Source organism: Cheilinus undulatus, linkage group 2 (assembly GCF_018320785.1).
Source record: "Cheilinus undulatus linkage group 2, ASM1832078v1, whole genome shotgun sequence".
Lineage (NCBI taxonomy): Eukaryota > Metazoa > Chordata > Actinopteri > Labriformes > Labridae > Cheilinus > Cheilinus undulatus.
This window is the reverse complement of record NC_054866.1, coordinates 2,841,846-3,130,203: the sequence shown is the minus strand read 5'-3', so window position 1 is coordinate 3,130,203 and position 288,358 is coordinate 2,841,846. Positions and strand designations below refer to the sequence as shown.

Sequence of the window (288,358 nt, the reverse complement as noted above, 5' to 3'; positions counted from 1 at the left end):
GTCATATTTGTCTCAGAGACCATCCAGCATCATGAAGTGCTTTAATGCGGACAGGCTTGTGACGCAATATGTAGGAACAGCCAAATTCGAGGATTAAAGGGAAGGGTATCAATAAGGCAACACATCACTAAAAATAACATAGTATTTGGAAAACAATAAAAAAGTGGTATTTTTATTCATTGGAGATCTTTTGGAAGAAGGTTGCAGCATTATTCCTAATCTAAATGTAATTTATTCAGCTTATTAATTTTATATCTAGTGCTTAACAAATGTATTAGACCACCTGTCATATTTGTCTCAGAGACCATCCAGCATCATGAAGTGCTTTAATGCGGACTCTTTCATTTTCAGTCAGCTCCACATTTTACCATTTTGAACAGGAATGAGGAATTTCAAACTGAATTCACCCAAATTTGAGCCAGCTCACTGGGCTTCTCTGAGAAGTCAGAAATTAATCAAGCATAAGTAAATAACTATAATTCGACATATTAATGAAGAAATATCAATGTGCTTTACTATTTTTCAGTTTTTTTGTAAATCAGTAGATGTGAAAATTCATAAATAAGAATAATAATTCTATTTTAGCATTCAGAATATCATTATGGTTAAAGAGCTTCTACATATTGGTGTATTAACCATTGCAGAAACATAAAAAATGATTTTGGTAATTACCAGTGCTGTTAATTTAGGGCAGCTGTGGCATAAACCTTACTTTGGTTAGGGTTAGGGTGGTATAAAAAAATTTTCAAGCACCATACATTAATTTTGAATCAAGGCAAGAATAACATAAATCATTTCTCACATTACCTCTGGGAGGAATTGAGGGAGGAAAAGAGCACCTGTGCGTTGTACAGGGAGAGGAAAATAAAACTTAATTTGAACCTCTGTCCTAATTTAGCTCATTTTTCTTGTGTCGTGCAAAAACAATGCTTCAACTGTAAATCACTTCCATCCTGCATGTCACCTCATAAACTTCATTTTTTCCCTCTTCTTTAGCATTTTGTTGAAGGTATAAAGCAGGGGCTGCAGGGCAGCGCAGGGGTCAGCGCTGTTACCTCACAGCAAGAAGGTCCCTGGTTCGCTTCCTGGTCAGGGCCTTTCTGTGCGGAGTTTGCGTGTTCTCCCCGTGGAGTACTCCGGGTACTCCGGCTTCCTCCCACCACCAAAAATATGTTCATTAGGTTAACTGGTGACTCTGAATTGGCCGTACGTGTGAATGTGAGTGTGCCTGGTTGTCTGTCTCTATATGTCAGCCCTGTGGTTGAATGACGACCAGTCCAGGATGTACCCCGCCTCTCACCCAATGATAGCTGGGATAGGCTCCAGCCCCCCGAGACCCAGAACAGAATAAGTGGTATAGAAAATGGATGGATAGATATAAAGCAGGGGTGTCAAACTCACGGGCCAATGCTATACCCGGCCAACCAGATTATATGATATTTTTATTATAACTGGCCCACCAGTATGAGGTCTGCAGATTTCCTCCAGTATAAAAATGTAAACTTAACCTTGATGACTTATAACATCCTTGCTTGTCATAAAAATTAGAAAAAGTAAACAGCAAAAATAATTTGATAAAAAGTCAGGAACACGGGAAAGAACCACTGATTGGCTGTTTGCTGTGTCGAACTGTGCATGCTTAAATATACAGACCATGATGGAGACAACCTCAGTAGAACATAATGGAGAGAGAGAGCCTGTGATGTGGCCCGCCGTGTATTGTTATTTTAATACAAAACTCACAAAATTATCATAAAAAAAACCCTCCATTTTACAGAGACGCTGTACACTACCATTCTATTTGTTGAGCCATGTTCTGAGTTCACTGAAGGGCTAAAATAATGTGGCAGTTTTTCACGGCACAGTCAGTCCAGAAAGTTTACACCAGTATCAGATTGTTTTTTGGTATAAGTCAATAACCAAGGCTCAGGTATTGGAATCTGAGGAAAAACTACTATTCCAATGCCTCTAAATACAACTGTCACAATGGTCACTACTCACATGCATACACTCTTCCTTTGTATTGGAGTGACTTCAAACATTCACTCCAGTGCATATTAAGCTTGACTTCCTCATCACTGAGTTTCAGTTCAATCTATAGTTTCTAACAAACTCACACAATCTTTCTTCAAAAAAAAATCTGTTTTTTTAAATATTCCACTTTATTGTGTTTTGTTAGTCTGTCTTAAACTTTGAGCTAACCCGTGTTGCCCCCATAATTACTGTTGGTGCTGGTCTGCATTCATAGGCTCTAAGAGAATGTGCAGAAATAAAGATGAAATAAACACAGCCTCCATCCTTATTGAACACAGAGCATTAATTAGCCTTTACTCTAATAAAAAAAACATCATTTATTAAGCTAGGTAAGTGTGTGAGCCTGAAGTACTGGCAGATGAAGTCCTGGCAAAAGTCCCAACACAACATCCTGATGAAATCCATATTCTTTTTGTCTCTATTACTGGTATGGGCTGTCACTCTTTCCCTCATTCTTTCCCTCATGAAACAGGATTAGCAGAGGGGAAAGGGAGAGATGTCAGCATCAGCTACATGAGTATAATCCCCCGTCCTCATGTGTTGCCAAAACACAGTTTCCATGAGTGACTGTATAAACATATGCATGTTTGTGTGATTGAAACTGTGCATGAGCTTTCACCCATGCATCACTGAGACTGCAGCTAGCAGAGAAACAGAGAGCTGTCCTGTGTGCTCTCACTGAGCTGTTTCCATGTGTGTCCTCTTGTCTCTGTCTGTGTGCTTCGCTCTGTTCTGTTTTACCCGGTAACATAACAGTGGAATGACCCAACCAGCAGCCAGGACAGAGCTGTGGGCATTAGCTGAACAACGGTACAGAACAGTTGGTGCCATTGTGCACTCTCTGACATTGAGATTCAAAATACCTTAGTGACCAGCAACACAAACACATGATTATGCACACAGCCACATAAGAGACACACTCTGATGCTCAATCACAGGATGTATATGCACTCAGCTGCAGAATGTCCAGAGCACATCACAGCACAGCAGAACTCTTTGTTGGTACTTCTGGATGGAAATATTGCTACCCAAGAAAATAATCATGATGGCAAAAGCTTCAAGTGCATCCACTGTATATATAATGCATCTAAAATTATGGCAGAGGATGCACATAAGCCAAGAGTACATTGATAAATACAAAACAACATCTGTAACAGTACTGGTCAACATACCTTAACAAACTTCAGCCAAGAAAACTAAAAGATATGAGAGACAAAAAAGTCTGATCTGGTTTTGAAGTTGCAGCAAATTTCATCCTGATTGTGCTTTTTTTGTTTTGAAACACTCATACAGTGTCAGCAGAGCCACAAGCAAATTGTTGAACTTCAGGTGAGTCCACCTGTTCAAACAAGCTTCTCTGTTTGACAGTCTTATCTCTACTATCATGACAGACACAAGCCAGATGGTCCTGCACCTCTTTAGTCTACAGGACATGGTATCATCACACGTTATCATGTGTTATTTATCTTACCACAGAACCATTTTCCATTTTGCCTCAGTGCATTTTAAATGAGCTTTGGCCTAGAGAGGATGCCAGCATTTCTGGATCATGTTCACGTATTGCTTTTTCTTTGCATCTTTCTTTATATCTTTGACTTGCATTTGTGGATGGCACAGTGAACTGTGGAAGTGGAAGTGCTTCTGAGCCCATACAATAATTTCTAGAACAGAATCACATCTGTTTTTAATTCTACCTGAGGGACCTAAGATTACTAGCATCCAGTATTGACCTTCAGCCTTTAAAAAAAAAAAAAAACTCAGAGGGTGACTGGATGAACGCTCTGTCTGTCACATCTTTACGGGCCAGTCAGAGCAACAAAACACATGACGTCGAGGCCCCTACTGAGGTGCGCCGCTACCGATGAGTAAACTCCATAGAGAACTGCACAATGCGAACCATGGTGACTGTAGACATGTCAGTACACGACTTTTGTCGTTTTTGAAAAGAAAACAACTCACTGCTGTTCTTTGTTCTTCTTTAAACGAAGAAATGTGGTCAAGTTCTGATAAAACTGGCGCTTTAGCAGCATCTACGCTAATCTACGGCCTCTTGTCGCTGCTTGTTCACGTCACGACTCAACCGCACCAGAAAGTACTGCCCCCTGATGCTGATTGGTCCTGTTCTTTCTAACCGGGCCCGAATGGTTCAGATGGGAGCTTTGCAAGATGGATTCACCAGTGAGAAACATGGAAACAGGCGAATCCATCTGCTTTGCAAGGTTAATCTTGCCCAGGACACTCTAGAAAAAGAGATTTTTAATCTCAATGAGGTTTTCTCCTGGTTAAATAAAGGTTAAATAAAAATGTATAAAAATCAAAATGAGAGGATTTTTGTCTCGGTTTCAACATCTGATGTGTTTTTTATGTTCTGTTGTGAATGCAATATGGGTTTGTAAGATTTGATCATTGCATTTTGTTTGTATTTACATTTAACTCAGCGCCCCAACTTTTTTGGAATTGGGGTCATATTTGACTTGTTTGACTCTATGGCACAAAATGTCATTTTAAGTAATATCTTCCCTTTTTCATTTCAGTGGCAGTGTTTAAAAGGAACCCTGCATGGTCAGACAAGTTCATCCTGTTGGATAGATATTTGTATGTCTCAAATGTATATTAATCTAAAAAAATTCACTAAAAATTCACTAAATATCCCATATATCTGCATTTTGAGTTCATTTCAGCTCATGAGCTCAGCAGGAGACCGCCATGTTGTCTCCCTGCTGTCAAAGCTCTGTCATTCTTCTAAGTGTTACATTAATGAAGCTCACTACAAATGACTGAATTCAGTATATAGTGGAATTGTGCCGGGAGCTTTTCAGAATAGAAGTATTATGTACGTACGAACGGAGCTTCTCCAAAGAAATGCTAAAGTGGACTTTTACTTTGAAAGGCGCAATCCAGAAGTCCTTTTGTTCTGTATTTATCTTTACCTGAACCGTGTGGAAACAGAAACCTTCATAAAGAGTAGAAGTTCGGGAAACAACTTTATTAAACAGACACATTTTAGCTCATGGCCTTCGAACATTTTCTACCCATGTGGACGTAAATATTTGCAACAACAAGGTAAATATGGCTCTGTATTTATCATTTTCCTATCTAGATGGACAGATAACCACTCATGGTGCAAATATAAAATAGAAGAGACCTCAAATTTTAGAATCCTCCATGTGTGAGACGTGCTGCGTTTCTGAGATGCAGCCCTGACTCTGGCTGCCAGTCTGAAACAGGTTACTGCATAGGAGCGGTGAGGATCACATCACAGAACTGTGACATCAAGGCGCCAGCGCGGAATAAAACATGGCGGTCATCTGGTTAATTTATAAACTCAAATGACTCAAAATGCAGAAATCTTGTGAGTTTTTTAGTTCAATAAATACATGAGACATACAAATATCTATCCAACAAGATGAACTTGTCTGATCATGCAGGGTTCCTTTTAATTCTGAAAAAGGTGAAGTTTGATCTTCTTTCAATTGCACCATTTTTTTCCTGAATTCCTGAAGTACATTTCTTGAAAAATGTTTTGTTCAGCTACTTGCATGTGTACATGGAAATAAAGAAAGGTACCGTCTTAGCCTCATTCCTAACCAGGAAACAGCCTGAGGAGATAAAAGGGGATAATTAAAACCCTGTTTCGATTTCTCTCTTCATCCTAATTAACTTAATCTGCTGGTGTGCAAACAAGAATCTTTAGGTTTGTCATTCGTTGCTCTTCAAAGGTAAAGAGATGCCATTATTCAAATCAACGATATTATCTCACAGATATAAGGCAGAATATTTTTTGGATCCAACACAAGAGTGTTGGCTTAATTAAACTCTCAATTATTGACCTGCTGTCTTATCTCTCTGTTTCATCTTTGACTGAAGGCTGCTGTTGGGCTGACTGCTGCCTGAGGCTTGTTCTCTGCTCCGTCTTAATCTAACGGTGTGATTTTGTCTTAGTGTGCAGACATGTGTGTAACAGAGAGCAGGAAGGTTAGAGGGAGAGTGTGTGAAAATAAGTGGCCAAAAAAAGCTTCTGTAATTAAGGCATTTGCTAATGAGGCACATCCATTTTGTTATCGGGTGGCAAGACAAAGCAGACCTCTAATTTCCAATCACAGACACAAGCACACACATGCAGGGCGGCATTCTTAGTGAGTTTTGTGAGCACGAGTGTCTCCACATACAAGCTGATTTGGGGTGCGAAGGCTGTAAAAAGGGAAAATGACAAGGTGTTGAGATAGGTAGATTTTGTCGTCATGGCTGCGAGGGCTCTAAATGAAAGAATGAGTGTGGCAGAAGGAGAAGGAGGATCAGTGCAGCTATTATTGAAAGTATCTGTGAAAGAGAAAGAGAGACAGAAAGAAAAAGAAAGAGAGACACTCTGAGAGGAGAAAACAGACTTGATGCACGTGGGACAATGCTTACCTGAACGGGGATGATCCTGTGGAGCTTCAGTGCCCCCTTCTGGTGGAATCTGGTAAAGCAGCCAATGCAGTAGTGCTCCGTGCATTCAGCACACATCTAAAACACAGAGATGCACGATAAAATCAGCAAGTGTGTGGATATATGAGAAAGATGAATGTAGAAGGAAGCCAGAGGCTGAGCTTGTGTGTGCAGCTGTACGTGAAAGTGTAACTATCTGCACTGGCAGGCAAATGTTAAGGTAATATTTGGTAAAGATTTAAACTGAAGGTCAGATATCCTTCCCACTCCTCTAACCTCAACCTTGCCAAACAAACTTTGACAGGAAGGACGAATATTAAAATGGATTCTCTGGCAAGACTCTGTGTAGGAGAAGGAGAGACTGGAGATAAAGAGGAAGGTGGTGGGGAAAACCTGTGTGTGCCACTATGCATTGCTGTGTGTGTGTGTATGTGTGTGTTGAGCATGTTGGTGTGTGAGAGTAGATGCATCTTAAGGGAGGTCATTATCATATCTATCTGTGAGTATCCGGTCTTATTAGTGAGGAAAAGTCCTTGCATCAGCAGGTTGGGGAGATAGGCCTCGGCCGGATGGAGCACTCAGGCGAGGACAAGAAAAGTAAGGAGAGCCAATAAGGAGGGATGATGTTTGTAAGGGAGGGAGGGGGATCCAAGGCTTCTTAGAATTCAGGATATGAGAATCAGTAAACAAACAGCCAAGGCTCATTTGGTCCCTTTAATTTGACATGCAGGTAAATCTTGCATTATGGTCAATGTCATCAGAAGATCCATGCAAAATGAAGGAAGTAAAGTTAGAGCACTTCCTGAGAAAAGCACAAACTCAGCTGATCAGCTGTTGCTAGGGCTGCTCTTTCATGGCAAAAATCACAATTATGATTATTTTGATTGTTAATGACATCAGGATTATAAAAAAACAATTACCTGTTGATTTTACAACATTGGAAAAACATGCAAACCTAATATATCTATTACAACAATGATATAATGGACAAACCCATATGGCAAAGCAGGGGTGGGTGATATATTAAGTATACTTGATGTATCACAGCTTTTACCACATGAGATGTATAAAATGACTACCTGGAGCAGCACAAATATTAAGTGGACTTTTTAGCCGTCAGCCTGCATTTCTCTCTGGAGTTCTGATTCTTCCACTGTCTCCTAACACCCTCTCACATAGCAGACAGCACGCTGCTCTGTCCATTCAGAAAACACTCCTCCATACACACACATTTTTGTATCAGAGGAGCAGTGAGGAAAGCACGAGAGAGTGGAAAGTGTAAACACAGAGGCAAGGTGAGTTAGCAATGTTAAGAGATGGAAGTGTGAAATACAGACGGACAAACTGGTTCTGTCATCTGGCAACGTCTTGGGTTTTAAATAAAGACGTCAAACAAAACATGGTAACCTGTGATGTACGCTGCAGGATTTTGCAAAAATGACAGCAGCAGTAACACAACACATTACCAAGAGCGTTTTTGAAAAGCAGGACTTAAAATCACATAAAGACACTAAACCCAAAGTATGATTTTCCTGGGCAAAATATTTTTGCTGTAAACTTCCTGCCAGAGTTGAACATGTAAGTAAGCGGACATGGCATGCCGATGTATAAATCTAATAAATAACATAAAGCTATTTGGTTTGTTTAAAAAGGGACAAGGTAGATACCTGTTCATAGGAGAGGTATGCCTAGATGACTTCTGTTGTAATCTGGCCCTATATAGAAAATAAAATCACATAAAACAACTTGACCCTTATGGGGGAGCAGGGTAATATAATATGAAACAATGCTACAGTGCTCAACAAATGTATTAGACCACCTGTCATATTTGTCTCAGAGACCATCCAGCATCATGAAGTGCTTTAATGCGGACTCTTTCATTTTCAGTCAGCTCTCCACATTTTACCATTATGAACAGGAATGAGGGATTTCAAACTGAATTCACCTTTTTATATCCAAATTTGAGCCGGCTCACTGGGGTGCTCTGAGAAGTCAGAAATGAATCAAGCATAACATTCAACCACTAAAACTCATTTTTCTGATCAGGAATGCAAGTAAATAACTATAATTTGACATATTAATCAAGAAATATTAATGTGCTTTACTATTTTTTAGTTTTTTTGTAAATCAGTAAATTAAAAAACTCATGGATAACAACAATAATTCTATTTTAGCATTAAAAATATCATTTGGGTTAAAGAGCTTCCACATATTAGTGTATTAACCATTGCAGAAACATAAAAATGATTTTGGTAATTACCAATGCTGTTAATTTAGGGCAGCTGTGGCATAAACCTTACTTTGGGTGGTGGTCTAATAAATTTGTTAAGCACTGTATATATGTTTCTCCTGCAATTATATAATATAATTGCAGGGGAAACACTGCATATACAATAAAAGACTAGGCGTATTTCATGACTTCCATATTTAACAGCAGAAGAAAAAAAATCACCAACAGAATGATCTACAGCTTAATTCAACATTTATATAGCAATTTAGATGAGATTTCAAAATATCCTGATACACAGTAATCTTTTAATTATATTATCTTGATTTCATGATGTCGGGGAACCAAACTAGTGATTGAAATAGAAACTGTCCAGCACTAGCAGCTGCAATTCTATCTAGTTCTCATTAAGGCAGAAACCAATGAGTACTGTGATGGAAAAATATTTACAGGATATTGACTTGATCAGGCATCAAAGCAGATCATTTTTCCAAATAATTACTTTAAGGGATATTTCAGTATTGTCAAAGTTATGTTGTATAAGGTACAGTTGCAAGAAAAAGTATGTGAACCCTTTGGGATTTCTTGGATTTCTGCATAAATTGGTCATAAAATTTCTTCTGATCTTCATCTGAGTCACAGCAATACACTCTGAAACAACTAAGGAGGGTCAACCAATCATTAGCCCAGCGGTTCACATACTTTTCCCACCCTGCACTGTGAATGTTTACATGATTTGTTCAATAAAAACATGAAAACATATCATTTTTTGTGCAGTATTAGTTTAAGCAGACTGTGTTTGTCTATTGTTGTGACTCAGATGAAGATCAGAACACATTTTATGACCAATTTATGCAGAAATCCAAGACATCCCAAAGGGTTCACATACTTTTTCTAGCAACTGTATTTGACAATAGTGGCATGAGCCTCCAGAGATTTTAATGTGCATCTAATCTAGGCTATACAGCTCTATAGACAGGTACAGCTGCTCTGCTTAATTTAGCAGGTTTAAAGTAAAAAAAAAGGGCAGAAAACCACGCTGGCTCAAATGTACACTATTTAGATGTTTTTCGTAAGCATTTTATTTTTCATCTACGTTTAGCACTATGTTGTAGTGCTAGCTTCAGCTATGTGAAGCTTAAAACTAAAATAAAATGAGTGATTTTGACTTAAGTGACAATGCCATGCCATTGCTGATATGACAGGATACTTAGATGACCCTGAGTAGACAGAGCAACATCCTCTTCAAACTGGAGAAACCAACCTTGAACACAGGAGCTGAAAGGAAATTTGTCATCCAGGTAAGTTTACGGCTGTTGTTTATTCTTCTGATGGCTGACAATTAGGCAATCCACAGTTGGCATGATCTGTTTATTTTATGAAAACATTGTATCAGTCAAAGTGAAAAACTGAGCTGAAATAACTAGCTAGAGCTTAGTATGTTGTTATCTATGCCAAAGCCCACATGTCAGAACAGCTGATCAGGAGATATCAGAAGAACACTTAGCGGCAGGTGGCATTGTAAAATAGTGCCAAACACAGAGAAATACAACATTTCAGAAAATGTAGTATATTGGCAGTTGAGCCAACATTTGGCCCATTTCTAAATAAAACAATGGCTTATAGCTTTCCCCCAGCCCTAGCTGTTAAAAGGAGTAATGCACACTTAAATCTGTGGAGGCTGTGGAGGGGTTTAGAGGGGAGAGCTTTGGGGGCCCATGGAGGTCAGTAAAACCACGGTCCATTGTAAAGCTAAGCTGGGATATCCATATTTTATATTTACCCTGAAAAATTAACCACTCTTATCAAGAAACAAATATCTTTTTTAATCATCTGTGTAATAAATAGCATTCTTAAAAATGCAAATTCCTTCTTAAAAAAAATAAAATAAAAAATTAAAATGTATTAATAATGGCAAAAAAAAGTGAATAAAGGTGGTGAAATTGGATGTTAAAAGAAGCAGAAATGTGTTAAAAGTTGCAAAAACTAGATAAATAGTGGGTAAAAGGGAGTTAAAACATGGCTGAGCGGGATTTAAACTGGCAAAAATTGGTGGAAATTTGGAGAAATGGGATGAAAAATTGATATAAACTGGCAAAAAAAAAGTTAACTGCAAAAGAAAAATAGGCAAATATTGGCAGAAATTGGTTAAACTAGCAAAAATGGCGTATCAGATTGGCTGTCAAAAGTGGTTAAAAGTGATTAATAGTGGCAACAAGGGGTCAGCAGAGGCAACAGCAGGTTGAAGTGACAAGAATTAGTTTATAAGTGGCAAAAATTGACAAAAATAGGTGTTAAATGGCAAAAATGTGTTCAGATTGGGGGGGAAATGATGAAAATTGGGCAAAATTGGTGTAAATTGGCAACAGAGTAATTTAAAAAATATTCTTAGTTTTTTAGGGAATCTGGAGACCCCCTCCCAGTGTCTCGCGCCCCCAAAGGGGGTCCTGACCCCAAGGTTGAGAACCACTGCTATAAATTAAGAGACTGGACTGTAAATCTACCAACATCATCTTTAAAAAGAGAGACATCGAACATTTGTTCTCCTCAAATGTTCCCATTGAGACTGTGTGAGCTACATAGTTGTCATGACCAGAGCACGGAGGACAGGCAATCTGAAACAGCAGGACTAATGTTCAGTGCAACAGTAAGTGCCCCAACTTTGAGAGACCTGAGCAGTTTCCCATGTGCGGTTTGCTGCTGTCGTGTTAAAGTGACAGGGTTAGCATATCATGAAAAACTCACTATTTAGCATTTTTGCACATGTGCGTTTGGGTATCCAGACGTACCAAACCCACATGCACATGTGCATAAGCCAGCCAAGTCCTTTGTTTGTGTCGCTCCTGTGTCTGAAAAACATGCAAACTCATGGTCTGCGTGGAATCTGTGCACATTTTGACATCACACTGAGTCATTATAATAATACCTGTCCCCCTCCTGGTATCTCCACCCACAGATCTCCACTATCAGCTGTACTTGTGTGACCCCTCCAACAGAACAGAGAGGCACAGGGTATGGAGCCCCTCTGCATTCACAGAGACACAACCACAACAGCTCATGCTGAGAAAGGCTGTTAAGAGCTGGTGCATAACTTCCTCTGGTGTTTGATCCATTTTTATGTTTTGACCAAAGCACAGGCATTTTCTTTAGACCACAGGGGCCTGTATAAAAAGGGGGATAAAAGGTATGCTATGTCACCTTTCACACTTTGATTTGCAGTGCTGAGGGGGATATGCTACCCGAGTTTAGAGGTTTCAGGATGCCACCATCATTATGTTTTGTTTATCTGATGAGTCATGGCTGCTGATATGCAAACATGACTCTCAACAAACATAGAAAGCAATCTCTGCACCTGAAAACAATGTGATATCTATGCACAGCTTGAAAAGCATGGAAAGAAGTAACCAACAAATCACTGACAGTTAAAGGAACAGTGTGTAAAACTGGGAATATTAGCGACATCTAAAGCCCAGCTCAGACCAGAGATTTGTGACAAGGCAGGTCGAAATTTGCAGACACTTTTGACGGGCCACTCATTTAGAGTGATTCATTTTTTTAATAAGTGCAAAATAAATCTGTCACTAGAGCAGGGACAGAACTGAACATTAACTGTTTTGTTTTCATGTGTTTCTGTCATCATGATAATACAAAACATTTATATAATTTACAAGTGTATGAGAGTGGTTCATCACTAAATCCTCTTTGTCATCACCTCCGTAGGGTGGCACCACAATTTTATCATGACACACAAAAATTCTTTTGTGCTAGCTCAGCCTTGTTTGAATGAAGATATCCTCTGAGAGGAATTAATTTTCCATGGACAACTTAAGCTCTTATGACATTGAATTTCTCATGTGGTACGTCATATAATGAAAGAAAGACAGATGCAATCATTTTAGAAATTTACAGCATGACTATGAATGAGATTTCCATTTCCTATTTCACATTTATCTGCTTACAACATCTTGCAACCAGGATGAACTGAACAGGAGGCAACATAATCAGGTGGCCTGATGTAAGATGCAACCGCTTGGTTCAGTCAGCTGTAAACATTGCCAGCTATGTTTTAAAATCTTAAAAAAGTCTTGTTATGTTGCAAATCAGTCAAGTTAGACATATGTTGACATGTTGGTTTGTCGATTGGCAGCCAAGGTCAAGCATCTATTTAGTCCAGTCCTTATCACCTCTGGCAAAACGCCTGGAAACGACTAGCGTTTTCATCCCCTGAGACATCCACAGCACAACCATGAATTTGTGTCAACCCTACACCTGCCTTTAATCAGGAACCCTAAGTCCTTGGTTCCCAGCCGGGGGGGGGGGGGGGGCATCTAAGATCTGGGTGGGGGCATGAGGCTTTGTCTGCTCAGAGGTTATTATAATTAGATTTGTGCGTATGACCTAAAGTCCTGATAAAACAATCATTTGTCTATTTAAAGGCATTTTGGTAGGAATAACATCCATCCATCCATCATCTACACCGCTCATGTCGTTCAGGGTTGTGGGGTGCTGGAGCCAATCCCAGCTGCCACTGTGTGAACGGCTGGGCCACGAAAGGCCCTGTCTGATCAGGATTCAAACCAGGAATAAGCGAATGTGTTTCACACATCCATGTGGTAAACCACTCATAGACAGCGTTTGGGAAAGGGCAGAGCCTCTGAAGATGCAGACTCCATAGAGAACCGCATAACGCGAACCATGGCAACTGTAGACATGTCAGAACACAACTTTTGTCGTCTTTGAAAACAACTCACTGCTGTTATTTGTTCTTTTGTAACGAAGAAATGTCATCAAGTTCTGATAAAACTGGCGCTTTAGCAGCATCCATGCTAATGTCTTCCGCCATACTTGCACCGGTCTCTTGTTGCTGCTTGCTTACGTCACAACTCCGCCATGCCCAAAAGTACGACCCCTCATCCCTGATTGGTCACTTTCTAACCAGGCCCAAAGGGTTAAGACAGGAGCTTTGCAAGATAGAGTGAGAAACAAGGAAACGGGTGTATCCATCTGCTTTGCAAGGTTAGGAATCAGCAGCGCTCAGGACTTCATTTCTAGAGCGCTCCTCGCCAGCGCTTACTGTTGCTATGTTATAAAAAATAAATCCCACTTTCCTCTGTAGAATCTGTAACGTTGTTCTAAAAGAGCAGACATGCAGGCAAGGTAAAAGAATCCTGCGCAGACACAGGCAGCAGTCGCAGACCCGAAAACTACCTTAAAAAAAAAAGACGAAGAAAGATGAGTCAGATCGGTTTCTCTCCTGCTATTGTCAGAAGTCCCGCCTCTTCATTTTGATTTGCAAGTAAGGGAGAAGTGGCGTTGACGAGCACAGAGCTGTTCTAAAAGTTGAACTGTTTTCAATTGAGAGTGAGCGAGAGATTAAAAAAAGCTGAGGCTGCTTTTTTCCATACAGAGCAGGAAGAATGCTGAACTACACTGATGTTGAATTACAAATAAGCCCTGCCAGTGCTAAAAAAGCTGGCTATGGACACAGGCCCTTATGTGGACACAAATTTCTTTTGGATATTGTTAATGAAACAGTTGAAATATGTGATGCTTTTTCATCTTTCATTTGGTTCATGGGGGGTTCAGCATTTACTAGGTACCGATAGAGGGGACTCCAACGGAAACAGGTTGGGAACCTGGACCCTAAGCCGTGCTTACTCGCTACATACACACCTTACTCTGCCTTAAAGATGTGGACTTCATGTTTTTTTTTTTGGACAGATTATTTGACCATGCCAGTGGTAATATGCAAGGACATCCAGATCACAGTCTGGGTTGTGTTATTCCTCCTTCCCTCAGGAAGCTTCCTTGCCACATCTATATCTCACTTCAGCCTTAGTTTTTGGCCCAAACATGCCTAAAAGTTCTGCACAGTACTGCATGTTTATCTGGTGCAACCCATAGCAGGGATTTAGCACAAATTTAGATAGGCTTTGTTGCCCCACATCATGTAATAATGCTGCATTTTGTAATAATGTAATACATTTTCAATTCATTATGTAATAATGCCGCATTCTGTAAGCCACTAAGCGGTTAGGGTTAGGGCAAGGTAGCAGGGTATACCCTGGAGCCCACCTTAAGTCCTAGGGTTAAGGTTAGGTGTTTAGTCTAGAGCCCTGAAGGGGGGTTAGGTTTAGGCATAAGCCACTAAGTGGTTAGAGTTAGGGCAAGGTAGTCGGGTAGGGCATACCTTGGAGCCCACACTAAGTCTTATGGTTAGGGTTATTACATAATGCAGCATTATTACATAATGTGGCGCTACAGGTCTACTTATAAATGTTAGCTATGTTTTATTTTTACCGACTTCTTTGCACTCAGTACTACTAGTCTACATGTTACACAATGTACCATTAAATTTGTTGGCCACTATTTTTGTGAATCTTTCTCCCTTTGTTGCAATGACTTCATCATTTGCATTACTGATACTTGTCTGCTTGTTTGTGTCTTACTCCTCTTTAATGTCTTTCAAAGCCAATTCTACCAGCATATTCACAAGTTTATCCAACCACCTTCTTTTTAGTCTCACATCTTTATGCAAAATTTGATTCTCTTTAGTCCTTTCCATCTTTCTCAAACAAATTGCATGTTTGTGTGTGGGTTTGTGTGTGTACACATGCAAGACTACAGCTGCAACACTGCCCTTTAATGGTCCCATAAAGCAAGGCCCCATTTCCCCTCTCATGCCTCTGGATAAATTACAGTCCCTCCCCAGGGACTAGGCATCCCTATCAGACTGCAAGTGGCATATCACTGAGCTCTCCTGTGCTACGCAGGAGGAAATGGCCCCGTTTTTTTTTTTTTTTGCCTGGATGACTCTGGAATACAGCACAGGGCTTGGCATGCAGTGTGTCTGTATGTGCACGTAGATTTTGGTAATCTGTGCCACTATATGTGAGTTAGGGTTTAAAATAAGTCCAGATGTGTATGTTAGTGCATGTGTGCTGTAATGGTGTGCTTAGGTGCAGTTCCACACTGAATAGCACAGACAGTCATAACGCTTTCCATTATTGCCATCATTATAGGGCACAAGGGCTATCCAGAACGTGTATGAGACTGGATTGTGTGCTATGGTGTGTATGTTAGCTTATGTGTTTGCACAGACAACTACTATAAGCATTGTCATCAAACCCATCACTATGGGGCACTGAGGGGACTGGGCACTTCATTGGACAATTCAGCACCATCATCATCAAATGCTCTATCAAGCAAATTACCACCTACCATTTATACTCTATGAGTGTGCTGCACTTAAAACAACTTATTTCACAACAAAAGGGGCAGATAGATGGTGGCTGTCGGCTCAATCAGTTCAACCTCTCCCTCATTCCTCAATCAATCTAGCTCTGTCCCTCATTCCCTCAGCTCTCTCTCTATCACTCTCATTTATTTAATACTAAACTCTGCTGGCTTCTTGTCAGGCTCAGGATAGGAATTACACATGAACAGTTCAGGATCTAGAAGGCGGGGATGTGGGAGCGGCTGGTCATCAAGCTTGCATTACTCAGCTCAGCTTGCACAGTGCATTATTAATACACACAACCACAAGCATGCATGCACACTAGCAGTTCATACGGCGCTCACGCATACAGTTGGAGCCAACGCCACAGCCCCTCCTCGTGAGAAGCAGTGGATAAAGAGCGAGACAGAATAAACAACGGTGCCCTCGGAGGTCTGGAGTATCGATGAATGGATCCGGCTAAACTGTTATCAGCGCAAACACAAACACAAAGACAGACCAACAGATAAAACAGCAGAGACTCAGCCGGAGAGGCAGAGAGGGAGAGCAAAGAGTATGATGGACAGAGTGGGCAAAGACTGACAGAAACAAGAGCAAAAAAGGAAAATAGCTGAGAGAGAAATAGTAGAAATTTGCTAAAAAGCATGTAGATATATAGATAAGGTGACAGATCTTTATCTAATTAAAATTAGCATGATCGGATGGATGGATGGATGGATGGATGGATGGATGGATGGAAGGTAGGTAGATGTTTTAGGAACACTCATCATACTTTACAATCATAATTTACACCATTAATTCCATAAGGGATGTACAGCTTACTTGAAAGTCGAGTTTCTGCTCAAAGACACACCCAGGGTTAAGTGGGCCAATAATAGTGCTGACTGTGGGCTGAATCCTCCTTTCCGACAAAATCCTGCAAAGGCCGACTATCAGATGGTTCTTGAGATTATTGCCAGATTATCCTGTGGTGTCTGGTGAGTGAAGTATTCTCTCTCTGACCTGATCACAAGCGTTCCAACCCGCACTCATAAATATTAAACATGTTCAATTTTTACAACCAGATCTTGGTTTTAAAACCAGACCAATCTTGTTGCATGTGGTGAGCATCAGCGAGAGCCGAGCAGATGTGCGCAGGCTTGTGACGCAATATGTAGGAACAGCCAAATTCGAGGATTAAAGGGAAGGGTATCAATAAGGCAACACATCACTAAACATAACATAGTATTTGGAAAACAATAAAAAAGTGGTATTTTTATTCATTGGAGATCATTTGGAAGAAGGTTGCAGCATTATTCCTAATCTAAATGTAATTTATTCAGCTTATTAATTTTATATCTAGTGCTTAACAAATTTATTAGACCACCTGTCATATTTGTCTCAGAGACCATCCAGCATCATGAAGTGCTTTAATGCAGACTCTTTCATTTTCAGTCAGCTCTCCACATTTTACCATTTTGAACAGGAATGAGGAATTTCAAATTGAATTTACCTTTTTATATCCAAATTTGAGCCGGCTCACTGGGGTGCTCTGAGAAGTCAGAAATTAATCAAGCATAACATTCAACCACTAAAACTCATTTTTCTGATCAGGAATGCAAGTAAATAACTATAATTTGACATATTAATCAAGAAATATTAATGTGCTTTACTATTTTTCAGTTTTTTTGTAAATCAGTAAATTTGAAAATTCATGGATAACAATAATAATTCTATTTTAGCATTAAAAATATCATTTGGGTTAAAGAGCTTCTACATATTGGTGTATTAACCATTGCAGAAACATAAAAAATGATTTTGGTAATTACCAATGCTGTTAATTTAGGGCAGCTGTGGCATAAACCTTACTTTGGGTGGTGGTCTAATAAATTTGTTAAGCACTGTATATACTGTATATTTAAATGTAAAGGAAAACACAATCAAAATTATAAAAAAGAAATTCTGGGTTGTTCTTTACTTTCTGTACCAGAAACGTACCAAACTGCAACTTCAAAACCGAGGTACATACTGAACCAATATTTTTCTTTAGTTACACCCCTTATTTATTAAAATGCATCTCAAATACCTGAAATTTTCTTAGTTGAGTTAAGGGAAATGTGAGGGGGCAACAAGAGCTTCAGCCCAGAAAGGAGGAGGCTGGGATGGTGGAAGAGAAGCTTTCCAGCAGCAGTTTGGTGTGATCGGCACTGATGAAGCAGGGATGAGTGAGAAGGAAAAATGCTTCCACACGTCAGATTTAAAAGCCGCTGGAACTTGCGCAGTTTAAAAACTTTGTTACTCAGCTCTCCTTGGATCTGCTCGTCATTTCGCCACTATTTTTGCACTGTTAGATCAACCAGCAAGCAGAGCACAAAGAATGTTGTGTATACTAGGGCCATTGGTAACTGCAGTTCACACTTCGCTTTTCTCTGTTCCATGAAAAGACTAGGCGTGCCCTGAAGACCTACTGTTTAAAACCATCACATGTCAGTGACTACATTGAGGCCCTTCTAAGTTGGAGCCATGTATAAAGTCTGTTGATATTTCAACGAAAATGAGGAGGTCAAAAAATGGAAGAGGAGGGATAAAGAACATCTATGAAAATAAAACGATAAAGAGCAGTTCTGGTGTTATAAAGAACTCATATTTGTACTTAGTATCAGTGAAACTCTGTGATACATTGTGATTAAGCATTCAAGCCCATATTTATATCCACATTTATTAAGTGGCTTCAAAGCCAAAGTGCACACCAAAAAGCCTCATTTTGAACTGTGCTGGTGCCATAAATGACAAAGAAAGAATGGCAAAAAGAGCTAAAATGTCACCAGCTGTGTCACATAATCAATGCAGACTGCACCAGAACCATTAGAGCGAGGTACCAATTAACACGGCTAAGGTCATCCTACTGAGAGACGGCAAAATAAGTTAATGACTTAATAGAAGACATTTAATCCCTCCAAAAAGACAAATTTGTTTTGTCTCCTGTGCTTTTCTCAGAAGAATTAAATGTTCTACTGCTCAACACTGCAGTTACAAAACAAAAAAGTCAAGTCTATTTGTGTAGAACATTTTAAAAAACACGAGCTGACCAAAGCATTTCACGGGCTGTGAGAAATAAAACATGATGACTGCCTAACAGAAATACTTCGTCTTTGTTCGTATGTGTACATACCAGACCGGCGGTCTTGACCTCACACTGTCCGCAGCATTTTCCCTTCAGCCTGTTTTTTCTTGTTGTTTGAAGACCGATGGTAGAGGGCGGTGGTGGAGGCGGTGGCTGAGGGGGCACTGAACAGAAAACATGCCCTGTTGTTAACACTTGGTAAAAGGATTGCACTCTTTGTTATTGACATTTATTATGTGTTAATGTAGCTGACTGCCTCTGGAGAGCTGCAATAACATAGAGACAAAACACAGAGAATTTATCCACTATCTAAATTAGAACAATAAGTTTACAGTAACAGACTACTCAAGTCTAAAGAATAAATGCACCAATGGCGTTAACCCGGTTTCAGCAGATTTGGACTCATTCAAACTCAAGGTGTGATTACGTGCCTCAGGTATGTATGAGCCATGAATAATTCTGGTTGGCTGCTGGTATCACCCATCAATGTTTAACCAGAGGACTCCACAGTCTGGCCCCTGTGATGGCGAGTATCAATCTTACTTAAGTAAACATGAACTAGACACTGAACCTGAACCAGGTCCCATGGTGCCTCTCTAAAGCTGCAGCTAGAATACCAACCTCCATGTTGAGAGTAAAAAGAATTCCAGAACAGGGGAGAGCATCAGAGGATCAAATGTTTCCAAGTTTAAATCTATGTCAGGTCTACATGGTGCAGGTAACCAACAAACTGCTCACCTGTGAGTGGTTCCTTCTTCAGCACACGGACCTTCAGCTTGCCCTCTGACAGCTGTGGAGACACGCAGTAACAGTCCTTTCAGTTTATATGTGCACATGAATACAGGTGAATCTCAGGAAGGAATTTCATTTTTTCCTGTAATTTAAATCATAAAGTGGAAGTTATATGTATTTTATATTTATCAAACATAAAGAAAAACACCTAAAAGGTTTTTTTCTTTTTTTTTTTGTTTTTATCTTGATAATTACGGCTCACAGCTAGGGCTGGGAAATAAATCCGTTAAATCAATAAATCAGGTTTTTGGAAAATAGAGATTTTGAACATTGAAAATCAAGATTTTCTGTTAAACTTTACTGCAATAACATCAAAAATAAAATCTGCTGTCAGAAGATTTAATCTTGTCTTGGTTTTGGCAACTTTATAAACAAAAAGATGCATTTCTTTCATATTGCTCATGTGTAACTAGTGTTCTCAAACTCAAGGAAAACATCCCTCCAAATAAAGAAAAATACCCCGCTTAGATTTAATAATAATATTCACTCTTAATCATTTTAATAGAAATTGAAATTGAATGTAGTTTTGGTCTGCTTGACAACATTTTTATTTGACAAGTATTCTGTAGTAGATATGACAAGTGATCAAATGCAAATAATGTATTTGTAACCTTCTGATGGTCTTGTTTATGTTCATAGGTCATGGAGAGACATTAGCATTACTTCCTGCAGTTTTTAAACAGATAACTTTCAGAAGGTTCATGTAAACAACCCTCCATAGTGTAATTTTAAAGACCAGTTTACATCTTACACTATAACCTGTAAAGAAAAATTAAGTTCAATTTTGTTACATATCATTGACATGAAAAAAAAACATGTTAAAGATTTTTTTTCAACCAAAAAGAAAAAGAAAAAAATGCTTAACATCATAAATGGCAATCAGTGAGAAAAAATCTGAGATTCCATTTTTAAACCATCCACCCAGCCCTACTTACAGTTCACAAAAATCAAAGGAGCAGAATCTCAACATATCAGAATATTACCCCAAACAAAAATGCACACAAAAAATATTTTTAACCCAATAACGCCCAAATTCTGAAAAATTCTGTTCATTTCAGCTCTCCTTACTTGGTCGAGGCACCTTTTGCACAAATTACTCTATCAATGCAAGTTAGCATGGAGGCAATCAGTCTATAGCTCTGCTGGGTGTTAAGAATCATGAAGATTAAAACTAAAAAGTCTTAAAATATTATTATATTTGTGTTTGATTAATCCAGATTGTACAGTGAAGTTTCACTTTTGAACTGAATTATTTGGGGGAGGGGGTGAACTTTCTCATGCTATTATGATTTTTGATACGTGTGTGTTTATTTAAATTATCTACACTTTAGTTAAAATACCTTTTGACTTAAAACTTGCTGAAATGTGTTTAATATAAATACATAAATGTAACTAAAAACTTCCTCCAATATAATACCTTTTTTCTTTCATATGATTTTCTAATTTGTTTTACATTATGGGCCCTGTGTTTGACAGTGTAAAGCCTCTGTCCAAAGTGCAAAGGGATTAGTAGCAGGTCCATCTACATTTTGCTGGGCACCACATTATCCCTTTGTATTTGTTTAAACCCAAGCACATGCAGAAGTTGGGTTATAGCTCTGTCCCTTGATTGTGCACAGGGTTTTAACACTTTTTAAAAATACATTTAAGACTTTCCAAGACCTGAACTGAAAAATTTTCTCAGTTCTGAAAGTTAAACTGTGTGGTTTCTCAGTAAATGGGACCTCCTCTCTTCTCACGATTGTGTGCCCTCTGTTTTTGCACACTGCCCTGCAGTCTCATGCCCTTATATGGGCATAAAAAAAGCATTTCTTTGTACAATACAATACAATACAAGAACTTTATTTATCCCCAAAGGGAAATTCAATCGTCTGGGAGTCTCATCTGTTTACTTTAGAATTATACAGTCTAATAGCTGATGGTATGAAAGATTTTCTAAATCTTTCTGTCCTGCAGCACAGGGATAGGAGCCGTCCACCACCGTTGTTTCTTTGCTCATTGGCTCATTTGCTAATTAGGAGTAATCTGCACATGCTTCCAGCTTACAAGCACCTGGCTTTCATCAATTTAAAAACACAGGAGAGAATAATTCAGCAGAACATGTAATGAAAGCCCCCCTAGGTTTGTCTTAGGGCGCTTTCACATTAAGCCCAGTTGTTTCCGTGCGCTGCGGCACGATTCCTCCCTTTCCCCTTCCACCGCTGGCTTGCTTTCACACTAGCAATACTGAACCATGCCCGGGCCCACTTGTGTATTTACTCGGTCTGAAACAGCAGGTGGTGGTATGCACGTAGCTGGTTTACAACCCTGCCAAGGAGGAGAAAGAAGAAGCAGCTATCATGGCAACCACTAGGGTCATGACCTGAGCGAAGACTGTTTTTGTTTTGACCCCGCAAAAAGTCCATCCTGCAGCCATGGATGATTAAAATCACTTTTTAAGATGCCAGAAACTTCGCTGTTCGTATCTGCACATCTACTACAGCTCAGAGGATTAAATGGGCTCGTGCTGCAGATACAGCTGTTTTTGCGGTTTGGTTTTTGTACATCTTTAAGGTGAGTCACAACATACATTTATTGACTGGATTCTGATGATTTCAATCCTTTATTGAGGATTGCATTCACATCTCATCCGAAACGTGCTAGAGTCCACTTGAACCTCACCCGAGACCACCTCCCCAAGTTGGCCTGGGCACGGTGCCCAGGCATGGTTCGTTTGCATTCACACTACCCAAACTAAGTGCACTTGGACCCTAATGTGAAAGCACCCTTAAAAATATTATTAAGAACAAATTTAAGAAAAATCTCTGAGAAAACATTGGTGAATGAAGCTCAGTGTGTCAGAACATAAAACACACACAGGACATTGAATAATTCTGCATGAAGACTCAGAGTGTAACTTCATCAGTGTTCCCTTTAGCATTCATATGCAAAACTTTGGACGTTATAAAATAAATTAGCTTTGACAACGGAACACAAAAATCAAAATAAGATTGACTCTTGTTGCAAAAATGTGATCCTTCATCAACACCTTACCGCATCCCCACCTCTGATGGACACACCTGATGGAAAAACACTAAATTCATGGTAAAAATCTCCAGACACACTGACAGGACTAAACAGGATCTATGTTGATCTATCTTCTATGAGCTCAACACAGGTTGGCTGTAAACATTTATTCACTTATTACCATTCTACATCCTGTAACATGAAATTACTTTGTTCTGGATGTTAAATATAAATCCTTCCTGAATGTACCACTCTGGTTTTTGTATCTCTGTTATCTCTGCTTTATCTTTTATATGTTCTACCAGGTTTTATGAGAGGGCGCTTAACAGCTAGGGTCAGTCTAATTCTTGAACATTGGTTATTTGAGCTCTCAGGTGGTTCTAACCTCTCAAAGTTTCATTTTTTCACCCTACACTCTCAGAAAGCAAAGTTTCTCCCCCATCGACAGTTATCTCCCTTCATCATAGGACAGGCTGATAGATATCCCTCTCTGTGCGTGGAGCGAAAGAGTGGAACACTTAAAGTATTGATGTGACTGAAGGCGCAAGCAAACACGGAAACAGTAACTTTCATTACACCTCATTTAACCCACAGAAAGCCACAAAACAACTTTTTCAGAGTTAGATAAAAAGGACCTGAGAAAAAAGATGAATTTTTAATTCAGAACTTGCACAGGTGTGAAAGATGATCATTTGTACCTTTTGGAGTGTTTTGTCCATAATCTTAGCGGTGTTGTTTGTAAGGACGTTGCTGTTTAAAGAGCCACACTGTCCAGACTTCCATTTAGCCCTGCCAGAGTTCCTACACAGCCACAGAGAGACATGGACAGATCAGTCACTTTGTTACTGGAATTCATGCAAACACTTTCTGAGTGCACTGTAGTATAAAAGTTAAGTGGACAGGAAAGATTCCTCATGGATCCACATTAAAGGAAGTAAAGCAAAGCAAACATCCCGCGATTATTTGATCAATTTTACTCGAGTTAAAGTAGAGTCGGGGTATCCGTTACAAAACTTAGAACTAATACATTTAATCCACTGAAGGACCAAAGAAGAAATAAGCAGTCTAAATAACAGTAAGAGGATTTAAATAAGAACGAGAAATTAATATCAGCATGGAAATAGTTGAAACCACTGTGTAGCCAAATCCTTAATCCCTCCTCTGAGTAAAAAGAAATTAAAATAATAAACAATGTATTTGAAAACCAACTTTTTTATTTCAGATGATTGTTTAATTTATCACAACACAGTCTTTTAGTGTTAGAGCTAAAGCAAAGAAAAACACTTGCTTTCAAATACACACAAGAATTTAGGTTTATCTATTATGAATAAAATGTGCCTAATTTTTGTCATTGCATAATCTAATTAAAACCAAGAGGATGTTTTCCATCTCAGTGTAGACAACAAGCATTAATGAAACGTGACACATAAAAGCAGAATCGAGTCAGAGTCAGACCTCCTCAATAATAAACACCCACAGGCAGACAGATAAAGGCCATTAAAATAGTTTGAAAGTTTGCCTGCATTTTTTTAATTGGACACTGTCAAATCAAAATTTACTTTTCTTTCATCGAACAAGTAGTGAACATGTTTTTAACTATTTTTTCAGCTGCACACTTAGATATTTGACTGAACTAAGATAAAACACATCCATGCTGGTGTTATTTCTTAACCCTGCAAAGCAGATGGATATGCCCATTTCCGTGTTTCTCTCTGGTGAATCCATCTTGCAAAGCTCCCGTCTGAACCATTTGGCCCCGTTTAGAAAGTGACAGGACCAATCAGCGGCGAGGGGCAGTACTTTCGGGTGCGGCAGAGTCGTGACGTAAGCAAGCAGCAACAAGAGGCCAGTGCAATTATGGTGGAAGACATTAGGATGGATGCTGCTAAAACACCAGTTTTATCAGAACTTGACCACATTTCTTCGTTACAAGAAGAACAAAGAACAGCAGTGAGTTGTTTTCTTTTGATAAACGACAAAAGTCGTGTACTGACAGTCACCATGGTTCGCGTTATGCAGTTCTTTATGGAGTTTATTCCTCAATAGCGGCTACGTCACGTGTTTTGTTGTTGCTCTGATTGGCCCGTAAGGATGTGACAGACAGAATGTTTATCCAATCACCCTCCAAGTGTTTTTTTTTTTTTTTTTTAAAGGCTCTGCTCTTTCCTAAACGCTGTATATCGAAGGATAGTTATTTCTGACATTCGCACCAAACCACTTTGGACTTGCTTTGGAAGACATCTGCTTTGAAAAATCTTTTAGGTGACGTAGAAACCTACCACTGGTGGAATGTTACCACCTCTAACCAACTTTACCATTCAGAGACCACTCCCATTCTCTTGCAGGGGTTGTCAACCTTTCCAGGCCGCGACCCCCTAAATAAAGGTGGCAGAGACCGGGGACCCCCACAGTACCTGAAGGTGGTTGAACAGCCATGAACACTCTGGAATGGTCATGTGGAGACAGTGCTGCTCATAAGGGGGGGGGGGGGGGGGGGGTTCTAAACTGGGGGCCCATGGAGGTCAGGAAAATCAGGGTCCATTGTAAAGTCAGCTAGATATCCATATCCATATTTTATATTTAAGCTGAAAATTAACCACTCTTAACATAGCAACAGATACCTTGTTTTAAGTCATTTGTGCCATAGTATACAGTCATCTTGAATATGTAAATCCCTTTATCTTAAAAACAGAATTAAATCAGTAAAAAAAAAAAAAAAAATGCAAAAAATGTGGTGGAAAAGGTGGTTAAATGGGATTTTAGAAGTAGCAGAGATGGGTTAGAAGTGGAATAAATTTGATAACAGTGGTAAAAAGAGCAAAAAATGGCAAAAATGGGTTGAAGTGGCAAACAGGCACATACGTGGTAAAACGGGATTGAAAAGTGGCAGAAATAGGTTTAAATTGGCAAAAATTGGTGACATGGGATTTAAAAGTGGGAAAATAAGCTTTAAACTGGCAGAAATGGGTTAACTGGGGCAGATAAAGGGGCAGAAATTGGATGAACTGGTTAAAATGGGTGTATCAAACACTGTAATGTGGTTGAAATGGGTGTAAAATGTGATAAAAAGGGGTCGATAGAGGCAACAATATATGGAAAGTGGCAAGATTTGGTTTAGAAGTGGCAAAACAGGCAGTAGAAAGTGGTGTAAAGGGTTTAAAATTGCTAAAAATGGGTTTAGAGTGGCAAAAATTTCTGGTAAAATGCGATGAAAATTTGATCAATTAAAGCAAAAATTGAGTATAGCGCCAAAAATGGGTCCAAATTGTGCAAAATTGATGAAAAGTTGCAAATAATAGTAATGAAATTGGGTGAAAAAAAATCATTTTGAAAGTATTCTTCATTTTTTAAGGCATCTGGCGCCCCCCTCTTAGTGTTTCGTGACCCCAAATGGGGTCCCGACCCCCAGGTTGAGAACTTCCGCTCTCCTGCATCTGCACTGCCTCGGCTCTTAGAGCTCCGGCTTTAGTAACGCTGGTGCTGGAGCCAACAGCCCAAACAGGCAGTGCTCAGGACCACCACGGTCCACCACCACTCAGCCTGCTCCAGGGCACTCTGGAGGGGGAAAATCCTCCACCTCTAAAGATCGCTCTGGGGCAGCAGTGTGCTCTCTCTGCAGGCGACTGTGGCTCAGTGGGTAAAGTTGGCGGAGTCAGCCACCCTTTAATCAGAAGGTAGAGGGTTGAGCCACAGCTTGATCCTGATCCCTAATTTGATCCCACTGCTTCATTGGTAGTGTGTGAATAGGTATGGATGGTTATGATAGCCAACTTCTGCCATCAATGTGAAGTGAGTGGGTGTAACCTGTAGTACACTGTTCATCAACTGGAGGCCTAGGGGCACATCAGGCACACAGCCTCCCATCCGCCCCCAGAGGCTTAATTAAATTCAGGAAATAGGCTGAGAAAAATATAATTGATATGTTTGTGGTATCTTTTCTTTTTCTTTATTTTTATGATCCCTACAGACATTTAAGTCACTCCAAAAATTCTTTTCTTCTTTTATTGTTTTAAAGATTGGCTCAATTAGCATGCAACAGATTCACATCAAACACCATGGCAGCCCAGACTAATAAACAGGCTTAAATATTTCAAGTGCCCCCTTTATGCTTGCTAAATTAAAGGGATTTAACTGTGTGAATATATATAAAATGTGTAATTTATTTAGTTCATTTCACGTGCCAGCCCACACATTGTCTGCAAATATTAAAATGCCTTTATTTTCATAGCATGGTCAGATATTGACCTTAGAAATGAACCACTACGCGTTTCGGTATTAAGCCTTCATCAGGAAGTCAAACTTAAACATGTGACTATGCCATGAAAATACCTTCTACCTTCTTTCATTAATCATCATCAACTTAAAATAAATCAGTGTTAAAGGAACTGTCTCATCCTATATCTAAACTGAAAGTGTATGTTTTAAAATAATAATAAAGTATTCAGATTCTAATATAAATAAATCTTATAAACTTGATTCATATCTCCCAGCCTGAGAAAATACACATTCATTCTGGCAAATTTGCACTTGTGTGCAAGTCAACCGATAACGGGGGATACAGAGGAAAGCACTGGGGACCAGCAGCATGGCTGACAAGTTACTGACATCTATCAGTCTGGAAAGGGTTACAAAGGCATTTCCAAGGCTTTGGGACTCCAGCCAAACACTGTGAGAGCCATTATCCACAAATGGAGAAAACCTGGAGCAATGGTGAACCTACCAAAATAACTCCAAGAGCAACTCAACAACTTATCCAAGAAGTCACAAAAGAGCCCAGGCCTCACTTGACTCAGTTAAGGTCGGCATTCATGATTCAACAATAAGAAAAAGACTGGGCAAAAATGGCATCATGGGAGAGTTCCCAGGCAAAAACACATTTCATAAAAATACCATGCCAAAATGTGGCGGTAGTAGTGTGATGGTCTGGGGCAGGGGTATCAAACTCATACTGAGTCTGGGGCCAGATTTGCTCTGATGAGAAGTCCTGAGGGCCAGACTATTTAGGCCAGGATCGTGAAAGTCTATCACGGATTCTGAATTTAGGCCTAACCTAAGAGCCTAACAAGGTCAACATTTACACATAAACTGTCAACCTCACTTTCACCATTAGTAAAACATGAAAAAATATAAATAATACTGATAATTAATCATTCTGAGATGAAAAAAGTAAAAATGATAGGTTTAGAGCCTCAAAGTCTGGATAAAAAGTCAAACTTATTAGTTCAAAAGGTCAAAACATGGAAATCACAGGCAAAATAATGTTTTTAAAATGCAAATAATTGAGCTAGAAGGTCAAAATCACAATTTTAAAAGGTAAAAATATGAATTTTAAATTGTGAATCTCGAAGGTTAAAATATGAAAAAAGTCAAAATTGTGTGATGCCAAATTGAAAATATGAAATGACAACATTCATTTCTTTTCTCACCTTTCTGAGTTTTATCTAACTTCTTTTACTCTTTACTTTTTCAGATTTTTATAATTAAACAAAGATACTTATAGAATCCAGTTTTAACAGAAAGATCGTATGATCTGGTGGGCCCGATAAAACTGTACCACCGGCCAGATTTGGCCCCAAGGCCTTGAGTTTGACACCTGTGGTCTGGGGCTTCTTTGCTACTTCAGGACTAATGCTGCGTCCCTTTCATAAGGGAAAGGGAAGTCGTAACTCATATTTCGACTTGTTATTCCAACTTCCGTCCAGAAGTGATAAATGGGACGTCTCCCAAAGTTGTATCTACAACTCGTGAACCCGTTCTTGCATGGAGCACCCCGACCTTGACGACATAACATGGTGGCACTAAGCATGAAATGTAGTAAAAGCTGTGACTCTGACCTGTTTTCAGAACCTTTTGCTGTTTCTCAGTGCATTTTTAGACATTTTAGACGCGGCACTACCCTGCAGCTGTATGCAGTGCAGCAACAGTTTTGTAATGTGGGACGTATTAGCAATGCGTTGTTTAAAGACTCATTGGCTAGGAACTGGTCAGTGTTACTAAAAACCATGACTGGCTAACGCAAGGGCATCCATCGTTTTTCCAACTTGTCATGGTTGTGACAAAAGGACAGCAAACAACTGGGGAATCCGGTTTTTCAGACAAACGTGTCATCATTCCCTGTCCCGACTTCCAAGGTAAATGGAACGCAGCACTAGATCTCTTGCTGTAATTGATGGAACCTTGAACTCTGCCCCTTTCAGAAAATCCTGAAGGAGAAAGTCAAGAAATTGTTTGTGACCTCAAATTTTTGAGCACTTGGGTTACGCACCAGGACAATGAGCCGAAACACACCAGCAAGTCCACCTCTGAATGGCTCAAAAACAAAAAAGGTATGCTGTGGCATGACCTTAAACGGGCCGTCCGCGCTGGAAAACCATCCAGTGTGGCGCAATTAAAACAATTCTGCCAACAATTCTCTATAGCAATGTGACAGACTGCATTGCCAGTTATCACAAACCTTGATTACAGTAGTGACTTTTCCACATAGGTCCAGGTTTGGATGGCTTTTTACCCTTAATAAATAAAAACATTATTTAAAAACTAAACTTTAAAAACTAATATCAAAATGTGTTTGATGATTCTAAAACATGTAAGTGAGACAAATCTGCAGAAAAATAAGAAATCAGGACAGGGGAAATACTTTTTCACAGCTTTGTATCTTTGCACATGCACATGAATGCATCTTTGCTCCTGTCAGTTACATAAAGTAAAGAAATGGAGAGGTATCCTCATTTAGTCACAACTTATTCATGCTCATGTTGCTGAATTATTTATGCTATTTATGCTATTGTGATGTCGGCTGTCTTTGAGAGAGGTTTATTTTGGATTGAGCTGGCAGCCTGTCAACACACAGGAAGTCAGACTCCGTGTGAGTGTGCCTCTCTGCATCTGTTTATGCCTCAGTGTGTGAGCGTGGTGTGAGTTGCCAACACCCTTGATGCTGTGGCTGGGACTGTGCTGACACTGAGGGTGGGCGTCAGGTAATCACCCTGGCGACATCACCTTGGCAACTGGACTGTCGCTAGGGGAGACAGTTGAGGCCCACCACTGTCAGTGCAGGATGACAGGATGTCCCCTAAGGATAGTCAACCTGGAGGTAAAAAGTGTCTGTTTGTGTATCTCTCTGCTCGTGGCTTTACCAGAGATCTCATTATCTAATCAGCACAGATCACACTCCATTACACCCACTCAGTAAACATGGACTTAGAAATAACAATGGCTTAAAGTTGTTTTAGGAAAAATACAGAGAGGGCATATCAATGTTTCTTTGTCTTACAAACACACACACACACACACCAGCTCTTCCATCTACATCTTCTGCCTGTGCTGAGAGAATTGATAAAGCAAAGTTTAATCAGCAAACACAAAGTTTCTTTGACACTTTAACTGTCTTTAGCTGAGTTTATGTTGGGGAGTTTGTGGTTGTGTGGGTGACAGAGACAAGAACAGACAATGAGAATGCTGATGTTAGTCTAGCTCATCCACAGGGCTGGACTAATTTAATCATAAATGGCAATAAAGACTGAGCTGTCCACAATCAAACCTGGGGGCGGGGCTAACTCCCCACATGACATCATGAGGAAAAAAATCTGACAACGCTTGTTCCAGTACATATTTTCTGAAGTGGGGGGGGGATTCTCGGAGTGTGATTGGATGAGCGTTCTGTCTGTCACATCTTTACGGGCCAATCAGAGCAACCATGGTGACTGTAGACATGTCAGTACACGACTTTCGGCGTTTTTGAAAAGAAAACAACTCACTGCTTTTCTTTGTTCTTCTGTTAACAAAGAAATGTTGTCAAGTTCTGATAAAATTGGCGCTTTAGCAGCATCCACGCTAATCTCTTCCACCATATCTGCACAGGCCTCTTGTTGCTGCTTGTTTACGTCACAACTCTACCGCACCTGAAAGTACTGCCGCTTGTCGCTGATTGGTCCTGTCACTTTCTAACTGGGCCCAAACAGTTCAGATGGGAGCTTTGTAAGATGGATTCGCCAGAGAGAAACAGAAACGGGCGTATCCATCAGGTTGGGGGGGGGGTACTTTCTGAGCTAATGTATTTGTAGCTAACTGGCAATAAAGGACACATCTGGATTGTTTTTCTGTAAAGGAATAACCAACAGTGTCCCAATACCAGAATCACACACTTTGGTATAATTCTAGTAAAAATCCAATGATAATACCTGTATGAATCCACAGCAACAAAAACAGGACTTCTAGACATTTGGTAAATTTTAGTTTTTAGTCATCTAAATTTACTTGGACCCTCCGTTTAATATGTTTAAAATAATAAAGCCTGAAAAAGTGTATTTTACATAATATGAGACCTTTAAAATAACACGACAAGCAGATTACCAAATGTGAGTTCTAAATCTGCACGTGTATTAAAGCTACAATTATCATTTACAATTGATAATTATTATTAATAGTGCCCACAGTAACATGATAATACTGGATGAGTACAAAACAATAGGACTGGGTTAATGGAATGACGTTATAGTTGAAATCACATGTTGTTAAAATATTGTCATTTGCAGACATATTCATAATTTATAATACATTAATATGTTACCAAACATGTCTTACAAGGAAGCCAAATTTGGCTTGGTATTTATAAAATCTTACAGTTAAAGTCAATGTAATATATATAAAAAACATTTAAAAATAATAAGAAAGTTTTAATACATAGGTGCAATGTTTTTACACAGATTACTATAGGTCAGTGGTGGGCAACTGACACTAGAGGGGCAACATTTGGTTCTCGCTCAATCAATGAGGTCAAAAACTCCACTCCACTTCAACTTTATACACAAAGACCAATTACATTTGAACATAAAAAATAGATTTTAGAATAATTCTTCAATAACATTATGTGTTTTGTTGTGTTTTATTTTACTTCTGATCCACTAGGTATTGAGTATCGAACTAGTATTGTTTTAGTATCGAGTAATATGACACTAAACCTTAACCTTGCACAGCAGATGGATACGCCCGTTTCCGTGTTTCTCACTGGCAAATCCATCTTGCAAAGCTCCAGTCTGAACAGTTTGGACCCGGTTAGAAAGTGACAGGACCAATCAGTGTCAAGGGGCAGTACTTTCAGGCTCAGCAGAGTCGTGACGTAAGCGAGCAGCACCAAGTGGCCGGTGCAGATATGGTGGAAGACATTAGCGTGGATGCCGCTTAAGCGCCAGTTTTATCAGAACTTGACAACATTTCTTCATTAAAAGAAGAACAAAGAAAAGCAGTGAGTTGTTTTCTTTTCAAAAACGACTAAAGTCATGTACTGACATGTCTACCGTGGCCATGGTTCGCGTTATTCCTCGGTAGTGAGCACTTGCACCTCGGTCACGGCTACTTCACGTGTTTTGTTGTTCTGACTGGCCCATAAAGATGTGACAGACAGAACATTCATCCAATCACACTCTGAGTTTTTCTCAAATCCTCTGCCCTTTCCCAAACGCTGAGTTTTAGGGTTTTCCATTTGGATGTGTGAAACAAATCCATCTGGCGTGTCAGGTTACCTAAACCTGGTATCGGTATCGAAGTTAAAATTTTGGATCTGGACAACACTAATAGACAACAAGTTCATCAGTAAGTTTAAGTAGAAACCTGCCACTCCATGGAAAGAAAAAGGACGTTCCTTTATCTCCCTCCACTTTCCTCCTTCTGTGTGTCAGAGCTGCTGTCAGAGAGCTGTGAGTGATGAAAGTAAGAGGGGATTTAGACTGTAACCAGAAAATGACTTATAGACCCAAATAGGCAATAATTATTACATTGAAAATGTAATTAATGTACACTTAAAGGCAATGCATTCATCTAGTATGGTCTTCATTTCAGTATATTTCAGTAATTGAAATATACTGAAAAATTATCCCATTATTACTCAGTCTTAGTGAGGAGCAATAGAAACCATTGCTCCTTGCCAGTTTCACCCACTATGTGCAGTTTTAACTGCAATGTTAATTTACATTAAATTACCTGATACTGGGTTTCTAGAATGTCTATTTTTTGCCAAAGCATCAAACCATAACCATATTACTGTTAATAGTTTTAACTTTAAAAAAATAATTTTAATGCACAGGGCTGGGATCTATATCATTTCTTTCAAAATCAGCATAAACTTAAACTATGTGGGTATAAATAACATTATATTACCCTATAGTTCCTTATATTGCACAGCTCGACCTATCAAATATTGCATCTGAAATGACACGCTGTAACATCCCTGACTATACTCATGCCTACTCCCCCTTTAAAAAAAAGTTGACGTCATCAGAGTCAGAACAGGAGAAGCACTTTTAGAGGCTGGTTAATTATGAGCTTAGACTTAGCTCATATGTCCAAATAACAAATACAAAAAAGAGAAGGAACACAAAGTTCTCAGTGTAAAACCAGAGTCACTATGTCCACCTGTCAGACCTTAACACAGTCATGTCTAACACAGGAGAGAACACGCTGCCATCACCTCTAACTGACCCAGCTCATCCAAAGGGAGAAGTGAAAACATCTGTGTCCCTCACAGTCATGCAAATGCAAATACACTGTGGAGTCTAATGCCAGAATAATCCTGTCCTCTCTCACATCCCTCGTTCCCTCTGCAAGCAAAAGGACAGAGAGGGTCGACGCTGCAGAGAAACATATCAGAGGCTGAAATACTCTGCAGCACGGTTCTATGAACACGACCAGCTCTGGGCGCACTGTCGATAAGTTTTATTCAAAAACATTAATTTAAAATATGATCATTGAAATCTTTAACTTATGTTGAATTTAGTGCTCATGAATGTAGTTTTCAAAGCAAGAGCAAACAGCCTCCTGTTAGAAAGCATACTAAACAAGCAGTGAATCAGGGTGCTTTTATTGTGAAATTATGTTTCACATACAAGAAGTTACACACTTCTGGAGCTTCGCTAGAGTGAATAAAAGAGTCAGGGATGCCCAATTACCATCATGATATTGGTATCCATAGAGAATTGAAACTGATATTTCTGCTGTGAATATCGACATTGGCAAAACATTGAGTCCTGCCGATGGCCAGCCTCCAAAAAATCGGCCAATCGGAGGAAAGCAGGTCCATGGAGAAGGGGGTGTTACAGAAACAGCAGCGAAAACGAAGCGTTTCAGACAGAGGTTAAAATAAGGGTTTTTCAGGACGCCAGTGTGAGAAACATGAGGAGTTTTTTGAGCTGTAAACCATGTGAAGCTACTACGTGGGTATCAGAGAGATGGTGTAAAGCCTTGAAAAAAAGACACAATACCCCCACTTTAAGGTCTGGATGGCACACGCAAATATGGGTATTAAAATCAGTATTGGCTTGTACTAATTTTCAAATATCGGTATATCTGATATCAGAAAAATCTAACACTGTAAATTCCAAAAAAGTTTCTATTATCAATAGTTACAGTATGTGGCACTTCAGGGGTCCAGGATGGTTGTGATGTATTTGGACAAGTGCTGTCAAGATAAATATCATTAATCACAACTAAGATCCACCACTAGTGCATTCATTTTTTAATCACATGCATTATTGCCCCTTTCAGCACACTTTGGTTAAGCCACTGCAGTGTCTCCCTGCAGCCATAGTGATGTAAAGTTAGTCCACCATTGCTCCTTAATGTCCCATCTTACTCAAAGAACTCACAGACAGCTCAGTGGACTCCTTTATAGCTTAAAGCTTGTTGCACCCTCATATTCAGAGTCATGCTACCATAGATTCATTGCTTTTGAACTAATTGTACTGTAATAATACACACTGTCAAAACAGGGTTTTCTAGCGATGCCACCCCTGTAAAGTCCAAGCATGCTGCTTGACTAACCATGGGAGCATCTTTTAAGCAGAGCCTTCTCTGCCAAGTGAAATCAAATGGTAAAATGTATGATTAGAGTGTTCCTCAATGAATGTAACGTAGAATGATTTATTGCTTGTTTTTGTTGAAAATTATTTAAGGAACCTAATAATAAGCACATTTTTAATTGCAGTTACTGGGGAAAAAAATAGAAATTAGATTATTTTTTGCAAATCATTCAGCCCTAATTAAAGGGGACATATTTGACCCCTTTAAGACATGTTTATATTGGTCTCAGAAGTCCCCAAAATGTGCCTGTGAATTCTATTGCTGAAAAACACTCCAGTTTAGGATTTTTGTATGTCTAAAAACTAGGGGTGGAGGAAAAAATCAATACAGCATACTAACACAATATTTCGTCTGGTGATATATCATATCATCTCGTCCACCAAGTGTTGATTTTTTTCAAATTAATTGCTGATATGAACTGAAGTCTATGATGATGGAAAAATAAAATCAGTTGTTTGGACAATTGTTTGTCCAGTGAGGTCATCAGAGGTGACGGTCACAGAGCAGGAGAAAGTTAGTACATCAAACATGACAGCACCAGGGGGAAGAAATTTAGGAATGTAAGCAGGGCATGAATGAGATGGACATGACACATGAGGTCTGCAAGAAGTGCTGCATGAAAATAAAATACTGCAGAAAAAAAACAAACATGAGGGCAAGACTAATGCTGAATCAGCTAAACAGCTAAAAAAAATGGTATAAATCGCAATATACGCAATTATATGGTATCGCAATACTCACTGTATAGTAGGGATGGGGATCGAAACCCGAGTCCATAAGGACCCGGTTCTGTGTTTTTGAAATACCCAAAATCAATAACATTTTAGCTTATCGATACTGCTATCGAGTCTCCCAGGCTCTGTGACGTAACGGCATTTTAAGATAAGACTGGTGTAAAACATACTCACATGCTCACATTAGAGCAAAATGTACCTTCAACTGTCAGCTTGAGGAAAAAAGACGCTGCCTGTGAGACGCATGCACTCATCTCTGCCTGCGCTGGGAGTAACAGGCTCACATCACTCTGTTCAGCTGCTTCAGGACAGTTTTCTTCTTCAGCTGCTCAGATAAATGCTGAAAAGTGCTCCAACACTTTGAGACAGACCTGTTTGTTAACAATATTAATCCAGTGTAGAAATCTGTGGTGGAATCAGCAGAATTAAAGTTAATTAGCAAACTTTAGAACTAAAGACGGAAAATCTGATGCGTTCAGGTAACCTCAGTAAATGAGACGACTGTAGTCGAAATGTTATGATGTGTTCAAATGTACTTTTTTTTCTGGTACTTGAGGGGATTGTGGATTGTGGCCAGTCACACATATTCCTGAAAAGGTGATTTTTTGCATAATATGTCCTTTTAAAAAGTTCCTTTTACTTGGTTTGGTCCATCCCATAATCTTCAGTTAAGCTATAAAAGCAGGTCTGTATCCAAATAGAAAGTCAATTACACTAAGTTTAAAGGTCCATACACACCAAAAGCTTTTTGTGTGATTAATTTGCTTTGCATTTTTATTTGAGCATGTAGCAGGTCAAAGCAAGCTTTCATACCAGATAGTGCCACTTTAACCCTCTCATCCCTAGGCCGTTTTCAGTGTTCAAGCTTGAAAATGACATACTCAAATACAACTAAAAATTTCTCTGCCTCTATTAAGTCTACATAAATAAGGTTGGCATTAATGTAAAGATCATCACAGATTTCAGCAGACGTGTAAAAACACTGATACAGGCTACAAAGACTGAGTAAATAAAGATGGAAAATAGCATAACTGATTTTTTCTCCCCCAAAAGATTTACACTTGTAGAGTAAATATCTCCTGTGTTACTGGCATGAAATATTGTAGAAGTATTGAGGATGCCTTGTGTGCAGTAAAGTACTGTGTTTAAAGGAACTGTAGTTTCTGACATCTTTTCACTCCACTGGCTGTGGTCTGAGTTGTGTTTTATTTAGGAGGAAAATGTGCTTGTTAGTTAGCCGTGATCTGTGGGCTTCATACAGCGTGTGACGGGACTCTGTCTATGGACTTTGAGACTGCCTTTTAAAGGTTTTCCTCAGAGGAGGGCTAGCCCCAGATATAGGGGCTCCAGGAATGAAAGGGCTAACACTGAAGTCACTTCTGAAGTCTCCTCCTCTTGACACACAGCTAATCACTGCTCCCAGTCAACCAGCTCCCTGAAATTACACCTCTGATCGGTCCATAACACCAACAGGTGAGCCAACCCCACCCCCCTCAGAGAATCTCAAGTGTGCCCTTAATATTATGATTAATATTTAAATAATAGAAAGAATGGAAAGTTGGTTCCTCCTCTCAGCCAACTGAGGTGATAAGAGGGAGCAGAGCAGTGAATTTAACAGTGAGAAAACAGCGCTGACCTCCTACCTTCTCACCTGTGCTTAAAGGTACACATGGACCGTATGTAACTCAGTTTACAGCTGAAAGAACAAAACACACTGCAGACTTTTGCATCCTGAATGTTGTTTTCAATGTGCATAATTTATATGAGAAAAATCGTTCACTCCTGATGTTCATTGAAAGGTGTGTCAAAATTTGCCCCTGAATTATTTGCATTTTCATACTGTTTATTCACATCATTGTTGATGTGCAAAGGCATTAAGACAGAAGAAAAATCCAAAATAACACCAAAACAGTTTTAAATGGAAAACAGTGGAATTTCAAAATGCAATAAAAGGATGTGGTTAATCCTGAGATCAGTCAGGATGAAAGTTTTGACCATTTGACAGCCCTAGATTGGATCAAATGTTATGGATTGGAGAGTAAGTAGACTTTCTGGTGCAGCAGGACTGTTTCACAGGAGCTTCTAGTGCAGTGTTACTCAACCCTGCTCAACCAAAGAGCCAAAGTGTTGAAAAATAGCCACAATCTAAGCGGTAGCGCAAAAACAGCTTAGAGTACAAAAACAATAAGCTAAAGGTGGGAAAAATGGTCAAAAAGCACAAAAAATGGGTGAAAAGCGGTAAGAAAGAGGAGGAAGTGGGAAAGGGGTCAGAAAGTTGAAAATAAAAGAGTGAGAAGTGACCAAAAAAAAGGAATTATAGGTTACATAAAATGGCCCAAATGTGGCCAAAAAATGAGTGAAAAGTGACTACAATGGGCAAAAAGCAGTTAAGAGGGGCAAAAAAGGGCAAAAAATAGGAATCAAGTGGAATTTAATAGCAAAAGGTAGTTAAAATGGGTAAAAAGTGGTTGAAAAAAGGGCAAAAATGTGATAAAAGTGGCAAAAAATGGTAAAAAGTTTCAAAAAAATTGTCAGAATTGAAAAAAAAACTAGGAAAAAGTGGTATTTAATAACAAAAGGTAGCTTAAATGGGTGAAAATTTGGAGAAAAAAATGGTGAAAAGGGCAAAAATGGGATAAAAGTGGGAAAAATTGGTAAAAAGTTGCAAAGAAAATTGTCAAAATTGGTAAAAAAGTAGGAAAAGGGGTATTTAATGGAAAAAAGTAGCTTAAATGGGTGAAAAGTGGCAAACAATTTTTGTGAAAAAAGGGCAAAAAAGTTTCCCTTTCTTTAAGGTTTTTCTGGGGAATAATATTTAAAATGAAGACATAAAAGAGCCACAAATAATCACACAAGAGCCACATTTCAGACTCTACAGTTCATTGTTTGTTTGTCAGTGGTCTGATGGAGGGTGAGATTTTTGCTGCTGTGTTGTTTGGATCTTGAAGTGCTCAGAATCACATGAATTATAAATTTCTAGCGATGCATGGCCTGATACTTTTGCACAGCATTTTTATTTAAAAAAAAAGATTAAAAAAAACACAATAATGGAAGGAAAGACATGGTCAGCCCAGGGGAGGACCAGACTCAGACTTTCATAAGGGTGTAAATTTATTTTTAAATTGTATTTATTTTGAAAGGGATTCAGAGACTAACTGCTATCAAACTCATCATTTTCATCAATGGTTAAACAATAACCAGAGTTAAATTTGGAATGAAATGTGCCAACCTTTGAACACAAGCTTTAACTGAAAGTTAAATGGACCAAAACATTAGAAGGAGCAGGTCAAAAGAAAAAATCAAATGTTTTAAATGCTGACCAACAAAAAAATAAAGGAGAGCTGTACAGGGAGCAGAAGCAGGAAGAGAGGAAATCTCTACTGTATGTTGGGATAAGGTGAGAACAAGTGTCGGAAAGCCTTGTCGGCCTTAAGACAAAGCTACATTAAATCTGCGCTTCAGGCGGGTCAAAACAGAGAATGATGAAGTACATTTGCCCCAAGCCGCCAGTCTGGCTCTATTATCGCTTCTGTACTCTTCCCAAACTGATTATACGGCGCCTCCTCCCAGCAAACTGAATTTGTTTGCCTTTTCTTTGGGTGCATATGTGTGTGGGTGTGTGTGGTGCCAAACTATAAGACAAAGATGAACAGTTCATCGACTGTGGGAGCTCGACGATCGCAGAGAAAAGCTGTGAGAGAAAAACAAGAGTGGTGCATAACAGACACACTGTACACTGCAGAGTCTGAGCATAAATCAAAGCTTTAAGATCTACTGACTTGTTTGGCACTGGCATATTCTGAGCGAGAAAGACAGGTAAGCAAGGGAGCTGTGAAAAAGTCCAGGAAGCCTTCACATCACTCTTCCAAACACCTGATTAACTGCCAAACTCTTAGCTTTGCCCGCTCCTCCCCCCCAAAGTCAGCCAGAAAGGACTAATGAGAAACTGTTTCCTCTTTTTTCATTAGAGGTGTACCAATTAATTGATCCAAACTGTTGAGCTGGGTTTCACATCTAACACACTGCTGCATCGCTGCACACAGAGGAAACTGCAGCCACATTAACACAGGGTTCAATTGTAAAAGCTGTAATGCATTTTTTGGTTCATCACATCTCCTACTCACTTTCGCTTCACCCTCCATCCCTCTCTACTCAACTCTTTAACCAAGATGTTAACCAACAGAGAGGAAAAACAAGACAAACTGGCCTGTAAAAGCTTATAGAAGTAGCAGTTATAATCTTTCAACACGAATGCCACAAAGGACGTCTGCGCCTGCTTTCCATCTCCATCTGGACGCAGGAGCAACACAACAAATGATGAGGGAGTGAAAATGTTCTGCTGCTCCTTACAACAGCCCTGCACAGACAAGACTAATGAGAGACAACATTACACATGAACACAAATCAGCGAAGGGTTATTAATCAATGATGGCATGTCTGTAAATTAAAGATTGACTAATTCTCTACGGTGAAACCAAGCAGCAACCTTCAGTGGTGAAAAATGAAGCCAATGTGGCACAGCAAGAAAAACTGCTGTTCCACAAATGTCCACTACAAAAGCATCAGAAGTTCCAGAAGTGTTGAAATATCAAATTACAGTATGTGATATGAGAACAGCCAGGTAAGAAAAACTGTTTTGGTCCAAACAGTTCATGTCTTTATGGACACACACTGAAAAGGGAGTGACTGCTGTAAAGAACTTGTCCATTTTGGTTTTATGACAGATCTAGCATAGTAAGCATAATAAGGGTAGGTATTAGGGCAGTTAGTTATTAAGGTCGGTTGTATCAGAATCGTATAACGTTCAGGTTGCATTTACAGAGTCTGGGTCTGACAAAAGTGATAATACCATTTGGGCTGTGATGTTATGTGATGGAGTGGGTAAGACAAAGCAGGCCTTCGTATTAGTATTGCAGGCAGACAGCTATCATGGCTATCGGGATAGAGCTGGGAAATTAATCGCAAATGAGATTAAATCACAATATGGCATGATGCAATTTACAAATTGCAGATGTTGCAATATTGCTTTAACCCTTAGAGCTCACGCCGTGACGCAGGTACTGAACAAATGTATTAGACCACCCTAACCCTAACCAAAGTAAGGTTTATGCCACAGCTGCCCTAAATTAACAGCATTGGTAATTACCAAAATCATTTTTTATGTTTCTGCAATGGTTAATACACCAATATGTAGAAGCTCTTTAACCCAAATGATATTTTTAATGCTAAAATAGAATTGTTAGAATTGTATCCATGAATTTTTAAATTTACTGATTTACAAAAAAAACTGCAAAAATAGTAAAGCACATTAATATTTCTTGATTAATGTGTCAAATTATAGTTATTTACTTGCATTCCTGTAGAGAAAAATGAGTTTTAGTGGTTGAATGTTATGCTTGATTCATTTCTGATTTCTCAGAGAAGCCCAGTGAGCCAACTCAAATTTGGGTGAATTTAGTTTGAAATTCCTCATTCCTGTTCAAAATGGTAAAACATGGAGAGCTGACTGAAAATGAAAGAGTCTGCATTAAAGTACTTCATGATGCTGGATGGTTCTCTGAGACAAATATGACAGGTGGTCTGATACATTTGTTAAGCACTGTACATCGCTTTATAAATCACTTGGCAACCTTTGAACCGTAAGTCATAGGCACCCACTTGTTTTTTCCTATGGAAGCTCTCCGTTGTGCCTTTCTAAAGGATGTATAGAGCTTGACTGTGCACCACAGGTTTGATGATTTATAAGCTTTTTAAGACAAAAAGTCTAGATGACACATGATGGTGAAAAAAAATAGCTGTGAGCTCTAAGGGTTAACTCAAAATATGTCAAATACCTTGGGGAGAAGGTGGCCTAGTGGTTATAGGCAGTCCCCATGTACACAGGCAGCTCAGGTTCGAATCCGGCCCGAGGCCCCTTACCGCATGTCTCTCCCCCACTCTTGACCCTGTTTCCGACTCTATCCACTGTCCTCCTCTATCTAATAAAGGCACAAAAATGCCCAAAAATAAATCTTAAAAAAAATATGTATATATCAAATTCCAGCTGAATACATTGATTTTTGCAGCGGCAGAGATTTTATGCACATTTTGCAAACATACATGTGTTTTTTGTACATGGTTCACATAAAGTTTGTATGTTGTAATATGTGACCAAAGCTGGTAAAAACTCCTGCAAGTCGTCCGAGGTCATTTTTGAGTTTTTTTACACATTATGAAAGTGTAGATTCCAAGCTTTCAAATGGTGTATCATACACCTTAATCTGAGCATATTTTATAAAGCTATGCTCATTTGAATGTTAACTTCTAGTTTCTGTTTGTTCTGAGAAAAACAGGCTGAAAGTTTCAGGACTTTCATACCTTCAGGCAGGCTGGGTAATGGGTGTGAACAATAGGGCCACATTTACATAAAGTCCACCCAAACCAAGCTTCTGAATCGGATTGGTGACGCTCATCAAAATATTCCCATAGGAAATCCGCTTTTATCAAACTTTCACTGATGAGTGATCTTGAAGTTGTCCGAAGTCTGCTGATAATTCTTGCTACTTCTTCATCGTCTCTTCTACTTTTCTTCGCTGCAGGATGCATCTTGAGGCTTGTTGATAAAGGTGATAACTAGAAACAGCTGTAGTTACGTGCCGACGGGGGTTGGAGTTTGAGCCATGCGGTGTTTGTTATTGTCGATCCCAATGGGTGAAACTGGGAACAATGGCAGGCTGAGCGGCCAATTATCACCCCGCAGTTTTGCTTTCCCCTCCCCTCAATCTCCCCGCTGAAACTACCAAAAGAGGGCATTTTTAAACACAAAATTAACGCTCTTAAATATTACATTTGTGTTACTTTTTTCATTGAATGAGTAGTTTAAATGTCGGACTTGCATAAAATGAGAAAAAAATGAAAAATTATCATTTTGAAGAAAACGACTTTGTATCCATGTTTCTCAACCACCGGAATGCCGACTTGCAGGAACTTTATCTGGCTTCGGTCACATATAGAATTATTTATTGCTTGAATTTGTTCAAAATACACAAGATGAGCAACCTGGTAGAAATCACATGTCAAATCGCAATTACAATACTAGGGCAGAAATCGCAATTAGATTATATTACAAATCGTTTATCCCTACTCTCAGATGCCAGGGGTCAATGTCTGACCTCACTAAGGTGTCGTGGGACTTATTGGATGAAATGCCTGCAAAAAGGTTCCTACTTGATAACCTGTGAGACTCCTGGTTCTTGTTGCCCATTGATCCACATAGTTGGGTTGGTGTTAGGGCTGAGAAGGAAGGAATATTTCTATAACCTGAAATGTGTATCAAATACCTGTTTAGAGAGATTTTTTGTAGCAGTAGCAGAGATTCTCTAGAACAGGGGTTCAACTGGTGGGTTGGGACCCAAAAGTTGGTGGCGAAGCCCTTTTCAGTTGGGCCCAAATGAGTGTCTGGGAAAAAAATGCACCAAACTGTCTATGAGACTCTTATAAAACCTGCATGTTTTGTCCTTTTTCATTGTTTTGTGGCATCTGTTGTAATGTCTTAAATATTTATTAAATACATCTGACTTATCAAAAAAATCTCCAAACTTTGGGTTGCAATTCTCCTTGAGGAGTTGAATGTGGGCCCAGTGACTCAACCAGTTGAGAACCCCTTCTCTAGAGCTGGGGTTCTCAACCTTTTCAGCCTGGGACCGCCAAAATAAAGGTGCCAGAGACCAGGGACCCCCAGTGTTGCTAAAGGTGGTTGAACACAGCCATGAACATTTCAGGAACAGCCATGTGTAGACAAGGCTGTCCAAAAGGAAGGATAAAGGGGAGAGCTTTCTGGGCCCTAGCCATTTTTAACTTGAATAGTTGCCATCTTGAAAATGGAAAATCCCTTTTCTTTAAAAAGACTTCAAATGCATTAAAAATGGTAAAATTGGTAGGAAAGGTGTTAAATTTGATTAGAGCTAAGAGTAGCATAAATGGATTAAAATTGGCAAAAATAAAGTCACATTATGGGTTAAAGTGGCAAAAAAGTGACATATAAGTATTAAAATGTGTTAACAGTGGCAATATTGGCTTAAAAGTGACAGAAATTGGTGGAAAAGGTGGAGAAATTGGATTGTGAAAGTAGCATAAATTGATACAAAGTGAAAAAAATTTAGAGATCAGTGGCAAAAAATGGCACGAAAAGTGTTTGAAAGGGTTAACAATGGCATTATTGGCTTAAAAGTGGCAGGAATTAGTGGAAAAGGGGGCGAAATAGGATTAAAAAGTGGTAGAAATGGGTTTCAAGTGGCAAATTAGGTCAAAAAGGGGGTGAAATGAGATCTAAAGGTGGGGAAAATGTATATAAACTTGCAAAATTGGGTTAATTGAGGCAGAAAATGGGCAGAAAGTGGCAGAAAGTGGTAATATGTGGAAAGTGACAAGAATAAGTACAGAAGCGGCAAAAATGGTCCCTGATAAAAGTAAGCTCTCTTTAAAGCACCTTTCTACTCTTATCAAACAAGATAACACAGGATGAGCGACACATTGGTGTTAGAAATCACAGTTTATTTGCTGTTATTTGTGGCTTGTAGTTGGAGGTGCTACATGATTGAATATGTGAATGTCTCTGTGCAGCCAAATGGTGTGATGCTTTGTTAAAGCTCCACAATAAAGTGCACTAAAACTTTGTAAATAAGTCAAAAGGCACAGCTTTAATGCTCCTCTTATCATGCTGTAGGAGACGCCTGGAGACGCTGAGCCATTATGCAGTTATTTGGGGAAAAAGCAGCCCTTTCCGTATAAACTTGCCTTATTGCAGTAAGCATCTAATGATGAGGACGGTATTAGCACAGCACAAATAGAGTAAATATTAGCCTAGTGTATGCAACAGGTGATGGAAGTGTGCTGCAGTTTTTATGACGCTCAAACTTTCCAGAGATCAGGAAACGATTCCATCTCTGTATTAACCTGACACGCCAGATGGATTTGTCTCACTCATCCATCTGGAAAACCTCCCATAGATGGTGTTTGGGAAAGGGCAGAGCCTTTGAAAAAAACTTGGAGGGTGAATCTATTACATCTGCTCTACCACAGGCACACCACGCATTAGGGACACAAGCTTGATGGTGCAACATTGTTTTATATGAAGTGTGTCATACAGATCTCGTCTGACCCACAATGTATTTTGGTGGAGAGAGCATTTGAAAAATAATGATATGAGATTTTCATTAGTTAAAAAATTAAGCAGGTGGAGAGTGAGTCTTTGCCCCAAGTGAAGGGGTTAAAGTATCTCGGGTCTTGTTCATGAGTGAGGGTAGAATGGATTGTGAGATTGACAGGTGGATGGGTGCAGGGTCAGCAGTTTTGAAGGCGATGTACCGGACTGTGGCGGTGAAGAGGGAGCTGAGCCGAAAAGCAAAGCCTTCAACTTACAGTCTATATCTCTACCCTCTAACCTGACATGCCTGATGGATTTGTTTCACACATCCATCTGGTAAACCTTCCATAGACTGCTTTTTCCTAGAGTTTTCCTTTATTCGGGGACGAAACTTTATGAAAGTGGTGCTTAAGTGAACACAATATTACCATTCCTTTAAAGGTCACATATTTCACCCCTTTAAGACAAGTTTATTTTGGTCTCAGAGGTCCCCAAAAACATGCCTGTGATGTCTGATGCTGAGAAAACACTCCAGAATTGGATTTTTACATGTCTAAAAACCCCTATGTTTCAGCCCTGCTCAGAACCAGTCTGTGGCTTTAAATGTTAATGAGCTGTCTGACTCCGCCCCTGACCACGCCCCTCTCAGGAAATGGACGTGGCTTAATGGATGTGGCTCTTCTGATCCTCCTTTGAAGAGAGGAGGGCGAAACTTTCTTCCAAATGGAGAGGGCCAGCTAAACCTGGGGGCGGTGCTAACTCCCCACATGACATCATCATGAGGGGAAAATCTGAGAACGGCTTTTTTCAGCACACATTTTCTGAAAGCTGAAGAAGGGGGGGGTCTGATTCTCGGGGGGATTGTGGACAGGCCAGGGGCACATGTTTTTGTTAGAAAGCCTGAAAAAGTCCATTTTGCATGATATATGACCTTTAAGTTAACGCACTGTCTGTTACTCTTAATACTTGGACAGACCTGTTGCGGTTGGGGGCGGGAGCAGACAATAATGGTCAGAAATCCAGCATGAGCATCCAAGCAGGATTAAGATAAGGGCTCTAGTCCAGGAAATTTACAGTAGGGACATACAAGTGGATGTTTCTCTCTCTTGTGTGTGCAGATGGTGATTGTATTCAAAATCTTGGCTGGCAACTATACTTAAGTAGCAGGGCAAGTGGTGGCATGCCCAAGGATTGTCTGTAGCAGTGTTATTCAATCCTGCTCAACCGAAAGCCAAATTGTTGAAAAATACCTTTGCATGAGCCACAATCTAGGTGGTGAACAGTGGCATAAAAGGGTTGAAGTGGCAATGAAAATAAGTTGAAGGTGGCAAAAAAGGGTGAAAAGGGACAAAGTGGGCTTAAAATGGCAAAACTAGATGAAAATCAGCAGAACGCGGAAAGAAAGAGGCAAAATGGCAGAAATTGGCAAAAATGGATGAGGTGACAAAAAAATGAGTTCCAGGTGGCAAAAACGGTCAAAAAGCAGCAAAAAGGGCGCGCAGATGGTTGAGTGGTTTAAGGTGCTACCCATGTATGTGGGCGGCCCGGGTTCGAATCTGGCCTGTGGCCCTTTACGGCACGTCTCCCCCCACTCTCTTCCCTATTTCTGAGTCTATCCACTGCATGAAAAGGCACAAAAATAAATCTTATAAAAAAAAGAAGCAAAAAAATTAGTGAAAAGTGAAGAAATTGGGTAAAAAGCAGAAAAGAGAGGCCAAGATGGGAAATAAAGTGGCATTTAATGATTAAAGTCAGCTTAAATGGAAAAAGGGGCAAAAAGGGGGAAAAACTGCAAATCGCAAAAGTCAGGATAAACCTGGCAAAAATGAGATTTCAGCTGAAAAAATGGTCTTAAAGCATTAAAAATTGATTAAAAGTAGAAAAATGGAAAAAGGGGCAAAAATTGGAAGGGCAATGGAAATATACAGACAAAAATAAACTTCAGGCATAAGTGTGGGAAACAAACTGATTAATGTGACTTGGAATGAATAAATTTACTGGTTTTCTGGGTGAATCCAAATCATCACAAAAGAGCCACATGTGGCTGAAGAGCCACGCGTTGAGTAACACTGGTCTATGGGAAACACTGGGTGGGGAAGGTAGCATTAGCGTTGTCACTACCTGGAACTAGTATCTGCTAAGACTTGGTCTGTTGAAGCTGCAGATGTAGTGACTACTATAAGTAGTTCTAATATAAGTGCAGCTCAGTGTTAACCCTTTTCAATAGGGCAAAAATATCATTGTTTTGTGTTCATCTTGTGCTGCATGTATAGAGCCTGTTGTCGAACTGATAAGAGCGACTCTGCAGCCACCACAGATGGGCTTCAAAAGCCCCCCTTCCGTAGCCAAATGGCTGACGTCACATTCATCCAACACTTTCTACAGGCTCTGCTCTGAACATAAAATAAACATTTGAGAAGAGAATTATTCTTGATTTAATGTGTTCCGTTTTTAGTTGGAGTCAAATTATGGCATCTATTTACATTTTGTGGATGAGCCAGCTCAGGCTTTCTCATTCCTTCACACATTACCTCATACACAAACACAGGCTGTCACTCCATGTTTCAGCCTGACTCGCTCACAAATGTAAAATCTTTCTCTGGCTAATAACATTTCAGAGACATTAGGCTTAAACAGGATTCCTGTCCTGTGGCTTTGCAGAGTGTGTCTTTACTGATTAAGAGGCTCTACACACACTGAGCCAAAAAAGTTTAACGCTCCATAACAAACAAACACACCAACACTAGTGCCATTATTTATGGAGGACAAGCTTCAAATGATACACTCAGGCAGTCATGCACACTCCTCGTGGTATCTCGGGGCTGGTGTAGCGGTAAATGTTGCAGTATTTCAGGGTGACAGGGAACACTGTGTTTATGTGCTTATCGTTTGTGCAGCCAGGACAAGATGGCCTGCTCCCATACTGATGTATGACTTCTTAATTAGAGCCAGGCTTTTACTGATGTACACAGCTGGATTCAAATACAAAGACACAAACACAAGTAATCACCTAAACAATACATAAATTAACTCACAGTACAAATTTACAGTTTGCTTCTCCTTGTTTGTTTGTGTTGTAAGAATATCAGCCAATAGAAATACATAATGTGGAACAAATGCCTCTGATCATATCCTAACTCTTAATCATTGATGTTCTAATTAGCTGAGCTGCTACTGTGTGTTCGCCTGCTGCTGTGTAAATGGGTGAGTGTTGCTGTTTCTATTTAAAGGAGTAACACTCTGCCTCTCCCTGAAGCTGTCCCTGGGTTATGAGCTCATTTATTGTGATATACATCCCTTTAAGGCTGCTCTCCTTAACTCAGCATTGCATAACAAATTTAGCAGAATTATTTGATCACAGGAAGAAAACTGGCAGCACAGAATTTCAATTTAGAAAGTAAAATAAAAGTCAGTGTTCGTTTGATTCTGAAAAAGTGTTTAAGTTATATAGTTCACAAGCTCATTAATCCATTTGTTGTATCTATCTATATGCGGTGCCGTGAAAAAAGTATTTGCCCCATCTCCTATTCCTGAGATTTTTGCATATTCATCACACTTAAATGTTTCGGATCATCAAACCAATTTTTATATTTCACAAAGACAACCCAAGTAAATAGAAAATGCAGTGTCTGAGTAATTATTTAATTTTTTAAGGGGGGAATAAAATCCAAACCTATCTGGCCCTGTTTGAAAAAGTAATTGCCCCCTGAACCTAATAACTGGTTGTGACTCCTTTGACAGCAATCACTGAAATCAAGCGTTTGTGATAACTGGTGATGAGTTTTTCTTATCACTGTGGAGGAATTTTGTTCCACTCTTCTTCATAGAATTGCTTTAACTCAGCCATATCGGAGGGTTTCCAACATGAACTGCCCATTTAAAGTCACACCACGGCATCTCTGTAGGATTTAAGTCCAGACTTTGACTTAGGCACTCCAAAACCTTCATTTTAAGTTTTCTGAGCCATTCAGAGGTGGACTTGCTGGTATGTTTCAGGTCGTTGTCCTGCTGCATAACCCAAGATTGCTTGAGCTTGAGGTCATGAACTGATGGCCGGACGTTGGCCTTCAGGATTTTCTGGTAGACAGCAGAATTTATGGTTCCATCAATCACAGCAAGTGGTCCAGGTCCTGAAGCAGCCCCAGACCATCACACTGACACCACCATGTTTGACTGTTGGCATGATGTTCTTTTTATCAAATGCTGAGTTATTTTTTTAAACGGGCCACACACCTTCCAGAAAGTTCAACTTTTGTCTGGTCAGTCCACAGAATATTTCTCCAGAAGTCTTGGGGATCATCAAGATGTTTCTTGACAAATGTGAGACCAGTCTTTGTGTTCTTTTTTGTCAGCAGTGGTTTTGGCCTTGGAACTCTCCCATGATGCCATTGTTGCCCAGTGTCTTTCTTATGGTTGAGTCATGAACTCTGACCCTAACTGACGCCAGTGAGGCCTGCAGTTCTTTGGATGTGGTTCTGGGTTCTTTTTGACTTCCTGGATGAGTCATCATTGCACTCTTGGAGTCATTTTGGTTGGCCGACCACTTCTGGGAAGGTTCACCACTGTTTCCAGTTTTCTTCGTTTGTGGATAATGGCTCTGACCGTGGTTCGCTGGGGTCCCAAAGCCTAGAAAATGTCTTTGTAACCTTTTCCAGACTGATAGATTTCAATCACTTTGTTTCTCATTTGTTCTTGAATTTCTTTGGATTGTGGCATGATGCCTTTCTTTCTGAGATCTTGTAGCCTACTTCATTTTGTCTGACAGCTTCTATTTAAGTCTTGATTCAACAAATCTGGCAGTAATCAGGCGGCGGTGTGGCCAGTGATATTTAACTCAGCTTTCCAAGAACTGTGGTTAATCACAGCTTACTCATGATTTAACAATGGGGTGCAATTACTTTTTCACACAGGGCCAGATAGGTTTGGATGTTTTTACCCCCTTAAAAATTAAATAATCATTTTGAAACAGCATTTTATATTTACTTGGGTTGTCTTTGTGAAATATAAAAATTGATTTGATGATCTTAAACATTTAAGTGTGATAAATATGCAAAACCATCAGGAATCAGAAAGGAAATACTTTTTAAAATTGTGTATGTGCTTTTGTCTTTCCTTCCTGTGAACTTCCACCCTCCTGTTACTGAAACAGCCAGTAGTTTTTAAAAACCAACTTTATCTGAGTTGTTTGTGCATCCGGATGTGAAGTGTTTTTATTGACAGCCATCCATGCTCGGTGCCCATACATCAGTTCACAGAGAGATTTGGCCTTGTGACAGCCAATACCCTGATGTATGTCTACAGTGACTTGACATGTTTATCAGTAATAACGTTCCTTCTTTTATAACCTGCCCTCTGTCAGTCATCAGAGCAGAATACCAGAAAACATCATCTGCTTTTATATGACAACTTGAAAAGTGAATGAAATGTTGTAGACAAGCTGAAAAGTCCGTTTCCATCAAAGGTCTGAACAGTGACTCAGAGAGTGTTATGAACTGAAGGCCTGGCCTTCATGGAAACATAATGAATCTAACTCTTAGTAACAATGATCACAGTGCGTTTGTTGAGTGCAGATGAAGATACTGCCAGGTAAAGGACTGTCTTTCTACCTGAAAAGTACAAAATAAATCTTCAAAAAATCCTCAAGGACTTTCCCAAATTCAGTCACTTTTCATAGTCCATATGGAGGTGAACAAGTTAAAAAGGCTGGCTATCACTGCATAAAACTGCCCTCCAACTGAAGTGACTTGATGGTCAGTGTTTGACATCAAGGAGACAAAAACCTGTCACAAAAACACTTTTGGCAGTTATTACTGGGCTTCATTGTGAAAAAGTGTTTCATTAGTTTGAAGCATTACATTCCCAATAAACTGAACTAAAGTGAAACTTTTAGAGGTGCTGAAAGTTGCTTTATTAACAACTTGTGTACTTCTCAACTTCATTAAAGCCCTAAAAATGAAGTAAGTACACAAAAGAAACATTTAGAAATGGATACAAGCACTGCCCATAATGAAACAGAAAATCTTTTCAGCCCTTGTAGGTCTAAACTTAAAGGTTGTGACAGTTAATGTATGGCATGCTGCAGAAACATTAAAGCCTAATCAAAAATATGGAGGCAATTACAGGGACCAAACAAAAGTAGAATACACAGACAGATCATCAGGTCAAACAGTTTGAGATGTGGTAAAAGTATTGGAAGAAAAGTCAAGTTTTTTAAAGTCAATATTTCCATTAGAATGCATCTGTTTCAATTTGACGCTGGGTATGCTGATCCTGTATTTGCTAATGTAACTTTGCCCAGAGAGTCGATTACTCATCCTCCTTTACGCCTCTGTGAAACAGCACTGTGAGTCGGCCTTAAGTTCAAAGGTGTTTTCACATCATGGACATTATGGCCAAAATATCACTGTATTTTTTTCCCTTTACTGTAACAATATCACAGTATTACAGAATTTAAAAGAGATAACGTGTTTAAATGTTAATTCAAGTGTTACAAACCACTTACTCCCCCTAAAAACAAACCTGTGGTGGTACACTGAACTCATGTCTGTGCATTAGGTCACAGAAATTTTTTTTAACTCTCTCTGTGTTCACTTTTTTCTCACTGCATTCACACCAGAGCTGTTTGGTCCACTTTAAACAAACTCTGGCCTGTTTTCCCAGATAGTCCTGTTCATTTAGAGTGGTGTCAAAGCTCATACAAACTCTGGTGCAGACCAAAGTTGGAATCTGGTCCGCTTTAAAACAGGGGTCTCGGTTTGCTTCCAAACGAACCGTGGTGCAAACTGAGGTGTCATACTCTTTCACTCACATGATTAGGGATGGGACCGATCCAATCCAATAACGGTATCGGGTCCGATATGGACGTAATTAATAGATCGGATATCTGGCTGACGATATCAATCCTACAGTTTATGTTAGACCATGAACGCACCGCAGTCTAACACGAGACAGTCTGTGTGTAACTGAGCTAGTATTAGTCATGGATGTTCTTAGCGGTATAATTAGTAGATTAAACGTAAATCTATATTTAGAATAGTCAAAACTAGTCTAAAGAACACAAAAAGAGTGGGTGTGACTTTAGCCTGATATACTCTCTACAGCGTGGCTAACATTGAAAGCTAGCGCCGCCCGCCTTCCTTCCTCTTTGCAGATTAATATCCTGCTTTGATATTTGGCCTCTTTCCACTTCAGGTGAGTAGTCATACGTGAGCTTAACCTTCGACAGCCCAAATACCACTTTATTTCCATTTACTACTTTGGAAAATTGACGTACTGCAGTCTTCCTAAGTACGCTAACAGCTTTTCATTGTTTACATCCGGTGAAGGGTGATAGAGGAAGGCTACAGCCATAAACTGAAGCTACAGCAGTCTCTAGAGGCGGGAGGTTCATTAAAGAGCATTTAGGGTAAGTATTGTTCTTTATAACTTATACTCAGTTGTTGTTGCTTTGAGGATAATGCTGATATCTATTTTTTAGTAGTAGTTCAAATAAATTTGTTTGTAATACATTTAAATTCAATTCATTTTTGTTTTTTTGTTTTTTTTTTGCTTATTAATAAGAGGAGCTGGGGGGTTTACTACAGCCTCATGTAACCTCACACATTATACCAACAACAATAATAATTGTTTAAATATATATATATATCAGAATCAGTTTCTGTATTGGCACAGATTTATTGGAATCGGATCGGAACTGAAAAAAGTGGATCGGTGCATCCCTACACTTGATGCGATATTTTGATGTTTCAATGTTCCTGATGTTTTTTTCAGTGTTGATTTAGCTTTCTCATGTAAAAAACAGCATGCTTGACAGCTTGCTGCCTCACTGGCTGTCCCTAATGCCCCAATGCAAAAGCAGAAACCCCAAGACAGCATAAATTCTGTATTTTTTAATTGCTTATGTGGAAAAAAGTACCGGCACAAGGAGATAGATTTCCGGTTTCGTCTTCTTCTATGTCTCCTTTTCTTCTTCACCACTCTTACTTTAGGATGACAACGCCACAAATGTATAACTGCTTATGTTGTCCAGACGCGTTGGTTCGTTTGACCAGGTGCAATGTGAATGCGAACCAAACCAAAGGAAATGCAGTAATGTTGCAATTTTAGTCCCAAACCAAGTCCCCTAGACTATCAGAAACATGACACCACAAAAGTGTCCTCTCTACCCTGCTGAGGTGAGTTAAGCTGCTACTGGACCTTAGACGAATCATGGACTTGGAACAAGAGTCATGAGTCAAATCGCACCACTAAACAGCCATTGTAGATAATTTGCTTTAATGCTGGGCTCAAGACAAGCAAAGACAAATGCAGCACACAGCTCATGTTAAAGCCCAGAATGGGCCAGCAGAGACAGTCAGCAAAGTAAGGACACTTGCTACATGTTGCTGTTATTACAGCCATCAGACTTGGAGAAAAGACCACACGCTTTACCTGTCTACTGTCTTAAATCACAACAGCATGAGTGGGTGATGTAGGGTTAGTTGCCTAGCTTTACATAACACTACAACAAACATGCTGCTGACTGGATTCAGACTGAACTGTTCTGTGTCACATATTAAGTACTCTTTAGACCACTGCCTACAGTGGCAGCAAACTCGGGTAAGTACACAGTCCAATACAGCTGGTGGTGGTATGCATGCAGTTGGTTAGAATAAAGAAGAGTCAACCATGGCAACCCTTCAGGTCATCCCTACTTCCACATCTACTGTGCAACTCAGACCATAAAATGGGCCTTTTCCTGCATAAATGTAACATTTTTAGAAAACAGCAGACATTTAGAACTACAGCTCTACTAGATGACAAGTATTCTGTACTCAAACACAGATGTTCACTAACCTGAAACACCAGATGGATTTGTTTCACACATCCTTCTGGAAAACCTCTGATAGGCAGCGTTTTGGAAAGGTCAGAGTCTTTTAAAAAAAACACGGAGGGGGATTGGATGAACGTTCTGTCTGTCACATAAGAGCAACAAAACACGTGACGTCGTAGCCGTTACAGAGGTGCGCGTGCGCTGCTATCAAGGAATGAACTCCATGCGGCTCTAGACATGTCAGTACCTGACTTTTGTATTTTTGAAAAGAAAAAAGTCACTGCTGTTCTTTGTTCTTCTTTTAACGAAGAAACGTCATCAAGTTCCGATAAAACTGGCGCTATAGCAGCATCCACGCTAATGTCTTCCGCCATAACTGCACCGGCTTCTTGTTGCTGCTTGCCTACGTCACGACTCTACTGCGCCCGAAGGGACTGCCCCTCATCGCTGATTGGTCCTGTGTCTTTCTAACTGGGCCCAAACGGTTCAGATGGGTGCTTTGCAAGATGGATTCACCAGTGAGAAACACGGAAATGGGTGAATGCATCTGCTTTGCAAGGTTAGACATTCACACAGACCATGGAGGATGCTCAGGTACACCTCAGCCTTGTTAGTCAACACTTCTTCAAGCAGACTGAGGCATAGTACCTGGTCTGGTATGCTTGTGTTCACACAGTTTAAATCAACAGGACTTTGGGGCTAAGTCTGCTCAGATCCAGGTCTAGGTTCCTAATGTGAAACACCCTATCACGACATGTTTTTAATTGCTCTTTCACTGTACTTTCCATATTCATCTTTGTCATGTAAGGAAAACTGACATTGACTCAAATGAGGGCAAAATGTGACACTGTTACATTTAAGTGGTTAGGTCTGGAGGCTCCACTGACCTTTACAATGTCTAATATATAGGCATGAACCTACTCCATCCATGGCTGGCTTTTTTCAATTCTGACTTCCCTTTTCCTCTCCATGGCAACCTTTTCTTGACCTTTACAAGAAGAGAAGTCATCTACCTCCTCCCCTCTCTCATTTAGAACCCTCCTCCATCTATCTCTATTACTCATTGTTTCTGCTCTGCTTGTTTTCTCTGTTGCTTGCTCTTTAACAGCTGTTGCAGTGTTGTCCCACATTCCCTGCTCCCCTGGTGGCTTCTTTCTTCATTATTCACCCGCTCTGTTCCCTCAATTTTAGCTGCTATAATCCTAACTGAAAGTTTTTCAGCATCTGTGCATTAGGCTTTTTATCTTATAAATTGTTGTATTCATCTATGACTGCTTTATGCTTAAACACACTTTCTCTCAGCGGTCTTATTTGACTTTCTCCTCTATCCACAGTGTCTTCCCTGACCTCTCTCCTTACCTGCTGTCATTTCTGGCCTCATTCTGTCTTTAATCTCCCCCCGTCTGTCTCTCTACCTCTGTGTCATTTCATCATATATCATGTTTGACTGCTTGTTCTCACTAAAACTGTCACAACCTCAACATGTCCTGATTCATTAGAGTCCTCCGGCTGTTGTGTAGCCTCTGGTTGCCTCTAATAACTTGTAAGATAATATACTATATAATAACAATATCATCTGTTTTCCTTTGTGTGGCTCTAACGGTTGGTCATAACTCCTTAGGCAGCTTAATGTGGCAACTATTACAAACACTGGCTGTTTTTTTATGTATAGCAATTTCTCCTGCTGAATTTCAGTAACACAATGTCACAAGCTTTGTGAGGATATTGGATAGATACACTATATTGCCAAAAGTATTCACTCAGCCATCCAAATAATTGAAATCAGGTGTTCTAATCACTTCCATGTCTACAGGTGTATAAAATCAAGCACCTAGGCATGCAGACTGTTTCTACAAACATTTGTGAATTCCAGCGTGGTACTGTGATAGGATGCCACCTGTCCAACAAGTCCAGTGGTGAAATTTCCTGGCTCCTAAATATTCCACAGTCAACTGTCAGTGGTATTATAACAAAGTGGAAGCGATTGGGAACAACAGCAACTCAGCCACCAGGTGGTAGGACATGTAAAATGACGGAGCGGGATCAGAGGAAGCTGAGGTGCATAGTGCACAGAGGTCGCCAACTTTCTGAAGAGTCAATCGCTACAGACCTCCAGACTTCATGTGGCCTTCAGATTAGCTCAACAACAGTGCTTAGAGAGCTACATGGGATGGGTTTCCATGGCTGAGCAGCTGCATCCAAGCCAGACATCACCAAGTGCAATGCAAAGTGCCAGATGCAGTGGTGTAAAGCACGCCACCACTGGACTCTAGAGCAGTGGAGATGCATTCTCTGGAGTGACCAATCACGCTTCTCCATCTGGCAATCTGATTGACAAGTCTGAGTTTGGAGGTTGCCAGGAGAATGGTACTTGTCTGACTGCATTGTGCCAAGTGTAAAGTTTGGTGGAGGGGAGATTATTGTGTGGGCTTGTTTTTCAGGAGCTGGGCTTGGCCCCTGAGTTCCAGTGAAAGGAACTCTGAATGCTCCAGTATACCAAGAGATTTTGGACAATTCCAGTTTGGGGATGGCCCCTTCCTGTTCCAACATGACTGTGCACCAGTGCACAAAGCAAGGTCCATAAAGACATGGATGAGAGAGTTTGGTGTGGATCAACTTGACTGGCCTGCACAGAGTCCTGACCTCAACCCCATAGAACACCTTTGGGATGAATTAGAGTGGAGACTGAGAGCCAGGCCTTCTCATCCAACATCAGTGTGTGACCTTACAAATGCGCTTCAGGAAGAATGGTCAAAAAATTCCCAGAAACACACTCCTAAACCTTGTGGAAAGCCTTCCCAGAAGAGTTGAAGCTGTTATAGCTGCAAAGGATGGACCAACGTCATATTAAACCCTATGGATTAAGAATGGGATGTCACTTAAGTTCATATGTGAGTCAAGTCAGGTGAGTGAATACTTTTGGCAATATAGTGTATATTCAAATATTACTCTGGCATTTACTACTAAGAAAAGAAAAGTGTTATGCCAAGTTCAGACCAAAGACTTGCAACACATAAAGACCCTTGCAGGTGCAGGTGACAGTTGCAGCTGTGTTGTGCAGTTGCAGCTTGAATCAGGCAGGCTGATGGTGGTGCCCGCAAATCATTTTGTCAAGTCTACAACAGCTGAACACACACCATGTGTTTCAATCAGTAGCTGCCCTCATGTCACTTAAAAAAAGCCTGCGAAACGGGATACATCATATGTAGCCTCCAGTGCAGTGCATTCAGACAGAATTCAGACCCCCCTCACTTTTTGTTTTTTTCTTATGTTGCTGCCTGACAAACAATAAAAAAAACATTTTTATTCTATTAGTCTACACTCAGTTCCCCATCACAACGAAGTGAAAACAGAATTTTCAAAATTTTTGCAAATGTATTAAAACTAGGAAAATGAAATACAGCACTGACATTCGTTTTCAGACCCGTTGCACAACATTGTAAATTCAGCTCAGGTTCCTCCCATTTCTCTGGATCTTTGCTGAACTGTTTCTACAACTTGATTGGATCCACCTGTGGTAAACTAAACTGATTGGAGATGATCTGAAAAGGCATGCACCTCTATATAGAAGGCCTCACAGCTGAAAATCTACATCAGAGCAAAAACCAAGCCATGAGGTCAAAGAAACTCCTGGGGAAGATCCTGGGAAGGTTTAATAAAAATGTTCAGCTGCACTGAAGGTTCAAAGAGCACAGTGACCTCCATAGTTCTCAAATGGAAGAGGCTTGGCACAACCAGGACTCTTCAAAGAGCTGGTTGCCAGGCCAAACTGAGCAAACTTCTGTCAAGCAGCTCCACCATAAAGCCCAGACCAAAGTTATAATAATTTGGGGTTTTTCATTAGGGGTTTTTTTTTTTTTAACCTTTTACCTTTTGTTTTACATTTCATTTACATTGCATTTCAGTTAAGTTGTAATTGGTTTTACCTGCTGGGTTGCTAGTTTAGTTTTTATTTTGCTAAAATGCTTCGTTTTAGTTTAGTTTTCATTAGTTTGAGTGTTAGTTTAAGTTTTTTTTGGCAACATAGATAACTGTCATGGCAGAGACCCAAAAGGGCTCATCACTTTTCATTTAATTTATTCAATGTTGATGTTTATATAAAACTTAAACCAAAATGTACCACTGTGTGAAGTCTTACCCAATTAAATCAGGGGATTTCACTTTTTCCAGGCTTGGGCATACATGTCAGTCATTATGCTGCTGTCAAATACTAAAACTAAGGAGATTTTGTCTTTAATTTTATTTTATTTTAGTGACTTTTCTCACCACAGGATTAAGTTTTATAGTTAGTTTTTGGTTTTTTTTGAAAGCTTAGTTTTTATTTAGTTTCAGTTAACTAAAATTATTATTACATTTTTGTTTAATTCATTTATTTAGTTTTAGTTAACTATAAGAACCTTGGCCCAGATCAGTGTAAGGCTGCAGTGATGGTCGTGCTTCTGGAACTCTGTCCCATCTCCAAGCAGGATCTCTGGAGCTTAATTAGAGTGGCTATCAGGTCCTTGGTCACCCTTCTTAAAAAGGTCTTTCTCCTTCAATTGCTTGGCCAGGCGGCCAGCTCTTAGAAGAGTCCTGGTTGTGCCAAACCTCTTCCGTTTGAGAATTATGGAGGACACTGTGCTCTTGAGAACCTTCAGTGCAGCAGAGATTTTTGTTGTAGCCTGTCAACAATTCTGTCTCTGAGCTCTGCAGGCAGTTCCTCTGACCTCATGGTTTGGGTTTTGTTCTGATATCATTGTCAGCTGAGGCCTTCTATAAAGAAGCGTGTGCCTTTCCAAATCATGTCCAGTCAGTTTAATTTACCACAGGTGGACTCCAATCAAGGTGTAGAAAAATCTCAGCAATGATCAAGAGAAAAGGGAGGAGCCTGAACTAAATTTCAAATGTTGTTGCAGAGGGTCTGAATTCTTTTGTTAATGTGATATTTCAGAGTTTTTAAATATAAATTTGTAAAAAAAAAATCAAAAAATCTGTTTTCACTTTGTCATTATAGGGTGCTGAGTGTAGATTAATGAGAAAAAAAGAATCTAAATAACTGTACCATCAGTCTGCCACATAATGAAATCGAAAAACATGAGTACTTTCTGAATGCACTGTAACACTGCTATTCTAATATTCTATATTTTTCAGCATCTTGTTTTTTCTTTATTTCATGCCTGTTAATGCTTGTTTTTGGCTCTTTAAAGCCTGTTAAATAGCAGCATTTCTAAGCAGTGCTCTATAAATAAAAGCACCAGGCCTCCTGTTCATCTTACACATTTTCACTTATCTGTCTTCTTGTCCTCCTGCTGCTCTCTGCTATCAAACTCCCCTCTCTGTGCACTTGTTTCTGCAACACTGAAACTCACCCTCTCTCTTCCTTCTCTTTATTCATCCTCTCTCTCAGCTGTTGCAGTTTCTCCTCCATCCCGTCGCTCTCCTGAGCCAGAGTCTTCTTCTCCATCTGCAAGTCTTGCAGGTTCCTAAGGCAGCATAAGCGCACACTCAGATATATGCAATCAATCAACAACAATCAATCATACAAATGACCTACTCTGTCAGATTGGACAGCCAAGCTTTTATCAATAAGTTCAATTCATCTGCTCCAATAGCAAATCCCTGTTGCTGCAAGTGATCAATACTTTAACCAATTAGTTACTGGATCAGGATACCACCAAGGCAGACATCAATTAAGTCAATTACCTGTTGGCAATGAGAAACTACACAGGAGACTTGACTCAATTTTGCACCGGCAATATGAAGAAAACAGATACAGTAGGTCACATGGTTTATCTTGCCTCAAACTCCATTATAAGAAGTACTCATTCCCTAGGCAGAATTTGAATGGGAAGAGATGGAAGTAGCATGTCGGCAACGTAGCCTTAATGGCTTGTACCAGATGCCTAATAACACCTCATCGATCTTTTTCTCTTTTCTTACCTGGCATTGCGCTTGACAGACGTTGCCTTGTTGCTCTGAATCACCACAAAGTCATTTCCATTCATGCTTCTTTTTGTTTTGGGGTGTCCTCCTGCCTTCCTTTTATTATGCTTTTACCAACACATCCTTCTGCAGAATAAAGAACAAAAACATGATATCAGAAACCTATAAAGCGACAAAATCACACATTTTCACACAGTACTTCTGCAGATAAATGACCACAACAGTAGCGACAGATTAGCTAACATTGCTGTCTAAAAATATATTTGCCCCCTTTCTGATTTTTTTTTTCCATGTTTGTCAAACTTTAATGTGTCAGATCATCCAAAAAAAATTCTATTAGACAAAGATAACTCCAGACTAATAACTGGTTGTTCCACCCTTGGCAGCAATGACTCGTTTTACATTTCTTTGGAGGAATTTTGTCCCACTCTTCCTTACAGAATTGTTTTAATCTAGCCAGACTGAAGGGTTTTCCAACATATACGTCCTGTTTAAGGTCATGCCACAACATCGCAATCAGATTTGAGTTCAGACTTTGACAAGATAACTCAAAACCTTCTTTTAGTTTTTAAGCCCTTCAGAGATGGACTTACTGGTGTGTTTGGTGTCACTGTCCTGCACTGAAAAAAGTACAACAATGCTGTTGTTGGATTGATGTAATTTTCGTTTTATAACAGCCTAAAATTATTGATTTGTTCATTAAATCTAAATCCTCTAAATTATCTTAATGGTTGAACCTATATTTTTTTATTTAAAACTGGCAGCTGGACACCAAATTAAATTCTGTCATTGCATCAATGTATTTCTATTGCATTGAGCCTGCTGTGCGCATACGCATTTGTAACAACATCCCGTAGGTCCCGAGTGGATTCAAAAAACACTTGACGCAACAGCAGCCGTCACTTTCTGAGTGGCTCTCCCTCTACACTCCAGCACAGGCATCCAGCCAATCCAAATATGATTTATCCTTAGCCTTCATGGCTCCCTCTAAGAGACTGTGCTTGTTGCTGAGGTTTATCTCCAGAAGTTACAAATATGTCCACCCAAGTTCAGAGACTGTAAGCTTCTCATTTTCTGAGATGTTCTTGTTCTTACATGGTTGCAATTTTCACTACAATTTCCCCTATTTTAAAGGGGACTTATTACGCAAAAATCACTTTTTCAGGTTTTTCTAACAAAAATATGTGAACTCTATTGATCCTCCTCTCAGCTACAAGCAGAGATGCTGGATAGCTTAATGGGTTACCCTGCTGACTTTTGACTTCGAGATTGATGGTTCGAATTCCAGTCAAGTCTTAAACTTTGGATAGAAGTGCCTAAAACATCAGGACAGCGACATCCATTTCCTGCAAGAATCCTATACCACTGTTTTTTCAGCAATAAACTTCACAGGCATGTTTTGGGGACCTCTGAGACCAATCTAAACTTGTCTTAAAGGGCAAAATATGTCCCCTTTAATACATTTCTGCTGTCCCATCGGGCCAAAGTAGCAGGAGTTTTCAGGAAAAATGTGCTGAGTTGACTTTCAAGACTTGTGAGAGGCACGGTGGCGCAGCGGTTAGCGCTGTTGCCTTACGCATGGGTTCTCTCTGGGTACTCCGACCTCCAAAAAAATGCTCATCAGGTTAATTGCTGACTCTAAATTGGCTGGGATAGGCTAAAGCTGCTCCATCAACATCATTTTAAGTTCAAATGAGTGGAATATTTATATCGGTTGATTAAGGGAAATTTTTAGTTTTAGTTTAGGACAATCTAAAATAATTAGGTTTGCTAAACTTTTAAACATAGTTTCTATGAACTTAAAAAATGAACATTTACCTAATTTAATAAAAAAAATTACTGATTCAATTCAAAATGTTGCGTATGATTGATCACTTCATTTCTTTTAAGTTCAACCAATGTTTTACCTTTTTCATCGTGCTGCATAACCCAAGCGATCTTGCACTTGAGGTCAGGAACTGATGGCCAGACATTCTCCATCAGGATTCTCTGGCAGAGAGCAGAATTCATGGCTCCATCAATTAAAGCCAGTGGTCCAGGTCCTGAAGCCCCAGACCATCACACTACCACCCACATGTTTGTTTTTTATAACTGCCATGGAAATGTCCTACAAAGATGATCAGCGCTCAGTGAAGAAATCCATAATCCATTATTATTTGCCTTTAAGCAGGTCAACCGTGCAGACTGATGGGTAGCAAGCAACCAGCACTTCACCAGGGTTGTCAAGCGGGAACCCTCCTCCGTCAGTGTTTTGTCCAGTTCATCCCACGTTACCTCCAGAGGGCTGTACGCGATCTCCAGCGTCCCAGAGCCAAGTGTGAAAAAGTGTTGCTAATCACTAATAATTATTCATTTTACAAGAGGGGGGTAACTTTTTCATGTCAGGGCCACATAGGTTTGGATGATTTTTTTAGCTTAATAATTGAAATTATCATTTAAAAACTGTATTTTGTTTTCCTCAGGTTATCATTGTCTTATAATAAAATGTGTTTGATGATCTGAATATTTAAGGTTGACAAATATGCAAAGGAATAATAAGAAATCAGAAAGAGGGTAAATACTTTTTCACAGCACTGTAAAAGTATAAGAGGCAGTTAAATCAGGCCGTTCTGTGTTTAAATTGTTTCTTAAATTGTGGCTTAAGAAATGTCAGTATACCAAAGGGAAATTATGCAGTAAGGCAGTCGTAATATTCTGTAAAAGGCAGAACAGACTGCCACATCTGCCAGAAACTGAGCTGATAGCAAAGTAGCATTAAGTGAAGGTGACCTCTGTCTTAATAAAGCTTCATGACTCGTTTGTATGATAGTTAACAAAAAGGGCCTTAAGCAAAGATGTCAAGATGCAGATCATTGCATAAAAAGGTCAGGTGTGAGTTAAAATATCAGAGATGGCTGTGTTAGCTTTACGTGAGCCTCAGAGTTTTAACTGTGAGACATGAAACATAGCACTACAGCAAAGCTAAAGGATGCAGCTCTGATTACTGTGATTCCCCAGAAATACTTCTCCCTCATGAAACAGTGCAGCATAAAAGGGTCAGGTGTATACTTTATGTTAGGCACAACATTTCTTAAAGGATCAAACACTTCAATACAGAGGCTAAACATGATCGACAGAGACTTTTCTGGACACCTCAGTGGGCATGCTTACTTCTTTTTCACATATCGTATGAATTATAACGGTTTTATGAAATTAAGTGTGATATTTCTAGGTGATAAAAACGAGTAGAAGTGCTTTAGTTTGGCTAAAATAACATGAAAATGATTAATGTGTGGGTCTGCTGTGGCTAAATGAAGCTGCTAGTCAACATTAACAGATATGACATGCTAAGCTAACGTTAGCAAACACTGACGCTGTTGAAGTCAGCTAAAAAAAAAAAAAGCTTCAGACGAAGTAACAAGCATATTACACCCAAGTTACCATCAGTCGACATAGAAGTTTCACCGACTGTATTTTAACAGACGCAAATAACGCCAAAAAACAGCTTAAACCAATCAAAGTTGTTATCCTGTCCCAGCCCATTAAATAATATCTATAAAATAACTGACTTACCTTTGGTGCTTCGTGACTCCCCTTAGAAAAGTTTTTAGTTCCACAATAAATGTTTCACTTTAAGAGGCAACAATCTTTAAATTCATTTAAATTAAACCAATACAGTGTTTAAGTCAGATTAAATGTTTAAATATTTCAGGTTTTCTGCCACAAGCATGCCCTAGTCTCTCCGAGAGTGCTGCTCCGGGCGTTTGTGTTGAAATGACGTCGCCATGGCAACCACGGACTCTCGCGATAGCATGGATGCATCGCCCAGCTGCAGCCTCTAACGCGATGACAGCAGAGGTGGATGGGAGATCTGGCGTACTGGATGATGTACTTTGGATTTGTCATTGTTTTAAGCACCAGCAGCAGGTGGAGGGGGCAGAGAAGGAGGGGCAGGTGTGTGACAGGTAAGGGTGGGGAGTATGAGAGTGAAGTAGTGAGTGAGTGAGCTCCATAGCATCATAATGTAGACCTGTGACCTTCAGATGGTGGCCTGGAGGCCATAAGTGGCCCCCCAAAGCTCCCCATCCAGCCCCTAAAAGATGATTAAATTCAGAGAATGTGATGAGAAATAAAGATGTAGTGCTTTTTTGGATATCAGCATGACCAACAGTCAAACATTGGTGGTGGTAGTGTGACGGTCTAGGACGGCTTTGCTGCTTCAGGACCTGGACCACTTGCCATAACTGATGGAACCATGACCTGTTTTCTCCATCAGAGAATCCTGAAGCAGAATGTCCAGCCATCAGTTCATGACCTCAAGCTCAAGATCACTTAGATTATTTAGCAGGATAGTGATCCAAAACACACCAGTAAGTCCATCACCAAGCACTATGGATGGATGGATAGATGCAGAGATAAATAGGGGTCTGTCAGCTTCTTTGAATAGTTGTTATATGTTTTAAACTTTTTTTATCATACTTCTGTCACGCCAAGGGTTTGTGTTCCGGGGCTGCGTCTGAATATTACTGTGAGACTGTTTTATCCGGCTTTTATGCTGCTGTTGTTGTCAACTCTTCCCTTCCTGAGTTTGTTGGCTGGTCTTGAACTTTTAAAAATAATTATCATTGCATGCTAGTGATTGTTTTGGGAATAAACATCAGATTCAAAGACATCTAGTCCCCTATTGCCTCAGTAATCACAGGCAGCGGGAATTCCCATCTAATTAAAATCCTTGCAGCATCAAGATAAATTTTATAGCTCTGATTAGAGGCTTTGAACCTCTTTACACCAACATTAGAGTCGTCTTTCGTCAACCGAGATGATGCTATTTAAATCTTACATGTTGGCAAACATTTGAGATCAGAGGAGTAAATTATTCCTCATTTGTCCCCTAAGATAAATGTGCTGTGAATCTGGTAAGAGCAGAGTGAGGAATACAGTAAGTAGAGGAGAAAGCAGCGTGTCGGTTTGTTACATAAAAAGCCTACAGTGTATACACAAACAAAGAGAAATCTCAATTCTCAAGCAGTCAAAAGGGCAGAGAGAAGAAATAAAGACTGTGGAAGATAGTTAACTATTTACACTGCCAGAGTCCTTGCAATACATCTATTTTATGTGTGGTATAAATAAAACAAAACCCAGAAGAAGTTCACTCCCAGCCGAGCCAAATGTCTGTATCGGAAAATGAAACTCCAGGATAGTTTCTTTACCAGCCCACGAAAATCTCATCTGAGATAGGCTCCATATAATCCTGCATATTTAAACCTACAGTTCATTATTCAATAGAAGAGAGACTTTAAAATTAAACATCATTGATCTTGATTTAAACAGTTTAATTACAAATCTCCCAGGGTTTATGTCACTGTATTTAATAAAATGGTCAGGCATTAACTACACCGCTTTCCACATTATTACGCAAATGACATTTTTCTCATATTTTCCAAAATATTAATGCAAATGACAGAATATTTTTCAATTCATCAGCCGTTAGAGCGTAATTCAAATGTTTTTGAACAAACTTCATGATGATAATCATTTTTTTTTTAATATAAAACCTCAAAATGCACTGTTCCACATTATTAAGCACAACAGAGTTTTAAAACATTTTATTTGTTGTAAAGAACTGAAAATTGTCATTTTTTGAATGTGCAGCATTAGGAGGTCATATTTACTGGAATCAAAGCTATTTCAATCAAAAACATCTTAACAGGCCAAGTTCCATGTTAACATAGGAGCCCTTCTTTGATATCACCTTCACTATTCTTGCATCCATTGAACTTGTGAGTTTTTGGAGAGTTTCTGCTTGAATTTCTCTGCAGGATGTCAGAATATCCTCCCAGAGCTGCTGTTCTGATGTGAACTGCCTCCCACCCTCATAGATCTTTAGCTTGAGGATGCTCCAAAGGTTCTCAGTAGGGTTAAAGGTCAGGGGAGGATGGGGGCCACACCATGAGTTTCTCTCCTTTTATGCCCATAGCAGCCAATGACACAGAGGGATTCTTTGCAGCATGAGATGGAGCATTGTCATGCTTGAAGAAAATTTTGCTACAGAAGGCATGGTTCTTCTTTTTGTACCGTAGAAGAAAGTGGTCAGTCAGAAACTCTAGATACTTTGCAGAGGTCATTTTCACACTTTCAGGGACCCTAAAGGGGTCTACCAGCTCTCTCCCCATGAATCCCGAAACAGGACTCCGCCCCTCCTTGCTGACTTTACAGCCTTGTTGGGACATGGTGGCCATCCACCAACCATCCACTACTCCTCCATCTGGACCATCCAGGGCTGCACGGCACTCATCAGTCAACAAGACTGTTTGAAAATGAGTCTTCATGTATTTCTGGGCCCACTGCAACCGTTTCTGCTTGTGAGCATTGGTTAGGGGGGGCTGAATAGTAGGTTTATACACGACTGCAAGCCTCTGGAGGATCCTACACCTTGAGGTTGGTGGGACTCCAGAGACACCAGCAGCTTCAAATACCTGTTTGCTGCTTTGTAATGGCATTTTAGCATCTGCTCTCTTAATCTGATGAATTTGTCTGTCAGAAACCTTCCTCATTATGCCTTTATCTGCAGGAACCTGTCTGTGCTCTGAATCAGACACATATTTCTTCATAGTGAGATGGTCATGCTTAATTTTTAATGAAATATTGAATGTTTTCATTCCTTGTCCAAGGCATTTCACTATTTGACACTTTTCGGCAGCAGAGATCCTTTTTCTTTCCCAGATTGCTGAAACCTGTGGCCTGCTTAATAATGTGGAACAGTGCATTTTGAGGTTTTTATTTTTTAAAAAAACAATGGTTACCATTATGAATTTTGTACAAAAAAACATTTGAATTATGCTCTAATGGCTGATGACTTGAAAAATACTCCGACTGTCATTTGCATTAATATTTAGGAAAATAAGAAAAAATTTGTCATTTGCTTAACAATGTGGAAAGCGGTGTACAGGTGCATCTCTATTGATTAGAACAGTTCCAGACCTTTTTCCATCGAGCCCCCCCTCAAATATCTAAGAAGAGCCTCCCGTCACCCCCCCACCCCAGGACCCACACAGAAAAAAGTAGCTTGTTGCTGTTAAAAATACACATAAAATTTGAATTGAATTGTTCTCACTGTTTGAATCTAAACACAATAGCCCAAACCACAAGTGTTATTAGCAAAAGACCTTGGTACGAACCATTCCTATGAGTTTTATCATGACTGTAGGTAGTTTGAATGAAATTAATTTTATCAGCCTCAGTGCAGATAGGCCCTTGGGCCCACCTGAAATCTCTACACCCCACCAACAGACTGAAATTTGTATCAAATAGAGTAGCATTTCTCAACCCTGCTCAACCAAAAAGTCAAACTGTTGAAAACACCTTTGCAAGAGCCACAATCTAAGTGGTAAAAAGTGGCAAAAATGGCTTGAAGTAGCAATAAAAATAGGTTAAAGGTGGCAGAAATGGTCAAAATGCAGCAAAAAGGGGTGAAAAGGGGCAAAATCAGGATAAAAAGCCAAACACTAGGTGAAAGTAACAAACATGGGGGAGAAAAGTGGCAAAAAAGAACTGAAAGTGGCAAAATGTCGGTGAAAAGTGACATAAAATGTATCACAGTTGGTAAAAATTGTCAAAAAGTGGTAAAAACGTGACAAAAATGAGTGGCTAAAATGGGCAAAAGGCAGCCAAAGGAGGGAGAATGGGCAAAAAACAGCAAAGAGTGGCAAAAGTTTGGGAAAAAAGTGGCATTTAATGGCAAAAGGCAGCTTAAATGGGTAAAATAGTAAAAAGCAGGATAAAAAAGTCAAAAACTGGACAAAAAATAGTGACAAAAGTGGGCTTAAGCAGTAAAAAATTGATTAAAAGTAGCAAAAAAATACAAATAAGGGCAATGAAATTATACAGACAAATTTAAAAACTGACATTTAAAGCTCAGTGTTTAAGTGTGGGAAACAAACTGAATTATGTGACTTGCAATGGATAATTTCTGAGGTCAAAGTTTCCTTTTTTAAGGTTTTCTGGGGAATAAAATTTCGAATTAGGACATAAAAGAGCCACACATTGAGTGTTACTGAAATAGAGTAAAATACAATACTGGGGGCACCTGCTCCTCCCTATAAAATGTCAGAATGGTGTGGTCCAGCACTGCAAAATAATGCAAGTAGATTTAGTAAAAAGTAATGCTCATAAATGGGGAAATTATGGTTCAAAACTACATTAAAATTAATGATATCTAAAAATAAGGCAACATTTGATGCTTGGTAAGCCAGTTAAGGGGGCCCCAGTGTAATATTCTTTCTAGGGGCCCTAAATCTCTAGTTATGCCCCTGCTTGTATGTTATATAGATTCATTACATACACAGTGAAATATTAAGTCTTTTTTCTTTGAACTGTAATGATTATGGCTAACTGTCAATGAAAACCCAAAATTCAGTTTCTCATGAATTAGAAAGTTGTGAAAAAGGTCAATGTTTTAAACTAATGGTGTCATGCTCTAATTAGCTAATGGGGTTTCCTGAGTCTTTAAAGTGTCAGTCTCCCCCCTCCGCCCACTTCAATATTTTAAAAATTACACTGAAAGTAAGCAGAGTGGTACTGTGAGGAGGGAGGGGAAAATGATGTCTTTTTTTTTATTTATTTATGTTTCTTTTTTAAGGACGGGGTTTTCCCGATGAAGCGGGAGTGACAGTGACTCCTCTTGCCAGAAAGTGACACAGAGTCCTGCTGCCTCAGAGTGATCTCTAGAGGTGGAGGATTTCCCCCTCCAGAGTCCCCTGAAGCAGGCTATAGTGTGGCCTGGACAACATTCCTCTCTCAGAACTGGTCTCCTCACTTCCCAGCAGTTACAGGCTGTTGTTGAAAAGAGGGAAATCGCTGCCACCAACAAATGACTGCATTAGTATCATGGAAGGAAAAGGCCATATGAACAGGATCCAGATACACCACCATCTTCTCTGGGCCAAATGGACTGAGGCAAAATGGAAAACTGTTCTGTGGTCAGATGAATCAAAATTTGACATTTTTTTCTGCGCCCACTGGCGCTGTGTCCTGTGGACTGAAGAGGAGAGGAACCATCCAGTTGGCACAGTGCTAAGACCAGTATCTCTGATGGTATGGGGTTGCATTAGAGCCTATGGTGCGGGAAGCTCTAACATCTGGACAGGAACTATCACTGCTGAGAAGTAGAGCAGAGGTGTCAAACTCAAGGCCCGGGGGCCAAATCCGGCCCATGATACAGTGACACTCGGCCCGCAAGATCACATCCTATTCTTATTATAACTGGCACTAAAATATGAGGCCTGCAGATTTCCCCCAGTATAAAAATGTAAACTTAACCCTGATGATATCAAATATCCTTAAGTCATAAAAATGTGAAAAAATAGAGTAAAAATAATTAGATAAAAAGAAATGTGGGAACAGAAATTTATCTGTTTTCATGTCATATTTTCAAGTTTGCATTGCACAGTTATGACTTCAATTATTTCATATTTTAACCATTTACATTTGTCATTTTGACTTTTTGTCTAATATTTTGACGTTAACATATTTTTTCACATTGTGTCTCATATTTAGACCTTTTCAATTTATTAATTTGACCTTTATCTCATATTTTGACCTTTTAAGTGCACCATTTTAAATTTTAAGTCGTATTGTTTGCCTTAAAATCATGATTGTGACTTTCTTTTTATATATATTTGCCTTTTAAAAGCATTATTTTAATATCTAATTTCATGTTTTGACCTTTTGAACTTATAAGTTTGACTTTTTACCTCAGATTTTGAGCCTTTTAACTTCATTTTGACCATTTAAATCTCAAAGTCATTTTTCATCATTGATAGTTTTTTCTCCATAATTTATTACTGGTGAAAAATGAAGATGACAGTTAAATGTGGACCCTGTTAGGCCCTCAGGTTAGACCTGTGGTTGAGTTTGATCCCCCTGATTTAGAGCAACATACCCTCCCATGCAGAGTTGAGGTTTTATCAGCTTGTTGGGTTTTGTGGTTATTTATCCATTGCAATAGAAATCTTTTCATGTTAGCTGTTTAACTACCTAATGCATGACGCCGATGCATGCATTTATGCAACAGAGACTCTGTTTATGCACTCTGTCCCTCATCAGTGCTGCTGGCCCGTCATCCGTCCTGCCTTCATCTGTATTCCCCAACAAAACAAACTTTCTGACACTGTTGAGAAAGCACTCCTCAGCTACAGGCCGTGCCCCTTCCATTGCCACTTTCTTCTTTGTCTCTCCCCTCTCTGCCATCCTCCTGAGCTGACCACAGGACAATTATGGCCCAGCAAGCTGCGAACACACCCCTCCCTCATCTCTGGATGCTGCCCTCTCCCTCTATCTCTCCGTCTCCCTCTCTTTCTTCCTACATTGTTGGCGTATGACCTCTTGCTCCTGCCATCAGGGATGTGTGGGTGTATAACTTATTGAGCGTGCTTGCGCGTGCGTGAGTGCGGATGGTCATTTAGGGTCCTGACCTCCCAGCTGGATTCTGTCTCCGCCGCTAAACTGTGACTCTCTCCCTCTCTTTTCCCTCCATCCGTCCCTCCCTCCCTCGCTCAGCTCTGGCTGCAAAGACAGCTGGCCGTGTGGCAGCATACCGATGAGCGGACGAGTGAGAGGAAGGAGAAGAAGCAGGAGGAGGATGGAGGGGTGGGGAGGGGGGCGTAGTGAGGGGCCAGAAGGCACATTTAGGAGCAATAGGAGGAGAAGCACAAGAACAAGTGAGTGGCAGAATGCATGAAAGGAGGAGTACAACAGAGGAGCAGTTGCAGGAAAAGGACAAGCGTTGTGCTGTGAAATGTCAGGGCTATTTAATTCATTAGGAGGCAATGATTATGGCGCTGTACTGAATGTCATCTGCTGGGTTAAACCTTCAGCGGCGGCCACACGCTGGATATATATTGACTGTTTGGCTGTGGCTGGAAACCTTTTAGCAATGACAAAGCAGCAGCAACAGGAACGGAGGGAAAGTCAGCCAACAATTTTGTGACTCCTGGTATGCACAGGAGGGTTGTAGATAATCCTGGGAGTCTATTGACCAAATAATGGAGAAATTGTTAAATAACCTTGAAAAAAAGTGGCTGGGAGCTTCGGCACATTCATCTTCTATACCTACTTATTCCTGCTCCGAGTTTGGGGGGGGGTGGGGGGGTGGGGGTGGAGACTCTTCCTGCATGCAAAAATGCCAGAGAAGCAGGTCACCGGTCCATCATCGGATTAACACCAGGCAAATTTAATCTTCTTCTTCACCTGATCTGCATGTCTCTGGACTGTGGGGGGAAAAAAAACAGAGCAAGCAGGATAGAGCTGAAGTGAACAGCTGGCCCATGATCCAGGACTTTCTTCCTTTGGCTGTCAGGCTGCAGCACAACCCACCGAGCCCCTGCAAAGAAAATTAACTGTAGGGAAATCATTTAGCCCCGTACTAATTGGATTCTGCCCTGAAATTATCTTACTAAATCAAACTTAAGAAGTCGGAATCAAAGAATGTGTGAAGTATTAATTGAAGTCAACTCAGCTAATCTACAGTGAAGTGAGGCAGTATGTGGAATCACTGACGCTGGCGAGTCACTTCATTACACCCAGAAAAACAAGAAGAAGAAGAGGTAAAGACAAGGAGACATGCACAATTTGACAGAGGAAGATAAAAATACACGACTGCCTTGATCTTATTTCAAGCTTTAACAAAACTAAATGGCCAAGTACATCATAAGCAGCACAGATTAAGAAAACTTTGAACAGTCAAAGCTCGCAGGTCTCTGATAAAAATCTCTGGCATCTGAAAATGACAAAGTCTTTCTTTTTGATTTTGCTATTTGCATTTTTTTCCAATAAATGACTTAGTCAGAATTGTACCTTCATGAGCAGAGCATGGACAAGAAAGTCACTAAATTTCAGTTTATTTAAAGGGATATACTGTTTTTGAGGCAGGGTCAGCAATATTGAGGGCCCCATTTTTTAAGCAAAATGTCAAAAGCACATTTCCATAAAGTGATTTGGGGTTTGTCCATCTAGGCAGAGCACACACCCAGGGTACAGTGTGTAGAGAGGAAAAATTACAGTACCTATAAAGAGCATTCACCTCCATGGATGTTTTAACCTTTTATTGATTTTATAAATCAATCATGGTCAAAATAATCTGGCTTTAGACAAAAAAATCTTTAATGTCAAAGTCAAAACAGAGTTCTACAAAGTAATGTCAATTAAACAAAATATGCGATGTAAATAAGTTACTGCATAAAATCCATTCAACTGGTGCTAGTAGTCTCACAATTAGTGAAATGATGATCACCTGAGTGCAGTGAATGTGTCTCAAGTGATTGTAGTATAAAGACACCTGTGTCCAAAAAATCCACTCACTGGTTAATCAGTATTCCTGGCTACCATTACACCATGAAGACAAAAGAACACTCCAAGCAACTCAGGGAAAAGGTTATTGAAATGTCTAAGTCAGGGGATGGATACAAAAACATTTCCAACTCTCTGAACATCCCCCAGAGTTCAGTTAAACCCATCATGAAGAAATGAAGGAAGGTGTCACGTGTAAATCTGCAGTGATCAGACCGTCCTCACAAACTGAGTGAGCGTGCAAGAAGGAGACTAGTGAGAGAGGACACCAAGACACCTATGACTGCTCTGAAGGAGTTCCAAGCTTCAGCAGCTGAGATGGGAGAGACTCTGCAGACAACAACTGTTGGCCGGGTTCTTCACACTTCATGTGAGAGTGGGAAAGAGAAAGACACTGTTGAAGAAAACTCAGACTAAATCTGGACTAGAGTTCACAAAAGGTCAAGCAGTTACCCCTTATCAGGAGGAAACGTTACTGGTTGTGCTGAGGTGTCATCGACTGGTTCTCAACTTGAGGCAGTCTTTAAGGCCTGGAACGTGACTTCTCTTTAGGAGAACTCTCAAATATATGCAATGTCAAGGGAGCTCAGCTTGGGATTGCCAATGGATGCCCCACCAAGAGGGTGGCACTGGCAGACGCGAGCTGACTGACCTCCTTGATATTGGAAGTAAGACCTATCAATGAGTAGGCTATCTTTTACATGCCAGGCTGGCCCATTCATTGGGTTCGGCCTCATTCATCGCAGTCAATACTCCAACAGGGGTGAGTAAACTCTCTGCAAAGGAAACGTTCTAAACCAGACTCATTTCAGTGGTAGGTTCAGTCCACAGAGGTGATACCTTGGTCATCTTGGGGACTTTACAGGGAGGGCTAAGAGGCATGTGTAGTCTGCCAACCACACTACCCTGGACAACTAGATGAAGACTGAGGATTGCTCGTTTGTGATCCCAAAGACCTGGTTTGTGGTGCTGGACTTGATATTCCAAAGATGGCGTCAAGAAGACTGAGATTGACCATGTACTTGTAGGCTGATGCTAGAGGCTGCTCAGGGACTGCAGGGTTTTCAGGAGTGGGGAGCCAGAGGTTGCAATGACATATGCAGCTTAGTTCATGGCAACTCTTGGAAAACCAGATGCCTCTCGATATCCTGAGTCTCTCTGGGCAGTGGGGGGGCTCATTTCTAAGGAGGCAGATGGAAGGATACACAGTAAATTTACCTGAGTAAATTCTACTCAAATGAATAAAATTCTACTCTAAAAAATAGAACATTTGGTCCCAGTGTACTTGGAGTGAGTTGTTTTTACTCTAAAAAGTATTTTTATTTAACTCTAAATGATGATTATGTGCTCCATAATGAACTAAATAAAAACAACTCTACAGCAACTGTGCTCACCACAGAGCAATAAAGACCTTAGTTTACTCATTATAGAGCTTTTCTTTCTCAAAATAAAGTGATATTTAGTCCTTTCAGAGCTTTTTTTTTCATTCCCTTTAGAAATGTTCTCTACTCCTTACAGTGCAATTTCTCCTCCATTTACAATTAGGTAACGCTTATGTAGAACTGTATCTTATTCTAAATAAATTTAGACTGATCTTCCTCCTAATAGATAATTCTACCTTTTCACCTATAAAGGGCATGGCAACAAAAGAGGGTTTTTTTGCTTATATATATTAGACATAGTGTTCCTTTATTACAGAAACAATTGTGATGAACATGACGAGGACCCAGGAACAGAGCACGACATGAGGTAGTAAGGTTAAAGAAGTTTATTTGACAACATCAGTGCAAATGATGGTGAGCTGGCTGGTGGTTGGCAGAATCACTGGCAATGAGATAGAGACACTGCATAAAAGAGGACAAAATAGACAACGCAAAAACACCTAAAATCACTAGATTATCAAAGGTTGAAGAGGAGCCAGGTTGCCTGATCAGAAGCTGTAGTACAAAGGTGTCTGAAAGGTCATCACCAGGTGAGGAGGTCTTGATTGCAAAGGATTAGCTGCTGCCATGACCGGCTGTAGCGACGCCAGCTGAGTTGAAACTTTAAGTCTGTGTGGTTAAAGTTTTACTCCAGCAGAATTTACTCTGTGTTTTTACTCCAACTCTGGCAGTGGCTGGTAATTAATACACTCAAAAAAGAGTACATTTTTACTACTTTTGAGTAAAACATATTTTACTCTGGAAAAATTACTCTCCAGATTGTCCTGTGTACCTGGAGAGATGGGGCATGGGCCTGGTGCAGCCCTGGATGAAGGCCACCCAGACGCCAGAGGAGTAGAGGACAAAGGTAAAGTTCTGAACCAACACTTTTTGTTTTTTACTAAAAAAAAAAAAAAACCCACAGGTGACAACTGAGGCTTTCAGCTTGGTGTACAGCAGTATGAACCCACTTTTACCTGCCAGGGGCTGTTCCACCCGTGTTTAACATCACATTAAAGCTGCAAAGGATAAGCTGTACTTGTGCCTTGTCTTTTACAATAGGTTAAATCGATGCAGAGGGAGTCTAAAGAGTTTAATGATACAGGCAAAAAGACTGACTAGCTCTTCTGAAAATTTAAAACCAGAAACAATGACTCAGAAAACCATCAGACCTCACTCTGAACAGCATTTATTGCAGCATTTCTCTCCTCCACATATACAGTAAATTAGGTGAAAAAAATGGAGTTGGCAGCTAAATGGATTAAAATGGGCTCATGGAAGACTGCTGAATAAAGATGGAGCTACAATTACACAGGTCTTTTCAGTTATTCTGGTGAACTCTGTCAGGTTATACAAGGCTGGAAATGAAGTGAGATCTCCAAACACCAGGGCTAGAGGACTGAAGTCCCACTTTTTGGTAAAGTCTTAATGCAGACTCGCTGAACCCTCACAAAGACGTCTAATTGGCTTAAATCAGTCAAATACCTGTGTGGGTAAATCCTGGACTGCATTCAAAGAAGTCTAACATCTACATTAGCTTCTAATCTCCTGATTCACTGCATATGTCAGAGGACAGTCCAATCAACCAGAGCCACAGCTGCCCCAAACAATAGATAACAACAGCTGTGAAAGACCTTTACTCAACAGCAGGCCTATTTCTATGGCAACCCTGGCCCATGAATCAGTTTTACATCCATTTACAGAGCATCCACTGAACAGATTTTCAAGACAAACTGGCATTAAAAAATGCAACCCAGTGTGTGTTATATGATTGTAAGGAGCTGGGCATGTGAGATGAACAGCTGGTGGTGCTTATGTCTCCAGTCTGGTGCCATTAAAGCTCTGCAGAGGGAAAAGGTCCAACAGGATGACATGGTACAAGCACTGGATGTAAAGTGTGGGGTTTCATCTCCTCTGTATCTGAAAAAGCTTAATGACTATATTGTACTGCAAGTTTTTTGGTAACATGAGCACAGACATTTCCCCTCAAATTCAAAGAAATGAAGTGGCTATATTTTTATTGTTTTGTGATTACAGTTTGTTCAGTACAGAGGCCTTTAGATTCATCATCTCCAAGCAGAGATGTTGAAAAGTGAAGTTGGCGCAGCAGTAGTCGGGAGTCAAGTATCAGTTTTATAATGGCTGCAAAAGCCTTGTAAGTCACATCCACACTCATTCAAAACTGACCGTTTTTACAGCAGAAATTCACATTAACAGTCTGGTTCATGTGATGATCTGGGGCTGCTTTGCTGCTTCAGAACCTGGACCACTTGCTGTGATTGATGGATCTACGAATTCTGCTCTCTATCAGAAAATCCTGAAGCAGAATGTCCAGCCATCAGTTCCTGACCTCAAGGTCAAGTATACTTGGGTTATGCAGCAGGACAATGGTCCTATCACACCAGCAAGTCCACCTCACTACTGCAACCAGCAGGTCCGATATTCTGGCTAAGTCATCTTGTGTGCACGGTAGAAGGATTTAAATGTTAAAAGTTGGCGTCCATTGTAGTCAGCTGTAGCCAAAGGAGCAGAGAATCTGTTTAATCCCAGCTTTCTTCAAGCATTGTTGCTGTTAACTAAGAGGCTAGAACTGTTACAGAACCTCTTTATTATAATCTGAGACTCTGTTCACTTCTGGCTACATGAGATACAAGAGCTGCAGCCATAATTAACTCGCAATGCTGCATGCAACATCCAACAGCAGATCCCATCCTCAGAAAAATAATGAGATTCCCTCTCACTGAGGTCCTCATCACTGAAAAACCCTCTCAGGCCTCGACTGTGAAGAGAGACACTGGCAGATATGCCGGTCTTAGAGATGGGAGCTCCATGATGAGGAGGGCTCACTTATGGTACCAAACGAGGCTGGAGTCAGATCAGAGCAGAGTCAGGTGTATCTAATAGGCCTAGATGAAGACCAGGTGATGGGAGCTTCTACATACTGTGCATATAAAAAGCATTTAACCTCTTGAATGTTTTATCTTTTTATTGATTTTATTAATCAGTCATGGCCATTATATCTTTTTTGAGAAAATAAAACTCACTGTCAAAGTGAAAACAGAATTCTACCAAGTAATGCCAATTTAGAATTAAAAATGCAATCTAAACTATGTGATTATAAATATTCACTCTCTTGAAGTCAGTATTTAGTAGATGTATCTTTGGCTGCAATCACAGCACTGAGTCTGTGTGGATAGGTCTCAATCAGGTTTGCATATCTGTACACTACAATTTTACTCCATTCTTCTTTGCAGAACTGTTCAAGTTCTGTCAGGTTGCACGGGGATCAGGCATGAACAGCACTTTTAAGGTCCAGCCACAAATTATCTATTGGATTAAAGTCTGGGCTTTGACTCCACAACACTCAGCTTGTTGTCTTTAAACCCCTTCTGTGAAGCTTTTGCTGTATGTCTTGCTGGAAAATAAATCTTTTGAGAGCCATAGTTCTCTTGCAGACTGATAAGATTGTCCTCCTGGATTTTCCTACATTTCGACGCATTCATTTTACCCTCTACCTTTACAACCCTCAAGAGCCGGCTGCCAAGAAGCATCCCCACAGCATGATGCTGCCACCACCATGCTTCGCAAATTTTCTGTTGATCTGTAGTTCTCTTGCAGGCTCAATGATATTGTCCTCCAAGATTTTGCTTTATTTTGCCACATTAATTTGGCCCCAGGATGCTGAGAGGCATCCCCACAGCGTGATGCTGCCGCCACCATTCTTCACAGTGGGGATGGTGTGTTTGTGGTGATGTGCAGTGTTGGCGTCTTGTCTGATTGCCAAAACACTCCATTTTGTTCTCATCAGACCAAAGAACTTTCTTCCTCTTGACCATGGAGTCTCCTACATGCCTTTTGGTGAACTCTACAGTGTCTTTCTCTTTGCCACTCTCCCATAAAGCTTTGACTGGTGAAGAATCCGGCCAACAGTTGTTGTCTGCAGAGTCTCTCCCATCTCAGCTGCTGAAGCTTGGAACTCCTTCAGAGCAGTCATAGGTGTTTTGGTGTCCTCTCTCTCTCTAGTCTCCTTCTTGCATGCTCACTCAGTTTGTGAGGACTGTCTGATCTAGGCAGATTTACACATGTGACATATTCCTTCATTTCTTTATGAGTTTAACTGAACTCTGGGGGATGTTCAGTCTTGTTTTTTCTTGTAACCATCCCCTGACTTAGACTATCAATAACGTTTTCCCTGAATTGCTTGGAGTGTTCTTTTGTCTTCATGGTGTAATGGTAGCCAGGAATACTGATTAACCAGTGACTTTTTGGAAACAGGTGTCTTTATACTACAATCACTTGGGGCACATTGACTGCATTCAGGTGATCCCCACTTCACTAATTGTGAGACTACTAGCACCAATTAGCTGGACCTCCGTTGAATTAGGTCAGTCACTTTAAATGGGTGGAGGGGTGGGATTTATGCAGTCACTTATTTTGCATCACATGTTTTTATTTAATTGATATTACTTTGTAGAAATCTGTTCTCACTTTGAAATTTAAGATGATTTTTGTAATTATTTTTTAAAGCCAAATTATATTGAGCATGATTGATTTATAAATAAATCAAAGGTGAAATCATCCATGGAGGTGACTACCGTTATAGGTGCTGTAATCTCTGAGCTGACTTGTTTCACCATCAGAGACAGTGAGAGTTTCTTCCAGTGATTTCTTTTGCTGTTTGGGAGCTTTTGTACCCACAGAGACATTAATCTGAAACAGCTTGTGAATGTTACACATCTTCATAGTGTCTCTCAGAGTTTTAGAGCTGGGTAGGTGTTTTCTGCCACAGTCTTTTAAGTTTCAGGTCAGGGAATCATTGTATTTAGTTTTGGATTGTTTCCTTGGTCTCACTGATTTCAGTATCGATCCAGATGCTCAGTGGTAGTGGATTAGTTTCCCTATTTAAAGTGTTGAATCTAAGGGAGCTTGTTTTATTTTCATGCATTGTAATTCTAATTTCCCTTTTCCCATCAGTCTCTAACAATTTCAGTGGTTATTGTACCTTTTTTGTGCTAAAACTTTGCTGAAAGTTTTAATGCACACACCATTATGTTTATTTAGTCTGATGTGAACATGTTCTGCTGTTTTCTTCTATATTTTGTGCTCTAATGTCTAGGAATACTTATTTTAGTGGTTGGTAACTATTGTTGCCATAGAGCACATACCTGAATTCTACAACTCTACTAGTATAATGTGAATTACGTTACAAAAAAATAACATGTAATTTATAGGTTGTTTGCAGTCATGCAGTTGTGGGGAACTCCTGTTAGGGGGACAGAGGTGATTGATGCATGCATTTAGACCACCTAGGGCAGGGGTCTCAAACTCATTTAGGGTAGGGGGCTGGATTTGCTTCAATGAGACGTCCTATGGGCCAGACATCTTTTTAGCAATATCAATATGACCAACAACTGATATATAGGCTGTTGTAATATTTATAAAGAGAAATGATCCAATATTATATGCAGGTACCATTTAATGAGTGCCGCATGTTTGAACACTAAAGGGTTATTTAGCTACCTAAGAAAGATAATTTATTCACAAGTAATCTCAACAGGTCAGGCAAAAATATTCTGTCCTTGTAACATGATAATTTTTACAGATTTTAACGGTTTTAGAATCCACTGATGATGAATTTACAAGACTGGATTATTCATTGCATATACATTCAGCATGACTGTTTATGGATTTAAAACAGCAACCTGTTCACAAAACCTGATCCGAGCTCTATTCTACCTGACCTGGGATCAGTGCACAGAGTCCAGAGAGGAGAGGAGAGATAGAAAGGAGGGAGAGAGAGAGAGAGAGACCCTGCTGTGCTTCACTGCTCACTTGCTAAGTGAAAACTTGACTTTAAACACACATATGAGCCCTACAGTCATTGTTCTGCATGTCCACTCTATCTGAATCCCCGGATATTCCTGCACGCGTGATGAACGGGGGCATCTCCCTGCATATTTTAGCGCTGTATCAAGACTAAACATGTCCACCTCTCATGTCATAGGACAGATTAGGATTTAATGTTCAATCACAAAGAATTGTTTTATCGTTATGAGAGGAATTTTTACCATTTAACAAGACCTGGAGTTAAATACGCCACAGGATTTATAAACGCGGTCCCATTTAACCTTAAGTGATCAAGACCACAATTTCACTTCTTGTTGACATAATATTAAATCATATGTAAGTAAAATGAGATTATATTACTTTGGCATTACAGATTGTAATGACACCAATGACATTTTTCACCAGCTGCCACTGCCTGCCAGTCAAACACAGTAACACCAGGGTCAGTAAACCAGTTTCTGGTCGTTTTGGCTTCACTGTGGAGAGATGAAGGCTCTCCATAAAGCTTCTCAGCAGATGGAAGACGGCTGACAGTGTTGACTCCGGACTTGATAAAGACCAGTGGACCAACAGCAGCAGATGACATGACACCCCAAACCATCACTGACTGTGGATACTGGAAACACTGGACTTGAAGCACCTTGGATTCTGAGCTGCTCTGATCTTCCCCCAGACTCTGGGACCTGGATTTTAAAATGAAATTCAGAATATACTTTCATCTGAAAACAGGACAACAACTCTTTTCTCCTTAGTCCAGGTGAGATGCTTCTCACTATGTCTGTGGTTCAGGATTGGCTCAACACTAAGACACATCACTTGTAGTCCATTTCCTGGACCTGACTGAGTGGTGGCTCTTGATCCACTGATTCCAGTCTCAGTCCAGTCCTTGTGAAGCTCCCCTAAGTTCTTGAATCTGCTTCGTTTGACAATCCTCTGAAGGCTAAGGCCTTGTCCACACGGACATGAAAAACATTATATTTCCATTTGATTTTGCAAAAAGTTTTCTGTAAAGACAGGATTGTTTCAGGAAATGTCCGCGTAAGCACGGAACCACTGAAAACATGTAGTATGTATGCCAAGCCTGTAAGTGGCGCTGTAACACTGCCACTGAAATGCACCAAAAGAGGGAAGAAGATTTCAGAAAACTGCCACAAAATTTCTTCTGTTTGTTCTCTATGGTGGATCTAAGAAGATCTGGTGTTTGTTGTCCGCCGTGGTGGTAAAGGAGCATTAGAGGTTGCTGTAACAGCAACATGTGGCATGTGCATGCGGCGTAAGTGGGCTATGCTATGTGTGACATAATCGTTTCAAGAAAAACGCGGTTAGCTGTCCACATGGAGGTGAAACAGTAAGCGTTTAGAGATTTTTCACTCTGGGTACGGTTTCAAAAAGTAGCGTTTACGGCCTCCCAAAACGCTGTTTCTGTGTGGATGAAACACTGATACGACAAAAAACTTTTGCATATACTCCTTAATTTGTCTCCATGTGGACGGGGCCTAAGCTCATTCCTGTTGCTTTTGCTCCTTTTCTCCCCACACCATTTCCCTTCCAGTCAGCTTTTCATGAATCCGCTCCGATACAGCCTCTGAGAACAGCCTGTCCTTTCAGCATTGGCCTTCCTCGGCTCACCCTCCTTGTGGAGGGTGTTAATGACTGCATCTGGACTTTTGTCAAGTCAGCTGTCTTCCCCACGATTGTGGTTGTGTGTACTGAACCAGAGTAAAAGAGGGAAGGCTCAGGAAACCGTTGCAAATTTGACTTTTCCCCAATATTCTAATATTCTGAGATGGTTGATTTTTGATTTTCATGAGCTGTGAGCCGAAACCATCAAGATTAAAACAAATGCACTATCATCGCCATCACTAACAGCCACAGTCGGACAAGAACAGGGACAGGAAGTTCTTGTTCAAATCCTTGACACCATGAAGAAAAGTCTAACATGTACTGACTCCACTAATGATATCTTCTCTCTACTCTCACGGTCTGCTAAAGGTCCCACAGGGTGTGTAATAAGCTAATGTCTTTTCCACAGGCTCCTACCATTACTACTCTCCCTATCACAAAGTTTTATGCCTTTAAAAAACAGAAAACAAAATGAGCGAAAAGAGCAAGAAGGAAACATTAAAATGGGATGAGAGAGAAGAATATCAAAAGAGACAAACGATGACTTTCAGAGACAGGAACTCTGTCAAATGTGACATTTGCTGCAGACTAGCTAATGTGCTGTATATATCTATAAGTCATAAATCAGAACGCCACAAGTGTGAGCGAACAAGACAGGAATAAAATAGAGGAATCCAGCAGCAATGAAGGAAGGAAAGCAGTCTAACAAACTGAAGAAGAGCAGAAGTGAAGGGAAAGAGAGCGAGTGGTAAAGAGACTGGCAGAGCACGTGAAAGAAAGGAAGAGTGTGACATGGAGAAAGGAGAGTTTCCGAGTGTCAGGATCTGATGGCCTTCCAGTCACTGGATGTGCCTGAGCGGGAGAGGTAATGAGAGCGCTGGTGGAGGGGAGAGAGGCCAGGGCGCCGGATGCAGAGGCCAAGTGAGAAATTGAGAGGTTGAGAAAGGGTGCCAGCGAGGGAGAGAGAGAGGGAGAGAGATAGATGAATGTGAGAGACGAGGGAGGAAGAGGATGGGGGGAGAGAGGGTAGGAACGCACGAGTGGCTCTTCATCATGTGAAGTAGTTTAAGCTGATGGCTCTGTGTCACACCTCCAGACGCTAACACGCACACAATAACAGAGACACAAAGATCACACACATCAGTCAGAGCTCAGATGGGTATCTGACAGGAAGTGAGGTTTCAGACCGGTTGATGGCAGGCACTGATGCTGGTAATCATCACCTGATAAAATAAAAGACAGATGGGCTGAGAGATGGTGGAAGGAGGGCAGGAGGGGAGAGAGAATGGGAGGAAAAAAAGGAGCGTCTGACTCAAACCAGAGGAACGACTGTTGCAGTACGACTCCACTGAAGGCTTCCAAATATCTGTTTCCTTCATGGATTTATGGATGATTTCACATATTTAGGTGAAAAGCTGTTTAAAAGTGGCATCACCGTGACCTCAAGCTGCTGCAAGCTCCCAGAATGCTTTGTGTCTGCTTGGGTCAGCTTGGGAAAGCATAGCCACTTTTAAAACAGCTGTTTCCCCTCAATATTTAAGAAAATATCACTTATTAGAAAATACATTTCTACTGCTACTGAATGCTTATATTGTATTTATTATACCTGGATTCCCACATGGGATAACCAATCACACCAGGTAGACTGTTCCACAGATCTGTTGCATGTCCCACATCTATGTGGGTAACTGCCTGTTGAAACTTGGAAGGACAGGACCTCTGAAATAAACCCAAGAGGGTGATTTAATGAGCACTCTGTGGTGTCCAGTATGGGACGGGGGATTTCTCCCCTTCTGCTTCTCATTCCCCAATGATGAATTTTCATTTCTGGTGTTTTTATCCCAACCTCTGCTTGGACTGAATGCATCAAACTCTTTAACAGTAGCTGAGTTTCCATTACAGTTTTTCGCTAAATAAAAGCAATATTTCTTAAATTTTGATTAAGTACAATTGCGCTTTATATGTGTTTCCATTGAGGAGAGTTCTGGGCATAGGCCTTGCAATTCTCATAAAATCTCATCTGGCGTGAATCTGCTACAGGGAAGCTTGACGCTCAAAACCTGTTGCATGTTGGTACGGTTTTGGTTACATCTATGGCGGTTGCCTTGATAATTCTGAACACAAGACGAAGGCAACGGATGATAGTTCAGAGGTAAAGTCCGTATGTATGGCAAAAGCCACGTATAAGGGTGTAAGTATGATGTTAAGAAAAGTCTCGTCTCTTCTCCTGTCTACACGTACCGCCCTCATGTAAGCGTAAAACCTTTTTAGCAATATTTTGGGTTTTTTTCAAAATTCAGGTGTTTCCATTACCATTTCTTTTATTGCGCTATTTAGATTTTGCGCATTTCCAAGTGTAACGGAACCCCAGCTAGTGATGGTCTAATGTTAGCATTCACTCATCATGACCAAAAGTCAGTGTGCTCATACTATCAGTCAAACTTTATTTATACAGGTACGTCTTAAAAAAATAGAATATCATGAAAAAATTCATATTTTCTGTCACTCATTTCAGAAAGATAAACCCATATATTATATAGACTTGTTACACATACAGTGAAATATTTCAAGCCTTTATTTCTTGAAATGTTGATGATTATGGCTTACAGATAATGAAAACCCAAAATTCAGTGTGTCAGAAAATTAGGATATTACATAAGATAAAAAAAGAGAAACAGAAATGTCAGGCTTCTGAAAAGTATGTTCATTTCTATGCCTTCAATACTTGGTTGGGCCTCCTTTTGCATGAATTACTGCATCAATGCGGTGTGGCATGGAGGCGATCAGCCTGTGGCACTGCTCAGGTGTAACTGAAGCCCAGGTTGCCTTGATAGCAACCTTCAGATCAACATCACTTGAATTGTAAAACTAAAGCCTTGCGTTACTCATTACAACAAAAAGTAATCTGAGTACTCTAACTGATTACTTTGAAACACTTCATCCACAACACTGCTGAGCACTAAACAAGATGTCTGCCACCTTCAGTGAGAGTCAGCGACAAGCACTTCAATCCCTGGCTATAATAAACACTTTAGAACATTTAAAATGTTAAACATTAAGCATTTGGAAGGAGAACGTGCTCGAATATACAAAAATACTCTCTTTTTCATAGAGATGTCTCAGTCAGAACAAACTGCTCTCTGGACCCTTAATCTCTGAACTTGAATTAGAATACAATACTACTGCTGAGTTTTCCTCTGGAGGTTAAACTTTAAAATAAACATAAAGCTCGTCTCTGGATCCTAGATCTCTGGAATTAGAAGAGTCAATTGAAATTTTGTGCAAAATTAACATTTTTTTGTGTAAAAAGATGCATGCCTTGCACAAAATCACTGACAGAAGTCTCAAACTGCCAAGTGTACGTCATTTTATTGAGAAGTGAAGTCACACCTTTGACCGCTTTAGGCCAGCCACACACTACAGGATTTGAAGCCTGGCGATCATGGGGGCGTATCCCGAGTGCAGCCTGCCGCAAACGATTATCTGTGTGAATACTCTTTGTGTGTGTGGTGTCAATATGATTGCTTTACTGCTCCAAATTACATCGGAGAATCCCAGACCCCGAACCTTAAATATCAAACATGTTTGATACCATAAATTGCTATCTATACCATTTTCTTTTCAACTTTTTAGCTCACGGGTGTCAAACTCAAGGCCGGGGGGGCCAAATGCAGCCCACGGTACAGTTTTACCCGGCCCGCAATATCATTTCATATTTTAATTAGAAGTGGATAAGTAGAATGAGATCTGCAGAGTTCTTCCAGTATAGAAATCTTAACTTAACCTTGAAGATTTAAAATAAATCCTTGTTAAGTCTTAAAAATCTGAAAAAGTAGAGAGTAGAAGTAATTCGATAAAAAGTCAGGAATGAGGGAAGGAAATAAATTTGTGTTTTCATTTCATATTTTCATTTTGCATCCCAAGATTATGACTTAAACGTAGGATTTTGACCTTTTATTTCATATTTTGACCTTTGAAATTCATAATTTTGACATTTTCACTCATACTGTGAGCTGTAGTTTTCATCCCTCTGTCAGTGAATCTCATAAATGAGCAGATTGCTCAGGATGGACAGAAAGGAGAGTCTCAGGGCATGTGATGCTGAATTTGCACTGAGATGCTGGTATGCACTTTTTATCTGATCCCGTTGAATATGTATTTTTATTTTTTATGTAATTGATTGTTTCTTTTACCAATCCTGGATGCATGAGTGGAATCTGCCAAATGTGCTGAATGTGTTGTCTGTGCAGCAGACCCCTCTGCCCAAGACAATTTCTCCCAAGGGAGACAAATAAAGACATTTACTTTGACTTTTTAGGTTCAAAATTTCTATTTTAAATCATATTGTGACCTTTGAAACTCCTAACGTTGACTTTTAATCCCAGATTTTCACTTTTTAAACTCCGGATGTAGAATTTTATCTCATATTTTGACCTTTAGAGTCACAATTTTGAATTTTGACATTTTAAACACTTGATTTTGTACTTTATCTCATATCTTGACCTTTAAACTCATGATTTTAGGTCTGTATCTCATATATTTGCCTTTTAAAACCTTATTTTGCTTTTTAATGTTGTATGTTGACCTTTAGGACTTATAAAGTGGACTTTTCATCTCAGATTTTGAGCCTTTAACTCATTTATTTATTTAGCATTTATTTGACATGGACACACAGTAACATGCTGTAATATTTAATCATTTTGAATTTTTTTTATAAATCTTAAAATCCATTATCATCACTGTTTAATTTTCCCTATAATTCATGACCTGTGAAAACACGGTTGACAGTTTTCAGTTAAATCTTGACCTTGTTAGACTCTCAGGTTAGACCTAAATTCAGATTCCGGCCCCTGCTGTGATTGAGTTTGACACCCCTGGTTTAGCTGGTTTAGCATTAGCCTTGCCCTCCTATTGTCACATTTCAGCAGCTTTTTATTTTCATGCCGTACTCCTTGCAAACTGAATGTGTCATGTCCATCTTGTTCGTGCCCTGCTTGCAATCGTAATGTCCTTTCCCTGGTGCTGCCGTATTTGTTGTGCTAACTTTCTCTGACCTCATTGGACAAAAGGCATCACAGCATCATCAAGTGGATGGAAGCCGTGGACATGACATGGTCAAAAATAAATAAATTGCATGAGTGCACGAAATACTAATTCATGGCCACAAAATGCAAAATTGTGGCCACAAAATACCAATTTGTGGTCATGACTTAAGTATAACTTGGGCACAGAATACTAATTTGTGGCCACGAAGTAGGTACAATGTGCGCACGAAATAATAATTACCTCCGCCAAGAAGGTTATGTGAGCCGAAGGGTTTGTTAGTTAGTTTGTTTGTTCATTTGTTAGCCACATAACTCAGAAAGATATGGAGGGATTTGGATGAAATTTTCAGGAAATGTCAGAAATGGCATAAGCAAGAACTGACTAGATTTCGGGACTGAATCGGAACACCGTCTGGATTCAGGAATTTTTTAAAAGATTCTTTACTATTTGGAGATAGGGCTAATGGTGGAGGTCTGAGCTCTCTGAGCGCTTTTATACTGTTGTTACCACTTTACACCAGGAGATGGCAGACATGAGTACCTTCAATCAGCAGCATTTCGGGTGTGTTTCTATTCAAAGTTTTGGAGTTTATAGAGTTTGAAAGACACACGCCCGGTCGAGGAGACGAGTCGGAGCGTAACAGAGAGAAAGACAGCGAATTGTAGCGAGAGTACTCACAATGCTGGGAGGAATAGAGGAATATTCACCCTCTACCATGACTTTCAGTCGTCCGGTGAGACCATGGGTGAGACTGTCAGTGTGTCTGTTGGCAGGCAATGTGTCTGCCATTACAGTCCACAAGAAGCGAAGCCAATGCTTTGCCTCACCGTGCTTCCACCCTACCTGGGAGGGAGTTATCGGCGAATGCTGTGGTGGGGGGGCACATGGGGATGTAATGGGGGTATCATGGGGAGAGTTCAAAACACCGTGAATAGTGGCGGAGATCGGGAATGACAAACTCTGTGGAGGTAGACATGTGGTAGAAGCCATGGGAGAAAAAGCACAGCCAATGGTAGTGGAGGTTGCCTGGTGATGTCAGAATATGCAAATTAGGCGCGCCGGTAGTCGAGTGGTTAAGGCTCATGCCATATACACAGGCGACCCAGGTTCGAATCAGGCCCGGCGCTATTTCCTGCATGTCTCTCCCCGCTCTCCACCCTGTTTCCGACTCTATCCACTGTCCTATCTAATAAAGGCAAAAAGGCCAAAAATAAATCTTTAAAAAAAAAAAGAATATGCAAATTAGATTAATGAATTTACTCCCAGAGACGTGGTAGAAGCCGTAAGAGAAAACGCACAGCCAATGGCAGTGGAGGCCGCCTGGTGATGTCAGAATATTCAAATTAGATGAGTACATTTACTCCCATCACAAAGTTGGGTCATACTGAATATTTTTTAAAGGATTCTTCACTATCGGGAGATAGGGCTAATGGCGGAGGTCTGCACTCTCTGAGTGCTTTTCTAGTTAATAACATTAATATCATTCCTAGACTGCTAGGTAAGCAAATCGAGCGCGCCTTCTCTAAGGTCTAAGGTAGAGGCAGTAGAGGGGCTAGAGCTACACGATGGACAGGGATAGTATAATTGAAATTCATTGATTTATTTTAGGCTGGGAATGAATGCCTTAAATAAAATTCAATCATACTATCCCTGTCCATCGTGTAGCTTTAGCCCCTCTACTGCCTCTACCTTAGACCCTAGAGAAGGTGCGCTCGATTAGCTTACCCAGCTGTCCAGGAATGATCTTAATATTATTAATTATTATTTCATGTGCACATTATACCTACTTTGTGGCCACAATTTTGTATTTGGTGGCCATGAATTAGTATTTTGTGCACACAAAACAATATAGCCACACAAAATATCACAAACTATGCTGTATCCACATTTCCCCCCACCCCTACCTGGTACACAGTCTGGACTAATGCATGTCAAATCATGTTCAGTTTGTAGGAGTTGTTCACACCTTGCACTAAGGATTTCAGTGTCTTATCTGATGTTCATCTGTGTCAATATAAAATTTAACCTGTTTTAAAGGTAATCAAACTAACAGTCAAACTTATTCATGGCTAGATAAAAAGTGACACTAGGAAAAGTTAGAAAAAGTGTGTCTGCTTAGAGGACGCAGTAAACAATCCTCCCCTGGATGATGATGAATTACTAATGCAGCTGCAGGTGGAAGGTTTGACAGCAATCCTGACTGCCTAGTAAAAACAGCGTCAAAACAAAAATTATATGTCATTCCTTTTTTATTTCACCCTGCTCTATTACATCCAACTCTAGGAAAAGGTAGTGAGTGTGACAGTAACTGCAGTGTAGGAATCTGGGTCAGACATGACGTTTAATAACCAGGGAACAAGCTGATACTGTTTGATCACAGCAGCCTATTGTTCTGCCATGGATTATAGAGACAAATGGTGGCAAGAACAAGATTTAGAATAGACAATTTTCCCTCCAATGTCTGTAAAACAATGTGCGTGGGTGCACAGGTAAAATAAAACTCAGATACCTTTCACTGCTGGAATTTTTTGTCTCTGCTTGATCACTCTTGCGCACTCCCTCTCCCTCCCTTTCTCTCTCTCTCTCTCACATAAACACAAACAGAATTTTGCAGGTACACACACACCTGAATGCGAGCACACACACCGAGTCAGAGTAGTGTGTCAGTGAGCTGCACCTCTACTGCCATCTAGAGGTCGTGTGTGGATCGTGTCCTGGGTGGATTGGAGCACAGTGGTGGGAGGTTAGAGGCTGGATGAATGATTGCTGCCCTGAAGAAATCGCTGCGATTGTCTGCAGGCACGCAGGAGAGGAGGGTGGTTAATATTGAGGAAATGCTCGGACACTTCCGGGAATGTGATCTGCAAGAATTTAACAAAATGCGTCATTTGTTTCAGGCTCATTCCTGCACAACAATGTAAACAAAAATTATAGTCAAATCAAGGTGTCATAGTAAATGAGGGCTGCAGATCAGTCTCTTATAAATCTGAAAAATGTGTGCATGACAAATTTACCAGAATAAGTTTATTCCTACCAGGACTAGTCTGCATGTGCCTCCATCATGTGTGCTCCAGCTGCAGAAGTATCACACATGTGTGACATACATATATCCAATCAAATCCAGTGATAAAGTAACCTTGCAAAGCAGATGGATTCGCCTGTTTCCGTGTTTCTCACTGGTGAATCCATCTTGCAAAGCTCCCATCTGATCCGTTAGGGCCCGGTTAGAAAATGCCAGGACCAATCAGCGTCTGATGCTCTCACCCAGCAACAGCTGGGATAGGCTCCAGCCCCCCGATACCCCCAATGAGAGAAACGGTATAGTAAATTGATTAATTTTTCTTGATCATGATATTAATTTTCTAAATAAAAGATATACATTTATATCTCAAATGTGTTTATTTGAGATTTTATTTTGAAAGTTGTATAAATAATCTTATATTTTCAAAGCAGGCATTCCATCAGCCACAGTCACAAAGGCTTCTAGGTACAAAGAGTTTCACCCAGTAATGAATACAAATAAAGTTCCAATAATCTTAACATTTTTAGAGAATTTTCTCTTAAATTAAGACTCGATCCTTGAAATGATAAGTCATTCACAAAGCATCTCGGCCCTGAAACGAGCTCCTAAAGGTAAAAACATTAGGAGGAGTGAGGAGGACGTTAAGAGGATTAAAAGTTTTTCAGGCTGAAAAGAAAATAGAGAAATGTTCTCCAAACACTGAATGAATAATATTCTTATTGAATTATAGCTGCAGACAAAACTATATCCATGCAAACATTTTAGTCCATGTTGGTCTCAGCATCTGTGGTTCATCCACACCTGCTGATGCAGGTATAGATCCATGCTTTAAAAGTTTAACTTAAAAATTTTTCTATACAGATGTTCATGTCATGGAATGACAAACCCTGCTGTTTTCAAACCAGTGTGCATGTTAGCTGTGTCTTCCTGCAGTCACAGCTCAGTCTTTACTTTAGTAAACCTCTCCAGGTGATTTGATTCTTCACAGAAATGCCAAACTGGGCTTTTACTTTGAAAAGCACAAACTGTGGGTGTAACCATGCTGTGTATCTTGCCTTTGACATATTGTGCAGATGTGGACACATGTACAGTATACAGTACATTCACACCCCCTTTACTTTATTCAGTTGTTACGTTTCAGTCTGATGGTACAGCCTTTCAAATTCTTTATCTTCAGTTATTCTACTCTAGATACCCCATAATGATGACGTGAAAACAAAATGTAAGACATGTTTGTAAATTTCTGAACAATCAAAAACTGAAATATCACATTGACATAAGTATTCAGACCCTTTACTCAGTACTAGGGCTGGACATTTACACCCGCCAACTAGCCAAACGCAGGTGAATTTCGGCCATGGTGGGTAGCAGCGTGACTCTAGCCACAATGGCGGGTTGAATTTATCAGTGTCACAACTGATGCTTCACTCTGACCATGCTTGTCTGTTAGCCCTTATGATTTAGGCTTACAGAGAGACCATTCGGCACATAAAGGTTAAAATTTCCCTCCAAAATAACTGAAAAGGCTGGTCTCTTCATCCATTCGTGCATTTTTTCACAGTGCCAAGGGCTTTGATGCTGCATGACACACATAAACACAACACTCACACACATATACTGACACACGCTCACACTGACGTGTTGGTAATGTAGACTGAAGGCTTCTATCTGTTCAGGGAAAATGTTTCAGAATGTTGGAGGATAAACTCAGACCTGAACTTTCTCCTTCTGCTTTAAAGCTTCTCTCTTTCCATGGAGGATCAGCGCATCAGCGCTGTTTGTGTGTGTGCTCCAGCTGTGAGTCTCTGTCGCTTGTGCGAGCCAGGATGTGTAGTGTGTCTGAACACTGTTTGATTAATACTCCATCTATATTCTTTGTTTGTTGAGGGTGATCTAAGTAGTAAAACTTCCGCAAATATGAGCATAATTTAAACCTTATTAAAACCTTTCATATGTTTGTATTTTGATTTGTCATATATCGATAATTAACGTATATAAAAGATGAGAGAAACTCCGAAACTTTAAATCAGTTCACTGAGGCAGTGAGAAACAGAGACAGAAGGACAAAAGTCTATAACTCGAGCTCAGTCAGGATGGACGGGGACCGTCGGTGGATGGCCATTTTCAGGTCTCTCTGGAGACGTTCAATGGGGTTCAGCTCAGGGCTCTGGCTGGGCAACTCCAGCACATTCACAGAGTCGTCCTTAAGCCTCTCCTGTGTTGTCTTGGCTGTGCGCTTAGGGTCACTGTCGTGTTGAAAGGTGAACCATTGACCCAGCCTGAGGTCCTAAACAGGTTTTCATCAAGCAGTGTTACTCAACCCTGCTCAACCAAAGAGCCAAATTGTTGAAAAATACTTTTGCCAGAGCTCCAATCTAAGTGGTGAAAAGTGACAATAAAGGTTAAAGTGGCAACAAAAATAAATTAAGGTTGGCTTAAATGGTTAAAAGCCGCAAAAAGTGCCAAAAATGGGTGAAAAGGGGCCAAATAGGTTAAAAATGGGTGAAAGGGGGAAAAAATGAAGAGAAAGAGTGGCAACAAAGGACAGAAGGAGGCAAAATGGGGGAGAAGTGACAAGAAAATGAGTTACAGGTGGAGAAAATGGTTTAAAGGAGCAAAAACAGCAAAAATTGAGTGAAAAGTGACTAAAACGAGCAAAAAGCAGCACAAAAGTGGCAAAAATGGGAAAATGGTGGTATTTAATGGCAAAAGGCAGCAACAATGGATTAGAAGTTCGCAACAAAAAGAAAAAAGGTGCAAAAAAATTGTGAATAATGGCGATGGAAAATAAACAGATGAAGTAATAAAGGTTGACAATTAAAGCCTACTGTGTAAGTCTGGAAAACAAACTGATAAATGTGACTTGCAAGAGATAATTTAAGGTAAAAATTTATCTTTTTTAAGGTCTTCTGGGGGAATTATATTTCAAATAATATTTCAAAATTGACATAAAAGGGCCACAAATCTTCACAAAAGAGCCACATGTGGCTCCCGAGCCACGCGTTGAGTAACACTGTCATTGAGAATATCTAAATCCCTCCAGTCTTCCAGTCCCTGCTTCTGAAAAACACCCCCACAGCATGATGCTGCCACAACAATCACTCACTGTTGGGATGGTACTGGGCAGGTAATAAACGGTGTCTGGTTTCCTCCTGACATAACTTTAGAACTGAGGCCCAATAGTTCAGTCCTGGTTTCATCAGACTAGCGAATCTTGTTTCTCACAGTCTGAGTCTTCAGGTACTTTTTGCAAACTCCAAGCAGGCTTTCATGTGTTTTGCATTGAGGAGAGGCTTCCATCTAGCCACTCTGCCATAAAGCCCAGGTCAGTGGAGGGCTGCTGTGATGGTCGTCCTGGAACTTTGTCCCATCTCCTCACAGGATCTCTGGAGCTTAGCAGTGGCCACTGGGCTCTTGGTCACCTCTCTTACTAAGGCCTCTCTCCCTTGATTGCTCAACTTGGTTGGAACATCTCGGCAGAGATCCAGAGAAATGGGAGGAACCTGAGCTACATTTCCAGTGTTGTTGCAAAGGTCTGAACACTTATTTCAATGTGATATTTTAGTTTTTGTTTTTCATAAATTTGCATAAAACTCTCAAATTCAGTTTTCACTTTGTCATGATAGAGAAGCAAGGATTGTATCCTTCTCTGCTCCAGACTGAGTTGCTCCAACCAGAATCAAATCTAGAATGAGTAAATGAGTGATGGCCAGATTAGACAAGGGTCTTGTTCACATGTTACTTAACAGCCAGCAGAACTAGTGTAGAGACAGACATTCAAACTGGGAAAACATAAAGGACTAACACATCAACCCAGCACAGAGCCAGAGCCTCAGAGCTGAGCCAATAACACCACAGACAGCTGACCAGATCCGCTTCAGAGATAACCTTAAATCTCTGTCACACATTTTAAGGAACAGGAACTTACAATCTGTGTTCCCATTTTCTCTCTGTCTATTCCAAAGGTCAGAACTGAACAGGAGAAAATGTGTTTTAAAGCTGCTGCTCTGTTTACTTGGAGCTTAAAGAACAGTTATCACCAGATGATCTTAAGGACATTTTGATGGTTGTTTATGATAGTGGTAGACTTTAACAATTATTTAGTTGAATTCATTTGTATTCATCTTACATTTTGAATTATGCTCTTTTGTGTGGCTGCTCATTGATCAGTACACTTTAACTGTGCTGCTGCCTGTTCACTTCAATTTAGTTTTAATCCATTTATCCTGGGCAGGGTCACAGTGGCAGCAGGCTGAGCAAGTCAACCCAGACATCCCTGTCCTCAACGACACTTTCCAACTCCTTTAGGTGATCCCAGACCAGCCAGGATACATAATCCCTCCAGGGCATTCTGATTCTCCCCCCAGGTCTCAAACTGGATATGCCCTGAAGACTACCCCTGCACCCAGGAGGCATCCTGATCAGATGCCCGACCACCTCAGCTGGCTCTTTTTACTGTGAAGGAGCAGCAGATCTACTCCCAGTTGCCTCTGAATGTCTGAACTTCTTAACCTATCTCTAAGGCTGAGCCTAGACAGCCTCCATCCGCTTGTATCTGTGATTTCATTCTTTGGTCATTACCCAGGGTTCACGACCACAGGTGAAGGTTTGGAGGTAGATCGACCAGTATCTCAAAAGCTTAGCCTTTTGGCTTAGCTCCCTCTTCATGACAGTATGCCAGCACAACACCTGCAGTACTAACACTGCACCAATCCACCAGTCACGCCCTTTGACCCTCTCACATGAACAAGACCCCCAGATACTAGAACTCTTTCACCTGATCCAAAGACACTCCCCACCCAGAGGAAGAAATCCACCACTTTTCTGCAGCGAACCGGAGGTGCTGACCCTCCTTGGGGTGGTTTGCACTCAGATGAACCAATCCTAAGCCTGCTGGAGGTCCCCAGCGGAAGAAGCCAACTAAACCACATCACCTGTAAAAAAAGAGAGATGGAATTCTGAGGTCCTCAAACCGGAAACCCTTCGCCTGCCTGCTGTTCCTTGAGATGTTCTTCATGAAAATCACAAACAGAATCAAAGATGAGGGGAAGCCCTGGTGGAGGCCGACACTTAAAGGGAACATGTCCAACTTTGTGCTGAGAATGGCTCACCACAACAACCCTGGGGCATATTGTGAGCCTTTTCCAAGTCCACAAAACATATGCAGACTGGATGAGCAACTCCATGCTCCCTCAAAAGTCCTGCAAGGGTCAAGAGCTGGTCCACCACTGTCCCACAGTCAGGATGAAATCCACATTGTTCCTCGTGTATCTGAGATACAATAATTGGCTGGAGCCTACATTCCAGCACCCTAGAGTTAACTTTCCTAGGGAGGCTGAGAGGTGAAGGCTAGTACTCCCATAATCGGAGCACACTCTCTGGTCTCCCTTTTAAAAAATCTGAACCATCGACCCGGTCTGCCATTCTAATTTAATTTATTTAGAGTTTAATCACAGATCCACTCAAATGCAGGAATATTTGATAATAATTGCTCATGAAATAGTAATTTGTGAAATGGGTCCAACCAAAGGTTACCAGGAACTCGTAACAAGGGCCTGGACATAAGGTATAAAACCAGCCATTAAACCCCCGTACCTCTCATGGCCAATTTTGTCTTGAAAAATAGAGTTTTAATTCCACTAGTGCAGTAACTAGTGCAGTCATGAATTAACTGTGATTAACAATATTGTTTGAAAAGCTGAGTTTATTTTCACAGGTCACACCCAGGCAGGATTACTACCAGACCTGATGAATCCAGAAATCCCTTAACCCTCAGAGCTCACAGCTATTTTTCACCATCATGTCTTGTCTGGACTTTTCGTCTTAAAGAGCTTTTAAAACATCAACCCTGTGGTGCACAGTCAAGCTCGATACATCCTTTTTTTCAGGACAATCTGGGCTTTAAGAATATATCTACTACAGTAATATCACTTGATTTTTCAAACAGTTATAGGACCCTAAAGTCAAAAGAATAAAACAAATCAGAATATAAACTCTGAGATTTTTATTTCTAACACACAGAAAACATTAGTGACAAAACTTTTCTTTGCACAGACTTGTTCTCCCATCTCTAGGGGACAAAACAGGGAAAAAAAAAAAAAAAGCTTTTGGGACTAACGGTTTTCAAAATAACTACATATATACAAAGAAAAGTCTGTGCACATTTTTTGCAGTTAGATTCATTTGTGCCATTCCCAAAGCAGTAGAGACACAACTGGTTGACTACAGCTCCCACAATGCATTGCGGCAAACAACATGGCGATGCCCTGGGAAAAAGCCGAAGTTAACTAAAAAGTGATTCAAAATGGATAAAAAGACACTTATTATTGGGTCTAACAATGTGAATTCAATCTGTAAAGACCCCTAAAAGTCACCAAAGTTCCGGGCTCACTGGAACAGTATCCTTTAGGGCTACGGAGACATCGATGGTAGCAAACAAATGACAAGAAAGTCAGCTTTCAGAGGAAAAAAGAATAAGTGTCTATGACTTATGGTTTAAAAGTTATCAGTGTTTTTATAAACTTGTCACTTCTGGTTATTTACAATAACACTGTCCTCAGAGAACCAGGAAAGTCAGCCAAGATCTGGGCTCACTAGAAAATGTTCAGTAAAAGCTACCAATGCATGGAGAACATAATCAGAAAGGCACAATGGAGAGCTTTCAGTTAAAAAAAACAATTAAGTTTCTATGATCTTCGGTTCAAAGGTTACCAAGTCATTTATAAAGGGATGTTCCCTTCGGCATGGATTGAGCTCTAAGGGTTAAATAGAACCTGTCTGACAAAGTGAAGTAGGCTAAAAGATCTCAGAAAGCTTCGATCTCATCATGGCGCCATCTAAAGAAATTCAAGAACAGATGAGAAACAAAGGCCCTGTCCACATGGAGATGAAAACAATATATTGCCGTTTCGTTTTGAAAAAGTTTTCCGTAAAGACGGGATGATTTCAGGAAATATCCACCAAGCATGAAACCACTGGAAATGACTGAAAACGCTGTAGTGCATATGCCAAGCCCGTACGTGGCGCTGTGTTGCTGCCATGGAAATGCGCCAAAAGAGAAGAAAAAAACTGACACAAACTTTCTTCTAGTTCTCCTTCTGGTTGTTCTCCGTGTTGGACTTAAGAACATATGGTGTGTGTGTTTGCTGGTGGTGGTAAAGGAGCATCAGATTTTTCTGTAAAAGCCATAACAAGCTCAGTAGCTTCTGCAGGACGAACACAACGGTGTAGTCCGCTATTATTGTTTTGGCCGGACCCGCGCAGGCCCCTTAAAGGAGCTACGCTGTATGTGACGTAATTGTTTCAAGAAAGATGCGGGTAGCCATCCACACAGAGACGAAACAGTAGTCGTTTAGGAATTTGTGCACTCTGGGACTTTTCAAAAAGTATTGTTTACAGTCACCCAGAACGCCGTTTCCGTGTGGATGAAATGACGATATGAAAAAAAACTTTTGCGTATACACCTGAATTTGTCTCCGAATTCGCCAAAGTCACTGACTTCTATCAGTCTGGAAAAGGGCTACAAAGACATTTCTAAGGCTTAGTGAGAGCCATTATCCACAAATGAAGAAAACTTCGGCCAGTCTACCAAAATGACTCCAAGAGCACAACGACGACTCATCCAGGAGGTCCCAAAATAACCAAGAACAATGTCTAAAGACATGTAGGCCTCACTTGACTCAGTTACGTTCAGAGTTCATGATTTAACAATAAAAGAACCAGGCAAAAATGGCATCATGGGAGAGTTCTGAGGCCAAAACCAAGTTTTTTTTCAAAGGCTCTGCCCTTTCCCAAATGTTGCCTATGGAAGGTTTACCAGATGAATGTGTGAAACACATCCATCTGGTGTGTCCGGTTAGTCAAAGTCGGGACTTAAATCTGATTGGTATGTTGTGGAATGACCTGAACATGTCCTTCATGCTGAAAAACCCTCCAATGTGGCTGAATAAGAAGTATTCTGCAAAGAAGAGTGGGCCAAAATTCCTCCACAGAGATGTCTGAAAGCATTTTTTAAAAATCAGTGTTTTGAAAGAAAAAATGAAAAATCTAAAAGCTTGAAAGGCTTGAATTCTACATTCCCGTATCCACATCTGTCCCATCAAACACTGCTGTGTGGTGGTATTTAATTAGCTTTGTTTATCCGTGTTCATTCATCCGGACCCATCAGTAAACAAGCAGATTTTAGTTAATCATCACTGTATCAGGCCACAGCACCTGCTGATGCTGATCATCAGTGGATTAATGGTCATCAAAATGCATTTCACCACATAAACATGTGACTTAAAGCACACATGGAGAAATAGATGAACATACATTCTTTTCTGTCTATCATATAAAAGTCTCACTATGGACACAGGCACATAAACAGAACAAACATGCATACATAGACAGAGCTGTTGGAATGGACAGTTTCTGTCATCGCAGCACTTTCCCAAACAGGCTCTGATTAAACAGCAGCTTAGAGCGCTTTAATTTCATGGAAGAACAGACAGTGAGAGAGGGAGCGGCGGAGAGAGAGAGGCTACAGATGCACGGACAGAGGGGAAGGAAAAAAGAGAGAGAGAGAGGGCGGGGGACGGAGAGAACAGAGAGAATTGAAACACGCAGCAGCCACAGAGTTAGATTGAAAGGATGGATGGAAGATGAGAGAGAGACAGTAAAGAGGGAGATTACTGGAGCCGAGGAAGGCTGCAGTGATGGACGCGATGCGGGGGGAGAGAAGGAGGACGGGGAGGAGTGAGGGGGCACAGGAGGAAGCAGATAAGAAAGACAGAAAGTGAGAGGGAGATATAAAGGGAGAGATCTAAGGGCTTGTCCAGAATTTTAAAAACCTCGAACAGGGGGTGAGGAGAGGTTGAAAAAAGAAAAAACATGCTGCAGGCAGGTGGAGGGCTTCAATATTTTACTCACATAAAATATTTAAATCCTGGCTAAAATCTGTGAGGACTGGGTATTTGTGATTTGTCTTATGTTCCATCATGCAACATGCTTCCTCCTCTTAGCTCCGTCTCTGCACCTACACATAGGCTTTATCTGAAATCACTCTGCTCACTATAAAGAGCAATATAAGATTTAGGACTGCCTGTCAAAAAACTGCACTACATATATCCATCCAACATCTATCTCTCCAAACGTTCACATAAAGAAATGTACCTTGTGTAGTCATGATACTGAAGCTTCACCACATTTATTTAACATTGTACCTTCTCCACTCATTGGAATTAAAGTTGGTCAAACATTAGAATATTTAAAGGGGCTCTATGCAAGATTTAGAAAAATATCAGTGTAGTGACACCGCCGGCCATCAGGCGAACTACAACAACATTGTGTTGCTCGTCCATGACGGCGCGCTCCTTGCTCATGAACGAGCCTCTGGTTTATCAGCTGATACACACGCAGACCAAGGTGATTTACCAGCATCATGTATACAGAGGAGGTAAGTGAAGTAACACTTAAAAGTTCCACCAACTCAAAATGAAAATGAATAAAGTATATCTGAACCTCTAGTGCGGACACGGCACAAAATTAAATATTACATATGAGGCGACTAAAAAAGGACGATATTTTCACGACCATTTCTATGAATGAACAACTTCACTACTTAGTGCAGCATTGACCAATTTTATTGTCTTTTTACGTGTGTAATGTGTGATGTGTGTTGAATGGGACGCGTTTTAGAACAGAAGCAACAGGGCTAACGTTGATTAGCTCTGATAATGGGGCCTCGACCATGGATATCAGATAGCTGACATTATGTGTTGAAGATATTTTATGAACTAAGTATCAAAACATAAACTCGAGTCCAGTGCCAGGAAGCAAGAAAAAGATGCAATATTAACACACTAAATGAGCAACGTGACATTCTCGTTGTTTGGATAGCATCTTCGTAAGCAAGCTAACGTGATGTAGCATATGGTTTATACAACATAAAACACTACATTGTATTTCATGGTCCAGGGTGATGTTTTACCTTTTCAAAGGAAAGACGGCCATCTCTGGATCAGTGTGTATCTCGAGCACCGAGCGAGGCTCCCTTCATTTCTCAAATGCTTGACCGATATTTATCCTCCATTTCCCCCTGCGTCAGTCACATTCTCTTTTAGCTTGATGGGCTTCAGCAGATAAAACTATCTCAGTTTTTCTTGTTTTCATGGACTTTGTGTGGGTGTTTGGGCTGAGCTAGCCGGTCGTTTACTCATGGAAGCAGCCTTCTCCATTGCCATTTCTCTCGCTCTTCGCCATTCAACACGCCGTTGTCAGGTATAAACAGAGCAAGCGGGTGCGTGTATTACGTAGTACCCGATGTCACTTCCGTTGAGGTTTCACAGAAAATTCAGCCCAAAGTCTTCATAGAGAAATTACTCCACAGGCAAACAAGGAAGACAGAAAGAGCCTCATTCTTCACGTTGGGATAAAGTGCGCACCATTATATACTCAAAAGTGGGAAGTTTTAAAGCAAAAATCTTACATAGAGCCCCTTTAATGCAACTAAAAAAATATTTCCTGTGGTTTAATTCAAAAGTATAATTTCCATGTATGCTAGATTCATCATAACAAAGTGAAATGTTTCTAGACTTTATTTTTTTCAATCTTGTTGATTTAAAATACAGAAATGTAGACCTTCTGGAATATTCTGCTCATTTATGTACCCAGTACTTTTTGGAGCTTCTTTTGCACAAATTCCTTCATCTCTGCTTATGTTACGGAGGCGATCAGCCCGTGGTCCTGCTGGGGTGTTATGTAGCCCAGGTTGCTCTGATAGCAGCCTTCAGCTCGTCTGGATTGTTGAGTCTGGTGTCGCTCATCTTCCTCTTCACATTTCCCCAGAACTCCTCTATGGCACTGATCATCAACTGGTGGTGCGGGGGCCACATTAGGCCCCCCAAAAGTTTCCTGTCTGGCCCCCAAAAGATCATTAAATTCAGAAAAGGAGGAAAAGGAGCTGTTGTGGTTGTAAGAGTATCCTTTAGCTTTAAATGTCTGCAGCTGATAAATCCATCACACAAGCAATGTATATTGAAATAGCTTGAAAATGACATTTGATCTGTTTTACAGAAATTTACTGTTATATTTAGAAGATATTTAAAAATAGGGTGAAGGTTGGCAGAAGTGCTGCAAAAATGACCAGAGAGAGTGGCAAGAAGAGGTTAAAATGTGGCAAAAATTGGTTAGAGAGGGAAAAAGGGTCAAAAAGTATCATAAATTGGTTACAAATGACAAAAATAGTTCATGAAAGTAAATAAAAATGGGTTAATAGTAGGCAAAATAGAAGAAAAATGGCAAAAATGGATAAAAGAGTGGCACAAAGAGGATAAAACATGCAGAAGTGGTTTAAAGGGGTTAAAGAATGGCAAAACTTGGGTTAAGGAAGCAGAAAGGGGGAAAAAGTATCAAAAATGGGTTAAAGTGGCAAAAAATACAGCATAAATAGCCTGGCAAATTAGTGAAAAGGTGGTCAAGAGTGGCACACAGGGAATAACTGGCAGGAAAGTTTCAAAAGGGGGTTGAAGAGTGGCAAAAAATGGTTAACAGTTGCAACTATTGTTGAAAAAATGTAATGAAAAGAGGTTAAAGAGAGGCAAAAATGGATAAGAATGGCACAAAGAGGATAAAACATGCAGGGAAAGGGGTCTAAAGGGGTTAAAGAATGGCAGAAACTGGGTAAACGATAATAGCATGATCTTGTTTGAGAGCCGTTTCATACCATTTTTACGATTACCAATTTTATTTTTAAATAGAGTTTGTGTCTGTGTGTTGTTTGATTGCTTAGTAGGGATGATCTTTTATCCTCTACCACAGGCGCACTCGTATTTGATGGTGTAACATTAATTTTTTATTTCAGGACAATGAACAGATTCTATCTGACCCACAAGGTGTTTTGGGGAGACAGAACATTTTGAAAAATAATTACATGATATATCCATCACTTTTAAAACTTGAGCATCGTTGGAGTAAAATAGCTGTCCAAATGTCAATCACTCGTGATGATATTGATAAAACTGGCAGGTCAAATGAAGCCAGACTGGTACCTACATTAGGAGCTGTTTTGGAGCCGAAAGAGCCGTCTCTTTTTGCTGAGCCATGCCAAATGATCCGAATCACCAAAAAGAGCCATAATTCCCATCACTATTACCTTGACATGTCAATCCTGCATGCATTGTTGTCCTCGGGAGCATTGTACCCATTGAAACACAGATTTTTAAAGACAGATTTTTGTTTTTTTTTTCTCTTAACCTTAATATCAGTTGATTTGATTTTTTTTATTACATTTACTTTGTAGTAAAGATTAAATATATTTTAATTTGGGCATATTCCCCCACTGATTCTATAATTATACCTTAAACATGACCCCCTCCCCCCATAGTTGGTTTTATCCTAAAGTTGCTGCATGAGCTCACAGCAGTGACTGCATGGGCTTCGAGATGCTAACAGCAGGTACCAGAGTGTGGCTGGAGTTACACAGCAGACTTCAAGAAGGCATCAAGATTTGTTCTAAATGTTCAAATATTAAATAAATCAAGTTATGCATCGTTACACACCTGCTAAAGACATGTATTCCCCCTAACTTGGTTTATTCCTCTGCCTTGCTAGTTGACGCGTTTAAATGTACTTTCTGTTTAACACTTATAAAATGAGTTCAAAGCTGAGTGACTCCTAAGGACAGTCAGAAGACTAGCAGGTAATTTATCAACACTAAGAGGAAAATGGTAGCTATTAGATAGTTTCAGGTCAGGATCAGTGAAATATCTTCATCTGAAAAACGTTAAAAAGCACCAGGTATACAAGATGAACATCCAGGCAGTAGGTTATTTTCAGTCAGATAAATAAATGCACCTTAAATACTCCTTTGTCTTACTTTACAAAACTCTTTTTAAATGGCAGACAATCATCCATATATTTATCATAATGCAGCTGTAGAAGTAGAAATATCTCCTGCAATAACCCATGACACTGTCAACTCAGCTCTCACTCTGTGATTGAGTCATTTCAGATTAACTGCTCATTTACCCTTAGATAAATGTTAATATTATATTTTATTCCCATTGGTTTAATGCCAAAAGAAAATACAATTTAAAAAATGCAAAGTTAACTGATTCAAAACACGTAGGTGGCAACCAAGGCGGTCACCCTCTCTCTAAAGCAGCAGCAGAGAGCTTTGTTGAGCGCCGTGGGGCATTTCTATAAGTAGACAGCTCTCCATGTAGGGGACAAGGCGAAGGGAATCAGTCTGTGACTCCTGACACAGCCGTGCTCCCTGTTATACTTCTACGACAAACACATGCTCGCATTTAGCAGCTGAGTGGAAAAAAGGAGGGAGATTATTGGGGGATATCAGCCGAGGGGAAGTGACCACGGGGCCGAACTGTCTCAGCCAACACACCAGCGAGTGGGTGCACGGGTAGAGCCTGTAGCACATGAAATGAGTTAAGCTAGCAGCCTGGAGCGCTTTAAGCATGTGTGTTCTTGGTGGAGCATTTCTCCAGTTTCGTATAGATTTGCTCTAAAGCGTTTCAGTCAAAGGGCTTTTAGCATTCAGAGAAGACAATGTGGACTGTGCAATGACACTCACACAAACATGTAGATATACATAACAGGCTTTTAAAATGCAGCCTTTTATAATATATGTTAAAGTACGCTGAAATCCATTTCCTTTGAAGAGCTCAGTGTGGCCTTAAGGAGGAGTGCGCAGCAGCAAGCTATGGTACCAGAATAGTAATAATATATGAATATTTATACCACATTCTCCATCCTGAACTGCCTATAGATGGCACGGGACCTTTACTGCTGCTGCTGGGCTCACTTCTGTGTCGATGTGGAGAGGCGATGTGCACAGAATAAAGAAACAAAAGTCAGCGTGCACGCTTCATTTTTACCTTTACATTCTCACAGTTGACAGAATTAACGATGCAAAGACGTTTTAGGGAACGCAGAGATCAAACACTCCAGTAGCTTCCAGGATATCTAACTGCTGACTTTTTTGTAACTCTGAATCTTTTATATTTCTGATCTTTTACAAGTGTTTGGGGCCATTTTGGGGAATGGAAACAGTGTTTGAAAATGTTTCTGCATGCTAATTAAGAAGCTCAGAGGAGGAAATAAAGAAGAGATACAAAAACGTGAAAGTTTGAATCAGTTGTCACGTTTACGATCATGAAAGAGGAGAACTTCTCTCCTTTTCTCCTCTGCTCATGCTCACATGCTCTTTTCATCTCACCGCCTTTCTTTTCCTCCTTCCTTCGCCTCACTTTCTTTAATTTTCTTGCTGTTTATGTAGATTTTTCTTTCTAAACTCTGCACTCACACATCTCCTTTAACCAGTCACCTCTCATCCTCCTCCTCCTCTTTTCATCTTCTGTGTTCCTCGCATCTTTGCCCTCTTGTTTCCACCCCTCATCGGCTATTCCTTTACTTGTTTCTTTCCATTTCTCTCCTCGCTCTCTTCTTCAGTCTGCATCCGTCCTCTCCCCCTTCATCTTACATAAACCCTTTCCTCTGCCCTCTCCCCTCCCTCCTCCACTCTTGGACGGTCTGGGCTAGATAAAGTGGGAGAGAAACCTGTTTTGACTAGTGAGGGCTTCAGTATTTACAACCAAAGAGTGTGTGGAGCTGCTGATCAGTGGCAGCCTCACCCCAGGGAGGCAGCGCACAGTGTCAAAGTGAATTCATTGCCCTACACCTTCTTAATATTAAGACTGTTTAAAAGTGCTGCTTAGCATTCTGAGAGTTGGTTTCTCTGAGCTCCGAGTCAAATGTCCCCCCAGCACTGATTCACTGCAGATAGACAAACAGAAACACCCGAGTGCAGATAGAAATGATGCTCTGCTTTACTGTGCGTGTTAATGAGAGAAACCAGTGCAAATAGACCGTCCATATGACGTAGGCCCCGCCCCTTTTTTTGGTGAAAACTTTCTATTTTCTGTGCAAGTCTGACAACGTCATATTAAAACTAGCAAACATGAGTGGTGCGTACCGCCCTGAACTATAAAACTGACTGAAGTGAGGCAAATCAGTGGGACTCTAAAACTGAGAGGAACCTGATGACCTAAAACCCCTTAAATAAGTAGCAGGCACTTACATGTGTCAGATCAGCAGCATTGGTGCTAGCATCCTAGCTAACAGTTCCCTCATTTTGGAGCTGAAAAGTGTGTGAAGATATTATTGGTCTGATGGGAAAAAAATAATTAGTGCTACCTTTTACTAACCTTGCAAAGCTCCCATCTGAACCGTTTGGGCCCAGTTAGAAAGCGACAGGACCAATCAACGTCGAGGGGTGGTACTTTTGGGCTCGGCGGAGCTGTGATGAAAGCAAACAGCAACAGTGGTCGGTGCAATAATGGTGGAAGACATTAGCATGGATGCTGCTAAAGCGCCAGTTTTATCAGAACTTGACAACATTTCTTCGTTCTCTTTCTCTCCACTACAGACAGATATTATTTTACTGTAAAACTCCTCAGTAGCTACTCAATACTTAAAGTACTTCAATAGATACTTTTTTTAACTTTGACTTTAGTAGATTTATAGCAGTGTTTATTCGCCGACTAAAACTATGACTAAAAATGTTCATAAACAGCCTTTTTTCCATGACAAAAACTAGACAAACAAAAATAGAGCTGTGATGACTTAAACTGACAAAAAGTAAGTTGCCTCTCAGCTGTAAAAAGCAGGGACCCCAGGTTTGGCAGGATGTCGAGAACACACTACCATGATTTGGTACCAGATTTAGACAAGAAAATAAATCCTTTGCCTAAAAGTAAAGACTAAAATATGAGGACTTTTAATGGGCTAAAACTAGACTAAAACTAAAAAGGGTAGAAGTGACTGAAATGTGACTAAAACAAAAAGACGTGATTACAGGACTAAGACTGAAATTCAAAATAGCTGCCAAAATTAACACTGACCAGTAATTAGACCAGTAATTTTAGTTTTATTTAAGTAAATTTTAACCAGAGTTACTGTACTTTTATTTGAAAACAACATTAGTTGTGAACTTTTCCCCCTATGGTTGTAATTTATTCTCTTTTTTGGGGGGGATAAAGCATTGAGTAATAGAGGGTGAGCCTCAGGAGCCTGTGCACCGGCATCAACCGTCACTTTACTGACATAAATAACATGACGGACTCCAGGTTAAGACCAGTAATGTAAGACGGTCTTATCTTCTATATCTGATGTACGTCACGTTTCCAGGCTCACCTTAACTCTGAGAGGTGAGCGTCACTCACTTCCCTCCTGTTCTAACTGCTATAAACTATTGTCAGAAGATTCATAAAACACAAACTAAAGAAAAGAAGCCATTATTTCTCTGTAGAGCCAAAGGAAATGCTTCTGATAAACCGGCATGATAATATCTGATAAATATTGACGTGTCTGACAGAGAATCAGCACCTGCAGGGCGTGGACAGCTCTGTTTCTCGTCTGTGACCTCGTAGTGCTGAAGGAGGAATTATTCTGTTTATTCAAACAGCTGGTCTGCTAAAACTAAGCTTTCTATCAGAGACTGTTCATGTTAACGTACAGGTTTATAGTCTGACCACAGATGACTCTCAGTCCCACTCGTCTTCATGTCCTTTCATTGATAAATACATTCAGCAAGCTGAGCAGACTAATTTTTTTGTTCTGTTGTGACTTCATATCTATGGCCCATCCAATTTACTGGAGTACTGAACAATGTTTATATTCCCTAAGAATGTAATGGGATTGGAATGGCTATTCCAGGTATTAGTCAAGCCCTCAGGCGTTGCTGGGGGAAAAAAAATTGTTGTTTTAGGCCGGCCACACACTAGACAATTTTTTAATCTGAAAAGATTTTAAAACCGTGAGAGAGAACGCACACACTAGACGACTCAGCCTGACTGTCAGATCTCTGGAGACCACACACCTGCTGACCTGCCTACGACCTCGCGTGATCCTGTGACTTCAGGAAAAAAATTGGATGACTGTTGATACCGTCTTGCTGTCTCTCCACAACAGGCTGTCCTGGCGTGTGTTACAAGTGGAGAAACAATCATAAAACATGGGAGAGACTCGGGCTGAAATCCTGGCTGAAATTGAGGTACAGTTGTGTTCGTGGTTTGGAGCGGTTAAAATACGTATGATCTGGCTGTGACGCAACCCGTCTGCTCGCTCTCATTGGTTGATGTGGGTACTCAGCCAGAGGCACTACAACCTAGAATCGTGAATATCAAACATGTTTGATGTTTACGATTTTGGATTTTGGAGGCTACGACACGATTTCGAACTATAAAACAACGGTGTTGACACCACACGCGAAGATTAGTCTGACAAATGGTTGTCTGCGACGAGGCTCCTCTCGGGGTACGCCCCCACAATCGTCGGGGGAGGCAAATCTTGCCCCGAATCGGGCTTAAAATCCTGCAGTGTGTAGCCCGCCTTAGTAAAACTTTCTATTTTTATCACAAAATGTATGAGATTATAAATTAGTAGTTTTATTCATTATTTTTGTTGGCAAGTGACCATGGTATAAGCGGGTTAATGCCCTTCGAGGTGTCCAATTATCAGGGATTAATGGACGACGTGGAGGCAACGGTTCAGGCCTCCATGTCATCATACATATCCATGTTCGAATGTTGTGCTTTATCTTGTGTTAGCACTGAGGTCAAACTCTTCAGCTCATTACTGCACTCAAAATAAAAGCTCCTGATGTTTACCTATTTTAGAGGTAAACATATTTAAAAGCCCTTTTTTAGAGGATGCAGTGTGAACAGCTAGTGTGCGATGCTCTGAGTTGTGACGTGATTTCTGACACTTGCATGTTGTTAGAACTAAGAGCTAGACCACAGAAAGACCATCAAAACAAATCTGAGTTTACTTTTGTCAGAAGGGGCCAAACTGGGCCCAGGATTTGCCTCATTATCCTGGAGTATGTGTCCTGCTTTTAATTAGCTGTTCTGGAGATGTTGCCTTTGTTGGACACACCCACACACAGTCTTATGGTGGACAACAACACAGCACACATGAGGCTGATTGGAGGACTCAGTGTTTTCTGTACTAACAGAGCAAAATGGGGTGATTTCCTGTAATATAACAGAAATAGTTTCCACCTTGTTATGCCTCTCTCTTTCTACATCCTCCTCATAACAAATATAATATTCCCATCTTTTCTGCAGCGGCATTACCCACAATGCAATTAAAAAGTCATTCAGGCAGCAACCGTGTTGAGTCACCTGTTTAGAAAACAAAAGCAAACAGAATCTGAGACATTAGCAGGCAGACAGAAGAGACACAGTTTACTGATGTTTGAGCAAGCTCTGAAAGTTAAACCAATCCATGAACTCAGTTAGAAAAGTTTTCTGTTACCCCTTAATTACTGCGCAGTTTAATCTGCATTTTAACGATATTGTGAAGTTTATTTGTGCCAATTTGACAGGATGAGTAGGAATAAAAAACATGAATTAAAATGACAATAATTAAAAATAAAGACCACAGCCAGAGTGTCTTTAAAAGTTTTGAACTACAGGAACACAAGCATCATGCAGACATAAAGCATGATCATTTACATTCAGAGCTAACGTGGGGTAAAAAAGCATGTCATGGTGGGTTGGCGCTGCAGATTGAGGACTCGAGTTCAGCTCTGCTGTGTTATTGGCCTTTTCCACAACAGGCGTGTTTAAATGAATTGTGCTTTTACTGTATAATTTCACAGCTGGGAGGCTGTCAGTTTGCATCTGTAGCAGGATTTTTTTCCATCAATAACTCTCACTTAATTGCCTTATTGCCTACTTTATTATTAGGGTACTTTGTTTATGTGATTAGTTCGGCTAATTGCTTCCCCAACTTCTGACAGCAATTAAAAAGAATGCAAAAACTAAATCATCTTAACTGATTTCAGACAGATGAGTTTGTGAAACTTTTGGTAAAACTAAAAACAAACCAAGTTTCTGTGAGGTGTCGACAGCAGACTGATGAAACTGCAGAGGCCTGCCAGTGCTCAACATTCATTAGCAGTTATTCTTTCTTCAACTGAAATAAATGCTTAAAAAAATAAGTCAGTAGCTAAATCTATCATACAGTGTCATGCATGCCCCCATTTCCTATAGGCTGTTTGCAATCACATGATCCCAAATGTCTGTTGGGGTTGGAAGTGTGGGACAGCCTTTAGGAATGAAGTAAACTGGGGGAAAGTTAGTACTTTAAAGCTCTAAATGGACCTGTCACTGCATTTACCGTCAGAACATTTCTGCGTACTTTGGCTATGATCCCTAAACTTTATAAAACAGTGATAACTGTTTGGACGAAAAGTATGGACGAAAGTATTGGCACCCTTGGAATTTTTCCAGAAAATACACCATTTCTCCCAAAAATCGTTGCAATTATAAATGTTTTTGGTATACACATGTTTATTGCCTTTATGTGCATTGGAACAACACAAAAAAATATGTAGAAAAAAGACAAAATTGACATAATTTTACACAAAACTCAAAAAATGGGTCAGACAAAATGATTGGCACCCTTTTAAAACTGTGGGTAAATCATTTTATTTCAAGCATGTGATGCTCATTTAAACTCACCTGTGGCAGTAACAGGTGCTGGCAATCTAGAAATCACACCTGAAGCCAGTTAGAATGTCTAAAAGTTGAATCAACCTCAATAAAATTATTGGCACCCTCAACTTAATATCTGGTTTCACACCCTTGGAAAAAAATAACTGAATCCAATTACTCCCTATAACCATCAACAAGCTTCTTACACCTCTCAACTGGAATTTTGGACCACTCTTCTTTTGCAAACTGCTCCAGGTCTCTCAGATTTGAAGGGTGCTTCTTGCAACAGCAGTTTTGAGATCTCTCCATAGGTGTTCAGTGGGATTTAGATCCGGACTCATTACTGGCCACTTCAGAACTCTCCAGCTTTGTCTCCAACCATTTCTTGGTGCTTTTTGAGGTATGTTTGGGGTCACTGTCCTGCTGGAACACCCATGACCTCTGACAAGGACCCAGCTTTCCGACGCTAGGCCTTACATTGCGGCCCAAAATCTTTTGATAGTCTCCAGATTTCATGATTCCTTGCACACAGTCAAGACACCCAGTGCCAGAGGCAGCAAAACAACCCCAAAACATCCATGAACCTCCACCATGTTTGACTGTAGGTACTGTGTTCTTTTCTTTGTAGGCCTCATTCTGTTTTCTGTAAACAGTAGAATGACGTGCTTTTCCAAAAAGCTCTACCTTAGTCTCAACTGTCCTCCAACTGTTCTCCCAGAAGGATTGAGGCTTAGTCAGGTACATTTTTGCAAACTCCAGTCTGGCTTTTTTATGTCTCTTTGTCAGCAGTGGGGTTCTCCTCGGTCTCCTGCCATAGCGCTTCATCTCATTCAGATGACCACGTATGGTCCCAGCTGACACTTTTGCACCCTGAGTCTGCAGGACAGCCTGAATTTGTGTGGAAGTTGACTGAGGATGTTTATCCACCATTCCAACTAGCCTGCGTTGCATTCTTTTGTCCATTTTTCTCTTCCGTCCACATCCAGGGAGATTAGCCACAGCTCCATGGGTTATAAACTTCTTGATTATATTACACACAGTGGACAAAGGAATTTCAAGATCTCTGGAGATGGTCTCTGGAGCTGTGGCTCGAGCCAGAACTGGAGGTTGTGGGCTCAAAGTGTTTTTACACCACAGGTCAGGCCTACCCATTCATGCCCTTCCACTCAACATTCACACACTGATGGCAGAGGGTGCTACGGAGAATTTGTCATCAGTATTAACTAGTCTCATTCAGCCGCATCCATACACATTTGCACACCACTGGAGCAAACCTGGGGGTTGTGTGAAGACCAGCTCTACCTCCTGAGCCACAGTCACAGTCTGATAGAAGCCTTGCCATCAGTGTGTGAATGTAGGGAGAATGGGTGTGAATGGAGAAGTGCAACGCCTGCCTCCTGTCAAGTTTATGCTTTGTAGATCTTAGCAGCAAACATCTACTAGGGCTTATTTTTTGTTGTTCTGATTTGCCTGCATGAATGTGACTTACAGAATGTGCTATGTTAAACCAATCCTGCTTTATTTCTTTGTAAAGGATCTGCCCTTCCCAGACACCATCTATGGGGTGTTGCCCAGAGGGATGTGAAATATTTCCTACCCAGAGAATATGTGAAACTATCTGGTGGGTCAGGTACAGCCCCTCTCTTCTGTGGCTCTCACCATCAGTAGTTGAATTTTGGACTTTGACTCAGTCAAACATTCAGGGTCAAGAAAAATTCTCGACATGGATTCTCTGACTTTCATATTTATGACAGGAGCAGAGAGAAGTAAAAAAAAATGAGCTGTGAAAACATCAGATGAAGGACATTTGCTCTGCTTTTTTAATGCAGTCTTTGGTTGGAAGAAATGGAAAACTTTAGCTCTAACTGTTTGATCGATCAGTTTCTTCTCTCTGGTTTCTGTCTAGCTAAAACTCCTTGAACTCTCTGAGAGGTGAGGCTGAACACAGAATTTTCTTTAGGAACAGAAATGACCTTTAATTTTGTTGTCCTATTTACTGGACAAAGACTGCTGTTGTTTAAATGTGATATTGATTTATAGATTAATCAAACTTTACTTTTAGCTACAGTCCAAGAGGACGTCCCAATATAAAAAAAAAAAACTGCTGCCTTTATTCTGCACAACAGTGTTTTAAACACAGGCTGTGTCTGACACAGATTTTATAAATCTGACCTTTTTGACACAAATATTACAACAAACTTATTAATGTCAAAGTGCAAACAGATTCATTCAAAGTAATCTCAGTGAAATAAAACATGTAATGCAAAATCAGTGACTGCATGAATATTCACTCCCTTCACTTCAGTATTTAGTAGAGTCACCTTTGGCTGCAATCACAGCTCTGAGTCTGTGTGGATAGGTCTCAATCAGGCTCAAACATCTGGACACTGGAATTTTACTCCATTCTTCTTTGCTAAACTGCTCAAGCTCTGTCAGGTTGTACAGGGATCAGGCGTGAACAGCCCTTTCCAAGTCCAGCCACAAATTCTCTATTGGATTGAGGTCTGGGCTTTGACTCGGCCACTCCAGAACATTCAGCTTGTTGTCTTTAAACCATTTCTGTGTAGCTTTCTCTGTGTGCTTCAGGTCGTCGTCTTGCTGGAAGATTAATATTCTCCCAAGCCGTAGTTCTCTGTCTGACTGATAAGATTGTCCTCCAGGTTTTTCCTATACTTTGGCCCATTTATTTTACCCACTACCTTTACAAGCCTTCCAGGGCTGACTGCTGAGAAGCATCCCCACAGCATGATGCTGCCCCCACTGTGCTCCACAGTGGGGATGGTGTGTTTGTGGTGATATGCAGTGTTGGCGTCTTGTCTGATGGCCAAAAAAGCTCCATTTTGGTCTCAGAGCAAAGAACTTTCTTCCACTTGTCCATGGAGTCTCTCACATTTTTTTTTGGTGAACTCTAGTCCAGACTGAATCTGAGTTTTCTTCAATAGTGTCCTTCTCTTTATCAATCTCCCATAAAGCTCTGACTGGTGAAGAACCTGGTCTGCAGAGTCTCTCCCATCTCAGCTGCTGAAGCTTGGAACTCCTTCAGAGTAGTCATAGGAGGCTTGGTGTCCTCTCTCACTAGTCTCCTTCTTGCACGCTCACTCAGTTTGTGAGGACGGTCTGATCTAGGCAGATTTACACATGTGACATACTCCTCCATTGATGGGTTAAACTGAACTCTGGGGGATGTTCAGAGCCTTGGCAATGTTTTTATACCTATTCCCTGACTAATTCTTTTCAATGACATTTTCACTGAGTTGCTTGGAAGTGTTCTTTTGTCTTCATGGTGTAATGGTAGCCAGGAATGCTGGTAACCAGTGGCTGGACATTCAAGTCACAGGTGTCTTTATACTGCAATCACTTAGACACATTCACTGCACTCAGGTGATCATCATTTCACTAATCGTGAGACTACTTCCACCAATTGGATGGACCTCCGTTGAATTAGGTCAGTCATTTTTAAAAAAAGGTTAATATTTATGGAGTTACTTATTTTCCATTGCATATTTTTTTGTTTCATTGACATTACTCAGAAGAAATCAGTTTTCACTTTGACATTATTTTTTTTAAATGTATGTTTTTAATAATCCATTAATCCAGGACAGATGGAGCATTCTGGGGTGGTTTTCATGACCAGTGCACTCCCGTTTCATTGTTGAATCTGGCCAATCATCTGCCAAGTTTGGTCCCAGTGCCAGAGATTCCTGACCATTTTTCTACATGCATAATAGCCGCATCCATACTGACCTTTAGTTGTAAAATAAATCACTCATAGTTTGTAGAGTTGTGTTATGACAGTTCTGAAGATGAGATCTTTCAGTGCATCCTGAAACAAAACACCCACTCTCAGTAAATTATCTGGTAATCACACCATGATGAATAAACGAAGGCTCCTGGGCATGAAAGAGTGACATAAGGGGTTAAAGCATATTATATCTTAAGCCGCTATGATATAATTTCTCCCTTCAGACGTGTGTGTATGCTTCACTGTAAATGTGTGTGTGTTGCAATTATGAAACTGCGTGACAATAAATCATATTTTCGCTGGACGCTAAAATTAACCAGGCAACACCAAGATGAGAACTAAATTACACGACAAATGTAAATTTGATTTATGGTAATTATGCTGCAATAAGGCAGCCGACTCTGTGGCGTGCATGCAGACTGTGACTGTTTCACCTGACACCAAACTCATACATACAAATGAAGCCATCTTAAACATAGAGGATGAGGCCAGATTCATGTATCATGCAAACAGATAAGGCAATATTATCATAATACATTACGGGACAAGTATTGGTGCTTTTGACCAATTAAAATGTGCAACACCCATGAACATAGGAACATAGTCTATGCATGTACAATATACACTAACCAACCATTCCATTAGGTACATTTCAAACACTCTTTAAAGCAAATATGTAATGAACTAATCACATGGCAGCAGGAGATGCATGTAGGCGTGGTCAACATGAAATGATTTAAGAGATTTTAAACATGCTATCGTTGGTGATCTGGCATGCCTTTATGTTTTTTTAATGCTGAATTTTGATCCTTATAATTGAATGTGGCAGCAGAAATCAAGATTCATCAGACCAGGCAATGCTTTTCCTGTTTCTATTGACCATTTTTTGGTGAGCCTGTGAGAACTGTAGTAGTAGATCAGTTTGTGAAATAATTAGACCAGCCTGTCCTGCACCAACGATCATGGCACATTCAAAATCACAGAAATCACCTCTCATGCTCAGTTTGACCTTCAGCACATCATCTTGACCATGCATACATGCCTAAATGCATTGCTTGCTTCTATGTGATTGGCTGATTAGATTAATGAGCAGCTGAACAGGTTAACCTAATGAGGAGGCTAGTGACTGTTCTGTGGATTAGCGATCATTTTAACATCAATTATAAGTGAAAACCCCCAAGAAGTGACACTCTACTATTAAAACAATACATGCAGGACTTTTTCATTGTACTTTAATGCAGTGGTTCTCAACCTTGGGGTTGGGCCCCCTTGGGGGTCGCGAGACACTGAAAGGGGGCCATCAGATGCCTTTAAAAAACTAAGAATATTTTCTAAATTACACTGTTGCCACTTTACACCAATTTTACCACATGTTAACCCTTTTTTCATCAGTTTTCAAAACCAGTTTTGAATCATTTTTGCCACTTAAAACCCATTTTTGTCCATTTTAAACCCTTTCCACCACTTTTTTCTTCCTATTGTTGCCTTTGTTGACCCATTATTGCCACTATTTACACCCCCTTTTGCCCATTTTAACCACAGCTGAACCATTTTTGTCATTTTATATCAATTTTTCATCCCATTCCACCTAATTTCCACCATTTTTTGCACTTTAAAGCCATTTCAGTCACTTTTTAACCCCCTTTACCACTTTTTGTGCATGTTTTTGCAACTTTAACCCATTTATGTTATTTAAATGTCCAATTTCACCACCTTTTCCTCCATTTTTTGCAATTTTTAACCCGTTTTAATTAAGTTTTTAAACAAAAGTTTTTATTTTTAAGAAGGCCATTCACTACAAAAATGAATAAATAAAGATATTTGTTTCTTTGGGAAGAGTGGTTATTAATCTGGTCAAATATAATATATGGTTTTCATGGCTTAACTTTACAACTGACCATGGTTTCGCTGACCCCCAAGTTTGGCTGGGTCCCACAAACCTCCATCTTTTTTATTATTACTATTCTTGAATGTTAATGGCTGTGTCCAACCACCTTCAGGTATAGCGGGGGTCCCCAGTCTCTGACACCTTTATTTTGGGGGTCCTGGGCTGAAAAGGTTGAGAACCTCTGCTTTAATGGTTATACAAAAGATATAAACTTGCATCATTGGTGGTTTTACCAATAAGCACAGGACACGAGTGGAAAGTTAAGAAATATTAACTCAAATTTCTGTAATTGAGTGTTTTTGGGTACTTGTACATTTTGAAATCAGAACTTTAACTTCTACTTTATTATGTTTTAACCAGAGTAACTCAACTTTTACACAAGTACTACACTCTTGTATTTTTCCACCTCTGTAGACTACGCAGTAGCACACAGAGAGAATGATTCCACATCACATCCCAGAACAGCAAGAACATCTCAGGGTTAAGAGTTGATTTTTAACTCCCAAAGTGTAATTTTAACTCCATTCTGAGTGAAATGATCTTCAGCGTTAGAGTTATTCGACAGTGTTGATCCACCAGAGTTAGTTCAACTCTCCAGAGTCAATCTAAGCCCCGCCCACTGACATTCAAAATCTGGGGGATGTGTGTTGTTTAGAGTTTCCCATCATGCCCTAGGGAGAATGTTTAGATGTGTTAAGTTGTGTCTGGATATTGCCTTTCAGTGGTCTCGCTGATGTGAGGCACATTTGCACCATGAGTGAAGTTATCCCCTGAGTTAGACTTCCCTGAGGATGTGAAGAGCATTTTCGTCATCAGTATGCATTTCCTTGATATGAGGTTGACTTTCTAGTTTGTTCTTACCAGAGGAGGCCCACCTTAGCACAGATTTTCTAGAGTTGCCACAGCTCTTTCATTCTGTAAATATTTAGCACTTTCAAAAGTCTAGCTTAGATTGAACTCTACATGATTTTAACAACAGTGTATGTTTTACTTTATTAGTGAGGTGTGTATTTCTACCTGGTTAGAGATCTGTTCTCTTCCTGTTAATGCCAAAAAGAAAGATCTAATTTTACTGAACAACTCTTCAGTATCTACTCAGTACTTAAAGTAAACTTTAAATTGAATTACTTTTATTTTAACTTAAGTAGATTTATAGACCAGCACTTTACTCCTAGTTAAGTACGTTTTACTTAACTAGTTTGAGCAAATTCCCCCAGATGTCAAAGCAAATTCCCCAAAATGTTTATTTATTTATTTATTTATTTTTTAAATCTGGTAAAATCTGGAAAATTTCAGGGTTTTCAAACACATCCCCTTAGAAATTTATTAAATATTCCAAAAAAAAAAAAAAACTACATAAAATTCCCCCAAAATCTAAATCTAATCAAATAAATTAATTTTCTTAAAAAATGTAAAAATTTCAAAGCCCCCCCGCCAGAAAAAAAAAACTAAAATCAAACTTTCCAATATTTTCAAACACATCCCCTTAGACATTTATTAAATATTTTTTGAAAAACAAGATCAAATTTCCCAAAATCTAAAAGAAAAATCCATAGAAAATTTTCCATCAAATTCAAAATGTTTTGACAGATAATTTGCCCAAAAATTCAAAGGAAATTTTCACAAATTTTCAAGCAATCCATGAGAATTCCTGAAATTTTGAGCAAATTCCTCCAAATGTCAAAGCAAATTCTATCCAAAATTTCCAAACAAATTCCCTAAAATTTCTTTTTAAAAAATCAGAAAAATATCAGCTGAAATTGCCCCCAAGATTAAAATCAGTTTTGCAGAAATATTACAAATTAATTCGTTTCCTTAAAAAAAAGGAAAAAAATTTCAATGACACCTAAAAAAAATCACTAAAATCAAACTTTCCAATAAACACATACCCTCAGACATTTATTAAAGATTCCAAAAAAAAAAAATTCATCAAATATCCCAAAATCTGAAAGAAAATTCAATTGAAAATTTCCACTCAAATTCAAAATGTTTTAATAGATAATTTCCCCCCTAAATTCCATGGAACATTTCAGAATAAACTTCAAAGCAAATTCCTCCCAAAAATCAAACACTGCAGAAAGAACGAAAATATCTCCTTTTTTTTTTCTTTTTTTTTTTTTTTTTTTTTTTGAGGAAATCCTGAAAATTTAAAGCAAACCTCTTCAGCATTCAAACCAGATTACATCAACTGTGGACATTCAAGAAACTATGACTTTGTTGTCAGAAAGCCTAAATGTGATGCCCTCATAGGAACATGCAGGATCGTAGGAGGTTAGAGCAGCCGGAGAAAGTGCTGGTGTGTTTATTCATTCATGCAGTACATCAAAGCTTTTTTCCTCTGTATATATTCTCCAACGTACACTGCTGACATGTGGGATGTCTGCGCCATAAGGCACAAGAGCTGTTGAGCAGCGTGTGCAGACACAGCCACATAGGGAGGTTGGGTCACATTGCAGGCATCTGAGGAAGAACTGCGCCCATGCTGACGTCATTGCAATAAGCATCTATTTCACAAATACTGACAGCCAGGTGTTTTGGTACATTTGCTTTTGCCAGAGGCCTCAGAATCACTAACTCTGCCCCTGACCTGCACGTAAAAAATGAACACAAACATGTTATCAAGAAGATTTATGTGCATGGTTTAAAAATGTGTAAAAGGCTGACTGTCACCTTAAACCCTGCTCTAAACAACAGGGACAAGTGAAATATTATAAACTAAAGACGAGCTAACAGCGAGTGTGTGTGTTTGTTTAAGGGTGTGCATTTGTTCACACACAGGATGAGTATTCAGCAGCAGGCGGCCCGTATAGCAGTGCACTTTAATCACAGAGTTCATCTCATTTCCTCCGCGCTCTCCTTTATCACCGGCTCGCTTCTTATTCATCTTCATAAGAAAGCAGAGGAAGAGGAGCCAGCTCCTAATAGCTTGCTGATTTACATGATGAGTGTTTAGCCTCATAGACAAACTCCAGGGAAAGGGGACTGAGAGTACACACAGATACCTCCACAAACACCGACACACCGAGGAATGTAATTTGTTTTCTTATTACTAAGACCAAGAATTAGGAGGAGATACACACAAACCTCTATACAAAAGACACACATCAGGAGAACAAACACAGCGGCCCTGCAATAAACAGGCGAGTTAGCGCTCGTGCACTTCTTTGCTTGTTTAGCGTGTAACTCAATTTGAAATGCTAACACTGCCACGGGCTCAGGGGCATGCAGCGGCAGGCTAGCATCATCAACACACTTCCTGCCGGTTTAACGCCTCTGTTTGAGCGTGGAGCAGCGGTGCAGTGGCCTCATATTTTACACACGCTGAATCAAATTAATTGGGCATTTTTTGGGCCCACATCATTTGCACACTGGACCTACTTTGAATTGTAGATGAAGAAGAGGCGGTGGGGGTGGGGTTGCAATCTACTGCAGCATATTTAAGTCTGTGACCGTGTTTGTGTGAGCTGCTCTGAAGATCGAAGGTGTGCCTATGTCTGTAGAGCTTACATTACTGATAATGACCTCTATCTCTGCTATTAGGAGCCATCAGCAGTCAGGGATGCAGGGAGATGCTGGAGAAGAAACTAATGATTAAATCGATCATTTATGTAAATATACTCACTGATGAAGAAGGGGAGGCTCCATGGAGACTGTGGAAACACCTCATACATGGATCGTCTGATAAACAATAGGTTCATCGTTTGATTTAGGTAGATAAGAATGCTAGTATAACTTGCACCCCATACATCACCACCTTTCTCTTCGCCACTCTCCCATAAAGCTCTGACTGGTGAAGAACCCGGCCAACGGTTGTTGTCTGCAGAGTCTCTCCCATCTCAGCTGCTGAAGCTTGGAGCTCCTTCAGAGTAGTCATAGGAGGCTTAGTGTCCTCTCTCTCTAGTCTCATTCTTGCAAGCCCACTCAGTTTTTGAGGACGGTCTGATCTAGGCAGATTTACACATGTGACATATTCCTTCATTTGTTCATGATGGATTTAACTGAACTCTGGAGGATGTTCAGAGCCTTGGAAATGTTTTTGTCTCCATCCCCTGGCTTTGTCTCTGAGTTGCTTGGAGTGTTCTTTTGTCTTCACGGTGAAATGGTAGCCAGGAATACTGAATAACCAGTGACTGGACCCTCCAGACACAGGTGTCTTTATACTACAATCACCCTAAGGCATACAAAATACAGGAGCCTTGTAGCTTAAATAATCTGCCGCAACCATGAGGATGTGTGTCATGTGATTTGACTATGATGCATGAATCATTGAGCGTGAGTGTGACTTCCTGAACTAGCTTTCAGGTGTTGCTCAGTATATATAGTACTATGAAGAGTTTTTGGGCATGTTTGGGTCTAAAACCGAGACTGAAGTAAGGCGTAGATGTAGCGAGTAGGCCATCTGAAGGCACCAGGGCAGCAAGGCAGAGCTCAACGTCGGCATTCCATTGGCTGAGCTGGAGCTCAACATCAGCATACTATTGGCTGAGACAGAGCTCAACGTTGGCATGCTACTGGCTGAATCCAGCATTTGACTCGACCCACGAGTTAGCGGTATTTAGAAAGGTATTAACTGATTTGGAGTTTATGTAGATGAATGGGAGAGAAATTTAGGCGTTTTTTAGCTGATTAGGAGTTATTTTTTGGAAGAATAGGGGAGAGACAGGGAGAGAGACAGAAATGAGGTTTCAGCTGTTTGTGGATGAGGAGAGGGAGGAGGAAGACAGCTAGATATGGTTTGTATCCAGAGTAGATGATTGTTTGTAGACGACGCTTTTTATGAAAGTCAGTCGTGCCTTCAACCTGTCTTTTGACCTGGAAGAGGCTGATGGTGACGATATCTCCTCCTCATCATCATCATCTGACGATGAGAGCAAAGCTCAGGAGGATGAAGTCAACGCCCCCTCTTATTGTTGTAAAATGAAGTGAAGTTGTATGTAACGAGACTGAACGCGATTGGTTTATGGACCGTGGAGATGGGTGGAGTCAAACATTTGACCCGCCCCAGATGTTGACCTGCCTAACCTGCACACTGCAGTCAGGGGCTTCTCAGGAGGATTGACATAACCCCATTTGTGCTCAAATGGGGTTATGGGAAAATGAATAATAATAAAGGGAAATAAAGTCCACACCTTTAGGGTAGAGTAAGGTGTTATTGGGACGAGTAACCACGGTCTAGGGTCGTGACGTCAAACTCAGTTACAGCAGGAGCCGGATTCTAAATTTAAGTCTTGAGAGCCTAACAGGGTCAACATTTAAACCAGAGTTACTCAATGCATGGTTCTTGAGCCACGTGCGGCTCACTTGTATGGATTTGTGGCTCTTTTATGTCTTTATTTGAAATATTATTTCTGCAGAAAACCTTAAAAAAGGGAAACTTTGTCCTCAGAAATTGTCAATCGTTACTTTTTGTCTGTACATTTACGTTGCCCTTATTTGCAATTTCACTTTTCTTGCATTTTTGCCACTTCTTGCCACTTTTATCCAGTTTTTGCAATTTTGGCCCCTATTTGACATTTTTTGTCACTTTTCCACCCACTTAAGCTTCCTTTTGTCATTTAAAGCCACTTTTTCCCATTTTTGCCACTCTTGCTGCTTTTGGCCCATTTTAGTCACTTTTCCATGATTTTTTATGCATTTCGATCATTTTTGCCACCTGTGGCTCATTTTGTTACTTCTCACCCATTTTTGCCACTTTCTGCCCCATTCTTTCCACTGTTGCCTTTTCGCCAATTTTTTGTCGCTTTGTGGCCATTTCTGCCACCTTTATCTGATTTTTGTTGCCACTTTTACCCTTTATTGCCACTTTTCACCACTTAGATTGTGGCTCTTGCAAAGGTATTTGTCAACAGATTAGCTCTTTGGTTGAGTAACAGTGATTTAAACATTAACTGTCAACCTAATTTTAAACCTGTAATGAATTATGGATTTTTTTTTTTAATTTCTTTTAGCTCTGATAAAATATGATTTTGAGATTTAAAAAAAAAAGTCAAAATGGTTTGTGAAAAGGCCCAAAATCTGAGATGAACATGAAATTAAAAGTCAAAATAATGTTTTTAAAAGGCAAATACATCATAAAACTTGAAATCTTGACTTGTAAAGGTCCAAAAAAGAGACAAAAAGTCAAAATCCCAGGTTTAAGTCAGAACGGTGAGATCCAAAATTGATTACGTATGATAAATAAAATCACAAATGTATCCCTCCTCCCATCCCTGACTTTATGTAATCACTTTTACACTTTACTTCTTTACATTTTTATGACTTAGGTTAAGTTTACATTTTTATACTAGAGGACATTTGCAGACCTCATACTGGTGGGCCAGTTATAATAGAAATATGACATGATCTTGCAGGCCAGATTTGGCCCCTCGAGTTTGTCACCTCTGGCCTAGGGTACTGTTCAGGTGAGTAGTCAGGGTGGCCACACGTCATTCTGTGAATGCCCTAAGGACTCGAAGACCACCAACCGTCTCCAGGTGTGTTTTAAGGACCAGACAAAAGCAATGCTGTCGAGCTTGACCTTAGCTGCCAAGCCAAGGTCAAGCCTGACCCCCCCCCCCCCCCCCAGCCTGGGTTGCGGCCTGTGATGAATCCTTAGCACCATGTATATTTTGAGAATCCACATTCCTGAATTTTAAAATGAGAATTTTGAAGCACTGCAAAATAAAGGCCTCACTAAGCGTGTGATTTAAAATTCATAGATCCACTCAGAAAAAAAGCTTCATTCTGAGAGTATGAGGCTAAATTATAAAAGAGGATTTCTGTAGAAATGAAAACGTTCTCAGTCTAGAAGACTGGCACTGAAAACCTGATTAAAGAAGTGAAACTAAAGCCAAGATCAGAGATGAGACCAAAAATCTGTGATTCACAGCGGGATCAAAACAGTGAGATTTGATAAGGGTATGAATATGATTCCACATTGAGACGTTTCTTCATCACAGTCTGTCTGTACTTTTGTAGAGCCATATTCATGACAAATCACACAGTATTAAAGCGTGTAAATACTCACCTGGTAGTAAAACTGCTCATCCAATTAATTACAAGAGTTTGGAGGAGGAAATGATGATTAGGGCCGCAGGAAGTTCGATTGAACAGAGTAGAAGAGTTTTGCGATGTGAAAACTGCACATTTATGTTTGTTGGCTGTGGTAGATAACAGGTGGAGCTCACAGCCAGAGCTCCAATTAAAATCAAAATCAACCTGCCGGCTTCTAATTGCTTTTCCGCCTCCATGTTGTGTGTGGTTGTGTGTGTGTGTGTGTGTGTGTATGAACTTGGAGCTAAATTTAACGGCAGCTAGATTTTCACTGGCTCGTTTGGTTATTAGACCTGTTCCAGTATTCATTCTTTTAATCTGGTTTGGTCCAATCTCATGTGACCTTTGCAGCCGTGTAAAAGTGCGCCGATTAAATCTTCACTTTCCCTGGTGTCTGTGCGTGTCACGGGGCAGCGTGTCTTATTTCTCCTGTGGATACCTGAGAGCTTTGTGTTACTGCAGAGATTAGACTGAGCGCCCAGACTCATCAATATCCACGGCTCCTGTACGGCTCACAAACACACAAACACAAACACACACAGTGATGGAGAGAGCCGAACAGACCTGACGCTCTCACTCACTGCTAAATGGCTGCACTGATGGACTGAGGCTATTTAGACTCTCTCACTCTCTCTCTTTCTCTCTGTGATGGAGTGAGGCCGTTCCCTATCCTCACCTCTTTCCTAGTCCTTGGCTGGCAGCCCAGTGTCGACTTGCCAAGTAGACCTTCTACCAAATCAACCACACAAACTTTTCTGATGAGCTCAGTACAGCACACTGACTACTAGACAGACAGAAGCAGTCCTGCTGAGTGTTTCCTCTCACCTCACTCTTTTGCACTTTTTTAAACCTGTGCAAATGGCAAATAACAAACGTCTTATCCACAGAGCCTGTGCTAACTGCTTAGCCAAGCAAACAGTGCCCGGTCCCATTTGCATGTATGTAAATGAGGTGTAGGAGGAGGAGGATTCAAAAATTTGGTGCATAATTGGGAAACTCATATGAAATCAGCCCTTTACTAAAAGCAGCTAATCCAAAGGTCAGCAAGCCTTTGCAGCAGGCGGTAAAAGTGGTGCGATTTAACAACAAATGAAACCAGGTATTAAATCAGCAGTATCCCCCTCCTCCCCTCTCGCAGTTGTTTCTGGTTATCCTAAGAAAAAATTTTATCAACAACATAATTAGCCAGACATATCTTACTCTGCTGCCATCTGTGACTCTCATCTCCTACTAGAAAGGAACTATTTTGTTAATCTTGGAATTGTAGTGTTTTTTCACAATTAAGTTGACAGCATATATTGAAAGCTATGTCAACAAAGAAGACAGACAGTCTAGGACACTGGTTCCCAACCTGGGATCCAGGACCCCTAGGGGGGAGTGCCAAAGATCTTGGGGGAGCACGAGGCTTTATCTGCTCTGAGGCTGCCAAAATTAGGTTTGCAAATATTGATTGAAACCATGATAAAGCAGTTATTAAGTAGTTTATACAAAGGTCTTTTGATAAGAAAAGCATGCATAGGCCTTTTTTAGTCTTTAGTCTTTTTACTGAATGCTACCTGTTAAGGTAGCATGGCTGCAGGCGTACTGACGCAGCGGCCTGGCGCTCCATCACTACCAGCAAACCAAAGCCCTACACTTACATCAGAACTGACATATTGAGTAAGAGACTGTTTCTTTGACTACCGCAAAGGAGGCGTGAAAGGCCCTGTAAAGGGAAATCCAAACTTTTTGTCTTAAAGGTGCAGTGTGTAAAACTGAATATCAACATCTAGAAGTGGGTTCTAGATTGCATTTCTCTGCTGGAAACTGTGGCAACCAGTTAAATTTAATGTTTATCTGTAATGTGAATACAATACAATACAATACAATAATTTTATTTATCCTTTTTTTCCTTTATGTTACCATGGAAACATGTAAAAATCCAAGATGGTGGCATCCATGGAGCGGACCCTCCCTATGTATGAATTAAAGGTTTATTCTGAGTTGTTTTTTTGTTTTGTTTTTTTTTTCAAAATAGCTATTTTTGACTTTAGATAACTAAACACTTATTTAGATAGACCGTCTTAGAAATGTTTTGCTTTATTTTACCAAGCTTGTTCAGCTAAATGCTAACAGGCTAAATATTACACACACTGCACCTTTAACACTCTAGATATATTGGAATATGGCTGCTGTAAACATGTGAAAACATGTGAAATCTACATGTGACTCAATTCTGGATTTAGACCATTAGAAAGTTTTTCACCTCTTTCCTGGCTGGGTTTAATGTGGGCGGGACCAATATGTGGACTCATGATGTCATGAGCCCACAGTAGAGAATGGCCCCGCCCCTCTAACACTACAATATAAAATCACAGAGCAGTTCATCTCAGTCCAGTCTGTTGTTAGCTGATGTCCCTGCCTTTATTGAAAGTTAACAGTCAGTTAAATGCTGTTTTTCTGTTCATTGTGAGGTAGATTTTCCAAATCTATCAGCCACAGTGGTCTATGGATCATTTAAAGCATCATAACAGAGATTTGAGCCAGAAAATGGACTTTGTCTCCTCTTGTAAGGTCAACAAAAGGAGAGGATCCTGTTTCTCCTGAGTGGGCGTGGCTTCAGCTCATTCAACAGACACGCCCACACCATCCTAGAGCAGATTTTACTGCCTCATTTTCCTTATTTTGAAGCCTAATTTTATAAACTTAGAGATGTGAAATTTGACTCATAACACAGTGACCTGTGGGAGGAGACAGAGATGCCGTTGTGCCAGAAGGTGAGCAAACGAGCGTACAGTAAGAGCGCCCCCACACAAACCTGTCGTACGAAGCTTCTTTCTCACAGGTGTCCGCTCCCTCGCCAGCGGATGGACGACATTGTGCTGCAGATTTCTAACCACCACTTAGACTGTGTTTGCTGTTACAGAGGAGACTGCCAAACGAAATTATTTTATCTATGCAATGACAATAAACTATCTAATATCAGACACCTTTAAATACATCAGCTCATTAACGTTTACAGACAGGCTCACCTCTTTATAATAAAGGCAGATAAAATTAATCTGTATGTGATATATTTGTTGTCTGTTTACTAGAGCTGTTCAGCTGTAAATTGCACGATAGCTAATTCATTTGATGCCTGACAGGTGTGTGTTTCACTGCATTTCTCTGCACAAATGAGTTTTAGGTTTGAAAATGCCTTTTTCTTTTTTCCGTCTCACTCACTTATTTTGATGTTGGTGATCTTAGTTCACAGCCACTAATGTTCCACTTAGCCTTTGACAAAACATGTCCTAAATCATTGATTCTGATGGTAGGATTCTACGTCACATAAGCCCCGCCTTTTCAGAAAAGTTTTTTTCGAAGCAGATGTTGGTTTGAGATGATTAAGAGCCAAAATAACACCAGCATTGATGTGTTTTATCATACTTCAAATATTTCACTGTACAGCTGAAAAAAGAAATGTTAGTGTTCACTTCCTCTAATATTAGGACTCATTTATCTCCCTTTCTTGCAATAATAAAGCTGCTTTTACCAAAGATAATGAAGTCATTTTTCAAAATCTCTGGAACATCTGGAAAATAGTTGTCATGGTGAAAAGGGGTGTAAAACATGTCAGTTTTGTCCTGTGTCTTTTTCCTACCATAAATTCTGTTCCTCCAAGATCTTCAGCGTGTTATTATTATGTACTAAATGTGCATTGTTGATATTTTTTGGAAATCTGGGTTGCGATTTAAAGATATTTGTGCGTCCATAGGCTGGACCAGTTGTGAACCATTGCCCTAAATGTAGCAAGGTGGCAAAATTTGTGGGCATTTTAGCCTCTGCACCTGATAAGAGTTAATTCTTTAGTGGCTTCTCTGCAAAAGAGGAGCTATTAGGGGCCCCAAAAACCTTAGTGGATCCTCCCTCTGCTCATCCACTTATTCTAAACATTCTGCTGAAGCCATTAAACCCAGTTCAGACAAAAGATTCAAGACACAACAAGACCATTTTAGACTTGGCTCAGTGGTGGGTATGCTTTTATACAGACTACACCCACTTAATTGTTATTATCCATAGCGTATAACTACTTCAAAATAAAGAGTTCTTCTGCATGGACCGCTACACCGCTGGTTTTTATAACACTGCTGGAGACAGCGTCAGCCGCGATTCAGCTCGGCAACCTGCAGACAGCCGGTTTCAGCTTATTGTAAGCAGATAAATTGAAAATGGAAATCCTGTTTTAAGAGTATAAATGGCAACAAATATTGTTAAAATCAAAATCTTCATTTTCATGCTGTTAATTTTGGAATTGAATACTCCAGTCTTTATTTTATAACTTTTCACAATGAAACATCAGCCCATAAACACTCCTGTCCATCAGCTGCACAGGTAAGCTGAACATGTGGCGCTGTATGAGCTGATACAACCCCAATTCCAAAAAAGATGGGACATTGGGTCAAATACTCATAGAAAACGAGTGCAATGATTTGCAAATTGTCCTGGGTGTTAGATATTAACTTTTCATTTTTCTTTTGATTATGTACAATTTGATGATAATCTTACAATTTAAAACAAGTCTCTACCTAGCAACTGGTCCTCCAGTACAGATTTACATAGTCAAACTTGATTGGTCTGATTTTGCTTACTGTTGACTGGTCACGGAATAACTTTAATTTTTCTTTCTTTTTTTTTGCACTTAGTGCTCCATATAATTAAACTATTTATCTTCTAAACTAAACAAATTCATAGACCAACTGTGATGCCACTGCTCCAATAGCCCTGCAAAATGGGCAGGTCCACCTTAGATTCATTCTTGCAAACATTAAGGAGATTGAATGAAAGTGCATTAGGTATTTTCAAGATTGCATGAAAAATTATAAGTTAGTAGGCTCAGATTCATACTTTATTTGGAGAAAGCAGACAAATCTGTAAGATCAGACGCTGAGCACCCCCATACAGTTGGAATGGAATGATCCTTGTTTCTAACCAGGTGTTAAAAAGGGAATCTGGTAGTCAAATGAGGCTCTTTTGGATGAATCGTTAAATATTCAACAATTTGTGGTCACCCCTACTCGAAAGACTCACTTTGAGGGTTTGAGCTCACACTCCCATCTTTCAGCGCTTTATTCATCATAAGTACAATCACTTTCACACTACGAAGCTCTCTAATTCCCTGGACAATAAAGCTGAATGTGAATGCTTTCTGTTATAAACATCAGAGCCAGAATCAGACTCAGGAGCATCACAAATGCTCTTTTATTCTCTGTGGTTCTGAGGGAGAGTCACGACTCTTCACAGCACAGCGCCCTGTCCTCAGGCAGGAAAATAAAATGTTTAAAAGCTGCAATTTAGTGCCGTTTTTCAGACTTGAGTTTCCTGGCTACATGACAGATAATGGCCTATTTCTCTTTTTGAAACAGGATCTTATATTATTTAAAAATGTTAAGACAACTTGGCTTAATACTTTTATGATAATAGATTTAAACCTTCGTTTTTCCTCACAGATGCTCTGCTCAAAGTTATGAGAACATTCTAGATACTAAAAAGATCATCAGAAATATTGTAAGGGCTATTATATAGGGGTCGTTGGCGCCACCTCTCCTCCGATCAGGGTGTCTCACTGGGAGACAAAGTCGATGTTTCTGCTCCTTTCTCTGGTGCCTTAGAATCCTACGTGGTCTTGCTGTGGTAGCTGCTCTGGGTGCAGAGGTCCAGGTCTCTCCAAACACCAGCGCTCCTCCTATATGTGAAAACAGCACCAACATTTAGGCTCAAGAGGGACTCTGCTTCTTCTTCAGGACACATTTAGTACATTTTAGGGTTGTATTGGTATTGGTAGTGTTCATGCTCATCACTGTTTCCTCCTCACTGACATCAGCTAAACAGGCAGACACAACAAAACACACGAAGAAGAAGAGTTTCATGCTGCAGCAACTACCAAGAAGACACGGTGGGGCTACTGGCTGGTACCCCCACACCCCACCCAGAGAGACATTGTTGAAGCCAGGCTCCTCTGCAGCCTCATATCCACACTCTAAATACAACTACAATTCCATAAAAGTTGGGACATGGTGTAAAATGTAAATAAAAACAATGAAGTCAATGACTGTCAAATCTTTGTGACCTATATTTTACTCACAATAGTTATTACATAATGAATTGAAAATGTATTACATTATTACATAATGTGGCACTACAAGTCTTTTGATAAGGATGCATAATATCATTGCCATGATGTCAGTGTTGGCAGATATGAAAAATTCAGCTGATAATCAATATTTTAGCTATAAAATCTCTGCCCCATCAGCTGTAAAATTGGCCATGTGAACAAATAAATTAGTGGATTTATAGGCTGGACAGAAGGCCAAGTCCTTTAACTTTAAAGTGTACTTTAAGGATGATGTGTTAATTTGTTCATCCTAAAATTCCAAATTGTGTTTTGAACTACATTTAAATATTTATATTGATATCACAGTCTGCTAAAAATAATTTGAAATTGTTGGCCTATCAGATGTCAGCAAAAACTCAGTGTCGTGCATCCTTGGCTTTTGAAATACAAATAGATACAAGTTGGATGATCTCTCTCCTCTTTAAGTCTGCAGGATACAGCATCCATACTTTTCAAAAAGAATTCAAAATCCAATCAATCTGACCACAGAACAGTTTTCCATTTTGAGCTTTGGCCCAGAGATTCTCCTACTTTGCATGATACAGCTTTAAAGGGGACACATTATGCAAAAATCATTTTTTAAGGCTTTTCTGACCTGTCCACAATCCCCTACAGTACCAGAACAATAGCCCCCCTTTCACCAGTTTTCAGAAAATGTGTGCTGAAACAAGCCGCTCACAGATATTACCCTCATGATGTCATGTGGGAGTTAGCCCCGCCCCCAGGTTCCATTGGCCCTCCCCGCTTGGTGAAAGTTCCGCCCTCCTCTTTTGATGAAGAGGACCAGTAGAGCCACATCTATTAAGCCATATCCATTTCCTGAGAGGGGCGGAGTCAGAAAGCTCATTAACATTTAAAGCCACAGAAGCAGCTCGTTCTGAACAGGGCTGAAACAGAGGGGTTTTTAGACATGCAACTGTGCCAACTGTGTTGACAGATCATGATTTCTGGAAGTGTTCCCGAGCTTACGCAGTGATTTCCAGACCAGAATCATGCCTTTCTTGAGTGCAGTGCCTAATGAAGGCCCCAAGATGATGAACATCCAGCTGACCTTCAGTCTTGTCTCTTGTGTTCAGATATTTCTCTGGATTCTCTGAATTTTTTTAGGATTTTATGGACCGTGGATGATGGGAAATCCTAACCTGACATGCTAGATGGATTTGTTTCACACATCTGAGAAAGCTTCAAAAGGAAATGTTTGAGAAAAGGCAGAGGCTTTGAAAAAAACTTGGAGTATGATTGGGCGATTGTTCTGTCAATTTTTAGATGCATTTTATTAAATTGGTTAACTTCTGACCATCTTTACTTTTGAGAGACTCTGCCTCTCTTAAAGGCTCCTCTTATACCCAGTCATGTTACTGACCTGTTGCAAATCTAAATGGTTACTAAGATCCTCCAACTGTTTTTCATAAGTAACACTTACTTTTCTAGCCTTATATTGTCCTGTCCATACTGTTTTTTGAAAAGTGTTGCTGAAATCAAATTCAAAATGAGCTAATATTTTTTATGAGATGGTAAAATGTCTCAGTCTCAACATCTGATATGCTGTTTATGGTCTATTGTGAAGAAAATATGGGTTTATGAGATCTGCAAATCATTGCATTCTGTGTTTATTTACATTGTACAGTGCCAACTTCTTTTTTGGCTCTTCCTGTTGAACTGAAGATGCATTTCACTATGACCCCTAAACTGTGGCTTCTAATGAGCTCTGAACCATTATAATCCTGCTGATTTTACATACTGGTGGGGACCAGAATTTAACTAAATGTGATCTTTGTGGTTATAAAACATGCAGCCAGCCTCCATGAGGATCTGTCATAATACCGTAATAGAAAGATTTTTTTATTTCCTTTTTTACTCTCTGTTTTTTCTCTTTTGTTAGACATATCCATAATTAAATGTTTACTTCGATATGCTGAATATGGATGCAGTCTTCTGTTTGCATTATTCACCTCTAGTGAGTGCTGAACGGACAATGTATGAATCAAACAGTATCTAATGAAATAGGAATGTGGCGTAAAAGCTCTTAAATCATTGAAAAAACAAGCTATATCCAAAATGACAGCTCTCTTTAGATTGGCTGAATGTATGCATTGTTACAATTTAAACAGGATTGCACACTAAGATACAAGCATGCATATTTATCTATATATAGTATATTACATATGTGACATGCATGTTCTTTGTGGCTGTGTGAAGTATAGCTGCTCCTGTGTGTAAGTGTGTGGGCCTCAGGCAGACTTGAAATGAAGCAACTCTCACTAGACAACGCCCCAGGCTAAGTTAATATGGGCCTCCTTTGACACAAACACACACTCATGGCTTGATACTGAGTTTCACAGTCAGTTTGTCAACAAGATACTACCGCCCACCAGCTCTCCGCAGAGTGGGAGGTTCAGCTTCATTAGAGCCAGCCTGCACCGCCGTACGTTTGAACCACCAGGATCTGACTGCTCTGACCCTGTCAGTGTGGTGCTGAACAAAAGCTCTACCGTCCAAAACCATTCATTTTAACATGCGTGTTGTGTTGTGTGATTCAGGATTCTGCTGTCTACCTACAAAACAGTTTACAGTAGGAGTACCTGTCCAAACAGACCAACGGAGTCTCCAGGTAAGTGGCTGAGAGCAACGCTGCAGTCTGCTGATGCTGAGAGAAGGACGAGCCTGTCACCGTGGGTGCAGATGTCCAGGTGAGTCACATGGTCAAGGTGTGGTCGGACACTGCACAGCAGTTCTGGAGGTTCTGTGGTTGTTGAATCATCTGGTATCAGGCAGTAATGCTGAGGGACAGAGGAGAAAATTGTGAGGTTTTCTTAGATAAGCTTCAGTTGTAGGTCCACACGTGGCAGCGTCATGAGGGAAAATTGGCAGATTGGTGACCCAAACTAACACCATAATCTGATTTAATTTATTTTTAAAGTAACAGAGGAAAACAGCAGCCTCTCAACCTCACTGGCACTAATACTTTGATAAATCCTATGAAAGCTGAAACATGACTAGATAGTCTAGCAGCAGATTGCAGTTGTCAGTTACTAAATGATGTCATCACCTAATTTGCATAATTATCTGTAAATAAAAAGTAGTAGTAGTAGCAGTAGTAGTAGTAGTAGTAAAAAGACCCTTAATATATAATATGTGTAAATCTACAAATGAACTTGCTTCTGTCGATTCTTGTTTTTATATCGTCACAATACCTCCTCCATTATCTGGGCTTAGGACCAGCAAAAATGACTGGAGAGATACTCTGGCAGAGTTACTTTAATCTTTTTTTTTTTTTTTCTTAGAAGTTTAGTTTTCTTACGTTTGGTTTAGTTTAAAACCTTATGGTCCACTTAAAATCCTACACCAAATCCCAGTGATACATAAACAATTTTGACCATAACATTTAATTTTTTTTTGTTTTGTTTTTTTGTATAGAGTCTTCATTAACAATCTTAATGGACCAAAAAGAGACAATAGAAAAAACTGTCAAGGTGCCTTCACAGCGCAGTTAATTTTCAGTCTGGACATGGAGGCGTGAGCATCCCCTGCTCTGACTGCAGCTGTGAGGGACTGCTGGACTGGGCTGCCTGGGAGTGCTTTGGGATGGGGAGGGGCCCACTGCTCACTGAGAGGAGCAACCAGGGTTGCCAGGTCTGTGTGACAAAACCAGCCCTATGGCCGATAAAAACTAGCCCAAAACCAAGCCCAATGCTGAAATTTAAAATAATACAGTAAAACCTCTGCCACATTACATATATTGCTTGAGTTCCTGCGGACATTCTGCTTCTCTGTGGGTGGCGTGTATGTCTGTGTGCCATGTTCCATGTTTTCCTGCCCCCTTTGCTCGCTGTTTTAGTCGTACTTGAGTGTAAATAGAGTAGTTTGTCCTGCTATAGAAATGAAATACTCATACACAAGACATAAAAAATGGGCCTGCTTAACCTGCGGACAAAAAAATTTACCCACGGCAGTACGTTGAAAGTAGTCCAATTCCGCAGGAAAACTGCAGACCTGGCAACGACGAAACGTGCTTTCACGTCAGAGTCTCCAAAAGTCTCCAGTAACACCTGAAAAAGTCGCTAGATTTGTCGCTAGTTGTTTTTTTGAAAGAGAGTCACTAGAGGGGTCTGAAAACGACAAAGTCGCTAAGTTGGCAACACTGGATGGCAATGGATTGCCCCCAGCTGTCTATCTGAATTTGCTGCAACTGTTAAAGAGGTAGTGAACACTTTTTTTTTTATCTGTAAACTGAGGTAATTTACTGAACTATAATAAAACGCATCAGTGTTGGTGTTATAGCTGAAATTTGCACCAAACTGATAAAAATCTACATTAGCTCAAACGGACATCTGCCATTCAAAATCTCAATAAGGGCAAAAGCACTGACACAACTCCATCTATTCTGGTGCTGATATTTAATATAAAAGTGCAGAAAGTTTGCTCTTTAGTGCTGTGAGTGGCTCTTAGAGAGCCTTTGTGATGTGCTTCATGGTGGGCTGCCTAAGACTGCTCCATCTGCTGAGAAGTATAGGTTTCCCTCTCTGGCAGACTCTCTCCAGACCTGGCAGTGGCTCCACCTCACCAACCGTTGTGTTCCACCTCACTGCAGCAGCCACAGCTGACCTTTGCATGACGCTGTGGAGAGCACATGTCGCCTTTGTAAATTTCTTCGCACCATCAAGATGGACACCTATGTCATGCCTATACATCCTCCACTGGGGGGAGGATCCCAAAGGCGTTCTCCACAACCAAACAAGCTTGGGACAGCTGTTGGCTGAATTCCTGTTTTTCTTCTGGAAAGATATGCACAGGGAAAGGCCTCATCAGCCACAAAGACATGGTTGGTCCTCAGTGGTCAGCTTATGGTAACGGCTGGTCAGGGGGCAGTTGGAGAGTGGCAGGCACCTGACCAAATGCTGAGTTGGACAGAATCCCGCCATCACTCGTTTTTCCATACCCCCTACATCAGTCACCCAGAAGCAATACTTTGCATCCATGACTGCAAGAACTGAGAAGAAAGTTCCCTTGTAGTTGCAGAATTGGGATCTTGAGTTAGGGGGGCTTCAGAACGACCTACTTGCCATCCAGTGCTCTGGAGTTGAGAGGACAATTCCTGCACTCCTCAAAGCCCTCTGCAATTTACCTCCATTTCTCCCTTGGAGGGCACAGCCCTAAACTTCTCCACAAGGCAGTCGCAGACTGTCGCGACTCCATCTGGAATGATCTTGCAAGAATTGCTATGTACTTTTATTTATTTAATCATTGCATTGGGGTAATGATTGGGCCATTGCTGGAGTAGAGCTTCTGTAGTTGGTATCCTGGAGGGAAATCCTAGCACCAATCCCAGCATCATTGCTGTGTCAGCTGCAGGTCCGCGGATAGAAATATGTCCTGCTCTTTTATTTCCTTTATCATAGCGGGGTGCATCAGAAAGTCATTCCAGCTGTTGTCATGTAATTTAGGATGTTGTCCTCCTTCTCCAGGGTGGTAGCTATCTCTTTTCTGGAGGCTTCATTCTGGAGGACCCTTATCTGTTGTTGTTTAAGGGAGTCCACCTCAGTCGTCAGCCTCTGTCGGACCTCTGCACCCTCTCTGCGGGGAGTCGGACCTGGACATTTCAGCCTGCCATATAGCCAATCATATCAAGGAGCTCCTGCATTTCTGTGGTATTTATCTCTCCTGCTCTTGGGGGTTTTAGTTTATCTTTGACATCAGGAGTTTTGTTCTTGCAGCTCTCCTGCTGCTTTTGGAGATTTTCAGTTCATGTCCATCATGGCCTCTTCCTGAGCCGTCAATTTGGTGATCCGCTCCTTAAGCTGTTGTCTTAATGCCACAATCTCCCTGGTGAGGTTGACATCTTTTTTGGAGGTGATCTCCTGCCTCATCCTGATGTTCATCTCTCTATGGAGTCTGTTATTTTCAATGTGCATCTCATTAATGGTTTCCTTTTAAGCATTGTTGTGTGTTCTGCCTCGATTCTCATCGCCCTCTTCTCTTCCAGCTGGAGCGACAAATCTCTCAGTTGACACTGGAGATTTGCTCCCTCCTGCATCCAAGGAGTGGGATTTTGACCCTGGGATGCAACACCAGTATAGGTAGTCCATGGTTTGGAATCTGAGGCAGTGGTTGAGGTTGTCCGTAGTATGGCTGACAAGGCTGTCCAGGGAACAGCTGATCATAGTACAGGAACGGTGGCTGGCATTGTCCCTGGTACGCTGGATGATAGGGTCCCCAGTTTGGATACTGGTCCTGCCTGGGACATCCTTCCACACTTTCTAAAGGGAACATCAGACTGTGACACCGCTGAGATCTCTACATGCTGGATCTCCAACGTGATGCTGGCCCCTGGCTTTGAGCATCTCCTCACTTTTCATGTCCATGCTGTGGAAACACAGCTCATGTAAAGAGTCTCTGCATTCTCTATGTTCTTTGACATTTTCTCCTTTCTTTTTGGTACAAAATGTTCTGGTAATCCAATAAAGAATTTTCTGACCGCTGTCTCAGACTGACTCTCTCAACTGTCCAGTAGTTTGATTTAAGTCTAGCTTTGAGGCTGTCTTATATGCTTCTGTGAAGTCCCACAGAAAGCTTTGCATGGTTGATTTTTCTTTCTGCCTTCAACAGTTTGCTCCATCACATCATGCACTCTGTCTCCATCAGTGAAGTTGACCAATGAGAGCACAGATAGCTCTGAATGATGAAGAAGGTGCTGTAAGACAGGACTATAACAGAGCTGCTTTCTTGGCATGTAGTGTGTGGTCGATGTAAAGGAAGTGTCTTATTCTACTGAATCATGGAGGGTGTGACCTGATCCTGAACTGTGAATTCCTGGGTCTTCAAGCACAACACCGTATACTGTGCAATCATGTTAGCCATCCAAAGCGTGCTCTAAACTCGCCGTAGGACAGGATTTCTTACCAGAGCAGTGAGCCTATCCAACTTCTTCAACTCTGTTACATATATACATAAATCTCCATAAATTAAACTGGAAGCCAAATGAGACGCACCCATTTGAATTCATCCCTTCTTATAAACTGTGACAGAGAGTTGAGCTGTAAATACTGTGGCAATAATACCCGAGAGGGTGTTCTTTTACTGCAATTATGAGCATGACAGTGATGCAGCTATACGCCTTAAACTGGTGCGGCGATCCAAGTCTTCATGATCAGAGTCAGAAAGTCAAAGGGCTCTCTGAGGTGTCAGAAACTCTTCTGCAACCAAACACGGCTTGTGTTTAAAGTGTGGAGTGAATCTATAATCAGCTAATTTGGCAGAAAACTTTGCTTTGGTCTTTCATCATTTTATCCTCTTCTGCTGCCAAAAAGATGTCACAATAAATCACAGTCACAGCAGTTTTACACATATTTCAGAGTGTTTACTGTTAAAGGGGATGCAAATTGGGAACAGTGCTCGATTCATGCATTCAAACTGGTGTAAAATCTAAAACAAAACAGAGGAATAGGGGTTGTAACCTCCCGCTGCTTTAATCAGTGCACATTTTCTTAGTGACTGACTGGTCTGGTTGTTCTCTGAAGGTTTGAGTCATCAGCATGATGGACAGAGCTGTCATCCTCAGACATACCTGATAGAAATATGGAGGCTCAGGCTCGTTGATGAGTTGGCCCCCCTTTTGCAGCTAAAACAGCCTCCACTCTTCTTGGAAGACTCTCAACAACATTTTGGAGTGTTTCTATGGGAATTTGTGCACATTCATTCTGTAGAGCATTTTTGAGGTCAGGCACTGATGTTGGACCAGAGGCCCTGGCTCACAATCTCCATTCTAGTTCATCCCAAAGGTGCCTGATGGGGTTAAGGTCAAGACTCTTTGCGGGCCAGTCAAGTTCTTCCACACCAAACTCATCAAACCATGTCTTTATAGTCCTTGCTTTGGGGCTCAGTCATGTCGGAGTAGAAAAGGGCCTTCCCCAAACTGTTGCCAAACAGTTGAAAGCATAGCATAGATTGGCCTTTACTGCAAATAAGGGTCTAGCCCAAACCCTGAAAAACAGCCCCATATCCCTCCTTCACCAAACTTCACAGTTGGAACAATGCAGTCAGACAGGTAACATTCTCCGGGCCAGACCCAGACTCACAAATCTGACTGCCAAACAGAGAAGTGTGATTCAACACTCCTCAGAACACGTTTCCACTGCACTACAGTCCAGTGTCAGTGTGCTTTACACCGCTCCATCCACCTCTTGGCATTGGACTTGGTGATGCGAGGTGAGCATGCAGCTGTTCCACCATGGAAGCTCCTGCTGCAAAGTGTGCTTACATTAATGATAGTGGAAGTTCAGAACACTTAAGCTATGGAATCAGCAGAGCATTTGAGACTTTAGCATTCATTGACCCTGCTCTGGGATTTCACGTGGTCTTTCACTTTGTTGCTTTGTTGCTGTTGTTCCACTTCCTAATATCTAAAGTTCTAAAGTATCTAAAGAATATCCAGCAGGGGTGAAATTTCACAAACTGTCTTATTGCAAAAGTAGCATCCATCACCATACCAAACTTGAAGCCACGGAGCTTTTCAGAACAACCCGTTTAGAATCACAGAGGTTTATATATGGAGACCTTATGGCTAGGTGCTTGATTTTAAGATACCTTTGGCAACAGGTCTGATTGAAACACCTGTATTCAATAATTAAGAGGTGTGGCCAAATATGTTTGATGAAGAAAGATGACCAATGTAACAGCAACCAAAGATGTGGAAGTCCGTGTGAGACTACAACATCTGCCTCAGTAGAACAGACATGAGTATGTAGGCAGTGACGGTTGTATTGTTTAATATGCACACATCTATTTTCATTCATAAAGGAAGCATTGATGTAATTGTATTAATCCTCCTGTCTCTTGTTCAAACAGAGAGAAAGTTTCAAATGCAATAAGTACCTACCTGTATGTCCCATGTCTTAAGCGTCCCCTTAGAATCACCTGTGACTAAATATTTTCCACAGGGGCTCACAGTCATAACAATAGAGCCCAGGTCTTTGTCCTGAACGGTGAACTGCCCCACCAGACAGCTGTGGGTGGTGCTCCAGAGTCTGACCTCTCCTGAACCTCCACAGGATACCAAGTCTGCACCACCTGATAAAACAGAGGGAATTTAAATAAGAGGAAAAATCATTGAGTGCCCTCTGCAGAAGTATGAGGAAACTTTAAAGAAGATGAGCTGCATTTAAACTATAAATGCAAATGCCATAAAAGGGTTGCTTATGTTTCCATTTTTAATCTCAGTATTAGTAGAAACATGTCGCCTAAAGTCAGGAGAAAGGCATTTACCACAATCACAGAGAAGGGTAATTTCTCTGTGATGAGTGACTGATGATATGTCAGGAGCAATGGGACATTTCCTGGTGGCCTGAGGGTCTATTTGTCCTGACATGAGCAGTCAATGTAAACAGGAAGAAAAAGTGGATGACATCCTTGAATGGATGGATGTAAACATAATCATGCAAAGATGAAATACTGGCCAACCTGGCCCACAAGACAGATAGATGGATGGACACAAGGATGGGCTGCTAAATGGATGGATGGATGGATGGATGGATGGATGGATGGATGGATGGAAAAAGGATGGATGGATGGATGGATGGATGGATGGAAAAAGGATGGGTGGATGGATGGATGGATGGATGGATGGAAAAAGGATGGATGGATGGATGGATGGATGGATGGAAAAAGGATGGATGGATGGATGGATGGATGGTTGGAAAAAGGATGGATGGATGGAAAAAGGATGGATGGATGGATGGATGGATGGATGGAAAAAGGATGGATGGATGGATGTATGGATGGATGGATCAGCAGGTGGATGGATGGACAGATGAAAAGGTGGGTTGATGGCAAATTGTTTGATGGATGAATGGACGTAGAGATGGCAACCTACACATGGATTGTTGATTTTATGGATGGAGGGGTTGATGGATGTAAACATCATCATATACAAGGATGCAACATTGGCTGTCCTGGCCCACTAGATGGATGGATGGATGGTTAGTTTGATGGATGGATGGAAAATGAATGGGTGGGTGGGTGGAAGGACAGATGGATGAATGGACACATGGATGGCAACTGGATGGACGGACGGATGGATGGATGGATGGATGGATGGATGGATGGATGGATGGATGGTAGCTAGATGGATGATTGGTTGAATGAGTTGATGGAAAATGGATGTATGGATGAATGGTAGATGGATAAGTCGGCAGGCAGATGGGTGGATGGAAAATTGATGGGTGGGTGGATGGAAGGATAGATGTAAGACGGATGGATGGATGATATTAATCCAAAGCTTTTAGTTCAATGTTAAAATATGCATTGAAATTTCTAATTGAAGATAACTTGTTCACTTAACAAGCTATCCCACGGTTATGATGCATTCAAGGACAATTTAAAAAAAACAGAAAATAATTAATTACAAAATGTCTTGGTGTGTTCACATGTAGTATCAAGAAAATGACTTAAAAAAATTGTCAACCTACTTGAAAAAATACCTATGTATGTGAGGACAAGAACTGTGTGTGCTTGTTCGGCAATATAATAAAGATATGATAGATGGAATTACGACCTTTATAAAATTATTTTGTACCACTCTGTTGAAAATGGATTATCGCTTGGCTTTTCACACAAAAACAGAAAAGTACCAATAATGGTTTATATAATAATATGACTTAATGTATGCTGTTCTTTGGTAACTCTGATACTCTTCTTCCTATCAGACATACAAACAATGGTTAATATGTCCATTAAAGTAAATGGTATCAAAAAAGTTTTAAAGACTTTATCAAACGTATTGACAAAGTACCCGGTTTAATGGACATTTAAGAAGGTTTCCATGTATATTTTAATCTATGCAAACAAAAGCTTACAGTCTTCATTCTGCTAATTATTGTGATATTGAATTATAATATTGTGACACGACTATCTTGCAGCAAATTAAACATAAACACCAAAGTTCAATGTTGTATCTGCCTAATCTGTCAATACAAAAATACGTTTCTTTTGTTGAACTTTTCTAACTTCACTGAGGTTAAGAGCTGAACTGAAACTCAGATGAAACTCTCTCATATCAGATCTGTAGAACACATCCAGCTAGAAGGAACGATATTTTATCACTCTCATAAAACCGGCAATATTTTTTGGATGGGATGATGTCACAGAATTTATCTGCGTAAAAAAATGTTATGATAATAAAGCAAAGTAGTGAGTCTGCCTGTTATAACTCAAACATGATGATGTGTCCTATTACTTACAGAAGCTTTTTAAGAGTCTCCCAAAGCCAATATTTGATAAGGAATACAAGATAGTTCACTTTAAATGTCACCTGTAGCTGCAGCCGTGCGTCCTGGTATAAAGACCAACTGAGTGATGGCGAGGGAGTCATCGCAGTCCTCTTTGTTCACACCAAGATGAGAACCTGGAAATAGACACAAAACTTCAGCAATGAGAAAACATAAATAACAAGAGTAGAGTAGGCTAATAAATGCAGAAGAGCCTATCTCTAGAGGGGACTTGATCAAAAGTCCTTATTTTACACATATATGTGTATCCAGAGTCTCTACCACAAAATGTGAAAATGTGAGAAAGGCTATTTAGAGCTGATTTAAACAGAATTTTAGACATTTTTGGCAGATCTATTAAAAAAGAAAAAAAGAAATATCACACTTACATAAGCTTTCAAACCCTTTACTCAGAAATTAGTTCTCGAGTCTCTTTGAATATAACACAACAAGCTTTTTCACACCTGGAATGGAGGTTTTTCTACTATTCTTCATTGCAAAATCTCTCAAGCTCAGTCAGGTTGGATTGGGACGGTCAGTGAACAGCCAACTTCAGGTCCTTCCAGGTGGATAGGGTTCAAGTCAGGGCTCTGGCTGGGCTACTCTGGGACATTCATCCCCAGATCTGTGCCTGTCAACAGTCCTGTCTCTGAGCTCTGTTGGCAGTTCCTCTGACCTCATGGCTTGGTTTTTGCACTGATGTTCATTGTCATTTCCAAATCATGCCCAATCAATCTATTTTACCAAATGTGGACTCCAATCAAGGTGCAGAAATATCTCAGCAAAGATTGTGTTTTTAAAAAGGGTCTGAATATGTCAAGTGATATTTTTCCTTTTTTTTTTTTATTTTCACAGATTTGTAAAAGTTTCTTAAACTGATTTCACTTTGTCATTATGAATTTAACCAACTGTAGCATCAGGCTGCTGCATTGCAACATGTGAAGTGGGTTTAAACACCCTCTTGATGCACTGTACATCACCTTTACATATAATGCAGTGAAATATCATTTGAGTGTGAAAATGAGAATCAATCTGCTTGCCTTCACTGTGTGGATGTAGTTTCCTCAGAGCTGTTTCAGTGCTGCTGTTCCACACTGTGATCTCACCATCATAACTTCCTGCAGAAGTGGGACAAAACGAAGTGAAAGAGCTTAGCATGAACTCTTAACGGCACACATTACTTTGTTTGACAACTACACTACACAAATGACTGGCATTCATACAAGATAAATCCATTTTAACTAAAAGAAAATGTCATAAATACAATTAGAATTACTACAAGCAGTCTTCATCTGGTTTAATATGAACACCTCTTGTAGTTCGAACATTATAACATAAACCTAACCAAAGAAAAAGGAACTTGGTACGGATTGAAACGCATGATTATATTGCCAATATCTATGTTGGCCCTAGCCATGTGGAAAACAAAGACTCAGGCATAGCACGCATTATAGAGGCCTGTTTTGGTAGTTTAGACGGAAACAAAGAACCTGGAAGCCTCAGTGGCTCGTCTTCTCTTTGCAGCACTTCACACTGAGGTGTGAAAAGGACACAGTCCTTTGTCTGATTGGAGGAAAACCCCAGGGGTCCTTATGATGTGACATAGGTAATAAAAGCCCTGCAGACCAGCTGCCTTCCATCGTGTGCTTCAGGCTCTAGGCTTCATCTGAAAGTCTGGCAACGTCTGGCTGGCCAAATACAGAGTATTATTTTCTTTCCTACAACTTCACCCAGACAGGAGTGCTGCAGAAAACCCATCGGTACCTGAAGAAGTATACACAACTCAGATCCAGCTGCTAGAAGGACAACGCAAGCCCTGTTCCTGTCCTAAGCTGAATCTTGACTCCACAAGACTTCACCTGCTGGAGAGGCGCCAACTTCTGGATTTTGTTGGACATCAGACTCTAATTACGAGTCAGAGGTTTTATCTGGGCAGAAATAGCTGTAGGAAGTTTTTCATGTGCATTCATTGAAAGCTGCATTCTTTGTGTTATTGTCTCTGCTCTGGCATTGATGTTTTTCTTTGCTGTACACATTTACATCCAGTTTATCACTTACAAGAACCTTAGAGTGTACCGTAGAATCAAAGTCTGGCCACTGGGTTTCTGTGTGGTGGAGTGACCGTGCTGAGTTTGTAGATGAGAGCTAAAGCTTCCTTCTTTGTCCCATAGCTCCCTCTTTGTTCTCAGTCCACCATCTTTAAAGTCACATGTGAAGCCACGTGTGATTCTGCTTAAAGATGGTCCTAAAGGTTTATTTGCTTATTCAGCTAAACGCTCATTTAAATTTCCTTTAGCCAACTAGTCTAAAGAGGAGAAAATACCTGGAAAACAGTCATATTCCTCATGGGGTCATTGCATTAGCCTGATATACCCTATACAGCATGGCTAACATTAGCAGCTAGCGCCGCCAGCCTTCGTTCCTCTTTGCAGATTAATATGGTGCTTTGATATGTGATAAAAAACGTCATACCATGCTGTTCCTGCTAAACGCTAACCGCTAAGTCACCACTGAGCTTCTCATGTTTACATCCATGAAGTGACAGACAGGAATGCAGCTGCCATTAACTGAAGCTACAGCGCCCCCTACTGGCAGAAGGTTCATTAGAGTTTTAAAGAGCATTATAGACCGGGATTTTTAAGCCTGTGTTTATATAAAATGATAGGTAATTAGGGCGCTTTCACATGAGGCCCAGTTGTTTCGAACCACACCACGGCGCGATCCCCCCCCCCGGCTTGCTTTCATGCTAGCAACATCAAACCGTGCCCGGGTGCACTTGCATATTTACTCGGTCTGAAACAGCAGGCGGCAGTAACTGGTTTACTGGTTATTTTTGTTTTGACCCGGCAAAATGTCCATCCTGCAGCCATGGATGATTAAAATCACTTTTAAGAATTCAGCAACTTTGCTCTTTGTATCTGCACATGTACTACAGCTCAGAGGATTAAATGGGCTCGTGCTGCGCTGATACAGCAGTTTTTGAGGTGACAGGAGACTTTCATTGCCTTTGCACCTCCTCTCACTGACTCCAACTTGTGTTCATCTGTAAGGTGAGTCACAACAGACCGTTAATTGACTGAATTCTGATGATTTCAGCCCTTTATTGAGGAAAAATGTGAACAAACTGTGGAAAGAAGTTTAGTTGTTAGTTTGTCATAAAGCTGATACGACGCTCTGTCCCGTATCTGACCATGGTTGCATTCACATCTCATCCGAACCGTGCCAGAGTCCACTTGAATCGTGCCAGAGACCACCTCCCCAAGTGGGCCCGGGCCTGGTGCACGGGTGCGGTTCGTTTGCATTCACACAACCCAAATGAACCGGACTTTGGGCTCAAGTGCACTCGGATCCAGGACCAGGCCCCTAATGTGAAAGCCACCTTAGTGTAACCGACTCGTTAAATCCACAACAGCTGCTTTGATAAACAAATGCAATCATTATGGCGATTAACCATGCACATGTCTAATTCTGCTATTTTGCGACCATCAGCCATTTTGTTCAATCTCCTACATTCACCATGCTTAGTTTGCCTTGTCGTAGTTTAGTAGTTTAAATAATTGTTTGTCTAAGTGTTATTGACTTACACCTTCTATTTATTCAAATACTATCCATCCATTCATCCACTCCTTTTCTACTACATGGCGTGAGCCTATCCTAGCTGTCATTGGTGGGGTACAACCTGGACTGGTTGCCAGGCAACTTCAGGGCCACAATACAGAAACAAACAACCCGGCATGCTAACACTCACACCTACGAGCAATTTAGAGTCACCAATTAACCTTAACAAGCATGTCCGTTGGTAGTGGGAGGACGCTGGAGTACCGAGGGAGAACCCAAACATGGAGACTCCATACAGAAAGGCCAGGAAGTGAACCAGGAACCCTCTTGCTCTTTGCAACCTTTACTTATTGAATGATGTAATAATTATTATTTAATCTTAATTCTAAGGCCAATTTTGTTCCCTGCTTTCAGGGTGGTGCCCTGTTATTTATCAGCCTCGATTAATAATTGCATTTTTTATATTTATAGTTAAGATCATGACTATTGATATTTTAGAACAAGCAAAATCCAGCTATAAATCCTGATATCATATTTACTGAACGTGTTTGGGTAATGTTTAAAGACTATACATTTCTGTAATGGTTGTCTTTCTATTTGCTCTTTTGCTCAGCTCTGTGGTGTGTTTTTGTGAATAAGTGCACAGCATAAAGAAAACAAAAGCCTTATAAACCATCAGTATTAAAGAGTTATCCGTTGCTCTACCTGGGGATGCTACATATAAAGAATAACAAACAGTTTCTGTCAAAACAGCCATTTTTACTTCCTTGTCCTGCTGAATCATGCAAACCAGCCACTAAAACCTCTCTAAAGATGATGAAAGTCAACATCTGTCCCCAGCTGCCATCTGCTCCAGCGCTCAAACCTCCACATTAACCTGGAGAGGAATGATCTTCATTATAGAGAAGAAAATGTGCGTGTGTGTTTTCCTATAAGGTGGAAATCTCATCAGGTGGTTCGACAGTTGAACAGCAGGAGTAAATGAGAAATGTGAGGAGTGAGTTTGCTATGGGAGGTGTGGATGGGAGAGCAATAGGAGGTATAAAGTTTATGAGAGTGTGGGTCGCTTGCATTATTCATGCAGCCCAGGGCCAGCTTCTGTATTTCAAGTGACTTTTATCATGCCGTGTGTGAGAGAGAGAGGAGACAGAGAGCGGTGAGAGTGTAGAAATGAGCGTTATATATACAATTTAGAGCTTTCAAATAGAACTGGATCAACATTTCCTTCATTAACCTTTTCTCTGACACACTTTAACCACATGTGAATGTCCACAACTATGCTAGCACTGGGATAAACACTGAAAAAAGAACACCAGCACACATTAGAGCAATGCCAAGGCTATTTAACCATTATTATAACCTGGGTTTCAGGACCTGGCAGCCCTGATAATCCAACATTTAGTGTAGTCCAGTGGTTCTCAAATGGTGTGATAATACACACCAGTGTGGCTGGGGGCAAGTCTAGGTGAGCTGATGGGATTTGAACAACCACGTTATTAAAATACTGTAACACGTGTCTGCATGAAATGCATGCAAAGATATTCCTTGATTAAAATAATCATTGCAAGACTGAATCATTAAAAACACATCAAAGACTGGATATTGATTTGGTCTAAAAATGACTAATTACAGATATAAAAGTTTTAGATCTGCTCCAGATGGTTTCAATCAACAGATATTAATAAAGCTGAAATGCTGCATAAACATAATTTTTACTTTCTGTCTGATTCAGTGATTCCTGAATGGTGTAGTGAGGTATGTCTAAGTGATATCACTAAAACTATTCATCAGCTAATGATTGAAATAGCCTCTTTAGCATGTAAGACATGTTAAAGAGGGTGTTTGCATGGATATGAAGAAACTTGGTTTGATCTTAGGTGGGCCTTTCCCTAAAAATGGTTGAAAATTACAAGTGTATTCGAGGGTAGTCATAGTGGAAAGGAAGACTTTTGAACTCCTGAGTCCTGTGTGAGCATGGTTTCCTAAAAGAATCTCAATTTCTGATTGATCTGACCACAGAACAGTTTTCCATTTTGCCTCAGTCCATTTAAATGAGCTTTGGCACAGAGAAGACGCCAGTGGTTCTGGAGCCTTCTTTGCATAATGCAGCTTTAACTGTCATTTGTGGATTGCCCTGATTTCTGACAGTGTTTCTGAGCCCATGCAGTGATTTCCACTACAGAACCACACCTGTTTTTACTGCAGTGGCCCCTGAGGACCTCAAGATCACGTCAGTCAATACTGACCTTCAGTGCTGTCCTTGGCTCACAGAGATTTCTCAGGATTCTCTTCATATTTTGATGGTATTGTGGATGGTGGTAGATGGTGGGATTTTCAAAGTCTTTGCAATTTTAGATTGAGGAACATTTTCCTGAAATTGTTCCACAATTTTAGACCGTTTTTCTGCAGATTGGTGAATTTCTGCCCATCTTAATGTCTGACTCACAATGTCCACATACAGCGGCTGCACCATGATCCACCAGTGAATCATACAGTGTAGCAGATCACACCCTCTCTAGGCAATCTGAGCATTTCCACTGCCCACACTCCAGTCTGGCTCCGGTGCTTAGCAAAACTCTTCAGGTTTTATTTTCCTTGCTGGTCGAAACCAAACCACTTTAAACCAAATAGAGCAGATCGATCCAAACAGCTGGAAAAATGTTCAAAGTATCTTGTCAACTTCAAAATACAACACGGTGCATCTTCTGATTATAAATCATCATCACGATAACAACATAAAATCTCACTAGCAGAAGCACAAGCAAAAAGTCATCAGGAGGTCAGTGGGTCACAGAGCAACAATGGCAGCATTGAAGAGGAAAAGTTAACTTTTGAGGTGATAAATCCCAGAATATTACACAAAACCGCACATCCTAGGTAGCAAACATTAACCTTTTTAACTTCATAATATACTCACCCATGGCAGAAGTAATAAAATCATGGAATCATGTCCAAATGGATGACAAATCAAATCCAAAAAGGTAAAATAATCTGCAGTTGAGATACTATTCCTGCACAGTTCCCTTGTAATTTCTGTCCACTTGTCTTAAGCTGATCAGGGTTGGTGCGTTGTGTAGCACTCTAGAAAAGCTTCCAGTGTGCAAGGTTGTTCTTCTTCAGCCGGAGCAAAACAGTAGAGCACATCTCAGCTGGTATATGTTGAAATTATGGGTGAGCGACTGTCTCTCTGAAATGCTCATTTTATACCCAACCGTGTTACTGACCTGTCAATATTAACGTAATCAAAGCTGAGAGGTTCCTCCAGCTGTTTTTTTTAGCACACTTACTTTTCCAGCCTTTTGTTGTCCTGTCCCTACTTTTTTGAGATGTGCTGCTTCCAACAGATTCATCAAATGAGCTGATATTTTTGATAGAATGGTAAAATATCTCAGTTTCAGTGTCTAATATGTAGTTAATGTTTTATTGTGAATAAAAATGTGGGTTCATAAGATTTAACAATCCTTTCATGCCTTTTTTATTTACATTTTTCATGGTGCTCAAACTTTTTTGGAACTGGAGTAAAATATGTGAATAATAATGGTTAAAAGCCAGTAGTTAGTTGGATCATTTCTCTAATTTTCTTAATTATCCAATAATGATTGGCTGATAATCAGTCAGGGTCTCCCTCAGTGAAATCCTCCCAGGATCACCATCATGAAGTTTCCTTTTTAAATCTCTAACATGTCAACATGTCACCTGAAATAAGCAGCGTGTAAAATCACAGCCTCCTCTGCTTGAAAAAGATGTCATAGCTTCACTCAGCGTTCTGATTTCTACATTTGAATTTGCATTTCTGAAACATTTTGGCCGTCCATCAAAGTTCAGATGAGTTGGTCCTCGCTCACTTGGAAGGTGTTCATCCACGGAGGATTAAGGGATCCAAGGCGAGGCGGAGGTAAACGGGACCCCTGTGTACATGAACCCCTCTGTGTTTGTGTGAGCTGTTTGACGGTGTCTGTGTGAGAGAAGCGAAGCAGAACCCGGGGAAACAGCCTGAATATGGATGAGGAGACTTCACAGCCACATCAGCCAAATGTTCCTGCGTCAACCGAGAAAGAAAACACAGAGTGCATGCACACAAAAATACACACACACGCAGTCGTGAGCATTTGTGCCTTGGACTGAACTTTAAATTGACTTTTGTCACTGGTGGCCATGATGCCACCACAGCTTTCTCTTGGCAGCGCTCGCTGATAATTTGGCAGCGGGCTTTGATGTGAGGCGGCATCACTCAGCGGGACCCTGAAGAAATTTACTGGCAACTGAAACCAGCATGTCATCACATTCAGACGCCATATATGTGCTCAGTGGATTCAGAGAGGGGAAATTAGTGAAAAATATTTAATGATTTAAATAACAGAATGATTGTTCACATCCACCCTGTGCTTAGTGTGTGAGTAGAGAAGTGTGGAAACGTAGAAATGAGATTCATCCGTTTTTTCACATTCGCCCGAAGGCCTGGAGGAAGACAGCGGGAACAAGCACAGGATATTAAAGCGTAGGAGGAATTTATGAATGAATAACATCATTTTACAATTATTTTCATACCAGACAGGAGTTTTTCTGGATATACCTGCACCCCTATGAAATAAAACCATCTTAAAGACTGAGAGGTCACAGGTATGGTACCCAGTGGCAGATGGTGCCTGTTTCTCCAGAGGGGTTGCAATTTCTTACAGATGGAACATGAAAAGTTCATTAGTTTGATGCTAAAACCTGATGGAAAACGGCAATAACAGGCTAACTGAATTAGCATGGCGATTCTAACTGAGGAAAATATCTTTTTACCTAACAAACAACACTATGAGCCAAATATTTCAGACTGCTGACTCATGCCAGTCTGGTCAGCTTTGATTTATCATTATAAAGCATTTCTGACTGTGCCCAAACCTGTTAAGTTAAACGAGAGTGCTGTTTCACTTTACACACCCAGGCCTGATTACTGCCAGACCTGTTGAATCCAGAAATCCCTTAAAACAGAACCTGTCTGTCTTCAACACATCATGGCACCATCCAAAGAAATTCAAGAACAGATGACAAACAAAGTCACTGACATGTATCAGTCTGGAAAGGGTTACAGCCAACCAAAGTGAGAGCCATTATCCACAAATGGAGAAAACTTGGAACAGTGGTAAACCCTCTAAAGTCCTGCAGGCCTCACTTGACTCAGTTGAGATCAGTTTTCATGAGTTATGAATAAGAAAGAGAGTCAGAGCTGATGTTGTACCCTTAGAAAGGGAATATTAGCAGTGAGTAAGGAACCAGACTGCCATCTTCACTCGTCTGTATTAGCTTTGAACATGTACATTTCCAAACATAGTGTCACAGTAGCATGATATTCATCATCTGTGCTGAGCTACAACGATGTAAGTTCCATAACACAACAGAAATGTACAATATTTACCTTAAAAAGTGAAGAAGCAGAGCAGAAACTCTCCTCACTGCAGCCCCTAGGCTGAAGCAGCAGTGTTAATTTTGTCGACTAAAACTATGAATAAAAATATTTGTCGACAGCCTTTATTTCCATGACAAAAACTATACTAACAAAAATAGATCTGTGATGACTAAAACTGACTATAAGTTAGTTTAGTGTTTGTCAAGATGACTAAAACTAGACTAAAATGTTATGTAGTTTTCGTCAGACATTCAACATCTGTGATATTTCTCTACTGTGGGTAAATCTGTCAAAGTAGCTGTATCTCTTCTACCTCTCAGCTGTAGAAAGCAGGGACCCCAGGTTTGGCAGGGTGCAGAGAACACACTACCAAGACTTGATACCAGATTAAGGCAAGAAAATAAAGGCTTGGACTAAAAGTAAAGACTAAACCGTGAGGACTAAAACTAGACTGAAATGTTTTTGAGTTTTCATCGACCAAAACTAGAAAACATCTAAAAAGGACAGAAATTACTAAAATGTGACTAAAACTAAAATGCATTTCATTTAAGACTAAAACTAAAATTAAAAACAGCTGCCAAAATTAACACTGTGAAGCAGTCGATCACCGAAAAGTCAACGCACATAAACAGAGATTTAAATGAACGTTTACTGTTCTTTTCTTGGTAGCACTAACAGAATAACCTCAAGACCAATAATAGTGCAAATAAACAACTAAAAATTAAACAATTTCTGCTGAAAAAGGGCAAAACCATGACAATTGCAGCACAGGAGAAAGAGAGGAATGATCAGTTATGCCTGGTATATACAGCCTCTCACTGACCAATATTGGATTTTCAGGACCGATTTTGATTCCGATCATTTGTTGTGCATGAGACTGATAGAGAAATTTGGAATCATTATGCATTTTTTAAGACAAAAAATGTATTTAATGTGATAAAAATAAAATTGCATGTTCAAAAATTAAGGAAAATTAACAATTTAGCCATGGTTCTCTGCCGGAAAACCCCTCCGGGTGGGGAGTGAGTCTTTGCCCCAAGTGAAGGAGTTCAAGTATCTCCAGATCTTGCTTAAGGGACAACTATCTTGTTCAAACAAAAGTGCTAAAACAATAATATGTTAATTAGACCAAAAGATATATTTTAATTCAGTTCATCTGGCCCATGCACAAATGTAGTTTGACCCCTGGTGTAGAGAGAGGAAACAAAGCCACAGAGGAAGACATGCCTTGCAGTGAAGCCAAAGTCGCCCACCTTTGAAATAATTGTTTAATAAATTCTCAGTTAAATAAAATGCTGAGACCAATAACTGGCAAAATGCCAAATTTCTGGATCAGTAATCAACCAGGCTGATAATTGGTCTACCCCTGAAAGACACTGGGCAAAAATGGCAACCATGGAAGAGTTCCAAGACCAAAACCACAGCTGACCATAAAGAACACAACGGCTCATCTTACATCTGACTGAAAACATCCTGATGATCCCCAAGACTTTTGGAGAAATATCCTGTGGACTGATGAGACAGAAGTTAGACCTTTTAGAAGGTGAGCGTCCCGTTCCATCTGGAGTAAAACTAACACATTTCATCAGAAGAACATCAGACCAACAGTCAAACATGGGGGTGGTAGTGTGATGGTCTGGGGCTGCTTTTCTACTTCAGGACCTGGACCACTATGAGTTCTGCTCTCGACCAGAAAACCCTGTAGGAGAATGTCTAGCCATCAGTTCATGACCTCAGGCTCAAGAGCTCGTTGGTTCTGCAGCAGGACAGTGATCCCAAACACACCAGCAAGTCCACCTCTGAGTAGAAAATGAAGGTTTCGGATTGATCTAGTCAAAGCCCAGACTTTAATGTGATTAAGATGCTTAAACAGGCCGTTCATACTGGAGAAACAAATCTGCAAATAATAGTGGGCTGAAACTCCTCCACAGCAGTGGACACTTGCAGTCGTTGCTGCCAAGGATGAACAACCAGGTATTAGGGGGAACTACATTTTCAAATGGATGCCTTTTTTCCCTTAATAAATGAAATCATCATTTGAAAACTGAGTTTTGTATTAACTCAGGTTATCTTTGTCCAATATTTGAGAGTGTTTGATGATCTGAAACATGCAAGTGTGACAAAAATGCAATAAAATAAGAAATAGCATATTAGCTTTGATATAAAACCTACCAATCTGAGGAATCACTCATCACTCAGACAGGTTTGCTCCAATATTATGAACCAATCTGTTGAGTGACAGAAAGGAAAGACAGATAAGGGGGGACTTCCTTGAAAAAGCTCTGTTGGCAAAATGCAAATTCAACCATCATTTTTATTTTGTCGATTTCTTGCATCAGCTATTATTAAAAGGATTCAGCGATATTCTTAAAGCCGGGAAATGGAATCACGCCGTCACATTTTAAAGACCCCTGCAAATAAACAACACCTTCAAACACAGCAGAATACATAATCTCATTCTCTCTTTCTAGCATATGCAAACCCCTACCACTGCAGCCCTATTACACAGCTGAAAGACAGAAAGGCCTACGTCTCATTTCCTCTAACTCCCACTGAGAGAGGTCTAATAAATATAATTTAAATTGGGCATTAGGATTAAATTGGAGGTGGAGGATGCAGTGTGGGGCTGTGTATGTGTGAGTATGGCAGAGGAAGAAATGCAGCCAGGAGGGTGAGATAAAGTAAGAACCGAGAGAGAACAGGGAGTGTTAGTGCTAGGAAATAAAGAAAAGGAAGCAGGAAGGAGCTGAAAACACTGACAACAAAAGCATACAGCAGCCAAACTTTGAAGAAGTTTCCAAGTTTACACAGCAGCCACTTTTGTTCCCCGTCCAACTATTCTTTCTCTTCCAAACCGCTGCTCCGAGAACGCCCACTCCTGTCTACCTATCCCCCTCCATCCCCGGCGTTATTGCTCTCTAGTCTTATCTGTGGAGTTAAAGCGTCTGAGAAGGCCACAGAAGGTCAGCGTGAGTCTGCACTCTGCTCAGGAACTGAAACTGGACTTCGAATACGTGAGCCGAAAAGGTACGACTTCTCAAACTGAAGAGAAACTGGAGAAGATTGGCTGCAGAGTGTTTGGAGTTTGATGGTTAACGAAGTGGACCAGTGACCGCAGGATTGCCCGTTCAATCCCCCAGGCAGAAAAATCCAAGAATGGGATGACGGCTCCATGCTGATATTTCAAAGTGTGCTGTCTTCACTAACTATGAACCTCTACCAACAAGGTCACTCTGCTGATTCTTCTCACCTAACAGGCAAGATTGTCTTTACTTTTTTATTCCAAAGTGCTGCAGGGTGGATGCCACGGGATCATTAAAAGCAAAGGTAAAAACATTCCCCAACAAATGCTGGAGAGAAGTTCATAAAGTTGGCACAAACACTCAGAATCCGAGATATAGCGACTGAAAGATGAGAGAATTCTCCTTCTCTGCTCTTCGATTCACCACAGGGTTAGGGTGAATATAACAGAATATTTATAACAGGGGTGTCAAACTCAAGGGCTGGGGGCCAAATCTGGCCCATGGAACAGTTAAATCTGGCCCACAAGATGGTCTCTTATTTCTGTTCTAACTGGCCCATCAGTCTGGGGTCTGCAGATTTCCTCAAGTATAAAAATGTAAACTTAGCCTTGATGATTTAAGATATCTTTGTTAATTCATAAAATATGAAATAGTAAGGAGTAAAAATATTTAGATAAAAAGTCAGGAATGTGGGAAAACAAATTGATTTGTGTTTTAATTTCATATTTTCAGTTTTTCATGTCACAATAAGGACTCAAACTTGGGATTCTGACTTTTTATTTCGTACTCTGAGCATTTCAACTCATAATTTTGACTTCTTATATAATATTTTGAGCTTTTAGATTTATAATTTAAAATTTCAAGTCATGTTTGGACCTTTTTACCAAATTATTTTGTATTTTATCTTATATTTTCAACTCCTTACTTGGACTTTATAATACCACAGTTAGACCTTTAAGACTCACAATTTAAAAATTTGAATCATATTTTGACCTTTAAACACATGATTTTGACTTTCTTTCCAAACTATTTGCCTTTAAAACCTTATTTTTCAATTTCAATTTCATGTTTTGACCTTTTTTGAACCAATAAATTTACTTTTCTCAGATTGTGAGCTTTTAACCTCAAAATCATTTATCATCGGTGCAATTTCTTTTTCATATTTTATTACTGGAGAAATGAGGTCGACATGTTCTGGTTAAAAAGGTGGCCCTGTTAGGCCCTCAGGTTAGACCTGAATCCAGAATCCAGCCCCTGCTGTGATTGAGTTTGACACCCCTGATTTATAACATACAGAGTAATAAAAGAGTGAAAAATGATGCTAAAATGAAAGATTTGAAAACGACAAAAAAAAAAAGAAAAGAAATATATAAGTAATTTAAGTAGAAATAATTAAATAGAAATATCATCATCCTGCAGACTACTATGCAGGGTTTCTGTACACTTTTAAACATCAAATTTAAGGCTTTGTAAATCTTTTTAAGACCTGAACTGAGAAAAATGAAGACCACTTTCTGTGTGGCAAAAGGTAAAAAATAAAAAGTGAATGAAATTTATCAGTACATCTGACCAGGGCTGAATGTTTTTGATTCAATGCAGTGTTTATGAAATGTCTAATGGTTTAGAGCAGAGGGTCTCAACTTTTTAGCCCATGACCCCCAAAATAAAGATCCCAGAGACCGAGGACCCCCGCTGTGATTGAACACAGCTATGCACAATCAAGAACAGCGATGTGCAGACCAAGGTTATAATAGTTTTGGATTTCTCTATAGTTTTTATTTTCCATTTTGTTTTCACTTTTTTATTTTCAGTTTAGTTTTAATTATTTTTTACTGCTGTTTGTTAGTTTAGTTTAGTTTTAATTTAGCACAAATGCTTCATCTCAGTTTAGTTTTTATTAGTGTTAGTTTTTTCAGATACATGTCAAGGCTGAGGGAACGTCATACATTTTTAAACACATATTCAAACAGGCTACTCTTCACTTTTCATTTTATTTGTTTAAAGATGATGTTTGAATGCAACTCCAGACATAAAACTGCCACTGTTTGAAGTCTTAACCAATGAATTCAGGCCATTTTTCTCTCCCCAGACTTGGGCGTAGGAGCCATCCAGTATGGTCGTGTCAAACACTAAAACTAAGGATGTTTTGTCTCTATTTTTTTTTTTTTTTATATATATTAGTTAATTTTGTAAGCTCACTATACAGTTTTAGTTAGTTTTCGTTTTTTTCAGTAAAGCTAAGTTTTGATTTCGTTTCAGTTAACTAAAGGATTTTTGAATTTTAGTTTTAGTTATTTAGTTAGTTTTAGTTAACTATAATAACCTTGGCGCAGACAAGGCCGCACATAAGGAGGGAAAAAGAGGAGGGCTTTTTTGGGGCCCTGCCAAACTAGGGGCCTATCGAAGTCTATAAAATCATGGTCCATGGTAAAGTAAAGCTGTGATATATATATTTTATTTTTTACCTGAATAATAGCCACTCTTATCCAAGAAACTAGGACCTTTTCTTTATTCATTTGTGCCATGAAAAAGTATTTGCCCCCTTTCTGATTCCTGATTTGTTGGAAATATATATCACACCTAAATCATCAAACCAATTTAAATATTTCACAAAGAAAACCCAAGTAAAAACAAAATGTAGTTTCTAAATGATGATTTCATTTTTTAAGGGGGAAAAAACTCCAAACATATCTGACCCTGTGTGAAAAAGTAATCGCCCCCTGAACCTAATGACTGGTTGTTCCATGATAGGCAGCAATAACAGAAATCAAGCGTTTGTGATAACTGGTGATGAGTCTCTCATCGCTGTGGAGGAATTTTGTCCCACTCTTCTTTGCAGAATTGTTTAAACTCAGCCATATTGGAGGGTTTTTCAGCATGAACTGCCTGTTTAAGGTCACACCACAGCATCTCAAATGGATGTAAGTCCAGGTTTTGACCTGGTCACTCCGAACCCTTAATTTGTGTTTTCGAGCCCCTCAACACATTCAAAGGTTTCTTTTGTAGTTTTCCTGTAACACTGCAACATCTACTGTAAGAAGCCAGTAACACCTCTAAAACAGAATGTCCAAACTTTAAATTTTACATGATCAATTTCAGTCCTGCCCAGATCACGTCTACATACAATGCCACCTAGAGTTGACAGCCAGTACTACCTCATATACAAAGTGCAGCATGCTCATTATTTTGGACTGAATGAGAGTGCTGGGAGGATCTACTCATCTCTCTGCTGTCTTGATGTGTTAAACAATTTATAGTTGAAATAATTTCTTAAAATATTCAAAATTTGTTTCAATAATTCAATAAAAAAGTCTGTGATTTAAAAAGGCATTCACAGCACTGAATCTGGGCTGTGATCAGCTGCTGATGGTGCTGTTTGTTCAAAAAATATCTTTGCATTCATGCAAATGGAATATTCCCATTAACCTTCAAGAGCTCCTTTAAAATCCAATTTCATTTGTTCCTCCATGCAGAATCAGCCACCTCACCAAATGTATAAACATGATACATTAATATTTTTTCCACTTTAAATTTGTCAGTCTTGTAAAACTACTTCAGCCTGAAATATACATATCAAATAATACTAATATTTTTGGAAATTTTAACCCTTTAAAGGCCAGTATGGTTCCCTAACCCCACTGAAATACACTTCAGTTAGTATTTGCTTATAATTTTTATTAGGCCCTGAGATGGGATAATGATTGGCAGCAACATTGATTTTCATGCATTTTAATTTTTTCTTTAGTGTCAGATTTAAAGAAAAACTTACACAGTTGTTCCTTTGGGCAGAAATCAGCCACCTCACCAAAACTGCTGTAAAAATGTGATAAATTAATATGTTTTTCCACTTTAAATGACTCAATCTTGTAAAACTACTTCAGCCTGAAATATACATATCAAATAATGATATGAATAATAAAAACATAACAACTAGCTTCTAATGGAAAGTATGTAAATCGCTCTGGGAAGACTACAATATGCACTGGTCTTTTTATCCTGTAGACAGCTCGACCTTTCCACTTCACCTACCCTAAATGCAGCTCTAATTAAGAATTTAATTTGCATAGAAGCTGCCATTTAATGGGCTTTAACCTGTGGAGGGTTCAGCCTGTGGCGGAGACAAATGTCAGCTCAGAAAAGAGAAGAGTGAAGCTGTTTTAGCTCCAAGGAATAGAATTCAGATTTACATATGAATACAGAAAAATGTCAGATAAAGTGCTGTTTTCAATGTAGCTAACGAAGATTTACTATGTTCACTTTAAAAGAGTCTGGATCATATTTAATTCACTTTTATATACTTTATCCAGAAGTTACAGGCCATTATCCCTGACTCATTATTAGAAATGTTGTATTGGGGGTTCAGGGGGCCTCATGGTTAGGTTACGCCCCTTTTAAAAGGGCGGCCTGTGGCTCTTCCACTGCATGTCATTCCCTTCTCTCTCATCCTCAAATAAAGGCCAAAAAGCGGGCCAGATTTAACCCTTTTGGCACCACAGTTTTCTCAAGAAAATATTCAATTTTGATATCAAGATTTCAAAAGGCTGTAGCTTGAAAATTGTTAGAGATAAAGGCGTACTGTAAATGAGAAAAATCTTCAGTATGACCCAAAGTTTGTGATGGGAGTAAATTCACTCATCTAATTTACATATTCTGACATTAACCGTGAACACCCCTGCTGCCTCCACTGCCATTGGCTGTGTCTGCCATGTCTGCCACTACCTCTGTCACTATTCGTAGTGTTTTGACCACCCCTGCTACCCCCACCACGCCCCCTCCTTTGCATTCACCGATTACTCCCACCCCGGCCAGGGTGAGGCAAAGCATCAGCTTCGGTATGTGCTGCTTGTGGACTGTCATGGTGCACAGACTCGCTGTCACTGCTCACAGACACACCGTCAGTTTTGGTCTCACTGGACAACTGAATGTCATCGTCAGAGGGTGAATATTCCTCTTTGGTGGATATACCTCAACAGTGAACAGACCTCCCAGCGTTTCGAGTATTCTCGCTACAATTCGCTCTCTTTCTCTGATCTCGCTCCATCTACAACCACAACCACCGCTTCCTCGTCTCCTCAACCGGAGCTGCTTCTTTCAAACTCTCTCTCCAAAACTTTGAATAGAAACACACCCACAAATGCTGGGATTGAAGTTACTCAGTCCGCCATCTCCTGGTGTAAAGTAGTAACAACATTAGGCACCATATTTGCAGCTATAGCCTGTTTAATTCAGCAATGTTGCTTGTCGCAATTTCGCAACTTTGGCACTTGAAGAGTTAAGATGTTTCACAGAGTTGCACACAGTACTGCAGCCTTTTAGTTTTATCACACATTCTCAATTATAAATCCTTTTAATTGAAATGAGACAAACTGAAAAATCAGAGCTCTAGCCTGCAGAGAAAGACATGTGGAGTATGAGTCCAATGATAACTCTGACTCTAATCAGCAGAAAACTGTTTCCAATTTTATTTTTCTTTCTTGTCTTCCACTGAAAAAAACCCTCATTTTTAATTCAATTCTCAAAGTTATAATTCATAAAAAGGAACCAGCAGCCTCTCCCTCGTGACTGTCTAAACAGCTGTTAAACAGCGGATCTGAGGAGGTTGTTAGTGAGAGTGGATTTACCGTCACCGTGACATTTACAGCATCTCTTTGTGGTTTTAATTGTTACGATCAAAAGTGCTTATCACTTTTACACACAAGCATGCCGAGACGGCCCACACCCACCTGTGACCAGAGTCTGTGGAGGCTGGAACGCGGCACAGAGCACATTGCCACGATGCTGAACGCCCCCTTGCCACTCTGAAGGCTCGACAAAAGACTGCGAGAAGGACTGCAGACGGAAGACTGTTAACATCCTGCAGAGACAGAGACAGAGAGGAGGCGGAGGTGAAAAATGAGGAGAGTAAAGGTTTATTATAGGGGTGTGATTCTCTCCTATTCAGGATGATTCAAGGCTCTTTCACAGGATACAGTCTGATTCACTGATGAGTCATTCAAATACAGAGGGAGTCAGTCCTGTCTGCAAATTGATAATGGAATCCCAAAAACACTTTTAGTGTCACAATTTAATTGCAATTGAATCCAAGCCTGCTCGTCTGGTGCAGACTATGATGAAGGTTGTAGGAGGACAGAAAACCTTTCCCAGCAGTCTCAGTCAGATCTGGGGTGAGCACAGGGAGTCTGGTCTCCTCAGATCTCCACTCTAAGTATGAATTTTTTCACTATAGCAGACGAGACAGAGTCCCTGAAAGTTAGTGATGGCAATTCCGGCTCTTTTTAGTGATTCCGGTCATTAAGCTAAGCCCAGGAAGAGGAGTCTGCTCTCTAGCTCTCTATTTGGGTTCCAGTTTGGCTTCATTTGACCTACCAAATCTAGCAATGTCACAACATATGATTGATATTTGTGCTGGTTTCAATTATGCTAAATATCATGGAATTGTTTTTTTTTTTTTTAAATATACTGTCTCCCAAAAATATATCTTAGGTCAGATGAAATCTTCTCACTAGCTGGGCTGTCTGAAACACCTGATGTCTGCATTAATGTTACACCATCAAGCATGAGTCTTTAAATGTGTTGTAGCTGTTGTAGAGCAGTGTGGAGAAATATTCATCCCTACTAATCAACCACATACAACATATACAAAAACTAGAAAAGCACTTAGACAGCACAGACCTCCACCATTAGTGCTACCTCCCAATAGTGAAGGATCCTGTAATAAACTCCTGGATCCGTCCCTATGTGCCCCCCAACACAGCATTTGTTGCTTACTTCCTCCCTGGTGAGGTGGAAACAGTGAGGCCAAGCATTGTCTTCGCTACAGGTGGACTGTCATGGTGGAAGCATTGCCTGCTGGTGCCAACAGATGCACTGACAGTCTCACCCATGGTCTCACCGGACGACTGAAAGTCATGTCAGAGGGTGAATATTCCTCTACTCCTCCCAGCATTGTGAGTATTCTCGTTACAATTCGCTGTCTTTCTCTCTGTTACGCTCCGACTCGTCTCCTCGGCCGGGCGTGCGTCTTTCAAACTCTATAAACTCCAAAACTTTGAATGGAAACACACCCAAAACTGCTGCTGGGATTGAAGTTACTCATGTCCGTCATCTCCTGGTGTAAAGTGGTAACAGTGCAGACCTCCAACATTAGCCCTATCTCCCAATAGTTCAGAATCCTTAAAAAATTCCTGAATCCAGACAGTGATCCAGATCACTCCCAAAATCTAATCAGTTCCTCCTTATGCCATTTCTGACATTTCCTGGAAATTTCATCAAAATCCATCCTCAACTTTTTGAGTAATGTTGCTAACAAACAAACAAACTAACAAACCCACCTGAACACATAACCTCCTTGGCGGAGGTAATAATAATAATAGTGATAATGATATAAAATGGCTCTCTCCCCAGATCTGTGCCTGTCAACAATGCTGTGTCTGAGCTCTGCAGGCAGGTCCTTTGACCTCATGGCCTGGTTTTTGCTCTGATTTGCATTGCCAGCTGTGAGGCCTTCTATAGAGAGGTGTGAGACTTTCCAAATCATGACCACTTAATTTGATTTACCACAAGTAAATGGTCCAATCAAAGTGTAGAAACATCTCAGCAAAGATCAGAGGAATGGATCTTACAGTGATGTTGCACAGAGTCTCAGGGTCTACACACTGTATATTGATTAATCTCAAAAACTTGATATACCTCAGGCCTGTCCTGAGGGTAAAGTTTTCAGGAGTTTGGCATCAAACCACTCACCTGCTCTTCCACTGGGGTACATTTGTCCTAAATTGTTGTATTTATAAAAGCAGCAGCAATGGCATGATGGAGCAACTGCAGAGCCAATGGCGTAAAATAAGTTAGAGGAGCAGAGGACAACAAATGTCAGTATTAGTTTCAGTTCTATAAATAATAGATAATGATGTCGCAGCAGCAGGAGAAGTCAGACATGAGCTTTCCGTGAGTTTCAAAAGGACACTGCAGTTTGAATTTAAAATATGACATTCTCCATCATAAAGAAAAATTAACATTTTCTGTAATTAAGGCCATTCCAAATGAGATCATTAATATTTCCCATGCAATAGATTCTCATTTGACGGTGTTTGTAATTACCATGGAAGCTGGTCTTTCACACCACTGTGCCACAGCAGACATCATGCATATTCATCATCAGAAGAATCTGATCCCCTGCAAAAACTTATTTGTTTTTGGCTGTTTTTAGGCACTGAACATGAGAAGAGAACATGAGGTTTCACACTGAGGACAGTGTCTTTCAGTGGGATGTGGATATTGGAGCCTGCATGAGATCGTACGAGCAGCAGAAGGCAACAAGACTTTGAATTAGATCCCTGGTAACGAAGCACAATAAGGATTAAAGCCTGGGCTTGGTGGATGTGAAGAATCAGGAAATTATACGAGCAGTGAAAAGCAATAATGGTGCTGTGTCGTTTTTTTACTGCTGCTGGTCGTTCCTCTATGTTCTCATTACCACTGAGACACCCCAGAGAGCAAGAGAGAGTGTTTATATGTGCATGGGAGAGAAGGAACAGGAAAGAGAGTCGTGTAAGTTAATGATGGCTCACTGCTGAGTTCAGCTCTATGGGTGTCAAATGATGAAGATGAAGAGCAGATGGGATGAGGGACTAAAGTGACACACAAATACTATGGTACATTTAAAGGGACTGCATGTGCAAACACTAGCACAAATGATGATCACAGCTTACAGCTCTCAAGATATAAAATCTCCTAACTCAAAATATTAGAATATCATGAGGACAATCACAACACCCTCCACAAGGAGGGTAAGCCACAGAAGGTCACTGCTGAAAGGGCCGGTCTGTTCTCAGATTCATGGAAAGTTCACTGGAAGAGAAAAGTGAGGGAAGAAAAGGACCAACAGGGATTGTCATACAAAGCAGATTTAAGGACTTCAAGTTGACTGAAGCTGGAGTCAGTGGATCGAGAGCCAGTACAAAGATGGTTCCAGGAATTGGACTACAAGTGTTCACAGTGTCAAGTAACCTTGCAAAGCAGATGGATTCGCCCGTTTCAGTGTTTTTCACTGGTGAATCCATCTTGTAAACCCCCCACATGAACAGTCTGGGCCCAGGTAAAAGGTGACAGGACCAATCGGTGTTGAGGGGCAGTACTTTTGGACGCGGCGGAGTTATGACGTAAACAAGCAGAAACAAGAGGCCGGTACAAATATGGCGAATGACATTAGCGTGGATGCTGCTAAAGTGCCAGTTTTATCAGAACTTGACGACATTTCTTAAAAGAAGAACAAAGAACAGCAGTGAGTTGATTTATTTTCAAAAATGAACATGTTTATAGTCGCCATGGTTTGCGTTATGCAGTTCTCTATGGAGCTTACTTCTAGGTGCAGCAGTGTAACATGGTAGCGGCTATGACGCCATGTGTTTTGTTGCTCTGATTGGCCTATAAAGATGTGGTAGCGTTCATCCAATCACCCTCTGAGTTTTCGTTCAAAGGCTCTGCTTTTCCTAAACGCCATCTATGGGAGGTTTACTAGATGGATATGTGAAAACAAATCCATCTGGTGTGCCAGGTTAAGTGTCAAGCCACTCCTGAACCACAGCCAACATAAGGTTCTCACCTGGGCTAAAGAGAAAAAGAAGTGCACTGATCCTCATTGGTCCAAAGTCCTGTTTTCAGATGAAACTAAATTTAAAATTTCAATCAGAAAGGTGCCAGAGTGTGGAAGAGGCACGAAATCCAAGATGCTTGGAATCCAGAGTGAAATTCTACAGTCAGTGATGGTTTGGGGTGCCATGTCATCTGCTGCTGTTGGTCCACTGGTCTTTGTCAAGCCAAGAGTTACACCATTACCCATTATGGAGATACTGGTTTCCTCTTCCAGCAGGACTTGGCACCTGACCACAGTGAAGCCAAAACTACCAGAAACTGGTTTACTGACCATGCTGCTACTGTGTTTGATTGGCCAGCTAACTGGTCTGGCCTGAACTTCATACCCCAGACTCAGAAGGCTGCTAGTCCAGCAACCTGGGCTCAGCAGTGCCACAGGCTGATCGCCAGGCTGATGCCACATTGCATAGATGCAGTCGTGTGTAAAAGGAGCTCCAACCAAGTACCGAAGGGAGTTCATATATATGAGCATAATTTTTAAAAGGCCAGCATGGTTTGTTAAAATTCCTTTTTTTATTTTTGAGATACTGAATTTTAGATTTTCATGAACTATAAGCCTCAATCAGTAAACCCACTTTGTGTGTAATTAATCTATATGAATTCCCCTTTTTTTATTGAACTACTGGAACAAACTAACTTTTTACAATATTCTGATTTAGTGAGGTTCACCTGTATTACATGCACTGGGTCTGTGAAACCGTCTGTTTGGCCAGTCAGGTTAAGTATTAATAGGAGCTCATACCGATTCAAAAGACAAAAATCACACCTAAGGTTCACTCAGATGAACACATTTTAAAGTGTAGTCACATTTTTAAAGAAGTGAAAATACATTCATCAAAAATATGTTTGAAAGAACGATCGATAAAATGACCAATGAAAAAATGAACGAAAAAATATCTAATAACGGAAAACAAAATGAAAATTAAAAGAATGATTGACAAAATGAAAGAAAAACTATTGGAAAAAAGAACGTCACAAAAGAAAAATGGACGAAAAAATGACCGTTGGAAAAATGATCGAAAAAACGGACAAAAAACGACATTTGAAAAACGACATTCAAGAAAACAAATGTCGAAAAAAAGGTCAAAAAAGAACATCGAAAAATGAAAGAAAAAATGAATGAAGCAACAAAAAAGATTTTAAAATGATTTAAAAAATAATTAAAAACACAATCGAAAAAGATCGAAAAAATTAATGAAAAACTATCTCACTTTTTCATTTTGATCGAAAAAATGAACATAAAAAAACCCCACAGTCAAAAATGACTGTAAAAATGAAGGAAAAAAACAAATTTCGAAAAAATGCTCAACAAATGATAAAAAAAACAAATGAAAAAATGACCGAAAAAAACAGAAAAACTACCTTTCAAAAAATCAACGCAAAAAATGATCGAAGAAATGATAGGAAAATGATAGAAAAAATGAACAAAAAAGCCCTCACTGAGGGCTATGAGAACAGAAGAATGAATCAGCACCTTTCCCAGCCCATCACCAGTATACTTCTCTTCAGCAGAACGATCTGTGAGATCCTCACAGCCAGACCCAAGCCAGCACTCATTCTGTGGAGGCAGCGGCCATTAAAGTCCCAAACCTGCAAAAAACACACACAAAATGACACTGAGTGCACCATCACATCAGATCTGCTTCAGATTTAAACACCATAAACATGTCATCTTCATGCTTCTGGGAATATTAGAGGAACTTAATCCAAAGAGACAAACTGAACATGAGGATCTCTCTGCACAGCTGTCACATTCATTTTCCTCACTCCGACAGAAGCAAGCCTTTCTCTTTTTTCTCCAAGAGTTTCTGCTGCTTTAAAAAAAAAAAGTGTTAGGATGTTTTTGAAATGAACAGATTTATTATCTAGCTGCACATGACTATGAAGCCTCGATTCTATTATGCATCAATCAAACATGACAGCTAAGGTAATAGCCCTCCCTCTCTGTTCCTCCTTGCTGTTCCTGTCAGTGTGTTCTAACATTTCACAAAGAAACTGATTGGCCCAATGGGAATGCTGCAATTAAAAGGTCCAAATCTCACTCTATGAATGGCCCAAACTGCTACACTGTGGGTTCAGTGTTGATGAAAATTGGAGAGATGATGCATCCTGAGGGGGGCATGTATGGTTGGTATAAATGGCTCTGTGAGCATTTTACCTGGCACAAGCACAGGATGCACATGGCTGCAGCCAGGCACAGGTTCATGGGGTCACAGAGAGAATGTGGTTGATTAAACTGATTATAATAAGCTTAATTGTGTTATTATTGTTGTAAAAGTGCTGAGAATCATGGCGCTTAGGCTGACGTCATCAGTGACAATAGGAGGCATGTCTCTGAGGACCATGTTCAGGTACCAGATCTGAACCCAGGTAAAGGATTTATCATCTGTACAGAGAAGACTCAGTCCACCTGATAGTCTGGGGGGACTGGTAAAACAAACCAAACCATCTGAATAATGTCAAACGGTTATACTCTCTGCTCTCTCTGCACTGTCGTTCCAATCAATTCAAACAGCAATGAAGAAGAAAAGGAGACGAATACGAACCATCTATTTGCCTGATCAGAAAAAAAGGTATCCATCTCCTGATGGCTTTTCACCACATAAACAACAAGATCGGATGTTTCACCTTTGATTGATTTTATAGCTCAATCATGGTCGATATCTTTTGGCTTTCTTGACAAAAAAAATACAAAAAAACTCTCTTTAATGTCAGAGTGAAAACAGATCTCTGCAAAAACTACGTAAATTGATAAAAATATGTATGATAAAATAAGTGACTGCAGAAGTATTCACCCCTTTCAAGTCAGTATTTAGTAGAGTCATCTTTGGCTGCAGTCACAGCTCTGAGTCTGTGTGGATAAGTCTCAATCAGGCTCAAACATCCCCACAATAAAATTTTACCCTGTTTTTCTTTGAATTACTGCTCAAGCTCTGTCAGGTTGCACAGGTTTAGGCATGAACAGCCCTTTTCATGTCCAGCCACAAGTTCTCTACTGGATTGAGGTCTGGGCTTTGACTCGGCCACTCCAGAACATTTAGCTTGTTGTCTTTGAACCATTTCTGTGTAGCTGTCACTGTATGCTTCGGCTCATTGTCTTGCTGGAAAATAGATATAAGCCGTTGTTCTCCTGTAGATTGTCCTCCAGGATCTTCAGATACTTGCCTCATTCATTTTACCCGCTAACTTTACTTTTCAAGGCTGGCTGCTGAGAAGCATCCCCACAGCATGATGGTGCCACCACCGTGCTCCACAGTGGGGATGGGGTGTTTGTGGTGATGTGTAGTTTTTGGTAACGTCTTATCTGATGGCCAAAAAAGCTCCACTTTGGTCTCATCAGACCAAAGAACTTTCTTTCCCTTGACCATGGAGTCTCCAACATGCCTTTAGGTGAACTCTAGTCCAGACTGAATCTGAGTTTTCTTCAACAGTGTCTTTCTCTTTGCCACTTTCCCATAAAGCTCTGACTGGTGAAGAACCCTGCTAACAGTTGTTGTCTGCAGAGTCTCTCCCATCTCAGCTGCTGAAGCTTGGAACTCCTTCAGAGTAGTCATAGGTGTCTTGGTGTTCTCTCTCTCTAGTCTCCTTCTTGCACGCTCACTCAGTTTGTGAGGATGGTCTGATCTAGGCACATGTGACATATTCCTTCATTTCTTCATGATGGATTTAACTGAACTCTGGGGGATGTTCAGAGCCTTGGATATTTGTTTGTATCCATCCCTTGACTTCTACTTTTCAATATCTTTTGACTGAGCTGCTGGGAGTGTTCTTTTGTCTTCATGGTGTAATGGTAGCCAGGAATACTGATTACCCAGAGACTGGACCTTCCAGACACAGGCGTCTTTATACTAAAATCAGAGACACATTTACTGCACTCAGGTGATCCTCATTTCATTAATTATGAGATTACTAGCACCAATTGGCTGGACTTCTGCTCAATTACAAATTACAAATACTTTTTTATAATCACCAACAACATTGGCACATTCAGAGTCACTTAATTCACCTTCCTAACTGCCAGGCATGACCCAAACTGAGACTAAGGTGAATATTAAGAATGCAAATAAGTACCCAGAGTTTATGAGATGTCATCTAAATAGAGATTGATAGTTCAGAAAAAAATCACTGGGAAGATATTAGGTCATGAGGTCATGACCCTAAAAAGATCCTCTGTATCTTCAAAAAAAGCTAATTAAAGCAAGAAAGTTGTATAAGAAAATAGCAACTCCATGAAATATTGGATTGCGACTGGATTCGATTAAATAGCAATAAATGAATGTAAAACAGAACAGACAATGTCTATACTAGTTTAGTTTCCATAAGTTACATGTTGTCTTGAAACGTAAAACCTTTGATATGTGAATGGCTGATGAGATATTTGTCAGCAGTTGAACTGGGAGAGCCAGTAAAATGATCTGTGAGTGTATATCCAGCTGTGTTGTTGCTGTGTGCAGGATTTCAGTGAAGTGTTTTGTGGAGGAGTTCCTAACAGTCTGCCACTTCACCTTCCTCTTTACATCTTTACATCAAACACTTCCACCTGCTCTCTTTGCATTTCAGTCAGAGTACAGCTCAGTTTGCATTTCTATGGGGACAGATCCACTCCTATGTGGTTTACAGCTAAAGAAGAGTATACTTCCACCTACTTTGACCTCTCCATCGGTGCCTGCTGTAAACAGCCGGGTCTGCGTGCCATCCAGGGCCATGGTGGAGATCTCAGAGTCGCCATGGCAGTGATGGAAGTGCTTCACCTTTTGGCCTGTTTCAACCAGCCAGCAGATCACAGAGGAGGCAGAGTCACTACTGACAACCTGCAGACGAGAGAAAGTGGGCTATCAGTCATCCAAAACATTTTGATCCAATTTTAAGCCGCGTGAAAATCGACTCCTGCTGATGTATTCTTTAATGACTCGTACGAAACCAAACCATTTTCCACGCTTCGTTACGCTTTATTTCACTGACGAGCCACCACTGAAGAAAGTATGCAACTAATGCTGCTGTCAAGTGGGAATAAAAGGAGAGGTTAAAAAATTAAGATTGCATTTAATGTTTAAATTAATATTTGATTCAGTGGTTACACTTGTAGTACTCACTGTTCCTACACTGAGAAGAGCATTAATGTCAAAGGAAACAAAACATGCAATGATTTAAAGAAAAACCACGAGTAAAAAAGCAGAATGGATGGATGGATGGATGAATGATGGATGGATGGGTGGATGGATAAATGATGGATGGATGGATGGATGGATAAATGATGGATGGATGGGTGGATGGATAAATGATGGATGGATGGGTGGCTGGATGGATGGATAGATAGATATACAAAAAAAGAACCAAATCCATCACCATCCATTCAGGACGACAAAAAATAACATGACAGAAAATCAATGAAACCCATCACTAAAATGCATCATTAAGGCATTCATGATTATATGTTAGGAATGTTAAGTAGTGAGTCAGAGTGCTGAATTAATGCTGACATCATGAACATTTAATTGCCTAAAACTAATGTGGAATTGACAAAACAATTTTAGCTCATCAATGGTCCATTAAGTGGCTGTTGCAAAGCCTTTTATCAAATTACACGACCTTTTCCAGCAGATGGATGAATGAAAATAATGAGGAGCAAAGACCCTGTCACTCAGTGCTAGGAGATTTAGCATGCAGCACAGGAGTCTTTCCATTTTCCACCACATACAGTTGCACTTTTCAATATCAAGACTGATGCAGAAAAAGCAAATGAACTTACCAACCTATTTTTACCAATGTCTGTTTTTGTCTTAAAATGAGGACTGACATGTTCCTATGCCTAAAACCAGCTAATACCTGCTCCAAATTCTGTGGTCAGTGTGTTTCTCACACTTGGACATACATCAACTTCTACTGAGCATGCTCCAAACACAAAGGTGCACACCTTCTTCACAGTTTAATATCAACTATTTCAATTCAAGGCAGAAAGGGAGGAAGTTGGATACCTGTCTGAACAGACTATTATAGAGCACACAGGTCACAGGGTGTTGATGGCTGCTGCTCCTCTTCTCCCCTTTTAGGGTCTCCAGCAGGAGGAGCTGACTGTTGAAGGATAGCAGGAGGCGCTGTTGCTCCTCATGAAGGAAAAGGAGGGTGTACGTGTCCTCCTGCGTCTTCGGGAAGACACCAACCAGACGGTGAATGCACAACTGACTGGAAACATCCCAAAGACACAGAACCTGGAAAGAAAAGAGAAGTATATGTGGAAGGCACAAAAATTAATCTGTTAATTGTTGGTTAGTAATGTTAAGTTTTTTAATGTTAAGTAATGTGAAGTAATGTTAAGCTGAGCAGCAGAGAGCTGAGTGAAGAACCAGCCAAAATACCACTGGTGCTTTTATCGTGAAATATTGCTTAACCCACAAGAAGCTGCAGAATTACATGGTTCTGTCTGGGTGCGTGTTGGCAATATGACAGCTGTATGGAGCTATTATTGTTGCAAAACTATTTGCATGCAGAGATCTGTATATAAATCTGCAAATGTGAGATAGATTTGCAAATGCATGCACAGATCTGCAAATGTGTGCAAAGATTTGCAAATCTTTTGCAAATGCATGCAAAGATTTTACTAATCTTTGCATGCATTTGCAGATCTGTGCACACATTTTTGGATTTTTGCACACATTTGCAAAACTATTTGAGCATTTGTAGACTTGTTTACAAATATTTTTTCTTATTTGCAAATAGTTTTGCAACAACAATAATAGCTGCATTACATGTCTCAAGTGTCCTTGAGTGCTAGAAAGGCGCTTATAAATTAAATGTATTATTATTATTATTATTATTATTATTATTATTATTATTATGTCCTCTGGCTCATGTCATTATGGCTTTCATTCAAGGTGTCTTTCAGCTGCTTCTAGGCTGTGTCTTCCTGCTGTCAAAGTTATGTCTTTCTCCCTGAGTTTTACCTCAGTAAGTCTCCCTACAAGTGACTTAAGTCATTGTAAGAGTGAAAAATTCAGAATTTAAAAAATCTGTACAAATTAGGAGAGTTCCTAAAAAAATTCTTAAATGCTTAACCAAGCTTTATGAGGTATTAAATAATGAGACTGTACTGATGAGGATAAAACCACATGGTTCAAAGTCATACCAAGAGTTTTATATTAAAGGCTGGATATTCACACATTACAGCCGTAAGCTTCTAATAAATGATGTCTTTAGTTCACCGCTAACTACTGATTAAAGTGCATATGTTTTACTAAGGCACCGGAAAATGAATAGCTTAAAAGTTGAGCATTAACTTGACATTTTTGTTTAAACAGAACATTAAAAAAATCTGAACCTTATTAATGAGGTGTCTACAGGGAACACTGCATGTCACATGCATGTGTGTTTGAATGGATCTAAAGATATAGTGAAGGCACAGAGGATGTCCAAGACCATGAACGTTCTAGATGCTCATGACCATCAAAAACTTCTGGAAGCTTTCAACAAACTGAGCATACCATTGGAAATGATCAATTTCTCCATTAAGGAATGATAGCAGAAATGATCTCCACTGAAAAAGGCACAGTTTGGCAAATTTTGCATGAAAATTTAAACATGACAAGAGTGCACAGGGCCTGGGGTCTGGAGCCTATCCCAGTTGTCACTGGGCCAGAGGCAGGGTACATCCTCAACTGCAGGATGCCTCGATCACAGGGCTGACATATAGAAACAGGCAATCTGGCATGCTCACACTCACACCTATGGCCAATTTAAAGTCACCACTTTACCTAACGAGCATCCTTTTGGTGGTGGGAGGAGTACATGGAGAAAACCTGTGCATGCACCGGGAGGAAGCACAAACTCTGCACAGAAAGGCCCTGACCGGGAAGCGAACCAGGAACCCTCTTGTTCTGAGGTGACAGCACTAACCCCTGCACAACTGTGCAGACCTTTTCTTACACCGTGTTGTTGGAAAAGTTTTTCCAACAAAGATTGCTGTGAGCACAGCAACCTAAAGCAGCTGATGTCACGTGTTTTTGTGCTCAGGGCACTGAAAAAACTAAACTTTGGTTTTGTATTGTGTATGAGCGCTGCCAGTGCAAAAACAGCAGCTGTGGACACAGACTCTATCTGTGCCCACCTCTGGTAGAAGCCATATGACAACAATCAATATTAAGGGACATTATGATAAAGATGGGAAGATGGATGGAAGACCTGATGACTGTTGAGTTTGCAGAGAGATGTAAGGTAAAGCTTTTGGAGTCACTTGCAATGGCAGATGGTGTTTGAGCAGAAGGCAGATGGAACATAAATCACATCTAAAATATTCATTATCTTCAGAGAAGCCAAAGAGAAGGCAAACATGCACAGAGCTGCAACAGGGTGAGGAGAGGCAGTGCAGGAAACATCAGAGAAGGGTTTGAAGAAAAGTGATTGTGCATTTAAGAAATATTAAAATGATGCATCTTTGGTGACTACATAATCCTCTCACAAGGACATACACTCCTACCTTATCTTTGCAGTAGCTGAGCAGTTGTTGTTTGGTCTGCATGAACCGAACAGCGATGACCGGACTGGTGTGACCTCTGAGTGCACAAACTGGCTTGGAGGGCACAAAGGGATTCCACAGCAAGACCCGATCATCCACTCCTGCTGTGGCTAAACCAGTTTTAAAAAGTTCCAAATTAGCTGAACTGTGAGCAAAACTTTTCCCAAAACCACTTCAATATTTATCAGGAGTTTTGGTTCCATTTCTGCATCCATTCCTAAGCATATTAAGGCAGATGTTGTGCAGAGGTATTTACACTCCAAGGATGAGTAACATGAATGGACAAGTTAAGAAAGGAACACCTGCAAACGAAGTAACAGCCTAAATACATAATAGACCACAACTGTAGTACAGATATGCAGTTGATATCATTTGCGTACTGTTATTACTTTGGGTGATGTTTTTTTGCTGTTGTTGAAGTTGTCTTAAGATTCCCACCGATCATATTGAGTCCGCTGTGGTGATCCATGTCCCACACGCCTCTCTTTGTAGAAAAAGAAGTGACTCGTAGACTCCTGGTTTCCTTCTCCCTCCAACCGATCACCACGCTGCTCTGCGGCCTCGTGCTGCACGACACAAAGGCCTCCAGGCAGCTGAGGTAAGTCACTGCAGGGAAAAGCAAAGAGTCAGAAAGTGAGAGTAAATTAGGTGTGACACTTACTGTAATTAGCTTCATTACATTTAGGAAAGAGAGTGTAACACTGGGAATGAACAAGCCTGCCCATGATTATAGTCAATTAGGTAATGGATTAGAAGACTACAGGAGAATGGGGCAATTAGGCTACTTCATGTCTCTTTTTTGTCATGTCTTTTATTATTTTTATGTCTTATTTTCTCAGCAGCTTCCTGTTTTAAAATGGGCAAAAGTCTTGATATTACAGCTCATTTTAACATGTGATTTATCAAATGTACAAGTTCTCCTATATGCTTACAAATTCACTTTTTTGATAGCCAATACGTACACGACATATCATCCATTATTATTATCCAAAGCTCCTTATCAGTCTGAGTTATTAAAACCACTACTGACACTTCTCAGTTGAACCCAGCATGACATTTTATTAACATTCACACTGTTTTCATGTTTTTTACTGTCATTGCATGCATCATAATATAACTGTCAGCCAACTTAAATGAGCTGATTATCTTTTATTATAGCAATTTAAACATGGATTTCAACATCAGACGTGTCTGTCTGTGTCTCTGCACTCTGACAGGCAGTCACAGGGAGCAGTGCATCATCCCTGACACCTCCAGTCCAACTGTGGACATGTTTTTTTCCAAGAATGACCTCTGTGAATCATTAACACCCATAGAATTAAAAACAACTCAGCGATCACTGTGTTGCTCTCTTGTCCTGCAGTAGCAGTGACCAGCTGACACCAGGGGTTTTTCCTGCATATAAAATAAGGAGAAGGACATCTCCAGCTCTCAAAGCTCTGACGTCATTAAAATTGTTATTTTCTGACAAACATTGCACTAGGAGGATCTCATTTTTAAATGCAATTGCATTATAACACCAATGGCAACTTGCCATAGTCCAGTCTCCTCTGACATAGTCTAATTTTCCCCATTAAGATTAAACCAAAGTAGCACTCGTGCACGTGAGAGCACAACTAACAAACATCTCTGGAGTGCACAGCGGGGACGAACGCTGTGCTCTGAGTGTGAGAGCTAATGACAATCTAGAAGAGACTTTAAAGTCCCTGTAAACTGTTAAAAAAAAAAAATCTATATTTAGGTTTGTTTAATGACAGGCCACTGTGTGTAAACCACCAGGCTGAATTTCAGCCATGAAAAACATCTCTAAGTTTATAAAATTAAGCTTCAAAATCATGAAAATGAGGCAGTAAAATCTGCTCTAGGATGGTGTGGGCGTGTCTGTTGGATGAGCTGAAGCCACGCCCACTATCAGAAATACGATCCTCTCCAATTAAAAAAAAAAAGCTTCTAATCAGAACACAGCTACCTGACTCTGTGCCAAGTTGTGGATTCAATTTACTGTTTTCTGGTACATATTTTTCTGTTATGATGCTTAAATGACCTGTGGGCCACTGTGGCTGATAGACTCGGGGATTTCACCTCACAACGAACATAAACACAGCATATAGCTGGCTGTTTATTTTCAATAAAGGCAGAGACATCAGCTAACAACAGACTGGACTGAGATGAACTGCTCTGTGATTTTATATCATTGTAGCCTTGGGGGTTAACACTGATGATTAACTCCTTTAATCCATCTAATGAGGCAGAGAGAGAGAGGTAGTCAGGTAAACAATGTGAAACAACATCTAAACCAAACAGTCAGTGATTCTAGGTATGGGTTAGATATTATCTCCAGCCAGAAGCTGCAGCTGAAGGAAACTTCTTAGTTTCTGATTTAATTCATCAGAAAGTTAGATTAAACAAAGAAGAAAAAACAGTGTTAATCCTTGTAGAATGTGAACAGAAAGCATATCACATATTATTTAAATAGATCATTTAATCACAAATATAGAAAACAATTCCAGCAAAAATAAAGGAAAACTGTTCAAATGAAATAAAAGGACTGATAGATTTCTGGTGAAAAGTTATAATCAGAGATGGTCATAAAGGTCACATGACAAGTTGATACCATAAGTTTTTGAATATATATTTTCTAAAATGAGAGGTTGACAGTCAATGTTATATTCCATTCATCCATTTTCTACTCTACTTATCCCGTTGGGGGACACAGGGGGGTTGGAGCCTATCCCAGCTGTCATTGGGCAAGAGGTGGGATTACCCCCCGACTGGTCACCAGTCAATTACAGGGCTGACATATAGAGACAGACAAACAAGTACGCTCACACACACACCTAGAGTAACCAATCAACCTAACGAGCATGTTTGGTGGTAAGAGGAAGTGGGAGTAGCCGGAGAGAACGCACACATGCACTCCATAGAAATGCCATAGAAAGCTGCATAACACAAACCATGGCGACTGTAGACATGTAGTACACGACTTTTGTTGTTCTTGAAAAGAAAACAACTCACTGCTTCTCTTTGTTCTTCTTTTAACAAAGAAATGTCGTCAGGTTCTGATAAAACTGGCGCTTTGGCAGCATCCACGCTAATCTCTCCCACCTCTTGTTGCTGCTTGCTTATGTCACGTACGAAAGTACTGCACCACGACGCTGATTGGTCCTGTCACTTTCTAACTGGGCCCAAACAGTTCAGACTGGAGCTTTGCAAGATGGATTTGCCGGTGAGAGACACAGAAACGGGCGTATCCATCAGCTTTGCAAGGTTATCATGCCCCCTGACCCCCTTTACAGTTCAGAGTGTGCATGATCAGAATGGTAGCACCTCTGCCTCAGTTTGAGCCAGGAAAAACCCTGGACCAGTCAGAGTTTAGGATTCGATGAATATTTGCTGTTGCTCTCCCTCGCTTTGTTTTAAATTAGTTACATCAGTGATACTCAACGTGTGGCTCTTTTGTGATTATTTGTGGCTCTTTTATGTCTTGATTTTAAATATTATTCCCCCAGAAAACCTTAAGAATTCAATCGTCTGGGATTCTCATCTGTTTACTGTAGAATTATAAAGTCTAACTGCTGATGGTATGAAAGATTTCCTAAATTTTTCTGTCCTGCAGCGCAGGGATAGGAGCCGTCCACCACCGTTGTTTCTTTGCTCACTGAGGGAGATATGAAGTGGATGATCCACGTTTCTCAGAATGGCCTCCACCTTGCTCAGTGTGCGTCTCTCCTCCTCATCCTCCAATGAGTTCCATTTGATTCCGACCACAGAGCCAGCTTTTTTCACCAGTTTGTTCAGACGCCTTGCATCCTTGTGTTTTACACCGCCTCCCCAGCAGACTGCAGCATAAAACAGAACACTTGCCACCACAGACTGATAAAACATCTGCAGCATCTTACTGCAGATGTCTATTGATCGGAGTCTTCTGAGGTTCTGACGTTTTTAGACCAGTCCAACTTATTATCCAGGTGTACACCTAAATATTTGTACGATGTCACCACCTCGATGTCCACGCCACAAGTGTTCACTGGCTGAAGAGGGGGTTTGGATCTGCGGAAATCCAGGATCATTTCCTTTGTCTTTGAGGTGTTGAGTAGGAGGCAGTTTTTGTGACTCCAGTCACTGAAGGCACTGATCAGATCCCTGTATTCGGCCTCTTGTCCGTTTCTGATACCTGCCATGATAGCAGTGTCATCAGAGTATTTCTGAATGTGGCAGGACTCAGTGCTGTATTTGAAGTTTGATGTGTACAGTGTGAACAGGAATGGAGCCAGGACTGTTCCTTGTGGAGCCCCTGTACTGCTCATTAATGTCCCAGAAACACAGTTCCCCAGCCTGACAAACTGTGGCCTTCCTGTCAGGTAATCTGTGATCCAAGAAACACAGGAAGGATCCACTCCCATCTCCGTGAGCTTGTCTTTGAGTATGGTGGGTTGGATGGAGTTGAATGTGTTTGAAAAATCATATATATATGATGAATATAAGTATAGTATAAGTGTAAGTATAGTAAACTAGGTTTACTTGCGTGCATGTAACGCCATATCTCTAATGTGATCAAAACTGGGATAAAGCTCATAAATGCCAAAGAGCATGTAAACATTACTGATGCATCAAAATGATGAGCAGACAGATAAAGAGTTAAGTGATTAAAGTTACAGTTAAGACCAAACCTTTGTTGTATAAATTCACATTAATAGGAAAAAAATCACAGACTGCTCTTACTTAAAGGCCTTTCCCCAGACAGAGCGATGAAGACGCAAAAGCTATCAGCAGAGGGAATAAATTAGATTTATTCCAACAAATTCAAAGTAAAACATCCCATCATATTCTGATGATGACATACTGCTCATTTCATTTCATCTCTTCAAATAAAATCCTGATTTTGAGTTAAGCCAAAATGCTTTCACTAGCAGAAGTCTGAAGGACGTTCGCTCTGTGAAAGGCCGTTTTTAATGCGCGCTGACCGCAGCTCTGCTGTAAAGTAAACCAACCAACACTCAGGCTCTCAGCAGAGCGTAGACCGAGGCTGGTTTGATTTGCTCACTGCTATTACAGAAAATCTAATGCATGTTGCATCACCATCCATCTCAATTAGCACATTGATTGAGAACAGCTAAATTGGATGCCAGGAGTCTCTATCAGAGGCTGCTTAGCTTTCATACACGGCACAAATGAGAGCGGGATGTGAGATGGCATGTGACAGTCATAGGTCAAAGATCGGCCGCAGAGCTGGGGCAAATAATTACGTCTGATTGCTTTCATACACCACATCTTCTCTCCATCCGGTGAATTAAAAAGATCAGTGCATTTTCAGACAGCATCGCATGACTCATCGTTGATTAATGAGAGCCTCTCGCTTTCACTGACGCACACAAATCATAAATCAAAGTATTTGTGAGGCGCACACAGACACCAAACATCTGCTGAAGAATTAAGGATGTGTGTTTGAAATTTAATGAGAAAAATTAGACGTCATTGTAAATCTTATATCAAAGTAAATGATAAATGGGAGAGAGCTCTTTTTTCGGTGTCTGAATGCTCAGTGCTTTTACACTGGCTCACACTCACCCACTCACACACAATAGGCGATCTACCTGGACCAGTGTCCTCCTCCATACATGTCCCTCAGCTGCTTACAGTCGACTTTCTTCCTGTTGACCTTTCTAACAAGTCAGCAGACAGCCAGCTGGTTTAACATCAGATGTCAAACAGACTCATTTTTACCAGCCTGAACTTTTCAAACAAATTCTATGCACCACTTTTGGTTCAAATGAGATGATCGTCAAACCTCTATGGCTCCCTCATTTTCAAAGTCTGGGTCGGGACCCAAGGGTGGGTTGAGGCAGAAACATGTCCTCCATCCTCCTGGATGAGAGTCACAGAGGGCTACAGCTGCCATGGTGGTGCAGCTAAAGACTTTGTGAGTAGTTTTAAGCTGTCAGCATGTTGCACAACTGGAGACACAGTCTCAAACAACTGCTTCAAGTTTACATTGATAAGAAGACATTTATTTTGTATGCATCTGTGTGCAAGCACTGCGAAGAACCATGAGCACACTGAGGCTGAGCCATTACGCGGCCACTTTGGGAAATAATATCATTAATATGAAATTTACCTCATTATAAAAAGAGTAACAGCCTCGTTCAGAAAAAAAACGATGCTTAGAGCAGAGGGTGAGTGCTCTGTAGTATTCATGAGACCACTAACAGGACTGGACAGCAAGTCCACCCATAGAGGATGTCTGAAAAACCCAGAGGATGGATCCTCCTCAGCTGTGATTCATTGATGATAACAGTGTATGTGTGTTGGACCAGTGGCTCTGGTGCTAGCATCCTGGCTAACACTTCCCTCATTTCTGAGCTGAAAAGTGTGCTAAGCTCTTATTGGGTTCTGATGTTGGAATGATTTATTTGTGCTACCTTTTAACCCGTTTCACCACTTTATACCCAGTTTTTGCCCGTTTCTGTCAATCTTTTTTCACCACTTTGTGCCATTGTTTTGCTTATATTTGCACTTTTTTGCCCCTTTTTGTCAATTTTTCCAACTTTATGCTACTTTTGACCCATTTTGCTGCCGTTTGCCCAGTTTTTGCTACTTTTATCCCAAATTCTCCCTTTTTCTCTAATTTCTTCAGTTTTGTTGTTCACCATTTTTTGCCCAATTACAACCGCTTTCTGCGACTATTTTCCTCAGCCACCTTTTGCCATTTTCTTCCCACTTCAGGCCCATTTTTGCCACTCTTTTTGCTGCTTTTGCCAAATTGTTCTTTTTTTTGACCAATGCTTTGCCATTTTTGCCTGTTTTTCCTTGTTTTTTACACTTCTGGCCCATTTTTGCCTCTTGAAACCTATTTTCCCCACTTTTCACCCATATATGCATTGCTCTATAACCGCTTTCACCCAGTTTTGCCACTTTTATCCCATTTTCACCCATTTCTGCAACTTTTATGTTTTACTCCTTTGTCCCCATTTTTTGCCACAGTTGGCCCATTTCTGCAATGTCTTTCTGCAACTATTTTACCTATTTATGCTGCCTTTTACCATTTTCTGCCCACTTCAGGCCCATTTTCACAACACTTTTTATGCTTTTTGCCAAGTTTTGCCCATTTCTGCCACTTCTGCTGATTTTTCCCTTAGTTTTGCCACTTCTGGTCCATTTTTCCCACTTTTCACCCCATATTTGCATTGCTTCATTGCATTTTTTGGCCCATTTCTGCCACTTTTTGCCCTGCCTTACCCCCTTTCATGCCACCTTTACAATATTTTTTTACTACTTTTTGCCTACTTTGTGTCCCTTTTCACAATTACTTTATTCTTTTCAAAAAAGTTGTCTCAGTTTCTTTTGTTTTATTTCTGGCATTGTCATATTTGTGCACATTATGGCCTAGCTTTAAAGTCTGACACTACTTTCCTAATCATTTAGTTCATCCACATTGTTACTAATAATACAGGTAAGTGAAAAAGGCTACATTGTACCACAGCACAGATAAAAATAATTCATTAATTGTTGCTTTGATAAGAGGGATCATTATTCAGATTTAAAGAAAAATAGTTCAATGCTGGCTAGAAGATGTTCTGCACAAGCTAAAAAGGCGAGGATAGTGTTATAAGAACTGCACAACAGAGGGCTTTTTTATTAATGCAAACCCTCAAACAATGTTCTTTGTATAAATATCAGTTGTGAGGAGTGCTTCATATCTTTTTGTGTTTTTTTTTTTTACCTTCTTAAACTAATCGTCACTGACTTCCAGTTTTGATACAGACCTGTTTTTAAAGGTATATTGAAGATTTTAACATGATATGAAGCACAGAAAAAGGAACTTATTATGCACTGAAAAGGAAATATGTGAACCATGAAAAGTACATTTTTGAAATCACACATGGTTCCAGTGACTTCTGACTTGTCCACTGAGCTGTCTGCAAGTTTTAAAAGGTGAAATAAGCCACTGAGATTCAGTGGCTGACTTATTTTATATCACAGTGGCTTAACCAAAGTTTGCTGATGGCAAAAATAAAATGATTGAAAAATATCACTGCACTTATTGTGGATCCTTGTTAATCACAATTAATGCGACTAATCTCGACAGCACTAGTTTTAAGATTTGATTTGAAAAGGCCAAAGTCAAAGGTAACACACATCACTGAGTGGAGATTATTCCAGAGGCTGAGTGCAGGAGCTGAAAAGGTTCAGTCACCCCAGTGTCTCTATTGTAACCTGGGCAAATCCAACAAGAGTTGGTTGGTTGACCTCAAAGCCCTGTCATGTTCACAAACAGTTAAAATCTCAGATAAATAGGATGGGGCATGGCCATTAGGAGCTTTAAAACACACATTAAAATTTAACTTGCTAATGCTAAAATGGAAGCCAGAGAAGGGAAGGTGAATAGAATAATGAGCTTTGTAAGTTAAAAGACATGCAGCTGCATTTTGCACACATTGAAGATTTCTGACTGAGGATTGGGAGATGCCAGCATAAAGTGCATTGCAGTAATCCAGGCTGGAGCTTATCAACCCTCGGTCCCTACTATGTCCGTTTTGAGGAAATTCATCATTTTTATCATCTTTTTTTTTTAGTTAATAGTCACATTTTTATAGATTGAGGCATCAAAGTTATTATTTTTCTTCATATTAAAAAAAAAATTAAAAAAATGAAAACCGTGTCACCCATTGAACGCCCGTGACGCGAAATAGCTACATCCAGCCTTGTTTGTCCGAAATCAGACACATAGACTTCCATTCAAAACACGTTTTTTGACCGTGTGTCTAGGGCACCAAAACAACTTTTAGCACCCATTTTTTTGCAGTCAGTCGATCACCAGGGATCTAAATTTCACCATTAAACAGTGATCCAGCAGATAGTGCAGCGCACCATTTTAACCCTTTCAGCAGCACAGACATGGTTTTCCTTCCATGCGCTCAGAGTGTTTGGAGCGCTATTTCACCTGCTAAACATAACCAGAATTAAATGAACCGATTCATGCCACTAGATATGGATGTCTGAGAGTGGGCTACATGTGTAAGGAAAAGTTTGTGTGCTCCTACGTGTGTGATCGGGTGCGAATCTGCGTACATGTTTACAAGCGGACATGCCGTAAGTGAAGTGTTTACATTAGGATATGTTACCTGTGGATTCTGCAGCCTGGGACTAAGAAAGAGGGACATTTGGACAATTTCAACTTTGCCCTCACTTCATGGCAAGTGGATTTACAAGCATGAGGATGCACGGGTCCTTTCGATCAATAGGAGAGAATATATCATATCTCAAAGATGCAGTACATTTATATCTGCGCATAATTGGCATATTTGTGGTCACATTTTGGTTAGAGGTGGAAATGCGCGTGTTTGTGGATCATATCCTACATATTTCCTCTGATTCTTTATGCCTGTACATAAAATAAACCTAACATGAACAAATACATTCAATAGCATTAGATTTGGTAGAGTAGGAACCACGAGAAAAGGAGGGTAAAACTGGTGTGTTTTACACACGGATGGACTCATCTGTTTAGCATGAACGAATCCAAGTCATAGGCATAGTGTACAGTAAGTGGCATAAAAGGGTGTAACATTGAATTTTTAAAAAAAAAAAATTTCAGTAGTCAGGGTTGAAGTTGTTGAAGAGATCTGAAGCAGTGAAAGTTTTTAAAAAAGTTGAAAAATTAGTATTTTATTAACACCTTTCTGCATGTCCGTTTTCGGAGAAACAAGGGTGGATGTAGCTAAAATATGGCATTCGGCACTACAGAAAAAATTTCAATGCATCAAAATCAATTTTACTTCTCATCATTGGCATGGCCCAGACTCTATTTATTGAAAAATTTTTTTTTTTTTGTAGATCATTTTATATGGGAATTATGGTGTTTTTGTGTTTTTTTACCATAAAAAATAGCAGTGACATGGTGTACAATAAGTGGCATAAAAAGCGTGTAACATTTAATTTTTTAACTTTTTTTTTTTTTTTTAGTGGTCAGGGTTGAAGTTGTTGAAGAGATTTGAAGCAGAGAAAGTAAAAAAAAATGTTGAAAAATGATTATTTTATTAGCGCCTTCTGCATGTCCGTTTTCAGGACAAACAAGGACAGATGTAGATAAAAATTACAAGGGGCCGAGGGTTAAGGCGTGGACAGCTTTCTCAAGGTCATGATGGCTCAAAAGAAGATTTTCATTTGGGATGAAGACATCACTGATAAAAGCTTGTTTTCACTACACTGTCAAGTTGTTTTCAAATCTCAGGTGACTGCCTTAAATCCCTCTCAGAAATCTGACAGTCTGACCAAACCTCGAAGACAAAGCACCAAAGCCAGCCGACTCAGCATCTCCAAACAAAATCAACCCTTTTTCATTTAAACAAAGAACATTTCGGGCTAACCGCTCCATCAGTGATCATCAACTGGAGGCCCGGGGGCCACATCAGGCCCCCACGGTGTCCTACCCAGTCCTCAGTGAATGATTACATTCAGAAAATCTGAGAAGAAAAAATATGGCATGCTATTGTTGAATTTTTTTATTCTTGAAGTTCAAATAAAACCTTCAACCTAGCCACTTATCAAACAAAAACACACTAGTATTTTATTTCTGTAATTTAGCATGGTAAAAGCATACTTATTCTTGTGTTGATTAAAGCTGTGTTTTTGATCTTTTTTTTGTTTTGTTTTGTTTTGTTTTGTTTTTTTATTTTTTACACAAGACTCTTTGAGCAGTCAGTTTCCCTTTCTGAAAATCTGCACAGAACATCAATTCCCTGGCTGTGTTTTTGGCCAATCACAACACAACATTTTAGCATCAAGCTCAGTGATAGGCGTCATGAGGGCTCCAGAAATATGTAGCCAAATATCTCAATCGCCCCCTTGTGGCTGGCTGAAGTATAGGTGACAGGGACTGATCTCGCAGTTAAGGGCTCAATGAAAGGAAATGAACAATTAATACAAAAATATATTAATTAGACCAATATTAATTTAAAGACCCTGTAAAGTGAAAATAAATCTGTAATTAGGTTTGTTGTATGACAGGTCACTGTGTTATGAACCTCTATATCAAATTTCAGTCAAATAAAATATCTCTAAGTTTATAAAATTAAGCTTCAAAATCATAAAAAAAATGAGGCAGTAAAATCTGCTCCAGGATGGTGTGTGCGTGTCTGTTGAATGAGCTGAAGCCACGCCCACTCAGGGGAAAAATCATCCTCTCAGATTTAAAAAACATTACAATCTGAATGTTGACCTATGATCAGAGCACAGCTGCCTGGCTCTGTACCAGAAAAAGGACAAAGTCCCTGTTCTGGTTCAAAACTGGTGTTAACTTTCAGTAAAGCAGTGACATCAGCTAGCGACAGACTGGACTGACATGAACTGCTCTGTGATTTTATATTTTCATGTTAGAGGGGCGGGGTCATTCCATCATGAGCACATATATTGGCCCCGCCCACATTAAACCAAGCCAGGAAAGAGATAAACAACTTTCTAACAGTCTAAATCCAGAATTCAGTCACATGTAGATCTCAGTGTTTTTACATTTTTATGGCAGCTGTGTTTCAACATGTCCAGTGTGTTCAGACAAAACTTTGGATTTCACTTTGCAGGGTCTTTAATTTTTGTTAAGTCAATATCCAGCCCTGGAGCATCTGTCAAAAAGAAGCTGGCCCTTGTGTGAAAGTACTCGATGACCCCTGCACTACATGATATCAGATATGCAGTCCAGCAAAGAATTTTGTGCAACACTTTTTTTTGGCTCCGTTGGCAGCTAGATTTGCAAATTGTCCACATAATGATGAAAAGATAAATTTTGCCTGGCTATAATTGACCCAAGTGGCGACAAAGGGCAATTAGAAGTGCTATGGATCTGCAGGGAGGGGTCCAAACTGCCGGGGCTCTGCCGGAGCAGAGACGTACCACAGCAGAGCCAGTGGAAGCACTCTAATCAACTAAACCTGAAACATATCTGCTCTCTTTTCATGGCCAAGCTTAAGTCTACTACCAGCGTGTCAGCAGTGTAGCGTCAGAGTGTGTGCATGAGTGTCACTGTTCGGCAGCATGTTGTGGCTGTGCAAAGATGCATGAACACACAAAGAGACTGAAAGACTTTGCAGTTATTTTGAGGGAATTTGACCCTTGTAGGAGGCATTTAAATCATAAACACTGGTGTAGACCAGCACAGTCAGACTGAAACAGAGGTCAGGACACTGATAAATTTCACCGGCCAGTAGTTGGAGTCATTCTGTTATCCGCCGCAGCTAAAATCTACTCTCATATAAATAAAGCCCTGACACAGAAATATTAGAAATACTAGAAATTTCTATAACACTGGGCAAACTGAGTGCAGCATATAACCTTATTTTCCCTGAGTAGCTCCTATTTGCTGTTTTTTATGTTGTAGCTGCTCTAAAGTAAATCTCTATAAAGTACTTTACCTACATGCTGACATGTTTCCTTTCTCTCCTCTTGATTTCTTTGATTATAACATTATGTAAATATGTAAATATGTTCACTCTTCTCTCCCTGGCTGGCACACTCTTCCTCCTCTCCCCCTCCTGACTTATAGGTCTGTGTCCATCCCAATTTCCTCCTAATTTCCTCTCAATTTCCCTCCCTGCTTCAGCCCACCTCCTTTCTCTCTCTATCCTCCTCCTCCCTCCCTTCCCTTCTCTCTCCCTTTGGTGGCCCGTGAGCCTGAAGGTTTGGAGGTCTGGATAACCAGCCATGTCTAATGGTACACAGCCCACTCATACTGCGGGGTGGGCAACTTCAAAAGAACAGCAGCAGCACCCTAGAGGGATGCCAGCACACATGTGCAGTCACACTGTCCTCTTTTCCTCTCTCACTTACAAACACACACTCACATATACACACAACACACCCTCTGTTGTTGTTTCACGTGCACGTGCACGTGCACATGCACACACAGGCTGTAAAATTTCAATTAAGCAGCCTTTTTTAACGTTCTGGCATTGTCTCGTCCGTTTCCCCCTTTTTTGTATTCCTTTTGTTTCTCCATTTGTTGTGCTTATTTATAACTACTTTATTCTTGTTTCCCCTTTATCAGGATTTCCCCTCACAGCCAAGCTCGCCTCTGAGCGCTGCCTCCACTGAATCATTATCAAACAGCCCAATGAGTCTTTAGAGAGGCTCTCTGCCAATGATGCAATCTGGATACAACTAAGCGACCTCTTTGTTACCCAGACTGAGCTCAAGTGGGGAGTCTCAGGGGGCCAGACCCTGAGCCCATGACTTTATGCCAATAGTCAAAAGTCTGGCTGTGCAAGACTATAAAGTGGATGACTCAGGAGGAGTCGCTGCATGTGTGTCTGCGTGTGTGCGCTGCAGCGACACAGACACACCCGAGCGTTTCCACGGTGTTGCATAAGCCGTTATTAAAGCGAGAAAGAGAGCAAGTAGGCAGGCACAGACCGCCGCTCTCATCCCGGCTGTCAAGGTGAAAGTGTGCGTCAGGTATCGCTGACACCCACAGTGTCTTCTTTGTTTTCTGTCTCTTTGTTTTCTGAGCAAACGCGTCTGTCCTCAGGCCTTTTAGTCTGTTCAACTTATTCACAAGAACACAGCAGAATCTGGAGTCCAATTAGCCCGTGAGAATTTATCCTGATTTGCAAAAACAGAAATCAGGATTTCATATTTACTATTTTTACTCTGATTTTAATTTGAGGCATCAGGGCATCACCTCTGCAGAGAGATCCACCTTAGAACACAATATCAGCCCCTCTTCCTCTGCTCTAAATTCCTCTACGTTTAAGTTGTTTGCAATCATGTGATCCAGAAAGCTCCAAGGAGGGCAGGAAGGGAGGCAGCCATTAGGAATGAATGGGAAAGGAGGGAAAGTTAGTACTTTAAAGCTTAAATGCACCTACGTACATTGAGTACAATCCCTGCACTTTACTTAAAAGTGATTTTTACCAGTTCAACAGAGTAACCTGGTGTGGAGGTGATCAATATCACAGATTACTCAGTCCTGCAGACATCCTAGCGCATGGCATCATCTATCCAGATGAAGGGAGTCTTGAGGAGTCTAGTGCTGAGCTAAGAGGCTCGCGGAGCCACTTTAACATTTTAAAAAAATCCTCATTTTGTCACAAACATGCTTTTAATTGAAACAGTGATGTACTTTCAACCAAATATGCCTTGTAGGGTAAGGAGCTGAGTAAAGACCTGCCATCCAGGAGTGAGACGGTGCTACAAAACAGCTCTTTAATGTGGACCATGTTAGCTAGCTCCTGTTTCCTTCCCTCCATCCTTTGTCGTATTTAATCCACTTTTAAACAGCCACACTGGTACCGAATGAAGGGCCACTTGGGAGCCAAAGAACTAGCTCCGCTGAGCTGAAACAGAGATCTGGATCTCTAAAAAAAGACAGATTTCCTATCACAGTGAGGGAGACTGGACAGACATCAGCTAAAACACACAGGCAGGATGAAGTTCTGTTGGCTATTTGGGTATTTATATTGCATGTTTGGGCATGTCCTGTAATTCTCTGGCTTTGTTACCTGGAAGAAATGCTTTCAAATATTTTCTAACATTTTTTTTTATTTATAACAAGAAGGGATTATAATGGTCTTTTTTCTGGAGCCTCCAAATTACTAAAGCGTCCCTGAGTTTTGGTCAAAGATTGTAGCACTAGTACAGAAAATGTGACTTTGTGAGCGTATTTCCTACCTTTCCTAACCCAGGCAGGAGAGTGTGCTCGGTGAGTCACGGTGTAACAGGAGCGATGCTTTCCTCTGACCAGCTCGTCCCACAGGATGATGTCTGCTGAATCGAAGTCCGTCCTCAGACTGTATCTCTCGAACAGAGAGATCTGAGCTGAGTTAAAGCATATACCACTGACCTGAGAGAACAGACAGTAAAGAAGGGATCAACACACAGAGGTGATGCAGACAAACGAAGACTCCTGAGAATAGACGGCCCTCTCCCTGCTTCTCTTCACTACCTCATGTCTACCTTTGCTTTCTCGGCCTGTTCGTTACCTGTCCTCCAATGTCTCCTACGGTGAGGACGGCTTGGTCCGGCTGTGAGGGATCCGTCCAATAGTCGAGACACCAGGGAGTAAATTTGAGACCCTGGAGAGGAAGTACAAAGCACCACATCACAGTGCCTATAAGTATAAACCCACAGGCATGCAGATTGTGGTTTGGGGCACTGCCCATGTGCGCAGGCAGCCTGGGTTTGGGGCCGGCCTGTGGCCCTTTGCCACATGTCTCTCCCCACTCTCTTCCCTGTTTCCGAGTCTATCCACTGTCCTTCCTCTATTCAATAATGGCATGAAAAGGCCCAAAATCTTAAAAAATAAAAAAGAATAAACTCACTTGTGTTTTTAACCCTTTTATTGATTTTATAAATCAACCATGGTCAATATGGTCTGGCTTTACTACAATTTTATTTTACAGAAAATATCTTCAATGTGAAAGTGAAAACAGATTTCTACAAATAATGTCAATTAAACAAAATAATGACTACTTAAATATTCACCCCCTTTAAAGTGACTGACCTAGTTCAACTGGAGCTTTTCATCTCACAATTAGTGAAATGGGAAACACCTGAGGGCAGTCAATGTGTTCCAAATGATTGTAGTATAAAGACACCTGTGTCTGGAAGGTCCAGTCACTGGTTCATCAGTATACCTGGCTACCATTACACCATGAAGACAAAAGAACACTCCAAGCAGCTCAGAGAAAAGCTCATTGAAAAGTATAAGGGGGAAAGGATGGATACAAAACATTTACAAGGCACTAAACCTGCCTTAGAGTTCATTTAAATCCATCATCAAGAAATGAATGACTATGGCACATGTGTAAATCTGCCTAGATCAGACCGTCCTCACAAACTGAGTGAGCGTGCAAGAAGGAGACTAGTGAGAGAGGACACCAAGACTCCTATGACTACTCTGAAGGAGTTTCAAGCTTCAGCAGCTGAGACGGGAGAGACTCTGCAGACAACAACTGTTGGCCGAGTTCTTCACCAGTCAAAGCTTTATGGGAGAGTGGTGAAGAGAAAGACACTGTTGAAGAAAACTCAGATTCAGCCTGGACTAGAGTTCACCTAAAGGCATGGATTCAAGACGAGGAATGTTCTTTGGTCTGATGAGACTCCAAACACTGCACATCACCACAAACAAACCATCCCCACTGTGAAGCAAGGTGGTGGCAGCATCATGCTGTGGGGATGGTCCTCAGCAGCCAATTCTGGAAGGCTTGGAAAGGTAGAGGATAAAATAAATGTGGCAAAAAATAGGAAAATCCAAGAGGATAATCTTATTCAGTCTGCAAGAAAACTACGATTTGGAAGATTTATTTTCCAGCAAGACAATAAAGCATGTATAGCATGTTCTGGAGTGGCTGAGTCGAAGCCCAGACCTCAATCCAACAGAGAATTTGTGGCTGGATTTGAAAAGGGCTGTTTATGTCTGATCCCTGTGCAACCTGACAGAGCTTGAGCAGTTTTACAAAGAAGAATGGACTACAATGTCAGATGTTCGAGCCTGATAGAGACCTCAGACTTAGTGCTGTGATTGCAGCCAAAGGTCAAAATCCAAATTATACTGACATTTATAAAATCAGTAGTAAAAGGGAAAAATATCCAAGGGGGTGAATACTTTTTATAGGCACTGTCTCTCATGTCAGTTTCAAATATTATACAAAACACTCTTAACACTGAGAGTACCAACAGAAAAGACTTTTAATGGTGATCACAAATGCTAAACTTAGTCTGACATGGGAGTATGTGTAGATATGTAAAAAAGTAATTTTCAGACGTCAGTGTTAGTTTGAGCTGTTACCTGGAGTTTGTATCTGCAGCTGAAGTCTTGTTGAGATGTTATATCGTAGAAATACACCTCCTTACTGGTGAACGACACCGCTATCTGAGAATGGGACGAAAGAAAGGAAAGCAAATAAAATGAAAAATTTACCACTGCTTTGAAAAAGGAAGAAACTAAACTGTAAATGAAAGACCATGTCAGGGTGCAAGGGAATTCTCTCTCTGGCAAGGAAAGTGGGGACATTTGTGCAAAGTCTGGAGAAAATCTCTCAGAGCATTCTTGAGAAATCACACCCACAAGAAAGGTCCACGCATACGGACAGTCAACCTGAAAACATAATGCCTCTAGTCTCAAGTATCACCAGCAAAGAGGCAGATGAAGTGTCTGCACTTAACACCAGGTCTAAATATTAGAATTCTAATGCTACACATTGTAAAATTGTGTCTAAAACATCACAGCTGATGGACATTTATCCTCTTTAACACCAGGAGTCACCTTGCTTAAGTTGTGCAGGATCACCATATCAGTGACCCAGAGGTCCTTGGGTGCTACTGTGCTGTTCTGTAGTCGATGAGTGTGCAGAAGGGACATGTCCTCTACGTCCCTCAGCCCCACGGTTCCTCCTCTGCTCACGGTCACATACTGACCTGAACTCTGCAGGAACAGCACCTGCAGGGACCATCAGGAGATATCAGAAAAAGGCTTTTAACCAAGCTAAAGCAAAAGCGCTGGGCAGAGTAACGGACTGTCTGTGTAGTTCACACTGTTAAACTGACAGCTTTAAAGCTTTTGTGATGCATTTGTCTAACATTTTAATGGTAACTTAATTAGTAAAATGGAGGCTATAATTTAAGATATTTCAGGATTAAGTACTTCCTCTGCTTTCCTGCTGATCTTTAGTCATAAAACTACACTTGCTTAGCTAAATTAAACATGACCTCCTTCTTAAATCTTCTTCTTATTGGATCCAAATAAGTACAAGTGTGTGGGGTACATTCATTTTTGCTCAGACCAATAAAACCAAAAGGATTAATGAATGATGCCATTTTGTTGGCAACCAGAAAGGGCTGTGAAAGAAAAGGCTTGAGTTGACTGTCTGCAGAGGAAAATCCATTAAACATCTTTATGAAAGAAAGCCGTGTTAATGCGTAAATTAAAGGTCAAGTATAAGATGTACTCTAGTCGCATAAGACCTGCACACCAGGTCAATCTGAGTCAACTTCAGCCTCTGTAAGACTTCCCTGAGGGTGTCTCATCTCTGATTTTTATCTGCAGGAGGTGAAAGATTTGTACAGTGTGTTTCAAGTGTATTGCATCCAATAAAGCACCAACATTTTCAGCATTCTACGCCGTGTTCCACATTATTATGCAAATTAATTTTTACTGCCATAAACATTCAACTTTTTTAGTTTTTCAGTTACACTCATGGATGGTACTGTGTCTCAGGGCTTTTTGGATCACTGAAATCAATCTTAGACACCTGTGATCATTAGTTTGCCAGGTGAGCCCAATTAAAGAAAAACTACTTAAGAGGGAAGTTCCACATTATTAAGGAGGCCACAAGTTTCAGCAATATGGGAAAGAAAAAGGATCTTTGCTGCCGAAAAGCATCAAATAGTGAAATGCCTTGGACAAGGTATGAAAACATTCGATATTTCATGAAAAACTTAAGCGTGATCATCGTACTGTGAAGAAATTTGTGTCTGATTCAGAGCATAGACGGGTTCTTGCAGATAAAGGCATAATGAGGAGGGTTTCTGTCAGACAAATTCATCAGATTAAGAGAGCAGATGCTAAAATGCCATTACAAAGCAGCAAACAGGTATTTGAAGCTGCTGGTGTCTTTGGAGTCCCACCAACCTCAAGGTGTAGGATCCTCCAGAGGCTTGCAGTCATGTATAAACCTACTATTCAGCCACCCCTAACCAAGGCTCATAAGCAGAAACAGTTGCAGTGGGCCCAGAAATACATGAAGACTCATTTTCACACAGTCTTGTTGACTGATGAGTGCCGTGTAACCCTGGATGGTCCAGATGAAGGAGTAGTGGATGGTTGGTGGATGGCCACCATGTCCCAACAAGGCTGTGATGTCAGCAAGGAGGGGGCGGAGTCATGTTCTGGGCCTAATCATGAGGAGAGAGCTGGTAGACCCCTTTAGGGTCCCTGAAGGTGTGAAAATGACCTCAGCAAAGTATCTAGAGTTTCTGACTGACCACTCTCTTCCATGGCACAAAAAGAAGAACCATGCCTTCCGCAGCAAAAGTATCTTCATGCATGACAATGCACCCTCTCATGCTGCAAAGAATCCCTCTGTGTCATTGGCTGCTATGGGCATAAAAGGAGAGAAACTCATGGTGTGGCCCCCATCCTCCCCTGACCTCAACCCTACTGAGAACCTTTGGAGCATCCTCAAGCTAAAGATCTATGAGGGTGGGAGGCAGTTCACATCTCTGGGGGGATATTCTGACATCCTGCAGAGAAATTCAAGCAGAAACACTCCAAAAACTCACAAGTTCAATGGATGCAAGAATAGTGAAGGTTATATCAAAGAAGGGCTCCTATGTTAACTTGTAATGTAGTAGTCAGAAATTCTACATTAAAAGACAAGTCAGGAGTCAGAACGAGTTGAATGCAGCCTTGACGTTATGTTTATTACAAGCAGGACAATGGAACACGAGTGAGACCCCAAACCTCTCTGATCATAGGCTTTTATATCTCTCAGTCCATGTGTGCCATAGAATCTGTCTACATGCACCTAACTACACACTTCTTAACATTCTCCATACACCTTGGTAACTATCAAAACATCAAAACTGAGTCCAGACATTGTTCCAAGCCCCCCTTTTCCTGTTTATCACATTGATCACTCTTTCTGGTCTAGTAAACATTGCCTTCTCAGGAATTTTCTAGCATCCTTTCTCAAGGCTACTCGAGTAAAAGTGTAAAAGTACAGGTTTTAAAACTATTTAAAGTATAAAAGTAAAAGTAATGTAAAGGGAAAAAATTCCATTAAGGACAAAAGCTTAGGCCGCACCACAGGGGCTAATTCCATTCTACCATTCCATTCCATTCTACCATTCCAATCTTTTCTACCATTCCATTCCATTATACATTCCATTCCATTCCATTCTACCATAGTGCACTACCCCACCTCCCCAAAAAAACATTTTTCTAAAGGCCATAATGACTATATTGTTATATTAAAATGTTAATGTTGAAAAATTTGGGATGCACCTGTTTCAGCCGTGTATATGCCCATTGAAAATGAATGCATTTTAGTACAATGCAAATACATTCAAGAATCATACATGTGTACTACCAACCTCCTTGCTGATTGGGACATTTTGCTCCAGTTCTCTTGAGTCTCTGCCATGGTCATCTTCATACTAGGTTACGTACGTCTGCTACTTCCTTGCTGGAGTGTGACGTGATTTGTGTCATGTCCGAAGGTGCGATGAATCACGTACAAACCATGTTTATACTTTTCATCCAACCACAATTAAATTCACTTTATCTGGATGGCGCGATTTATCTGGATAGTTTTTTTGTTTTTTTTATTTGTTTGTTTTTTTAACTATGCTAAGCCAGAATGAAAACAAGCTGAAATGAAATAGGAGGAATGAGGCTACTCTTAAAATGTAAGGAGTAGAAAGTACAGATAATTACGTGAAAATGTAAGGAGTAGAAAGTACAGATAATTACGTGAAAATGTAAGGAGTAGAAAGTACAGATAATTACGTGAAAATGTAAGGAGTAGAAAGTACAGATAATTACGTGAAAATGTAAGGAGTAGAAAGTACAGATAATTACGTGAAAATGTAAGGAGTAGAGGTAAAATGTAGGCTGAAAAATAATTACTCCAGTAAAGTACAGATACCCAAAATTTCTACTTAAGTAAGGTAACAAAGTATTTGTACTTTGTTACTTGACACCTCTGAACATAATATACCTGTAAGTGTAATATACTTATATGCAAAACATAATATATCCACAGTAACTTGGCCTGTTAAGATGTTTTTGATTGAAATAGTTTTGATTTCAGTAAATATGACCTCCTAATGCTGCACATTCAACAAAAGACCATTTTCAGTTCTTTATAACCTATAAATTGTTTTGAAAATCTGTTGTGTGTAATAATTTGGTACCGTGCATTTTGAGTTTTTTTATTTCTGAAAAAAATAAAATTTAATAAAATTTGAATTATGCACAAATGGTTGATGACTTGAAAATTATACTGACTGCTATTTGCATTGAATACTCAGGAAAGTCAGAGAAACATATCATTTGCATAATAATTTGGAACGCGGTGTAAAACCTGCTGTTTATTTATTTAAAAGAAGGTTAAACTTCTCTTGAAAGGATATTTACTTTGAATTGCCTGTCAGATGACTTGATGACCCTTTAGTGCTAATAGCATATGTAAATTCTGACGCCAAGAGGCTGAAAATCAAGACAGTATCAAAGATAGCACTGAGGGTCCAGCCCCAGTAATGGTGCAGTGCAAATACAGTCGAATCGGGATATATATATTTTACATATATATATATATATATATATATGATAATGGGAATAACATTTTGTGGGTGCAGAGCCATGTGGCAATGTGTCCTAAAGCAACTTTCTTACTGTAAGTAGACATATCCTCTATTATTTCATAAAAAAACAAAAACAAATGTATTCCTGCAGTTTTAAGTACTTTTCTCTTTTGCAAAAATTTACTGACAACATAGCAACTTTACTTTTAACCTGAACAAATTAAGAGTTTTCAAAGCAACATCAGACTTTCTTCCTCGTTAACAATGTTCTGAGCTAAATAGGTCAAACCCCTCCAGCCCTTTAGAAAACAACTTGCAGGACATTCTGACATTCTCAGGATTGAAAGATTGAAGTGGTGAGCCATCACTTTATCCTCAGCAGTAGGCACTTTACACCAGCCGCTTCATTTACATTTTAATTGATAGATGTTAAACTTAAAGGAGTCTGGAGCCATTTATCTCGAAATAGGTGGGTCATTTTGATGAGCAAGACCCTAATACTTTCCAACTTCTGCTCACACAATGTTTAATAATGTGGAATTCTAGCAAGTCAGCAGAGTCTGGGATTCTCCAGACAGTCAGTCAATGTCAGAACGGTTTTCAGTTAATTCTCTGCGATAGATGATGACTTTAAAATAGGCAACATCTTTGAACCTTCTCAGGAAACTGTCTTTCCTTAAGATTCTCAGACAGCCATGACTCTTTTACCTTTTGAACAGGGTCTCGGTGTGGACAGGTTAGAGTGCGTGCTGGCATCCAGCAGGGCCTACTGCTGGTCCTGCTGTTTTTCACTTTGTCAGAAAGCTCCACAAGCAGGAAGGAGCAGAGGCCTGTCCAGTCTATACGCCCTTCTTCCTTCACACTGTCTATATCCAGAAGGAGGCCGCAGGTCTCCTGAGTGAGGGCCACACTGTCAAAGAGGAGGCCGTACTCTTCCTCAGAGCCACGGCCGACTGATGACTGACCCAGGTGGATGAATTCAGCCCTGGACAGGGAGCGAGGTTCACCCGAGGGGTCCTGATGAACAGAATTAGAGTTTATTTAGAGACTCTTATTCAACTACACACCAGTGTGTTATAACAGTGAGGATTATTAAAGCATCAATGAAGTATTTCAACAAAAAATGTCATTTAAAAGCATGTAATGTAAAATAAGTGACTACATAAATATTCACATTTTACTCTGTTCTTCTTCGCAAAACTGCTCAAGCTCTGTCAGAATGCATGGGGATCAGACGTGAACAGCCCTTTTCAAGTCCAGCCACAAATTCTCTATTGGATTGAGGTCTGGGTTTTGACTCGGCCGCTCCAGAACATTCACCATGTTGTCTTTGAACCACCTCTGTGTTGCTTTCGCTGCATGCTTCAGGTCAGTGTCTTGCTGGAAAACAAATCTCCCAAATCGTAGTTTTCTTGCAGACTGAGATTTTCCTCGGGGATTTTCCTATATTTTGCCACATTCATTTTACGCTCTACCTGTACAAGCCTTCCAGGGCCGGCCACTGTGAAGCATCCCCACAGCATGATGCTGCCACCACTGTGCTTCACAGTGAGGATGGTGTGTTCGTGGTGATGTGCACTGTTTGGCGTCTCATCGGGCCAAAGAACTTTCTTCCTCTTGAGCATGGAGTCTCCCTTTTGATGAACTCTAGTCCAGATTGAATCTGAGTTTCTTCAACAGTGTCTTTCTCTTTGCCACTCTCCCATAAAGCTTTGACTGGTGAAGATGAAGACGGTGAAGATGGTGAACAGTTGATGTCTACAGTCTCTCCCATTTCAGCTGCTGAAGCTTAGACCTCCTTCAGAGTAGTCATAGGCGCCTTGGTGGCCTCTCTCACTAGTCTCCTTCTTGCACGCTCACTCAGTTTGTTCAGAGACTTGGAAATGTTTTTGTATCCATCCCCTGACTTAAACTGTTTAATAACATTTTCTCTGAGTTGCTTGGAGTGTTCTTTTGTCTTCATGGTGTAATGGTAGCCAGAAAGACTGATGAACCAGTGGCTGGACCTCAGCTAATTTGAGTCAGCCACTTTAAAGGGGGTGAATATTTATGTAGTCACTTATTTCACATTGCATGTTTTTATTTAACTGACATTACTTTATAAGAATCTTCTTCACTTTGATATTAAAGAGTTTTTCCTCGTTTCCCAAAAGCCAAATTATCCAGGATCAACTAGGGTTGATTTTTAAAAATCAATAAAAAGTTAGAACATCCAAGTAGGTGAATACTTTTTATAGGCACAAAAGTTGTCAAAATTACCACAGAATCTCTAACCAGAAACAATCCAATCAGATTAAGAATTTAAAAAGACAAATCTGCCTGATGATGGACACAGAATCTGAAGGATCTATAATAGCTGGGGTTTATCTTGTTAAGACACCCACCATGAAAAGGTCCTGTAGTTTTCTGTAGTCCTCAGTGTTCAGTCTACTCTCAAGCTGTTTCACCTCCATCCTTGTTCCCATGGTTACCGCTCACACCTGTCAATCAATCACCGAAATACCAGATAGGGTCAGTGAGGTAAGGCGCTCATATGCGACTCTGCAGAACCAAATAATAAGTTCCCACATTCAGTGGTGTTACGAGATGTTCCCGACCCCTGTGATCCGTTAGTAACCTTGAATATCAGTTTCACTGTGGGTTGTCATGTCACTGTAATCATAAGGCACAGCCACAGTGGCAGTGGACTTCCTTTGTTGGCTCTTTTCACTCCATCCAAACATGTTGAATGGTGTGCAAAGGTCTTTTCATTTTCAGCGGATATTTTCCCCCCAGCTCTTTTAAAGGCTGGTGAATAGGCGCCCAAATGATGGCTAGGAAATGACTCCAGGAGGCGGCAGGTTACCAAAGCACGCCAAGTTTCTGTGTGGGTCAGGTAATGGGAAATAAAATACTCAAGTCAGGAAGATGGGAAGCATGAATCATAGAGTGAATACAAGCTAGAATTTGTAAAATAAGGCTGTGTGGGCACTGAAAACACCTTTATGAAGTTTCTATTTGGCATTATATTGAACACTACAAGGGCAGAGAACACTTTTAGTACTATTAAAAGCCCAACATTGTGGCTTGAGACAACTGGAACTATGGCTGGGTGGTTATACGCCTCTGTAAGGTTTATAGTTACCTGATAAATGAGGTACAGAGGTGAGTCAGGAGGGCGGCCTGGGACAGGTCTTGGCTTTGGCATTGTAGTTCCAGATTTAAACAGTGTAACTCTGAGTCAGAGTAGACATTTTGGCACAATTTAAAGAAAGTCCTGCAAGGCTTTCCTTATGCCTCTTGATCTCTGGTTGTCCGTCCACTAGTCGAGGCCGTTCTCGGGAAGAGATGTCGAAGGAATACTTTGACAGATTTTAACTTTACACAAATATTCTAGTAGCCCTCAATGCAACGTGCAATAGTGGGCGGTGACCAACAAGCGTTTGACATCGCCCACTGTCGATCGTTGGGCATCGCCCACTTTCAAGCTGTTGTCCAATCAGACGTTTGGTCTACGTCCTAACGTCATCATCACCTCTGACCAATTTCATCACATCCACTTTCAAGAAACAGGAAGTAAACAATACGAAAATGATTCTGAATGGAAATTACTCGTTTGAATAAAACATTTGGATATATGTTGTTTTTAGATATATGGATATATGTCCTGTTTTAGTTGCTATCATCTCCACATACAACACCAGCATGTTTCATTTTCAAACATGCATTTTCTTTGTCTTTAGTCATTGTATTCACTTCAGGATAACTAGCAGGCTAACCAGCTAGCGCTGGGAGACTTCTGCTACTAATGAACAAAAACATTTACTGAAGTTATCATTTATCTTTAAAAATCTATTACACTATAGTTTATAATATATAAAGTGTAACATACTCACAGAGAGATTAATCTGATTTTTAATATTCAGTTAATTAAAACATATTTTTTATCACATAAAACTCAACTGTCAATCTATTCCACTTATATTGTTGTTAAGCCTTCAATTATGTTGACTTTTGTCAGATACTTATTGTTCCATCTAGCACTGAAAGTATTGTTTTATTGGTGGGTTGCTAACTATCTTTTCTGGTGATGTTTGCCTCCTACCCCACAGGTTTCATAGGAAAGGTAAGGCAGAATTGAGTGGGCGATGCCCAATGTTGAGAAACGCCCACATTGGGCTCCACCCCCTATTGCACACTGCATTGAGGGGCTTCTCCAAACATTTGCCTTGAGATAAAAATAAACAGGTTAGATTTTGGAGGTCAGAGGTCAAGGGTCAAGGCCTCGTGTTTATGCCTTGATTTCTATGCCATTTTTGAACGCAGTTTAATCTGACACTTCAGATCTGGGAAAGCTTCAATAGGAAACTTTTGAGAAAAGGCAGAGGCTTTGAAAAATCCTCAGAGTATGATTGGGTGATCGTTCTGTCTGTCAAATCTCTATGGGCCAATCAGAGCAACAAAGCACGTGATGTAGCCGCTAGCAAGCTGCACTTGCACAGCTACTGAGGAATAACGCGAAACATGGCGACTGTAGACATGTCAGTACTCGACTTTTGTTGTTTTCGAAAAGATAACAACTCACTGCTGTTCTTTGTTCTTCTTTAGAAGAAATGACGTCAAGTTCTGATAAAACTGGCACTTTAGCAGCATCCACACTAATCTCTTCCTCCATAACTGCACCAGCTCTTGCTGCTGCTTGTTTACGTCACGACTCTGCCACGCCTGAAAGTACTGCCCCTCATAGCTGATTGGTCCTGTCACTTTGTAACTGGGCCAAAACAGTTCAGATGGGAGCTTTGCAAGATGGGTTCGCCAGTGAGAAACAAGGAAACAGCTTTCATAGGAAGCTTTCCAAGGTTAGAACGCAGTACCTTCATTAGGAATTTGAAGGTTTTCTTCAAACTCTACAAAAATGTAGGCCCAGACTCATGAATAAACTTAACTGTATACAGGTGAACAGTAAAGCTAATGTGGTTCATGTGCATCTCTTGTTTATGAATTTAACATCTTAAGGATATTTTGAGGGCTTTTCACCAATTTTTGCACAAATGTCCACTAGAACTCAAAGATGAACTTGGATTTTGGAGGTCAAACATGAAGGTTATTAGGCCTCATGGTCATCCTTTAATTCTAGCATTTCTCCTGCAGGAAACACCTGCAGCTGAAGCAGGTATACTGACACAACTTCACTAAGTTACAGAGTTCATGGTGGATGAAAATAGTCTTGACAGGAACAGAAAACTACAGCAATGCCCAGTCCTACTTCATGACCCACGACTAAATTTTCTCTGACTTGCAACCAGAAAGTTCACTGAGCCATATAACCACAAGATGGCAGTTCTACATCTAAAGACTTCTTGCCTTTATTCAATTGGACAACTCAAGAAATATAGGAGATACAGGGAGAGAGAATGGAGGGGGGCATTCAATAACATCAACAGCAGCACGAGGATCAGGATTCAAACCCAGTGCATCAAGGGCTGTAGCCTCAGTTTGTGTTCTTTGCAGTCACATGGTCCCCATGATCTGCAAATGCAACTGGGGGGGGGGGGGGGGGTGCACCAATCAATATTTGATACATATGTGCAGCGATGGCGCTCACAGCATCATTACGAGGCCTAATGGCTTGTCTTTTGTCCAACAAGCTCAAAAATCGAATCAGTTTATTTGTGACCCAGAGTGGACATCTGTGCAGAGTTTGAAGAAAATCATAGAAAGTGTTCTTGATTGTGTTTTTCTAAGCATGGGGTAGACACTAGTCCAGATAGCAAAATGTGACAGCACTGGACATGGGCTGGATTTACCCTAATTTTCGATCCACTTGGGAAAGTGGGTCTGCTCCGCTGACTTTTCCAGTGGGCCAGAACACATCCAGATTAATGGAAACCAAGTGAATGTTCAACCCAAATCTGGTGCAAATATGCCTGATAGCAAAAATATTTTGCCCAGATCAGGCTCTGCACTGGCTACGAGCTGTATCTGGGCCGAACTGTGCCAGCTTTGAGCTGGATCTCTGCCAAAATGTTTTTTCTGGATGTTATCTAAAACTACCCTGATAGCAGAAGTCCTTTAGTTGGACATGGGCTAGATGAACAGCAAGATGTGGCCAATATTTGGAAAGTAAATGACAGCCAACATCTGTCCCAAGTGTGTGACAGCGCTGTCTGAACCATAATAAAACCAGACCTCTACCACGACTACACCAAATAAAATAGTTGAAATGGCCCACAGCTGGGCCTTATATGGAAAACCTTTTAGGGAGTTTTGGTATGGAATTATGGCCTTATAGGGCCCACATGTGATTAACAGACCAAACTCCATACCATTTCCACACCTACATCCATCCATCCATCTTCTTCTGCTTATCCGGGAATGGGTCGCAGGGTTAAGCAAGTCCATGCAGACATCCCTTTCCCCAGCGACACTTTCCAACTCTTTCTGGGGGATCCCAAGGCACTCTGAGACCAGACAGGATATGTAATCCCTCCAGAACATTCTGGGTCTTCCCTGAGCTCTCCTCCCAGATGGACGTGCCTGGAATACCTCCACAGGCTGGCAACCAGGAGGCATCCTGATCAGATGCCCAAACCACCTAACCTGGCACACCAGATGGATGTGTTCCATCTGGTAAACCTCCCATAGACAGCGTTTGGGAAAGGGCAGAGCCTTTGAAAAAACACTCAGAGGTTGATTGGATGAACGTTCTGTGTGTCATATCTTTATGGACCAATCAGAGCAACAAAACACGTGACAGCTACCAAGCTGCACCCCTACCGAGGAGTAAACTCCATACAGAACTGCATAACACAAACCATGGCGACTATGGACATGTCAGTACTCGACTCTTGTCATTTTTGAAAAGAAAACAACTCACTGCTGTTCTTTGTTCTTCTTTTAACGAAGAAATGTCAACAAGCTCAGATAAAACTGGCGCTTTAGCAGCATCCACACTAATGTCTTCCGCCATAATTGCACCGGCGTCTTTTTGCTGCTTGGTCACATCACGACTCCGCCGCCCCCAAGAGTACTGCCCATCAACGCTGATTGGTCCTGTCACTTTGTAACCGGCCAAAACGTTTCAGACGGGAACTCTGCAAGATGGATTCACCAGTGAGAAACACGGAAACGGGCGAGTCTGTCTGCTTTGCAAGGTTGTGAACCACCTCAACTGGCTCCTTTCATTGTGAAGGAGCAGCACCTCTACTCCTAGCTCCCTCCAGATGTCTGAGCTCATTACTTCAGTCATTACCCTAGGTTCATGACCACAGGTGAGGGTTGGGAGGTAGACGACCAGAACCTAGCCTAATTTATCCAATACTTTGATCAAGTGAATGATGGGCCAGCTCTCGCCCAGACCTGAATTTAAAGGGTGAATTAGTCCCAATGACCTCAACCATTGACCTCCCAAAATAAGCTCTATCTATTCTGGGGTCAGAGTGTACATTGTGCTAAGTTTGAAGGAAATCCCTCAAAGTAGGTTTAAGATATCACATTTTGAAGACTGGCCCTGATGGACAGTCAAACATACACCCAAAAACATATCCCCTATCTCCAGCACAGAGGCTTAAACTTCATCGAGTGTTGTCATATCAGACTGAGGCTGTGATAAAGGAGTGTTGAATGTAAGCAACAAAATCGATCTGTTCTCCAAGTTTTGATCTCTACAAAAGTGACAATTAAGCGTGGTTTGATCTCAGTATGTGAGATAGTTTATCTACCTCTTTAATTACAATGAGGACGCTGACCGCACAGAAACCTTTATGCTGCAGCAGTGAATGGAAAGAATGGTGTCTCCTCAGGGACATTTCAATTATGTTGTGTTTATGAGCGTGATGACTTTTAATCAGTTGCATCCTGACGCGTTGTGTGGCAGGCAGCTGGCATGGCTGTTTATGAGATTACACAGACACAGCTCCATAGAAGAGAAGCCACATGTGAACTGTACATGTCAGTGTAAATGTCGGGGCTTTCAGCATTCAGGGAATGGCTTTAAACATGGACACTCCCCAAGATACAGTCAACAAGCACTTTATTAGGTATACCTGTTACAATGCTTATTTATGCAAATATCTAATCAGCCAATCACATGACAGCAACCAGGTCTGTCCTGTGCAATGGCTGTTCCCCTGAACAGCCCAGTAGTGTTGGTGCTAGCCTCCTGGCTAAAATTTGACTCTGTATGGCACTGAAAAGGTGATTTTGACACAACACTACAACTGAAAAGTTGTAAAGTTTTTGCCACATTTTGTCCTAGCACATATTTGTAACCCACTTTTGAGTCCCAACCCACCAGTTGAGAACCACTGAGGAGCTCAAGATGGTAAATGGTCTTTAATTAATAAGGCTAAAAACATTTAAAATACACCAATGTGAACTGGATTATGCTTTTTCTCCTGCAACCTGAGGAAGGTGCAAGGTGATGCATGTGGGCATATTTTAGTGTTTGTAGCCAGATGAATCAAATGCCTCATCATTGATACCAGTGGTTCTCGTACTCATTTACAAAATCCCAACATTAATGGCCTACATACAATTCTGTTGACAGAAGATCTCTATATATACTTTCCATTATTACAACAGCGTATTAGGGCCATTCTAGAAAAGAAAGAAAGAAAGAAAGAAAGAAAGAAAGAAAGAAAGAGGATCTGTTAATTTTTAAGAAACAGCTGGAAATTCAAAAGTTTGAAAGTTGTTAATTTATGAGTGGGATTTGTTTGTTTGTTTTTACTTAAATGATATCGATGCATGTGAATCAAAACTTCAAATTCTTAAAAATTATAAAGCCCATATATATAAAAAAATATCCAACTACTGTTTTCGGTTTGGTTCCTTGTAAATTTGGACTTTACGTGTGTAGATTTATCGCTTAGAAAACTAAATATAAGACTTTTGAAATGAAGAAATTTTGTGATTTCCATATAAATTAACCACTCTTTAAACTTTGAAATTCTGAGTTTTTTTCTTGTAAATATACAACTCTCTAAACTTTAAAATTATGATTTTTAAATTCCAAAACTTTTTTGACTTTTATGTTAGAAAAATCAATGAATCCTCTTTATTTTTTCCTTCATTGTACATTATGTTCCTGATCATGATCCTAAAATTAAGTCATAATTCAAATGACCAACCACTTGTTTCAGTTTGGTTTCTTGTAAATTTGTGACTTTTCACTGTTGTAAATTTATCATTTTTAAAATCTGAAATTTTTGAGTTTTTAAATATTAAAATTTAAGACTTTTTAAACTTGAAATTAAAAAAATGTTGACTTTACTCAAAACTTAACAGATCCTCTTCATTTTTGTTTATTTATTTTTAGTGGCCCATATTACCCATCATGCATTTTCTTATTATGATTTTAAAAGAAGATATGCACATCTCAGTTTGACAACGTTAGAGCAGACAGGGCTCCGCGCCCCCCTGAGATCTTGGATGCACCCCTTAGGGCAGGGGTCATCAAGTCCATTTGCACAAGGGCCAGATTTATTCATGACAGAGACTCTGAGGGTCAGACTTTCCAATAAACAAAACTCAAATAAATATTTTGGGCTATTTAACATAATATTCCATTGGTATTTGTATTTTCTTTCAAATCCCAGAGAATGGTAAACTTGCAAAGCAGATGGATACGCCCATTTCCTTGTTTTTCACTGGCGATCCATCTTGTAAAGCTCCCATCTGAACTGTTTGGGCTTAATTAGAAAGTGACAGGACCAATCAGCTATGAGGGGCAGTACTTTCAGGCGTGGCAGAGTCGTGACGTAAACAAGCAGCAGCAGGAGCTGGTGCAGTTATGGAGGAAGAGATTAGTGTGGATGCTGCTAAAGCGCCAGTTTTATCAGAACTTGATGACATTTCTTCGTTAAAAGAAAAACAAAGAACAGCAGTGAGTTGTTTTCTTTTCAAAAACGTCAAAAGTCGAGTACTGACATGTCTACAGTCGCCATGTTTCGCGTTATTCCTCAGTAGCTGCCCGCGCAGCTCGATAGCGGCTACGTCACGTGTTTTGTTGCTCTGATTGGCCTGTAGAGATGTGACAGACAGAACGATCACCCGATCATACTCGGAGTTTTTTTCAAAGCCTCTGCCTTTTCTCAAATGTTTCCTATTAAAGTTGCTGTTTCAGGTTAAGAGAATGGGGCCCTCCCTGATTTTAATTCAGCACCGCAGATGGACTCGCCCGTTTCCTTGTTTCTCATTGGCAAATCCATCTTGCAAAGCTCCCGTCTGAACCATTTGGGCCCAGTTAGAAAGTGACAGAACCAATCAGCAACAAGGGGCAGTACTTTCAGGCGTGGCGGAGTTGTGACGTAAGCAAGCAGCAACAAGAGGCCGGTGCAATTATGACAGAAGAGCTCGGTCACAGCTACGTCATGTATTTTGTTGCTCTGATTGGCCCGTAAAGATGTGACAGACAAAACGTCCATCCAACCACACTCCGTGTTTTATTCAAATCCTCTGCCTTTTCCCAAATGCTTAGTTTTGAAGGTTTTCCAGATGGATGCGTGAAACAAATCCATCTACTGCATCAGGTTACCCATTTTGATCATTTTTGCAACTTTTAAACCAAGTTTTGCCACTTTTCGCCCATTTTGCCACCCTTTTCACCACTTTGCTGGGGTTTTTGGCAATATTTTTGCTATCTTTGACCCGTTTTTGATACTTTTTTGCCTCTCTAACCCAAATCTATCCATTCTTTTACTTATTTTACCCCTTTCCCTTCTTTTTTATTTCCTTTTGTGCCACTCTATATCCATTTTTGCAACTTTTCATCTATTTTCCTATTTTTATTACTTTCTTCACTTTTATTGCCACTTTTGACCACTTTTTGATACTTTTTTCCCTTTTTCCTCTTTTACCATTTTAACCTCTTTTTTTTTTTTACCACTTTTCCTGCCAATTTTGTCCCTTTGTGCCACTCTCTAGCCCCTTTTCACCACTTCACCTGCATATTTCTGCAACATTTCCACCAGTCTTAACACATTTTTTGAAAGTACAGTCATGGACGAAAGTATTGGCACCCCTGGAATTTTTCCAGAAAATACACCATTTCTCCCAGAAATTGTTGTAATTACAAATGTTTTTGGTATACACGTTTATTTCCTTTATGTGCATTGGAACAACACAAAAAATCTGAAGAAAACAGACAAAATTGACATAATTTTACACAAAACTCAAAAAATGTGTGACAAAATTCTTGTCCCCCTTTTAAAACTGTGGGTAAATCATTTTATTTCAAGCATGTGATGCTCATTTAAGCTCACCTGTGGCAGTAACAGGTGCTGGCAATCTAGAAATCACACCTGAAGCCAGTCAGAATGTCTAAAAGTTGACTCAACCTTTGTGTTGTGTGCCTCTGTGTGTGTCACACCAAGCATGGAGAAGAGAAAGAAGAGCCCAGAACTGTCTGAGGACTTAAGAAGCCAAACTGTGGAAAATTATGAACAATCTCAAGGTTAAAGACCATCTCCAGAGATCTAGAAATTCCTTTGTCTACTGTGTGTAATATAATCAAGAAGTTTATAACCATGGAGCTGTGGCTAATCTCCCTGGACGTGGACGGAAGAGAAAAACTGACTAAAGAATGCAACGCAGGATAGTTGGAATGGTGGATAAACATCCTCAGTCAACTTCCACACAAATTCAGGCTGTCCTGCAGACTCAGGGTGCAAAAGTGTCAGCTGGGACCATACTTGGTCAACTGAATGAGATGAAGCGCTATGGCAGGAGACCGAGGAGAACCCCACTGCTGACAAAGAGACATAAAAAAGCCAGACTGGAGTTTGCGAAAAATGTACCTGAGTAAGCCTCAATCCTTCTGGGAGAACATTTTGTGGACAGATGAGACTAAGGTAGAGCTTTTTGGAAAAGCACGTTATTCTACTGTTTACAGAAAACAGAATGAGGCCTACAAAGAAAAGAACACAGTACCTACAGTCAAACATGGTGGAGGTTCATGGATGTTTTGGGGTTATTTTGTTGCCTCTGGCACTGGGTGCCTTGACTGTGTGCAAGGAATCATGAAATCAAAAAATCAAAAATCAAAAAATTGGGGGCTGCAATGTAGAGCCTAGTGTCAGAAAGTTGGGTCTGTGTCAGAGGTCATGGGTGTTCCAGCAGGACAACGACTCCAAACATACCTCAAAAAAGCACCAAGAAATGGTTGGAGACAAAGCTGGAGAGTTCTGAAGTGGCCAGCAATGAGTCTGGATCTAAATCCCATTGAACACCTATGGAGAGATCTCAAAACTGATGTAGCAAGAAGGCACCCTTCAAATCTGAGAGACCTGGAGCAGTTTGCAAAAGAAGAGTGGTCCAAAATTCCAGTTGAGAGGTGTAAGAAGCTTGTTGATGGTTATAGGAAGTGATTGGTTTCAGTTATTATTTTCCAAGGATGTGCAACCAAATATTGAGTTGAGGGTGCCAACAATTTTGTCCAGCCCATTTTTTGAGTTTTGTGTAAAATTATGTCAATGTTGTCTTTTTCCTTCGGATTTTTTGTGTTGTTCCAATGCACATAAAGGCAATAGACACATGTATACCAAAAACTTTTGTAACTGCAACAATTTCTGGGAGAAATGGTGTATTTTCTGGAAAAATTCCAGGGGTGCCAATACTTTCATCCATGACTGTATATCTTGAAAATATTTACCAATTATGGGTGACAAGAGTTGTTTGTTTGTATGTTTCTTTGTTTTTTGTTAAAACAGATCAAATGTAAAACTATTCTTAAACTATAACATTATTAATTTTTTTGTTGTTGTTTTTGGTGGATTAAGCAGCTGCAAAGATTCAAAGCCAAAAGACACTCTTAAAACCACAACATCTTCTTTTCCTCCTTTTCTGTATATAATGATCTAGGGAGGCCAGACAGGAAGCTTTTGGGGGCCTGATTTGGTCCTCAGGCCGCCAGTTAAGTTCAGTGCCTTAAGGGTTCCTGGACCCCAGTTTGGAAAACACTGATTTATAAAAATGATTTTTGGTTCTGAGTTCCCCCCATTCCACCCCTCTTTTTGGCGGGTGGTTATAGAAGATTGGAACATGCCGCCTGGTCTAATGAGTGGATTTCTGTCATTTAAATGGAGGGGTCAGAAGTTGTGGTAAACAACATGACAGCCTGCCAGACCACCAACAACCATGGCATGTCCATATCACCATTCTTTCCCATTCTAGTGCCCTGTTTGACCTTCTGCACATCACCTAGAGTTCAGACAACATTTACACTTCCTAATGCTTGGCTGATCAGATATTTGCATTAATGTGCAGAGGAGCAGGTGTACCCAAACACCTTCATTTAAAATCTGCTGTAGTGCTGTAATACCTGAAACAATCTCACCTACCTGGTTGTCCTTTTCCCTTCCTACAGGTCCTCTTCAGATCCAGCTCTGGAGACACTTTCTCCTCTGCGGTTTATTAAAGTTGCACAGAGAATCATCCTCTGCAGTCAAACTGTCCAAAAAGCCATCTCAGCACCGGGCTGAAACTACATAATGATAGTCCCTGGGCCCGACCAGCATCACTTTCAGGTTTTCCAAGGCTACCAGTGTGTACCTACACTTCAGTCAAGCAGCTTTTTAATAATGAAGGCAGTGTCGTGGAGCTGAATACACATTTTCTCTCATAATAATAAATTCAAACTCACCAAGACGACCAGTTTCATCCTCTTAGTCCACATGGCTGTCCTGAGTAAACTGTCCCGGGCTCCCTGTGCTCTGAGGTGTTCAAACACTATTTTATACGCATTGTATTTCAAACAGATCCTCAGCCTCTGGCCTTCATTTTTTGGGGGGTCTGACGGGTCTTGTCCTGCAGGAGATTCAGCTAAATCTAGGAGACGGGGCAGGCAGCGATGTCCGAGAAGCAATCAAGGCTGCTGCAGCACACACGCTCAGAGAGTTAAGTAACGGCCCCCAGGAGCCCAGACGGTGGCAGAGGCCACACACAATGCTTTTCTTTTATTATCCCTCACTCTTTAAGACTCAGGCTAAGTTTCCCAGCAACCAAGTAGTCAAAAAGAGTTGTTTGTGAGTCCTGCCTGCATGCAGCACAATGTGTGTATGTGCTATTTCTATTCACAGATTAGACACTGGAGAGAAAATTACCCGTGTGAGGGACAGTTACGGCTAACAAAAACACATAACACAGCACATACTATGACTATAGCAACATCTCAGCAGTGTTATTATGCTGCCACTCTTAAAAATGTGCAGAAAGGACTTTGAAAAGCAGTGTTAGCCTTGGACTTAAACAAAAATAAACCCACACATCACCCAGGCTTTATAGAGCCATTCAAACACCTCAGAGAGGACTTCCTTTGGGTCACTCAGGATCACAGAACAGAGTCTCTTTGGGATTTGTTAAAACGAACCAGTGCATCGTCTGTAGGGGAGAGCGGGGTAAGATTAGCCAACTTTTACTGATGCTGGCCTCAAAGTCGATAAAAATAAGACAGAAGAAGACTGAGAACAAGAACCTTTATTTCTAGATCTGTGCTATCAAATGAAGACAGCAGCATGGATTCCAATTCCAACTCCAAAAAAGTTGGGGCGCTCTATAAAATGTAAATAAAACAGAATGCAATGATTGTCAACCCCATATTTTATTCACTGTAGAAAATAACAAATCAGATGTTGGACCTGAGACATTTTACCATCTCATGAAAAATACTGGCTCATTTTGACTTTGGTGGTATCAACACATCTCTGTGTAGCATTCCCTCTTCTTTTAACAACAGTCTGTAAACATCTGGGAAGCAGAGTGTAGGAAAGGAATGTTGTCCCATTCTTGTCTGATGAAGGACTCTAGCTGCTCAACAGTCCTGGGTTATTTCGCTGGATTTTCCTCTTATGATGCCCCAAATATTTTCTATTGGTCTGGACTGCAGGCTCCCAGAAAAGCAAAGAAAGGAGCACCCTCCAAACAAAAAACTTTTTTAAGGTGCCCAACAAAAAGACTTCCTAAGAAAGGAGAAGTGTCAGCACTCAAAATGTCCTTTTTGGTCGTTTTATTCAAGGCAGCAAGGCACAACCGACGCGTTTCGACTTAGTCTTCCTCAGCGTTGAGGAAGACTAAGTAAGTGTTCGTGTTCCCATGCAGTGACTTCAGTACAGAATCGTGTCTGTTTTAATGCAGCGGCCCCTGAGAGCCCAAAGATCATGAGAATTCAATACTGACCTTGCTCACAGAGATTTCTCCAGATTGTCTGAATCTTTTGCTGATATTATGGCCTGTAGATGATGGGATGATCAAAGTCTTTATAATTTTACACTGAGGAACATTTATCTGAAATTGTTCCACAATTTTTAGATGCAGTTTTAAAAAGATTGATGAACTTCCCATCTTTTCCTCTGAGAGACTCTAGCTCTCTAAAAAGCTCTCTCTATCGCGAGTCATGTAACTGACCTGTTGACAATTAACCTGTAACCCACAGAAAAGGGTCGTTTAACATTTATGTTGTGACTATTCCAAAAACTGACGCTAGATGGCGTCCTGGTACTGTGTAGCTCTCGTGATTTTACCTCGTGCTGGAAACCGACATTAAACAGACAGACCACCTGAACAGAGAGAGTTGAGAAGTTTGTGGACATTTTCTATAAAGTTTGTGTCAGATGAAGACGTAAACTTTTATTTTGCTGGATTGTGTGCCAGAGGATTGATTTTTCCTGTTTTTGGACATTGATGTTTTGATGGATGGATCTCTGATGAGTTACATACATATAACATTTAAGCTAGCAATTAGCCACATGCTAGCTGTGAAATCTTCAGCGACCACTGTTGTTTGCTAAGTTACGTGTCTTTATTTTGAGAATACCATAAAACAATCAGAGATATTTCTGTGAAACTGTAGAAGCACGTTTCTAAGTTTTAGTTCAGATTTGTTATGAGTGTTAAACTTGAACGATGTTTGAAAACGACATTGCTAAACAACGGCAGATTTGTAAGGAAGCCCATTTCTGCCACATAAAATAGAAAAAATGTGAAAGTAAGAGAATTTTTGAAAAAAAATTCTTAGTTATATTCATGGGATTAAAAGTCAAAATGATAAAATAAAACATCATAATTATGAGATAAAAAGTAAAAATAATGAGATTAAAAAAAATCAAAATAATGAGATAAAAAATCTAAATAAGATTAAAAAATGTTAAAATTATGAGTTGAAAAGGTGAATTTATGAGATAAAAAGTCAAAATAATGAGATAAAAATTTCAAATTTATGAGATAAAAAAAATGGAGAAATTATGAGATAAAAAGTCAAAATTATGAGTTAAAAAGTAAAAAATGTGAGAGAAAAAAATCATAATTATGAAATAGAAAGTCATAATTATGAGTAAAAATGTAATAATTTTGAGATACAAACTCAAAATAATGAGATAAAAAGTCATCATTATGAGATAAAATGTCAATTATGAGATTAAAAGTCATAACTAGGAGATAAAAAGTCAGAGTTATGAGTTAGAAAGTTATAATTTTGAGATACAAAGTCATTATAATGAGACAAAAAGTATAAACAGTCCCAGCCCTACTCGACTCGACTCAGCTCTACTCTACTTGACTCTACTACGTTTGGGTACCTTTTCCACCAGCCCTAGTACTTTACGTGCACACGGTGCAGACATAGCTGTATAGTCCTGTTGTCGTTTTCTAAAAATGGCAGGTTTGATTCCTGTGTCGGGCATCGCACTCATGACTCTTCGGTGACAACATTCTCTGACCAATCAGTGACCGGCAGTCGGTTGATGTCACCGTTTAGAATCAGCTCAGCTCGCTTGGAACCTGAGCAGAGCAGGTACTAAAAAATAGTATCTGGTTTGAGGTACCGCGCCCGTAGAAACGCAACACAAACCGAGTAAAGTCGAGTCGAGTCCAGTAGGGCTAAGACAGGCAGGTGGAAAAGGGCCTATAGTGAGCAAGGCCTTCTGGTCCAACATCAGTGTCTGACCTCATAAATGCTCTACAGAATGAATGGGCACAAATTTCCCACAGAAACACTCCAGAACCTTTTGGAAATCCTTCCAAGGAGAGTGGAGGCTGTGAAAGCTGCGAAAGGGGGCCAACTCCATATTACAGCAGATGAATACAGTGTCATTACTTCGGTCGAGACGGAGTACAATTACACCAAATTGATTTTAATTATGCAAAAAAAAAAAAAAAAAATCTCTGGGGACAACCTACTGCTCCAAAAATGAAGTCCAAGCCCTCAGAATGACCCAAAATGTCTTCCTATTAAGCAAATTATAGTTCAGTAGATACCTAGAGTTACTGCCCTGTTTTTCTCTGTTTTGGTCCGTTAAAGAGATGCTTCTTAAATATTTAGCTAAATGAGGAGGGGCCCCATACTGGTCCTTGCCCAGGGCCTCCTAATGACTGAAGCCACCCCTGCTCATAAACTCCAGATACGATCACTTCCCTGGCTCCCTGCTGCCTCAGTGACCAAAACCAATCTCCATGTGTGACTTAATGGACTGGAATAAGTTGAATTAGCTGATTACAGCAGTCTTCGACGGTGACAGGATCAGAAAATGAGGTCTCAGCAATTTCAATAATAAAGCTTTAAAAATTAACACTATCACAATTGGATTACAGTGGTGCATGCAGGAGCCAGTGCAGAGACCAAAATAGCCCAGCACAAATCCACCATGGAAAATCCACTATTATACAGGGAGAAGAATGAAGTTGCTGGAATGAGGAGAAAAAAATTGGTACGGCTCTTTAGGATTGTGAGGAAACGGCATGCAGGAGGAGAAAGAGAAGACGAAGGGCGAGCAGGCAGAAAGAAGCACTTTGATAGAACTATTCAAATCTGAAGAGACCCATTTTTGGAAATCTTTCTCAATGACACAACTCTTTGATTTGAAACAAAAAAGTGTTTTTTCACAAGTTCTCAAGAACTGTTTTTTCTTCTCTGCCTTCCTCATTCATAAAAAGATGTATTTGACATTGTTATTAGAGTGCAATAGAGACAGAAAGACGGCAAAAGAAAAATAATATGTTCATTTAACTAAGAGAGGTTTGACAAAGATCTGCTGAGGTTTTTCTCTCCTTAATACAAAATCTCAGAAATCTCAGAGTTATATAGTCATTTAACATAAGTATCAATACAGAGTTGTGGAAAAAGTATTCACCCCTTTCCTGATTTTTTTTTTTTTTTTTTTTTGGCATGTTTGTTTGGCCATAGAACTCTCCCATGATGCCATTTTTGCCCAGTCTCTTTCTTACTGTTGAATTATGAACTCTTTACGTGTTGGTGACCTCATGGATGAGTCGTTGATGCACTCTTGGAGTACATTGCATATAAAAAGTATTCACCCCATCGGATGTTTTAACCTTTTACTGATTTTATAACTCAATCATGGTCAATATATTTTGGCTTTTTGATGTTAAAATACAAAAGACCCTCTTTAGTGTCAAAGTGAAAACAGATTTCTACAAATGTAATGTAAAATACGTGACTGTAGGTCTCAATCAGGCTTGCACATTTGGACACTGAAATTTTACCTCTTTCTTCTTTGCTAAACTGCTCAAGCTCTGTCAGGTTGTACAGGGATCAGGTGTGAACAGCCCTTTTCAAGTCCAGCCACAATTCTCTGTTGAACTGAAGTCTGGGCTTAGACTCAGCCACTCCAGAACATCCACCTCGTTGTCTTTAAACCATGTCTGTGTAGCTTTCTTTGTATGCTTCGGCTCATTGCTTTTGCAGGAAAATAAATTGTCTCCCAAGCTGTAGTTCTCCAGCAGACTGAATAAGATTGTTCTACAGGATTTTTCTATAGTTCACTTCATTTATTTTACCCTCTACCGTAAAAAAGCCTTCCTGGCTGCTGAGAAGCATCCCCACAGCATGATGCTGCCACTACCGTGCTTTACAGTGGGGGTGGTGTGTTTGTGTCACTGTGTAGTTTTCAGACACAAAAAGCTCCATTTTGGTCTCATCAGACCAAAGAACTTTCTTCCTCTTGACCATGGAGTCTCCCACATGCCTTTAGGTGAACTCTAGTCCAGACTACATCTGAGTTTTCTTCAACAGTGTCTTTCTCTTCGCCACTCTCCCGTAAAGCTTTGACTGGTGAAGAACCCGGCCTCTAGAGTCTCTCTCATCTCAGCTTCTGAAGCTTGGAACTCCTTCAGAGTAGTCATAGGAGTCTTGGTGTCCTCTCTCTCTAGTCTCCTTCTTGCACGCCAACTCAGTTTGTGAGGACGGTCTGATCTAGGCAGATTTACACATGTGTCATATTCCTTCCATTCCAACTCTGGGGGATGTTCAGTGACTTGGAATTTTTTTGTATCCATCCCCTGTTTTAGACTTTTCAATAACTTTCTCTAAGTTGCTTGGAGTGTTCTTTTGTCTTCATGGTGTAATGGTAGCTAGGAATACTGATTAACCAGTGACTGGACCTTCCAGACACAGGTGTCTTTATACTGCAATCACTGAGACACATTCACTGCAATTTCCAAAGAGTTTGTAAAATACATACCGTTAAGTATGACTGCTTTAGGGATTGTCTGGTATATTAATGGCATTGTCTATTGTGTTTTCATCCATTTAAAAGCCGTGTGGTTTTTCACAGACTGTTAATAGTCAACATGAAGTTGGCACATGTGTTGTGAAAGTGTTGTAGAAATAAAGACACCACAGCCGCTGAGTTACTGCTCACTTTAGTGTCGTGTTTATGATGCATGTGGTGAAGCAGACAGGATAAAGAAAGCAGACAGTGAACACAGCCTCTACTTCTAATGCATCAGCGTTACTGCACACCTTGGTTTCTACATGAGGTTGAAACTTATCTGATCCACAATGAATATGATGGATTCTGATAGAGTGAGGATATTAACCCCAAATGTCTGATACCTTACAGGTCTAGATGATATTTTACAAAAAAAAAAGAATAAAAAAGGAATGCATTTTAAAACTTAATAAAAATTCTTTTCACTACATTTCCTCCAGATCTGTGCAATCTGCAAACTTTTAAGGACATGGGAAATAATCACATTTTTCTCAGTTTTTCAGAGCTGCACAGTGCTGAAAAAAGAGGGAAATATATAAAAGAAGGAAGGAATATCGACTTAAGAATCTGATAAAAGAACCACATAAAAGAGAGGTAAAAATCCCCAGCAATTACTGTCAACCTGATTTGCTTTGAACCTCAGACTAGCTGATCTCCCCTCAAAGCCACAGAATTATAAATTATACAGCCAAAATAATAAAATGTCTTTACAAATTACAAAGCCTCACATCACCGCTTCTCTAATCAAAACGTCCTCTCCAGCTGCTACACCACCGTCTTGAAGGCCTGCAGGATCATGTTGGTTTGGTGAGTGAGCCGGTTGGCGCTGACAAACACGTTTATCGCTCTGGAAACAAGCGTGACAGAGACACAAGGACACGTGTGTCAATCATACAGCAAAGAAACCATGGCAACAATATTAGGATTGATCCAGGAAAGACTTTGATCTGGTGGGAATGGAGAATGTCAGGCTTCAGAGAATACAAGCCAGCATGAATCCACAGGAAATGGGTCAAGGGAATTATTCAGCACTGGTGGATTTGATAGAAGCGGGTCTGTGATCAAACGACAACCATTTACATGCTGGTGACAGAGTGTCTGTGCGTGTGGATGGCATGTGCACGTACCACTGTTAAATGTGGCAATGGAAAAAACCTGAACAAGTGAGTGAGGAGACAGAGAAAGAAGGAAACAGAAAAAGTGCAAAAAACAGAGAATCAACAAGAAACAGTGTCATACTTTCCATCTTTGAAGTACGTTTTGAGCGTGTCACTGAAGCTCTTGGAGTATTTCACAAACTCTTTCTTCTGCCGTTCCAGAGCCTAACCAATAAACACAGACAGCTTTTCAGCTCCGCTCATTTCACACAAACATTCGTATGCATGCAATTTTTCCTCCTCGTGTATCTACTCACCCGTCTGTTTCGATACTGGTATTTCCTGAAGACGGTGTTTACTGTGTCGAGCAGCTCCTTGATGGCACTGGCGATGTCTCTGAGAGCGGCAAACACAAACAGCTTCATGTTATGAAAAACAAAACCTCTAATCAGTGGTGGAGAATGTACAACATCATTCTGGTCCAAGAAACAGCAACCTCATGCCACAGAGACTGTTTCATACAACCTTTGCATACAGTATTAATTTTGGCAGCTATTCTACATTCAGTCTTAGTCTTTATATTAAAATTACCTTTAGTTTTAGCCACATTGTAGTTATTTTATTCCCTATAGTTTTAGCCAGGGTGGGAAATTAGCATATGCACAAATCCATCTTGAAAAGTTTCAATCAGCAACGTTTGTGCCAAATGGAACACTGTTTAGACCAATCAGCATCATTTGAGGAGAAAGAGGTGGTAGCTATGGGTGGGGTTTACTTATGCTAGCCATTTGCAATGGCTTCCTCCAGTGCAGTGATTAGCTTGGATATACTGTGGTTTGCAAAAGTATTCATACCCCCTGTACTTTTCCACATTTCTTCACATTACAAACACAAACGTAAATGTATTTTATTGGGATTTCATGCAATAGATCAACATAAGGTGGTGCATAATTGTTAAGTGAAAGGAAAATTATTCATGGCTTTCAACATTTTTTACAAATAAAAATCTGAAAAGTGTGGTGTGAAAAAGTATTCCGCCCCCTGGAGTCAATACTTTGTAGAGCCACCTTTCCCTGCAATTACAGCTGAAAGTCTTTTGGGGTAGGACTACCAACTTTGAACATCTAGAGACTGAAAATTTTGCCCATTCCTGTTTACCAAATAGCTCAAGCTCAGTCAGATTTGATGGAGAGTGTCTGTGAACAGTGTTTTTCAAGTCTGGCCCCAGATTCTGGGTGTTTTCAGACAGCCACTGACACAATCACCCTGTGAGGAACTGGACTGTTTTCTAAGGGCTTTCTCCTCTTTAGACTAGTTGGTTAAATTCAATTTAAATCAGCGTTTAGCCGAATGGGGAAACAGAAGCTAAGGGACATCCTTACTCCATAAATTAAACAGCCTATAAGCCTCAGCTATTATACTATACCTCATGCAATTTTGCTGCTTGTTTGAATAAACTGGCTGGGAGATTTTTTAATCTACCAGCGACTGTAATGGGTAGGCAAAAGAGTTAATTTCCAACTCTGGTCTTAGTCTAGTTTTAGTCTACAAAAACATTGTAATCTAGTTTTAAGTACTTTTGCTTCTACTTAAGTCAATTTTAACCAAAGTTACTCTACTTTTACTTTAATCTTTTCCACCAGGAGAAAGTTTCAGTGTGATTCTTTGCTCTTCTGGAAAAAAAGACATGCTGGTAAAAACTGAACTCTGAACTGTAGCTTCACTGGCGGCAGCAGCTATCTACCAGCTTTCAGTACAACTAAACCATACCTGTAATCACTGCAAACTAGGGCTGAACTATTTCTAATTTGGAATGTTCTGACTCCTTGCAAATGAGATATGAACTGCAGTATTGAAGAAGATAATTTTTACGTCATACTCATTTTTAAAAAGAAAAACATATCCAGTAATACAGACAGGAGGAACTATTCTAAAAATGATACAAATGTTTGCAGGATGTGTAGAGCGTAACCGCACTGCTGCAAAAACAAAACTTTATCAAACCGGTATTTTGCACCTTCTGTGATTTAAAAATTGCAATAAGCCACAATACGATTTAACAAAATCATGAGTAAATGCTCTGCCTTACCCCAAACCCATGCAGAGGCTCATTGAAAGAAGGGCAAAAAACTTTTCTGCATAGCAAAGGTTCCAGTGCAGTTCTTTCTGGTAAAGCCAGCTTCTTCTGAAATACTTGTTTCACCGGTGGCAGTCATGCTAACTGGATTAAGGTACAGCTAAACCACACTCATAGCTACTGCCTCGATTCCCTCAAACAATGCAAATTAGTCCAGTAATAAAGATTTACTTTGTTTTTCTTTCTCTATCGACAGAGATAGGCTATAGCAAACTGTGCCAAACTGAGCTAAACCAACATGTTGTTAAAATGGGCCTTGCCAACTCTGGTTCTGATTTTACAAAGAGGCATTCAATCTATGTCTGCTGTCAATAGTCTTTGAGTTTTAAATTTTTTGACTGAATATTTCATTACTTGAGACACAAAAGTAGCTTAAGATGTTTTTTCCCCTCAGTATCAACATCTCGCACAGTCTCAAATGACACAAAACTTTGGGATTTTGATTTCGATAAAGAAATCTCTTACTGCCCCCTATCTGGAGTCTTCCCTGAGACATGACGTCATCTGGAAACAACCCTTTCTGTTACCATTCACCACTGTTTGAAATCTGTCCATTTTTATCGTTATCACTTTACTTGTCTGACTATTTATCCTGCTTGATGTCTCCCTTTTCTCCAAAACGTGCTTCGCCACCTACAACTTTTTCTCCCCCTCCTAAGAACTGGAAGTGTGCTGCTGCATGACTTTGATTTTTTAGTATTTCCTTTGAAATGATTTTATTGCTAAGCCCTCCACTGGGTAAGTAACTTAAGCAGTGAGCCAATGGGAGAATTGAATTCGATCAAAATAATGGCACAGCAGGCCAAGAGAAAATTTAACGTCTTCCCCCTTCTGTCTTTATTGTGTTGGTTTAAAGCAGTGGTCATGGGTATTTACGGGCATGCAGGGGCCTCAGAGCTGAATCATCACGACTACATTAAATACAGAAAGTATTCAGACCCTCTTCACTTTTTTCACTTTTGTTTTGTTGCAGCCTGATGCTACAGTGGAAAAAAATCATTTATCATCATGTCATATTTTTCATTAATCTACACTCAGAACCCAATGTCAAAGGGAAAACAGAATTTTAGATTTTTTGTACAAATTTATGAAAAATAAAAAAACGTAATTATTTCATTGGCTTAATCCTTCAGATCCGTTGCAACAACACTGTAAATTTAGCTCAGGTTCCTCCCATTCCTCCGGATCGTTGCTGAGATGTATACTTTGATTGGAGTCCACCTGTGGTAAATTTAACTGATTGGACATGATTTCAAAAGGCACACACCTCTCTACAGAAGCTGACAATGTACACTATGTTGCCAAAAGTATTCGCTCACCTGCCTTGACTCACATATGAACTTAAGTGACATCCCATTCTTAATCCATACGGTTTAATATGACATCGGTCCACCCTATGCAGCTATAACAGCTTCAACTCTTCTGGGAAGGCTTTCCACAAGGTTTAGGAGTGTGTTTATAGGAATTTTTGACCATTCTTCCAGAAGCGCATTTGTGAGGTCACACACTGATGTTGGACGAGAAGGCCTGGCTCTCAGTCTCTGCTCTAATTCATCCCAAAGGTGTTCTAGGGGGTTGAGGTCAGGACTCTGTGCAGGCCAGTCAAGTTCATCCTCACCAAACTCTCTCATCCATGTCTTTATGGACCTTGCTTTGTGCACTGGTGCACAGTCATGCTGGAACAGGAAGGGGCCATCCCCAAACTGTTCCCACAAAGTTGGGAGCATGGAATTGTCCAAAATCTCTGGGAATGCTGAAGAATTCAGAGTTCCTTCATTGGAACTAAGGGGACAAGCCCAGCTCCTGAAAAAACAAGCCCACACCATAATCCCCCTCCACCAAACTTTACACTTGGAACAATGCAGTAAGACAAGTACTGTTCTCCTGGCAACCACCAAACCCAGACTCCTCCATCAGATTGCCAGATGGAGAAGGGCGATTCACCACTCCAGAGAATGTGTCTCCAGTGGCGGCGTGCTTTACACCACTTCATCTGACGCTTTGTATTACCCTTTATGATGTATGGCTTGGATGCAGCTGTTCAGCCATGGAAACCCATTCCATGAACCACTGTTCTTGAGCTAATCTGAAGGCCATGTGAAGTTTGGAGGTCTGTAGCCATTGACTCTGCAGAAAGTTGGTGACCTCTGCACTATGCGCCTCAGCATCCACTGACCCCGCTCCATCATTTTACATGGCCTACCACTTGGTGGCTGAGTTGCTGTCGTTCCCAATGGCTTCCACTTTGTTATAATCCCACTGACAGTTGACTGTGAAATATTTAGGAGTGAGGAAATTTCACCACTGGACTTGTTGCACAGGTGGCATCCTATCACAGTACCACGCTGGAATTCACTGAGCTCCTGAGAGCGAGCCATTCTTTCACAAATGTTTGTAGAAACAGTCTGCATGCCTAGGTGATGATTTTATACACCTGTGGACATGGAAGTGATTGGAACACCTGATTTCAATTATTTGGATGACTGAGTGAATACTTTTAGCAATATAGTGTATATCAGAGCAACAACCAACCTTACCTTTTGTAACAACACCTTCTGTGTTGTTACAAAAAGTCTGAGAATTTGCAATAATTTCTAAAACTATGTTTTCACTTTGTCATGATTGGGGGGTACTGAATATAGATCAATGAGAAAAAATTCACTTAAATGACTGTATCAGGGTGCAACATAACAGAATTGCTATTGCTATTCTGCAACATAAGGTAACTTGCATTAATATCCACTGAAAACATAACATTGGTGCTGATCTAGAAAGGCAGAACAGAATGCATAAAACATGTCATTTATCTCTTTTTGTTAGACTCTTTGTTGATGTGTCTTGGTGGGACAGCTAATGTTAGCTGATTTGGAGAGAGAGAGAGATTTGGAGTTACACTCACATGATCTGCTGTATATTTACAGGGAAACAGGAAGGACAGTTACCAAGGAGTAGAGGGCTAGATATAGAGATCAAACAATGGTTGTCTACATTATCTACTATAAAGGTCTGGCGTGGTAAACCCTCCATGCACACATGATCTCAGACACATTTTCCCAGTGGGGTCTCTTACTTGATGGTCTGCAGGAAACCCACTCTGTCATTGATCTCGTCTGGTATGGTGCTGAGGATGTGTTTCAGAGCTCGGGCCCTTTCGTTTAGCTCCTGGAACTCGGGCTCTTGCCTGTCAATCATGAAGTCTGAAAATACAAAGAGGACAAGAAAAATAGAGACCTCAAACTCTTCTGTGACAGGCACCGTCAACACACGTTCAAAAAAGCAGCAGGGGAGAGTGAAATGAAGCAATTAATAACACAGGCACATTTGAAAAAAACACAGAGTGCAAGTGAATAGAGGATGGAGCAGAAATGTGTTTGTGCATGTAGTTTAAAGCAACTGTGTTAAGGTTGTTAAGTGAAAGCAGGAATAAGGTAGAACTTGGACTGAGCCATGCAGGAGGTAAATTTAAAATTCATCCAAAGTGTGCGTGTGCATGTGTGAATTCATTACTACCATCAATCACTGTACATGGCACTAGGAATTCAATTACAGACAGAAAGGGAGGAACGTTTGAGGACTTCAGAGCTGCTGATTAGTGGAGAAACAGCTCCCCCCAGTGGATAACTGCAGTAATAGATTCACAGAAGCCAAAGCAAAGCTGTGGTGGTTTTCATCCTGTTTGCTTTGGTGTTCTCTTCACAGAGCAATTAAATGTCTGGATTTTACATAGTCATAGTCTACATTTCTGTTTTTTTCTTCTGTGTCCTGCAGAGAAATTTGGTAGCTAAGGTGGTAGCTGTCTTTTTAGAGAAAGAAACAGGAACAAATGAGGCAAAACTCCATTTTGAAGTTAGTTTTTTTTACTCTTTCTTTTAATTCAAAGTCACGATCAATTAGAATATATTTCTCTTATTTACTTTACACCCACTACCCCTCATTATTTACAATTTAAAGTTGTTTTTTTTCTCTGCATTTTTTAAAACCATTACAATGTTTTTTATGGACTCCATCTCTGTATCAAAGTTGATCCACCTTGCAAAGCTTCAAGCCAATAAGTTTGTCCAAGGTCAGAAAATTATTGGACCAATCAGCATCATTTATGGGCTAAGGTTCACTGGAGATCAGCTGGAGAATGGTCCCCCTTCTCTGCCATCAAACAGTGTTTTCCCATGATGTGATATAGGGCTGGGCAATTAATCGAAAATTAGATTAATAGGGCCTGCTGCAATTTTAAAATCGCACAAGGTGCAATATTTCTTTAGCCTGAAATTTGTGCCATTGATATGTGAAACAGTATAAAATTGTAGTATTTTTAGTTTTACAAATGAAAGTAAACAAACTACTTCCTCTAGCATAAACCACGTGTACTTCACATCTTCTTTCCTCATGCAGTTCTTTTTCCAACTAAACTAACATGTCATCTCTCCCTGGTAAGAGAAGAGTCGATCCTCACAATTATGCGCCTGTCCACGCAGAAGCATAACAGAGCCTTTATATGAAAAAAATGTCACACACCTGAGGCAGCGCTTCATACGGCACCAGCTGTGCCAAGTTAGAGAGATAGAGAGCAACTTTTAGGAGAAGGACCCAACTGCAGTCAAGATGGCCGATGCTATACATCCAATCCATGCCAGAAGTCCCAAGCGGAAGTTTCTACATCGTGTTGTACTCAGCTGCCAGCGTTTGTCATTCTTTTTCGCGCCTAAGCCTAACCTTTGGTGCTGAATCTCAAATATATCACCATCCCCACTGCCTTACCCTGAACCTAACCACTCGGGTTAAAAACGCCTAAGCCTAACCTTAGACGTATGGACCGGTTGAGACTTCCGGTATGGACTGGATGTATGTCAGCCATTTTGTCTGCAGCAAGATACTCTTGACTTTTAGGATGCACTCGCTCCAGGCAGTCCATACCGTGCCTTAATCCCGTGTCTGTTAGGTGGCTGAGCGAACAAACGTATGCCTGTATCTGGCATATTTCCGTGGTTGATATCCACATGATAAACGGGCAAATCACGGTGTTTAAAGTGAGGAGTCAGTACAAGAGGGAAGGAGGGGGGCGAACGAGCAGCAAACAGCAGGAGCTGATCTGCATCATCAATCATCACACTGCTTCCTCAGATTAGAAGTTTTGCAGTGGTAAACCTTTCACTTCATGTCACAAATATTGCAACATAATCTGCATCGTATTTTAACAAGTGGAGCGCTACCTTCGACCGCTTCCTATCAGCTATGCTTGTTTTGTTGATTCAGTTAGCCACTACTGACGTTATCACTCTTGTGCGTGCAATGCTGCGTTCGCGTCAGGCATGGAAAATTGACTACTCTTGCAGTCACAGGATGCGTTTAGGTACCGAAACATGGTACCATTTGATTTTATGTGAATCAGTACTTTAGAGTACCGATGGAATTTGGTCGAAACCTATAAAAGTATCAAATTCAGTACTCATCCCTAGTCCTGCATGAACTAACGCTGAGCCTTTTTTGTCCTCCTGCACATATCAGGGCCTGGGCGCCCATATCTAAAAGTCTGGATTCACCCCTGATCCTAAACTAATGAAGACACCTTACCCACGACTGATTTACAGCTCACTGTAGGACAGAGAGGGCAACAACAGAAACAAAAGAGAAGAAAAGGGGACTAAACTTGGATCCAGGTTAAAGTTTTTTCTCTCCTTCATTGATCTGATCCACAGAGACACTGGTGATGATGATGAGAGTGCCATTGTCTGCTTCAGTACCATTTCAATATTTCATACTGAGACAGACAAATATTAAGAAACAAACATGGAAAAGACAGGAGGTAGTGTTTAAAGTTCCTACATGGTCCAATCATTTATAAAATATCTTTTCTGCTGAGACGAGCTTGTCAGTAGAGCGAGCTGAGCGCCGTGCTCTCCCTCATTAAAGGCTGATTGATGACCTCTCCCTCCCTCCATTATGAATGTAAATAAATAATAATCCATCTAGTACATCAAAAAGAGGGCATAAAAGATGGCTCGCAAAAAAGGCACCATAGTCTTAAATAATTAAGCTGTGATTTCTTCTGATGAAGACTCAGCCAAAATTCACGTGCTGGTGCTGCGTCACAGATATACCAACATAAATAAAACAAAGGATATGAGTTTCTTACCTTCCACGTCATCTCCAGCCATCCGAAGCAAACACTCATTGTAGTTGATCCTTAATTTTTTCTTCTCCAGTATCTTAATGACGATGTCCTGGGTCAGTCCTGGGTTCTCCCTCTCAGCCTGAAACACAAATTACAGCTGAGCTGAAAGCAATCACAGCCAGCCTTGGTCTACAGTGGGACTGAAATCTATTAAATCTACAAATCAACAACAAGTCTGTGGTCTTAAAAAAGTTTGGGCAGAGCCATTACAAGAAAGATCGCAGTCAATACCATAAAAAAGAGTAACAATAGAAGAAATAGAAAACTTTTTACCTTTATAAAAGCTTCTCTCAAGGTCTGTGCCGCCGTTGAGTTGATGCTCTCCAGCTGAAAGTTACAACACACATATTTCAGTCACACAGAATATCACACTGCCCTCTTATCATGGCCTCTCCTCTGTCCTGAAACGTAATTCTGCAGAGAGTACATACAAGCCAGGTTTCCTTCAATATCAGAGGAGGACGCCGTGTTATTGTGTTCTGAAAAGCTGTGCTGAGCCGGTCCATCCGTATTCCTCATCTCAGGACAATAGAAGTCTTTTCTATTCTTCGGGGCTGATGTTGTGGTATTAAAAAACTTGTTACTACCTGAAACTCCAAACAAGTTTTGTCCGTCTATCTGCTCGCAGAATACTTTAGTCTGTGGTTCAGTCCCAATTCAGAGTATGCAGGCAGTAATGATTTAATTGTTTAAAACACACAGATTGATTGTTTTCAACGTGAGAGACCCTGAGCATGGCAACAAATACTAGTGCATCTAAAAAATTAGACTATCATGTAAAAGTTAATTTCTTCCCTGTGATTTAATTCAGAAAGTTCAACCTCCACATATTACAGATCCATCTCATACAAAGTAAAACTTTTGTCTTCATGATTTCGGCTTACAGCTTACAAAAATCTAAAATCCACTATCCCTAAATATAAGAATACTGTGGAAAAGTCCAATTCTCAAAGGTTTCCTGAGCCTTCATTCTCTCACTTTGGTTCAGTGCACACAACCACAATCATGGGGAAGACTGACTTGGCAAATGTCCAGAAGACAATCACTGACACCCTCCACAAGGACAGAAGGTCACTGCTGAAAGGGCAGGCTGTTCTCAGCGGCTGTATCAAAGCAGATTCATGGAAAGTTGACTGGAAGAGAAAAGTGAGGGAAGTAAAGGAGCACAAGCAACAGGGATGAGCTCAGCCTTCAGAGGATTGTCAAACAAAGCAGACTCAAGAACTTAGGGGAGTTTCACAAGGACTGGACTGAGACTGGAGTCAGACAATCAAGAGCCACCACACAGACGGGTCCAGGAAATTGACTACATGTTGTAGGTTTTTAATGTGGAGCCACTCCTGAACCACAGACATCGTGAGAAGCTTCTCATCTGGGCCAAGGGGAAAAACTGGACCAACGTTATAAATTTAGTGGTTCACTGGTAAATTTTGGCGGAGGAAGATCAGAGAGGCCCAGTGTCCGATATGCTTGAGGTCGAGTGTTTCCAGCCTCCACAGTCAGTGATGGTTTAAGGTCTACGTCATCTGCTGCTGTTAGCCCACTGGTCTTTATCAAGTCCAGAGTCAACACTGTCAGCCATCTACCAGGAGATTTTAAAGACCTTCATGCTTCCATCTTCATCAGCAGGACTTTGCACCTGTCCACAGTGAAGCCAAAACTACCAGAAACTGGTTTACTCACCCTGGTATTACTGTGTTTGATTGGCCAGCCAACTGGTCTGACCTGAATCCTGTAGAGAATCTCTGGAGAAATGTCAAGAGGAAGATAAGAAACACAAGACTCAACAATCCAGACTAGCTGAAGGCTGCTATCAGAGCAACCTGGGCTTCATAACATCCCAGCAGCAAAGTCTTGAAATATTTCACTTTGTTATGATGAATCTGTAATATGTGAGAGTTTCATTCTTAAACTAAATTACAGGAAAAAAAAGAACTTTTCATGAAATTGTAATTTGTAGACACACCTATAATCGTCTGCTTTGTCTACAGTATCTCAGGAACCAAGAGACAGATCTCTGTGGAGTAAACTGTGATTAGAACCTTACTTTTTGCCAACCCTACAGACATCTCCTGGCATTAATATCTCTGCCAGAACATTTTTAATCCATGTGCAAAGTGCGGTGTTTATTCAGAGCTTTGATACTATGAATACACATCACTTATTCCATGATAATGTGACTATTTATAATGTTTATTGATATAAGAGTAGCCAAAGATCAAAGAGGGACAAGACGTTTATCGGACAGTTCCAAAAAAGAAGAAACAACAGTACTCTATTACTCGAGTCAGTGGTTCCCAACCTTTTTTTCCTTATGGCCCCCTTACTCATGTCTCAGACAAGCTAAGTGCCCCCAAGACCCAGATGGAAAAAATTACAAATCAATTTTAAGTGTTTTGTTGAAAAAATCCCGACATAAGAGTTCTACATACACAGAAGATCTAAACTTAAAACAAAAGGTAAGGGAATTTGTGTTTGGTATTTCTTTATTGTAACAATGCTTCTTGGTAATAAATCTTATACCATTGGAAAGCCTGTTTATTTCCCTTTTAAATGATGCCACATTTGTGAGGATCATGCATTTTTGGGATGAGCAGCAGAGCTGAGTATGTGGGTTGCGCCCATGACAAATGTGCCAGATCTTCTCTGCCAATGCCAAACAGCTGATTCTGCCATTGACTCTTGTCTGGTGTTTGGTGGATTGGACGATTGAAGTTTGAAGAAACAAGACATATTGACAATTTAACAATTTATTCATTTAACAAACAGGAGCCTCAGTAGCGTGTGGAAGAACCATACACAGCCACAACAGCCTGGCTCCTCCTCCTCATGCTGGTCACCAGCCTGGTCACACACTGCTGTGGGATGGCATCCCATTCTTCAACCAGCATTCGTCACAAGTCAGCCAACGTGGTTGTGTTGGTCACTCTGGCATCAATAGCACACCCAAGCTGATCCCACAAGTGTTCAATGGGGTTGAGGTCAGGACTGCTGGCAGGACATTCCATCCTCTCCACTCCCAAATTCTGGAGGTAGTCTCTGATAAACCCCGCTCTGTGGGGGCGAGTGTTGTCATCTTGGAGGATAGAGTTCTTGCTGACAGGGTGAAAAAATGGTATTCTTGGGGTGTTGTCTTCTTGGGACGCCCACTTCGCAGCCTGTCTCTGACATTCCCCGTAATATGGAGCTTGGCCTTCAGTTTGGAGATGGTGCTAGGGTTCACTCCAAACAATGCCGCAACTTGGTTTTGCGGAACACCAGCCCCAACCGACGGGCCCTATCCAGATCAGTCAAACGTGGCATGCCAATTCTTGAAGCAGACATCTACTGGCCACTGCAGCAGGGCCCATGCATGATTTTAAACAATTTTAAAGCAAAAAAAAAGGTGTCAAAAAGATCCTGACAAAGACCATTTAATGTTAAATTAATTAAAAGATCTATTATTTTCATTCCCTGAAAACGTGTTGATTTTGGAGATGGGATGTTTTGGCCAGCAACATGTACATCTAAGTTTGACGTCAGAGCAGACAGGGCCCCGCATCGCCCCGAGATCTTTGCCGACCCCCTAGGGGTCTCTGAACCCAAGGTTGGGAACCACTATCGTTGAACTACTTTCCCTTGAGATAGCTGGTAGTGATAGTTTGTTGTGCGTGTTAGCATGTTAGTTTTTCTCCTGTTAGACGAGGACTGTATGAACTAAATGCAAATGGAAAAAGGCTTGCTCATAGTTGATCTGGAGTTATTTGTATAAAGTTCTATAAGATTGCATTTCCCTTTTGATCTTTTATAACTTGATTGTGCTTGAAAGGGTTGAGATTCTATGTGCATGTTTACATAAATAATAATGGTAGACTGAAATGTCTTAAATGGCTTAGAGTTACAAGGGTTAAATCGGCTGCACTTATAAGAGATGTTCAAGGATTAGCAAATTATTGAAGCAGATAATTTACAGTTCACACAACCTGTTTGTAAGATGACAGGCTAATTCACCAGATCAGGAATGTGCTTCATCTTCTAGTCTCATCCACATTTCCTGCTGATGCAACAAACCTCTGCCTTGTTTAGTTAAAGGCTGCTGAAACCCGGCCTCCTTTACCTGGTCAAAGACGGGATACATGACACTGTAGAGAGCCATCGAAACTGTTGAGGCAGCGTCGGCTTCATTCTTCATGTCTTCCATGGTCATCCTTGACCGATCAATGACCCTTTGTTTGTGTGCTTGTCCACTAATGCCAGTTTCAGCGCCTTCAATCACTCATCGAGACCAACAGAACGGGAAGAGATGCGGACCTGAGGAAGAGGAGAGAGTGAGAAAGCAGGGGATTTAAAAAAAGGTTAGAGCCGCTTTAATGTTGCATTTAATGCTCTTAAATGAAGAGTAAAATGTGGTAAGAGATGTGATAAATTCATAGAGTACATTTTATAATGATTGCTACAGTGCCCGGCTTTATTCCACCCATCAAACCCCATAAAAGCCCATGTGAAGCACTTTCCAGAAAGCCGCTCAGTCACACACATGATCACTACATAAAGGAGGCTGGGTGCTTTACTGCTCCACTGGGTGCAATAGTGACAAAACTGGCATGAGTCACACCTTAATAAGGAACACCCTCTCCAATATTATTGCTGCAATAAAAATACAGAGGATACATTTAGAAACTGGCACTCACACTTAGTGTTTTTACAGTAATACTGCCAAAAAGGAGCGAAACTTGGTGGATAATGTCTTCTTTCATTGGCATGTGTTTGTTTCACACAAACACGCCTGCCTATGACGCCTCAAGGACCTGTTCTTCCACAGCGATTGTTTGTGTGACACTTTAACAGGATCCATGACGTGGTTTTTCATTATCCTCATCAGCCAACAGAGCATTTATTGAAGGGCAGGGACACACTCACATACCAAGTTAGTCCTGGTGCGTGTGCCTTCAGTGTTGCAGTAAATCACTTCTCCCGATAACCTGATAATGAGTTTACACTTTAACTGCTGCTAAGACGTTTCACTTTGCCCTCTGATTCCTTCTTTAACACAAGTACTAAGAGGATAAAACGGATCCTGAGTCAACTGTGAGAGGAGGATCAGTCATGGACAAAGGGGCTCATAAAGAAACACCACAATAACGTGGTTTCAGACGGGCCTTCTGTTGGCACGAATGGGCCTGAAAAGCAGGGGTTTGCTGCCCTCTCTGGTGGAGCTTTACCTCAGGCACATCCACCATCCCTGCTGGGTGAGTGGTCCAAACAAAACCTGGAAGAAGAAGCTTTGGCAGATCTAAATAAAACTACTCCATTAAAAAGCAAATACAAATTATCTAAGAGAAAATTATGATGCTGCCAGATTACAGACTCAGGCTACTGAAGAAAGACTGATTTATGATTTATGAAGTTTCAAGAGATAAAAAGGGGCACTGAAAATAATTATTGAGATCCATTTTGTTCCTCAGAATATAGGAAAAACGTCAGAATTCTGTGAAAGCCGACTGTAATCTTGGAATTCTGACTTTAATCTCGGAATTCTTTTGTTTTTCCCAGCATCAAGCTGCAATTCACCCCCTCAGAGGTTTTACTCTTTTGATTGTAGTGCAAAGACATCTTTTTTTGGAAGGTCCAGACACTGGTTAATCAGTATTCCTGGCTACCATTACACCATGAAGATAAAGGAACACTCCAAGCAACTCGGAGAAAATGTTATTGAAAAGTATGAGTCAGGGGATGGATAAAAAAAGAAAAAAAAAACATTTCCAAGGCTCTGAACATCCCCCAGAGTTCAGTTCAATCCATCATCAAGAAATGTAGGTAATATGGCACATGTGTAAATCTGCCTAGATCAGGCCGTCCTCAAGAAGGAGCCTAGTGCTCTGTGTCCCTAGAGTCAGAACTAAACATGGAGAATCAGCGTTCAGTTTCTATGCTCCACATATCTGGAACAAACTCCCAGAAAACATCAGGTCCTCAGAAAGTCTGAGCTCTTTTAAATCAAGGTTGAAGATACACCTGTTCACTGCTGCCTTTGAATAAAAAACTTCATCACTTTTCAGATTTTCTATTTTCACTCCAACTCTGCACTGTAGCTTTAACTTTAATATCTCTGTTTTTATCTTCTGTGGGTTTTATTTCCTGTTATTATCACCTTTTACATTTAAAATGTTTCCATTGTTTCTTTTTCCCTTTGTCACTGTATTTTAATGTCCTGTGTGAAGCACTTTGAATTGCTTTGTTGCTGTAATGTGTTTTACAAATAGATTTTGTTCATTTTATGGATAATCTACACGAGTTGCTAGTTTATTTTTTATCTCTTTCTAAATAATTAGAGCTCCTCCTCTTTCTGAGCGCTCTGTTGTGTCCTCTGCTGGAAACAGCGATGGTCCAAGTGTAATTAGCACAGAAAGGGAGCTGTGATGGAGAGAACTATAGTAGGTAAAATAAAGAACACTGAGCTTTCTATACAGGACTTTTACAGAACATCTGGGGTTTGCAGCAGTGTTCCTCTTCAACTAAGTACCCAAGGCAGTCACCTGGATTGTGGTCTGAAGCAGCAGCAGCCTAAGCCCTCTCCATAAAGTCACCAGTGTGGCTGCTCCTGATGCACAGGCAAAGGTTTGTGCACGCTGTGACTGAGACATTCTGCATGTATTGCTAATGCAACATACAATGATAAGGCATGAGTTCCAACCCTCCCATATACTGTGGCTCAGACTTTCTTTGCTGGTTAATATAAGAATGAAAGGGTCCTTGTTTCACTGAAAGACTTAAAGCTTCTATCTAAAGTAGAAATGATCACTGTCAGATATATTGATCATGAGCTATACTGGTGCAGTGGTGCCTGCAGAAGTGGGTATACTCTTTACTGCACCCTGCATATGTTTGAAGTGGCCCATCCTGCAAAGGATAACTGCAGAGTTACAAACAAAGGCATGTGAACAAACTTTTGATATTTAGCTCACTTTAAAATGTGCTTGCACACCGGCCCTCATTTATTAAAACTGCATCAAAAAAAGCTCCAATTTGGGTGAAATCATCTTACACGAAGGCCCACGGAGGATTTATGAAACATGCATGTGCAGTTGATCACAGCGTACGAATTAGCCGGCCTTGTCCCCATTATGACACGGGGTTATGTAATACGGCAAACATTCTCCCTTTATTTTTTTGGGCCAGTCTCGACGTCAAAGAAGTAAGTATTTGTTGGTTTTCAGCCTCAAAAGTGACATTAAACTGAATCACAAACACTGCATGTGGTTAGCAGCATTCTGGACAGCAGCTGAAATAAGAATATTTAATTTCATATCCATTATCTATTACTTGTATGATATTATGACATTTTTATGTTAAGATTATAATACAACCAACATTCTTTACATTTGGGCTTTAATAAAAAAAAGATCAGCTTTTAAGATGAGGATGTAAACACACTATGGGAACGAATTTTGTGGTTTCAAATATAACTCGAATATTTAAAAACTCATTAATATTCAAAAGCTGAAGTTACTATTCAAACATGTTTATTCAAATATTTTTGCTGTTTATAACCGTTCTTGAGTCTCTCCCCTCTCTTCTTGGCCTCTACTTCACCCATATGTAGGTGTAGGAACCAAATGTTTCATCAAGTCACGTTACATGATGAACAATAAAGTTTTCACACCAAAACAGAAAGGCGCAGCAATGGCTGACATTGGGGATGTTTAACCCTTAAGGTGGTGCACACACTGGTTGTGATTTGGCAAATGAGGCTTCGCTACATCAAGAGATGCTGAGAGTAAAACTGCACTGCCCACCAACAGTAACCCGCGGTCATGGTGGAAATTTTTCTGGTTCAGGTATCCTCTCCTGTCTCAGCTGGCTCGCCGTTACCTGTGCATCTCGGTCACCTCCAACAGGGCGGAGAGGGTTTTCTCCACAGCTGGGTCGATAGTGAACAAAAACTTCCTGTTCTCCATTCAGAAAACGTGGATCGCCTCATGTTTTTAGGTAAAAACATGTAGGAACAAGACAGTACCAACATGTTTTAAGTGCTTTGTTCATCATAAACATGATGTCATCACCGCCGTAAGCGGCGCAATTTAATTTATATTTGTTTGACATTTAATGTCCAACCCGTTTGTCCATTTGAAGTTGACCATCAGCACCAAAATACCTGTTAAAGGCCTCTAAATGGTTAGGGGGCTAAAAAAGTACAGAAAAATTAACATTAACTACTTTTGCTTTAAGCTCATTATTTCTTCACTGCAATCTGTAATGCAATATTGGAGGGTCCCCTAGTGGACAAATGTGGAACTACATGGTGATCAAAGCAACTGAATGCTTTACATATTAATAAAAAAAAATGTGCATAAGTATTCAAATATAATTCAAAATCTGTAAAAAAAAAAAATAATAAATGAAATTTGAACAGGACTGTAGATAATTTTAACAGCCCTAAAGCACACAAACAGAATCCTCAAACTGCCCCAGACTGAGAAAAGTCACTGTTACACCTCAGTTTCAGGTACTATTGTAGGCTAATGATAAATCTTAGACAGTGCTATAGCGGCTTCCTGCGCAGGTAAACGACTCTGTTCGACGACGCTCCTGTCTCTTACAGCCGTTTGTCTGTGCATATACGCATAAGGTCCTATAGATGAACTGACTGATTATTCAGCCAATAGATTGGTTATCAGGATGCATGCGGTTAAACGGTTAAATTAACTTATCAAATTAGCCGGGGCAAGATTTACAAGTTGGATCGACTCATTAGCTTTCATTTTTTCATCTATAATGCTCTTTTTGAACCTCCCACCACTAGAGGCCACTGTAACTTCAGTTAATAGCCACTGCCATCCTGTCTGGGTGGGCAGCACAAAATTTTAAGCGGGCAATTCAGTAGATCAGATGTTAGAGAACTGGTTTAGTGAATATTCTAAGATCAGAGAGGGGGTCTGAGGGTCCTCCAGGACATTTTGAGCATCCAACACTAAATTCCCTGAATTCTGGAGAATATCTGCAACAATCTGTGGGGATTCAGACAGGGATACAAAATAATTCATCATTTTTATATATATTAAAAACATTATTTTCTAGAGCTTGTGTTGTAGTTAGCTTGTGTTTGAGTTTTTTCATTGTAAAACTGAGTAGTTTCCTGTTAAACACAAACAGTATGGGAAAGGTCTGTTTACTGCTTTAACACCTTCAGAATAAAGACACTCTAAAGCTCATCTTACAGAAAGCCACACAAACAGTGTAACCTACAGATTTGACCAAAATAAGAGGATTAACGCGTAGACTTTTTTTAACCTATCGTGCTAACTCTTCCTGTCTCTCTCTGCATCAGACTGGATTTGTAGCTTTTCAGAAGAACTGTCTTGTCTTTTTGCTGTCCAGTTCTTCATATCCTGTGTTTATTCATTGCTCTATAATGCACGTGGACACAGATGCATGCATCTATTGGTTGGAGTATTCTGCTGATTTGTTAACATGAGATCTCTATTTTTCCCTGGCGCTAAAGAGGAGTTTAAAAATCATAGCCGGGCTAAGTCTTCTGCAGAGAAAGGGGAGGAGATGCAGACATGAGAGAGAGCAAACATATGGACAGAGACCTCTGGATGTTTACGTACAGGCATCATGTTGATTCTAATGTTTTTCTGGGACAGCTTTCATCAATGATTAGTCCTTTCCTTGCAGCTGATTTCATATCTTCTCATTTTCTTAGATCATTTCATACTCATTAATATCTCTGTAACACTGAAGGGTCCACTCAGGTCTGCTCACACTCAGGGCAGGGCTGACACACAGCTTAAGTACAGGCAGCTGTAAATGCTGTTATCACTATGACAGGAAACTTTAATTGCCTTTGCATCTCATCTTTCTAACTCCGCCTTGTGTTCATCCGTAAATTGAGTCATAACAGACCGTTTGTTGACTTGATTCTGATGATTTCCTTCTTTCATTGAGGAACAATGTGAACAAGCTGCTGCGCCACAGAAGGCAGTTTAGTGATCTGATATAGCTGATTGGTTTGCATTCACACTGACCAAATCGAGCCCGACTTTGGGCTCAAGTGCACTCAAATCCAGGTCCAGGCCCCTCGTGTGAAAGCCACCTCAGACTTTTTAAGGCATTCAGATCCAAATGTCCAGTCTGGGACTTTCAAGGATCCTCAGGCGCCCTGCTGGGTTTCCTGTTAAATGGATTTTAAAAGTCATAATCCAACACTGCCGGATTCACACGGCACAGCAAGGACACACTGAGTGGAAAACGTGCGTGCATTAGCTGGTATCTGGCGTGGGTTTTCAGCGTGGGTTTACAGCGTATTGAAGGTGTTGAAGCATTAAAAAATAAACAGTCAAAGAAGAGAAGATTTTTACACCGCTGGCCCAAATTTAGGCTGAGACGACTACTTTGAGTTAAAGGTCACGTATTATGCAAAAAAATCACTTTTTCAGGCTTTTCAACAAAAATATGTGCCCCTGGCACAAAATCACCCCCCCCCCCTTTCAGAAATACGTGTGTTGAAACAAGCCCCGCCCCTAGGTTCGGTTGGCCCTCCCCACTCGGAAGAAAGTTCTGCCCTACTCTCCTCATCCTCCTCTCAGCTGAGGGGAGGATGAGGAGAGCCACATCTACTAAGCTACATCCATTTCCTGAGAGGGGCGGGGTCAGAGAGCACAGTAACAGTTAAAGTCACAGACACAGAGGTTTTTAGACATACAAAAATCCCATACTGGAGTGCTTTTTCAGGAACAAACTTCACAGGCATGTTTTGGGGACCTCAGCGAACAATATAAACTTGTCTTAAAAGTGTAAAACATGTCCCCTTTAACCCCTCTATCGTCTCTAGTAGTGCTGGGGGTGATGCACTTGAAACAATGCACTAACGTACACATAACCTTCTTTGGAGAGGGGATTTAGAAGTGGGTATACTCTGTGGAGACAGAAAAATAAGTGGGTATTTCTCATATACCCTCCACTACACCACTCACACACCCCACACTACAGTACAGGGTGTACCAGCCAACCCCGGTCTCCCCTACTCCCTCGAGTTTGCCTCCTAAACTCCTGAAGGAGGGTCTGGAGCCGCAGCTGGACACATAACTGCATTAATAATGCTGCCAAGGAGGGGAAACATGGCGATGAGGTGGATAATGTGAGGGCGCTAATGATACCTACAGGTAGTGTTAACGCGCTGATGGAGATTATCAGTTCACAGCAGGTGAACCACACCGCCCTAAGCTAATCAGCGCTACGTGGCTAGCTCAGTGTCTGATAATAAACCGGCACAGATGTCAAACATATCAGAAAAACACACAGATGTTAGAGTTAATAGGTGCAGGAGGACTACTCACCCTGTCTTGTTGTGCTTTCTGTCATTCAGGAAGTTTTCCTGCCTCACAAACAGGACTGAAAGCCGGGGTGGGCGGTGCTCGGTCTATGTATCAGCAGAGCCCGGCTGTAGTTCTCTCGGCGATTCTTCCTCTTCCGCCTTCATTAGAAGAGAAACCCAAGCAGACTTCAAGTCCCAGAAGGAGCAGGTGGCGAGGTTTTTAACCCCTTTGTCACTTTGACGGTAGAACCTCATGCAAGCTTGTTAAATTTAAATAAAACAGCCTATAAAGGACGGAATAAGCGACGAACGCACAGGCGAGTTTCGTTGAAGACTAAAGGGATAAATAAATCTGTCGATACGTTGAAATGTTTTTACCTTAAAGGGAGAATAAATTACGCTACCTGCTTCACAGGTCAAGATAGTTATCTACCAGTCACATTGACTTTGTGGGTGTAATAAACAAAACAGAAATATCAACAACATTTTAGTTTCTTAATCATTATGAAGAATTTATAAATAATAGCCTACAGACTGAGACTTAAGACCCCTGTACTCACGGAAAACTACAGTAAAATATCCCATAAGACAAAAGAAGAGCATTCTAAAATTCAGAATAATATTTATTTATCCAATGAAATATTAAGAATACAATTTAATATTAATTTTAACTGCATTTTCAGTGACACGGACATTGAAAAAAATCTGTTTTTCTACTGTGTGTACTCCAAAACATTTTGGGAGGACCTGAAGGACTGGATATTAAGATTTCATCACGTGATCCTCTCACTGAGCAGTGTTAATTTCATCAACCAAAACTATGACTAAAGCTATTTGTCGACAGCCTTTTTTCCATGATAAAACTAGACTAAGACTAATAGAAATAGATCTGTGATGACTAAAACTAACAAAAAGTAAATTCAGTTTTTGTCAAGATGACTAAAACTAGACAAAAACTAAAAAGGGTAGAAATGACTAAAATGGCACTAAAACTATAAGACATTTTGTCTAAAGTCTAAGACTAAAATTAAAAATAGCTGCCAAAATTAGCACTGCATGAGAGACAGTGTTGTCTTTGGAATACATTTTTATGATTCGATCTTTTTTCATTCATGTATTTTCTCACGACTGGGCTTTGCTGTTGATGTTTACTGTTTTTCTGCCAGATGTTTGTATAAATGAACGTTCTTTACTTAAAAAAAATGAAATTATAGTTACTATAAATAAACATACTCAGAGGGTTTAAAGCAAAATTACTGCTGCATAAATCTACCTCAGTAAAGCATGATAAAGTACTGGATCAGGAGGGGAGAGTGGAACACAACTAACACTTCATGGATTTGACTCAGTCATTTTAGAAATATTAGAGTTGCATTAATCACACAGTTTTTATACCAACATACACTGCTCTGTTACAGAGGGACGCTGGAATTTTGTTTTCATGTTGAACCACTTTTATGAAAATGACACTGAAAGTGGCTGAGGTCAACTGTAACAACTAACCCCATGAGCTGGGTTAACTGGGACATCAGTGAGGTTGGTTATGTAAGTTTAGTTTTGGTAGATAATGTCTGTGGATCTATGAACAACTCATATCTGTATGTCATCTGGTACGGAACGATTACAACATATATGGATATTACCTTTTTAGTGATAAAATATGCAATAATATGCACAACATAGATAAAATACTAAGAAATCCAGATAATAGATCCACATGTATCTCTCATTATTATTATATATGATTATGTGGGTTTATTGTACATTATGTGTGGTTTATATTAATGTATATTATTACCAATGATTATATTAGATCAACATTGTTTTCCTAACTTGATATAAAATAAGAGATATATATTATAAAGAAAAGATTAAAATGTGTTTTAATTTAATTGCTTTTACAGTTATATTTTTTATTTTCTTATCCCTGTGCAGTATGAATGGGCTTTGTTGTAACGGTGTTACAGAAACTCCAACATGAGTAGTTTTTATTCAGCCTATCAAACACTGGCTATGAGGTAGTTACATATTTCAGATCAGTGCTGTGTTTTAGATAATAAGATGGTTATTAGGGTTACATAAGGTTGGATAGGGTGACTTGTACTACTACAGAAATGTACTTTCATGTGGTAAAAAAAAAAACATTTTCCCACAAATCTCCACCAAACCACATCCAAACTGATCCAGATTAGTAGGTGATACCATGCAGGTGTTGTGGTCAGGTGACCAGAAACACAATACACTTAAAAATGTTTAACATCCAGAGGGTGCAGATGGCAGTGGTTTAAGGCGCGCCCCATGTAAGCAGGCGGCCCGGGTTCGAATCTGGTCTGTGGCCCTTTGTCACATGTCTCTCCCCACTCTCACCCCTGTTTCTGAGTCTATCCACTGTCCTCCTCTATCAAAAAAAGGCACAAAAGGCTCAAAATAAATCCTGAAAAAAAAACCAAACACATTTATTCCCAGCTTTTATCCTTAGGCTCCCCTGCTCATCTCTCAGAAAGGCTACACACTTGTTCTTGACAAAAGATCTATTTCTAAACTATCCATTACGGTGGTGTAGAAGGACTTCTCTAGAAAATTTATGATAAAGAGGATCTGTTAATTTCCAAGACTAAAAATAATTTTTTACTTTAAAGTTGTCAATGTGTGAAGCAAGACTTCAAATTTTTGACATTATAAAAACACAGTTGTAGGGTTAGGGGTTTGAAAACTTTGCCAACATTTTCCCAGTCTCTAAAGTCAAAATTACAGACTTTTCAAACCCTGAAATTGTGAGTTTTTTCTAGTAAATATACAACTTTATAATCATAAAAGCTTTGTTTTTTCTTTTCTTTTTTTTTTTTTTTTTTTTGGCTCAAAAATAAGCAGATCCTCTTTATTTATTTAAAAAAAAAAACCCACTTTAGTGGCACTAGTGCACCGTCATATATTAGGTTTCTAAGATTTTGAAAGAATATAACGCTGGCATTGGGCCAAAGCTTTGTATCATCATTTTTATTATTTATATTTAATATTTTTTTATTTATCAGTGCTATTAGTAACTGTTCAACTATGTCAGTGAGTTTTAACCAGTTCTAAATAATTTAAAAGTATCAAAAATATTCTGACTATGACCGAGTCTGAAATAAAAATATATCTATCATTCAATGTTAAATTAACTGAAAGATCCTTTTTTTGTCATTCTCTAAAAAGTGGTGATTTGCAGAGATGGGATGTTTTGCCCAGTTTAAGTTTGACAACATCAGAACAGACATGGCAGATGTATTCAACCACTGATGCTAATGATGCTAATTCACTTGATGTTTCACTAAGACTGGTAGCTACAGTCCACCTCCAGGTGTACGGTAGATTCATAAACAAAACCTGGTAGTTACATTCATGGCTACAATGCAAACATTACAGAACATTTAATAAATAAACCAGATTAAGGTCAGAGGTCTAGCCTGGGGGTAAACTGTAGCCCTGTTTTAAAAGTTTACCTTTAACTTTTAGTATCCTAACACTCACCTTAACCCTTACCCTAACATAACCAAAGTTTAATTCGATTTTATTTTGAAAGTTTTAGCGTGTATTTCCTTTCTGACAGATGCAGTTTCTCTCAGTAACGGTCTGTGAGAGCGGGGCGTCAGTCTGCAACCAGTTTCATTTCTCAAAGAAAGCTTGGACCTCCATGTTTTGACTTTTTCAGTAGTTGTTGATTTTTTTCTTTTTTTTAATATAATGAAGAACAATATTTCCCAGAATTCACTAAAGTAAAAATTCATTTTTTAATCATACAAATGTAAATTTTTAAATGTATCAAAAAGAAATAGGAAAACTACACACGACAGGGTCCACTGCACAAAATAAATAAATAAAATCAAAATGAGTTTAACTAAGAAAAGCAAATGAAGCCACTTTAGACTTAATACTGAGGATGATTACATACCGGGTTCTACCCACCCATCCAAACATTACCAGCATACTCGCCCCCGTATTAAACTGCAGCATCCCAGTCTGCACTTCTTTCTGTTAGGACGGTGGTTCTCAAACGGTGTGGCAGGGCTCACTAGTGAGCCTTGAGGCAAGTCTAGGTGTGCCATGGGAGTTTGTACAACCGTACATTATTACTACAACTTTGTCACAGGTACTGAAAAAACCCTGAGAATGCAGCTGTCTCATTTAGAGCTGAAAAGCATGGAGAGCTATTACTGGGTTTAAATTAGAGCACAAATTATTAATTCATGCAACTTTTAACCAAGTTGACAGTTTTTACTCATTTTTATCACTTGTTTGAAATCTTCAACCCTTCTGCTGCTTGTTAGCATTTCTGCCACTTCTGATTTACTAATTTTGACCCATTTTTGCCACTTTTTGGAACCTGTGGCCACATTTACAACAATTTTGCTAGCCTTTTGCCCATTTTTGCCTTTTTGTAATCCCCTCTAAAACATTTTGACCACCTGATTGTAACTTTAACTAATTTTTGCCACTTTTCTGCCATTTGTAACCTATTTTGCCACCTTTAGGACACTTTAAACCCATTTTTGCCACCTTTCTGCCCACTTTAGCCTTTATTTGGCCACTTTTTTCCCCAATTTTTCCCTTTTATATTACTCTTAACCCATTTTTACTATCGTTTTACAACATATTACCCTTTAGGACCAGTTGTTACCCATTTTTGCTGCTGATATGACACTTATAACATGTTTTTGCCACTTCAAACCTATTTTTTGGCCACTTTTTGCCAATTTCTGATCATTTTTCACTCTGTCCTGCCACTTATTGCCTAATTTTGCCATATTTTTTGGTCACTTTCCCAGTTGGCTGGGCCTCAGAAAGCTCTCCCCTTTATTCCCCCTTATGGGCCACCTTGACTGTAACATTATTCAAAAAGCCTATTTTGTATCGATTTAAACATGGTGTGCATTGAGATTTTGGCTCCACTTTAGGTGTGCCTTGGGCAAAAAAAAGGTTGGGAACCCCTGTGCTAGGAGACCTCTCATCAGATGACCCACCGCCCTGGAAACCAAGAAAACCATACTTCTTAACTGTAAAAAAAAAAAAAAAAAGTTAAATATCTCAAAAACCAAATGGCTCAATTTACTTTCAGATTACATCACAATAAAAAAAAATCAAGGCAAAACAAAAAATTAAATTGAACAGTAACTCAAGACCAACATCTATAACATAGTTCAATTGTGCATTTTACCCCAATAAGCCACCAGACTGCTAATAATCATTATTATTATTATTATTATTATTATTATTATTATTATTATCTATATTATTATTATTATTATTATTACCATAATAATAATTATTATTATCTACTATTATTATTATTATTATTATTATTATTATTATTATTATCTACTACTACTACTATTACTATCATTATTATTATTATTATTATTATTATTACCATAATTATTATTATTATTATCTACTATTATTATTATTATTATTATTATTATTATCATTATCATTATTATTATTAACGTATTTATTTATTTTTGTTTTGTCACCTTTGGTTTAATGTTGCAGCTGTCTTATCACCATTAATGCTAGAGCTGTTAGTAATATTTTTGTCTACTTTTCTGTTGAACTTATTCATAACAAAAATATCATTTGTGCCATGGCTGTCAACATTACCCCTCTAAAAATCTCTCTCCTTATTGGCGCCTATCACCCAGCCCTAGGTTAGGGTGTGTGCTGTGGGTCTCCGGCTGTATTAACTGAAAGAGATGCTTAAAAATATCTCATCCTCTCACCACGTTGTTCAAATCTAAGTAAGGAAGGCTCTCGTGGACTCGCATCTACGACGGAAATACTAAACACGGCCTTCTCTTCTCCCCCGTCGATGCTCTTTGGTCTCCATCTATTGGACCAATGGGTGTGGAGGGGGCGGAGTCTGCGGCAAATGAAGCAGCAGCGAGCTGCAGCTTTGGATGAGAGCAGCAGAAAGAGGGACCGCACACATCCATCCATCATCTATCCTGCCTACGTTTCCCCGTTTATCGGTAAGAGACCGTTTATGTTTACCGGGTTTATTCTCCTAACATGAATGTACACTGATTTATCAGCTTATAAAGACAACATTAAACCGTAAATACTGCGCTTTAGTTTGGTTAAACAGTGAACAGCTCAGGCTGTATTTATCTTTTCTAATAACTGTAATTGTTTAATACTAAGGTGTAGGAATGTGCTGTTATCGTGGAGGGTTTTAGTGATTTAAATGGGGAGTACTGTGTGACAATCAACATGTGTTGGGTCTTAATAAGGAGGCAGATGGGGACGCACGTCCAAACATTTATTCTCAGGGCTATTGATTAAAGCTCTTAGCCGTGTGACCACCACCCAGAGCTGTTTAAATCTGGTAGGTGGTCTACAGCGGTCTGGCTTGTTTGGTCATATTTCCCGTTTTTTTTTTCCACTGGATAAAAATCTCACGTATTGCTGTGTGTTTCTTGTCCTTGAAATCCAGGCTGAGGCGCAGTGAGTTGACGTGTGTGTGAGAATTAACGAGGCAGATTGTAGTTGCCTAGCCCCCCCCCCGCTAGAGGTAACCCCATGATGTCAGAAAAAACAACTTATATATCTTTTTTAAAATGTTATGCATTCATCTGCCACTTCATTAGGTATACCTGTTTATCTGCTCATTAGTGCAGATATCAGCCAATCACATGGCAGGGTATGTGCAGGGTATGTGCAGGTATACAGGTCTCCATAGAGTAAATCATCTTATAAATCATTGCTCAGTAGAAAGCTGCATTTTTTAATCCAAGGTTGGCGAAGGCATGGCCGGCCTTGCTGTGCCTTTTCTTGGCTGGTGCAGTGATACTCAGCGCGTGGCTCTTTCTGTGATGATTTGTGGCTTTTTTACGTCTGATTTGAAATAATATTCCCCAGAAAATCCTAATCAAGGGAAACTTTGACCTTCGAAATTATCCACTGCAAGTCACATTAATCTGTTTATTTCTCACACTTAAACAGAAAGCTTTAATTATCTGACTTCATTGCCAACCTTCATTTTTGCCTGTGTATTTCCATTGCCCTTACTTGCAATTGTTTGCCCATTTTTTCCCTTTTTTGCCACTTTTAATCCATTTGTGCTGCTTTTAACCCCTTTTTGCAACTTCTTTTTGCCACACTCCACCAATTTTTGCCACTTTAAACACATTTTGCTCCTTTTCACCAGGTTTGCCACTTTTATTCTGATTTTTGAAATTTGCATTTTACCCCTCTATTGAATTTTTTGCCACTTTTTTGCTATTTTGAGCTGCCTTTTGCCATGAAATGCCTCTTTTTCCCATTTTTGCCACCTGTAACTCATTTTTTGTCACTTCTAGACCATTTTTGCCACTTTTTCTCCCCATTTTTATCACTTTTCACCCAGTTTTTGCTCTTTAATGCCTATTTTGCCCCAGTCACCCATTTTTGCCACTTTTTGATGATTTTTGCTAGCCTTAACTTATTTTTATTGCCACTTTAACCTGTTTTTTCCACCACTTTTCACCCCTTAGATGCGATTCTTGCAAAGGTATTTTTCAGCGGTTTGGCTCTTTGGCTAAGCAGAGTTGAGTAACACTGGGCCAGTGCTTGGTTTCATTGGTTGGTTGGTTATTAATATCAGAGTAAGCCAATCAGACGTAGAGTTTAGACGTTTTCAATGTCACCGTCTTTTGACCCATCCTATCAAATCTTGCCCTGTACTGTTTGTTTTGGTGCATTTTGTGGATCCACCTAACCCTAACCCTTAACAACCCTTAACCCTTTAAAACCTAGTGCATCGCTGACTATGCTCTGTTGAAACACACTTTGCATCAACCAAAATTACACAACGATTTGTGTTATTTGAAAAATTCAAAATGTTTCTGAAAGCTGAGAAATTGTACTTAACAGCCACCATGTGGTTATTACCGTAATTTCACCTTTTCTTGCTAAAAAATCCAGCATAAAGTTCCCCCCCCCTTTTTTGTATTTCTTCATTTTCAACTGTTAAAACACTCTTAACATGCAAAAATGGACAAAAGCACAAATTCACAGGACATTTTCTGGGTATTTTCTGGTTAAAATAAGAAATAGAGTTCAGAAACTCAGGAGTCAAAGGGTTAACCTAACCCTAATGATAAATTAATATACATCTAGAAACTTTAAATCAAACAATCTTTACTGAGGTTTAGAATTCCTGCTGTTGCTTTCTGGTTAAGCATCTGGTTGAGATGAACAAGCACTTGGGCAAGGTTTGATGGGATGGGTCGAATAGGGTTTGAGAGGTCAAATAGCTTTAAGTGGGTGGTGCCCATTGTCGTTTAGTGGGTGGTACCCAATGTTGGGCATCAGAGTGCATTGAGGGTTACTGGGTTCTCTCTGGGCTGTTAGAGCTCTGTTGTGATTCCTCAGCTTTAGCAGACTGCAGATACATTCTGTTTCTTCATGATCTAACATCAACATATCCCACGCCTTAAAATAACAGCAAACATTTTCTTGCCATAGATCCCCCTCAATTTCAGCATCTTGATCCTTTTGTCGTATTAATCTCAAACTTTTACAGATTCTGATGTTATTGGAGGTTTTCTTATAAAACATTGAAACAAAATGTAAGGAGTTAAAGGGGAGTTTAGAAATTCCTCAAACTTAGTATTTTTTCCATTCTCTCCCCTCTTTAGTCCAGTAGCTGAACCTGAACCTGTACATTCCTCAGCTGTGAATACTAAAAAGGAACCCTGCATGATCAGACAAGTTCATCATGTTGGGTAGATATTTGTATCTCTAGTACGCATAAAGAACTAAAAAACTCACTAGATATTTGCATTTTGAGTACATTTGAGCTTATAAACTCACCAGGAGGCCGTCATGTTTTGGTCCGCACTGGTGGTGTGATGTCCCAGTTCCACAGCGCTCCTCTCTATTCCTCTGCAGTAACCTGTTTCAGACTGGCAGCCAGTGTTAGGGCTGCATGTCAGAGACGCTGCATGTCTTACGCACGGAGAGTTTTAAAATCTGTGGTCTCTTCTATTTATTATTTGCACCATGAGCAGTGATCTATCCATCTAGACAGGAAAATGATAAATACAGAGCCATATTTACCTTCTTGTAGCAAATATTCTGCAGAATTTGTTTGACATCTGCTTCTTGATGAACCAGATGAAGGCCACGAGCTAAAATGTGTCTGTTTAATAAAGTTGTTCCCCAAACTTCTACTCTTTATGAAGCTCTCTGTTTCCACACGGTTCAGGTAAAGGTAAACACATTAAGAAAGCACTTCCAGTTTACACTTTTCAAAGTAAGAGTCCACTTTAGCATTCCTTTGGAGAAACTCCCTTCACATGTACATAATGCTTTTATTTTGAAAAGTTCCTGTCACGCTTCCACTACACACTGAATCCAGTCACTTGTAGGGAGTTTTATTGAGGTGAAACTTAGGAGGAATGACAGAGCTTTGACAGCAAGAGGACAAAACCAACACACAGCAAACTGTGTCTGGTATGAAAGCTGTTATGGCAGCAAGAGCTTCAAGCAGAAAACCATGTGAAACAGAAGTTACTGAGTGGGAACGGCAAGGGGTGTTCATAGGACGCGCTGTCGTCACACTATCAGCACAGACCGAAACATGGCGGCCTCCTGGTGAGTTTTTAAGCTCACATTTACTCAAAGTGCAGATATCTGGTGATTTTTTTAGTTCAGTATACATTAGAGAGATACAAATATCTATCCAACAAGATGAACTTGTCTGATCATGCAGGGTTCCTTTTTAAAAAATCCCCTTTGTCACTCAGGTTATATTCCTTTTTAGGGTCTTCAAAAGACATAAATGAACAGTCTCTTTACAAATCATTGACTACACTTACCCCAGCCAGGCGTCCCACAGGAGAATTTATCTACCTACAAGAACTGATGGAAGATTCCATGCTGAGCAGCTCTGTTTGCATGGTGGGACTCCTAGAATTGTATGAATATTTATCCACACCCATTGTGACTGTTGTGATATCAAATTCAGTCCGATCTGCTTTCCTGAGTCTTTTTGGGATATTTCAGCGGTGCTGTGAGGGTCTTCTCTGTTTTAACCCATGAAGGGTCAGACTTTTATTTTGTCTAACTTGTTCCAAATGCTAAATCACAGCTCCATATAAGGGAGCTCAGTTTGAACTTTAGTACATCTTGTCCATGTCTGTGCTTAAATCTAATTCTGATTAGATTATCAGGTTACTGATCATTGGAACAGCTGTACCTAATGATATGGTCGGCCAGTATGTAAAAAGAAAAAAAGTACATGTAAAATACCACCAGTCGTGCACAAATGCACAGGTCCCTTCTTTTCTCTGCATGCATGAGCGATCTTTTTACCTCTGCAGTGAAGATGATAATGTCCTTAATCCTCATTCTATCTGCTCCATATTCAGATAAAAAAACAATATCCAGCTCAGTCATAATCTCAATGTATTAATCCCATATGCATCGTTCTAGATCACTGGTTAATCTCTGCTCACAGCCTCTGCCTTCCTATAGAGTCTGTATTAGTGTGCCGTTTATTCCCAGTGAGCGCTGCATTAATTGCATTTCAATAATTGAATGTCTTTCAAATCAGCTGAGCGAAACAAACAAGTGGGGAAGGGAGACGCACTCGTGCACAACGTATGTGACAGCCAAACATAGCTGTGTTTTCATGTGTGTGTGTGCAGGAAGATTGGCCGTTATGATGATATTCAGGAGTGAGAGGAGACGGCATTTTCAACAATCTGATCATTATTAAATGAAAAATACAACCATTCTTGTATAATACCAGGTTAATAGACTTGTTATGATTTTAGAAGTGATCAAACCGCATTAAAACTTGTTTGGTAACAAGGAAATTTTAAAAAAAAGTCCAAGGCACCTGATACTGGGCTCTTTTTTCTTTTCAACCGTCCACAATTGCAGACTGACTCCTACACAGAATCTACAATGGACAAAAATATCTGCAGCACTTCCAGTCTGAGGTCATGAAAACGTTCTTTACCCTTAAATACCATGTTTCAAAAGCCACGTTTCCCAGAGGTGGTCCAGTTTGACTGAGACACCCATGCCCTCACTTGGTGGGTGGACTATTGAAAGAGGTTCTCAACTGGTGGGTTGGGACCCAAAAGTGGGTTGCAGAACTGTTTTCATTGGGTTGGGAATGTGTGGGTGGAAAAAAGTGGTGGCAAAAGTCTGTGACAGCATGTCTCAGTGGACATGTTATTTTACTCCTTTTACTGTGATAATGGGAAAAATTATAATGTCTTCTTCATGTATCTCCTTTCCACACTAAAAAGGTATTTTCTCAAAATCTTGGGAAATTGGGGGGAAAATGTTTAACTTATAGAAACTGGGGCTGGAGTGAGGGAGTGACATTTAGGAAAGGAGCCAGAGACTGGTCTTGAACCCGGGCCACCCGTGTGCATAGGGTGCACTTGGCCATCTGCACCCTAAAATAAAGATTCATCAATGAATTAAGAAGCGGCATACTCCCTTGACAGTCATTTACTGAGCTGATGTATACAGATAAATAACCAAGCATGCTCAAGGTCATCAGAGTCACCAACTAACCCATCAAGCATATCGGCAGACTGTTGGAGGAACCATGCATGCACAAGAAGAGCATGCAATATCCACACAGAAAGCCTTGTCTGAACTGGGACTCAAACCAGGAACCCTCTGAGGCCACAGGGCCAACCATTATCAGTGGACCCTTGTTATACTTTACAGCTTAGCTTTGAAACTGATTCACCCTGCAGCCCTAATTACCTCCGCCAAGGAGGTTATGTGATCGGGTGGGTTTTTTCGTTTGTTAGTTTGTTAGCAGCATAACTCAAAAAGCCATGGACGGATTTTCATGAAATTTTCAGGAAATGACATAAGGAAGCACTGATTAGATTTTGAGACTGATCCGGATCATCGTCTGGATCCAGGAATTTTTTAAAAAGATTCTGTACTATTGGGAGATAGGGCTAATGGCTGAGGTCTGCACTCTCTGAGTGCTTTTCTAGTTTTATAATGTCATCTTCTGTAATGTTTATGGCTCCTATGACACCTAGAATGACAAAACTCACTAAAATGCATTGATGTACTTGATATAAGCTCTGATATTTCCACTGTAGAGAGTGGCAGCTTTGTATTAACGTTCATAAATATAAGATATATGAATATATTTTTTCAAACGCTATTACACATCATAACTGGAAGCATAAAAGTGGGTTGAATAGATTTGAGTAGTTTTTCTTCTACTTTTTCAACTCATATTCCCTTTTTCCCAGCAGCTGCACACAGTCAGGCAGCAGGTTCAAGGCTGTACAGCCTGCTGCTGCTGCAAACACTCGGGGGATTTGTTCGGCCAGAAAGGAGAGTGAGGGCGCACTGAGAACGAGGTCAGGAGCTCCACCAGGGAGTTCTAGAGAAGGAGGAGGAAAAGAGTTTAATTTGTAAGAGAGGAAACGAATTTACAGTTTCAAGAAATAAACTGAAGTGAAATAGAATACACCCACTGTGGAAAACACAGATGATTAATACTAAAATAACAGAAATGACCATCTTTTGTAAAAACATCATCCAGGCTCAGTTGACCAGACTCCAAGGCTCATTACTGAGAAGTGAAAACTGAATTCTTCCTCCCATTTCTCTGGATCTTTGCTGAGATGTTTCTACACCTTGATTAGAGTCTACCTGTGGTGAATCAAATTAATTGGACATGATTTGGAAAGGCAAGTGCCTCTCTATAGGAGGCCTCACAGCTGACGATGATATCAGCACAAAAACCATGAGCTCAAAGGAGCTGCAGAGCTGCCGACAGAGCTCAGAGACAGGATTGTTGACAGACACAAATCTGGGGAAGGCTTAAAAAACGTCTCCTGCTCTGAAGGTTCCCAAGAGCACAGAAGCCTCCAGGATTCTCAAATGGAAGCAATCAGGGAAGAGGCGCCTTGGTAAGAGAGGAGACCAAGAACCTGATGGTCACTCTGACTGAGCTCCAGAGATCCTGTGTTGAGATGGGACAAAGTTCCAGAAGAACAGCCATCACTGCAGCCTTCTACTGATCCGGACTGGCAGAGCAGCTAGATGTAAGCCGCTCCTCCATGCACAGCACATGAAAGCCCATTTGGAGTTTGCAATAAAGAATTTGAAGGCTTCTTAGACTGTGAGAAACAAGATTCTCTGGTCTGGTGAAAACAAGACAGAACTGTTTGGTCTCAATTCTAAATTTCATGTCAAGAGGAAACCAGACAATGCTTATCACCTGCCCAATTCCACCCTAGTGTGAAGCATGTGGTGGCAGCATCATGCTGTGGGGGTGTTTTTCAGCAGGAAAACACAGGAGTGGCCTAAGGACTTGAACCTTATCCAACATCTCTGGATAGACCAGAAAATGTCTGTCCACCACCACTCTCCCTCCAACCTGACTGAGCTTGACAGGGTTTGCAAAGAAGAATGGCAGAAAATCCCCCAAACCAGGAAAAAGTTACACAGATCTGTTTTCACTTTGTCATTATCAGTAATGGGAATAAGGGCATTAAAATAAACCGTGCTACTAATGGCGTTATTTTTTTCAGTAACAGGTAATCAGGTAATAAAAGCATATTTTTTTAGCAAGAATTAGACATGACTATTAGAAAAGAACGTGACACAGGAGAGTAATAGTGAGGAAGCCGTACAACAAAAGGAACAAAAATACTGGCTGAAAGCTCAGTAAAGAAGAGAGACATAAAGCACCTGATTTATGAGGACAGTGATAATGAGTTGCTGCACGTCATTCATGGTCCTTATCAGCCACTGCTGCACCATGAGTGCTGTCCAGACGTACAGCGCCTGTGCAACTCCATCTGGGATCAGGGTCAGGTCCTAAGACGACACTGTGAAGCCCACCTATGTTGGCTCAAATTAGCAGCGCCCCGAGGTTTAGCAACCAGAAATCAGTACATGGTGACAGAGTGCACACAAGAGAAAGATCAATCAAATAAATCAAAGCAACATGCTGAAACGCTTTTTTGTCTCTGAGAGAAATTTGCAGCTGAAACTGAAGTTAGCAAATGCTAATGCAGATGGAGCTAACAGGCTAACAGCTACATGTGAAGTCATGGATTGCAAGCACAGTGGGCAGAGCAACAGAGCTGGGTCTGCATGTACATCAAGTTTTTATAAGAACAGACCAATTAGTTTTAAAGAATGTGAATGTTTATAACCGGTCAAATTGATCAGGACAAAGTTAAATATCTTTCAGTTTTGAATTTTACAATGTATGAGGATTTGATGGGGTAGTCAGAATATTAGTCAGGCCACCAGGCCTAATATCATCCTACGTCTGCAATGAAAGCATCCATAACCTCATTTTATTAGAGAGGATCACTGTTCTCCCAGGAGAGAGATAACAACAGATTGAATATTTCTCTTCAGTGTGGTGCCGTTTCACTGCATCTTTGGAGCATTTACCCTGCTCCACTCACACACAGACATTCCCAGAATTGATCTGCTGATTGATCATTTTCATTGAGAGATGTGCCAAGCATAGAGAGAGAGGAAGATCTCTGAGGAGGGGAATGAAATGGTTGATTTGATAACATCCATATTTTACCCTCACTTTAACTGTACGTCTGCAATGAAGAGCTCAAACACCGAATCAATTTAAATTATTCTCTTGATTGCCTCTATTGTCCACATCTCAGTGTCTCCTCTCTTTAACACAACCCTCCAGCCCCTGAAGAATAAAACCCATCACAGTTCAGTTTGTGTCTCCTATCAGTGTTTAACTGTTATCACCTTTATTTCCTGTATCCTTTTCTAACTGAGGCATAAATACATGTCTGCATGTTTCCCCTCAGGACGGCTGATAGTGACCTTTATTCTCTGGTGTCTCCCCGGTATTTAGTGAATTTAAAAAAGCCTCCAGTCCTTTCACTTCTACCACTGACCCCAAATCAAGGCCGATCCAATTACAGCTCAAACCCCTTAACTGTGCTCCCACAGCGCCGCAGCTCACAGTTTATCTGACTTAGTGCTAAGGCGGGGCAACATACACAGTTTTTAAGATGTGTCTATTTCAAATGAGATGTAGGATAAGACAATATCATTACCCTTTTAATTTTCATTACCCCAGGTGCTGCCAGTCAGGTGCCTGATTGGCAGCACCTGTGAGCATGGGCCCTGCTACAGTGGCCAGTAGATGTCTGTTTCAAGAATCGGCATGCCACGTTTGACTGATCTGGATAGGACCCGTCGGTTGGACGACTTCAAGCTGGTGTTCCACAAAACCAGGTTTGTTTGGAGTGAACCCTAGCACCATCTCCAAACTGAAGGCCAAGTTCCATATAATGGGGAATGTCAGAGACAGGCCGTGAAGCGGGCGTCCCAAGAAGACAACACCCCATGAATACTGTTTTCTCACCCTGTCAGCAAGAACTCTACCCTCCAAGATGACAACACTCGCTCCCACAGAGCGGGGTTTATCAGAGACTACCTCCAGAATTTGGGTAGTGGAGAGGATGGAATGTCCTGCCAGCAGTCCTGACCTTAACCCCATTGAACACTTGTGGGATCAGCTTGGGTGTGCTGTTGGTGCCAGAGTGACCAACACAACCATGTTGGCTGACTTGCGACAAATGCTGGTTGAAGAATGGGATGCCATCCCACAGCAGTGTGTGACCAGGCTGGTGACCAGCATGAGGAGGAGGAGCCAGGCTGTTGTGGCTGTGTATGGTTCTTCCACACGCTACTGAGGCTCCTGTTTGTTAAATGAATAAATTGTTAAATAGTCAATATGTCTTGTTTCTTCAAACTTCAATCGTCCAATCCACCAAACACCAGACAAGAGTCAATGGCAGAATCAGCTGTTTGGCATTGGCAGAGAAGATCTGGCACATTTGTCATGGGTGTAACCCACATACTCAGCTCTGCTGCTCATCCCACAAATGCATGATCCTCACAAATGTGGCATCATTTAAAACGGCAATAAACAGGCTTTCCAACGGTATAAGATTTATTACCAAGAAGCATTGTTACAATAAAATAATAATGTACCAACACACCTTGCCTTACTTTATGTTTTAAGTTTAGTTAGCAAGGTTTGCCAGTACCATCCTCTTGTCCAAATGTTTCCCATGGATTTCTGTAGAAATTTCTCTTTCTTCTTTTGTTAAATAAAAATGAAAACTTAGACAACCTTTTAGTTGCCAGTGTTTTCTACAGGTTAGGCAGAAAGAGTTGGTTGGCCATTTGTGATAATGAAAACAAAATAATTGCACTATTTTGAATGTCTGGGACTTGTTTTTTTTTTTTGTGGTATCAGACAGGTCTGTTTTTAGAAGACTCATATCAAATTTTATATCTCTGGCATTGTATCAACTTTTTTGTTTCTCTGCAGAAAACTCAGTAGTTCACAGTTTTCACTGTTGCCATTTAGCTAAAATGTATTGATAACATTTTTTGGTTCCTATTCCCCTGCCCTACTTTGTGTGTTTGTTTTGATATAAAGACAGAAAATGCTGCGTGTGTCTCAGCAGAGCGTGCATGGAGGCAGCCATCTTGGCGTGCTCAGCAGGGGGTCGTTCGATATCTCTGCTTTAAAGTCAAAGCTGGGATCTGTGTGAAAACTGTCCCTCTGCTCTGCCTTCCCCATTGTGCTAATTTTTCCCCCATATCTCCCTTTGTTTGCTGGTATCTGTCTGTTTCTCTTGTTTTTATCTCCCCTTCTCTCTCTCGGTCCATTAAACTGCCTTTATACCTCTTTATCTGTGCGTGGGCCTGCCCCTGTGGGTGTCTCTGTTAGCGGGGATTAATAAAGGGTTGTTAACCTCTGTTTGCCCTCAGTGGAGAGTACAGGGAGCATCCTGGGACGTCAGACGGGGTCCGCAGCACATCATGTTGTTTTCTAATAAGGGACTGACTGAGCTAACACCCGGAGCAGAGGGCTGGCTGCTCAGAGGTAATTTTGTCTGCCATTGGAAAAGAGAGAGGGTGTGGGGGAGAATTCAAGAGCAGAATAGACAGATGTCAGTCATTTACACTCCCCGACCATTTTATTAGGTACACCTGTTCAGCTACTCATAAAAGCAAACATCTAATCACCAAATCGTAGGCATCTAGACTGGTGAAGCTCAAACTGAGCATTAGGATGGGGAAGGAAGGAGAACGCTGTGGCTGCAAGCCAAAAGACAGGAGCACAAGTTCAGTCCATGGATCCAAAAACCAAAGATGTGCGATTACTGTGGTGTGCAGCTGTACTCAAGCATTATAACGGTCTGTAGCCGCCGTGCTGCTGAGTGGTCAGCCTGATTGATGAATTGTTACCACTATATCCCAGTAATGGAGGTCACCTCCTGATTTAAGTGCTGCCTTTGTCCCAGAATGCAGTGCTGCACTGGGGTTAGCTTTAGTGCAGCGTCTGTGAAAAATATTCACCTTAACCTATTAAAGCAACAAAATAGAGTTTCTGTGGTTGCTTCAGCAGCCCTGTCTGTTTTCTTAAACTGATGTGACCCTTTTTTAAGAGTAACTTTGTGCAGAGGCCAGTTTAAATTCACTGATGGACTTTTTATAGCCCTTCAAAAGCCTGATGCACAAAAGTTGGTATTGTAAAAAAAAAAAATTGATCTAGTTAAGTAGGGACACTGTGATACTGTTCCGATACCGGGCCTAACCGCTCAGATTTATAAAACATAACGCATACTGTATTTAATTTAATTTTAAAGAGTGTTAGCCTCTCATCATGTGAGTTTGTCGTCAGAGTTGGAGCCATGTCTGCAGTTGATGATGAGGATGACAGAGGTAGAGGAGAGTGAGAGCGTTGCACTGATAAAGTGTCGAAAGGAGGAATCAGGATCATGTGGTGAAAATTTAAAAAAAACTTTTGGGGTAATTTTATGAACAGTTATGATATAATAAAGTGGCCATATTTGTACTCAGTATCAGGTGGTACCAGAGGTGTCAAAAGTCCTCACATGCTGTACTTAAGTAGACGATAACGTGAAGGAAAAAAATACTCTGGTAAAAGTAGAAATACTGATTTAACTCGTTTGCTCAGGGAAAGACCTTTGCTGACTGAGTCTGTTTTTTTGGCCAAATTTTTGGCACGTTAAAAAGAGAAATGGACCTCACGTTGTTCTAATCATTTTTGCATTCTGATGCCAAAATTTTCGATCTTCTTTATTTTTTGCGGAACAGTTATGAGTCATTTAAACGGGTGGTTGATGGTGCAGATCAGCGCCTGCTGCTTCAGTCTGCTTCAGAAAGCTCACCTTAAACATCGTAGTGTTTTTTGGATACAAACCAAGAGAATATAACAGATGAGGCCAGGCCTGCCCACAGATTTGGCTGGGCCCCTGACAAACCCAGATTATGGGCCCTCCACAGTAGCATTGGTGCTAGCTACCCGGGCTAACAGCTACTTCATTTTTGAACTGAAAGTGTTTCAAGCTTTAATTCTGTCTGATATTTAAAATATTTATTTGTGCCACTTTTTAACATCTTTTAACCATGTTTTCAGCCAATTTTTGCCAATTTCATTAGCCACTTTTCATCAATTTTACAAGTATTTTACACAATTTGCCCCATTTTACACAATTTTGCCACTCTTAACCCCTTTTCACCAACTTTTCTGTCATTTTTGACACTTTTTACCCACCTTTGCCCCTGTCAACCCATTTTTGCCACTTTGTACCTATTTTTTCCACCACTTTTTAACCAATTTTTGATACTTTTTCTGCTTTTTTTCCAAATTTAAATTTCTTTTGGCTCATTTTGCTTACCTGTCACACCAGATGGGTTTGTTTCACACATTCATCTTGTACACCACTCACAGACAGTGTTTGGGGAAGGGCAGAGCCTTTGAAAAAATATTGGAGGGTGACTGGATGAACGTCCTGTCTGTCACATCTTTATGGGCCAATCAGAGCAACAAAACATGTGACATAGCCGCCGGCGAGCTGCGCCCCTATCGAAGGAGTAAACTCCATTAGAGCTGCATAACATGAATCATGGCGCCTGTAGACATGTCAGTACATGACTTTTGTCATGTTTAAAAAGAAAACAACTCACTGCTGTTCTTTGTTCTTCTTTGAATGAAGAAATGTCATCAAGTTCTGGCACTCCAGCACTTTTCCCCTTTCAACCAGTTTTCCCATTTAAACCCATTTCTGCCCATTTTAATCCTTTTTCTCTCATTCTGCCACAATTAACCCATTTTGCCTCTGATACCAAATTTTGCCACTATTAAACCCTTTTCATCACTTTTATGACATTTCTTGCCAATTTTAACAGCGATTCACTTTGTCTTACACTGATTTTGGCCACTTGTCACCCCTTTTCACTGTTTTTTTTTCTGCCTGTTTTAACCATTTTTCAGCCATTTTTATGACTTTCCACCATTTATTTTAAAAGTAGACTATGTGATTTTTTTTCGACTAGGTTTCGTAGGAGAGCAAAGCCTTGAAAATGTAGACAAAGAGGAGTTTTTGACACACCTCTGCCACTTTGAAGCCTCCCCCTTTAGCTTCTGTTGATCCTAAACACAGATCATATACAAGCTTATATGTAACGTTCAAGGCAACCTTTCCTGCTAATGTCTTTTTACAGCTGCAGTAAACCATTTCACGAGCTCTTCTTATCCTGGCCGGTTATGTTATAGCATCAGTTAAACATGAAAACATCAGCTTCAAACAAGACTTGAGGGATTTGAGATAAACATATTTTGAGACACTACCTGATTTTAGTAGAGCTACCTCCGTCTGCAGCCTCCATTGATTAGCAGCAGGCTAACATTAGCCTAGCTAATTCATTTTTACCCCACATTTATTTCAGCCGCGCTATCACACTCAGCTTAAATGTCCAACCATAAGAATAGTGCTGTGTCAATAAATCAACACTGGACAAATGTTGAGACAATGAATGAAAAGATGTAGCCTACTTGCGCATCCAGGAGAAGCAAAGCCAGTTCTGAGTCATGAGAGAGCTTTTTAGCGTCGCGTAGGGCTCGCCACCGAGGAACAGCAAGTCCGATATTAACTCTAGTTTTTCCTCTCACTTTGTCAGAGGGTTTCCTACACAAATGTCGAGGCTTTTTAGGAGGAGGGGAAGCCGGAGGCAGGCCTTCAGACTGGAGTCTGCCATTTACACTCCTGTCAGCTGTTTGGGTGAAACATTTACCTGCAGCAGCACTGCTGCCCTGGGGGGGCATTTAGGAGGAGAGGGGGGTGTGTCCCGCCCCAATCCGGTCCGGACAGAGTTATAAACATCCCATATAAACAAAACTACAGGGTACCGAAGTTTTGATTCAGTGTGTTGATACTGTACTCAGAAAAACATTTACACGGCATATGTTTGATTGTTATTACAGTTAAGTGTAAAATGTTGGATATTCTACCTTTAAGTTAACCCACCAACCTAACTTTTTTATTCTGATTTGAGAAAAGTGGTTTGCATTTTGAAGAAGGCTATAAGTTGCAGCATCAATAAATTAATAACTTATTTTTTTGCTTCGATAAGGGTGGTTATTATTCAGATAAAAAGAAATCAAATGCTGCAACTTCAGAATTTGCCATGATTTTGCTGACCCCCATTTGGCCAGGCCCCGTAAAGCTCTCCGCCTCCTCCCCCCTTATGGACGGCCTTGGATACGTTTTTAGCTTACTCACAGGTCATAACAGTTACTGAATTACAAAGTTGCTCTCCATCTCTAAAGTGAGAGAGTAAAGCCTCTGAAATAAACTTAAGTACAAAGCAAAAGTTAAAATTAATTATTACCATCTATGACACCTATTCTGATAATTTTGCAAAAATGGAAAAAGTTCTGGGCACACAAAATATGATAGATGTCCTCTTTTGTTAACAACAGGCACAGCAATAGTTAAGGTTGCAGACCTTCTTAGTGCCAAATTAGGTTCAGGAACCGGCACAGAGCACTGCCAAGCTAAAAGGCCTAAGCATGAGGATTACAGTCACTGAAGGTGCAGTGGTGGGTCAAGAGGAAGAGCTGGAAATCTTATAAGCAATGGATGGACTTAAGTCCCAGTAATCTTGGGCTTTGCCCTTCAAATCAATTCAGTTCAATCCTGAGGTAGAGAAGACATTTGTGCTAAGTGCTCTTGATACATATCGAGGGACAGACATGAGGTTCAGTGTCCTTGACCTGACACTCAAAGTCTGATCAGTTCACCCTTAAATCAGAGTGGGTCTTTGTGCAAAGTTTAAAGAAAATCTCTTAAAGTGTCGTGTCCTCAAGAATGTCCTGCTTCGTCCTCAGCTACTGCAGCACAGAGGTACAAAGACAGGGAAAGTGAGACACTCACATAAAGGCCGAGGTATGATAATAATGATGTTTGATCAGTTTTACTGCATGCCTGCGTGTCTGCTTGCATTTTACTCAGTTCAAGCACAGAACAAAAAGCAAAGAGCGGCCGCCATGGTGCCTCCAAGGAAAACTTGAAAGTCAGGAATGATAATCAGACTCCATTATCTCCGTGCTGCAGAGTCCTTTTTAAGTTAGACATCCTCAGATTTCCCCTGCCATCTTCTCTGGCACGTCCATTGCAGAGATTCTGGCTTTTTCATGGCCAGAGATAATCATAGACATCATTCTCTACAGTTTATTCCCAGAGGCGCACGCCTTGATGAAATGGGATGTTAGCACTTTCACAGAATTTGTTAAAGCTCCGATGAGCTTCAGCAGTTTGGAAGAGTACTCAGAGCCCATGAAAGTAGTGCAGTGCTGTGATTTGAGCTGAAGCAAAGGGGGGAAGGATTGTGCTCGGCGAGTTTGCTGCAGATTCATAGTGATCATTTCAGAGGAGAGGAGCGAGGGCTCGACTTGTCTTTGCAGAAATTACTAAGTGTACTGAGAGTGTGTGGGCATGTTTGTGAATCAGTCAAAGTCTGAGTCTCATTTATAACTCTAACCCTTCAGTTTTGAGCGCCCCCTCGTCCCTTAGAGTCACGAGATCTAGTGGTGAAATGTTCCTCTATGAAATCAGAGAACCCTTCAAGACTCTGAAATCACTGATCACTGAAAGCCTTCAAGGGCATTATAAAAAGAGGCAGACAACGTACTTCGAGTGATTCAGTGTTTTTTATACAAGGACTGCATGACATTTATTTAATATGACGGTTTCCATTACTTATGCACCTGATGTAACACTAGAGTGGCCAACAGCATGTACATCTAAGCAGATACAGTGCCTGTAATATTGGTGCTAGTGGTCTCAAAATTAGTGAAATGGGGATCACCTGGGTGTAGTGAATGTGTCTGAAGTGATTTTAGTTTTCCAGTCAGTGGTCATTCAGCATTCCTAACTACCATTACATCATGAAGACAAAAGAACACTTCAAGCAACTCAGAGAAAAGGTTATTGAAAATTATAAGTCAGGGGATGGATACAAAAACATTTCAAAGGCTCTGAACATCCCCCAGAGTTCAGTTATATTCATCATCAAGAAATGAAGGAATATGTCCCATGTGTAAATCTGCCTAGATCAGACCGTCCTCACAAACTGAGTGAGCGTGCAAGAAGGAGACTAGTGAGAAGCCACCAAGACACCTATGACTACTCTGAGTTCCAAGCTTCAGCAGCTGAGATGAGAGAGACTCTGTCTGGACTAGAGTTCACCAAAAGGCATGTAGGAGACTCCATGGTCAAGTGGAAGACAGTTCTTTGGTCTGATGAGACCAAAATGGAGCTTTTTGGCCATCAGACAAGACGCCAAACACACCACAAACACATCATCCCCACTGTGAAGCACAGCGGTGGCAGCATCATGCTGTGCGGATGCTTCTCAGTAGTTGGCCCTGGAAGTCTTGTAATGGTGGAGGCTGCTTTGTGTGACATTCACTGTGAGACTGCTGGGGTCAGCCCTACACATGAGTCTATATGTGACTGACTGACTCTGCTTTCAGAGCCGTACATACAGAGTTGCGCTATGGGCGGGGTTTAGTTGTACTCAAAGCTGTTTCTAATGGCTGCCTCCACTGCGGTGAGTACCTGGGATGTAGCTTTGGCATAGCCTCAGTTTTACTAGAACTGAACCAGGTAAATGTATGAAATAAAGAATAAAACAACAATAAAAGCTTTTCATGATGTGAAAGATGTTTTCACTCTTCTGCCAACCTGCTTCGGCATGAGTTAGGGAGAGTTAGAGGGGGAAGGAGATCATTGTTGTGTGAGTGGGTATGTACAATGGCTGCTAGTGGAGTGATTCGCTCAGACTTAGCCATAGCGGCAGTTTTGACGGAGCTGGACAACATTTCTTTATTTGAAAAAGAGCAGAGAGCAGTTCTAAAACCTTTTTCCTGAAAGAAAAGATGTTTTCACTCTACTCCAAGTCTGCTTTAGTATGAGTTTGCAATCATTACGGGTGAGTTTAAACGGTTAATCCAATAGCTGCTGCTGCAGTAGCCATTATCTGGGTGTAGCTGTAGGAAAGCGGCAGTTTATCGGTACTGGACCACATTTATTTTTAAAACAAGAGCATAGAGCCAAACTGAAAGCTTGTCTTGGCAGAGAAGATTTATTTGCCCATCTCCTGACCAGTCTTGGCATCAATGTTATTCACTGAGAAGCTCCTCCGTTAACAATCTACTGCATGTGCACAATGTCACTTTGTCTTGTTGCTCTGATTGGCCTGTCATGAATGAGACATACAGAACGTTCCTCCAATCACCTTCCAAGAACTTTTTGAAAAGTCCTGCCCTTCCCAGACCTTTTCTATGGGAGCTTTCCCTCACGAATGTGAAATATATTCATGCAATGGATATGAGTCGATCTGGCGTGTCAGGTTTGCTGTTTACTGCTGACAGGGATTTACGCTTTACACTTTTGGGATCCTTCAATTTTACATAAGGGACATTAGGACATAAGGGACAGGACAATTAAGCCGTGTTTCTATCAGGGGGTCCGGTTTGATTCAGTTCGGTTTGGTATGGTTTGGAACGCTAAACCCCAAAATAGTTTGCGTTTCCACAGACACCTGTGCCCTCACTTGGTGGGCGGGCTATAAAGGCAACGCGAGTCAGCTGTTCCAGCAGCAGAGTTATAGAAAGGATGAGTGACAGAAATCAGTAGGGAATAAGCAGTAAACAGCTTTATTTCAGCTGAAAGTGCTTTTTAATAAATAACTACATTTTAATGATGTTAACTGCTGTCAGTACAGATCCTCAGCTGATGGAGTACGTGTACAGAGACGGTTTGAGTCATGACGCTACGTTAATATGTGAATATATCTAGTCTAGAACAGTTTATATGACAAAATATGAAAGTTCAGAGCTGTACTGTGAGAACTCACCGCAGTAAAAATAAAGTAAAAGTTCGGCTGGTGTTAAAATCAAACTAGATTAAGGCAGAAATCCAGGGTGCACTGATCTTTTTTTAAAATAGTCTGCAGCCTGAAGTTTTACAAACACGTTCAACAACCACAGAGCGACGTTTTCACCGGTTACCTGACATAAGAAGTAGATTAATAACTAGTTACAGAAAAGAATGAACTGTTCTAAGGCTTCATATTCACAAAACCTAAACATTAATTTAGTTTCTCATCTATCATGGATGGATCAGGCTGATGTGAGCCTTCAGGCTCTGCTTTGTGTTCTTAAAATCATCCAGATAATGTCAGGAAACTTGATTTGTAGCCAAATATTCGCCCGCTTCTCACAGCGCAGACTTCCGTGTTTTGAAGGAGGAGGTGAGCAGCTGAGTCGCGTGCTGACGTGACGTCAGTGCAGCCCCTATTGTTGTGTGTGTAGCTCCACCTTTTTGGTACGGGTAGGTAAGATTGGCACCCCTACAGAAGGGTGCTGAAAAGTGGGACAGTACGGGTCGGTTTTTTTGGACCCTTTCCAACTTTTGCTGTATGGAAACGCAAAAAAATGCGTGCCATTCCACACCAAACTGAGCCGGACTGCTTGTTGGAAATGACCTATTACACACTCTAAAAACCAATCACTCTGCCAGAACACACAGTTAAGTCAGGCATCCCAGATAATTGCAGTCAGCCATATACTCGGTTTTAACCAGGTCTTGTTTCTTTTTTTGCCTCAACATTTTACTACTTTTGGGACACAAACGTATCTTAAGAATAAAGAACATTTTTTTGCTATTTGAATGTTTTGCATAGCTGTAAACATCTCAAAACATAGACTTTTGGTAGCGTTTCTCTGCAGAAATCACTCCTTGCCCCCCAACGGTTGGTCATGGCTGCTGCATGATGTCATCTGCAAAGAACCTATCAGTGCAATGCAGGGGTAAGTAGTACAGAGGTGAGAGGTGTGTTTGGAGATCTGAAGATTGAAGATTGCACTGATTGACAGAAGTGGAGCTTCCTCTCAGAGAGGAGCTGCCTGTGTGAGACAGAAAATGCTTAGTTGTGTGAGAGAAAAGGGAAAGACAGTTTATCTGTCTGCATGGAGTGAGGAAGATTCCTTCCCAGGGTAAAATTCTCCTTGTCAGCTTGTTAAAATAGAGAATGTCTATCAGCGTGGTAGGGTCTATGGTAGTGTTTTTGTCAGTGTGAGTATCTGTGTACCTAAACCGTGGTTGAGGATGTCCACGTTGAGTAAACTCCCCCCTGCTCCCTGAAGCATGCCGCCTCAAGGTGTTGGGTTTAAATGGCAGTAAGGATTAACAACGTGCCGTGGGTTTGGGTGACGTCACGTTTTAATTGTAGAAATGTCAACGGCTGATTTATTCTGCCGGAGAATTAGGATTACACGGACAGATTAGAGGCTGCTTTTAAAGGCCAGGAAGTTTAATTGCATGGAATTAATCACGTTGTCAGGATTAAACTCTTGCAACTTAAACCTTGAGAGATTTCCTGACATACTGGGCTCTTTCAGTCGCTGGGGGACATTTTATAGACAGGTGTTGGGTTTCTCCTCCTACCTGTGAGGCATGCTGGGAACAGACTGGAGCCAAAGTTTGGCTCAAAGTGTGGGCTCGCCTTGCAGACAGCGCACCACAACTCAAAAGGTCAGAATGGTGTCACTGTTACAAGTAATAGGCAGCCACCCATGGTGTTATTATCCACTCACACATGCACGTTTTCACACAGACACTAACCGGAGCACACAATGATGCTCCACACTACTTTCCCCGGCTTAGCCGCATGGCTGCGTCTTTCCTTACAGAAAGTAGGACTGTCTGTCTCCAGAAAGTTCAGCTCCCACAGCTCAGAAGGTCAGGAACATTACCTCCATTTACATCTCTGCCAGACTCCCCCTCCTCCCCCTCCACCTCTCTGACTCTCTCTCCATCCGCAATGACTTACAGTTAGCATGTGAGAGCAGAAAGACACATCACAGACTGAATATTTACTTCAACCCTGAATATCAGCTTTACAATTCCTCATTAATGCAGCGAGGCTGGTATGAGGAATTTAGAGGCCCAAGGCAAAGAGCGATCCTTCTCTTTTTAGCTCAAAGCAATCATAGTGGAAATATTTAGAAGCATCTCCTTTCAGGTAACAAAGCCGGAGAACTACAGGACATACCTAAATGTGAAATAGCCAACAGAATTTCATCAGCTCTAAGAAGAGCATCATAACTCAAACTCACATCATCATATTTTAACGTATCTCTAGGCTGAATGGAACTTATAAAAATAAGAAATAAATGCTCATGATTGGTGCAATATCCATTCCAAATCTTTTTTCGTTTGTTTGTTTTAAAGCATGCATTTAACAACTCAGTAAACCACAATCTGAGATCCCAGGGGGCGTGGCATAAAGACACGGCGGCACAGCAAGGATATGCAACACCACCTCAGAATCAGCGATGCACAATGCAGTGGCAGCTTAAGTCCAAGATGTTGTCTTATCTAATTTGGATTGGAGAGGAAAAGGAGTACGCCCTGAAACACTCAAATTTACCTGAGACATAAGAAGATCTGTAGCACCAAATCAGCCCATGATAGTCACAGGAGTTACGTAGGATCAGGGGTATAAATCTCTGTTTAAGGGCGTGATTGTTGTTATCGCTAAAAAGGTTTAATGAGGTTTAGTGTGGTAGCAAATTCACAAAATATTTGTTTGCAAATATCATGACTGGCAGATGTATTTTTACATATTTTTACATGTTGATATGTACGGTGAGGGGTAAGGAGGACCCGACAGGAAAAGTTTGGGAACCACCAGTTTACGGTAAAACCAACTATGGTTTTTCTCCCTAAAGGGAGAATTTTTAACATTTATTTGGCAAGAATTTTGTCTGTGCTGCTGCAAAGGGCAGAATTTTTGTAAACGGTTTTCTTCATTGACTTTAAAATGTCATTAATTATTATTTTTCGGGGCCATAGTTTACTGTGAACAAATTTACTACCCTGGTAAGGCATTCATGGACAAAATGTCCACTATGGGGCACAGATGGCCCAGTGGTTTTAAGGCTCAGACCCAGCCTGTGGCCCTTTCCCACATGTCTCTCGTTCCTATTTCCAGCTCTATCCACTGTCCTCCTCTATCAATAAAGGCACAAAATACTCAGAAATAAGTCTTTAAAAATTCCACTGTGATAAACAATTTAGAAAAATATATAAAGATATTTTCCTTCCAATTTTTTGGGATTAAGTTTTTTCATCAACTTCAATCCTGTCATAAACTACCAAACATGACAGTATGTTGAGGTTTTTAACCCTTTAACTGCCAGTTTGACTAGAAAAGTCACTGTTTTTTTAATCAAAAGTAAAGTGGTGTTTCCTAAAAAAAGAAGAAGAAAAAGGAGTAAGATGGCTGAGGGGAATTCTTCCCAGAAATAGTCCTGGAAATGTCAAAGATTAGCAACAAAATTGATTTGGATGCTTTTGGCTTTTGTGTCCAATTTGAAACTTTCCTCCCAAAAAAGCTATTGGTGGACAAAAATGTCCATTTACATTAACTTTTGTAAAAATATTACGTATTATTAAACATAAAAATCTTTCAATCACCTTCAGCCCTGATCAAAGCTACCAAATGTTCAATTATTTTTTAGAATTTAAACCCTGTAAAGCCAGTTTGAATACATCTGAATACATTACATAATTCATTGTTTTATTCAGTGATGGCAGAGAGATGAAAAAAAAACACATTTTAATGGGAATTAATGGGATACTACTGTCCATGAATGGTTTTTAGGGAGTAAAATTTAAAATAAACTAATCATGCATCAAAATCTACTTTGTTGTTAATCTTTTACATATCCAAAACTGTAATTTGAAGAATTTACATCGTCATCATGTATTTTGTGTGAGTGAAATATTTTAAATTAATCAAATTTAATAAAAAAATTTAAAAATGAACTATCATATTGACACAAGTATTCAGACAACACTGTACATTTAGCTCAGGTTCTTCCCATGTCTCTGGATCTGTGCTGGGATGTTTCTACACCTTGACTGGATTCCACTTGGGCTAAATTAGCAGATATCACAGATGACAATGATATCAGAGCAAAAACTAAGCAAAGAACTGCCTGCAGAGCTCAGAGACAGGATTGCTGACAGGCACAGATCTGGGGAAGACTACAAAGAAATCTGCTGCACCAAAGGTTGCCAAGAGCACAGTGGCCTCGACGGAAGGGGTTTGGCACAACCAGGACTCTTCAAAAGGCTGGTCTTCTGACCAAACTGAGCAATCAGGGGATAGGGGTCTTAGTAAGAGGGGTGACCAAGAACCTGGTGGTCACTGAGCTCCAGAGATCCTGTGTGGAGTTGGGTAAAGTTCAGAAGGATAACCATCACTGCAGCCCTCCACTGATCTGGGCTTTATGACAGAGGAGGTAAATGGAAGCTCCTCCTCAGTGCATAAATCCTTTCTCTCCTTAAAGATTTCCTGATCCCTTTTCTGTTCTCCTCCTCAGAAGGAGAAAACCCAGAGCTTTTCTCTGAAAAACAAACAATACATCATACATCAGAAAATATGACAATAAATCTACTTTTACTAGTAATATCCATAGCAACTTCACCACAACTACTGTTCAGTCACCTAGCAACTTGAGCTGATGATGTACGTGGCTTGCATGTGTGCTCTCGTCTCCGTGGTGAGAGCGTTGCACTGAATCCATCTGAAGCCCCTTCAGGCTTCACTGCTATACTGTAGTAAAACCACAGTTCTCTTTGTTTATTGTCATCATTATTCTGTTTTCTCTATAAGATCATAATCATTCCTACCCTTATAAAGAGGTTTTTACTGCGCCTCACTCAAACTTAAACTCTGAGTTGCAGGAGCCATGAAGCTCTATGAAGACAAATAAATTTCAATTTGCTGATTCAAGTGGATGCAAATCCATCTGGCGGTTTGGGCCGTGGCGTGCCTGTCAGAAGCAGTTTGTCAGAAGGCTTATGAAGAGAGAATAAACAGGAAGGGACCTGGACGGTCTGCTGAGGAGGACATAAAGTGGAAGTGACGGGGGCGATGTGTGATTTAAAAGAGAATGAGGAGACGTAGTTTAAATCTGCAGAGCGTGGTGCACTAAACTGTAAAATGTTGGCAGCTTTGTGTGTTTAGTCAGAATACACTCCTCTGAGGCTGTGATAAGATAGAAAGACAGAACATCAGCCTTAACCCCTGTGCTGACTGTAAAGATGTCAATTATTTTAACAACTTCTATTTTTAAAGTGAGCAAAAATAAACCAGGCAGCGTACAGTAATACAGCTGGAGAACGTGACTGTTTTCTGCTGGAATATCTAGCATAGTACATTTATGACTGTAAGAGAGTGTAGGAGGGAATCAGTCCAGAGGAATTCAATGCCCACCACCTAAATAATAAGGGATGTGTCATCCACAGCAGCCGTGTGACTCTTTTATGTGTTTTTAATGGTTTATGGAGAGCAGTGGATGTCTATGGTTGCATAATGTACAGTATGCATTGTTCTGTTCCATCAGTAATAGCTGTTATAGGTTCTTTGCAGTCACATGACTGATGATGTGTTGAGGGTCAGGACGTTTAGGACAGCCATAAGGGAAGAACAGGAACAGAGAAGAGCTAAAACTTTACAGCTCTAAGTCGACCTCTACGCTGCAGGTTTACTTTCCTCCATCCTTTGTCATGAAATGATCCATCCATGGTCTATACCGCTTATCCCATTGGGGGTCGCAGGGGGATGGAGCCTACCCTAGCTGCCATTGGGTGAGTGGCGGGGTACACTCTGATCACCAGTCAGATGCAGGGCTGACATAGAGAAACAGATAACTATGGCATTCACACCTACGGCCAATTTGGAGTCACCAGTTAACCTGATGAGTGTGTCTTTGGTGGTGGGAGGAAGCCGGAGCGCCCTGAGAGAACCCACACATGCACAAGGAGAACATGCAAACTCCACAGAGAAAGGCCCTGACCAGGAAATAAACCAGGAACCTTCTTGCTGTGAGGCAACAGCGCTAACACCACCGTGGAGCCCTCATTATATAATCCACATTTAGAAAGCCGAACTGATCTGCAACTCAACCAAACCTTTGAGTTTTAACTAGCCTGCCTCGATGAATATCCTGTTGGCATGCTCTCTGTGATCTTAGTCCAGGTTTAATCCTTGGTTCACATTTCTGTGATATGTATGGTATTTCAAGTTTTAAAATTCCATTCTGCTTCTCTTTCACCCTGAATTCTTAAAATCTTTTTGTTTATGCCTGAATATTTCACTACCTTTTGGACACAAAAGCAGCTTAAGAATTGATATTATTTTTATTTTCACTCTTTGAATGCTTGGCAAAGTTGTGAACAGCTCAAAACATTGTCTTTTTGGTAGTTTCCCCATACAAAAACATCCCCTGTGACATCATCTGCATGGAACCAATAAATGCATGGAAAAAACTCATTACAGCAAATACAGTCGACTACAGAGACCAACAGCAAAGTTGAATTACATGAAACATGTCCATGGGTCTAAACCCAGCAGTGGCTGTTGACATGACTCTGGTTCTGCTCGACATTCCAGCTCATTAAAGGGCCACTGGAACAGAGCTAAATACTGCTGTGCTTAGCTCATGGTGCATAAAAGTGGTCTTTATTATAACATCAGAGAGGATGGTCTAGACCTGCCCTCTTCATGAAGTGTCTGCAGATACCTAGTTCCTGTCTCTTACCTTGCAGGTCTGATGTAAAATCCAGTGTTTCACAGAAAAAAATTATGTAAAGTTTTGTCATGGCAGCCTGTGTCCTGTATGAATTAAGAATTTCAAAACCATTGGAAATACTTTAGGTGGTATTAGTACTTAGCTAAAACGTGTAAAGGAGTAGTCATTTTTAATTTTTCTAATCATTTCAGAGCAAAAATTCTACAGACTGCACCTTTAATGTGTGGTCAGTATAAACTATCACCATCAGACTAATCCTTTAATGGCTCTGACATTAATGGCTCCCCCCGGCTGGAGCGCTTTATTTTGGAGGGAAAATAGTCTGTCACATGTCAGAGCGCAGCAGAGGACAGGCCAGCTCTCAGCAGGACAGTGCACTGGTTTTCTGGCTGCTGCCCATTGTTGTTACTGTTGACACTCAGGTACATTGTGAGCACAGTCACCTGCCGTCCCTCTCATACAGTAGCAGCCAGCAGATTCCAGCCCTGCTAATAGAAGCCTCTATTCAAAGTGTATAATGAAAACAGCACAGCAGAGAGACCAACAAAACAAGTGTCAGTGTTCGGGCTGGGCCACATGGACCTGAAATCTCCATCAATATTAGCTGAACAGTGATACGCCCCTTTGTCTGAATGTTCTGTACAGAAAAAGGACACGGCTGTCACTATACCAGAATTATAAACTTGATTGTGGTTCTAGTGACAAACTCCTGTTAATTTTACAAAATAAGACATTTCCATTCAAAGAGGTTTTGCATTGGTCAGGCTATAAACGAACACTAATAGAAGTCACAACTCAACATTAGAGGCCCTCCTGTTTTCCTGATAATAATATTCCATCAGAAACAGTCCTGTTGCACCATAAAGAGTCACCACAATCTAAATCCAGTCAAATATTTAGTCCAAAAACAGGATTACATTGACAAACCATGAGCTGGTTTAGTGTAATCTAAATTTGCCATTCTTGTTCTCAACAGCTCCTTTTATTGCTGTAATAATGTCTTAATTTCCAGGCAATTATAGGTTCTTGAAAGATAATAGTATCTTTGAAAATACAGTTACTAAGTGCTTTACATCATGATGAACCTACGCACACCGCACCAGTGGAGCGTTCCCCTTCTGCAGAGAGAAACTCTACCAAAAAGGCCATGTTTAGGCTGTCTACGCCTGTGCCAAGTGTTCAAACTGTGAAAAATAAACACATTCTTTATTCCTGAGCTACTTTTGTGTTCTAGAAGTAGTGAAATATTCAGGCTAAAATAAAAAGTTTTATAAATTCAGTTAAACTGCTGCAGGCAGGAATTTACAAAACCTCAGTCTAAAGCCTGGTGGAGCAGGGTCACACATGGCTTGTGTATGATCCATTTCCACAAAGCAGTGCAGTTTAGTTCAGTACAGTTTTGCTGTGGTTTAACTCATTAAACTCTGATCTTACCTGTATTTCCTCAGCTGATGTCCTTCCAGCCGTGCTCATTGTGATAGGAAATCTGCAGCTGTGCCATGATAAGCCAGCAAATTGTACTGCAGAACAAATAACTCCCTTTCTAGTCAATCGGAGCAGGTCCACAGCCAATGCTTCAGTCCAGCACTGGCGCGTTCCTGAAGCGCCAGTTCTGCTGTGCTTCGCTGGAGATACGCTGCAGGTCTATTTTTAGTGCCGGCTGATGCCAAACCATGTCAATCCCTAGGAACAGGAAGTCAAAAGTATAGAGTATCCGGTACTTTCAGACAAACACTGGATCGTAAATCACCTCTATATCAGCATTACATCTCCATAGACTGTAGGAAGAATTGGACAAACCCTGTGTGACGTCGGTCATCTGATTGCAATAAGCAGACTCAAACAGCTCTTGAAGCCAATTCACGGCAGCCTCCATATTGAAATCACGGTCTCAACCGAACCTTGGATCAACCTAACGGCCCGCCCACTAAGCTCGACTTTTTGTCAACTAGCTAGCATTCTTGTTGACGGAAACGTTGCCTCTGCCTGTCGAGCTATCTGTCAGTCAAATGAGACGTGCCAATCAGCCCGCAGTGAAGTTTTTCCTAAACATAATCTAAACCATTGTGGTTCAAAAAAATTCACCCCCGTACAGTGAGAGCACATGAAAACATTAACTAATGAGACACGTTTGGTGTTTTGAACCAGGCTGTAAACCAGTTTATTTCTAGTGTAAAAACCAGCTGTTTAACAGGTGTCCAGACGGTGTTCGGTGTTCCTGCAGCCAGCCTCAAGTGGACACTCGCGGTATTACAATTTTTTGCATTCCCACATTGGCTTCACTTTTCCAGAGGTTGCCGCTTGATTACATCTCATCCTGCATCGAGGGCTGCGTGCTGTGGTGCAGTGCTGTAGACACACTTCCAGGTGGAGCGTTGTCATGATGAAGAATTACACCATTTTTTCACAACTGTGCTCTCTTTTTCTAGAACCTTTTATTATAGTGTTGATTTGCTGTTGACCCTTCTGGAACCCTCTCCTCCAAAATGATCCCCTTAATGACAAAGAAAAAAACAACATGGCCTTGAATTAGGGATGGTACCGATCCGATCCAATAACGGTATCGGGTCTGATATGGACGTAATTAATAGATCGGATATCTGGCTGACGGCGCCGATCCAAGTGACCAATCCAAATCTATCCTACAGTTTGCAGTAGACCATGAATGCACCGCAGTCTAACACGAGACAGTCTGTGTGTAACTGAGCTAGTATTAGTCAGGGATGTTCTTAGCGGTATAATTACCTAGTCGATTAAACGTAAATCCATATTTAGAAAAGTCAAAACTAGTCTAAAGATGAGAGAACACAAAGAAGAGCAGGTGTGACGTTAGCATGATAATACTCTCTACAGTGTGGCTAACATTGAAAGCTAGCGCCGCCCGCCTTCCTTCCTCTTTGCAGATTAATATCCTGCTTTGATATTTGGCCTCTTTTCACTTCAGGTGAGTAGTCATACGCAGCTTAACCCTCAACAGCCCACATACCACTTTATTTCCATTTACTTCATTGGAAAACTGTCGTACCGCCTACTATACACTAACAGCTCAGCCACTGCTGAGCTTCTCATGTTTACATCCGGTGAAGGGTCAGAGAGGAAGGCTGCGGCCATTAACTGAAGCTACAGCGGTCTCTAGTGACGGAGGGTTCATTAAAGACAGTACAGACAGGGATTTCAAGCCTGTGTTCATATAAAAATGATAGGTAATTGTTGTTTATAACTTAAACTCAGTTGAGTATAAAAAAAAAGTGGATCCGTGCATCCCTACCTTGAATTTGAACTTGCTATGTGGGGCTTTCGTCATCCTTGGTGATGGTGTTTTCCAATGCACTGACTGCCGTTTTGTCTCAGGATCCTACTGGAAGAAGTTTCATCCCATGTAGTCACAGTCCATCTATAAAAAATGGGTTTCCTTCAGTTCTGTGCTCGTTTTTACAGAATGCTCCTATTCTAGATTTTCCTGCCTTGTAGGGCAGTTTACTGACGTAAAAGTTGTGAAGACAGACAGAGGTGTGACACATACAAACTAGAATTGCCACACACCACAGCTGTCAAGCATTTATAAATACTGGTGAGATTTAAGAGTTTATATCAATATATCTTTAAACACTCCCTCCTTCCTCTCTGCAGTATATCTATCTGTACCCTCCATCTATCTCTACTTATGCTATATATCAACGACTCTGTGGTTTCGTCATCTGGGCAGTAGAAAACAATGTTGCCTGGCAACAACAGGTCCAGAGAGATGGTGCAGTATGAGTTCCTTCTGTTTAAAAGGTATGAAAAGGAGTCAGGAAAGGTAGAAAGGTGAGATGGAGGAGGAGATGATAGATGACGTAGATGAAAACGAGGATAAGAAGTGAGGAAAGATGAAGGATGGAGGTAGAGGCCTCGTCTTCATCAGTCATTCTGCTCAGACGCTGAAACTCTCTTGTTAACATACAGAGTCAGAGACGTCAGAGCAGATCTTAAAGGAGAGAATCTGATTTAACCGAAGATGATAAGAATGGCCATAAAATATGCATGAGCTCATTTAGCAGATGTGCTCTGAACAGTGATACAGACTGCAGTCAGCTGTAGTTACAGTGGTGTCTTGTTGTTCATTACATCTGCCTCGCTGCCTCCCCTCATCTCCCTCTCTCTCTCTTATTTCTTTAATCATGCACAGACTTTTTCCCTTCTCCCTTCTTTTGTTTCCGTCTCCTCTTTGCATTTCTACGCTCCCTTCTGCTCACGAGTAAAAACTGTTTGCAGCTATTTTGTTCTTTTTCAGCGTTCACGGTTAAATTGGCAGAATGATTGACTGACGGATGTTTTCTGTCTCTCTTTTTCATCATCCTACATCCTCGCTCTCTCCTCTTTCATCTCTGTCTCCCTCCCTTTTCTGAAATCCTCTTGTCCTTCATCTACTTTCCCCTCTTATGCAATAATCTTCTCCACCTTTATCTCTCCCCCATCCCCTCTGCAATCCTCTCTTCTCCACCTGCCCCTCTCTATCCTCTCCACTTTTGGCTCTGTCTCTCCTCAAATCTTCTCCCTGCTGCATACCCATCTTTTCCTTCCTCCTTTTGGTTCCATCTTTGTATCTTTTTATCCTTTTTAAAACACATTTCCTTCCTCTGTGCCTCGTCCTTCCCTATCCTCTCTGCATCGTCTGATTAAATGTCTTTTTCCTCCCCTCAGCTATCTGTGGTCTGTGCTGCGATGTTGACCCTGGACGTTTTGTCCCCGCTCCTCCTCCTCCTCCTCCCCTCCATCCTGTTGCCTCGTTACGGTTGCCGGGCGGCGGACATTCCTGAGGACACTACATCAGAGTTCTCCGTCAGACTGTACCAGCGGCTGCAGGCGGCGGGGGATCAGGACAACATCATCTTCTCCCCGCTGAGCGTGGCTGTAGCCCTCGGTATGGTGGAGCTGGGGGCCAAGGGGGCGTCGCTGGACGAGATCCGACAGGCGGTCGGGTTCAGCCACCTCATGCCAGGTGAAGAGTTGCACTCAGAAGCTTCAGTTTACCAGTGTCAGGGTCAGTGATGGGAGAATAAAGCAAGCATATGCATGAATGTCAGTGTACTTGTAATAAGGAGTGAGCCCATAAAAACAGACATATACTGTTCATGCTTTCCAGTTTCTGATGCAGATTATGCAAATTCAGTGCTGTGAAAAAATATTTTCCCTTAATTGTTGCTCTTAAATGTTTCAGATCATCAAACACACTTTAATAGCAAGCATAGATAACCTAAGTAAATACTAAATGCAGTTTTAAAATGATTATTTGATTTATTAAGGGGTGAAAAAAACATCCAGACTCACCTGACCCCCATTTCTTCATAACTGCTGGACCTGTTGAATCCAGAACCTGTGTGACAAAGTGAAGTAGGCTGAAAAATCTCCAACACATCATGGTGCTATAAGAATTTCAGCAGATGAGAAACAAAGTCATTGACATCTATCAGTCCGGAATGGGTTACAAAGTCATTTCTAAGGTTTTGGGACTCAGTGAGAGCCATTATCCACAAATGGAGAAATCTTGTGACAGTGATAAACCTTCTTAGGAGAGGCCAGCCTACCAAAATGATTCCCAGGGCACATCTACGAGTCATCCAGGAGGACACCAAAGAACCCAGAACAACATCTAGAGACCTGCAGGCCTCACTTGACTCAGTTAAGATCAGAGTTCATGATTCAACTATAAGAAAGAGACTGGTGAAAAGCATCATGGGAGAGTTCCAAGGCCAAAACCACTGCTTACAAAGGAAGAACACAAGGTTTCATCTCACATTTGATTAAAAACATCCTGATGATGCCCAAGACTTTTGGAGAAATATTCTGTGGACTGACCAGAGGGAAGTTGGGCTTTCTGGAAGGTGTTCGTCCCGTTACATCTGGAGTAAAAATAACACAGCATCTCATCTGAGACCATCAGACCAACAGTCAAACATGGTGGTGGTAGTGTGATGGTCCGGTGCTGCTTTGCTGCTTCAGGACCTCCTTTAAAAACATGCATTAGATAGTACATGCTTGTATCGCTACACAGATGTGTAACAGTAGGAACCATACACTAATGACCTCCGCTTTTGCCCTCCAAAATCTAAGAAATATTGATAACATTTTCTTACTTTGGCCAGAGTCAGAACTTCTGAGTGTTCATTCATATCTCTAAACAAATTGATGTTTTGGCTGATTGATAATAAACCTTGTAGTCAATTTTAAAGACTTAAATGTATCTAGTATGATTCAGCAGATGAGTTTGAGAAAAACCAAGATTTGAGTCACAGATTTGAGAGACGAGTATATTCACAGATGAATACAGCTTACAGAAAGCAAAATATCTCATCAGAGAGCAGCTACTGGTTTAAAATGGAGACAACACTAGTTATCTAATCAAGTGAATTTTGTGCCACAGTCCAGCTGGTATGCTAACCAGATTAAACAAATAATTAAAAGAAACTGGAATATATTATAAAGTGACAGTTATTCTGGAGAGGTCCTTCCTGATGCTCCTACCATCAGCTTCAGAAGAGTCCTCACCTTAAATGCAGTACCTCTTTTGTGGTGGGCTTGAATGTTGTGGTTGTTTTAGCATTAGGAGAACTAAGCGTAAACGGAAGGCAAGATTGGCTGAACATAAACACACTATTAAACTACACAATCCACGATATCCCATGGCTTTACAAAGAGGCAACTGTTCGAAAATATCAGACATTGAACAAATACAAAGTTCAATCAGAGCAAATAGTCTTTTTGGAAATGTACTTTAAAGGTATTAACATTTTAAGTTAAAAAAATGATTAAAAAATAAAACTCTCTGAATCAATTAGATGAATCAAAAGGAGCACAGATGAGTGCAGATCTTCCATTCCTTTGTAGAATCTATAGATGGAGGTTGGAGCAGAGGTGACAGTCAGATGTTCTCCTCAGAGCTGTTCTCTGTTAAACACCTACAGGATGAATCTTTGTCTCCCTCTGTTCTCCAGGCGTTGAGTTCTCTCTGCTCCAGAACCTGACCACGGCTCTGACAGACGATGACACCCACTACATCATTCGATTTGCCAACAGCCTCTTCCTGCAGGAGGGCGTCACCTTTAACCCTGAGTTTCTGCACCTGATGAGGAAGTACTTCAAGGCAGACGTGGAAACCGTGGACTTCAGTGAATCGGCGGCAGTGGCTGAGCAGATCAACAGCTGGGTGGAAAATCACACTGAGAGTGAGTAAAGGAGGGGAGACGGTGAACAGAAATACATGTATTTAAGGGAATAGTCTGATATTACTGCGTGTTGGGTGATATGCCTCTGGGTCATCAGGGCGTTTGCTCCTCATTATTATGATTATTTAGAAAACGGCTGTGTAGAAATGCCATGCCATGTAAACACATTAAGGTCATTAAACTTTCCATTAGTAGTTTGCTGTCTTCTCCTGGTCATAATGCTTACTGTCAAAGCACTTTGCAAACCTCTGTTTTTAAAGGTGCTATACAAATAAAGTTGTTATTATTAATAAAGTTATTATTATAATATAAAAAAACAGTCCTGCTGCATCAGAAAAGGCCTCAACCATCCAAACACAGCAAAAGATTTACTCTAAACTACAGACTCTGTTTTTGTTATTATTTAGAGGTTAATAATAATAATAATAATAATAAATAAATAATATCAGTTATTATTATTACTTTTTTAAGTATTATTATTATTATAGTTTTAATTTGGATGAATCCATCCCTTATTTGTTTAATCAATGTAAATACTCTAGAATATTTTGGATTGATGTTTGTTCATTGGAATGAGTGTTAAAGCTCCGGGAAAACTGCATTATATTTATTTTTGCTTTTTTTAATTTTATTTTTCATTTTTTAGGACTATATATAGGACAATGTTTTGTGGTTCACATGACTCTAATGATGGGGAAATACTACAGGAATTATAAAGAAATGTACAGCCTCCAAACCAATCTTTGAGCTCTTAAATCTGGAATTGCACCAATATTCTTGTTTGATTAAAGACATTCAAAACAAGAAAGTAGTCAAGACAAGCAGTATATTTAGGAGTTATAAGGGCCCTAACAAGTCTATACAGTACTTAACAGCTCATCGCATGTGTATTTTTTAATGCAGGGTTATGACCAAATGAGGGAGAAACAATGGTTAAAAGTGGGGAAAGGCCCTTCTGGTCACAAGACCAGCTATTTTTGATGGAAAATGGGTATCAGAAGTGTATCTTATAAACCAGATATTATGGTAATACAGATCACGAGGGTGTGTGCTGAGCTCTGAATTTACTAAAAATGTGTCTTCCCACCCCAATGTACGACCTCCAAAAGCTTTAACACAGCCGGTGTTTTTATCCAGGTCAGGAAAACTAACACAGATCCTAACACCATCCAAACCGCTTCCTCCAGGTAAGATCCGTGAGCTGTTGTCAGCCGAGGACTTCAGCAGCGTGACCCGCCTGACCCTGGTCAACGCCGTCTACTTCAGGGGCTCCTGGAAAAACCAGTTCAGACCGGAGAACACCCGGACCTTCTCCTTCAGCAAAGATGACGGCTCAGAGGTCCAGACGCTCATGATGTACCAGCAGGGAGACTTCTACTACGGTAGGGAGAGCTCTGTGTGCGTGCTTGTGCCTCTGATGAATCATACTTGTGCCATTTTTTCCTGAGCCGTAGAATTTCAGCTCAGTTTTCCGGGGGTTATTTAAAATGTTAATCTTTGATCTAAAATATTCATATTGGGAGTGTTATTCCAGAAAAATACTCCTTTTTTCTGCATGGTGAGCTCTGCTGCTGAAATTGTGTTCACATACAAATATGCATTTCTTATATAAACGAAGGCTCCATCAATACATTTCACAACTGGCATGGTACCTTTGCATGTCAGCAGTTTCAGTTTTTCACTGGAGAAAAATATACTTCACTCTAATATTTCTGATTTAAAAGAATACTAGTTTCAGTCTTTGCCGATATCTGAAGCAAGAAAAATACCAAGAGCACAGTGGCATCCATAATTCTCAGATGGAAGAAGTCTGGACCAACCAGGACTCTTCTAAGAGCTGGTCACCCAGCAAGACTGAGTAATCAGGGGAGAGGGGCCCTAGTAATTGAGGTGACCAAGAACCTCTGGCATTGATGCAAGCACAAAAACTGTGCAGCAGGAGGTTCATGAATGGGTTTCCATGGCTGAGCAGCTTTGTGAAAGCATCCTATCACCACATCCATTGTCAAGCATCTCAAGGAGTGATGTAAAACACACTGAGAGAGGACTGTGGAGCAGTGGAAACATGTTCTGTGGAATGACCAATCATGCTGCTCTGTTTGGCAGTCAGAAGAGTCTGGGTTTGATGGATGCCAGGAGAAGATTACCTGCCTGACTGCACTGTGCCAACTGGGAAGTTTGATGGAGGAGGGATATTGGTATGGGGCTGTTTTTCAAGGTTTGGGCTAGACCCCTTATCTCCAGTGAAGGCCAATCCTAATGCTTCAGCATACCAAGATATTTTAGACAATTTTATGCTTCCAACTGTGTGGCAACAATTTGGGGAAGGCCCTTTTTCTGTTCCAACATGACTATACTGCAGTGCACAACTTCAACTTTATTGTCTCCAAAGGGAAATTTTCTGTACAGCCAGGTAAAAACTTGAAACATGAATCACACAAATTCAGACCCAACACTGAAATGTGTAAATACAAAAATACATTGAAGAACAAGTGAAGGCAGAACCATTATTAAAAAGCATCTTCAGACATCTGTTGTAAAAATAAGTGTATTTTAAAGATTCATTTGTATTATGGCTTGAGCCATGAACACATTTTTTTATCCTGTTGGTTTGGCCTTTGGACAAATCAAAGCAAGGACTAAAAAGACATGGTTTGATGAGTTTGGTGTGGGGGAACTTGACTGGCCCTATATAACCCTCACCCTTACCCCACTGAGCACCTATGGGATGAAGTGGAACGGAGATTGCAAGCCAGGCTTTCTAGTCCAACATCAGTGCCTGACTTTATAAATGCTCTGCAGGATAAATGGTACAAGTTCCCACAGAAACACTCCAAAATCTTGTGGAAAGCCTTCCAAGAAGAGTGGAGGCAGTCAAGGCTGCAAAAGGGGGGCCAATTCTATATTAAAGTACATGGATTTAAGTACAATGTCATTACAGTCCCAGTTGGTGTAATGGTCAGGTGGCCAAATACTTTTGTCCATATTGTGTTTTATCATAAGGTTGTTTTATTACCCTTTAAGAGAGGTAAAGGATATAAGAACATCCTCCAAGGTCATAATGCTGGTTTAATAAACTGTCTAGGCACCCTGTCTGGAGGTTCCTAGTGAAGCTTTCTATACCTTTAACACTTGAAGGTCATTCTATCAGTGCTATATTGTGTCTATTATGAGGTGTTGGCACTCTGTGCTTCACATCTTTTTGTATTTGTTGTTTTGCGAGGACTGTGAGGTGCTACACTGTTGACAGAGTCCTAACGGCTCTGTTATAATGCTGCTACATCTGAAAAAACAGAAAAATAAACAGATTCTTACTGCACTGTGGTTAAAACTGACACATTCTGGTTATTTTGATGCATTCTGTGTTTGTAGTGAGATTTCATACACCTACGATCACATGGTGCACACAGACTTATCCTCACACACTCAGGATCAAGGAATCTGTCTAGGTGTGAAATGGTGTGGGGGGGGGGTAATGAGGGTACTGGGTTTGCGTGTTCTTAAGGATGCAGAACAGGGACAGGTCTTTGGGGAAGAGGCTGGATTTGCTTTATCATGTTGAAGCAAGATTATATGAACCAGTTTGGAGCACATGTAATGATTACATCACAGTTTGGCACGCATACTGGAAAGACAGTGGAAACCAGGAGAGGCAGACAGATCTGTAGTGTGAGGGTGAAAATGAAGTCATAATAGCAGCGTGTAAAATCATTGCAATAAAACTTGTTTAAGATGCTCTGTAAAGCAAGCATAAAGTCTAAGAGTGATTTAATGTCCTCATAGAAATTAAACTATTAATAAAATAATTAACAGAGTTAATACTAACCCAGCCAGTCAGGGTCAGTTTGTTTACTTGCTAGCATCTTGTGTGGCTGTTTTTATGTCTGTGCTCGGTGTTACATTTTAAGGAGTGACCGTGTTAACTGGTGACTTCACACTGAATATATTTGTGATTAATGTAAAACCCAGATTCCAAAAAAGTTGGGGCACTGTGTAAATGTAAATAAAAGCAGAAGTAAGTGACTGTCAAATCTCATAGACTCATATTTTATTCATTATAGAACATAAACAACATATCAGACGTTAAAACTGAGACACTTTACCATTTCATGAAAAAACATAAGCTCATTTTGAATTTGATGGCAGATATCTCAGAAAAGTAGGGACAGGGCCATGTGTGCCACTGTGTAGCATCCCCTTCTTGTCCCATTCTTGTCTGATTCTAGCTACTAGGTCGTCTTCGTTGAATTTTTTCTTTTAGGAAGCTCCATAAGTTTTCTATTGGTGAAAGTTCTGGACTGCAGGCGGGCCAGTTCTTCTATTGTGAAGCCATGCTGTTGTGGTGGATGTGGTTTAGCATTGTCTCGCTGAAATAGTCAAGGCCTTCCCTCAAAGAGACGTTGTCTGGATGGGAGCATATGTTGCTCTAAAACCTCTCTCTACTTTTCAGCATTGATGTTTCCTTTCCAGATGTTAGAGCTGCCCACACCATAGGCACTAATGCAACCCCATACCATCAGAGATGCAGGCTTTAGAACTGAGCCAGGATTACAAGCTGGATGGTCCCTCTCCTCTTACTCCACATGACATGTGTCTGTGGTTTCCAAATAAAAATTGAAATTTTGATTAATGTGACCACAGAACAGTTTTCCATTTTGCCTCAGTTTATTTTAATGAGCTTTGGTCCAGAGAAGACCGTGGCGTTTCCGGATCCTGTTCACATATGGCTTCTTTTTTGCATGATCCAGCTTGAACTGTCATTTGTGGATGGCACAGCCATCTGTGTGGACAGACAATGATTTCTGAAAGTGTTCCTGAACCCATGCAGTGATTTCCAGTACAGAATCATGCCTTTTTTTAATGCAGTGCCACCTGAGGGCCCCAAGGTCACCAGCATCCAGTATTAACCTTTGACCTTGTCCCTTACTCACAGAGATTTCTCCAGGTTCTCTGAATCATTGATATTTTTATGGACTGTAGATGATGGGATAATCAAAGTCTTTGCAGTTTTACGTTGAGGAACATTTTTCTGAAATAGTTCCACAATTTTCTAAGACTCTGCCTCTCTAAAATGCTCTTTTTATACTCAGTCATGTTACTGACCTGTCACCAAATAACCCATTTATTTGCAAAATGCTCCTCCAAATGTTTTTCCATGAATTTCAATTACTTTTCCAGCTTTTTGTTACCCCATCCCTACTTTTTTGAGATGTGTTGCTGACATAAGGTTTAAAATGCACAAGTATTTTTTTCAGAAAATGGTTAAATGTCTCAGTTTCAACATCAGATATTGTGTTGTGAATAAATTGTGAATAAAATGTGGGTTTCTGAGATCTGACAATGATTGCCTTCTGTTTTTATTTACGTTTTACACAGCGCCCCAACTTTTTTGGAATTGGGATTGTAGTATGCATACAAAAATGTTACTGTATTTCTGTAAGTTGAGCAAATATCATGAGTTTCTTTCCACTCCTGCCCACATGGCTTTTGTTATCAAAAGTTCTTGTGTCAGCACCCTTTCTGAAACGAGATTACACTGAGATTTCTGCGTAGCTTTTTCAGCGCTAAGGAAATACAAACATGCATGCAATCATCTTTACTCACCATGTGAAATTAAAGCCTTTTACGTGGAACTCTGGTGGTTTTTGAATAATGTAATCAGTTCAATCATTTTTCTTCACAAATGCACGTGTCATCATACCTTTAATGCCTAAAACCTTGTGCATGTCCTCCTGTCAGGTGAATTCAGCGATGGCTCACAGGAAGCAGGCGGTGTGTACCAGGTCTTGGAAATGCCCTACGAGGGAGAGGACATGTCCATGATGATCGTTCTGCCCCGTCAGGAGGTCCCACTGGCGTCCCTGGAGCCCATCATTAAAGCCCCCCTGCTGGAGGAGTGGGCCAACAATGTCAAACGGCAGAAGGTGGAGGTCTACCTGCCTAGGTGAGAGGCATAAATAAGAATTCATACTTTTATCCATCTCACTCCTCATGAATTCCTTGCATGACTTTGAATGCCCGTTGAATACAGACCTGGCGTATTCCCTGGTAAGTGGAATGTTCTGAAATTATTATTGCATGCAAAATAAAAACATTAGACAACAAAAGATGAAATGACCTGAAAGAAAAACACTGTAATAGCCTATATGTGTCAAAACTTTGCAGACAATCCCCTATACAGCCTCTATTTTTATTTTTTATTTTTTTAGACTGTACAAACACATAATTACTCCTCTTAATACTGAGATACCAGTTTGCATGGGATTAGTATTTCCTGTGGACCTATGCATGTGCCGAAATATGGTCTGTAATTTGTCCTGGAATTTTTACAGACATGGTCAGTTTGCATGAGATTGGAAACACAGATGTCCCATGGGATTATTACAAATTACTAGAGGTCCCTAGGTAATACTAATCCAGTGACAAATAGGACTTAAGTGCATTATTTTATTCAAATTTTACTTTTTGAAATTCTGACTGCTGTCTCTAGGTTCAAAGTGGAGCAGAAGATCGACCTGAGGAGCACTCTGCAGGAGCTCGGGATAAAGAACATCTTCACCAACGACGCTGATCTCTCCGCCATGACAGGTAGCACTCAGCTGTGTGGAAGCCCACCTCTGACTAATACATACACGCACCAAGATAGAGACACAAAGCGGTGGAGGAATGAAATCTCAGACTCTTAGACGAGAAAGAGAAGATGATTCAGTAGATTCTGCCGTCTGACTGCAGTGAAGTAGCCTCCGGTATTTTCTAAGGTAACCAAGGTAACTGGCACGGAGTTTGCAGGTCAGAGCTGTCACATCATACAACAAAAATAGATCCAGGGAGAGAGACAGGCATACCGCAGCAGCAGAAAAGACATAAATAAGTCACAGTAATATGCATCAAAGAATACACATACTGTATGCTGCTAGTGCTATGAAAGAACTAAGATACAAAATAAAGAGAGAGGTAATTCAGCTTATAGCAGATACTCCTCTTTGACATTAACCAGATCACATCTTAGCAAAACATCATTAACTAGAACCACATGGTTATGAGCCTCAGAGACTTTGTTAACAGTTGTTTAGGTTCTTCTGTAAATCTATTAATTTTTGCATTAGGGCCTTTGCACATCAAGGATGATGCAAATAAATGGCACGAAAATGCGAAAAATTCGGAGGCAGATTTTGACGCATCTTCCTATGTACATCAGGAGTGTGTGATGTAAGAATGAATTATGCACATTGTAAAAAACATTCACACTGTGAATGTCTGCAGTGTGTTTTGCCCATCCTCTGGCAAGCTGAGGTACAGAGTAAGAGATGAAATGAGATTTCTGCCTCTTTCTCGGGTGACCGAATTTTCAGTCCTCCAAATAGGTACATTTAAACTTTATCACAAAACCATATGTATAAGCTCATGGTACAGTGTGATTTTTTTTTTCAGCACACATTTTGGTGCCATAGAAAGTGCCTCAGCAGATGAAATAGCATTTTCCAAGATCAACCAAAATAAAACATGTAAAATTCACACCAGTAAACAATAGAAAAGGGTGTGTTGAAGAGGTTGGTGACCTGAACTGTGACACATTTTTCAGGCTTTTCACCTTTTCAGATTTATTATCATTATTATTCATATTTTTTTATCATTATATTATATTTTATTATTATCGTTACCATATATATATGAGGAATATTATCAATATTATTGCTGTTATTTTACAAAAAGCAAGATGAGATTAAAAAAATACTGTGGCCATTAGAACTTAAAGTAAAACATGAAAACACAAATATGTGCGGTCTTTACTTTTAAAAAATAGTTTTACACAATCTGTCCCTACTGTGTAGCTTTTTAACTTTAGGTTCTTTGCAAAGATGCCCTCCTTAGTTTTATGCAAGCAGCAGAAAAATGAAGCCAATGCATAAGTGCAAAAAAGTGCAATACCGCTAGTCATGTCAAAGGGAAGTCAGCTTGGGGCGCGCCGGTAGTCGAGTGGTTAGGGCACGCACCATGTACGCAGGCGGCCCGGGCTCAAATCCGGCCTGTGGCCCCATTTCCTGCATGTCTCTCCCTGCTCTCTTCCCTGTTTCCAAATCTATCCACTGTCCTCCTATCTCTAATAAAGGCACGAAAAAGCCCAAAAATAAATAAAAAAAAAAAAGGAAGTCGGCTTTCTTTCAACAGTACCAGGCAGTTACTATGGTGAGGACACCTAAAACTTGTAGGTGATCATTTGTGTGCTTATACTTGTGTATAACAGATGGGAAGGACCTGTTCATCGGGAAGGCGGTGCAGAAGGCTTACCTGGAGGTGACCGAGGAGGGGGCAGAGGGAGCTGTTGGATCAGGTAGGCTTCTGCTTCTTAACTTTCCTGATCAAAAACATCACTATACTTTCTAACTGTGAATGAGTCTTTATGGAAAAGTTCACTAAATACTTCCCTCCTTTGTTAAACAAAAACATGTCTGCTCTCTCTCTCCCTCTCTCTCTTTCAGGAATGATCGCCCTCACCAGGACCCTGGTTCTGTACCCACAGGTCATGGCCGATCACCCGTTCTTCTTCATCATTAGAAACAGAAGGACAGGTACATTTGTTACTGTGTGTGAGAAAAAAACATGTTTATAGCTCATGAAAATCAAAAGTACAGCACCTCAAAATATTAGACTGTTACATGAGACCGATCAATAAGAGGATTTATAATACAGAAATGTTAACCTTCTGAAAAGTATGTTCATTTATGCTCTCAGTACCATGTAGAGGCTCCTCTGCATGAATTACTGCATCATTGCAGCCTGGTGCCGAGGCAGTCAGCCAGTGGTACTGGGAGGGTGGTAGGAAGCCCAGGTACACTATATAGACAAAAGTATTTGGCCACACCTGTTAGTTGTAGAATTCAGGTGTTACAATCAGACCTGTTGCCACGAGTGTATAAAATCAGCACCTAGTCATGCAGTATCTGTTTACAAACATTTGTGATTCTGAAGAGCTCACTGACTTCAAGTGTGGTACTGTGATGGATGCCAACTTTGCAATAAGACAGTTGGTGAAATTTCATCCATGCTGGATATATTACAGTCAACTGTAAGTGATAATATTAGAAAGTGGAAGTGTTTAGGAACAACAGCAACTGAGCCATGACACGAAAGACCGCATAAATCACTGGCGTATGGTTTGTAAACGTCTAGCTGAAGAGTTCTGAACTTCCACTGGCATTAATGTAAGCCAGAGGTGTCAAACTAAATCACAGCAGGGGCTGGATTCTTAATTTAGGTCTAACCCGAGAGCCTAATGGGCCAACATTAAATCACAAACCTAATTTTCACCATTAATAAAATTTGAAAAAGAAAAAAAAAAAGAATACTGATGATAAATCATTCTGAAATGTAAAAAAGTCAAAACAATAAGTTAAATAATTTTAAAACAGTAAGATAAAAGGTCGAAACATAAAATAAAAATGGAAAAATTGTGTTTTAAAAGTCAAAAGTCAAATTCATGAGTTTGGAAAGTCAAATGTGAGATAAAATTTAGAATCATGAGTTTAAAAGTCAAAATATGAGTTAAAATTTTAAATTTTGAGTCTAAAGGGTAAAGATGTGGGATAAAAGCCAAAATTAGGGGTTGAAATGGTCAAAATATGAGGACAATTTGAAATAATGAGTTAAAAAGATCAAAATAAGACTTAAAATTTAAAACTGTGAATCTGAAGGTCAACATATAATACAAAAAGTCATTTCTGACATTTCCTGAAAATTCCATGACTTTTTGAGTTATGTTGCTAACAAATGAACAAACAAACAAACAAACAAACCCACCTGATCACGTAACCTCCTTGGCGGAGGTAATAAAGTCAAAATCATAAGCCTGAGTCATAATTTTGAGATGCAAAATTGAAAACGTAAAATGAAAACAAAACTTTTCTTTTTCAACATTCCCGTTTTTTTTTTACTTTTGATTTTCAGTCTTTTTTAGATTTTGATGACTTTACCAAGGATATTTTAAATCATCATGGTTTAGTTTTTATTTTCATACTGGAGAAAATCTGCAGACCTCATCCTAGAGGGCCACTTATAATGGAAATATGCTACCTTCTTGCGGGCTACATATTACTGTACCACGGGCTAGATTTGGCCCCTGGGCCTTGAGTTTGACACCCCTGATGTAAGCAATAAAATGTGCAGCGGGAGCCTCATAATTGGGTTTCCATGGCAGAGCAGCTGCATGCAAGCCTCACATCATCAAGTCCAATGGCAAGTGTTAGATAGAGTGGAGTACAGCACACCGACACTGGACTGTGGAGCAGTGAAAACGTGTTCTGTTTGGTAACCAATCACAACTCTCTGTTTGGCAGTCAGATGGGTGATTCTGGGTTTGGCAGATACCAGAAGAAAATTACCTGTCTAACTGCACTGTGCCAACTGTGAAGGTTGGTGGAGGAGGGATAATGGTATGGGGCTGTTTTTCAGGGTTTGGGCTAGACCCCTTATCTCCAATGAAGGCCAAACTTAATACTTTAGAGTACCAAGGCATTTTGGACAATGCTATGCTTCTAACTTTGTGGCAACAGTTTTGGGAAGGCCTTTTCTATTCCAACATGACTGTGCCCCAGTGCACAAAGCAAGGACTATGAAGGCATGGTTTGATGAGTTTGGTGTGGGAGAACTCGACTGGCTGACACAGAGTCCTGACTTCAAAACTGAGCCCCTTTGGGATGAACTGCAACAGAGATTGTGAGCCAGGTCTTCTGGTCCAACAACAGTGCCTGACCTCATAAATGCTCTGCAGCACTGATCATCAACTGGTAGCCCGAGGGCCACGTCAGGCCCCCCAAAGTGTCCTGTCCGGCCCCTGTCTGGAAAGATTGTTAAATTCAGAAAAGGAAGAAAAGAAGATTTTAAGAGTATCTTTTGGCTTAAATGTATGCAGCTGTTAAATCCATCCCACAAAAAATAACATTGAAATAGTTTTAGAATGACTTAACATTTGATCTGTTTTTTCGGAGATTTACTGTCATAATTAGTAAGTATTTTAAAAAGGGTTAAGATTGGCAGAAGTGCTGCAAAAATGACCAGATAAAGTGGTGAAAAGAGGTTAAATTTGGCAAAAAAAGAAATGGTAAAAGAGGAAAAAAGGCACAAAAGGTATCAAAAATTGGTTAGAAATGACAAAAAGGTAGTGCAAGAAAGTAAAAGGGTTAAAAAGTGGCAAAAACTGATAATAGAGTGGCATAAAGGGGAAAAAACATGCAGAAAAAGTGTTTTAAAGGGGGCTAAAATCTTTCAAAAATTGTGTTAAAGAGGCAAAAATGGGAAAAAAGTATCAACAATGAGTTTAAAAGTGGCAAAATTGGTTTAAAAGATGCAAAAAATGTTTTTAAAAAAGTAATGAAAAGGGGTTAAAAAAGTGGCAAAAAAGAAAAGTGGCAGAACTTGGATAAAAGAGTGTCACAAAGGGGATAAAACATGCAGGAAAAGTGTTTTAAATTGGGTTGAAATCTTTGAAAAGTTGTTTAAAAGAGGCAACAATGGGCAGAAGTATCAAGAATGGATTAAAAGTGGCAAAAATTGGTTTTTAAAGTTGCAAAAATGTTGAAAAAGGTAATTAAAAAGGGTTAAAAAGTGGAAAAAACAGAAAAGTGGCAAAAATTGATAAAAGTGGCAAAAATTGATAAAAGTGTCACAAAGGAGATAAAACATGCATGAAGTGTTTTAAATTGGGTTAAAATCTTATCAAAATTGGGTTAAAGAGGCAAAAAAGTATCAACAATGTGTTAAAAGTGAGGGAAAAATTGGTTGTAAAGTTGCAAAAATTGTTGAAAAAAATGTAATGAAAAGGGGTTAAAGAGTGGCAAAAATAGAAAAAAAGTGGCAAAAAATGATTAGAGTGTCACAAAGGGGATAAAACATGCATGAAGTGTTTTAAATTGGGTTAAAATCTTATCAAAATTGCTTTAAAGAGGCAAAAAGTATCAAAAAAGGTTTAAAAGTGTCAAAAATTGCTTAATATTGGTGCTAAATGACAACTGGGGAGGGCCCATTCTCTGTGATTTTCAGGGGTCCGGCCTTTTCTGTTAGGCCTTTCTCCTTGTGGCCTGCTGCGTTATAGATTATGGGGATAGATCTCACTGGTAATGCCTAAAATAATATAAAACATTTCTTCAATTTTTGTGTATTTGAAAGTCCGGCCCCCAGAGTTTCTGTTGAGACTAAATCCGGCCCTTGTGCAGATGTACTTGATGAGCCCTGCTCTACAGAATGAATGGGTACAAATTCCCACAGAAACACTCCAAAATCTTGTGGAAAGTCTTCCAAGAAGAGTGGGGGCTGTTGAAGCTGCAAGAGGGGGCAACTCCATATTAAAGTACATGTATTTCAATACAGTGACATTACAGGCCCTGTTGGGCAGGCAGCTGAATACTTTTGTCCATATGGTGCATTAAAGAGGCTTGAATATAAATCAGTTTTTAAAGAAACTATTAAAAAAGTGCACCTTACATATCAGTTTGGCTCACCTGTCTCTCCATCTGTCCCCTCCTCCCCCAGGGTCCATCCTCTTCATGGGCCGAGTCATGACCCCCGAAGTCATCGAACCCACCGACCAAGACTTTGACTCCATGTAATCCCAGTCTCAGGTCACTCACTCTCAGCCAATCAGATCCTGACGTCATAAACGCTGCCTATCCTACTATTGCCATCTTCAGCTGTGTTTTATACTCCTGAAAAAATATATAAACTGAATATGAAACAATATATTCTATACTGAAATACGACATACGACATATAATGTGACTGTGTTTTGATACTGTAAGCTTTAATCTCTTGGACAGAGGAATGCATTAAGGGGAGGATGTAAATAATCTCTGGTAAAGGATGGTTTGTATATGAGCAAAAAGAACACATGAAATGTAATTCACGCACTACCCCTTTAAGTTAAGCAGCTTCTTACTCACCTGCGCCCACACACAGTGCACAAAGCGATTTTCTCCCTAAAAAATCGACTCTTACTCCAGATGCAGTATGCACACAGTGTACTTTCACACATTAAATATACCCTTGTACATTTGACATTGTGTTCTATACATATATATATGCTCGGTATTTATTGCACACGTGCAAACATTTTCTCCTAATAAATGAATCTTAGTAACATATCTTCTATATCTACAGACAGTACTCTAGTCCTTTTTTTACACTGTAGGCACATGGCTAATCTGCTGATGAACTAATATGCCTTATCACATCTGAGAGGTCGGTTTAACCCACCTGGGCATCTCACAGGTGAGCAGAGGGGGCTGCGTAACTATGGCAGGTTGCTATAGAAACAGAAAGGGGCAAAATGTGCTGTACCGTTTTGGATGTACATACAGGGAAAAACAGTAACACCAGCTGTACTCAGTCTTTACGAAATAAAAACATGAATGTGTTCCCATTATGGCTTGGTGTCCTTTCTCTGTGAGGCTGTCAGAATCCTCATAAATATGTGCTGATTTTCAAGGTCATTACAGCTTAGATGGGCTGTACACAGCATTTAGGATGTCACAAAAACACATGAGAGAGTATTAAAGAAAAAAGTCTGCTGTATTTTCAGCTGCTGTATATATCAGACTTAGTTTTAATAGTTAAGAAGTGCATTCTGAGGTTTAAACAATGAGTGAAGATATCACCTTGCTGGAATAACAAGGTGCTGATTTCTAATTTATTAATGCTCAATAATGCAAATATTTGCTCAGCCAATTAGTAATTAGTAACCAGTGCAATTAGATATGTTGACATGGTGAGTATCAAACTGTGTATGAGAGAGAGAGAGAGAGAGAGAGAGGAGGTAAGGGTATTTCAGAAAAGTTGGCAAGCAGTGTAAATATAAACTTAGCACAAAAAGTATGTAAATTAGTGTTACACACTGAAAGAAGGACTCTCAGTGTGGCTGTTACAGATTTAGTGAGGCATTCACGAGCTGCAAATATACACAAACAGAAAAGTACATAGGACATTGTTGTAGTCACGCTTCTGCACAGCTCAGGGCAACAGTGTGTTGATATTGTTTAATTTCTAATATAATTCTACAAATACCAAACAAACATTACATAAGCATACAAAATACATAACTACACATGTGCAGTAACTTCACAGCATGAAACTTAAAGGTGCAGTGTGTAAAACTGAATATCAACATCTAGAAGTGGGTTCTAGATTGCATTTCTCTGCTGGAAACTGTGGCAACCAGTTGAATTTAATGTGTATCTGTAATGTAAATACAATACAATACAATACAATAACTTTATTCTTCCTTTTTCCCTCTATGTTACGATGGAAACGTAAAAATCCAAGATGGCAGCATCCATGGAGGGGACCCTCCCTATGTATGAATTAAAGGTTTATTCTGAGTTGTTTTTTTTTTTTCAAAATAGCTATTTTTGAATTTAGATGACTAAACACTTATTTAGATAGACCATCTTAGAAATGTTTTGCTTTGTTTTACCAAGTTTGTTCAGCTAAATGCTGCTAGGCTAAATATTACACACTGCACCTTTAAAAGTAGGTGCTTTTTACTTTTGCTTGAGTAGATGTATGGACAAGTTCGTCTACTTTTGAATTTTAACCAGAGTAATTGTAGTTTTCTCTGCTACAATAGTCGTGCACTTTGTCCACCTCTGATAATAAGTTAAACCAATTTGTAATTCTGCTGTAGACTACCAATGGATCTGGCTTTAAGTTTTTATTTTACTAAGGATCATTGCTTTAATCACTCTTGCCAACAAAATACCCTGGGACTTCCAGCACCAACCTTCAGAGTAGGTTTTTGAAGGAAGACTAATCTGGGACATGGCAGATAAAAATGTTTTAAACAACAAAACAAATTAATTCAAATAACAACAAGCGAAGCAGAAATTCCCATGTGTTCTTCTGCAAATGAAACCCTCATCTTGAAATAACTGTCAGAGGTACTAAATGTATTTTAAAAGTCTTTACCTTGCAACATTTGAGGGAGTCATTTCCACAGTTCCCTGCAGTATCGAGGGTTTTCATTTACCTCTATGAAATATCTAATGGCCTTTTCATCTCCTCAGTGTGCACAGCGTGCTTCAATGCTGCTATATTTTAACACAACAAGCTGCATTGTTGAGGAATGACAGCCCATGGGTGTAGGAAGTTATAATCTAAATTACTCTCACCAGCTGGTGTGATAGCTGAGCCTTCTGTCTTCATTGTGTGCTGCTGAAAATCTAAAACAGGCCGATCCTGCCTCCTGCTGCTGGCATCATCCAGAGAGACAAAGAGGCTGTCTGTTAGCCTGTCCTATGACCGCGTCTACTTGAGCATACTGGCCATATAGTGATGCTTTAAAACTCATGTACTGCAGACATGAGGTGCATTAATGTGCAGTGTTTATATTATATTTAATGTATTCGTGCTTTGTCCTTGCTATTGCACCAGGTGGAGCGTCACCTGCTCAGCTTAGGCTGCATTTACAATGTAAGCCTTAGTGCACTGATAGTTATTATAGAGATGGTTTTAAAACTTATTTTGCATGTTTGGCTTAAAAAAATGAATGTTTGATGATTTCCAACTTGACCTGCTACCAAAACGTCAGATAAATCAGCTGTCATGAGCTCCAGGAGAGGAAAAAACATCAGGCAATGAATAGGCTGTATTTTGTAGACATTTCAAGTGTATATTTTCAGTATATTCCAACATAGACGTCATAAACTAGCACACACAAACAAGATGCACAATTACAACGCTCTTAAATGAGGTAAACGCTGATGACTTTTAACTTTAACAGACTTTTCTTTGCAAGGAACCTCAAGTTATATAGTAGGGAAAGATTATACCTGGTGTTAAACTGATTTCTGTAAGTGAAGACAACACATTTTTGTGTTTTTATGTCTTAGTTCAAGACGTTTTAGTGACCAACCCTCCTGTGTGTTAGCCTTTTTGGCATGTTGTGTTTTTCACAAATTTATGCCGTAGCCAGAGCAATGAGTATTCCTACATTTACAATTACAGTAGTTAGATTAGAATCTAAAACTTAGAATACAGACCCCGATATATAGAAAATAATTAAATTATGAATAAATTAAACATTTTCTCAATAAAGTTATATTTAAAGAATAAATCTACGCAAACAATGAAGGCACGTCAGATGTAAAAGGTCTGCTTTGTGATTGTTAGACACTTATTCTAGAACATATCGTTCCATCTGCAGGGTATAAATAGAGCTGAGCCCATCTTGGAGAGGTATGTCGTTTTTCTGAGCTAGCAAGCTAAGCTAACCAGTTAGCTTGATTAAGCCACACACGTGGACAAAATTGTTGGTACCCCTCTGTTAATAAAAGAAAAACCCACAATGGTCACAGAAATAACTTGAATCTGACAAAAGTGATAATAAATAAAAATTCAATGAAAATTAACCAATGAAAATCAGACATTGCTTTTAAATTGTGGTTCAACAGAAATATTTTAAAAAATGAAACAGGCTTGGACAAAAATGATGGTACTTCTAGAAAAGATTGAAAATAATGTGACCATAGGGACATGTTCAACCAAGGTGTGTCCTCTAATTAGCATCACAGGTGTCTACAAACTTGTAATCAGTCAGTCGGCCTATTTAAAGGGTGACAAGTAGTCACTATGCTGTTTGGTGACATGGTGTGTACCACACTAAACATGGACCAGAGGAAGAGAAGGAGAGAGTTGTCTCAGGAGATTAGAAAGAAAATGATAGACAAGCATGTTAAAGGTAAAGACTATAAGACCATCTCCAAGCAGCTTGATGTTCCTGTGACTACAGTTGCACATATTATTCAGAAATTTAAGATCCACGGGACTGTAGCCAACCTCCCTGGATGTGGCCGCAGGAGGAAAATTGATGACAAATCGAAGAGACAGATAATACAAATGTTAACAAAAGAGCCCAGAACAACCTCCAAAGATATTAAAGGTGAACTCCAAGGTCAAGGTACATCAGTGTCAGATCGCACCATCCATCCTTGTTTGAGCCAAAGTGGACTTCATGGGAGACGACCAAGGAGGACACCACTGTTGAAAACAAATCATAAAAAAGCCAGACTGGAATTTGCCAAACTGCATGTTGACAAGCCACAAAGCTTCTGGGAGAATGTCCTATGGACAGACGAGAAACTGGAACTTTTTGGCAAGGCACATCAGCTCTATGTTCACAGATGCAAAAATGAAGCATACCAAGAAAAGAACACTGTCCCTACTGTGAAACATGGAGGAGGCTCTGTTGTGTTCTGGGGCTGCTTTGCTGCATCTGGCACAGGGTGTCTTGAATCTGTGCAGGGTACAATGAAATCTCAAGACTATCAAGGTACTCTAGAGAGAAATGTGCAGCCCAGTGTCAGAAAGCTTGGTCTCAGTCACAGGTCATGGGTCTTGCAACAGGATAATGACCCAAAACACACAGCTAAAAACACCCAAGAATGGCTAAGAGCAAAACATTGGGCTATTCTGAAGTGGCCTTCTATGAGCCCTGATCTAAATCCTATTGAACATCTGTGGAAGGAGCTGAGTTAGTTTCTGTGACCATTGTGGGATTTTCTTTCATTAACAGAGGGGTACCAACAATTTTGTCCACGTGTGTAGGCTTGTTCATTTTCTTATCTGGTAGCTTTGTGTTTTTCAAAGAATACAACATGTTGGGTATGAAAAATAAAAACTATTTAACTGTTTTCGCTGTCTCAAAATAATTTAAAGTGATGTTTACAGTTTAAAGATGTTTAAAGTTGTGGTTTGACTAAGTTTAAAGATGTGAAACAGATCATAGTTAATGTTTGGTATGGTTATGAACGTCAAAACTGACGCTAGCTATTTTTTTTAGGTGGAGAGACAGAGGGAATGGAGAGACAGAAGAAAGAGAGGGATGAGGAGATGGAGAAGCAGGAGCAGGAGGAGAAAGAGAGAAAGGAGGAAACAGACTAGTTCAAGAAGAGATGGAGATTCAAGAGGGGAGGGAGAGACAGGAGCAAGAGGAAAAGGAGAGGCAGGAGGAGATGGAGAAGCGGGAGGAAATTGATAGACTTGTCCAAGAGGAATTGAAATTTCTAGAGGGAATGGAGAGACAGGAGAAAGAGAGGCAGGAGGAGAGGCAGAAAGAGCAAGAGGAGGAGAAGAAGAGTACAGAGCAGGAAGACAGGGAGAGATTGAAGCAAAATGTCAGGGTGAAAAAGGAGATGCTAGAGAGGGAGAGGAGGAGATGTGAACAGGAGCAGGAGGAGAAAGAACAACGGGATCAGCAGGAAAGGGAGAGACAGATGCAGGAGGAGAGGGACAGGTTAGAGAGGAGAAAGAGGAGGAGACAGGAGAAGGAAGAGAGGGAGAGACAAGAGCTGGAGGACAGGGAAAGACATCAGCAGGAAGAGATGGAGAGACAGGAGAGATTGGAGAGGAGAAGGATGAGGAGACAGGTGCAGGAAGAGATTGAGAGACGGGAGACAGAGGAGAGAGAAAGACAGGAACAGGAAGAAATGGAGAGACAGGAGAGGCTGGAGAGAAGAAGGAGAAGACGGGAGCAGGAAGAGAGGGAGAGAAGAGAGGAGGCTGAGAGACAAGACCGGCTGGAGAGGAAGAGGAGAATGAGTCTGGAAAAGAGGCTCCAGGAGAGGGAGAGACGAGAGCAGGAAGAGAGGGAGAGAGAGGACAGAAACAGGAGGAGGGAGGAAAGAGACGGACAGGATAGACAGATACTGGTCCAACAAGTAGAGAAGGAGGAGCAGTTGGAGGGAGGAGACTGTCCTCCACAGATGGGCATCTTTTCCAAGCTGAAGCTCCGCTACCTGGAACATCAGTAGGACAAGATCCTCAAGGCCATCTCCAAGAGCCAGACAAAGGAGGTGCTCATCAAGGCTGGAGGTAAGAAAATCTCTCTACCTTATTTTCAGTGTAGAACATACGTGTGTTTTTAGTTATCACACAAATGATTTTTTTTTTAATGTTTTTTCCCCTTTAAGATGTCAGAGTTTTTCCAAACATGCTTGAAAGAAGTTGAAGACTCTTTAGCTGAACTCCAGGCTAGTATTTTGTTTCTTTCAGATGATGATCCTGAAATAAAGGAGGAGCAGGTTTGCAAGCAGCAGGTGAAGAGGCAGAAGCTGGTGGAGAAACAGAAGGCTCTGGAGGAAAGGATTAGACGGAGGAAAATGCAATCCATGTTTAGTCTAATCAGAGCAGCCCTCCATAATTAGTCATTTGAATTTTAGACACATTAAAATTACATTATAAAAATTTAGCAAAATTAATGAATAACATTCAGTCTTATTAAAACAATTATGTTTTACTAGCTGATTGTTTCAAAGTAGGATAAAAGTAATTTGGCAGTAGAGAAAAAAAGCAACTTCTAAAATAATATAATAATATTATATGTATATGATATATCAAAGTAGTTTAGGTGAAATAAAGTAGACAATAAAGTTAGTCAATAGTTTATAATCAGTAGAATAAAGTTAAGTGTCCTCTGATAGGGGTTGGTGGGTTAAAATATAAATGAAAAGAAATGTGATCAAAACTTTTGATAACGTGTAATCATACGTTTCCCAACACTTAATGAAGTTGCCACTTAGAATCTGAAGAATAAAAATATTTTAAAGATAAAATTATACAGTTTTTTAAAAAATGTAGGTAAAGTTTTAAAGGAGGTAACTTATAACCAGTAGAATTAAAAGGGGGGGGGGGGGGGGGTGTCAAAGTTATAGTAAAAATAGATGATACTATCTAAAATATACTATATTTTAATCGTCTGTTCCTCATTTCTTTATGAAGCTTTCTCCATTTTCTTAAATAAATCCTGATATAGAAAATTATATTACAGTGTAGTGTAAAAGTTGTTTGATTGTAGGAACACAGTATAAATTGTAAAATGAGTAATCAATAACAAAAAGTTATTTGGGGTTGGTGGCATGTCAAAATTAAAGTTTAAAAAGATGAAACTGTTTAAAATTTAGTGTATTTTTACTTTGCATTCCCCAACAATTTATGACTGGCACATCTGATAAAAAATTAAAGATGAAACGTTTAATCTACTATTAAATTGCATCGACTTGACTCTTTATGAAGGAGTCCTTAGTATCTTAAATAATTACTAATACAATGTAAAGAAGTAATAATGAAATGTAGTGTAAAAGTAGTTTGATGGTAGGAAAATGTGTAAGCAAAGTTTGTAAAAAAAAGTAATTTTTAACAAATAGAATAAAGTTATTTGTCCTGCAATGAGGGGTGGTGGCCAGACAAAATTAAAGTTTAAAAAATTGGCAATCAAAAATGTAATATAATTTTGTCCTGTGTACCAAATAACCCTCAAATTAGTAGTTAATATTGTAGCTAAATTATATCAAAGTAGTCTAGGTAAAATAAAGTTTGTAAAATGAGTAATTTATAACAAATAGAATAAAGTTATTTGTCCTCCGATAAGGAGGGGTGGCG

At 40.3% G+C, this 288,358-nt stretch overlaps 4 protein-coding genes across 5 annotated transcripts in view; 1 reads left to right on the top strand and 3 right to left on the bottom strand.

The window, feature by feature from the left end:
• zbbx (zinc finger, B-box domain containing) overlaps positions 1-59,393 on the bottom strand; it is a 170,885-nt gene extending 111,492 nt beyond the window's left edge. For both annotated transcript variants that reach the window (XM_041810314.1, XM_041810320.1), the window contains exons 1-6: positions 59,270-59,393; positions 58,699-58,812; positions 23,526-23,628; positions 19,768-19,819; positions 19,078-19,193; positions 6,445-6,540 (exon numbers count right to left, since the gene is read on the bottom strand). In XM_041810314.1, coding sequence (XP_041666248.1) covers positions 6,445-6,540; positions 19,078-19,193; positions 19,768-19,819; positions 23,526-23,628; positions 58,699-58,812; positions 59,270-59,334 — 546 coding nt within the window. In that variant the 5' untranslated portion in view covers positions 59,335-59,393. The remainder of the gene's footprint in view (positions 1-6,444; positions 6,541-19,077; positions 19,194-19,767; positions 19,820-23,525; positions 23,629-58,698; positions 58,813-59,269) is intronic.
• Positions 59,394-90,626: 31,233 nt separating this feature from the next.
• Positions 90,627-192,005, bottom strand: LOC121521878 (WD repeat-containing protein 49-like). The gene is made up of 17 exons (XM_041806065.1): positions 191,925-192,005; positions 190,249-190,557; positions 185,501-185,674; positions 185,024-185,107; positions 183,216-183,308; positions 182,905-183,076; positions 168,685-168,852; positions 168,208-168,356; positions 165,713-165,946; positions 164,384-164,548; positions 161,212-161,327; positions 155,810-155,940; positions 139,151-139,228; positions 138,155-138,247; positions 135,725-135,915; positions 129,432-129,629; positions 90,627-90,842 (listed from the first exon to the last, which is right to left on the bottom strand). Exons 1-17 carry the CDS (start codon positions 192,003-192,005, stop codon positions 90,627-90,629), a joined length of 2,652 nt encoding a protein of 883 aa, XP_041661999.1.
• A 17,155-nt stretch (positions 192,006-209,160) lies between these two features.
• pdcd10a (programmed cell death 10a) lies at positions 209,161-229,846 on the bottom strand. Its single transcript, XM_041808028.1, has 8 exons — positions 229,743-229,846; positions 222,521-222,714; positions 218,698-218,751; positions 218,386-218,503; positions 215,326-215,452; positions 210,436-210,514; positions 210,261-210,343; positions 209,161-209,868 (listed from the first exon to the last, which is right to left on the bottom strand). Exons 2-8 carry the CDS (start codon positions 222,608-222,610, stop codon positions 209,787-209,789), a joined length of 633 nt encoding a protein of 210 aa, XP_041663962.1. The 5' UTR covers positions 222,611-222,714; positions 229,743-229,846; the 3' UTR covers positions 209,161-209,786.
• Positions 229,847-235,634: 5,788 nt separating this feature from the next.
• serpini1 (serpin peptidase inhibitor, clade I (neuroserpin), member 1) lies at positions 235,635-281,338 on the top strand. The gene is made up of 9 exons (XM_041808304.1): positions 235,635-235,725; positions 265,416-265,713; positions 267,707-267,937; positions 269,125-269,319; positions 273,677-273,881; positions 274,428-274,525; positions 276,183-276,269; positions 276,418-276,507; positions 280,463-281,338. Exons 1-9 carry the CDS (start codon positions 235,654-235,656, stop codon positions 280,537-280,539), a joined length of 1,353 nt encoding a protein of 450 aa, XP_041664238.1. The 5' UTR covers positions 235,635-235,653; the 3' UTR covers positions 280,540-281,338.
• Positions 281,339-288,358: the final 7,020 nt, after the last annotated feature.

Excerpts from the sequence above, each read along its gene's own strand:
- LOC121521878 (XM_041806065.1), bottom strand. The coding sequence starts at position 192,005 with ATGGGAACAAGGATGGAGGTGAAACAGCTTGAGAGTAGACTGAACACT. Across the intron at positions 165,947-168,207 it reads TCAGCTACTGCAAAGATAAG|GTTCTGTGTCTTTGGGATGT; the intron begins GTAGGAGTGTAT and ends TTTTCTTTCCAG. Across the intron at positions 139,229-155,809 it reads TCCACAGACTCTGGTCACAG|GAAGTTATGATGGTGAGATC; the intron begins GTGGGTGTGGGC and ends CCACTTCTGCAG.
- pdcd10a (XM_041808028.1), bottom strand. The coding sequence starts at position 222,610 with ATGACCATGGAAGACATGAAGAATGAAGCCGACGCTGCCTCAACAGTT. Across the intron at positions 215,453-218,385 it reads GGCTGGAGATGACGTGGAAG|ACTTCATGATTGACAGGCAA; the intron begins GTAAGAAACTCA and ends TTGTATTTTCAG. Across the intron at positions 210,344-210,435 it reads ACCAGTATCGAAACAGACGG|GCTCTGGAACGGCAGAAGAA; the intron begins GTGAGTAGATAC and ends TTTATTGGTTAG.
- serpini1 (XM_041808304.1), top strand. The coding sequence starts at position 235,654 with ATGAGAGCAGCAGAAAGAGGGACCGCACACATCCATCCATCATCTATC. Across the intron at positions 235,726-265,415 it reads CTACGTTTCCCCGTTTATCG|CTATCTGTGGTCTGTGCTGC; the intron begins GTAAGAGACCGT and ends TCCTCCCCTCAG. Across the intron at positions 276,508-280,462 it reads CATTAGAAACAGAAGGACAG|GGTCCATCCTCTTCATGGGC; the intron begins GTACATTTGTTA and ends CTCCTCCCCCAG.